Source organism: Salmo salar, chromosome 16 (assembly GCF_965601325.2).
Source record: "Salmo salar chromosome 16, fSalSal1, whole genome shotgun sequence".
Taxonomy (NCBI): Eukaryota; Metazoa; Chordata; class Actinopteri; order Salmoniformes; family Salmonidae; genus Salmo; species Salmo salar.
The window spans coordinates 4,612,194-4,898,775 of record NC_138306.1 but is presented as its reverse complement, the minus strand read 5'-3'; the positions used below and the strand labels follow the sequence as shown (position 1 = coordinate 4,898,775).

At 43.1% G+C, this 286,582-nt stretch overlaps 5 protein-coding genes and 1 pseudogene across 19 annotated transcripts; 4 read left to right on the top strand and 2 right to left on the bottom strand.

Annotated features, from left to right (window-relative positions):
• Positions 1-6,886: 6,886 nt before the first annotated feature.
• LOC106573056 (small nuclear ribonucleoprotein F) lies at positions 6,887-8,246 on the bottom strand. The gene is made up of 4 exons (XM_014147706.3): positions 8,135-8,246; positions 7,715-7,840; positions 7,457-7,521; positions 6,887-7,175 (listed from the first exon to the last, which is right to left on the bottom strand). Exons 1-4 carry the CDS (start codon positions 8,135-8,137, stop codon positions 7,106-7,108), a joined length of 264 nt encoding a protein of 87 aa, XP_014003181.1. The 5' UTR covers positions 8,138-8,246; the 3' UTR covers positions 6,887-7,105.
• A 3,849-nt stretch (positions 8,247-12,095) lies between these two features.
• Positions 12,096-26,157, top strand: LOC145861174 (netrin-4-like; annotated as a pseudogene).
• Positions 26,158-39,476: 13,319 nt separating this feature from the next.
• LOC106573055 (methionine aminopeptidase 2) lies at positions 39,477-50,737 on the bottom strand. Of its 4 annotated transcripts, none has more exons than XM_014147702.3 (11): positions 50,434-50,735; positions 49,565-49,681; positions 49,096-49,158; positions 47,062-47,164; positions 46,295-46,456; positions 45,634-45,815; positions 44,666-44,760; positions 44,216-44,312; positions 43,964-44,067; positions 42,152-42,267; positions 39,477-40,485 (listed from the first exon to the last, which is right to left on the bottom strand). In XM_014147702.3, the coding sequence occupies exons 1-11, from the start codon at positions 50,585-50,587 to the stop codon at positions 40,164-40,166; spliced, it is 1,515 nt and encodes a 504-aa protein (XP_014003177.1). In that variant the 5' UTR covers positions 50,588-50,735; the 3' UTR covers positions 39,477-40,163. The 4 variants fall into 4 exon arrangements, with proteins under 4 accessions (XP_014003177.1, XP_014003179.1, XP_014003178.1 ...); XM_014147704.3 differs by having other exon boundaries at positions 39,477-40,416; positions 50,434-50,733; XM_014147703.3 differs by lacking the exon at positions 49,096-49,158 and having other exon boundaries at positions 50,434-50,737.
• A 60,169-nt stretch (positions 50,738-110,906) lies between these two features.
• Positions 110,907-142,318, top strand: LOC106573053 (nuclear receptor subfamily 2 group C member 1). Of its 7 annotated transcripts, none has more exons than XM_014147699.3 (14): positions 110,907-111,191; positions 120,397-120,525; positions 120,879-120,995; positions 121,466-121,544; positions 121,652-121,831; positions 123,398-123,566; positions 124,749-124,845; positions 125,833-126,026; positions 129,133-129,286; positions 129,607-129,728; positions 132,125-132,276; positions 132,733-132,870; positions 137,103-137,208; positions 141,497-142,318. In XM_014147699.3, exons 2-14 carry the CDS (start codon positions 120,457-120,459, stop codon positions 141,666-141,668), a joined length of 1,749 nt encoding a protein of 582 aa, XP_014003174.1. In that variant the 5' UTR covers positions 110,907-111,191; positions 120,397-120,456; the 3' UTR covers positions 141,669-142,318. The 7 variants fall into 7 exon arrangements, with proteins under 7 accessions (XP_014003174.1, XP_014003172.1, XP_014003171.1 ...); XM_014147697.3 differs by having other exon boundaries at positions 120,879-121,115; positions 123,398-123,545; positions 132,125-132,267; XM_014147696.3 differs by having other exon boundaries at positions 120,879-121,115; positions 123,398-123,545.
• A 17,158-nt stretch (positions 142,319-159,476) lies between these two features.
• On the top strand, positions 159,477-207,978 carry LOC106573052 (transmembrane and coiled-coil domain protein 3). 2 transcript variants are annotated; one of them, XR_001321250.3, is made up of 8 exons: positions 159,477-159,683; positions 187,695-187,895; positions 197,305-197,394; positions 197,558-197,862; positions 198,107-198,550; positions 206,364-206,499; positions 206,978-207,389; positions 207,856-207,978. XR_001321250.3 is itself a non-coding variant. In XM_014147690.3 (7 exons), exons 1-7 carry the CDS (start codon positions 159,618-159,620, stop codon positions 207,278-207,280), a joined length of 1,545 nt encoding a protein of 514 aa, XP_014003165.2. In that variant the 5' UTR covers positions 159,477-159,617; the 3' UTR covers positions 207,281-207,598. The 2 variants fall into 2 exon arrangements, 1 of the variants encoding a protein (XP_014003165.2); XM_014147690.3 differs by lacking the exon at positions 207,856-207,978 and having other exon boundaries at positions 206,978-207,598.
• A 7,526-nt stretch (positions 207,979-215,504) lies between these two features.
• Positions 215,505-283,959, top strand: LOC106573051 (uncharacterized). 5 transcript variants are annotated; one of them, XR_014380825.1, is made up of 14 exons: positions 215,505-215,765; positions 215,989-216,047; positions 218,902-218,982; positions 246,946-247,082; positions 250,534-250,684; positions 255,309-255,383; positions 258,020-258,120; positions 258,274-258,475; positions 259,498-259,615; positions 264,915-265,203; positions 265,629-265,760; positions 268,331-268,443; positions 268,679-273,410; positions 274,332-283,959. XR_014380825.1 is itself a non-coding variant. In XM_082962460.1 (13 exons), the coding sequence occupies exons 2-13, from the start codon at positions 215,996-215,998 to the stop codon at positions 281,031-281,033; spliced, it is 1,464 nt and encodes a 487-aa protein (XP_082818586.1). In that variant the 5' UTR covers positions 215,507-215,765; positions 215,989-215,995; the 3' UTR covers positions 281,034-283,959. The 5 variants fall into 5 exon arrangements, 1 of the variants encoding a protein (XP_082818586.1); XR_014380828.1 differs by lacking the exon at positions 268,679-273,410 and having other exon boundaries at positions 215,507-215,765; positions 268,380-268,443; positions 281,021-283,959; XM_082962460.1 differs by lacking the exon at positions 268,679-273,410 and having other exon boundaries at positions 215,507-215,765; positions 281,021-283,959.
• The last annotated feature ends 2,623 nt before the right edge of the window (positions 283,960-286,582 follow it).

Below are 286,582 nucleotides of genomic sequence, written 5' to 3'. Positions count from 1 at the left end.
CGGACTCTACAAGGTGTCGAAAGCGTTCCACATGGATGCTGGCCCATGTTGACTCCAATGCTTCCCACAGTTGGGTCAAGTTGGCTGGATGTCCTTTGCGTGGTGGAACATTCTTGATACACACGGAAAACTGTTGAGGGTGAAAAGCCCAGCAGCATTGCAGTTCTTGATACACTCAAACCATTTCGCCTGGCATATGCCATGCCCTGTTTAAAGGCACTTAAATATTCTGTCTTACCCATTCACCCTCTGAATGGCACACATACACAGTCCATGTCTCGATCCTTATTAACATGTCTCCTCCCCTTCATCTATGCTGATTGAAGAGGATTTAACAAGTAACATCAATAAAGGATCATAGCTTTTACCTGGATTCACCTGGTCAGTCTATGTCATGGAAAGAGCAGGTGTTCCTAATGTTTGTAAACGCAGTGTATATTTAAGCAATAAGGCCCGAGGAGGTTTGGTATATGGCCAATATAGCATGGCTAAGAGCTGTTCTTATGCACGATGCAACGCAGGGTGCCTGGATAGAGCCCTTAGTCGTGGTACATTGACCATATACCACAAACCCCCCAAGGTGCCTTATTGCTATTATAAACTGGTTGCAAACGTAATTGGAGCAGTAAATAGATTTTTTTTGTAATTCCCATGCTATACGGTCTGATACACCATGGCTTTCAGCCAATCAGCATTCAGGGCTCGAACCACCGGTTTATAACACACATTGTAACTTGGACTCCACGCTGTCGGGGCTATCCGTCTCATCACTCATAGGCTTTACAGTGTTCACAGGAGGGGTTCGCTCTCATGAGCGCAACTCGGTCTCTGGCAGTCATTAACATGGTTTTCTGGGGGAGGAGGAGGTCCGGCACTCTCATTAGAGTAACTGTCACTATTCTCGAGGGGAATAGTGCGGAAGAAGAGGAGCAAGGCCACTGTCAATGGCCGGCCCGTGTAGTGAGGTCTCTGTCGGGACTAGGAGGCTGCTAGTGCTAGCTGCTGCATAAGTAGGCCTACTAACTTCCACCTGCAATGGTGTTTCGTCAGTCGATGACAAGTTAGTAGCTTTGCTGATGTGGTTCTTCGGTAATCAGATAAAGCTTTTTTGTGGTGTTATATGCACCACTTGGTCTTGCCTTAATCCATATTGAACAACACACCCACTCTCCACCTGATTCACCTAACTTTTTAGAACTTGATGGCCAATAGGTGAGGAGGCTTAGGCGGGCTGCCGCCGGCAGCTCTGAGACAGGCTAATTAGATGCAACTACACTACATGACCAGAAGCACCCCACTAGATGTTGGACATTGCTGAGGGGACTTGCTTCCATTCAGCCACAAGATCATTAGTGAGGTCGGGCACTGACGTTGGACGATTAGGCCTGGCTCGCAGTCGGCGTTCCAATTCATCCCAAAGGTGTTCGATGAAGTTGAGGTCAGGGCTCTGTGCAGGCCAATGCAGTTCTTCCACACTGATCTCAACAAACCATTTGTGTATGGACCTCGCTTTGTACATGGGGGCATTGTCATGTTGAAACAGGAAAGGGGCAAACTGTTGCCACAAAGTTCGAAGCACAGAATCGTCTAGAACGTCATTGTATGCTGTAGTGTTAAGATTTCCCTTCACTGGAACTAAGTGAACTGGAACATGAAAAACAGCCCCAGACCATTATTCCTCCTCCACCAAACTTTTTTGGGCCGATAGCGTTACCTGGCATCCGCCAAACCCAGATTTGTCCGCCAGACTGCCAGATGTTAAAGGGAACGTGTTTCCATTGCTCCAGAGTCCAATGGCGGCGAGCTTTACACCACTCCAGCCAACGCTTGGCATTACGCATGGTGATCTTAGGCTGATGTGTGGCTGCTTGGCCATGGAAACCCATTTCAAGAAGCTCCCGACAAACTGTTCTTGTGCTGATGTTGCTTCCAGAGGCAGTTTGGAACTCGGTGTGTTGCAACTGAGGATAGAGGATTTTTACGGACTACACGCATCAGCACTCAGCGGTCCCATTCTGTGAGCTTGTGAGCATCCACTTCGCGGATTAGCCGTTGTTGCTCCTAGATGTTTCCACTTCACAGTAACAGCACTTACAGTTGACCGGGGCAGCTTTAGCAGGGCAGAAATGTGATGAACTGACTTGTTGGAAAGGCCATTCTACTGCCAATGTTTGTCTATGGAGATTACATGGCTGTGTGCTCGATTTTATACACCTGTCAGCAAATTTGAAGGGGTGTCCACATACTTTTGTATATATAATGTAAACTCAGCAAAAAAAGAAATGTCCTCTCACTGTCAACTGCGTTTATTTTCATTACACTTAACATATGTAAATATATGTATGAACATAACAAGATTCAACAACTGAGACATAAACTGAACAAGTTCCACAGACATGTGACTAACAGAAATGGACTAATGTGTCCCTGAACAAAGGGGGGGGGGGTCAAAATCAAAATAGCAGTCAGTATCTGGTGTGGCCACCAGCTGCATTAATTACTGCAGTGCATCTCCTCCTCATGGACTGCACCAGATTTGCCAGTTCTTGCTGTGAGATGTTACCCCACTCTTCCACCAAGGCACCTGCAAGTTCCCGGACATTTTCTGGGGGAATGGACCTAGCTCTCACCCTTCGATTCCAACAGGTCCCAGACGTGCTCAATGGGATTGAGATCCAGGCTCTTCGCTGGCCATGGCAGAACACTGACATTCCTGTCTTGCAGGAAATCACGCACAGAACAAGCAGTATGGCTGGTGGAATTGTCATGCTGGAGGGTCATGTCAGGATGAGCCTGCAGGAAGGGTACCACAAGAGGGAGGAGGATGTCTTCCCTGTAACGCACAGCGTTGAGGTTGCCTGCAATAACAACAAGCTCAGTCCGATGATGCTGTGACACACCGCCCCAGACCATGACGGACCCTCCACCTCCAAATCGATCCCGCTCCAGAGTACAGGCCTCGGTTTAACGCTCATTCCTTTGACGATTAAAGCGAATCCAATCATCACCCCTGGTGAGACAAAACCGCTACAGTGAAGACAACTTTTTGCCAGTCCTGTCTGGTCTAGCGACGGTGGGTTTGTGCCCATAGGCGATGTTGTTGTCGGTGATGTCTGGTGAGGACCTGCCTTACAACAGGCCTACAAGCCCTCAGTCCAGCCTCTCTCAGCCTATTGCGGACAGTCTGAGCACTGATGGAGGGATTGTGCGTTCCTGGTGTAACTCGGGCAGTTGTTGTTGCCATCCTGTACCTGTCCCGCAGGTGTGATGTTCGGATGTACCGAACCTGTGCAGGTGTTGTTACACGTCGTCTGCCACTGTGAGGACAATCAGCTGTCCGTCCTGTCTCCCTGTAGTGTTGTCTTAAGCGTCTCACAGTACGGACATTGCAATTTATTGCCATGGCCACATCTGCAGTCCTCATGCCTCCTTGCAGCATGCCTAAGGCACGTTCACGCAGATGAGCAGGGACCCTGGGCATCTTTCTTTTGGTGTTTTTCAGAGTCAGTAGAAAGGCCTCTTTAGTGTCCTAAATGTTCATAACTGTGACCTTAATTGCCTACCGTCTGTAAGCTGTTAGTGTCTTAACGACCGTTCCACAGGTGCATGTTCATTGATCGTTTATGGTTCCTTGAACAAGCATGGGAAACCGTGTTTAAACCCTTTACAATGAAGATCTGTGAAGTTATTTAGATTTTTACAAATTCTCTTTGAAAGACAGGGTCCTGAAAAAGGGACGTTTCTTTTTTTGCTGAGTTTATATTGTCTGTCTGACTCACCTACTACCCATGTAGATTGGACAACACAAACACTTCGGTTGATACATGTGGAAATTAAAAAGGAGGGTTGCTTTCATAGGTATTTATAACAAAAAACAAACATTTTAACATAGGTATGAGATGACGGATCATGGTCCTCCAGAGCTCGTGGGCCCCCCGCCTTGTGGAGATGTCTACTACGCCATTGGGTGGACTCGAGACATTGCTGCTGTTATCGAGCAAGTGGATAACAAAAAAGGTCCATCCTATGCCTGACGCAATTCAAGAATCACAAAAAAAACGTCAGATTGGAAGGAAAGAGGATGGGGATCATGTATTTTTTTTTACCGGTCAATTTGATTATATTATCATAAGATCAATCAATATATTAGTCAATCAATTGATTAGTTGTAAAACTGCAAATAATTCAGTGCTAGCGTGTGTATTTAATTGGACACCTTCAGTGCAATAGCAAGCATCATCTTCCACCGGGAGACAAGAGTCCTTCATCCCTGAGCTGCCAGAGAAAGCAGAGGCCTCAGTGACGAGGTTTGGATGTAAGTTTCCTGTTTTTATTGATAAACCATTTTTAGTATGGTGTTTGTTGACATATGTAACCAGGGTAGTGGTTTAAAAAGGTGGGTAAACCTGGAGGTAAATTTGAGTAAACCCCTTAATGCAAAAAAAGTAATAATGAACATATCTACCGTAATAAACTCATAGCCCTATTCTCAAAATAAGACAGAAACTGGGTTTACCTTCCACTACATGACCATAGGAATTGACAAGACAGAACGAACAGATCTGGGACCAGACTAATATTTGTGTTATCATAAGCTCTTCCATTTTGTTTTCTCTGCGGTCTCCTCTCCTCCATGAAGCCAGAGTTGTGTTACTCAAAGTAAACCCCAGGGACAAGCTGAACGTGCTGACTGACCTGGATGAGCAGAACCTGCCCTACATCCCGAACTTCCAGGAGGCGGCCACGGACGAGATCCACAAAACCGTCCAGCTGACGCAGGAAAACATGTAAGGAAGGGCAGTTGGGCATACAATTTGTATTGGACAAATCCAAGCAGTCCCTCATTTCTTCCGTTTCATGCCTAATGAACACGACCAAGGCGTTGTCCTTTGCATATGTGACTGCTAACTAGCCTGATCCAATATGTACAGTGCATGGGAAAGTATTCAAACCCTTTGACTTTCTCCACAATTTGTTACATTAAAGCCTTATTCTGAAATGGATTACATTAAAAAAAAATATCATTCATTTACACATAATGAGAAAGCAAAACAGGTTTTTAGAAATGTCTGCAAATTTATAAAAAATAAAAAACAGAAATACCTTATTTACATAAGTATTCAGATGATTTGCTATGAGACTCGAAATTGAGATCAGGTGCATCCTGTTTACATTGATCATCCTTGAGATGTTTCTACAACGTGATTGGAGTCCACCAGTGGTAAATTAAATTGATTGAACATGATTTGGAAAGGCACACACCTGTCTATATAAGGTCCCACAGTTGACAGTGCATGTCAGAGCAAAAACCAAGCCATGAGGTCAAAGGAATTGGCCGTAGAGATCCGAGACAGGATTGTGTAGAGGTAAAGATCTGGGGAAGGGTACTAAAACATTTCTGCAGCATTGAAGGTGCCCAAGAATACAGTGGCCTCCATCATTCTTAAATGGAAGAAGTTAGGAACCACCAAGACTCTTCCTAGAGCTGGCACTCTGAAAGAGCTCCAGGGTTCCTCTATGGATATGGAAGAACCTTCTAGAAGGACAAACATCTCTGCAGTACTCCCCCAATCAGACCTTTATGGTAGAGTGGCCAGACGGAAGCCACTCCTTAGTAAAAGGCACGACAGCCCGTTTGCGAGTTTGCCAAAAGGCACCTAAAGACTCTGACCATGAGAAACAAGATTCTCTGGCCTGAATGCCAAGCTTCACATCTGGAGGAAACCTGGCACCATCCCTACGGTGAAGCATGGTGGTGGCAGCATGTTTTTTAGCAGCAGGGACTGGGAGATTAGTTAGGATCGAGGGAAAGATGAACAGAGCAAAGTAAAGAGAGATCCTCAAAAACCTGGTCCAGAGCACTCAGGACCTCAGACTGGGGCGAAGGTTCACCTTCCAACAAGACAATGACCCTAATCACACAGCCAAGACAACGCAGTCTCTGAATGTCCTTGAGTGGCCCAGCCAGAGCCCGGACTTGAAGCCGATCTAACATCTCTGGAAAGACCTGAAAATAGCCGTGCAGCGATGCTCCCCATCCAAAATGGGAGAAACTCACCAAATACAGGTGTGCAAAGCTTGTAGCGTCATACCCAAGAAGACTCGAGGCTGTAATCAATCCCAAGGATGCTTCAACAAAGTACTGAGTAAAGGGTCTGAATACTTATGTAAATGTGATAGTTTATTTTGAATACATAATACAACTACATTTGGAGTAGGCATATGAAAGCAGACTGGCACTCAGCCTAACTGCTAACACTGTGTCCATCTACTTGTGTAACATACAGGAAGAGTGAGACCCACATACTGGTGCAGCTGACAGACATCGTGAAAAACAACATTCAGAGGGAGGAGGAAAAGACCTCTGAGCTGGAGCATAAGTTCAGGATCTTCTCCTTTGGAGAGTACAGGGCTGACAAATAAGGATGGGCACGGTTATTTGAATATCCGAACGGACATTAGTATTTGAATACTTGGGAGAGTATTCAGTGGTATAGTGGTGCCTGAAGTATACTTTTAATTGTACCTAACATTTCCCAAACAGCCCGCCAGGCTAAGGAAAGCCACCCTGTGTTAAAAATGAGGAGAAACAGTGACATACACATACAATGATCATGCCAGAAAGCTCTTAATTTCAGTTCAGATCGAATTGCCATAAGGTTGGCATCTGAACACATTTACTGATTATAAATGAGCTTTTATGTTAGGTCTATATTTTAGCTAGCTTAAGCCAAGGAAGGATTTACAAAAATGCACTATTCATAAATGTGCCATTGTCTGTTATTTCAGTTAGATCAATAATTAAATGTCCTGTATACTTTGATTATAAAGTAACTCAATTGTTTAATATTCTTGCCTCACCACAAAATAATACCATAAAAAGATGTTCCTGAAAAGTGCAATATGCACAATTTTATTATCCTTGTGCCCTGAGGGGCACAACAGCTTGGTTCATCATCATATAAAAAATACATAACTGTTTTCACAAGATATTTTTCATTAAAAAAAATTAGGACTAATTCAGTGAACAAGATTAGCGACCAGATGGAAAAAAAATTATAAAAAAATAAAGAAAGTAGATGAAGCCTGCTGAAGCATTCAGCTTTCAAGCATCTTTCATTTCCCCATCCTCTTCCTCCTCTTCTACTCCTCTTATGAACAAGACATTGTTGCATCTGTGTGGAGGGGAAACACGTGGAAACTGTTAGCTCAGTGCAGGTTGGTTCGATGACAGAGAGAAGGGCTAATTCTACAATCAGAGGAGATATGCATGTAGCCTGGTCCCAGGTCTGTTTGTGTTGTCTTGAAACTCCTATGGTCATTGTCAAACCAAACTATGATGACCATAATAGGAGTTAACAAGGCAGCACAAACAGATCTGGGACCAGGCTAATGTGTGTGTAATCATAAGCTATGTGAAGTGCAAGTAAACCAATGAGTATTCCACTGAACTTACCTGACAAGCACCTCTCCTAGGTGTCCAGCCAACGCTCCATCTACATACTCTTCAGTGTTGGCCAACTATAATCAGAGACAATAGATTTTTATAGCTAGACTTTATAGATATTGACTATTATTATAGATATGTTACAGATGGCAATGCAAAACCAGACATGTACATATGTATGGCTCTGGATGTAATTGTGTGCACATTGGGTAATCATTCCAGAACATGCTGTACAATGGTGTATTTTAATGTTCACACATTACGTACCTGCATGTTCATGTAGCTGTCCACGGACACCAGGTATCCCTTGTATTCCATACCCCACTTCAGCTTCACCATCACGGGCTTACCAGTAAGACCATTCAGGAACGGTTTGGGATTCAGCGGTAAACTCTGAAATTATATCATTCACATGTGTTGTTGAGACTAGCTAGCATTAGTATACATTTGATCACATTAGCTCCATCTCATAGCTAGCTACTTAGATTCATAGCTAGTCAAACAGTGCAAAGCAAAAGCGGCTAACAAGTTAGCTAGCTAACTTAGCTGCTAACTAGCTAGCTATATGGATAATCCCAACAAAAGCGAATATATGATAGCTACTCAAATTCAATTTATGATAGCCTGGCCCCACAACTACATATTATCAATACTCATCCAACACCTCATAGTATAGTCTATATTTACCATTTTGATTTTGTATGAGCTCCAACGACAACTACACGCTGTTGTTGGTTGCAGGAAGTAGTGGTGAACTCTTATGTTTTTTTTTAATGGCGGTTGGCAACCAAAAGGTGCACTACTGCCACACACTGGACTGGAGTGTACATTCTTCTTCTTCTTCTTCTTCTTCTTCTTCTTCTTCTTCTTCTTCTTCTACCCTATCTGATCCAACCCCAGGCCAACGACCTGAGAGGACGAGACACTACCACTCAATACACCCTGTAACTTTTCTCGTACCCCAAGTACTTTTCTGCAGCTGCCACCACAACATCTATTTTTTGTGACTTACGTTCCATCTCTGCGGTACAGTTGATAACCATTTCTATGAACACTAAAAAGCCAAGTTAACTGAAACATATATCACTCATTGGCCTATCCCTCTTTTCTGGCAAAAATCTACTATTCAAATCAAATCAAATTGTATTGGTCACATACACATGTATAAATATTTGGACGAGCAATGTCGTAGCAGCATAGAATAAAATACAGTAGAATAGAATATAATACAGTATATATATGAGATGAGTAGTGCAAAATATGTAAACATTATTAAAGTGACTAGTGGCCAGTGATTTTAAGTCTATGTATTTAGGGCAGCAGCCTCTAATGTGCTAGTGATGGCTATTTAACAGTCTGATGGCCTTGAGATAGAAGCTGTTTTTCAGTCTTTCGGTCCCAGCTTTGACGCACCTGTACTGACCTCGCCTTCTGGATGATAGCGGGGTGAACAGGCAGTGGCTCGGGTGGTGGTTGTCCTCAATGATCCTTTTGGCCTTCCTGTGACATCGGGTGCTGTAGGTGTCCTGGAGAGCAGGTAGTTTGCCCCTGGTATTGCGTTGTGCATACCGCACCACCGTCTGGAGAGCCCTGCGATTGCGGGAAATGCAGTTGCCGTACCAGGCGGTGATACAGCCCGACAAGATGCTCTCAATTGTGCATCTCTAAAAGTTTGTGAGGGTTTTAAGTGTCTTCAGTCACTTTCTTCAGAAGTGAGTGCTACGGGGCGATAGTCATTTAGTTCGTTACCATTGCTTTCTTAGCTACAGGAACAATGGTGGACATGTGGGTACAGCAGACTGGGATAGGGAGAGATTGAATATGTCCATAAACACTACAGCCAGCTGGTCTGCGCATGCTCTGAAGACGCAGCTAGGGATGCCGTCTGTTCCGGCAGCCTTGCGAGGGTTAACACGCTTAAATGTCTTACTCACGTCGGCAACAGAGAAGGAGAGCCCACAGTCCTTGGTAGCTGGCCGTGTTGGGGGCACTGTGTTATCCTCAAAGCGGGCGAAGAAGGTGTTTAGCTTATCCAGAAGCAAGACGTCGGTGTCTGCGACGTGGCTGGTTTTCCCTTTGTAGTCGTTGATTGTCTGTAGACCCTGCCACATAGGTCTTGTGTCTGAGACATTGAATTGCGACTCCACTTTGTCTCTGTTCTGATGTTTTGCCTGTTTGATTGCATTATGGAGGGAATAACTACACTCTTTGTATTCGGCCATATTCCCAGTCACCTTTCCATGGTTAAATGCGGTGGCTCGTGCTTTCAGTTTTGCCATCTATCCTGGTTTGGGTAGGTTTTAATAGTCACAGTGGGTACAACATCTCCTATGCATTTCCTGATAAACTCAGTCACCGCATCCATGTATTCGCCGATAATATTGTCATAGGCTACCCGGAAAACATATCCCTGTCTGCGTGCTCAAAACAATCTTGAAGCATGGATTCCGATTGGTCAGACCAGCGTTAAATAGTCCATAGCACAGGTACTTCCTGTTTGAGTTTCCGCCTATGGGAAGGGAGGAGCAAAATGGAGTCGTGAACAGATTTGCCAAAGGGAGGGCGGGGGATGGTCTTGTAGGCATTTCGAAAAGCTGAGTAACAGTGGTCCAATGTTTTCTCAGAGCGAGTGCTACAGTCAATGTGTTGGTAGAACTTCGGAAACGTTTTCCTCAGATTAGCTTTGTTTCAATCCCTATCTTCAATAAATGCGGCCTCAGAATATGTGGTTTCCAGTTTGCATAGAGTTTCCAGTGTAGTTCTTTGAGGGCCGTCGTGGTATCGGCTTGAGGGGGAATATTCACGGGTCTGACTATAACCCGAAGGGAATTCTCTTGGTAAGTAATACGGATGACATTTGATTGTGAGGTATTCTAGTTCGGGTGAACCAAAGGACTTTCTGTATGTTATCACAATCACACCATGAGTAGTTCATCATGAAACATACACCCCCGCTCTTCTTCTTCCCGGAGAGATCTTTATTCCCGTCAGCGTGATGAACTGAGAACCCAACTGGCTGTACAGACTCAGACAGTATAACCCGAGAGACCCATGTTTCCGTGAAACAGAGTATGTTACAATCCCTGATGTCTCTGTGGAAGAAAATCCTCGCCCTGAGCTCGTCAACTTTATTATCCAGAGACTGAACACTAGCAAGTAATATGGTGGGTGGTGTGCGCGCCTCCTGAGTCGGACTAGGAGTCCACACCGAATACCTCTTCTCTGCCGGTGGTGTTTTGGATCAGCCTCTGGAATCAGTTCAATTGCCCTGGGATCAACGCATCCAATTCGGGAACGTCTTATTCCTGGTCGTAATGCTTGTAATGCTGGTGAGTTACCGGCGCTTTCCGGTTGTATGTAATAACAAATAAAAAAACGATATACTGCAAAGTTGCTAATGGGCTAGAATCTTTCGGCGCCATCTTCATTCACAGGGATCTTCTCACCCTTGATCCAGCCTCCTCTAGCCTCCTCTACTTTCTTCACTGCCTCAGCATACGACATCCAGCATACGAAATCCATTACACTTTGTTATACAAAACGGGAAAGGGAGAAAAAAATATATATATACAAGTTTGGACACTTGTCTGTACCCACCTCTCCTAAGGTTCCGTTCACGTGGTCCCCAGCTGCTGACTGGGCGTGGTCCCCAGCTGCTGACCGGGGATCTCAAACCCCGTTTCACCACAGCTCCCATCTTGGTTCATCCTGACCCATCCCGCCAGTTTATGGTGGAGGCCGATGTTTCGGATGTCGGAGTGGAGGCTGTTCTGTCCCAGCGTTCTGCCCTGGACCTCAAGTTACATCCCTGCACCTTCTTCTCCTATCGCCTCAACGCCATGGAGAGGAATTACGATGTGGGGAATTGTGAGCTTCTTGTGGTGAAGATGGTGTTGGAGGAGTAGAGGCACTGGCTGGAGGGGGCGGAACATCCGTTCATTGTGTGGAACGACCACAAGTACTTGGAATATCTCCGCACCGCCAAGCGTCTCAATTCCAGGCAAGCTAGGTTAGGCCCTGCTTTTCACCCGGTTCAACTTCTCCCTCTCATACCGACCAGGATCCAAGAATGTCAAGCCAGATATGCTGTCACACCGCTATAGCCCCCCGGTTACAACCCAGGAACCCGAGACCATCCTTCCCACCTTGTGCCTGGCGACGGCACTCAGCTGGGGAATAGGGAAGCAGGTTCGTGAGGTGCAACGTTCCCACCCGAACCCCGGGGGGGCAAGATAACTGGATGTTTATTCCTGACGTGGTCTGCTCCTCGGTCCTGGAGTGGGCCCACTCCTCCAGGCTTGCCTGCCACCCAGGCTCCCGTCGGACCCTGGCCTTTGTGCGACAACGCTTTTGGTGGCCTACCATGGTCCCGGATGTCTCCGCGTTCGTCGCCGTCTGCACGGTCTGTGTGCCGAACAAGACTCTTCGGCGAGCTCCGGCTAGTCCCCTTCAACCTCTGCCTGTCCCTCATTGTCCCTGGTCTCACATATCACGGATCTTCCCCCGTCTGAAGGCAACACCGCCATCCTGACAGTAATGGTTTTCAAAAGCCGCCCACTTCATTCCTCTCCCCAAGCTACCCTCTGCCAAAGAGATGGACCAGCTCATGGTGCAGCACGTCTTCCGGATCCATGGACTCCCGGTGGACATGGTCTCTGACCAGAGTCCTCAGTTCTCATCCTGGTTCTGGAAGGCGTCCTGCACGCTCATTGGGTCTTCGGCCAGCCTGTCCTCCAGGTTCCACCCTCAGTTCAACGACCAGTCGGAGTGAGCCAATCAAGACCTGGCGACAACTCTTCTGTGCCTTGTCTCTGCCAACCCCACCACATGGAGCCAGCAACTCGTGTGGGTTGAATACGCCCACAACACCCTGCCCTGCTCACCACTGGACTCTCGTTTTTTGAGTGTTCCCTGAGTTATCAGCCCCCACTCTTCCCGGGGCAAGAGGAAGAGGTCGGCATACCCTCGGCCCAGATGTTTGTCCGCCGCTGTCACCGTACCTGGAAGAGAGCCCAGTCGGTTCTTCTCAAGACAACCTTCAAGTATCGATGACAAGTCTCGGGCAGAGGGTATGGCTATCCACTTGAGACCTGCCCTTCCTAGAGTGGAGTCCCGCAAACTTTCCCCCCGCTTTATCGGCCCTTTCCCCATCTCCAAGATTATTAGCCCCTCTGCTGTTTGTCTTCTGTTGCCCCGTACCCTCCGTATACATCCCACTTTTCATGTGTCTAGGGTTAAACCTATGTCTCACAGCCCTTTGTCTCCTGTTTCTAGGCCCACCCCTCTTCCTCCGTCTCATTGACAGCCAACCTGCGTACACGGTGAGGCGCCACCTGAAGGTTTGACCGAGGGACAGGGGATTCCAGTACCTGGTTGACTGGGAGGGTTATGGCCCAGAGGAGAGGTGCTGGGTCCCCGTCAGGGACATCCTTCATCGCTGAGTTCCAACGCAGGCACCCTGGTCAACCAGGTATGGTGGGGGGAGGGTACTGTCACACCCTGATCTGTTTCACTTGTCTTTGTGCTTGTCTCCACCCCCCTCCAGGTGTCGCCCATCTTCCCCATTATCCCCAGTGTACTTATACCTGTGTTCTCTGTTTGTCTGTTGCCAGTTCGTTTTGTTTCGTCAAGCCTACCAACGTTTTTTTCCCGTGCTCCTGTCCGTCTCTAGTTCCTGTTTTCTAGCTTTCCCGGTTTTTGACCATTCTGTCTGTCTTAACCCTGAGCCTGCCTGTCATTTTTTACCTTGTTATACCACCCTGGATTATTGACCTCTGCCTGCCCTTGACCTGTCGTTTGCCTGCCCCCTGTTTTTGTAATAAACCTTTGTTACTTCAAAACTGTCTGCATCTGGGTCTTCTCCTGAGCCGTGACAGTGATAGAGCCTACTGATGATGACTTTAAAAAAACATTGACAATGTTGCAGAATTCCTTAGCAATAGATTCAGTTAGGGTGCCCAAAATCAGAGCTATAAAAAGTTGGCTGCAGTCCTGCGAGACTCATCAATTCCTACCAGACCTGGATTCAAATACTTAAAAAATCGTTCAATTATTAAAGTGTATGCTTTAGCCTGCCTGGAGTGACAGGTGGACAGGGTTTGTACTTTATGAACTGTTCTAATAGTTCCCGTTGCAACAGGCAAGATTAATAAATCACAGATAACGTATTTGAAGGTCTAATTCCCACCCAGACACAGGATATGCCTCAGGAGCATTGATCCCAATTGTTAGGATACGTTTCTACCACGGTCAGTGATCCTATTGTACATTCATCATCTACCAGGGGAAAGGACAATCTGAGAAACTATCTGTATCATTAAAGAGATATGGAATAAGGATACAACAACATAATGAAAACCATTCCTCATCTGCACCTGTTATTGATGGAGAGTGACCGATCTGTTAGGATAACACTACTCTACTGGCACAGTCTGGTAGCATCTGAATATGACACTGCCTGAGGCAGCCTGGTACACACAGAACATTGAGCAAGATTTACAAGCCTAGAACCCCTACACTTAGCAAGTACAGTGTTAAAAGTAGGTTGTCTAGTTCGTTCCATAACAGTACTGAAGGTGTTGACTAACCAGATATTGTGGTTGTGTCAATGATTAAGATATACAGCATTGACCTTATTTTGACTTGCTTGACAGAAGGACAGCATGTAATTAGCAGTCAAAACATGTAATAAAATGTTGTTTGTCTGAGTGCTACACATGCCGTTACTTGCCGTTACTTCACACACACACACACACACACACACACACACACACACACACACACACACACACACACACACACACACACACACACACACACACACACACACACACACACACACACACACACACACACACACACACACACGGGCATTACTGCCCCTTTCTCACACAGACATGGAGCCTAAAGCAGGGTCACTGCATTGGGGCGGTAGACATTCCGATCATAATGCACGCACTGATCCCAGCTCCCAGCTCCTAGCACCTTCCCTATCCTCAATCCAGATTATCATCCTGTTTGGTCCTCAGTGCTCCGTGCTCCTTGCAGGGTCAAGGAGAGACCCTGATTACCCCCTGGGGGGAGAAAGAGGGGAGGGAACAGCATCCATAAAACAGATGTCCTCACCTAGCTACAGCAGGCTACAGTTACTTCAGAACAGCTCGAGTTATCCATCTGTCACTTCAACAGACTTCAACAAAACACTTCAACACCACCCACCACCCCAAAGAAACAAACCCATAGGTTATTATTGTGTAATTATAATTTTACCATGTAATATCGAAGTAAACACCTGTTTTTTGGTTGCTGGTATTCTACTGTTTTCCCATTACCTGACAGCTGCAAATAATATTCAATCCCTACATAAATAATATCAGGTTATTTCAGTAACGTGAATTTGTGAGGCTTTTAACACCATGGTCATAAGGTTGGTGGTATCCATCACATCCTCATGCTGTGCATGGCCTTGACTTGTAAAAACGGGGACAACGTCCACCCAGTGTTGTGCTGGGCATATATCCGCTACTAAAAGCACAAGGAAAACAAAACCCATGCACCTTGCTTTTTCTACATCCTGGCTATGTCTGAAAATGTTAGCTGTTAAACTTTGGAGGAGGAGGTCTGAGGTTGGAATGGAATTATCAAGGATGGAGGAAGCAAGGATTTGATGGCTAGTAATGTTTTCAGACACAGCCCATCTGCAATCTTGTCTCTCATCATGTGACCCTTTCACCTTGTAATTGGTTCTTAATACAGTGACACTATGTCATCCACCCTGTCATCAAGTTCTCTTATTAACAATCAATACTGCTCTTTAACCTGCAGTACTCCTTCTATGATAGTAATGATTTCTCTCCTCATTGAGAAACACTACAGACACTGTCTAGGGAGGAAGAAGGTGGCTGAAAACTGGACTTGGACTGTGAGTCTTGAGGTGTGGAGGCAGGAATCTAACGAACTGTGCCATAATAGGCCGGGCCACATACGCCATGTTACATTAGAAACCTGCTTTAACCTTACGTATTCTAAGAGGAGAATATAGAAGGGGTCATTTCAAGTGCCCTATAGCATTCCACATATAGCATTATACAAGGCTTTACATTTCACCCTAGCTGTCTAGTATGTCTGGTTGATTGTCTGACTTTTACAGGGACGTAGACGGATTCCCTCCAAGGGTCTCTCCAGTTCAGTAAGCATGGGTCACTAGGTGGCAGGAAGTACTGGGGATAGGGAGGAGAGAGAGGCAGGGAGTATCCTTTTAAAGTCTGGAAATAAAGCACAGCAGTAGTAGAGGAACAGCCTGCCTGTGTCTGTCTGCCCGCCGTCCTTCAGTCTGTCTGTCTGTCTATTCACCAGCATTTCGTCAGTAAGCTGCCTTCACCTTTTTCCTCGGTTTTCCTTTGTTGTATTCACACATACACAAGTTCAGCATAGTAGAAGGACAACAGAATACAAACAATTGGAATGAACAAGAATAGAGGCCTTTCACTGTATTTCTTTCATCCTGCTGCCAATGAGGGAGTGCAAAAAAGACAGACGAAGATTAGACATCCTTCCTGAAACAGTTTTCCATGCTTTGGGATTTTTTTTGTGTGGATTGAAAACATGTTGCTGATGCATAGTCAAAGGCTAAAGGTGCATCAACCCAGCCCTGACCCATCTAATCATTAGAGGACTCTGAACATAACCCATGAAAATGCAAACATGCAGACATGAACCCCGTTCCCCAGAGACATAAAGCAAAATCCCGTCAGTCAGAGTGACGAGAGAGAGAGTCGCATCATTCGAAGAATGTCCTGAATCTGATCCGCTAGGATTGGGATGCCTGGGGGGAAAACAGAATGCTTCTCTCTTCTACCTCCGACACAAAACACACGCACGCACACACACTGAAACATGAACACAAACCTTACAACATAGGACACACAACATCGTTGAATGTTTTCGTAACAGAACAAATTGTGCATGAAGACGAGCCTTGTTTTGACGCAGTTTTACACACGCGCTCGAGTCAGGCCAAAGTAAGAAAAACAGAAAGAGAATGATTCAGTGAGCCAGTGACAGGTCGGGCTCGAAGAAATAATGATTCACTCACACACATACACACACACACTCCTCCCTCCAACATGATATGTACTCACACAGGGGTGTCAAACTCATTCCATTGAGGCCCTAGTGTCTGCAGGTTTTTTTCTCTCCTTTCAATTAAGCCCTAGACAACCAGACGTGGGGAGTTCCTTACTAATTAGTGACCTTAATTCATCAATCAAGTACAAGGGAGGAGTGAAAACACGCAGACACTCGGGCCTCCATGGAATGAGTTTGACCCCGGTGTACTAACTACACACGACAAAGAGTCAGGCCAAAGTGAGAAAACGTAGAGAGTGCGGATGATTCAGTGAGACAGTGGCGAGTCGTGTTCAGAGTGAGAAGCAATTACCCCTGACCTCATGTATTTACAGCCATGACCTGAACTCTGACACCCTCACCTATTTATCTTAGCCCATCAGTCCTTTCGCACTCTCTCTGACTCACTCTCATCATCAATCATCTACAGTGCCTTCAGAAACTATTCACACCGCTTGACTTTTTCCACATTTTGTTCTGTTACAGCCTGAATTTAAAATGGATTCAATTGAGATTTTGTCATGGGCATAAACACATTACCCCATAATGTCAAAGTGGAATTATGTTTTTTTGTCATTTTTACACATTTAATTAAATTAAAAGCTGAAATGTCATGAGTCAATAAGTATTCAACTCCTTTGTTATGGCAAGCCTAAATAAGTTCAGGAGTCAAAATGTGACTTGTTTCAGGAAACTAGGCGTATGTCGTGGGTCACTAGTTCACAGGAGCCATTTGAACGTAAACTTTTTTGATTTATCAAAATGTGTTTTTTGGCAGAAATGCCTTCTGGAACATGTGAACTTTCATGTGCTTTAATAACACACTTGTATGCCATCTGTAAATACGAACACAATTGTTAAATTAGAGCCTAGTAGGTTAAGCCACAGAAAAAGTCAGCAACCTTCCCACTAGCCATGATTGGCTGAGATAATGAGTGGGCTGTACATGCCGAGAGAAGAGTTCAGATTGGTCTGCCATATAGAAGACTTCTGTCTATTTGAACTGGTCAGTCTGTGTTGGTAATCCTGTCAAACTCTACATTTTTTTTAAAATGTATCGTGTAGTGGAGCTGCATAAGTGTTGATCTCCACTTTCTGGAGGATTGAGTTTTGAAATCAGTGGAATTAGAGTATGATAGCTAAAGAGATGGAGAAAACACCTGTCTCCGGATTTCATCTTCAAACTAAGGGCAACCATGGCATGGCATCCGTGATAGTCTAGCTAGCTACATTTTCAGATATTACATGTTTCTAATTTTGACAAAGTGATTTCATTTCAAGCTAAAGTGTACTGTTAGCTAGCTAGCTGGCTGGCTCCCTAGCTAACGTTACATGTATGATGTTATTATTCATATCCCAGAGCTGTTTGCTTAGCTAGTTAGAGCATAATGTTAGCTAGCTGGCTGGCTCGCTAGCTAACGTATGATCTTACACATTGTATGGTCTTACACGCTGTTTACTTAGCTAGGTTCATTGTTTATCTAGCTAGCTACATGTCTTAACAAAAGACTCCACTATTTCGGGTGCGTTCGTAAATTCAGTCTGAGTATGCCAGAGTGCAGAATAACTGATGAATTTACGAACGCACAACACCCGTTGAATATGGCCGGTGTCAGTAAACGTTGGCAAAAAAGCATCATGAAATTGTTGCTGGTTAGGCTGTTTTCATGTTATACAGAGGTAAACAAATCATCGGCCAGAGCATCAAGTGTGCGCTCTGAACGCTCCAAGAGCGAACCGAGATGGGTGGGGCTAAAGCTTAAGAAGGTGTGAATGGTGCTAAATGGGTGTAGACAAAGAAGAGCTCTTCACTAGGTACCAAAACATTTAAAGGCCATTTTCTCAAAAGGGAGTTTACAAGTTTATCAACTTTCAAAGCAGAATTCCTTTCCCATTGTTCCTCAAAAATGCAGTGTATTATATACCATTTTGTAGCTCTGGGTCTCTACTTTTATCCAATGTAAAAAACACAATTTCAAATTTTGCTACATAAGACGGATTTGAGCACAAATGTGCTTAACAAGTCACATAATACCTTGCATGGACTCACTCTGTGTGCAACAATAGGTTAATTTTTTTTTCTTCTGACTACCTCATCTCTGTACCCCACACATACAATTATCTGTAAGGTACCTCAGTCGAGCAGTGAATTTCAAACACAGATTCAACCACAAAGATCAGAGGTTTTCCAAACCGCACAGGGATTTCACAATGAGGCCAATGGTGACTTTAAAACAGTTACACAGTTAAATGGCTGTAATAGGAGAACTGAGGATTGGTCACCAACATTGTAGTTACTCCACAATACTCACCTAAATGACAGAGTGGCAAAGAAATGAACTTTCTGTCCTGAATACAAAGCGTTATGTTTGTGGCAAATTCAACACAACACATCACTGAGTACCACTCTTCATATTTTTAATCATGATGGCTGCATCATGTTATGGGTATGCTTGTCATCGGCAAGGAGGGAGTTTTTTGGGGGATAAAAAGAAACGGAATAGAGCTAAGCCCAGGAAAAACCCTAGAGACAAACCTGGTTCAGTCTGTTTTCCAACACACTGGGAGACAAATTCACCTTTCAACAGCACAATTACCTAAAACACAAGGCCAAATATACACTGGAGTTGCTTACCAAGACAGCATTGAATGTTCCTGAGTGGCCTAGTTACAGTTTTGACTTAAATCGGCTTGAAAATCTATGGCAGGACTTGAAAATGGTAGAAATGTATAGAAATGTATAAAAATGATCAACAATCAACTTAACAGAGCTTGAAGAATTTAAAAAACAATAATGTGCAAATATTGTACAATCCAGGTGTGCAAAGCTCTTAGAGACTTACCCAGAAAGACTCAAAGCTGTAATTGCTGCCAAAGGTGATTCTAACATGTATTGACTCAGGGGCTGTGAATACTTATGTAAATGTGATATTTCATTTTCAAAAAAATCTAAAAACATATATTCACTTTGTCATTATTGGGTATTGTGTGTAGATGAGTGAGAAAAACATATACTTAATCAATTTTGAATTCAGGCTGTAACACAACAAAATGTGGAATAAGTCAAGGGGTATGAATATGTTCTGAAGGCACTGTTGTGATATATCAAAGTAGTAACCTATTCATGACAACGCAGTTGAACTTAAGCAAACACACCCGCACGCATCCAAACACGCACATACAGTGTATCACCTCTTGCTGAAAGCTCTCTTTTTCTCTCTTTCTTCCCCTTTGACTCTGGTGATATTATCATGACTTAAACAACTGGCTCACAAATGGCTGATTATTGGGGTAAAGGGTCAGATAACCCCAGGTCCAGGGTAGTCTGGCTGACAACTGTCAGGTGATGTTTATGTGTCTCAGTGTGTGTGTGTGTGTGTGTGTGTGTGTGTGTAGTGTGTGTGTGTGTGTGTGTGGTGTGTGTGTGTGTGTGTGTGTGTGTGTATGTATACTGAACAATAATATAAATGCAACATGCAACAATTTCTACGATTTTACTGAGTTACAGTTCATATAAGGAAATCAGTAAATTGAAATAAATTCGTAAGGCGCTATTCTATGGATGTCACATGACTGGGAATACAGATATGCATCTGTTGGTTACAGATACCTTAAAAAGGTAGGGGCGTGGATTAGAAAACCAGTGTAGTATCTGGTGTGACCACCATTTGCCTCATGCAGCGCGACACATTTCCTTCGCATAGTTGATCAGGCTGTTGATTGTGGCCTGTGGAATGATGTCCCACTCCTCTTCAATGGCTGTGCGAAGTTGCTGGATATTGGCGGAAACTGGAACACGCTGTCGTACACGTCAATCCAGATCATCCCAAACATGCTCAATGGGTGACATTGGTCTGGTGAGTATGCAGGCCATGGAAGAACTGGGACATTTTCAGCTTGCAGGAATTGTGTACAGATCCTTGCGACATGGAGCTGTGCATTATCATGCTGAAACATGAGGTGATTGTGGCAGATGAATGGCACAACAAATTCTCTAAAACAGTGTTGGAAGCAGATTATGGTAGAGAAATGAACGTTCAATTAACTGGCAACAGGTGGATATTCCTGTAGTCAGCATGCCAAATGACAGACTTGAAACATCTGTGACACTGTGTTGTGTGACAAAACTGCACATTTTAGAGGGGCTTTTTATTGTCCCCAGCACAAGGTGCACCTATGTAATGATCATGCTGTTTAATCAGCTTCTTGATATGCCACATCTGTCAGGTGGATGGATAATCTTAGCAAAGGAGAAATGCTCAATAACAGGGATGTAAACAAAGTTGTGCACAAAACTTTAGATAAATAAGCTTTTTTGTGCGTATGGAACATTTCTCTGATCTTCTTTTCCAGCTCATGAAACATGGGCCCAACAATTAACATATTGCGTTCATATTTTTGTTCAGTGTAGGTGTCACATATGTCGATGAAAGGGGACCAAAGCGCAGCGGGTATAGTGCTCATCTTCTTATATTATCGTAATAAAGTGAACACTTAAACAAAAATAACAAACCGACAATCAACAGTTCCGTAAGGCACATAGGCTATACCGAAAACAACCACCCACAAACCCAAAGGAAAAACAGGCTGCCTAAGTATGGCTTCCAATCAGAGACAACGAAAGACACCTGCCTCTGATTGGAAACCATACTCGGCCACACATAGAAAATGAACATAGAAAAAGAAAACTAGAACATATCCCCTGGAAACAAACAAACCCCAAAACACACAGAAACAACACCCCCTGCCATGCCCTGACCATACTACTATGACAAATGACCCCTTTACTGGTCAGGACGTGACAGTAGGTGTGATTTCTAAATAAGTGACAGTTGGTAATAAGCAGGGGTATGCAGCAGGAATGCACCAGAATGACACACTGGCCTATAAACAAAAGTCCAGCTAACTTACTGGGTGGATGGTTTACGGAGGTTAGCATACAGAAAAACGTGTATTTTTTATTAAGTCTTGATGGAATATATCAAAGACTTGTAGGAGTATTTTGTCAAGGGAAATAATTATTGTATTGTCATACACTTATTAATATACACATTTAATAAAACAAACATCGTATCAATAATGTATTACTTTAATTTCAGTATTTTCATAATGAGAATATTCTGCTCTAATTTCTACTTCTGATACAATCAACTCAGTCATGTGTAGAGTGTTGGGAATGACCAAGATACATGCTAAGTCCCAAATGGCACCCTATTCCCTTCAATGCACTACTTTCGACCAGAGCCCTACGAACCCTGGTCAAAAGTAGTGCACCAGGGAATAGGGTGCCATTTGAGATTATATCATATTAAAAGGGCTGAGGGAGGGTATACGGTTGGGAAAGACCCATACAGTCATTGGAAAAGACTACTAAATGGCGGGGCTTTCCACCTTTCCATATTTAAAATGTCTTATCATCCCATAAAAAAAACATGGACTTCTTTCAAACAGTGAAAATGGATTGAAGGACTCAGGAATGGTCACCTTTTACAAATCATACATAAAGCCTACATTTTATGCAACGATATTGGATAGGTAGCGCATACCATTTATGATATAGATCGATAGTGAATGTTATATGAGAAAGCTGCGTGCCGCCGAGGAGACATCTCATTTGGCTAAAGTCAATCGTCTGAGAACGTGCCTTCACTTCACTATAAAAACAGAACTACATCGCTTTTCTCTCACTGTTCACACAAGAAGCAGCTAGGCTACCTGGCAGGCAGGCTGGCTAGCTCACTATTTTCTAGAACTGTCATCAAGGATGTTCAAGATGAGACGGTGGACTTTACTTGTGATTCCTCTTTGTGCGTTCCCTCTTTTGGCTGGTAAGTAAAACATTATAAAGTATCTCTCCCTCCCTCACCATTCCGGTTGGATTCAGACTGTGCTTGCAAACTTCAGCGTGTCTATAATAAGTGCGCATGAAAGCATTGAGGGTGATTTTAGTGATTGATTTTCGCCTAGAGTATGTTGCTTTGAAATGTTTGTTGCCTGTCTAATGCATTCTATCTAGAAAAGTCTTTGAAGTTTGTCCTGCTGATTTTATATTTTCAAAATTATATTTGGTAACCAGGTACCGGTAATCAAATCTGTGAAAATGCATTTTAGTTGGAGAATATGGATTTTATGTTTAATGCCAATCCATTCTAAACCGATAATTCTATTTCTCTCCATTAAATCCCCCCCCTGCCCCCCCATTTAATTCAATTCAAAGGGCTTTATTGGCATGGAAACATATGTTTACATTGCCAAAGCAAGTGAAATAGATCATTTCAAAAAGAACATACTCTCTCTCGCTCCAGCTCTTTCCAGAAGTGGAGATCCAGCAGTGGAGAGCCAGAGGCGCTGTGCTGGCAGGGCCTGTAACCCTCGCACGGGGAACCTAGCCTTGGGTCGAGGACTACTCACCCAGTCTGTGTGTGGATCAAACTCCACAGAGTCCTACTGCTCCTACCAACAGACTTCTAGTTCTCCCCACAAGGAGTCTTCCTGCCCAGCAGTACCCAAAAGCAGCAAGTGCAACGCAGCCCTCCCCCACCAGGCCCACCTAGCCACTGCCATGACCGACTCGTCCTTTGAATACCCAGATACATTTTTATTTATTTATTTTATTTCAACTTTATTTAACCAGGTAGGCAAGTTGAGAACAAGTTCTCATTTACAATTGCGACCTGGCCAAGATAAAACAAAGCAGTTCGACAACATACAACAACACAGAGTTACACATGGAGTAAAACAAACATACAGTCAATAATACAGTAGAAAAATAAGTCTATATACAATGTGAGCAAATGAGGTGAGATAAGGGAGGTAAAGGCAAAAAGGCCATGGTGGCAAAGTAAATACAATATAGCAAGTAAAACACTGGAATGGTAGATTTGTAGTAGAAGAAAGTGCAAAGTAGAAATAGAAATAATGGGGTGCAAAGGAGCAAAAATAAATAAATAAATACAGTAGGGGAAGAGGTAGTTGTTTGGGCTAAATTATAGATGGGCTATGTACAGGTGCAGTGATCTGTGAGCTGCTCTGACAGCTGGTGCTTAAAGCTAGTGAGGGAGATAAGTGTTTCCAGTTTCAGAGATTTTTGTAGTTCGTTCCAGTCATTGGCAGCAGAGAACTGGAAGGAGAGACGGCCAAAGGAGGAATTGGCTCTGGGCGTGACCAGAGAGATATACCTGCTGGAGCGCGTGCTACAGGTGGGTGCTGCTATGGTGACTAGTGAGCGGAGATAAGGGGGGACTTTACCTAGCAGGGTCTTGTAGATGACCTGGAGCCAGTGGGTTTGGCGACGAGTATGAAGCGAGGGCCAGCCAACGAGAGCGTACAGGTCGCAGTGGTGGGTAGTATATGGTGCTTTTGTGACAAAACGGATGGCACTGTGATAGACTGCATCCAGTTTGTTGAGTAGGGTATTGGAGGCTATTTTGTAAATGACATCGCCGAAGTCGAGGATCGGTAGGATGGTCAGTTTTACGAGGGTATGTTTGGCAGCATGAGTGAAGGATGCTTTGTTGCGAAATAGGAAGCCAATTCTAGATTTAACTTTGGATTGGAGATGTTTGATGTGAGTCTGGAAGGAGAGTTTACAGTCTAACCAGACACCTAGGTATTTGCAGTTGTCCACATATTCTATGTCAGAACCGTACAGAGTAGTGATGCTGGACAGGCGGGCAGGTGCAGGCAGCGATCGGTTGAAGAGCATGCATTTAGTTTTACTTGTATTTAAGAGCAGTTGGAGGCCACGGAAGGAGAGTTGTATGGCATTGAAGCTCGTCTGGAGGGTTGTTAACACAGTGTCCAAAGAAGGGTCAGAAGTATACAGAATGGTGTCGTCTGCGTAGAGGTGGATCAGAGACTCACCAGCAGCAAGAGCGACATCATTGATGTATACAGAGAAAAGAGTTGGCCCAAGAATTGAACCCTGTGGCACCCCCATAGAGACTACCAGAGGTCCGGACAACAGGCCCTCCAATTTGACACACTGAACTCTATCAGAGAAGTAGTTGGTGAACCAGGCGAGGCAATCATTTGAGAAACCAAGGCTATTGAGTCTGCCGATGAGGATGTGGTGATGGACAGAGTTGAAAGCTTTGGCCAGGTCAATGAATACGGCAGCACAGTATTGTTTCTTATCGATGGCGGTTACGATATCGTTTAGGACCTTGAGCGTGGCTGAGGTGCACCCATGACCAGCTCTGAAACCAGATTGCATAGCGGAGAAGGTGCGGTGGGATTCGAAATGGTCGGTAATCTGTTTGTTGACTTGGCTTTCAAAGACCTTAGAAAGGCAGGGTAGGATAGATATAGGTCTGTAGCAGTTTGGATCAAGAGTGTCCCCTCCTTTGAAGAGGGGGATGACAGCAGCTGCTTTCCAATCTTTGGGAATCTCAGACGACACGAAAGAGAGGTTGAAAAGGCTAGTAATAGGGGTTGCAACAATTTCGGCAGATAATTTTAGAAAGAAAGGGTCCAGATTGTCTAGCCCGGCTGATTTGTAGGGGTCCAGATTTTGCAGCTCTCATACATGGTGGCAGTCTGCAGAGAGGGTGGAGACCGAGACCCTCCAACTAGACCTGGAGACAGATTTCGACTTCACCCACCTGATCCTGGTGTTCCGTTCCCCCTGCCTCGCTGCCATGCTGCTGGAACGTTCCCAGGACCATGAACAGACCTGGAAGACCCTCAGGTACCATCAAGGACCACTTTGGAAATAAGTGTTTTAATTAATACTTTGATGTGTTATGCTCTGGGATCAAATACACCTAATTTTATTAACCCAGGTACTTTGCCAGGGACTGTGAGGGCACCTTCGGCCTGGCAGAGGATGGGGGAGAGTGTGGCAGCCTGTACCTTCAAGTACTCAGGAGCGTTCCCCTGTGCCCTAGGAGAGGTGAGTGTTTTGAGATCTCTGGTTGGTTTCAATGGGAGAAGTCTGTTGTAATGTACACCAGTGGTTGGCGTACATTACAGGACACATACTCAGTTACACAAAGCTCATGATAACATCATGCATGAATAGAATATACATTTTCCCTTTATTCTTTTGACGTTGCGCCCTGAGGCGTTTTTGGATGTGACATTGTTAGAGAGAGAGCGAGAGCGAGAGAGAGAGAGAGAGAGAGAGAGAGAATGAAAGGTGAACCAGATTAATGCCTGGTTCCTATTTTCCCTCTGGCACTACTAACCAACCCTTCCACTCTGCCCCTGAATAACTCCGACCAACCCCTCCACTCTGCCACCTGTCTGACCAACCCCCCTGTCTGTCTCTAGGTGATCTAACGTGCCAACCTCTGAGCAACTACAGTCTGTCCCTGTCTATAGGTGCCCATCACGAGCCAAACTAACCGACCCCTCCATCCTTCACCTGTGTCTGACCATCTCCAATCTGCCCCTATCCTCAGGTAATCTACCGTGCCTTGTCCCCCTGGCACTCCCTGGACCCCTACGGGCCGGTTGGCCAGAATCAGTTGATGCTCACCAACCTGCTTGTGCATCTGCTCCAGAATCAGCCTGCCCCTACCAAGCTAAAGACCCAGATTCCCAAGCCCTGCCCACGGCCCATTATGCCATCTATGACTTAATCATTAAGGGGAGCTGCCTCTGCAATGGGCACGCCGAGCACTGTGTACCAGCCGGCGGGTACCGCCCCATCAGGCAGAAGACCAATCATGTGGTGAGTAAGTGTGAGAAACACCACCAGTAACAAATCACAACCGAAAACTTCTCTCTTTGTCATATTAGCAATGCGCCAAAACACTGTGATAATTAAGCACAATTTGTTCTGTTATGAAAACAGTCAGGGATATTGTGTATGTGTGTTTGTACTAGAGGTCGACCGATTAATCGGAATGGCCGATTAATTAGGGCCGATTTCAAGTTTTCATAACAATAGGAAATCGGTATTTTTGGACACCGATTTGGCGTTTTTTTTCTTTTTACACCTTTATTTAGCCAGGTAGGCCAGTTGAGAACAAGTTCTCATTTGCAACTGCAACCTGGCCAAGATAAAGCAAATGTCACGGTTCTCGTAGGTTAAAGTGGACCAAGACGCAGCGGGGAAATGTGCACTCATCTTCTTTTTATTAAACGGACAAAGAAGGTAAACCAAAATAAATACGTACACAACAAAAACACAACGACTAATAACAGGCCGGTAAGGCAACAAAGCTATACCTAGCACAATCTCCCACAAATACTAAAACACACACATACCTATTTATAGAACCCTCAATCAGAGGCAACGAGAAAACACCTGCCTCCAATTGAGGGTTCAACCCCCAATTACCTAAACATAGAAATACAAATACCTAGACTGAACATAGAAATACTTAAACATAGAACAGTGCCCAAAACCCGGAATACTAAATCAAACACCCTACAACTAACACAACCAGCCCGAACCACATAAAACAAATACCCCCTGCCACGTCCTGACCAAACTACAATAACAAAGAACCCCTATTACTGGTCAGGACGTGACAGCAAAGCAGTGCGACACAAACAACACAGAGTTACACATGGGATAAACAAACGTACAGGCAATAACACAATAGAAAAACCTATATACAGTGTGTGCAAATGTAGTAAGGTAAAGCTGTGGGTAGAAATTCTGTCTTCAGTAAAGCGCACAGCCTCCACATCCAAACACCACAACACAGATTTAGAACAAGGAGTGGTGGGAACACAAAGAGCGACTGAGACACTAACACCTGAACACACACCCTGGCACAGATACACACAATAAAACAAACTTAAAGGATACACACATCAACATACACACAAAATGAGGCAAAAACATAAGCCGCCTCATAAACACAAACACTTGGTAGTACAAACTAGAGGTCGACGATTATGATTTTTCAACGCCGATACCGATTATTGGAGGACCAAAAAAAGCGGCCAATTTTATTTATTTATTTCTAATAATGACAATTACAACAATACTGAATTAACACTTATTTTAACTTAATATAATACATCAATAAAATCAATTTAGCCTCAAATAAATAATGAAACATGTTCAATTTGGTTTAAATCATGCAAAAACAAAGTGTTGGAGAAGAAAGTAAAAGTGCAATATGTGCCATGTAAGAAAGCTAACGTTTAAGTTCCTTGCTCAGAACATGAGAACATATGAAAGTTGGTGGTTCCTTTTAACATGAGTCTTCAATATTCCCAGGTAAGTAGTTTTAGGTTGTAGTTATTATAGGAATTATAGGACTATTTCTCTCTATACGATTTGTATTTCATATACCTTTGACTATTAGATGTTCTTATTGGCACTTTAGTATTGCCAGTGTAACAGTATAGCTTTCGTCCCTCTCCTCGCTCCTGCCTGGGCTCGAACCAGGAACACATCGACAACAGCCACCCTCGAAGCAGCGTTACCCATGCAGAGCAAGGGGATCAACTACTCCAAGTCTCAGAGCGAAACGCTATTAGCGCGCACCCGCTAACTAGCTAGCCATTTCACATCGGTTACACCAGCCTAATCTTGGGAGTTGATAGGCTTGAAGTCATAAACAGCGTAATGCTTGAAGCATTGCGAAGAGCTGCTGGCAAAAAGCACGAAAGTGTTGTTTGAATGAATGCTTACGAGCCTGCTGGTGCCTACCAGCGTTCAGTCAGACTTCTCTATCAAATATCAAATCATAGACTTAATTATAATTTAAAATAAACACACAGAAATACGAGCCTTAGGTCATTAATATGGTCGAATCCGGAAACTATCGTCTCGAAAACAAAACTTTTTTTTTTCAGTGAAATACGGAACCATTCCCTATTTTATCTAACGGGTGGCATCCCTAAGTCTAAATATTCCTGTTACATTGCACAACCTTCAATGTTATGTCATAATTATGTAAAATTCTGGCAAATTAGTTCACAACGAGCCAGGCGGCCCAATCTGTTGCATATACCCTGACTCTGCGTGCAATGAACGCAAGAGAAGTGACACAATTTCACCTGGTTAATATTGCCTAACCTGGTTAATATTGCTAACCTGGATTTATTTTAGCTAAATATGCAGGTTTAAAAATATATACTTCTGTGTATTGATTTTAAGAAAGGCATTGATGTTTATGGTTAGGTACACGTTGGAGCAATGCCAGTCCTTTTTCGCGAATGCTCACCGCATTGATTATATGCAACGCAGGCCAGGTTAGATAAACTAATAAAATCATCAACCAGTTTTTAGTTAACTAGTGATTATGATTGATTGATTGTTTTTTATAAGATAAGTTTAATGCTAGCTAGCAACTTACCTTGGCTTCTTACTGCATTCACGTAACAGGCAGGCTCCCCGTGGAGTGCAATGTAAAGCAGGTGGTTAGAGCGTTGGACTAGTTAACCGTAAGGTTGCAAGATTGAATCCCCGAGCTGACAAGGTAAAAATCTGTCGTTCTGCCCCTGAACAAGGCATTTAACCCCCGTTCCTAGGCCGTCATTGAAAATAAGAATGTGTTTTTAACTGACTTGCCTAGTTAAATAAAGGTGAAATAAATACATTTAAAAAAATCCCATTACAGGATTACAGTATGAGGAAACATTTTTAATTATAGTGTAGTAAAACCCTATTGCTTAAACAGCAGCCCACATGTTTTTCATTGTAAATGAAGGAACACCAGTGTAATAACTGTGAGGTAAAATGGCTCATAGTGTTAACATTGGCAGGTAACAGTGGTTTTGAAGTTAATCAAGGAGGGGTAGGAAGATGATTAGGGATTAAGTGTGTGTGTGTGAACACTGTTTTCTGTCTCCCTCTTTTACTCCTGTGGCAGATCCACAGGGTGTGTGTGTGTAGCTGTGTGTATCTGTCTGTAACAGTAATCCAGTAATACATATGTAATACACTGCTCCCTCCCTTGTGGCAGGTCCGCGGGAGGTGTGTGTGCAGTCACTAAACAGCCGGCGACCACTGTGAGCGCTGTGCTCCCCTCTACAACGAACAGCCTTGGCAAGCTGCCAACGGTATCATAGGAGCACCGCATGAACGCAAGAGTGAGTCTTACAGGGTCAGGAAGGTCAACAGGCGAAACCACATGCATTACACAATATACACAGCCACAGCCAGACATCTTCACTAGTAGTTGTATGATTCAATAGGTACAGTACATTTTATTTTTGTTATTCAGGATGCCATTGCCAGGATGCCATTGATTTATCGATGCAAATATTAGTGAAACCTATTATCTGTACCTTTTTGAGAAAACAGATTGAACCCGAATCGCACTGGATTAGAACGCTGTCAAACATCTTGTTATTTTTCCTGTGCGGACCAACATATTTTCACGTCGATCATTGTCGCAGTGTGAATAAGGTCTATAGGACAACAGAAATGTGTTTACTCTTTCTTTTTAGAGTGTAAGTGTAACAGCCATGCAGACAGCTGTCACTTTGACCGGGGTGTGTTGCCGGCATCAGGATGGCGTAGTGGGTGTGTGTGACTCCTGCCGCCACAATACAGAGGGCAGGCAGTGCCAGATCTGTAAGAGAGGGTCCTACAGACACCCCAACAGACCCACCTCTGCCCCCGACTGCTGCACATGTAAGAACACATACACTGCATTTGGAAGGTATTCAGACCCCTTGACTTTTTCAGCATTTTGTTACGTTACAGCCTTATTCTGAAATTGATTAAATCGTTTTTCCCCCTCATCAATCTATACACAATACCCGATAATGTGGGTTACTGTGTGTAGATAGATTTTTTTTTTATTGCAAATGTATTAAAAATAAAACACTGAAATATCACATTTACATAAGTATTCAGACCCTTTACCCAGTACTTTGTTGAAGCAACTTTGGCAGCGATTATAGCCTCATGTCTTCTTGGGTATGACCCTAGTTTGACACACCTGTATTTGGGGAGTTTTTACCATTCTTCTCTGCATATCCCCTCAACCTCTGTCAGGTTGGATGGGGAGTGACGCTGCACAGTGAGAAGGATTTACTGAATACTTATGTAAATAAGGTATTTCTGTTTTTTATTTTTAATAAATGTGCAAACATTTCTAAAAACCTGTTTTCGCCTTGTCATTATGGGGTATTGTGTGTAGATTGAGGAAAAACATGTATTTCATATATTTTTGAATAAGGCTATAACGTAACAAAATGTGGAAAAAAGGAAGGAGTCTGAATACTTTCCGAAAGCACTGTACTTCTGCCTGCCTCTCTCTGTCCCTGCTATGTTACTATGTTGTAACTCAGCTCCGTCCCTGACTCCTGCACATGTAAGAGTACACACTTATCCCTCTGTCTGTCCCTGTTATGATGTGTTACTTGTTTTTTAACCCTAACCCTCAGCCTCTGACTCTTGCACAAGTAAGAGAGAAAAGGAATGATTACCTGTTATCTGAATTATTTGTTCCTATGTTATTACTTTGGCCTGACATGGGCAACTATCTCCATGTTGATGATGGTGTCCATTGTGGTGGTATCCACATCTCCCTCCCTCTTATGTGTGACTTGTTACTATGTTGTTACTATTGCCTGGTATGGGTTGCCATGGTCAACATAACAGCAGTGATTGTCAATCATGGTCTTGAGTAGTTTTTTTTTGTGTGAACGTTTTTTTTCTCCAGCTCAGCAATGAAACACCTGATTTAGCTCATCAAGGTGTTGAATATTAGTTGAATCAGGTGTGATGAAGGCACTAAGCCGTAACAAAAACATTCAGTAGTAGAAGGTTAGTTATGCCCATTGTCAGCTCTGACATTATGTTAAGATATATAGCACCTTTTCGAACCCATGGGTCATTACACACACATGCAGGTGCGTGCACACGCAAGCAAGCAGACACACATACACACACAGACATGAACATCTTCTCTCTTTCTTCACAGAAAAATGTGAGTGTAAGGAGATGACTATTGGCAAACCCAAACTCATCTGTGCCAAGGAGTATGACTATGGTAGGTGGGATTAAGAAAGATACGCGTGGGAAAAGTTCCTGGGAAAAGCCTTCACAACTACATCATCTTAGCATTAGCCAGGAATGATGTCATACATTGTCTCCTGTGGCTCCACCTGGCATTGTACTCCTCTTTCTCTGAGAATTTACTGTAAAATGGAGATGAAAATAATCTCAGATAATGCATATGTAAAGAGAACCCTGTAGATTCAAATTGAAATCTAATATATTGTATGTTTGAGGTTAGCCAACTGCTATTTTAGCCAACTCCAATGGCTGGTGGTATGCATAACAACAACCATAGGAGTTGGCTATAGAGTACAAACAGATCTGGGACCAGTCTGTAGTGAATGATGCCAACAGAATTGGAAAGGAAATGCTAATACACTGCATGTTTGAGGCAGTAGTAGATGGTGCCAGCAGAATTTAATAGGGATTGATACCAACAGTATTGAACAGAGATCGATTGATCTCTTCTCCATAGTGCTGATGGTGAGGATCGTGGCGGCCCATGATCAGGGCTCACATGCTGAGGTGGAGGTCAAGGTAAAGAAGGTCATATACCACAGCAGCCAGGCGAGAATCCAGAGAGGTCACATCACCCTTTTCCCAGAGTCCTGGACCACCCATGGGTGCATCTGCCCCCTCCTCAACCCAGGTGAGCGCTTGCATTTTGCACAGGTAGTTGGTCAGGCAACTGGACCTTGACTGCTTCCTACCCAATAATAATTTTCTCTGGCATCTCTGGATGCATGCCTGCCTTGTTTGGCCCTCGCACGCTAGACTTATTTACATTAGATGACTCACTGCAACCTTAATCTGGTTCACCAGAGCATTCTATGATATATATAATATATATATATATATATATATTGTCACGTCCTGACCAGTATAAAGATGATTTGCTATTGTAGTTTGGTCAGGACGTGGCAGAGGGTATTTTGTTTATGTGTTTCGGGGTGATGGTTTATGTAGTAGGGTGTTTGATTTATTATTTCCGGGTTTTTTGGTCACTGCTCTATGTTAGTCTATTTCTATGTTCTTTCTAGTTAGTCTGTTTCTATGTTTAGTTAATTGGGGTGTGGACTCTCAATTGGAGGCAGGGGTTGTCTAGTTGCCTTTGATTGAGAGTCCTATATATTAGGGTGTGTTTGTGATTTGTGGGAGGTTGTGCTTGTTTCGCTGTCTATGCCTGACAAGACTGTATTTCGTCGGTCATGATTTTTGTATACGTGTTTGTTTGGTTTTCCTTCTTTCTCCTATTAAAAGAAGATGAGTATACAACCCGCTGCGTTTTGGTCCTTTCCAGACGACAATCGTGACATATATACATACATATATATATATATATATATATATATATATACATACATACATACATACATACATACATATATATATACTGCATGTATATATGTTTGTACACACCTACTCATCTAAAGGTTTTTATTTATTTTTACTATTTTCTACATTGTAGAATAATAGTGAAGACATTAAAACTATTAAATAACAGATATGGAATCATGTAGTAACCAAAAAAAGAGTAAAACTGTCAAGGTTGTTGTCGGTGAATGAGGACCAAAACGCAGCAGGTACGTGAATGCTCATCTTGATTTTTAATTATCTTCAAAACCGAACATACAAAACACAAAAAAACGAACACTCGACAAATAAACAGTCTGGTAAGGCACAAGGCTATACACAGAATAATCACCCACAATTCACACATACAAACACACCCTAATATATGGAACTCTCAATCAAAGGCAGATAGACAACACCTGCCTTCAACTGAGAGTCCCAACCCCAATCAACCAAACATAGAAACACACAACCTAGACTAACCATAGAATTACTAAACATAAACCAAAACCCGGAATTACTAAATCAAACACCCTTTACACAAAACACACCACCCCGAACCACAGAAAACAAATACCCCCTGCCACGCCCTGACCAAACTACAAAACAATTAACCTTATATACTGGCCAGGACGTGACAAAAACAAATCAAAATATATATATTTTTTGTGTTTCTTCAAAGTAGCCACCCTTTGCCTTGATGACAGCTTTGCACACTCTTGGTATTCTCTCAACCAGCTTCACCTGGAATGCTTTTCCAACAGTCTTGAAGTAGTTCCCATATATCCTGAGTACTTGTTGGCTGCTTTTCCTTCACTCTGCGGTCCAACTCATCCCAAACCATCTCAATTGGGTTGAGGTCGGGGGATTGTGGAGGCCAGGTCATCTGATGCATCACTCCATCACTCTCCTTCTTAGTCAAATATCCCTTACACAGCCTGGAGGAGTGTTGTCCTGTTGAAAAACAAATGATTGTCCCACTAAGCGCAAACCAGATGGATGGCGTATCGCTGCAGAATGCTGTGGTAGCCATGCTGGTTAAGTGTGCCTTGAATTCTAAATAAATGACCAACAGTGTCACAATCAAAGCACCCCCATACCATCACACCTCCTCCTCCATGATTCATGGTGGGAAACACACATGCGGGAGATAATCCGTTCACCTACTTTGTGTCTCACAAAGACACGGCGGTTGGAACCAAAAATCTCAAATTTAGACTCATCAGACCAAAGGACAGATTTCCACCGGTCTAATGTCCATTGCTCGTGTTTCTTGGCCCAAGCAAGTCTCTTCTTCTTATTGCTATTCTTTAGTAATGGTTTCTTTGCAGCAAGTCGACCATGAAGGCCTGATTCACGCAGTCTGCTCTGAACAGTTGATGTTGAGATGTGTCTTACTTGAACTCTGTGAAGCATTTATAAAGGCTACAATTTCTGAGGCTTGTAACTCTCATGAACTTATCCTCTGCAGCATAGGTAACTCTGTGTCTTCCTTTCCTGTGGCGGTCCTCATGAGAGCCAGTTTTATCATAACACTTGACGGTTTTTGCGACTGCAATTGAAGAAACTTTCAACATTCTTGGAAATTTCCGTATTGACTGACCTTCATGTCTTGGAAGAAATGATGGACTGTCATTTCTCTTTGCTTATTTGAGCTGTTCTTGCCATAATATGGACTTGGTCTTTTACCAAATAGGGCTATCTTCTGTATACCACCCCTACCTTGTCACAACACAACTGATTGGCTCAAATGCATTAAGGAAAGAAATTCCACAAATTAACTTTTAAAAAGGAACACCTGTTAATTGAAATGCATTCCAGGTGACTACCTCATGAAGCTGGTTGAGAGAATGCCAGGAGTGTGCAAAGCTGTCATAAAGGCCAAGGGTGGCTACTTTGAAGAATCTCAAATATAAAATACATTTTGATTAGGTTAACACTTTTTTGGTTACTACATTATTCAATATGTGTTATTTCATAGTTTTGATGTCTTCACTATCATTCTACAATGTAGAAAATAGTAAAAATAAAGAAAAATCCTTGAATGAGAAGGTGTGTCCAAACATTTGAGTGGTACTGTATATACGGTTGAAGTCGGAAGTTTACATACACTTAGGTTGGAGTCATTAAAACTCATTTTTCAACCACTCCATATATTTCTTCTTAACAAACAATTCCAGTGGGTCAGAAGTTTACATACACTAAGTTGACTGTGCCTTTAAACAGCTAGGAAAATTCTAGAAAATGATGTCATGGCTTTAGAAGCTTCTGATAGACTAATTTACATCATTTGAGTCAATTGGAGGTGCACCTGTGGAGGTATTTCAAGGCCGACCTTGAACTCAGTGCCTCTTTGCTTGACATCATGAGAAAATCAGAAGAAATAAGCTAAAAAAAAAGGTAGCCCTCCACAAGTCTGGTTCATCCTTGGGGGACGCTTGCAAGCCAAAGAACACCATCCCAACCGTTAAGCATGGGGGTGGCAGCATCATGTTGTGGGGGTGCTTTGCTGCAGGAGGAACTGGTGCACTTCACAAAATAGATGGCAACATGAGGACATCAGTCAGGAAGTTAAAGCTTGGTCGCAAATGGGTCTTCCAAATGGACAATGACCCCAAGCATACTTCCAAAGTTGTGTCAAAATGCCTTAAGGACAACAAAGTCAAGGTATTGGAGTGGCCATCACAAAGCCCTGACCTCAATCCTTATGAAATTTGTGGGCAGACCTGAAAAAGCATGCGCAAGGAGGCCTACAAACCTGACTCAGTTACACCAGCCAAAATTCACCCAACTTATTGTGGGAAGCTTGTGGAAGGCTACCCGAAACGTTTGACCCAAGTTAAACAATTTAAATGCAATGCTACCAAATACTAATTGAGTGTATGTAAACTTCTGACCCACTGGGAATGTGCTGAAAGAAATAAAGGCTGAAAGAAATAATTCTACTATTATTATTATTTATATATATATACTGCTCAAAAAAATAAAGGGAACACTTAAACAACACATCCTAGATCTGAATGAAAGAAATAATCTTATTAAATACTTTTTTTTTTACATAGTTGAATGTGCTGACAACAAAATCACACAAAAATAATCAATGGAAATCCAATTTATCAACCCATGGAGGTCTGGATTTGGAGTCACACTCAAAATTAAAGTGGAAAAACACACTACAGGCTGATCCAACTTTGATGTAATGTCCTTAAAACAAGTCAAAATGAGGCTCAGTAGTGTGTGTGGCCTCCACGTGCCTGTATGACCTCCCTACAACGCCTGGGCATGCTCTTGATGAGGTGGCGGATGGTCTCCTGAGGGATCTCCTCCCAGACCTGGACTAAAGCATCCGCCAACTCCTGGACAGTCTGTGGTGCAACGTGGCGTTGGTGGATGGAGCGAGACATGATGTCCCAGATGTGCTCAATTGGATTCAGGTCTGGGGAACGGGTGGGCCAGTCCATAGCATCAATGCCTTCCTCTTGCAGGAACTGCTGACACACTCCAGCCACATGAGGTCTAGCATTGTCTTGCATTAGGAGGAACCCAGGGCCAACCGCACCAGCATATGGTCTCACAAGGGGTCTGAGGATCTCATCTCGGTACCTAATGGCAGTCAGGCTACCTCTGGCGAGCACATGGAGGGCTGTGCGGCCCCCCAAAGAAATGCCACCCCACACCATGATTGACCCACCGCCAAACCGGTCATGCTGGAGGATGTTGCAGGCAGCAGAACGTTCTCCACGGCGTCTCCAGACTCTGACACGTCTGTCACGTGCTCAGTGTGAACTTGCTTTCATCTGTGAAGAGCACAGGGCGCCAGTGGCAAATTTGCCAATCTTGGTGTTCTCTGGCAAATGCCAAACGTCCTGCACGGTGTTGGGCTGTAAGCACAACCCCCACCTGTGGACGTCGGGCCCTCATACCATCCTCATGGAGCCTGTTTCTGACCGTTTGAGCAGACACATGCACATTTGTGGCCTGCTGGAGGTCATTTTGCAGGGCTCTGGCAGTGCTTCTCCTGCTCCTCCTTGCACAAAGGCGGAGGTAGCGGTCCTGCTGCTGGGTTGTTGGCCTCCTCCACGTCTCCTGATGTACTGGCCTGTCTCCTGGTAGCGCCTCCATGCTCTGGACACTACGCTGACAGACACAGCAAACCTTCTTGCCACAGCTCGCATTGATGTGCCATCCTGGATGAGCTGCACTACCTGAGCCACTTGTGTGGGTTGTAGACTCCGTCTCATGCTACCACTAGAGTGAAAGCACCGCCAGCATTCAAAAGTGACCAAAACATCAGCCAGGAAGCATAGGAACTGAGAAGTGGTCTGTGGTCCCCACCTGCAGAACCACTCCTTTATTAGGGGTGTCTTGCTAATTGCCTATAATTTCCACCTGTTGTCTATTCCATTTGCACAACAGCATGTGAAATGTATTGTCAATCAGTGTTGCTTCCTAAGTGGACAGTTTGATTTCACAGAAGTGTGATTGACTTGGAGTTACATTGTGTTGTTTAAGTGTTCCCTTTATTTTTTTGAGCAGTGTATATATATTGAACAGGATTATCTATTTTGGATGCAATTTTAAAGGAATTGATGTCACGCATGCTCTGATTTAAAGCAACAATTTTCAAGTGATAGGCTGTTTTACAATAAAAGAAGATGGTAACCCCTGAAAGCCAGAAGGAGATGTGTAAATTAGACGGGCATTCGGTCCTTACAGCATATTACTGTAGCATAGGCTATGCTGCAGCAAATGTAGGTCTACCTATCACAAGAACAAAAGTTACCATGATGAGATGATAGGTCTGCATGCATTGTTAACTGCACTCCATACTGAGATGGGCAGTCTGTCCCCAAAATGAGCATTGATGATTGATCATACAGAGAGCAGAGAGAAGGCTGTAGAGAAGGCATATTTAGACATTGCATAGAATTGAACATTTCCATTTCACGTCATGTTGTTGATATAAATAATTTATTATAATTTACTGTTTTTTCAGTTATTTATCCTGGGGAAAGTAAGTGGTTTTCGACGGTAGATCTCGGCAAATCTCGGTAACCGAGTTGCCGCTATTCAACCACAGACTGGAACTCAGTAGGCCCAAACAGGTAGAAGAGAGAGAACAGAAGAGAGAATTAAAAACAAAACATTAAAGGGATAAATTGGCTAATCTCTTCAGTTCCCTGAGCTCTCCCTCTCGCCTGTGTGTGTGTGCTCCCCCAGTCCCCTGTCTGCCTGACAGAGGGAACACACATCCAGCGCTGAATCTGCCCCATGGACTAGACTCTAGAACGCCAAACTTACAAACACGCTCTCAGTTTAGAAATGAACTGACTCCACTCATGTCCTCTATCAACCATTGTATCTGATGTAAATGGATCTTTGTCAGGTTCAATATCGAAATATGACATAACGAGGGTTACTTACTTTCGTGGTGGTCTGTCTCCATAAGGCCCACTTCTACTTCTTTCAGGGATGTAGTGGTAGATAACTGGTGGGTAAACACAGTGCCTAAAAATAGGTGTAAACCCTAATTCAATACATTTATTTTATTGGGTGCAATTGTGGTCAAATCATATGGTTCACTGCAGAAGCAGGACTCTGGAAAAGTTGGGAGATGACCATGTACTCAGCATTTGAAAGGTACACTGAGTTTACCTGAGTTTACTCTCCAGTTCAACACGGATTCCACTCCATATCAGGTTGTTTTGGGAGACTTAAGTTCGCCAACAGAAACTGACCTCCATGTGTTTCTCTCATTAGTAACCAACCCAACAACCCCTTATTAATCTCAGAATAAACAATGAGCTACTTAAAGTAAGGGCTGAATTGACGTCACTGTGCGTCTGATCTAGAGAGTATTAGATCTAGATAGATACAATACATAGCATTTGACCCAGACAACAGGCATAAGGAGTCCTGTGTTGCTGTCTCTAAGGACTAGCTAGGTCAGTAGCTGCTGGCCTGGTCTGGCTGGAGAGATATGATGCATCCCCTTTACTATGACATAATCAGTTAGACTATGTCCTTATACCAAAGACTATTAACAGGAGGGAGTTTTGACATAAATGGGCTAGAATTTGCATGTGGTGGATAAAGTTGTGACGGGATACATGAATGAATTCTGTGTCACAATCATATCATCTGTATGTCTTGTATATAAAATGTGATGCCTTATACTGTAACTGTATGTATTAAGTGTCATGCCCATGGCCTATGTCCTATATTTTTGTATTAAATGGACATAAATGGGTTGGAATTTGCATGCTGTGAATAGTGCACAGGTAGTCCAATGGGATCCAATGGTTATGAATGCCATTATCATAGCATTCGTTTTCTCGACATACTTTCTTACGTACTACTGTATATGCATTAAGTTTCATAGTGAGTAACAAGTCTGTATCTTTGAAGCGCAATTGTGTAATGTGAAATTCTGTTAGTTCTCTTGCCTGTGAACCCAAGTGGAGAGTACATGTAATAATATCGCCCTCCTTTGGTTAAAAATGAGAATACAAAGAATACAATTTCTATTACACAATTTGAACAATTATAAGCTCTTGTCTTTCACTGAATACAGTGGCTATCTGATGATGCAGTCAAATTTGAAGACCATAGAAACAAAGACAGATATAAGATTTGTAACAATACAATTTATTTATAAAAAAAAAATTGCCTCAAAATAAAATACAGCAGATAAACAAAATATAGAAATATAAATACTTTCATAGCAGGTATATATATTTTCCACAGGTTCTTTCCAAGGCATTGAAGCTTTGCAGTATTAAGTAATATATTGAGGTGTCCACCCAAAACATAGGGAGAAATTTTGCATATTTCATTTTATTCTAAATAAGCAATATAGCAATCAAGTAAGTATGATGAAGAAAATGTCAAGATTATATTTCTTGCTTTTTATATGCCCTTATTTATTGGCTTGATCCTTTGAAATAATACATGTAATAAGTAAGCTACTTCCTTGACACCAGTCTCATGCTCTTGCTAAAACTCTTGAAGCTACTAAAGGTTTGGATTTAGGCAACTTAAAATTACGTCACAACAACGTTGAATAAATGTCTAGTGGGGATTCTTGTCTGTGTTTTACTGGGTTGTGTTCATTAGGCACCAAACGGAAGAAGAAGAAGAAACAACACAGAGGGACTAACTGGACTTGTCCAATAAGAAACACTCAATATCATTTTCTGTTGCAAAACATTTAAAAAGTTTTGTTCCCTAATGAACAGGACCCTGATTTATCTTCTCTCATTCTTTCTCTTCCTGTTCTTCCTGGTTTGAGGTCAGCCGGCCTACGGAAAATGCTCAGTAGTCATCCCCACGGCTCACCACTTCCTTACAGGTGGGCCTGAGTAGGATGGTGTGTTCGTACTGAGCGGTGTAGGAGCCCTTTGTGTCGCAGAGCGGTGGGTACGGGTCTATGATGCCCAGGTCACACAGGTTCTTCAGGGCCATCAAGTACTTGCTCTCTCCCTGCCGGTCCAACCAGCGGCGGCAGAACGCCAATGTCCCGAAGTTCTCATTGATCACATTTAGCAGATGCTTGGCCCTGGGAAGTCTTGACGCAGAACAGGGAGAGAGGAGAGGGAACACACAGGAAAGGCCTGACAGTAACCCTTCAGCAGCGCTTGAAGTGGAATGAAAAAGGTGCCAGTACTCATTTTAATTTAGTACCGGTGTTCATACTTTAGAGTGAATATTCCGGTACTCAAGCAGTAGAAAATGTGAGGTGTGCACCAATGCCCTTCAATGATAAGTATGGTTTTTGAAATAACAGGTCAGTACAGTCCTAACACCCCTGACTACATCGGCCACGTTGTATGCGTGAGTGTTGCAAACATAAATGTACACATACATGTTAGTCAATCATTTCATCTACACTACTCGCACATGTTAATGAGCTTATGCTATGACAAACGCTAAAATAGAACTTGGTTCTATTTGAGGCCACCCTCAGCGGGGATGATACAAAACGGTAACATCTGGCTTTTAGGGATACAGTATCTTCAACCTAGCTTTCTTTTCCCCGTTCAGGCGTTCCTTTTATGCCTGCTACGTTAGGTTAATTTGAGACGCTAGACGCGCTGCAAGTCCTGCCTCTCCCATCTTCCTTATTGGTTTCCACGAAGATACAACCTCACTTGTTTGCTTGAAAGACGAACGAGGAGATATTAATCAAAGATTAATCAAAAACTAACTAGGTTTCCTTTTTTATTGATGGAATAATCTTTGGGAATAGAGAAACACACGATTTTTGTATGATCCGGGTCAAAATTCTACAAAGAACCAGATAAAAAGGGGAACATGTGCATGATCAGGTAAAATAACAACCCAATGTTCATCTGCCAGGACAAACTGCTAGCGACAGCTATCTACCTAAATGTCCATGAATGTTTCATGTGTGTTTCAACCTGTCCCCAAATGAATACAGTTGGTTCACAGTTGGTTTTGGTATTTTAACCTGAGTGTCAAGATCATGTCTGGTGGGATAAACAAAATCAACACACGCTCAGGGCCGGTGTAGTCATAGTGTAAGAATAATTCACAAATCTTTATCGCATAATGAGTAGTTATCTGGGAAGCGAGATAATTTGTAAAGCTGTCATTCTGCACAGTGTCAATGCCCTTGAGTGCCATGAGTGTCTCTGATGTCTTTAACAGAGTCAAGACCAAATTAAATCTACAGAGTATACAAAACATTAGGAATACCTTCCTAATATTGAGTTGCACCCCCTTTTTGCCCTCAAAACAGCCTCAATTCATCGGGGCATGGACTCTACAAGGTGTTGAAAGCGTTCCACAGTGATGCTGGCCCATGTTGACTCCAATGCTATCTACATTTGTGTCAAGTTGGCTGGATGTCCTTTGGGTGGTGGACCATTCTTGATACACATGGGAAACTGTTGAGCGTGAAAAACCCAGCAGCGTTGCAGTTCTTAACACTCAAACTGGTGCGCCTGGCACCTACTACCTTAACCCGTTCAAAGGCACATAAATGTTTTGTCTAGCCCATTCACCCTCTGAATGGCCAGGATACACAATCCATGTCTCAGGGATTGTGCATACCTGTTTCCTCCCCTTCATCTACACTGATTGAAGTGGATTTAACAGGTGACATCAATAAGGGATCATAGCTTTCACCTGGTCAGTCTATGCCATGGAAAGAGCAGGTGTTCCTAATGTTTTGTACACTCAGTGTAGCGTTCTTAGCATTGATGTCCCGTGTCATCAATCAGCATTAAAATCAGGTGAGGCTCTCACTCAGCGAGCACCGACCGAACCGTGCGACCAACCTTATTGGCACGTGTCCAACACTGAAGTTCTTCATGTAATGCGAGCACTCCATGTCATCGTGGACCGCTCCCCGCCCTGTGCTGCCAAATGTCTCGATTGCGTACACCTCACCTTCCTGTGGAGAATAAGGGTAGACGAGGACACAGTAAACTCAGCAGATCCCAGAAACAACTGATTGACCGTAATCCATCTGCAATTTACATGAGGCCAAAGTTCTTCAAACTGAAAGCCGCTACTGGCAATTGGGAACAGCCACAAGGAAACAGGGAGCGGTGTCATTGACAGCCTTCTGCTAACGAATGTAGATATTCAGAGATTAAATAGCGTTTTTTTTTTTACAAGAATCAACATCATAGATGAGCTAACATTTTTGTCAATGTCATTACAGTTACTCCATCGTCTCTTATAGTGTTCTCACACACACAATCTGGGTGTGATCTATTGAAGAGGTCTTTATCACACACACACCACTCCCTCCTTCCCCGCTCACACACACAGAGCTCATCAGCTCTCTATCAGGCCGTTGTGGTTGTTCAAGGCCCTGTGGTGTTAGCTGATAACATTGCGACACCCTCCCTCCCTCTCTGTCTGCTCAGATAATCACTCAAAATGAGAGCAGCCCCGTGGCACGCCCCGCTGACACCAATACACTCCACATAGAGAGAGACAAGCACACACCACCATGAAAGCAAGCACACCACACACACACACACACACACACACACCCTCACACAAAGAGGGTAATGGCCCTAACGCACCAACACTCACTCCGGCTAAAAATATAACCCTCAAACATGCCACATCAGCAACTCATTGCCTCTCTCCCTGGCTTCGTTGGAAACATCAGCAAAACGCACCACTCAGCAGCTTGCCAATTAAAATGGTTCAATTCTGTCCAAACTGAGTTGAGCATTGCAGCTGTCCGGGAGGGGGGGGGGGTCCACTAGCCTAGATTTGTGAACCTAGGCTAGTGAACCTCAACCACACCCAACATTTCCATCCTCAACCTACTCAGATCCAGTAGCCTCGTCACAGATCTGTTTGTGCTGTCCTGCCAACAAAGAGCACAGGAATACTAGACAGCACAAACAGATCTGGGACCACGGTACCTTTCCTGGGGCAGGTATCTATGCAGGTATCTAGGCAATATCTTCTCCTTTAGTGAGGTAAATGGTCATTAATTGACTTTGAGTGGTGGAAACGTAATGTGCTTCGAGATGCAATAAGGAGTTTCAACAAGTGGCGCTACTCACTATTTGATGCTTCTGGCTGGTAATGTGATTAAAGGTGTAATTAAAGCCCCGAAGAGGGTGCCTAAGGAGGTGTTGGAGTGTGTGCGTGTATGTGTGTGTGTGTGTGAGAGAGAGAGAGCAAGAGAGAGAGAGAGATGTGAATCCGAGCTCATCTCGACACTGTGTTGTAACTCTACATAGTCTAGAGATGTTCTTTCAATAACACTTAATCAAGGGTTTTAATTATATGCTACGTTTTTAAAAGATAGACATTCTGAACTGATCAAACTTGCAATAGAGGAGATGTGTACCTTGAGTTTGTTGTTGCAAACATGGCAGGGAAAAAAGAAAAAGAAGTTGTTTTACTAAATTGTACCCGAAGTAACATCTCAAAAAACCTTCTGTTCAAATGAATAAGAGGCGAGTTCAACTGCTTTCACATCCAGTCCCTATTACATTTGGTGGCAGCAGTGGAATTTGAACCCACGCCTCTGAAAAGACTGGAGCCTGTTTGATTAAATTGTACTGAAGTATCTGAAAAACCTTCAGTACAAATGAGCATAAGAGGATGAAGGTTACCTCCATCCTGGTAGCTTCTCCTCCCTTGACGATGGGAACAGTCTTGCCTGCGTGTATCCTGTACTGTCCGATGGAGTGGCCATTGAGGTTCCTGATTGGCTTTACTACATAGGGAGAAAATATATATATATATTGCAATATATCTGTCATTGTAATTTCCCAAAATCAAACCAGCAAACATAAAGAGGCAAACAGTTTCCTATATAAACAACCAACAAACAGAGAGACAGACAAACAGAAGGAGCCTGATACCTTGGTATGTTTTCCCATCTATCTCCACCTCATAAGACTCCATGACCTCCTGGATGGTTTCACCCACGTCACACAGACGCACATCTATCCCTGCACACTGGGGAAATGCTTTCAACTTAAACAAGCTCTCTCCACAGGGATCACAAATGGACAAGAGGTGACACGTACACAAGCATTCATCAACCATCTCTACAGAGCTCATTATCAGACGAGTGATGAGTGAGAGTTACATCACACATCCTTTTATGTTAGCTAGTATCCAAGATATGGACATTTAGAATAAGCTTTTATCCATGCGGCTTACAGACATGTCGACATTAACAGTGACAGATACAGTATATTCAGTATTTGTGGCCCATGTGGGAATCAAACCCACATAGTGTTGCCAGCGTCATGCTCTAACCCGCTGAGCCATTGGAACCAAAGTCATGGATGAATGGGTTGAGTTACCTTGATGCCTGTGTTGGTAGCATCTCTTACAGCCTCCAGTAGTTTGTCATACTTTGGGTTGAAGGTCACGGTAAAGGCACAGTCAATGATTCGACCTAAAACACCAACAACATGAACATAAGGACATGAGGAGGTAATGCTTTTTCTGACGGCTTGTTTCAGCTGGTATTGTGATATTCAAATAGTGTAATTACTAGCTAATTATCATGCAACTACAGTACCATTGGACCGTTTTATATTTAAACAAGTGTATCAGGTAAGGCAAGACAGTAAGAGGGATCCTCAATCCTGCTTTTGGAGAGACTGCAGTACTCCAGGTTTTTGTACCAGCTCAGCAGTGGAACGAACACCCGATTCAGCTAATCAAGGTGTTGAAGATCAGTTGATAAGTTGAATCAGATGTGATGGGATTCAATTGCTGGAACAAAACCTGCAGTATTGCGGATTGACTATTATTGCTTCAAAATGCAAGTGCAACCAGATACAGACATTAGGCCGGGTATCTGTAAAGCACTTTGTGACAACTGCTGACAACTGCATTTTTACCTCAACTAACCGGTACCTCCTGTATATAGCCTTGCTTGTTATTTTACTGCTGCAGTTTAATTATTTGTTACTTTAATTTTCTATTTTCATCTTTTTACTAATCCATTTTTTACTTAACACTTTTTTTTTCTTTTTTTCTCAGCATGCTTGGTTAAGGGCTCATAAGTAAGCATTTCACTGAAAGGTCTACACCTGTTGTATTTGGCGCATGTGACAAATAACATTTGATTTGAGACAAGCTTTCTAAAAACATTTTATTGAGAGATTGATAGAACTCAGTGCCAGTGCTGACCATGTAAGTGTGTGACAAAGTGTATTTATATAAATAAATGTGATTGATTGATTGATTGATTAATTGATTGAAGTAACACAAAACAAAACCACAGACTGAACAGAAACTGAGTGTCAGTGTGTTGACTGACCGTTGATGTGCGTGCCAAAGTCTATCTTGCAGACGTCGTCATACTGCAGTACTGTGGGGTCTCCAGCGTTGGGTGTATAGTGGGCAGCAACGTGGTTGATGGAGCAGCCAGTGGGGAATGCCAGGCCAGCCTTCAGACCATTCTCCTTGATTAGCCTCCTACTACAGCCCTCCAACCGCTCACTGTTGACACAAGAGGTCAGGTTTAATATTCAGGATATGTTCACTTCAGCAACATACAAGTAACTGCCACAACAAAGGAAACACCAACATAAAGTGTTGGGCCACCACGAGCCAGAACAACTTCAATGTACTTTGCCATATATTCCACAAGTGTCGACACCACTGTTCCACGAGCAATTCCATCATTTGGTGTTTTGTTGATGGTGGTGGAAAACTGTCTCAGGCACCGCTCCAGAATCTCTCATAAGTGTTCAATTGGGTTACGATCTGGTGACTGAGACGGCCATGGCATATGGTTTACATAGTATTCATGCTCATCAAACCATACAGTGACCACTAGTGTCCTGTGGATGGGGGAATTGTTATCCTATGCGGGCATACAACAATATGACTGTGAACAACAGCCAAGTACAGTACAGTAGTATAACATGACAGTTTGTAAAGTACCAAGGCCTATATGATTTGTGAATGAACCTCACCAGATGTCGATCATGGTCATCCCAGGTTTGATCCAGGTGTTGACGTAGTTTCGGACCTGTCTATGGGCCTCGGCAGCCTGACGGAAGTCATTCCACATCTCCTCGTTAGCCTTGTCTAGGACCCTCTTCTCCTCATGGGTGGTCCTCCACGCTGCACTGCGCCTGATGGTGAGGAACACACTCCATGTGCGTTTTCGTATGTGTGTGTGTGTGTGTGTGTGTGTGTGTGTGTGTGTGTGTGTGTGTGTGTGTGTGTGTGTGTGTGTGTGTGCGCACACGCCGGTGTCACATGGAGTCACATGGAGACATACACACACAGACATGTATGAACAGTCACAAATGCGCGCACACACACACACATACTGTACACACACCCCACAGACAGCACATTCTTTATCGTCTCATTATGCAAATGTTTTCTAATGGGATTATGATGTGAAACAACACGTTCAGGAAATGATGCAGCATACACTGCAGTTTATAATGCAGGTATAGATTAACATACCGGTAGAGTGTGTACATTTTAATGCAGTGTATGCAGCTATAGATGAGTTTGTGTCTAATTCATTATTATATTTAACCTTGATCTAACCAATAAAGTGAATAAAGACAGAAATGTTATGTTATGTTGGGTGACTGAGGCACATCATATATTTTTATTAGGTTTCAGAGTATGAAGTATGATGGACTGTAAACCACAGAGGCCTCGATAAGATCTATGGCCACCACACTGCATAAAGCCAATGCACTTGGTAGAGGTGACATACCCGTCTTTAGATGGGGGATATTCACACTCCTCTCCTTTTGGGAAGTCTCCACTGGGATACAGCTCACAAATAGGGATGGAGGGAGGGTCAGTCTGTCCCTTCACTGTGGCCCAGATAGGAGAGGGGAGGAGAGGAAGGAGGGAGGGGAGGACGAGAAGAGAGGAGGACAGGGGAAGAGAAGTAGAGAGAGGTTAGCCTCTGCAGATGTCCAACCCATTGTTGCTATTAGCAACACATGGTAACATATAGTCACAGCACATGCTACAGCAGAGTTCCCCAATAAGCGGCCCGCCGGTGATTTTATTTCCCCCCCAAGTTTTCTGAGCAAAAGAGAAAAAAAAATGGACATAAAAGACTGTAAAATCCCCAGAAAAGGAGCTCAAAGTGATTTTAATTTAGGGAATCTGTTCCCCAATATTTCAACGCATAAATAGAGAGGCATACAGTTAAGGTAGGAAGTTTACATACACCTTAGCCAAATACATTTAAACTTCGTTTTTCACAATTCCTGACATTTAATCCTAGTAACAATTCCCTGTCTTAGGTCAGTTAGGATCACCACTTTATTTTAAGAATGTGAAATGTCAGAATAATAGTAGAGAGAATGATTTATTTCACTTTTAAACACATTCCCAGTGGGTCAGAAGTTTACATACACTCAATTAGTATTTGCTTCACGGTTGGGATGGTATTCATCGGCTTGCAAGCCTCCCCCTTTTTCCTCCAAATATAACGATGGTAATTATGGCCAAACAGTTCTATTCTTGTTTCATCAGACCAGAGGACATTTCTCCAAAAAGTACGATCTTTGTCCCCATGTGCAGTTGCAAACCGTAGTCTGGCTTTTTTAAGGCGGTTTTGGAGCAGTGGCTTCTTCCTTGCTGAGAGGCCTTTCAGGTTATGTCGATATAGGACTCGTTTTACTGTGGATATAGATACTTTTGTACCTGTTTCATCCAGCATCTTCACAAGGTCCTTTGCTGTTGTTCTGAGATTGATTTGCACTTTTCGCACCAAAGTACGTTCATCTCTAGGAGACAGAACGTGTCTCCTTCCTGAGCGGTATGACGGCTGCCTGGTCCCATGGCGTTTTTACTTGCGTACTATTGTTTATACAGATGAACATGGTTCCTTCAGGCGTTTGGAAATTGCTCCCAAGGAACCAGACTTGTGGAGGTCTACAATTTTTTTTCTGAGGTCTTGGCTGATTTCTTTTGATTTTCCCATGATGTCAAGCAAAGAGGCACTGAGTTTGAAGGTAGGCCTTGAAATACATCCACAGGTAGACCTCCAATTGACTCAAATGATGTCAATTAGCCTATCAGAAGCTTCTAAAGCCATGACATCATTTTCTGGAATTTTCCAAGCTGTTTAAAGGCACAGTCAACTTAGTGTATGTAAACTTCTGACCCACTGGAATTGTGACACAGTGAATTATAAGTGAAATAATCTGTTTGTAAACAATTGTTGGAAAAATTACTTGTGTCATGCACAAAGTAGATGTCCTAACCGACTTGCCAAAACTATAGTTTGTTAACTAGAAATTTGTGGAGTGGTTGAAAAACGAGTTTTAATGACTCCAACCTAAGTGTATGTAAACTTCCGAATTCAACTGTATCTGATCGTATCCCAATGTAATGCAGAACTGAAATGATTCTGTTTATGTCAAATATTATGTCTGTTTGGGATTCTTGAGGTCAATTTGGAATGTACAAATTATTTATAACTATGTTCCGGCCCCCAGACCATCAGCTGAAGGAAAAATCCTCCTAAGGCTGAATGTAATTAGGGATCCCTGTGCTACAGGGAGTATGACAATGTATGCTTACAATGTATAATGTTACGTGTATAACATTACAGGTGTACAAACAGTGTTCTAGAGGCAATCTCTTCTCAAGAAACAAACCTCCTCGGGTCAAAAAATGCCAACATGTTTTTTTATGCCATCTGTGAGCCATCAAAGGTTGTCCTGTACCCACTGATGTAACAGAAGGAACTCAAACCATGCAGTGGAGGAAAAAATGCCAACATCACCTCCTTTCTTCTTCTTTTTCTTTTTTTTCTTTTTCCCTGCTGAGTTCTCAACATCTTCCCCATCTGTTGAAAACACATTGTTTATTCCCTTAACAAACATGACGTGGCGTGTTCAGTCACAATTCACAGTGCTTGCAGTTAACTGTTTACACTTAAGAAGTTACGTTCATGCACCACCACCGAAGATGCCAACTCATGTCACGTCAAATTCTGAGTTTGTTCGATTAAAGGAGCAAATCGGGACATCAAGATCCGTGTGAGAATGATAATGACAATGATGATAATGAAGTGAAAGAGGACTTGAGAAGTGGTTCAGTCACAATACCCAGTGCAGTTCTGGCAGTTAATGTAGTATGTTAATGCACCACACGAAATGACACCAAGCCCATGTCACATGTTGAGTTTGAGTATGAGAATGATGATAGTGAATGATGATGATGATGATGATGATGAAGTCAAAGAGTCGTACCATCCACTCCATCGTCCTCTTTCTCTTTGTCCTCCAGCAGAGCTTGCTGCTTCAACTGTTTCGTCACATCACCAACACCTCCGGTATCTCCATCCCCCTCAGCCTCATTTGTCCCTGCTGCAAAGTCATACACACATACACACATGTGCGCACACACACACCCACACACACACACACACACTCAGTGAGTAAATTGTTCATAGTTCTGAGTCATTTTGAGAAAGTGCATCTACTGTGATCAGAACTTGGCAGGAGCCATGCATAATTTCAATCTATACCTTAGGAATCAATATCCCAAGGGCATATGTAGGTACCTTGCAGGATTATGCCATGCCATTTAGCCCTTCTGAAACTGGACTACTCTAGTCTGTAGAGAAATAGTTAAACGTGCTCCAGGAAATAAGATCAAGTTCACATGTGTTTTTACAAGATAAGATAGCCTTTGCTTGTCACATAGTTTTGTCAGCAATTAATGTAATGCTAAAGCATGCTTTATTTTTATCCCTAGTGGAGCTCTTTTATAAGGCAAGGCAAGTGCTGAAAAGTACTGGAATATCACGGTCATGCACAGACAATTGATATGGTATCTGCCTATTCCCGTTGAAAGCAACATCCTTCAATATTCGAATTTGACAGCATTCCATCAAACCAATAGAAGAAGAGACATGTCAAGCCTCGAGAGAGGCATTGCCCAGTTTCCAGATGTGCATCCGCCAGTTAGCCCTCATAACGGGACAGGGACCCGGTTTTCACTTACAGGTACGGGACAAATGTGACTTTACTGTTTTTTTACGCTATGGCACAAATGTGAGCCCTCAATAATTGGCTATTTTCAAAACGGCATTTATCCACAATGTCATGCGTCTTACCTGGAGCAGCAGTCTTATTCTTTTTCTTTTTTCTTCTCTTTTTCTTCCCTGATTCCGAGGGCTCCTCGTCCTCTTTCTCTTCGTTCTCGCCGGCGTCCCCATTGAGAACTTCGGGCGCCTCCAGTTCAGACTGCATTGTCTCAAGCTCCGCCATGATCAGCGGCAGGAATGAAGTGACGCATGAACTGCTGGGAGCCTCCAGTGGACAGATTCTGAAACAGTCATCAGCTGCAGCCTGTAGCTGGCTGTGCTCGAGGGAGAGCCTGCCTGCCCCGGCAGAGGCAGCTGAGCCATTAATGAGCTATTAGGCACTTTGTGCAACTTCTTGACCTCAAGAGAAAACTAAACCCGTCCTATCTTAATGACGAGATAGGAGTGTAGGCTAGTGCATAAATGCTGTTTGGAGAGCCTGAGTTTGCGATTCTATACTAACTCTGCTGATGTTTGTGTTCCAAACATAGACCCATTTCAAGATATAGTATGAAATGAAATATGATGTGCTATCAAAGTCAAATAGATGATCAAATGCACATACACATTATCACTATGACACTTGTCGTTCAAATGTGTAATAAATACATCTTAAAGAGAGCCCTTGATCTAAACTGTATTAAAATGACATATAAAATGACAAAGTCTATAAAATGTTATCACTCACTAGCCTACAGCTGGCATGAGACACTTCTGATGTCCTCGATGAATGGCCCATAAGGGATGCAGGCCAGAATCAAATCACCACTTTCTTTCTTGAACAATTATCATCCAAATATGTGCTAGCGCGTCCATCTCAAGTTACTTGGCTCTCTCTGTGCACTGGGGGACGGGGACCACTTTGTTTCGCATAACTTGTGTTTGCAAGTTATCAAGCGCTCGAGCCACATTCTATTTTTTAGAAGAGGAGTGATCCGGTGGTTTGTATTGTCGATGTTATGCTTTCAGATTGTTTACAGGATTTGATCATTTCTGGTGCGTGAACACATTTATAGACCGCCCTGTGCAGTGTATCCAAGCAACACGTTTCCGCAAAAATCAAACTAAAAGGATGAAGGTTACATTTACACTAATAGCTAGATGAAAAGGGAGGTTTGTCCAATGTTATTCTGACTGACACCTGCACTCGCTTCTCTTCTTCTACTTGGGTTCAAATGTGTGTATTTGGCACCAGATCGAGACAATATGTTGAGTTTGTAATTAAGTGGAATTATTAATATTGACAGATTTAAGACCCCCGACCACTGTATTTCTTTGACCAGGTGAGGTAACCAACGGACATGATTAATGTTCTATAATTCTGCAATATAGAGGAAACATGGGATAATTAGGCTAATCATAACTTTACACCTCTCTTGCGAACAGGACACGGATGCAGGAGGCCTTGAGAATGCAGTTGAATCGATCATTCCTTTGATTTGGCAAATGAACAGTGCTGTAAAGTACTTCAGTAAAATGACTTTAAAGCACTACTTAATAACCATTTACTGCAGTGGGGTAAATCAGGGTCACACAGTGTTTCTTGGTAGTCTTAAACAAATCTACTTTGAAACAAATTATACCTCACACAGATGTTTATGGGTTTAAAGAAAATAAGTCACCTTTACCATGTCAGATAAAGAGTTGAAATGCATTCAATTTTGAGTTTGCATTTCAATATTACACATTATATACATCACAGAAGACTAAAATATAGCAAAACCGTTTGGCATTAGAAACACTGGATTTTTGGAAGGTTTTTGAAATAATGTTTATTAATTATGAAATAATAAAAATATGAATAACATTCCACCCATGAGGCCACTAGTGTCACGTCCTGACCAGTATAAGGGTTATTTGTTATTGTAGTTTGGTCAGGACGTGGCAGAGGGTATTTGTTTTATGTGGTTCGGGGTGGTGGTTTATTTAGTAGGGCGTTTGATTTATTATTTCCGGGTTTTTGGGTAATGTTCTATGTTTGTATTTCTATGTGGTCTCTGGTCTTTTGTATTTCGCACTGCTAGCCTTCATTTAGCCTGTGAAACTGTCCTTCGTCGTTCTTGTTGTTTTCTTGTTTTCTCGTGTTCAACGTCATTTAATAAATTAAGATGATGAGCACCAACTCTGCTGCGTATTGGTCCACGTTCTCAGACGACGATTTCTCTATATCGTCGGAAGATGAAGAAACTTATGACAACTAGGTCATTTGACTGCAGGAAAGGGCTACATTGTATTTTTTTTTGGGGGGGGGGTATCTGTACTTTACTTTATTGACTATTTATATTTGGGACAACTTTTACTTTTACTCCACTACATTCCTAATGAAAATAATGTACTTTCTACTCCATAACATTTTCCCTGACACCTAAAAGTACTTTTTGCATTTTGCCCCTTACAAAAAAAGATTGCAGTTTTGAAACTGCAGTAAAAGTGCAGTACCTGCAGTCGACTGTGATATTTTGGATGCAGTATTTACATTATTATTTTGAACACAGTATTTGCAGCATACTTCAGCTATATTGCACTCTAACTGACTGCAATCTTTTTTCGTAAGGGGAATGCAGAGCAGGACAGGGCCAATTCATGCACTTACCAAGAGAACATCCCTGGTCATCCCTACTGCATCTGATCTAGCGGACTCACTAAACGAAAATGCTTTGTTTGTAAATTATGTCTGAGATTTTGAGTGTGCCCCTGGCTATCTGTAAATAAAATAAAAACAGAAAATCATGCTGTCTGGTTTGCTTAAAATAAGGAATTTGAAATTATTTATACTTTTTCTTTTACTTTTGATACTTAAGAATATTTTAGCAATTACATTTACTGTTGATACTTAATTATATTTAAAACCAAATACTTTTAGAATTTTACTCAAGTAGTATTTTAATGGATTACTTTAAATTTTACTTGAGTAATTTTCTATTAACATATATTTACTTTTACTCAAGTATGAAAATTGGGTAAGCCTACTTTTTCCACCACTGCAAATGCTGTTGCACTTTTGGCAACAAACAAAGGTATGTCCTTTATCCAAAGTAGGTCTTTATTGGTAATGCAAATTTGGAGCATTAAGTATGTGTTTTTTGTTGTTGTTGCTTAGTGGTTAATAATATTATTGTTATTTTTTGGCATTTCTATATTTTGTATTCTTTTCATTTATTGATAGCCTTTGCACGCACAGTGAGTGTGTTGAGGATAAGGATGAGTTATCAATTTTTTTTTTTTTTAAACGACGATAATGCACACAAAGTTCAAAATAAAACCTTCATAAGTGATAAACCTCATACCTCCCCACTGTTAACGGAGTAATGAACATGGGTGGTGGGAAGAATCTGGAGGCCGCCAACGTGCCAGCTGTGCCAGCTGTGCCAGTGGACTGGCTGGATGACATGAACCCAATGGATGCATACAAGCATGTGGCCCCTCAGTTGTTGAGCGAGTTGGGGGAGTTTGCTTCTACAGTACCAGAGGAGCGAGGAGGTATGTATTCCAGACTGGCTCGTATTCTATTATATTCAATTCTACTCTATTTGATCTATTTCTATACCTTTGCCTGCAACACAAGACATCCATATTTCCCGTAGTTACTGTTTCAATTACTTGAGTGTGTCAATTTATCAATATGTGTGTGACCTCTCACTTCACTCTGAGTTAGGTGGGGCTCTTTCTCATAAAGTATGACTTCATTTAATACAGAAAATTGCAGACAACCAAGCAAGCAGAGAATGGCCTAAACAAACCACCCATCCTCCGCCCCTATGGAGACTTCAAGCCACAAGTTAGGAGGAGGAGAAGGAGGAGGAGAAGGGGGGGAGGAGCAGGAGGAGGAGGAGGGACGGCCTGGCGTTCATGGTGGAATGGAATGCCTCAAATACCAGAGATGAACCAGGAGGACCAAATCAAATCAAATGTTATTTGTCACATGCACCGAATACAACAGGTGCAGACCTTACAGTGAAATGCTTACTTACAAGCCCTTAACCAACAATGCAGTTTTAAGAAAAATACGTGTTAAGTAAAAAATAGATGAGTAAAAAATAAGAAACAAAAGTAACAAATAATTAAAGAGCAGCAGTAAAATAACAATGGTGAGGCTACATACAGGGGGTACCGGTACAGAGTCAATGTGTGGGGGCACCGGTTAGTCGAGGTAATTGAGGTAATATGTACATGTAGATAGAGTTAAAGTGACTATGAATAGATAATAAACAGAGAATAGCAGTAGCGTACAATAGGGGGTGGGGGGGGGGGGGCATTGCAAGTAGTCTGGGTAGTCATTTGATTAGCTGTTCAGGAGTCTTATGGCGTGGGGGTAGAAACTATTGAGAAGCCTCTTGGACCTAGGCTTGGCGCTCCAGTACCGCTTGCCGTGCGGTAGCAGAGAGAACAGTCTATGACTAGGGTGGTTGGAGTCTTTGACAATTTTTAGGTCCATCCTCTGACACCGCCTGGTATAGAGATCCTGGATGGCAGGAAGCTTGGCCCCAGTGATGTACTGGGCCGTACGCACTACCCTCTGTAGTGCCTTGCGGTCAGAGGCTGAACAGTTGCCATACCAGGCGGTGATGCAACCAGTCAGGATGCTCTCGATGGTGCAGCTGTAGAACCTTTCGAGGATCTGAGGACCCATGCCAAATCTTTTCAGTGTCCTGAGGGGGAATAGGTTTTGTCGTGCCCTCTTCATGACTGTCTTGGTGTACTTGGACCATGCTAATTTTGTGGGTGATGTGGACACCAAGGAACTTAAAGCTCTCAACCTGCTCAAATGCAGCCCCGTCGATGAGAATGGGGGCGTGCTCAGTCCTCTTTTTCCTGTAGTGCACAATCATCTTCTTTGTCTTGATCATGTTGAGGGAGAGGTTGTTGTCCTGGCACCACACGGCCAGGTCTCTGACCTCCTCCCTATAGGCTGCCTCGTTGTTGCCTGTGATCAGGCCTACCACTGTTCTGTCATTGGCAAATTTTAATGATGGTGTTGGAGTCGTGCCTGGCCGTGCAGTCATGAGTGAACAGGGAGTACAGGCCCACCCACTCCCAAATTGGAGTGGGTGGGCTGAGCCCACACCCCTGAGGGGCCCCTGTGTTGAGGATCAGCGTGGCGGATGTGTTGTTACCTACCCTTACCACCTGGGGTGGCCCGTCAGGAAGTCCAGGATCCAGTTGCAGAGGGAGGTGTTTAGTCCCAGGGTCCTTAGCTTAGTGATGAGCTTTGAGGGCACTATGGTGCTGAACAATGAGCTGTAATCAATGAAAAGCATACTCACATAGGTGTTCCATAGGTGTCCAGGTGGGAAAGGGCAGTGTGGAGTGTAATAGAGATTGCATCATCTGTGGATCTGTTGGGGTGGTATGCAAATTGGAGTGGGTGGGTCTAGGGTTTCTGGAATGATGGTGTTGATGTGAGCCATGACCAGCCATTCTCACAGACGTGAGTGCTACGGGTCGGTAGTCATTTAGGCAGGTTACCTTAGAGTTCTTGCGTACAGGCACTATGCTGGTCTGCTTAAAACATGTCGGTATTACAGACTCGGACAGGGAGATGTTGAAGATGTCAGTGAAGACACTTACCAGTTGGTCAGCGCATGCTCGCAGTACACGTCCTGGTAATCCGTCTGGTCCTGCGGCCTTCTGAATGTTGACCTGTCTAAAGGTCTTACTCACATTCGCTGCGGAGAGCATGATCACACAGTCTTCTGGTACAGCTGGTGCTCTCATGCATGTTTCAGTGTTATTTGCCTCGAAGTGAGCATAGAAGTAGTTTATCTCGTCTGGTATGCTCGTGTCACTGGGCAGCTCTCGGCTGTGCTTCCTTTTGTAGTCTGTAATGGTTTGCAAGCACTGCCACATCCGACGAGCATCAGAGCCGATGTAGTATGACTCGCTCTTAGTCCTGTATTGATGCTTTGCCTGTTTGATGGTTTGTCGGAGGGCATAGCGGGATTTCTTATAAGTTTCCGGGTTAGAGTTTCGCTCCTTGAAAGAGGCAGCTCCAGCCTTTAGCTCAGTGCGGATGCTGCTTGTAATCCATGGCTTCTGGTTGGGGTATGTACGTACGGTCACTGTGGGGACGACGTCATCGATGCATTTATTGATGAAGCCAATGACAGATGTGGTGTAGTCCTCAATGTTATTGGAGGACTCCTGGAACATATTCCAGTCTGTGCTAGCAAAACAGTCCTGTAGCTTAGCATCTGCTTCATCTGTCCATTTTTTATTGATCTAGACACTGGTGCTTCCTGCTTTAATTTTTGCTTGTAAGCTGGAATCAGGAGGATGGCATTATGGTCAGATTTGCCAAATGGAGTGCGAGGGAGAGCTTTGTATGTGTCTCTGTGTGTGGAGTATAGGTGGTCCAGAGTTCTTTTCCCTCTGGTTGCACATTTAACATGCTGATAGAAATTTGGTAAAACGGATTTCAGTTTCCCTGCATTAAAGTCCCCCGCTACTAGGAGCGCCGCCTCTGGGTGAGCGTTTTCTTGTTTGCTTATGGCTGAATTGTCACAACAGAAACATGAAAACATCCAATGAAGTGAAGTACAGCGCACACTTAGGTACTAATTAGCCCTCGGGGTTCTCTATGGTGCTTTTGGTCAGGGCGTGACTCGGGTGTTCTAGTCGTGATATTTCTGTTTGTTTGTGAGTATGGTTCCCAATTAGAGGCAGCTGTTTATTGTTGTCTCTAATTGGGGATCATACTTAAGTTGTCATTTGTTCCCACCTGCTTTGTGGAATATTGTTTCAGTTAGTGCCTAAGTGTGCGCTGTGCTTCACGTTCGTTGGATGTTTTGTTGTTTTTGTTGTTTCACTGTGAATTAAAATTATGTGGAACTCAACTCACGCAGCGCCTTGGTCCACTCTGTACGACGATCGTGACAGAATATCCCTCCAACGCAGGACCAAGCAGCGTGTTAAGGAGGTTAAGGAGTTTTGGACATGTGAGGAAATCCTGGGAGGATGTGAGACCTTTCCTTGGAAGGAGACACCAAGGAAGTTGGAAGGGCAGCGACGACGCCGGGGTCCGCGGCCACAGAAACCCCAAGATTTTTTTTGGGGGGGGCACAAAGGGCTGTCGGTCGAGCAGCGGAGAGAGCCAGAGACCATCGGTGAGCTGATGGAGCAGTTGGAGGAGAGAGAAAGGAGAGAAATGCTAGTTAGGTGTGTTCTGCACCACATTCGCCCTGAAGAGCGTGTCATTAGTCCGGTTCCATCTGTGCCGGATCCACGCACCAGGCCTCCAGTGCGCCTCCCCAGCCCGGTACATCCTGTGCCGGTTCCTCACACTCGCCCTGAAGAGCGTGTCATCAGTCCGGTGCAATCTGTGCCGGCTCCACACACCAGGTCTCCAGTGTGCCTCCCCAGTCCGGTACCACCTGTACCGGCTCCACACACCAGGTCTCCAGTGCGCCTCCACAATCCGGTGCCACCTGTGCCGGTTCCTTGCACTTGCCCTGAAGAGCGTGTCATCAGTCCGGTGCCACCTGTGCCGGCTCCACGCACCAGGCCTCCAGTGCGCCTCCCCAGCCCGGTACATCCTGTGCCGGCTCCCTGCACTCGTCCATCAGTGCGTGTGTACGGTCCGGAGACTCCAGCAATGGTCTACAGCACGGAACCTCCAGCGACGGTTCACAGTCCGGAGCCTCCAGCGACGGTCAACGGTCCGGAGCCTCCAGGGACGGTCAACGGTCCGGAGCCTCCAGGGACGGTCAACGGCCCAGAGCCTCCAGTGACGGTCAACGGCCCGGAGCTTCCAGTGACGGTCAACAGCCCGGAGCTTCCAGTGACGGTCAACGGCCCGGAGCTTCCAGGCATGGCGTCCAGTCCTGCTCCATGGCCGGATCCTTCCTCTGCGCTGGTGCCCAGTCCAGGCATGGCGTCGAGTCCTGCTCCATGGCCGGAGCCTTCTTTTGGGGTGGTGCTCAGTCCAGGCATGGCGTCCAGCCCTGCTCCATTGCCGGATCCTTCCTCTGCACTGGTGCCCAGCCCAGGCACGGCGTCCTGTCCTGCTCCATGGCCGGATCCTTCCTCTGCGCTGGTGCCCAGTCCAGGCATGGCGTCGAGTCCTGCTCCATGGCCGGAGCCTTCTTTTGGGGTGGTGCTCAGTCCAGGCATCGCGTCCAGCCCTGCTCCATTGCCGGATCCTTCCTCTGCACCAGTGCCCAGCCCAGGCACGGCGTCCAGTCCTGCTCCATGGCCGGAGCCTTCCTCTGCGCCGGTGCCCAGTCCAGGCACGATGTCCAGTCCCGCTCCTAGGCTGGAGCCTTCCTCTGCGCCGGTGCCCAGTCCAGGCATGGCGTCCAGTCCTGCTCCATGGCCGGAGTCTTCCTCTGCTCCGGTGCCCAGCCCGGGCACGGCGTTCAGCCCGGCTCCATGACCAGATCCATGGTCTGGGCGGGTGATAAGACCTGCACCAGAGCCACCACCAACGCTAGTCACTCCCCCAACCCTCCCCATCTGGTTTCAGGTTTTGCGGCCGGAGTCCGCACCTTTGGGGGGGGGGGGGGGGGGGGGGGGTACTGTCACGCCCTGACCAACAACAAAAACAAGAAAACATCCAATGAACGTGAAGTACAGCGCACACTTAGGTACTAATTAGCCCTCGGGGTTCTCTATGGTGCTGTTGGTCAGGGCGTGACTCAGGTGTTCTAGTCGTGATATTTCTACGTTTGTTTGTGAGTATGGTTCCCAATTAGAGGCAGCTGTTTATCATTGTCTCTAATTGGGGATCATAGTGCTTTGAGAGGCTAGTTAAGGATCATATCACATCTATCTTACCTGACACCTTAGATCCACTTCAATTTGCATACCGCCCCAATAGATCCAAGGTCGATGCAATCGCCATCGCACTGCACACTGACCTATCCCTTCTGGACAAGAGGAATTCCGTATGTAAGAATACTGTTCATTGACTACAGCCGAGCCTTCAACACCATAGTACACTCCAAGCTCATCAATAAGCTCGGGCCCTGGGTCTGAACCCTGCCCTGTGCAACTGGGTCCTGGACTTCCTGACGGGCCACCCCCAGGAAGGTAGGAAACAACACCTCCACTTCGCTTATCCTCCACACTGGGGCCCCACAAGGGTGTATGCTCAGCCCCCTCCTTTTCTCCCTGTTCACCCCTGACTGCATGGCCACGCACGCCTCCATCTCAATCATCAAGTTTGCAGACAACACAACAATAGTATGCTTGATTCCCAACAATGACAAGACAGCCTACAGGGAGGAGGTGAGGGCCCTGATGGAGTGGTGCCAGGAAAACAACCTCTCCCTCAACATCAACAAAATGAAGGGGCTGATCATGGACTTCAGGAAACAGCAGAGGGCGCACGCCTCTATCCACATCGATGGGACCGCACTGGAGAAGGTTGAAAGCTTCAAGTGCCTTGACGTACACATTACTGACAATCTGAAATGGTCCATACACACAGACAAGTGTGGTAAAGAAGGCGCAAACAGCAAACAGAGGCTGAAGAAATTCGGCTTGGCTCCTAAGACCCTCACAAACTTTTACAGATGCACAATTGAGAGCATCCTGTTGGGCTGTATCACCACCTGGTATGGCAACTGCACCGCCCACAACTGTAGGGCTTTCCAGAGGGTGGTGTGGTCTGCCCAACGCATCACCGGGGTCACACTGCCTGCCCTCCAGGACACCTACAGCACCCGATGTCACACGAAGGCCAAACCATTTAAGTGTTTCCCCTTAAACCACTTGAGTATTGCTTTAGCAGTATGATTAGGGTCATTTTCCTGCTGGAAGGTGAACCTCCATCCCAGTCTGAAATCTCTGGAAGACTAAAACAGGTTTCGCTCAAGAATTTCCCTGTATTTAGCGCCATCCATCATTCCTTCAATTCTGACCCGTTTCCCAGTCTCTGCCGATGAAAAACATCCCCACAGCATGATGCTGCCATCACCATTGTTGTAAATTGTGAGACACTACTGTACTGTTGGAGCTAGGAACATAAGCATTTCGTTACACCCGCAATAACATCTGCTAAAATATGTGTAAGAGACCAATAAAATGTGATTTGAAGATACTTTGCAATGACAAGAATGTCTCTTTTAAAAAAAATTATTTGCTTTGGGAGCAACCAGAACTTTTTAAAAGTGACGGGATTCACCCTAACCGCAGGGATTCTGTAACGGCTGTCTGAGGAAAAAGTGGACCAAAATGCAGCGGAGTTAGGGTTTGTCATATTTAATTAAACGAACACTATGCAATTTACAAAAACAACAAAACTGACAGCCAACACAGTCCTGTCAGGTGCAACCACAATGACAAGCACAATTACCCACGAAACACAAAGGAAACGTAGGCAACTTATGTGTGACTCCCAATCAACCACAACCCTCTACAGCTGTGCCTGATTGGAAGTCACACGGCCAAAATCAATGAAACAATAAAAAACACACTCCCTTCTGCCACATCCTGACCCAACTACACCCTCTACTGGTCAGGATGTGACAGTACCCCCCCCCCCCCCCCCAAAGGTGCATACCCCGAAATGCATCTACACAAAACACAGAAAAAAAAGAAAAAAAACGACAACAAACCCCAAAAAATCCCCTAAACAAAAAAAAGGGAGGGAAGGGAGGGTGGCTGCCGTCAACGACGGCACTGTGCTACACCCTCCCTCCCCAACCCACCTATCCTGGAGGTGGCTCAGGTGCAGGACGTGGACCTCGCTCCACCTTCGGCGTTGCCCACTTCGGTGGCGCCGATAGCTGCGCCGGGCAGACGGGCCACTGGGGCTGACCCTGGCAGACGGACCACTCTGGCTGGGCCGGAGGACAGGAGGGCCACTCTGGCTGGGCCGGAGGACAGGAGGGCCACTCGGGCTGGGCCGGAGGACAGGAGGGCCACTCGGGCTGGGCCGGAGGACAGGAGGGCCACTCTGGCAGCTCCGGGCAGTCTGCCCACTCTGGCAGCTCCGGGCACTCTGGCCACTCTGGCAGCTCCGGGCAGTCTGGCCACTCTGGCAGCTCCGGGCAGTCTGGCCACTCTGGCAGCTCCGGGCAGTCTGGCCACTCTGGCAGCTCCGGCTCAGGATTCACCAGGCTGGGGAGACATAACGGAGGCCTGGCTCTGAGCGCAGGCCCTGGACTCACCAGTCTGGGAAGACCCGCTGGAGGCCTGGTTTGAGGAGGTGGCACAGGAGGGACCAGGGTGGAGAGACCCACTGGAGGACTGGTCCGTGGAGGAGGCACGGGCTTGACCAGGATAGGGAGACCCACTGGAGGACTGGTCCGTGGAGGAGGCACGGGCTTGATCAGGATGGGAAGACATGCAGGAGGCCTGGTTCTGGGCGTAGGCACAGGACGTGCAGGGCTGGGAAGACATGCAGGAGGCCTGTTTCTGGGCGCAGGCACAGTCTTTACCAGACAACCAGCACGCACCTCAGGACGAGTATGGAGAGCTGCCTCAGGTGACATCATTCCCACGACACGCTCATTAGGGCGAATGCCGTACTTTATGCACCACACTAGCACCTCTCTCATCTCTCTCTCTCTTAATTTCCCCATTAACCCCGTCACAGTCTCTGCCTCGTACCCCTCGCTCACCTCCAATGTCATCCCGACTGGCTCTGGTTCCGACCTCAGCTCCACCGACTGTCCCGTGTGCCCCCCCCAAAAAAAATCTTGGGGCTGCCTCTCGCGCTCGTTGCGCTCTCTCTCCTCGTAATAGTGCCTCTCCGCTTCAATCTCCCACTGCGGGAGGCGATAATCCCCAGCCTGAGTCCATGGTCCCTCTCCGTCCAGGATCTGTTCCCAAGTCCATTGGTCCATCAAGCTGTACTCCTGCTGCTCCTTCCTCTTCCGCCGCTTGGTCCTGGTTTGGTGGGTAATTCTGTAACGGCTGTCTGAGGAAAAGTGGACCAAAATGCGGCGGAGTTAGGGTTTGTCATATTTAATTAAACGAACACTATGCAATTTACAAAAACAACAAAACTGACAGCCAACACAGTCCTGTCAGGTGCAACCACAATTACAAGCACAATTACCCACGAAACACAAAGGAAACATAGGCAACTTATGTGTGACTCCCAATCAACCACAACCCTCTACAGCTGTGCCTGATTGGAAGTCACACGGCCAAAATCAATGAAACAATAAAAAACACACACTCCCTTCTGCCACATCCTGACCCAACTACACCCTCTACTGGTCAGGACGTGACAGATTCCAAGATTATTTCCAGCAACATCGCAAACTGTTTTAGACTGACGGACAGGGTCTGGTAGTGCTCCAGTTCTCCCTGTAAGAATAAGCAACAGAGGACTTGGAAAGCATATCAACTCCTGTAGAAATGGCATTATGGTTATTGTGAGTAACCTAATTTACTGTATGTTCCTTTAACTCCGCCTTCTACTGAGTTTATACAAACTGTTATCTCCTACAATTCTGATAGATTGGAGACTGTCAGAAAACGTAGTTGTAACATTAATAATTTGGTTGTTATTCCATTGATTACCTCAAGGCAGATGCCCCAGGGGCAGAGTGGCCCACACACTGGTGCTTTTAGAACCATTAAAAAAAAAATCCATAAAGTAACTTATCCAATTATAACTGCCTGTAGCTCAGGACCTGATGCAAGGATATACATATTCTTGATACCATTTGAAAAGAAACACTTTGAAGTTTGTGAAAATGTGAAATTAATGTAGGAGAATATAACACATTAGATCTGGTAGAAGATAATACAAACAAAAAAACATGCGTTATAAAAAAAAAAAGCATAATCTTTGAAATGCAAGAGAAAGGCCATAATGTATTATTGCAGTTTAGGCGCAATTTAGATTTTGGCAACTAGATGGCAACAGTGTGTGTGCAAAGTTTCAGATTGATCCAGTGAAGCATTTAAATACTGGACAATATTTTGTATCAAGTCTGCCCAAATGTGGCAAATGGGTCAATTGATACATTATCAAGTGCATAACTATAGTGAACATACAAAAATTAAATGGTAATACAAAATGTAAGTTTACACGCTCCCAGGAATGTCATACATGATGGTTGATTATCTTATACACTAACTTTCACACATCTAGATGGCCGGAAAGGGTGGGTGTGGAGCCAGACATAGCAGGGGTTCAAACTATAGATCCCAGTTCCCACATTTGAATATAAAAATTGATTTTATCAAACAAAACTATGCTACATTTGATCTCTGGTACCCTCAGGATGACATATCAGAGCAAGATTACTGAATGTAAGTACAGTTGAAGTCGGAAGATTACATACACTTAGGTTGGAGTCATTAAAACTTGGTTTTCAAACACTCCACAAATGCTTGCTAACAAACTATAGGTTTGGCAAGTCGGTTAGGACATCTGCTTGTGCATGACACAAGTCATTTTTCCAACAACTGTTAACAGACAGATTATTTCACTTATAATTAATTCACTGTGTCACAATTCCAGTGGGTCAAAAGTTTACATACACTAAGTTGACTGTGCCTTTAAACAGCTTGGAAAATTCCAGAAAATGATGTCATGGCTTTAGAAGCTTCTGATAGGCTAATTGACATCATTTGAGTCAATTGGAGGTGTACCTGTGGATGTACTGTATTTCAAAGCCGACCTTCAAACTCAGTGCCATCATGGGAAAATCAAAAGAAATCAGCCAAGATCTCAAAAAAAAAATTGTAGACCTCCACAAGTCTGGTTCATCCTTGGGAGCAATTTCCAAACGCCTGAAGGTACCACGTTCATCTGTACAAACAATAGTATGCAAGTAAAAACACCATGGGACCACGCAGTCATCATACCCCTCAGGAAGGAGGCGCATTCTGTCTCCTAGAGATGAACGTACTTTGGTGTGAAAAGTGCACATCAATCCCAGAACAACAGCTGATGTCAGGGTCTTACTTGATAAGTTGAAGACATTTAGCTCCTATTGGACTGGGGGCCCGTCCTGTAACTCAATTGGTAGGTGTCGCAGGGTGGTAGTGGATTTCTTCTTCCCCTGCCGTATGCGCCGAACCCTCTTACATGCTGGGGGTGTTGTCCTTGACATTGTCCCCGGGGTCCCCACCCTCTGTTGTAGAAAAAACACTCAACGTTGGTAGAGGAGCCAGAGTTAGCGCTGTCTGTGGATAATTGGTCTGACAGATGAATTTTGCGTCTGACACACTTGTCTCTTCCTGTTTTGTGGTTTCTTGTGCTCAGGATCTCACCAGAGGTATATTAGTCCGTTGTTCTTGTCTTCCAAATCGCATTTGTACTTCTTGATTTTCCTCTCCTCCAGTTCGGTCGTAACCCTTGGTGACCTTAATTCAGAGAAAATACATATCACATGTCGCGTTCCACATGGTTCGATTTTGGGTCCGGTACTGTTCAGTTTATATACAGTATGTTACCCCTTAGCAGCATTATCAGAAAGCACAGCATTGATTTTCACTGCTACACAGACAATACACAACTTCAAATTTCAGTGTCACCAGAGGATTTTAGCTCCACTGATAAATTATTAGACTGTATTAGGGATTTAACTCCCCTAGCTCTAACTCCCCTAGCTCCACATTGAAATAGGGTGCAGGCCAGGCAGCAGGCTATTAGCCAGAATGCCAGCTTAGTGGAGTCTGCCACTAGCACAGTCAGTGTAGTCAGCTCATCTATCCCATTGAGACTGTGTCTGTGCCTCGACCTAGGTTGGGCAAAACTAAACATAGCGGTGTTCGCCTTAGCAATCTCACTGGAATAAAGACCTCCTCCATTCCTGCCATTATTGAAAGAGATTGTGATACCTCACATCTCAAAAAACGGCTACTCAATGTTAGATCCCTCACTTCCAAGGTAGTTATAGTCAATGAACTAATCACTGATCATAATCTTGATGTCATTGGCCTGACTGAAACATGGCTTAAGCCTGATGAATTTACTGTGTTAAATGAGGCCTCACCTCCTGGTTACACTAATGACCATATCCCCCGCGTATCCCGCAAAGGCGGAGGTGTTGCTAACATTTACGATAGCAAATTTCAATTTACAAAAAAATAACAACGTTTTTGTCTTTTGAGCTTCTAGTCATGAAATCTATGCAGCCTATTCAATCACTTTTTATAGCTACTGTTTAGAAACCTCCTGGTCCATACACAGCGTTCCTCACTGAGTTCCCTGAATTCCTATCGGACCTTGTAGTCATAGCAGATAATATTTACATTTTTGGTGACTTTAATATTCACATGGAAAAGTCCTCAGACCCACTCCAAAAGCCTTTCGGAGCCATCATCGACTCAGCGGGTTTTGTCCAACATGTCTCCGGACCTACTCACTGCCACAGTCATACTCTGGACTTAGTTTTGTCCCATGGAATAAATGTTGTGGATCTTAATGTTTTTCCTCATAATCCTGGACTATTGGACCACCTTTTTATTACATTTGCAATCGCAACAAATAATCTGCTCAGACCCCAACCAAGGATCATCAAAAGTCGTGCTATAAATTCTCAGACAACCCAAAGATTCCTTGGTGGCCTTCCAGACACCCTCTGCCTACCCAAGGACGTCAGAGGACAGAAATCAGTTAACCACCGAACTGAGGAACTCAATTTAACCCTAGATGCAGTCGCACCCCTAAAAACAAAAAACATTTGTCATAAGAAACGAGCTCCCTGGTATACAGAAAATACCCGAGCTCTGAAGCAAGCTTCCAGAAAATTGGAACGGAAATGGCACCACACCAAACTGGAAGTCTTCCAACTAGCTTGGAAAGACAGTTCCGTGCAGTATCGAAGAGCCCTCACTGCTGCTCGATCATCCTATTTTTCCAACTTTATTGAGGAAAATAAGAACAATCCTAAATGTATTTTTCATACTGTTGCAAAGCTAACTAAAAATCATCATTCCCCAAGAGAGGATGGCTTTCACTTCAGCAGTGATAAATTCATGAACTTCTTTGAGGAAAAGATCATGATCATTAGAAAGCAAATTACAGACTCCTCTTTAAATCTGCGTATTCCTCCAAAGCTCAGTTGCCCTGAGTCTGCACAACTCTGCCAGGACCTAGGATCAAAGGAGACACTCAAGTGTTTTAGTACCATATCTCTTGACACAATGATAAAAATAATCATGGCCTTTAAACCTTCAAGCTGCATACTGGACCCTATTCCAACTAAACTACTGAAAGAGCTGCTTCCTGTGCTTGGCCCTCCTATGTTGAACATAATAATCTTTCTTTTCTCTCCAAAACTCTTGAACGTGCCGTCCTTGGCCCCGCTCTCCTGCTATCTCTCTCAGAATGACCTTCTTGATCCTAATCAGTCAGGTTTCAAGACTGGGCATTCAACTGAGACTGCTCTTCTCTGTGTCACGGAGGCTCTCCGCACTGCTAAAGCTAACTCTCTCTCCTCTGCTCTCATCCTTCTAGACCTATCTGCTGCCTTTGATACTGTGAACCATCAGATCCTCCTCTCCACCCTTTCCGAGTTGGGCATCTCCGGCGCGGCCCACGCTTGGATTGCGTCCTACCTGACAGGTCGCTCCTACCAGGTGGCGTGGCGAGAATCTGTCTCCGCACCATGCGCTCTCACCACTGGTGTCCCCCAGGGCTCTGTTCTAGGCCCTCTCCTATTCTCGCTATACACCAAGTCACTTGGCTCTGTCATATCCTCACATGGTCTCTCCTATCATTGCTATGCAGACGACACACAATTAATCTTCTCCTTTCCCCCTTCTGATAACCAGGCGGCAAATCGCATCTCTGCATGTCTGTCAGACATATCAGTGTGGATGACGGATCACCAGCTCAAGCTGAACCTCGGCAAGACGGAGCTGCTCTTCCTCCCGTTCCATGATCTCGCCATCACGGTTGACAACTCCCTTGTGTCCTCCTCCCAGAGTGCTAAGAACCTTGGCGTGATCCTGGACAATGTTCTCCACTAACATCAAGGCGGTGACCCGATCCTGTAGGTTCATGCTCTACAACATTCGCAGAGTACGACCCTGCCTCACACAGGAAGCGGCGCAGGTCCTAATCCAGGCACTTGTCATCTCCCGTCTGGATTACTGCAACTCGCTGTTGGCTGGGCTCCCTGCCTGTGCCATTAAACCCCTACAACTCATCCAGAACGCCGCAGTCCGTCTGGTGTTCAACCTTCCCAAGTTCTCTCACGTCACCCCGCTCCTCCGCTCTCTCCACTGGCTTCCAGTTGAAGCTCGCATCCACTACAAGACCATGGTGATTGCCTACGGAGCTGTGAAGGGAACGGCACCTCCATACCTTCAGGCTCTGATCAGGCCCTACACCCAAACAAGGGCACTGCGTTCATCCACCTCTGGCCTGCTGGCCCCCCTACCTCTGAGTAAGCACAGTTCCCGCTCAGCCCAGTCAAAACTGTTCGCTGCTCTGGCACCCCAATGGTGGAACAAGCTTTCTCACGACGCCAGGACAGCGGAGTCAATCACCACCTTCTGGAGACACCTGAAACCCCACCTCTTTAAGGAATACCTAGGATAGTATAAAGTAATCCTTCTAACCCCCCCCCCCCCCCCCCCCCTTAAAAGATTCAGATGCACTATTGTAAAGTGGTTGTTCCACTGGATATCATAAGGTGAATGCACCAATTTGTAAGTCGCTCTGGATAAGAGCGTCTGCTAAATGACTTAAATGTAAATGTAAATCTAATAATAAACGGCTCTCTATCCACCGGATGTGTACCAAACTCACTAAAAGTGGCAGTAATAAAGCCTCTCTTCAAAAAGCCAAACCTTGACCCAGAAAATATAAAAAACTATTGGCCTATATCGAATCTCCATTCCTATCAAAAAAAAATGTAAAAGCTGTTGCGCAGCAACTCACTGCCTTCCTGAAGACAAACAATGTATACGAAGTGCTTCAGTTTGGTTTTAGACCCCATCATAGCATTGAGACTGCACTTGTGAAGGTGGTAAATTACCTTTTAATGGCGTCAGACCGAGGCTCTGCATCTGTCCTCGTGCTCCTTGACCTTAGTGCTGCTTTTGATTCCATCGATCACCATATTCTTTTGGAGAGATTGGAAACCCAAATTGGTCTACACGGACATGTTCTGCCCTGGTTTAGATCTTATCTGTCGGAAAGATATCAGTTTGTCTCTGTGGATGGTTTGTCCTCTGACAAATCAACTGTACATTTTGGTGTTCCTCAAGGTTCCATTTTAGGACCACTATTGTTTTCACTATATATTTTACCTCTTGGGGATGTCATTCTAAAAAATAATGTTAACTTTCACTGCTATGCGGATGACACACAGCTGTACATTTCAATGAAACATGGTGAAGCCCCAAAATTGCCCTCGCTGGAAGCCTGTGTTTCAGACATAAGGAAGTGGATGGCTGCAAATGTTCTACTTTTAAACTCGGACAAAACAGAGATGCTTGTTCTAGGTCCCAAGAAACAAAGAGATCTTCTGTTGAATCTAACAATTAATCTTGATGGTTGTACGGTCGTCTCAAATAAAACTGTGAAGGACCTCTGTGTTACTCTGGACCCTGATCTCTCTTTTGACGAACATATCAAGACTGTTTCAAGGACAGCTTTTTTCCATCTACGTAACATTGCAAAAATCTGAAATTTTCTATCAAAGATTATGCAGAAAAATTAATCCATGCTTTTGTCACTTCTAGGTTAGACTACTGCAATACTCTACTTTCCGGCTACCCGGAAAAAGCACTAAATAAACTTCAGTTAGTGATAAATACGGCTGCTAGAATCCTGACTAGAACCAAAAGATTTGATCATATTACTCCAGTGCTAGCCTCCCGACACTGGCTTCCTGTTAAGGCAATGGCTGATTTCAAGGTTTCACTGCTAACCTGCAAAGCATTACATGGGCTTGCTCCTACCTATCTTTCCGATTTGGTCCTGCCATACATACCTACACATACACTATGGTCACAAGACGCAGGCCTCCTAATTGTCCCTAGAATTTCTAAGCAAACAACTGGAGGCAGGCTTTATCCTATAGAGCTCAATTTTTATGGAATGGTCTGCCTACCCATGTGAGAGATGCAGACTCGGTCTCAACCTTTAACCTGTTAGGGCTAGGGGGCAGTATTGACACGGCCGGATAAAAAACGTACCCGATTTAATCTGGTTACTACTCCTGCCCAGTAACTAGAATATGCATATAATTATTGGCTTTGGATAGAAAACACCCTAAAGTTTCTAAAACTGTTTGAATGGTGTCTGTGAGTATAACAGAACTCAAATGGCAGGCCAAAACCTGAGAAGATTCCATGCAGGAAGTGGCCTGTCTGACAAGTTGTGTTTCATCTTGGCTCTTTTTATTGAAGACTGAGGATCTTTGCTCTAACGTGACACTTCCTACGGCTCCCATAGGCTCTCAGAGCCCGGGAAAAAGCTGAACGATATCGAAGGCAGCCTCTGGCTGAAACACATTATCGCTTTTGGCAAGTGGCCGATCAGAGTACTATGGGCTTAGGCGCGTGCCCGAGTCGACCCCATGCTTTATTTTCTTTCGTCTGTTTACCTAAACGCAGATTCCCGGTCGGAATGTTATCGCTTTTTTATGAGAAAAATGGCATAAAAATTGATTTTAAACAGCGGTTGACATGCTTCGAAGTACGGTAATGAAATATTTAGACATTTTTTCTCACGAATTGCGCCATGCTTGTCACCCTTATTTACCCTTTCGGATAGTGTCTTGAACGCACGAACAAAACGCCGCTGTTTGGATATAACTATGGATTATTTTGAACCAAACCAACATTTGTTATTGAAGTAGAAGTCCTGGGAGTGCATTCTGACGAAGACAGCAAAGGTAATAACATTTTTCTTATAGTAAATCTGACTTTGGTGAGTGCTAAACTTGCTGGGTGTCTAAATAGCTAGCCCTGTGATGCCGGGCTATCTACTGAGAATATTGCAAAATGTGCTTTCACCGAAAAGCTATTTTAAAATCGGACATATCGAGTGCATAGAGGAGTTCTGTATCTATAATTCTTAAAATAATTGTTATGCTTTTTGTGAACGTTTATCGTGAGTAATTTAGTAAATTCACCGGCAGTGTTCGGTGGGAATGCTAGTCACATGCTAGTCACATGCTAATGTAAAAAGCTGGTTTTTGATATAAACATGCATGTATTGTATAACATAATGTCCTAGGGTTGTCATCTGATGAAGATCATCAAAGGTTAGTGCTGCATTTAGCTGTGGTTTGGGTTTATGTGACATTATATGCTAGCTTGAAAAATGGGTGTCTGATTATTTCTGGCTGGGTACTCTGCTGACATAATCTAATGTTTTGCTTTCGTTGTAAAGCCTTTTTGAAATCGGACAGTGTGGTTAGATTAACAAGAGTCTTGTCTTTAAAATGGTGTAAAATAGTCATATGTTTGAAAAATTGAAGTTTTTGCATTTTTGAGGTTTTTGAATAACGCGCCACGGGATTACACTGGCTGTTACGTAGGTGGGACGATTTGGTGCCACCTACCCTAAAGAGGTTAAGTCCTTATTGAAGACTCATCTCTTCAGTAGGTCCTATAATTGAGTGTAGTCTGGCCCAGGAGTGTGAAGGTGAACGGAAAGGCACTGGAGCAACGAACCGCCCTTGCTGTCTATGCTTGGCCGGTTCCCCTCTCTCCACTGGGATTCTCTGCCTCTAACCCTATTACAGGGGCTGAGTCACTGGCTTATTGGTGTTCTTCCATGCCGTCCCTAGGAGGGGTGCGTCACTTGAGTGGGTTGAGTCTTCCTGTCTGGGTTGGCGCCCCCCCTTGGGTTGTGCCATGGCGGAAATCTTTTTGGGCTATACTCGGCCTTGTCTCAGGATGGTAAGTTGGTGTTTGAAGATATCCCTCTAGTGGTGTGGGGGCTGTGCTTTGGCAAAGTGGGTGGGGTTATATCCTGCCTGTTTGGCCCTGTCCGGGGGTATCATAGGATGGGGCCACAGTGTCTCCTGACCCCTCCTGTCTCAGCCTCCAGTATTTATGCTGCAGTAGTTTATGTGTCGGGGGGCTAGGGTCAGTCTGTTCTATCTGGAGTGTTTCTCCTGTCTTATCCGGTGTCCTGTGTGAATTTAAGTATGCTCTCTCTCTTTCTCTTTCTCTCTCTCTCGGAGGACCTGAGCCCTATGACCATGCCTCAGGACTTAGATGACATGATGACTCCTTGCTGTCCCCAGTCCACCTGGCCGTGCTGCTGCTCCAGTTTCAACTGTTCTGCCTGCGGCTATGGAACCCTGACCTGTTCACCGGACGTGCTACCTGTCCCAGACCTGCTGTTTTCAACTCTCTAAAGACAGCAGGAGTCGTAAAGATACTCTCAATGATCAGCTATGAAAAGTCAACTGACCTTTACTCCTGAGGTGCTGACCTGTTGCACCCTCGACAACTACTGTGATTATTATTATTTGACCATGCTGGTCATTTATGAACATTTGAACATCTTGGCCATGTTCTGTTATAATCTCCACCCGGCACAGCCCGAAGAGGACTGGCCACCCCTCATAGCCTGGTTACTCTCTAGGTTTCTTCCTAGGTTTTGGCCTTTCCAGGGAGTTTTTCCTAGCCACAGTGCTTCTACATCTTGTCATTGTCGTATGTGTAGGTGGCAGGGAAGTCAGGCACAGGAGAAACCAACTTGGTGTAACTGGAGTAGTTTAGTATTTATAAAACAAACTCCAAGAAACCAACGTACATAAAAACTAAACATGGGTAAACTAACCCGTCGCACACCTATACAAAATACAAAATACACGAACACATAACCACAAACAATCTCCGACAAGGACATGCGGGGAAACAGAGCGTAAAATACACAGCATGTAATTAATGGGATAGGAACCAGGTGTGTAGGAAGACAAGACAAAACCAATGGAAAATGAAAAATGGATCAATGATGGCTAGAAGACCGGTGACGTTGACCGCCGAGCACCACCCGAACAAGGAGGGGCATTGACTTCGGTAGAAGTCGTGACAGTACCCCCCCCCCCCCCCCCCGACGCGCGGCTCCAGCCGTGCGTCGACACCAGCCTTGGGGATGACCCGGAGGACGAGGTGCAGGGCGATCCGGATGGAGACAATGGAACTCTCGCAGCAGGGAAGGATCCAACACATCCTCCACCGGAACCCAGCATCTCTCCTCCGGACCGTCCCCCGCCCAGTCCCCCTCGCCCGACGTCTCGAATCCAGGATGGATCGAACGTAGTACGCCGGGGCCCCCTCAATGTCCAGAGGGGGCAGAGGAACCTCCTGCAACTCTGCCTCCTGAAGCGGACCAGCCACCACCAGCCTGAGGAGAGACACATGGAACGAGGGGTTAATGTGGTAATGGGGGGGAAGCTTTAACCTATAACATACCACGTTCACTCTCCTCAGGACTTTAAACGGCCCCACAAACCACGGACCCAGCTTCCGGCAGGGCAGGCAGAGGGGCAGGTTTCGGGTTGAGAGCCAGACCCTGTCCCCCGGTGCGAACACCGGGGCTTCACTGCGGTGACGGTCTGCGCCAACTTTCTGGCACCGTACGGCGCGCTGAAGTTGGACATGAACGATGTCCCAGGTTTCCTCCGTGCGCCGGAACCAGTCGTCCACCGCAGGAGCCTCGGTCTGATTCTGATGCCAAGGGGCCAGAACCGGCTGATACCCCAACACACACTGAAAAGGAGAAAGGTTACTGGAGGAGTGACGGAGCGAGTTCTGGGTCATCTCTGCCCAGGGCACGAACGCCGACCACTCCCACGGCCGGTCCTGGAAATAAGACTTCAGAAACCTACCCACATCCTGGTTAACTCTCTCCACCTGCCCGTTACTCTCAGGGTGAAAACCTGAGGTAAGGCTGACTGAGACCCCCAGACATTCCATGAATGCCTTCCAGACCCTTGACGTAAACCGGGGGCCCCGATCAGACACTATATCCTCAGGCACCCCATAGTGCCGGAAGACATGTGTAAACAGAGCCTCCGCAGTCTGTAGGGCTGTAGGGAGACCGGGCAAAGGGAGGAGATGACAGGACTTAGAAAAACGATCCACAACGACCAGGATCGTGGTGTTACCTTGTGAAGGTGGAAGATCGGTTAGGAAATCCACCGACAAGTGCGACCACGGCTGTTGTGGAATGGGTAAGGGTTGTAACTTACCTCTGGGTAGGTGTCTAGGAGCCTTGCACTGGGCGCACACTGAGCAGGAGGAAACATAAACCCTCACGTCCTTAGCTAAAGTGGGCCACCAGTATTGCTCACTAAGACAGCGCATTGTCCGACTAATCCCAGGATGACCAGAGGAGGGTGACGTGTGAGCCCAATAGATCAATCGGTTGCGGACAGCAGACGGAACGTACAGACGCCCAGCTGGACACTGAGGGGTAACGGGCTCTGCACGTGACGCCCGCTCAATGTCCACGTCCAGCTCCCACACTACCGGTGCCACCAAACAAGAGGCTGGGATTATGGGAGTAGGATCTATGGACCGCTCCTCTGTGTCATACAGCCGGGACAGTGCGTCTACCTTAACATTCTGGGAGCCTGGTCTGTAAGAGAGAGTAAACACAAAACGGGTGAAAAACATGGCCCACCTTGCCTGGCGAGGATTCAGTCTCCTCGCCTCCCGGATGTACTCCAGATTGTGGTGGTCAGTCCAGATAAGAAAAGGGTGTTTAGCCCCCTCAAGCCAATGTCTCCACACCTTCAAAGCCTTGACGACAGCCAACAGCTCCAGGTCCCCCACATCATAGTTTCGCTCCGCCGGCTGAGCTTCTTAGAGAAGAAGGCACAGGGGCGGAGCTTAGGTGGCGTACCCCAACGCTGAGAGAGCACAGCTCCTATCCCAGCCTCAGACGTGTCCACCTCCACTATGAATTGCAAAGAGGGATCCGGATGAGCCAAAACAGGAACCGAGGTAAACAGAGCCTTCAGTTGCCTAAAAGCCCTGTCCGCCTCAGCCGACCACTGCAAGCGCACCGGACACCCCTTCAGCAGTGAGGTAATGGGAGCAGTTACCTGACCAAAACCACAGTTAAACCTCCGGTAGTAATTGGCAAACCCTAAAAATCGCTGCACCTCCTTCACCGTGGTGGGAGTCGGCCAATTACGCACGGCTGCAATGCGGTCACTTTCCATCTCCACTCCTGACGTGGATAGGCGATACCCTAAGAAGGAGACGGACTGTTGAAAGAACAGGCATTTCTCAGCCTTGACATACAGGTCATGCTCCAACAGGCGACCAAGCACTCTGCGCACCAGGGACACATGCTCGGCGCGTGTTGCGGAGTATATCAGAATGTCATCGATTTACACCACTACACACTGCCCGTGCAGGTGCCTGAAAATCTCGTCTACAAAAGATTGGAAGACTGATGGGGCATTCTTCAACCCGTACGGCATGACGAGGTACTCATAATGCCCTGAGGTGGTACTAAATGCAGTCTTCCACTCGTCTCCCTCTCAGATGCGCACCAGGTTGTACGCACTCCTGAGATCCAGTTTGGTGAAAAGCGCACCCCGTGCATTAACTCAATCGCCGTGGCGATCAGAGGTAGTGGGTAAATGTACCCCACCGTGATTTTATTGAGACCTCGATAATCAATGCAAGGGCGCAGACCTCCATCCTTCTTCTTCACAAAAAAAACTCGAGGAGACGGGTGAAATGGAGGACCGAATGTACCCCTGACGCAGGGATTCGGAGACATATGTCTCCATGGCCAACGTCTCCACTTGCGACAGGGGATACACGTGACTCTTGGGAAGTGCAGCGTCTACCATGAGATTTATCGTACAATCCCCCTGTCGATGGGGTGGTAATTGAGTCGCCTTCTTTTTACAGAAGGCGAGAGCCAAATCGGCATATTCGGGGGGAATGTGCACAGTGGAGACCTGGTCTGGACTTTCCACCGTAGTAGCACCAACAGAAACCCCTACACACCTACCTGAGCACTCTCGCGACCACCCCATGAGAGCCCTCTGTGGCCAAGAAAAAGTGGGGTTATGACAAATTAACCAAGGTAGACCCAGCACCACGGGATACGCAGGAGTGTCAATAAGGAAAATACTCATTTTTTCCTTGTGACCCCCCGCGTCACCATACTCAAAGGAGCTGTGGCCTCCCTGATAAACCTTGACCCTAATGGTCGACTATCTAATGTGTGAACGGGGAAAGGCAGATCCACGGGTACAATGGGGATCCCTAAACTATGAGCAAACGCTTGATCAATAAAATTCCCAGGCGCGCCTGAATCTACTAGCGCCTTATACTGGGAACGCGGCGAAAAATCTGGAAAAGTGACAGACACAAATATATGGGCAACAGAGGGCTCTGGATGAGAATGGTGCCTACTCACCTGGGGTGGAGCCAGAGCGCCCTGCCTGCTACCTCGATTCCCAGAAGAACCTACCCGGCACCGACCAGCAGTGTGACCTCTGCGGTCACAGATGGTGCACGAGCGGGAACCCCCTCCGGTCTCCCTGTGCACCCTCTCTCCCAGCTCTATGGGTATAGGAGAGGGGATGCGGGAGGATGGAACCACCAGACCCCTATCTGGACGTCCGCGAGCAGCTAGCAAGTTGTCCAGCCGGATGGACAGATCCACCAGCTGGTCGAAGGTGAGGGTGGTGTCTCTGCAGGCCAGCTCCCGACGGACGTCCTCACGCAGACTGCAGCGGTAATTGTCGATCAGGGCCCCATGATTCCATCCCGCATCGGCTGCCAGGGTCCTGAACTCCAGGGCAAAATCCTGGACACTCCTCGTCTCCTGCCTCAGATGGTAGAGGCGCTCACCCGCCGCTCTGCCCTTGGGTGGGTGGTCGAAGACTGCCCGAAAACGGCGGGTGAACTCCTCATAACGGTCCAACGCCGCATCTCCTCTTCCACACACAGCGCTGGCCCATTCCAGGGCTCTCCTGTTGAGGCACGAGACGAGGGTGAAACTCTTCTCACGGTCTGATGGAACTGGGTGGACCGTGGCCAGATAAAGATCTAATTGGAGGAGGAAACCCTGGCAGCCGGCAGTATTTCCGTCGTACCCCTGAGGCATGGATATACGGATTCCACCAGGTTCAGTTTGAGAAGGGGCGCTCAGTATAGACCCCGGTTGGGCTGGTGGAGGTGCTGGAAGAACTCCCTGTCTCTTCCAGCGGTCCATATTCCGGACAACGCGATCCATGGCGGCGCACAGATGGTGAAGCTTTTTCGCATGCTCCTGGACGCGTTCCTCCACCTCCATCCTTTCCTGCTGACTTTATAATTTTGGTCGGAGATTCTGTCATTGTCGTGTGTGTAGGTGGCAGGGACGTCAGGCGCAGGAGAAACCAACTTGGTGTAACTGGAGTAGTTTAATATATATAAAACAAACGCCAAGAAACCAACATACATAAAAATTAAACATGGGTAAATTAACCCGTCGCACACCTATACAAAATACACGAACACATAACCACAAACAATCTCCGACAAGGACATGAGGGGAAACAGAGGGTTAAATACACAGCATGTAATTAATGGGATAGGAACCAGGTGTGTAGGAAGACAAGACAAAACCAATGGAAAATGAAAAATGGATCAATGATGGCTAGAAGACCAGTAACGTCGACCGCCGAGCACCACCCGAACAAGGAGGGGCATCGACTTCGGTAGAAGTCGTGACACACCTGCATTGCTTGCTGTTTGGGGTTTTAGGCTGGGTTTCTGTACAGCACTTTGAGATATCAGCTGATGTAAGAAGGGCTATATAAATAAATTAGATTAATTGATTTAACTACTTGGTTGGCTCACAACTTCCTCCAGCTAAATCAAGACAAGAACGAGGTACTTATTGTTGGAGCCAAAGAACAGAGTGAGAATCTAGCCACACATTTTAATTCACATGCAATAAAGATAAAACACCAGGTAAAAATCCTAGATGTCATTTGAAATTCTGAAGAATAAAAAAAAATGTTTATCACACATTAGGAATGTGATCAAAATAGCTTTTTACTACCTGAGGAACATTGCCAAGGTGCGGCCGTTTCTCTCTCAGGCTGATACAGAGAGACTCAGCGATACTTTTATTACAAGCAGGACACACTGGCTGGAGGGAGACAAGTTACACCTGGAGATGAGAGTTGGAGATGTGGTCGCCAGGCAACTCTTCAAGAAGGCAGACTGAAACCACTGGGAAGGATCTCGTTTATCAACTCGACGTTCATGATTCTCATTAGAAAACAGTCTAGGACTTGGTATATAAGCGCCATAGTTTTTTAAATATGATCATCATTGTTTTAAAACCATTACTTAATGGACAACATTTAAGATAATGCTCTCCTGTCTGGTCTACCCAAGAAAGCCATTGGTCAACTGCAAAACATACAGAATGCTGAAGCACGGATACTGACCAAGACCAGACAGAGAGCACACATTACACCAGTTTTAAGGTATCTGCACTGGCAACCTGTGAGTTTTAGAATTCATTTTATGATTCTTCTATTGGTTTTTAAATCAATCTATGATTTTGAACCGCTATACATGTCAGACATGCTTTTAAGTTATGTACCCAGTGGGTGCCCCAGGTCCTCTGGTACTGGCATTTTAACCCTTGTGTTGTCTTAAGGGTAAAAAATGACCTGCCACTATATTTAACAGCAGAGAAAACCCCTAAATTATATTTTTCAACTTGAAATTTGATGACTTTTCCTAGTGACCCCAACATTAGAAAAAGTGACACATCGCCTTTATTCATATTTCCATGAACGCTGTACACCACCAGGGTACAAAGATTGTCTTAGGGTCATTTTTGACCCGGCAGTTATAAAATCATTTACACACCACAAAAATCGCAAAGACACACACACACACACACACACACACACACACACACACACACACACACACACACACACACACACACACACACACACACACACACACACACACACACACACACACACACACACACACACACACACACACACAAACACACACACACACAATGAGAAATTCAGATTATGTGTGCTACTGATTGAACACAGCCAGCAGCTCCTGAAGAAGAAGATCACCATCGTTGGCACAATTAGAAAGAACAAGCCCGAGCTCCCCCCTGCACTCCTCGCAACAAGGGGGAGAGAGGCCTTCTCATCAGTTTGCCTTCACCCCCACCACCACTCTAGCTCCTTACCTCCCAAAGAGGAACAAGAATGTGTTCCTCCTGAGCACACTGCACAAAATGGCTGAGATCAGTGATCGTCAGGACAGGAAGCCAGCCATCATCCTGGACTACAACCACAAGAAGGAGGTGTGGACAACCTGGACAAGGTGATTGGAACTTACAGCTGCTGGAGGATGACTGCCTGCTGCCCCTGGTCATCTTCCATAGCCTCATTGATGTGTCCTCAAGATCAACCCTACCTGGATGCCTGATAAGCAGAACAAGAGGAGGGTGTTCCTGAAGCAGATGGGAATGACACTTGTAACCCCACACATTCAAAGAAGGGAGCACCTCCCCCGCACAGCAGCCTCTGCAGCACTTGTGAAAGCTGTTCAGGGGGCTGAATCTTGTCCTGATCCACCTGAAGCTGCAACTGGGGCAGGAAAGAGGAGGAGATGCCAATTCTGCCCCCCAAAGGACTGTAAAACAAATACTATGTGCTGCACATGTGAGAAATACATCTGCAAAGTCCATGCACACACACTTGCATACTGTCGTACATTTGCTAATTAGAGTTGATTGATATAGGTTCTTCACATTTTTGTTCTGTATCTATTAGCTTATTTTATTCTTATTTATTGTTGTTGTTTATACACATTGTGGGTGGGGGCAATGGTTAAACAAATGGGAGAAGACCTAGTATTTTGAGGTTGAATTCCTCATTGTACAGTATATAAGAATATATCACTATGTTGCCAATAAAGTTCAAGACTGTTATTGTTCCCCTTCAATAAAATGCATTCAAACTACTTTCTGCACATTTCTGCTACTTTCTTAGGCTATACAAGTGCTATCTCTTGCTAAAAAAATATGTTTACACCTATAAAGTACCTTTAGCAATAATAATAATAATAATAATAATAAACCTTTAGTGAAGAAAACAATTATGACAGGTGTGTTGTAATAAAAACGAGTGGTGTCCACTGATTAAATGCAGTCTTTCTGCATTGTGAAGGGGGAAAACCCAGATATTCACAAAGTTTGTGATGAATGACCGGTTGTTTCTTCATGCAAAATAGATGTTGGGGTTTAAAATTAAATTAAGCTGCTTTATTTTAGGGGTTTAGTGAAGGCAGGTCATTTTTTACCCTTAGAATAAGGGGAGTATACAGAATGTTAAGACTACACAAGGGTTAACTATCCCAAAGACTAGGACCAAGAGGCATGGAGAGGCAGCCTTTAGTTATTATGCCCCCAGCCTCTGGAATAGCCTGTCAGAGAACTTGAGGGGGGCCGAATCTGTGGACATATTTAAACTTACCTTTTTAGCTTTGCTTTTCCTTAGGGTGCTTTTTAGTTCTTCAGTTTGGGTCATTCTTTTGTTTTTTATCTTATGTTTGTTGTGCAGTATATATTTTCACTGTTATTTATTTGTTTTTCCTGTAAAGCACATTGTGTTGCATTCCCAAACCGCAGGTACTTCATCCTCACTCTCGTTAGGTTCCATCTCTGAACTACTGGAGCACATATCCCTCTTTTTGATCTTAACGCCAACCTTCCTCAGCAAACCGCTTCCCTCTACACTAAACTTCTTCTCAGCAGTCATCACTGCACCTGCCACCACAGTCAATTAATCCTCACTCTCGTCACGTTAAATTTCCTAGTCAAACTCTTCCTCCATTCCATATTCACACAAAAAATATTCCACTTTTCTTATTTTTCCTTGTCAACCATCTTCTCCTTCACCAGATCTTCCAGAAGGCTTGCGCAATCCCCCACTCCATATTTATTCATAATATATTCCCCTTTCTTCTGCAGTTATTCTACAATGTAGAAAATAGTTAAAATAAAGAAAAACCCTGGAATGAGTAAGTGTGTCCAAACTTTTGACTGGTACTGTATATATATATTTACTCCTAATATTGTGCAATCTGTGTGTCGCTTTATTGGCATGGGCTATTATTTGTTTGAATTCAAGACCAGATTGAGCTCAGTTTGTCAGTGCCACTCATTTAAGTAATTTGTGTGGTGTTAAAAAATATTAAATTAATGTATTTTGTCATGTAAATGACCTTTTTAAAAGGCAGATTTTTTTCTCCAGATGCTGCTAAAATCTCTAAAACCAGAGGAGACTACAGACAGGGCCAGAGCCTGCCCTCAGACTACAGGTTCAAGCAGTAGAAACTTTGAGGTGCTGCAATGTCAGGCCTGACTCCCTCTGTGTTCACAAGGCATCAAGGTAATGTGCCAGTGGAGACAGAGCTGGTTCATTGATGAAGTCGACCAAGCTGAAACCAAAAAGTAATCACACCACTGGCGAGTTTTTAAAAATCACAATGATGTATTCTTACTGAACTTTTGCACTTTATTCATGTACATAACTCAGTAGATGTTATTATTTTTCTATTTGCAAATAAAGATGGCGTCAATGTTCAAAAGGGAAAGAACCAAGAGGGATCATTTGTCTGTAATCTCCTTGTTATTTTACTGTATCCGTGTATTCCAAAGATTTACATTTACATTTACATTTAAGTCATTTAGCAGACGCTCTTATCCAGAGCGACTTACAAAATGGTGCATTCACCTTATGATATCCAGTGGAACAACCACTTTACAATAGTGCATCTACATCTTTTAAGGGGGGGGGGGGGGGGGGGTTAGAAGGATTACTTTATCCTATCCTAGGTATTCCTTAAAGAGGTGGGGTTTCAGGTGTCTCCGGAAGGTGGTGATTGACTCCGCTGTCCTGGCGTCGTGAGGGAGCTTGTTCCACCATTGGGGTGCCAGAGCAGCGAACAGTTTTGACTGGGCTGAGCGGGAACTGTGCTTCCTCAGAGGTAGGGGGGCCAGCAGGCCAGTGGTGGATGAACGCAGTGCCCTTGTTTGGGTGTAGGGCCTGATCAGAGCCTGAAGGTATGGAGGTGCCGTTCCCTTCACAGCTCCGTAGGCAATCACCATGGTCTTGTAGCGGATGCGAGCTTCAACTGGAAGCCAGTGGAGAGAGCGGAGGAGCGGGGTGACGTGAGAGAACTTGGGAAGGTTGAACACCAGACGGGCTGCGGCGTTCTGGATGAGTTGTAGGGGTTTAATGGCACAGGCAGGGAGCCCAGCCAACAGCGAGTTGCAGTAATCCAGACGGGAGATGACAAGTGCCTGGATTAGGACCTGCGCCGCTTCCTGTGTGAGGCAGGGTCGTACTCTGCGAATGTTGTAGAGCATGAACCTACAGGATCGGGTCACCGCCTTGATGTTAGTGGAGAACGACAGGGTGTTGTCCAGGATCACGCCAAGGTTCTTAGCACTCTGGGAGGAGGACACAAGGGAGTTGTCAACCGTGATGGCGAGATCATGGAACGGGCAGTCCTTCCCCGGGAGGAAGAGCAGCTCCGTCTTGCCGAGGTTCAGCTTGAGCTGGTGATCCGTCATCCACACTGATATGTCTGACAGACATGCAGCGATGCGATTCGCCCCCTGGTTATCAGAAGGGGGAAAGGAGAAGATTAATTGTGTGTCGTCTGCATAGCAATGATAGGAGAGACCATGTGAGGATATGACAGAGCCAAGTGACTTAGTGTATAGCGAGAATAGGAGAGGGCCTAGAACAGAGCCCTGGGGGACACCAGTGGTGAGAGCGCATGGTGCGGAGACAGATTCTCGCCACGCCACCTGGTAGGAGCGACCTGTCAGGTAGGACGCAATCCAAGCGTGGGCCGCGCCGGAGATGCCCAACTCGGAGAGGGTGGAGAGGAGGATCTGATGGTTCACAGTATCAAAGGCAGCAGATAGGTCTAGAAGGATGAGAGCAGAGGAGAGAGAGTTAGCTTTAGCAGTGCGGAGAGCCTCCGTGACACAGAGAAGAGCAGTCTCAGTTGAATGCCCAGTCTTGAAACCTGACTGATTAGGATCAAGAAGGTCATTCTGAGAGAGATAGCAGGAGAGCTGGCCAAGGACGGCACGTTCAAGAGTTTTGGAGAGAAAAGAAAGAAGGGATACTGGTCTGTAGTTGTTGACATCGGAGGGATCGAGTGTAGGTTTTTTCAGAAGGGGTGCAACTCTCGCTCTCTTGAAGACGGAAGGGACGTAGCCAGCGGTCAAGGATGAGTTGATGAGCGAGGTGAGGAAGGGGAGAAGGTCTCCGGAAATGGTCTGGAGAAGAGAGGAGGGGATAGGGTCAAGTGGGCAGGTTGTTGGGCGGCCGGCCGTCACAAGACGCGAGATTTCATCTGGAGAGAGAGGGGAGAAAGAGGTCAAAGCACAGGGTAGGGCAGTGTGAGCAGGACCAGCGGTGTCGTTTGACTTAGCAAACGAGGATCGGATATCGTCAACCTTCTTTTCAAAATGGTTGACGAAGTCATCCGCAGAGAGGGAGGAGGGGGTGGGGAGGGGGAGGAGGATTCAGGAGGGAGGAGAAGGTAGCAAAGAGCTTCCTAGGGTTAGAGGCAGATGCTTGGAATTTAGAGTGGTAGAAAGTGGCTTTAGCAGCAGAGACAGAAGAGGAGAATGTAGAGAGGAGTGAGTGAAAGGATGCCAGGTCCGCAGGGAGGCGAGTTTTCCTCCATTTCCGCTCGGCTGCCCGGAGCCTTGTTCTGTGAGCTCGTAGTGAGTCGTCGAGCCACGGAGCAGGAGGGGAGGACCGAGCCGGCCTGGAGGATAGGGGACAGAGAAAATCAAAGGATGCAGAAAGGGAGGAGAGGAGGGTTGAGGAGGCAGAATCAGGAGATAGGTTGGAGAAGGTTTGAGCAGAGGGAAGAGATGATAGGATGGAAGAGGAGAGAGTAGCGGGAGAGAGAGAGCGAAGGATGGGACGGCGCAATACCATCCGAGTAGGGGCAGAGTGAGAAGTGTTGGATGAGAGCAAGAGGGAAAAGGATACAAGGTAGTTGTCGGAGATTTGGAGGGGAGTTGCAATGAGATTAGTGGAAGAACAGCATCTAGTAAAGATGAGGTCAAGCGTATTGCCTGCCTTGTGAGTAGGGGGGGAAGGTGAGAGGGTGAGGTCAAAAGAGGAGAGGAGTGGAAAGAAGGAGGCAGAGAGGAATGAGTCAAAGGTAGACGTGGGGAGGTTAAAGTCACCCAGAACTGTGAGAGGTGAGCCATCCTCAGGAAAGGAACTTATCAAGGCGTCAAGCTCATTGATGAACTCTCCAAGGGAACCTGGAGGGCGATAAATGATAAGGATGTTAAGCTTGAAAGGGCTGGTAACTGTGACAGCATGGAATTCAAATGAGGAGATAGACAGATGGGTCAGGGGAGAAAGAGAGAATGTCCACTTGGGAGAGATGAGGATTCCAGTGCCACCACCCCACTGGCTCGATGCTCTAGGGGTATGCGAGAACACGTGGGCAGACGAAGAGAGAGCAGTAGGAGTAGCAGTGTTATCTGTGGTAATCCATGTTTCCGTCAGCGCCAGGAAGTCTAGGGACTGGAGGGTAGCATAGGCTGAGATGAACTCAGCCTTGTTGGCTGCAGACCGGCAGTTCCAGAGGCTGCCGGAGACCTGGAACTCCACGTGGGTCGTGCGCGCTGGGACCACCAGGTTAGAGTGGCAGCGGCCACGCGGTGTGAAGCGTTTGTATGGCCTGTGCAGAGAGGAGAGAACAGGGATAGACAGACACATAGTTGACAAGCTACAGAAGTGTTGTTTCTTGTATTATTGTCTCCTGTGTCTTTAGAGAACTGTTTCACTTTGATATCCTTTTTCTTCTGTCCTGATTTTCTCTTTCTTTTCTTCTGTTAACTAGATATTCTTTGTTGTTCTTCGTTAGCTAGCTAGCTTCTTCCAAAAGAGTCCCTAGCAACTGCTTAGCAACTGGTAAACAATTCAGCTTGCTAAGATAACTACAATTTTATGAAAAATAGTTATTTTTCAAAAGCCTATCTTCTTTGTTTGTTGCTTGTTTTTCTCCTATTCAGTCTTGCAGTTTTCTTTTGCTTTTTTCCGATGTACTTCACTCTAAAAACCATGTAAATTTCAATATTTGTAGGAGCTCATTTTTCAGCTGCTGCTGCTCAAATTGGAGTAGATAATAGTATCATAGATAGAACAATGAGACAGATATTTCACTAGAGGTATTAATGTGAAGCATCCGCTTGGCGTTTCCACTCACTACCAAATATGCTAGTGAGAGGAAGCCCGATGGCGGGCAATGGGAGTAGATGGAACGAGATGGATTTTAGCCGACATTCTGCAAATTTTATAATCAATTAAACATTTGATCTCCATACAGTTTTCTGTTCCCAAAACTAAAATCAATTACGAAAAGAGTGGACTAAGCTTTGTAGACTTTTCCCTTTGCAAAAGTTTGAAAAAATTGCGTTGTTTTGAAGGTGCTAGCTTCTGCTTGGCTCTGCCCACCTCCTTGCTTGTTTTGCCCACTATGATTCATTTGTTCTCATTGGAAATGGCAGGCGGTGGTCTATCTCGGTTTACTTGTAAAATATTTGATAGTATCAACCCTGCCCTTCTCCTCTCATCCTTTTGTGAAACATCAGCTGAGAGAGAAACTTCCTGATTCTGACTAAGTGAGCTATGGCCTGAACACACGCAGGTCCCACAACTGCACTGCTCCTCCATCATTGAGAGGGATAAATTCACAAAACTGGAAAGAGACATGGTGGAGCTCAGAGAGCTAGTCCACACAATCCAGACAGAACAAACCCACAAACAGACCAGCATAACAACATCCCCCCCCCCCCCCAACAAGGCCAGGAGGGCAGAAGGTGGAGATGGACGGCTGTCTGAGAGAGCTGGCTGCTCTACGGACTGAGGTGAGAGAACTTAAAGAGGCACACATGTCACTGAAGGACGAGGTCAGAAAGCTGAGGTGTGACAGAGAGCAGGACACTTCCCTCAGAGAAGCCAGCAGAACAGCCCACCTCAGACCCGGACCACAACGTGACAGACAACACAGGACCCACCAACCCAACAGACCCCACCCTCTCCTAACAGCCCCCGTGTCAGCTCCCCTGTTAGCTCTCTTGACAACTCCCCCACATCCACTGAGGACACACAAAATCCAGAGATTGTGCTCCTCATTGACTCAAATGGCAAATACATTCAAGAGGATAAACTTTTTCCCAAACACAAAGTGGCTAAACTCTGGTGCACAAACACTAGGCATGCCCTGGAGCTGTTGTCAGAGGACAGACTAAGGTCCCCCAGCCACATCATAATTCACATGGGCACAAATGACCTGAGGGCCCAGCAGGAAAGGGTGGCCACAGCACTCAAGGGAGTGATTGAAAAAGCTTCTTCCACTTTCTCCAATGCACAAGTGGTTATCTCTACCCTGCTACCACGAAAATACTTCCACCCTGCCACCATACAGCGGGTGAAAGCAAGCATTTCGCGAGACTGTGCCTCAAAACCTAATGTCTACCTGGTCCACCTCTACAAGGCAGCAATCCCAATTTTTGCCAGGACCCTGAAGGACATCACCCTCAACCGTAGCCCCAGCACCTTACATAGGAGCAACAGAGCAATGTACACCCTGCCCAGACCAGCGAGACACCCTCCCAGACCTGCAAAACCACCTCCTAAAGGACCTGCACCGAGAGAACCCACGTCAAAAGGACCTACACCCAGACCACAGCATCACCAGCCACACCCAAAGCAAACCCTGGCCACACCCTATATAGGTCCCCCCATATCAGACCTATGCTCCTTCTGCCCACCCCATGCCCCCGCCCCTACGGCAAGGACCTCAACATGACAGCAGGACATATGCCAGGCCGTGAGCAGAGCAACAGGCCCAACCCCCACTATTACACCTGCCCAAGCCCCATCCTGCGACATATCCAGGCCTAAACCACACAAAAAAAACTAGACACTATGGAACACAAAGCTTTTACTATCTCATCCTGGAATATACAAGGTCTGAGGTCATCTGACTTCAACCTAAAGAGCAGGAACCCAGACTTCATCAAATAATTTAGAAATACAGACATTGTCATCCTACAAGAAACATGGTATAGAGGAGACGGACCCACTGATTTCCCTTTAGGTTACAGAGAGCTGGTAGTCCCATCCACCAAACTACCAGGTGTGAAACAGAGAAGAGACTCAGGGGGTATGCTAATTTGAAATAGAGCAGACCTAACCCACTCTATTAATTAAATTAGTCAAAACATGAACATTTTACATCTGTCTAGAAATTAATAAGGAAAGGATCTAAACAAAGAAAAATGTCCTCATGTGTGCTACCTATACCCCCCCAATAGAATCCCCATACTTTAACGATGACGGCTTCTCTATACTATAGGGGAGATCAACAATTTCCAGGCCCAGGGACATGTACTAGTCTGTGGCAATCTAAATGTCAGAACTGGACAATAACCTGACACCCTCAGCACACAGGGGGACAAACACCTACCTGGAGGTGACAGAATTTCCTCCCCCATATGCCCCCCTAGACACAACTACGACAACATAACCAATAAAAATGGGTCACAACTCCTGCAGCTCTGTTGGACGCTGGGTATGTACATAGTCAATGGTAGGCTTCGAGGGGACTCCTACAGTAGCTTATCTCTTGGCAGTAGTACTTTAGACTACTTTATCACTGACCTCAACCCAGAGTCTCTTAGCGTGTTCACAGTCAGTCCACTGACACCCCCATCAGATCACAGAAAAATCACACTCTACTTGAACAGGGCTATGCTCAATCATGAGGCATCAAAGCAAAAGGAACTGAATAATATTAAGAAATGCTATAGATGGAAGGAAAGTAGCGTGGAAATTTACTAAAAAACAATTAGGCAACAACAAATTCAGTCCCTTCTAGACAATTTCCTGGACAAAATGTTTCACTGTAATAGTGAAGGTGTAAACTTAGCAGTAGAAAACCTAAACAGTATATTTGACCTCTCAGCTTCCCTATCAAATCTAAAAACTGTAAAGCAGACAACCTAAGAAAATTAACAACAATGACAAATGGTTTGATGAAGAATGAAAAAACCTAAGAAAGAAATTGAGAAACCTATCCAACCAAAAACATAGAGACCCAGAAAACCTGAGCCTGCGCCTTCACTATGGTGAATCACTAAAACAATACAGAAATACACTACAGAAAAAGACGGAACAGCTCGTCAGAAATCAGCTCAATGTAATTGAAGAATCCATAGAATCTAACCACTTCTGGGAAACTTGGAAAACTCTAAACAAACAACAACACGAAGAGTTATCTTTTTGGCTCTTTAATAAAGGATAAACAGCAAAAACATATACATGATCAAATACAAATCTTAGTATCAACTATTAAAGACTACCAGAACCCACTGGTTTCTCCAATTACATTGAATCCAACCCAAAAAGGCCTGTGGGGTTGATAGTATCCTAAATTAAATAAAAAAATATACAGACCACAATTTCAATTGGCTATACTTAAACTCTTTATCATAATCCTCAGCTCCAAGGAACCAAGGACTGATCACCCCAATCCACAAAAGTGGAGACAAATTTGACCCCAATAACTACCAGGGGATATGCGTCAACAGCAACCTTGGGAAAATCCTCTGCATTATCATTGACAGCAGACTCATACATTTCCTCTGTGAAAACAATGTACTGAGCAAATGTCAAATTGGCTTTTTACCAAATTACCGTTGACAGACCACATATTCACCATTCACCCTAATTGACAAACAAACCAAAACAAAGGCAGTCTTCTCATGCTTTGTTTATTTCAAAAAAGCTTTCAACCCAATTTGGCATGAGGGCCTGCTATACAAATTGATGGAAAGTGGTGTTTGGGGAAAACATACGCCATTATAACGCAAACAACCATTGTGCGGTTAAAATTGACAAAAACACAGACCTTTCTTTCCACAGGGCCGGGGGGTGAGACAGGGATGCAGATTAAGCCCCACCCTATTCAACATATATATCAACGAATTGGCGAGGGCACAAGAACAGTCTGCAGCACCTGGCCTCACCCTACTAGAATCTGAAGTCAAATGTCTACTGTTTGCTGATGATATGGTGCTTCTGTCCCCAACCAAGGAGGGTATACAGCAGCACCTAGATCTTCTGCACAGATTCTGTCAGACCTGGGCTCTGACAGTAAAACTCAGTAAGACAAAAATAATGGTGTTCCAAAAAAGGTCCAGTTGCCAGGACCACAAATACAAATTCCATATAGACACCGTTGCCCTAGAGCACACAAAAAACTATACATACCTCGGCCTAAACATCAGCTCCACAGGTAACTTCCACAAAGCTGTGAATGATCTGAGAGACTTGGAAAGAAGGGCCTTCTATGCCATCAAAAGGAGCATAAAATTCGACATACCAGTTAGGATCTGGCTAAAAATACTTGATCCAGTCATAGAACCCATTGCCCTTTATGGTTGTGAGGTCTGGGGTCCGCTCACCAACCAAGAATTCACAAAATGGGACAAACACCTAATTGAGACTCTGCAAAAATATCCTCTGTGTACAATGTAAAACACCAAATAATGCATGCAGAGTAGAATTAGGCCGATACCTGCTAATGATAAAAATCCAGAAAAGAGCTGTTAAATTCTACAACCACCTTAAAGGAAACAATTCCCAAACCTTCCATAACAAAGCCATCACCTACAGAGAAATGAACCTGGAGAAGAGTCCCCTAAGCAAGGTGGTCCTGGGGCTTTGTTCACGAACACAAACAGACCCCACAGAGCCCCAGGACATCAACAAAATTAGACCCAACCAAATCATGAGAAAACAAAAAGATAATTACTTGACACATTGGAAAGAATTTACAAAAAAACAGAGCAAACTAGAATGCTATTTGGCCGTAAACAGAGAGTATACAGTGGCAGAATTCCTGACCACTGTGACTGACCCAAAATTAAGGAAATCTTCGACTATGTACAGACTCAGTGAACTTAGCCTTGCTATTGAGAAAGGCCGCCTAAGGCAGACCTGGCTCTCAAGAGAAGCCAGGCTATGTGCACACTGCCCACAAAATGAGGTGGAAACTGAGCTGCACTTCCTAACCTCCTGCCAAATATATGGCCATATTAGACACACATATTTCCCTCAGATTACACAGATCCACAAAGAATTTGAAAAAACAAATCCAATTTTGATAAACTCCCATATCTATTGGGTGAAATACCAGTGTGCAATCATAGCAGCAAGTGACCCTTTGTGACCCTTTGCCACAAGAAAAGGTCAACCAGTGAAGAACAAACACTATTGTAAATACATCCTATATTTTATGTTTATTTTCCCTTTTGTACTTTAAATATTTGCACAGCATTACAACACTGTATATAGACATAATATGACACTTGAAATGTCTTTATTCTTTTGGAACTTTTGTGAGTGTAATGTTCACTGTTCATTTGGTATTGTTTAATTCACTTTTCTTTATTATCTATTTCACTTGCTTTGGCAATGTTAACATATGTTTCCCATGCCAATAAAGCCCTTAAATTGAAATTGAATTGAGAGAGAGGGATGGAGAGAGTTACTTCCTCACTGAGTGATTCACTGATTGATATAGTGACTATGTAGTGTCAGTGTGTAGAGCAATAATGGTTTTAGAATAGCCTATTCTGTGGAATGTTCACAGTGATAAAGATACCGAAGATATGAATGAAGACTTTAGTTCCTTACATACTTCCTGACACAAATCTCTTAACTTGCATACTGAACTCCAGCGTATTCATTTTTCCCACAAAACTCAGTTGCTTAGTTGCTGTTATTAGCGCTGGTGACGGAGAATTATATTCAACTTCAGCACACAATATGTGATGGTACATAAAATATTCAGCAAACAAATATGTAGGCCTATTATTACCATTAGTGATCACAGGCAATTTGTTTGTGAAGCATTTTTTATTAAACATATAAATAAATACTGGGATTGATAAATACAATAGGCTTTACAGACATCCTGTTGGAAATGTAAACACTGACAGCGATTGCATACAAATAAAACAAAAATAAATAAAAAAGACATGTAAAAAAATAAGCAAGGCATCCACAGCAACTCTCTGACCATATCAATAATAAATGTCCACGGCCTGAGGAGAGCACATCCTTAAAGTCCCTGTGAAGTTCCTGTATACATAGTTCTTCAATGAAATAGTAGCTTGTAACGTTTTGTAAAATGTTAATTCAATGTTTGTATGTGAGGTTCTTGAGCTTGCCCCAAATCATAGCACTCAATCTACCCTACAGATGTGTATTTGATTTGTGGAGTTGTGAGCCACCTAGTGGATATGTTGTGAATAAACTCATTTATACAGACTTCACAGGCAGAGTTGATAACATCAGAGCGGATCAGTGCAGCGCAACCGTTGCCTGTTCAGGATCAAAAGAAGAAACGTTACAAAATCTAACGGGTGGATAGCAAGATGACTTACAAAGTTTTGGAACCACACTCGAGTCTTGACAATGCATCTGAAAGAAGAAAGCGGGCGGTTTCCATTAGAAGAAAATATTTGAAAAGCCAGCCGGATGAATGTGTGTGTGCGACATTAATCATCATCATGAGCGCAGGTGAATTGACAGGTTGTAGTATGAGAAGTATTAATGGATTTCGATTGGGTTAGAGGATTTGAAAAGGAAGCTTAATGTACCTGTGTGGAGATTAGACATCACACAAACCTTATAATAGTCGCCTATTGATTTAAACAATGATACATTTGGGATTATATATATATATATATATATATATATATATATATATATATATATATTTTTTAATGGTAAAGGTATATATATATATATATATATATATATATATATATATATATATTTTTTTTTTTTTAAAGGTAAAAATATGAATCGCCACATTGTTGGAGCGATTTGGTGGTCCTAGTGCATAGGCCTACACTACAGTTTAGGCTAGTTTTGATTGTCCCAATAGTCCAGGCACAACGACAAAGTTGAGTTCAAACAACTACAGAGCAGGTAGTTTAGGGGTTAACTCCCAAATGCCTGTAATGAGTAAAAATGAATCAACCAAGAGATTCTTAATATAATGTCCATCAATCACAGCATACTCTTTGTTTTGGGGCGTTGCATTAAGAAAAGTAAACTGTTCTCTTTGCTTTCAGTTGACTGTATAACATTGCATTGTTTTGTTTAGAAAAGTGGCACACCGATCAGGCCAAACTGAGAGGGATTAAATATTACACAATAACAGTTTGGTTTTCAGACAGTACTGATTTGCTCAAGGACAAGCCAAACCACTGCCTCTCTCCCTTTGTATGCCTATCTCTATTCCTGTCAGCAGTTCAGTTCTATACTGAACAAAAATAGAAATGCAACAATGTAAACGTTTTTACTTAGTTACAGTTCATATAAGGAAATAAATTAGGCCCTAATCTATGGATTTCACATGACTGGGCCTTGGAGGACATAGGCCCACCCACTTGGGAGCCAGCTTCTCAGTACCCCCACAGAAACCCTCCATAGAAACCTATTGAAATATAGATAATAGAATACACATGACATTTTGAAGTTGACATTCGACGGTGGGTGGACCAGCGGTCATCTTCGTGGTAGTTATTATTAGTAAAAATGTTCAATTTAAATGTCAATGGTGTACCAGGTAAATTGCAGTGGTCTGAAGGGATGGGTTCATTCTATTAATTATATTTCTATGATTGAAATGACACCCACCCTGTAGTCAAGAGCATGTTGTGTCTCAACCAATGGCAGGGACAACACAAAAAACTCAGAAGATGTAAAACAGCATCTAAGCTACAACATATAAAAACATGGAGTATGTGTGCTTTTAGATAACTGATGTTAAAGGATGAAAAATGACAATTTACAAACACTGTAAGCAAAGTCAATTGTTTATATTTTCCAGTGTTGAAGACATGGATGTCTCATGGTATGGTGGGGTATGCAAAATGGGTTCACTTTGAGCACCTTTATCTCCAGAGTGTTTTGGCATTCAGGTCCAGAAAGTCACTTTTTGAACACTTCTTTCACAGCCAAATGTATGAAAAGTTTTGTTTTAAATCAATGGGATCCTCTCAAAAAGGGATTGAATTGAAATGGATTTACCCATATGTCAACCCTCTGAGTGGAGGCACGCACACACACCCCTTTCTCCTTGTTAGCCCAGCATCTGTTAGCTTTTACAGAGCATTTAACTGTAATTTGTATTCTAGAGTTCCAGGATTTTCTTACACTAGAATGATCAATAAAAATGTAATCTTTAGAACTCTAACTTTTACTTTCAGTTAGGACTGTTAGACATGTATGAGGGTGATGGTGTCACTTTTCCTATGTTTTTAATGCCTGTTCTCTCTCTCCAGGCATGTAGAAGCCACCGGTGGCCGCCAAATCAAAGATCACTCAGCCCCAGAAGCCAGGGCCCTCTCCATCCTCGGCTCCCTAACGAGATGGCCTCTCCCAGGCTCCCCTCGGTACACCAAAGAGGGTTAAACCAGCTGTAGCCCCCAAACCACCATGTTTCCCCAAACCATGCCTCACCACAGCGTTGGAGTCCAAACCACTCTCATCAAAGACTGTAAGTCACAATCAGACCACAGTGAACGATGGTCAGAGACCATCGGGAAATGTCCAGAAGTATAGGTCTTCTGAACTGCAGAAATGGAATACAGCATCTAGAGAACAAGAAACCAGATTGTGATTATATTATTCCAATTTGTAAGTGTAGCCAGAAGAACTGTCTGTGTGTGGGGAACGGTAACACACCGGATGTAGAGGTTGACAAAATTGAAAAAGACTTGAAAACGTTGCATAACAATAGCAAAATGGAGGAATCCAGAATAAAGCTTGTTCCCAAATCTCGATCTCGAAAGAACAAAGGAGACAACAACAAGAGTCAAGAAGTAAACAACACTTTACCAGATGTTTGTGTACAGGCTGTGTTGCTGTCCGCTAATAACCACCTCTTAAACACAAACGAACGTCAAATCAGACATTGTGACATCATCACACCCTGACATAGTGCCCTCTTCCTCAGGAGAGCACCCAGAGCAATGAAGCAATGGTGGTGGTGACACCATCCCCTCCTCTTGTTCTATTGGTAGAGACACTTGCAAGCCCAATCAAAACCCAGCTGTCCCTAGGAAGCCTCTCCCCCTCCCATGGAAACCCAGGAAGTCTGCCCTGTTTTTTTATTTAATTATTTTACTAGGCAAGTCAGTTAAGAACAAATTCTTATTTTCAATGACGGCCTAGGAACAGTGGGTTAACTGCCTTGTTCAGGGGCAGAACGACAGATTTGTACCTTGTCAGCACGGGGATTTGATCTTGCAACCTTGCGGTTACTAGTCCGACGCTCTAACCACTAGGCTACGCTGCCGTTAGACGGGAAGACCCAGAGGAGGGGAGGATAACAATGGTCAGAAAGGTGAAGGTGTCAGTGGAGAGGAAGAGCAGCCCGTCTCTGTCTGTCAACGCACCTGCTGCTCATGCACACAACATTCCTGCCAGTACCAGTGAAAGCTGTGAGGGTCTTCCATCATCCAGTACACCCTGCCTTCCACCTGCATCCCCTTCCAGAAAGAAAGCCTTTCTGTCTGAACCTGAGAAAGCAGCACAGACCTCTGCCACCTCCTCCCATACACACCACCCTCAGGATGTAGAGGAGAATAAGGGATGGGTGGATGACTGTGTCTATGAAAAGGAGTGTTCAGTAGACAAGGAGGTGATCCATGGTGAGATTACTTGTCATCCTTTCTCAACCAGTCTGCCCAACCAGCTGGAGCTCAACTCTAACTGCCACTCGCCTTTCACCGTGGCAACCAGCAAGAAGCCCGACGTCCCCAAGAAACCACAGGGGCACAGCTCCCCGGCAGCATTGGTACTGAAGAAGGAACTGTCAGAAGAGGGAAAAGGGGAGAAAGGAAAGACCTCAGATAGTGATGATGATGGACGTGTACTCGCTAAGGGCAGCCAAGATGGCAGGGCTGTAAATATGAAAGCTATGAGAGCGCTAGCTGCAACCCCAGGGGAGCGACCAGGAAGGAGCATCCTTCAGATGCTGGTATCACCTATCTCCAGTAAGAACAGCATTGGTGAAACACTGATGTTGTCCAAGCCGCCTCGCTCCACCCTGGGGAAACGGAGAACCAAGTCCTTCTCCTCTGCCGACTTCACCCGCTCCAACGGACAGAAACTTAATTCCTTCCGGAGGCTCCTGGAGCTGAAGCTCTCTGTCAAGACGCTGCCCAAGCTGCTAGCCAAGGGAGGCCAGTCTTTAGACTGCACTGCAGCTGACGCAGAGGCTGAGCAGTGTGTGAATGGTGGCGGCCAAGATATAAATTTTCAAGATCACCTGGGCATGTCGGGGGCACGCAAGTTCTCCTGCCCCCAGCTTGGGGTGATTGAGGTGGGGGTGGAGCAGAGCATGGATGAGTTCCGTTACCTCGGAGCGGCACAGGCTCCGGAGATGGAGTATGAGAATGTGTGGTATTGCGAGGAGATACCAGAGTATGTCATCCTGCCTCTGGGACTGGGGAGTGGGGGAACGGTGGGTACACCTCCGGATCAGTCGGACTGGCACAACCACCTGTATTATGATAATATATACGAGGAACAGGAGCTGTACCATCCCCTGGAGAAACACACTGAACATCAACAACAGAAGCATAGTGAGAGGTATTCTTGCTCTTTTTGTCATTTTTTGTCATTTTCTTTTTTCTTCTAGGTAAAGGGACCCATACACTTACAAAATATATATATTTAAAGGATTAAACATATTTGTGTGTTTCATTGGAGAGAGGAGAGACACTGTAGTGGGAAAGATAGATGGAGAGCGAAAGTGTCACAAAGGCAGTGGGTCTGATTCAAACTATTCTATTTGAGCTATTCCACGCAAGTGTGGACGGGAAATGTTTCCGGTATCTCAGATTATTTTGGCAAAAATATTATTATGATTCTCAAAACTACCCTTTTTGATTTTGTTCATTTTTAAACATATTGTACATCACATTTCCAGAGTGGGCTCTCCAGTACTTTTGAAAATATGACCCATTTCATACATAGAAATTGACATTATAGGTCATTAACCAATCACAGCCTTCCTTTAGGATTGCACATTCAGCAAATCACTATCAGAGGGAGTTCCCTTTAAATCCATATTCCACTTCACTGTTTTGGGAACAGTGGGTTACCTGCCTTGTTCAAGGGCAGAATGACAGACTTTTACCTTGTCAGCTCGGGGATTCAACCTTTCAGTTACTGTCCCAATGCTCTAACCACTAGGCTACCGTGGTTTGATAAGAAAAATGCCCCTCTCCCCACAGGTGTGATTACTACCTCTGAGGGTTTAGAGCTTGAGATAGTCACCTCATACAAGTACTTGGGAGTATGGCTAGACGGTACACTGTCCTTCTCTCAGCACATATCAAAGCTGCAGGTTAAAGTTACATCTAGACTTGGTTTCCTCTATCGTAATCGCACCTCTTTCACCCCAGCTGCCAAACTAACCCTGATTCAGATGACCATCCTACCCGTGCAAGATTACGGAGACATAATTTATAGATCGGCAGGTAAGGGTGCTCTCGAGCGGCTAGATGTTCTTTACCATTCGGCCATCAGATTTGCCACCAATGCTCCTTACAGGACACATCACTGCACTCTATACTCCTCTGTAAGCTGGTCATCTCTGTATACCCGTCTCAAGACCCACTGGTTGATGCTTATTTATAAAACCCTCTTAGGCCTCACTCCCCCCTGATCTGAGATATCTACTGCAGCCCTCATCCTCCACATACAACACCCGTTCTGCCAGTCACATTCTGTTAAAGGTCCCCAAAGCACACACATCCCTGTGGCTGCTTTGCGTGATGTATTGTCGTCTCTACCTTCTTGCCCTTTGTGCTGTTGTCTGTGCCCAATAATGTTTGTACCATGTTTTGTGCTGCTACCATGTTGTTGTCATGTTGTGTTGCTACTATGCTGTGTTGTCATGTGTTGCTGCCTTGCTATGTTGTTGTCTTAGGTCTCTCTTTATGTAGTTTTGTCTTTCTTGTTGTGATGTGTGTTTTGTCCTATATTTACCTTTTAATTAATTTTTTTAATCCCAGCCCATGTCCCCGCAGGAGGCCTTTTGGTAGACCATCATTGTAAATAAGAATTTGCTCTTAACTGACTTGCCTAGTTAAATAAAGGTTAAATAAAAAAAACTGTTCAGTGTTCTGTGCCTTGAACCAACAGCTTAGTGTGTTAGTCAGGCCTCTTTGTTTCAGAGTGAAACAATCAGATTCATCTAACACACATTGAGCCTCTCACAAATACAGCCATACCATAGAATCTATATTGTAAACAGGGCATGGCCTCAGAATGCACAGAGAAGGAGACTGCTTGAGGTAGCCACTCACCATGGTCCAGTTCTAAACCAATACTTAACAACAATAGTTCTGCTAAGCCTTCTGCTTGGCTAGGTGGTGTTTTTGTCATATTATAGCTGGTTGGAGTAAAGGGCCTAGGTTTAGGGTAGAGTTAGCGGGTTTGGAACCAGGCCTTTCTTATTGAATAAGTGTCACAGGGTTGGCCTGTGACACTTATTCAAACCTTTAATTTCCTCAAGATCAAGTCAACAAGCAGATAGAAGTAGAGAGGAGTGACCAGTTTGGAGCTGAGCCCTCCGTAATGTTTGGGTTGGCAATAGTGTGGATTTCCAGCCAAACAACTCTGACCCAAGGCAATATTTATTTTCTCTGTCTGTCAAACACCTATTTCCTTTGTGTTCTCTGTGGTCACTCCAGGAAATGTTGGAATACTGGTGGACTGATGATTTTTCTTCTGTAAGAAAGACACCTCCCTGATGTGATATGCTTACTCAGGCGTTTTATACCAACAAACCTCTCCTTCCTCTCTCCCTCTTTCACCATCCTACTTTTATATCACACTCTCCTCCACCCTTTCTCTCTCCTAGGTGAGTGGTTAGTGTGTGTTTTAGCGTACGTGCATTACTGACTAATCTACTGTCCTCCCAACAGGAGCTCTATAGATGAGGATGTTGGCCAGATGGATGATGGACAGTCTGAGGAAAAGGACATCATGGTTCACAGCTTGGACGAGGACGATGACACTTCCTCCTCCAACAAAGGGGAACCTGAGCAGCATGGGGAGAGGGAGGTGAGCTGCTAGAAAATAGAAAGAAAATATGCCACTTAGCAGATGATTTTATGTAAGGTTACTTACAGTACAGTGAGTGCATGCATTTCTAGTATCTGATCCCTGTGAGAATTGAACCCACGATCTTGGTGAAAATGTAGTGATTGACTTAATGTTTGTACCTGTGTCTGCGCTAGGCTGACAGTGGTGCCAAGGAGAGCAAGGTAGTCCACATTGCAAGGGAGATCATGAGCTCCGAGTATGTATTGTCAACGTCCTGAAGCTTCTCCATATTGTAAGCATTCTGGCATTTTGCCATCTTTGTTCTACATTTGATACAAAAAACATGTTGACAGACTTATACTCTACAGAACTGTGGCTTGTGTTTTACTGTTCATGAAATATGTAGTGAGAACTCCAGTATGTACTGTAAGTGAGACTTCTCCATTTATGTTTTGATTATGCTAACCACTGGGGCACAGTCCACCATGAGGGACATACATTGGGTTTCTGGACTGTACACTACTTTCCTCATTCCTGCTATGCCCTCATTCCTAACAGGCAGTTAGGAAAGCCAAGGCTAGCTTTTTCAAGCAGAAATTTGCTTCCTGCAACACAAACTCAAAAGATTTCTGGGACACTGTAAAGTCCATGGAGAATAAGAGCACCTCCTCCCTGCTGCCCATTGCACTGAGGATAGGAAACTCTGTCACCACCAATAAATCTACTATAATTGAGAATTTCAATAAGCATTTTTCTACGGCTGGCCATGCTTTCCACCTGGCTACCCCTACCCCGATCAACAGCTCTGCACCCCCCCACAGCTACTTGCCCAATCCTCCCCATTTCTCCTTCACCAAAATTCAGATAGCTGATGTTCTGAAAGAGCTGCAAAATCTGGACCCCTACAAATCAGCTGGGCTAGACAATCTAGACACTATCTTTCTAAAATTATCCGACGCAATTGTTGCAACCCCTATTACTAGCCTGTTCAACCTCTCGTATCGTCTGAGATCCCTAAAGATTGGAAAGTTGCCGCGGTCAGACACTCTAGACCCAAACTGTTACAGTTACAGACCTATATCTATGCTACCCTGCCTTTCTAAAGTCTTCGAAAGCCAAGTTAACAAACAGATCACTAACTCTTTCGAATCCCACCGTACCTTCTCCGCTATGCAATCTGGTCATGGGTGCACCTTAGCCCCGCTCAAGGTCCTAAACGATATCATAACTGCCATCGATAAAAGACAATACTGTGCAGCCGTCTTCATCGACCTGGCCAAGCCTTTCAACTCTGTGAATCACCGCATTCTTATCGGCAGACTCAACAGGCTTGGATTCTCAAATGACTGCCTCGCCTGGTTCACCAACTACTTCTCAGATAGAGTTCAGTGTGTGAAATCGGAGGGCCTGTTGTCCGGACCTCTGGCAGTCTCTATGGGGGTGCCACAGGGTTCAATTCTCGGGCCGACTCTTTTCTCTGTATATATCAATGATGTCGCTCTTGCTGCTGGTGATTCTCTGATCCACCTCTATGCAGACGACACCATTCTGTATACATCTGGCCCTTCTATGGACACTTCTTCAGGATAGGGTCTATTTTTCTCCATTTGAGCCTGACTGACGTGCCCAAAGTAAACTGCCTGTTGCTCAGGCCCTGAAGCCAGGATATGCATATAATTGGTACCATTGGAAAGAAAACACTCCTAAGTTTGTAGAAATGTTAAAATAATGTAGGATACTATAACACAATAGATATGGTAGGACACAATCCAAAGAAAAACCAACCGGAATTGTTTTCCAATGGAACGTATAGGTAAAGAATTTAATCTCGCTCCCAGTATGCAATTCTTTGGCTTCCACTGGATGTCAGTAGTCTTTGTTCAAGGTTTCAGGCTTGTTTCTTCCCAAACGAGAAAGAATAATGAGTTTTGATACAGGGACACAGAATTGGAAATCAGTGTATGCGCGCGCAATGAAGAGGACACGTACCTGCTAATATCGTTTTCCTATTGAACATACTTCATTCTGTATGAAATATTATAGTTTAATTACATTTTAGGGTATCTGAGGATTAAATAGAAACGTATTTTGACTTGTTTTAACAAAGTTTAGAGGTAGCTTTTTGGATTCCTTTCTCTGCATGTTGAACAAGTGGATTACTAAAATCTATGGCGCCAACTAAACAGACTTTTTGGGATATAAAGCAGGAATTTATCTAACGAAACGACACTACATCTAGTAGCTGGGACCCTTTGGATGACAAATCAGAGGAAGATTTTCAAAAAGTAAGTGAATATTTAATCGCTATTTGTGAATTTATGAAACCTGTGAGTGAAAATATTTTGATGTGGGGCGCCGTCCTCAAACAATCGAATGGCATGCTTTCGCTGTAAAGCCTACTGTAAATCGGACAGTGCAGTTAGATTAACAAGAATTTAAGCTTTTAACCTCTTACATCTAGACGTTCCGCTAGCGGAACACCTGCTCCAATATCCAATGATAGGCGTGGCGCGAATTACAAATTCCTCAAAAATACAAAAACTTAAATTTTTCAAACATATGACTATTTTACAGCATTTTAACTTCTCTAGGGCCGGCGGGACGAAATCGTCCCACCTACGTAACAGCCAGTGGAATCCTGTGGCGCGTTATTCAAATACCTTACAAATGCTATTACTTCAATTTCTCAAACATATGACTATTTTACACCATTTTAAAGACAAGACTCTCGTTAATCTAACCACACTGTCCGATTTCAAAAAGGCTTTACAACGAAAGCAAAACATTAGATTATGTCAGCAGAGTACCCAGTCAGAAATAATCAGACACCCATTTTTCAAGCTAGCATATAATGTCACAAAAACCCAGAAGACAGCTAAATGCAGCACTAACCTTTGATGATCTTCATCAGATGACACACCTAGGACATTATGTTATACAATACATGCATGTTTTGTTCAATCAAGTTCATATTTATATCAAAAACCAGCTTTTTACATTAGCATGTGACGTTCAGAACTATCATACCCCCCGCAAACTTCCGGTGAATTTACTAAATTACTCACGATAAACGTTCACAAAAAGCGTAACAATTATTTTAAGAATTATAGATACAGAACTCCTCTATGCACTCGATATGTCCGATTTTAAAATAGCTTTTCGGTGAAAGCACATTTTGCAATATTCTAAGTAGATAGCCCGGCATCACAGGGCTAGCTATTTAGACACCCAGCAAGTTTAGCCCTGACCAAACTCCGATTTACTATTAGAAAAGTTTGATTACCTTTGGTGTTCTTCGTCAGAATGCACTCCCAGGACTTCTACTTTAATAACAAATGTTGGTTTGGTTCAAAATAATCCATAGTTATATCCAAATAGCGGCGTTTTGTTCGTGCGTTCAAGACACTATCCAAGGGTGACGAAGGGTCATGCGCACGACGCATTTCGTGACAAAAAAATTCTAAATATTCCATTACCGTACTTCGAAGCATGTCAACCGCTGTTTAAAATCAATTTTTATGTCATTTTTCTCGTAAAAAAGCGATAATATTCCGACCGGGAGTGGTGGTTTTCATTCAAAGACGAAAGAATAAAAACATGGAGTCGACTCGTGCACGAGCCTGAGTCTCATAGTACTGTGACCGGCCACTATCCAAACGCGCTACTGTTTTTCAGCCAGAGCCTGCAAAGCCACGATTCAGCTTTTTGCCGCCTTCTGAGAGCCCATGGGAGCCGTAGGAAGTGTCACGTAACAGCAGAGATCCCCTGTATTGGATAGAGATAATCAAGAAGGCCAAGAAATGGTCAGACAGGGTACTTCCTGTACAGAATCTTCTCAGGTTTTGGCCTGCCAAATGAGTTCTGTTATACTCACAGACACCATTCAAACAGTTTTAGAAACTTTGGAGTGTTTTCTATCCAAAGCTAATAATTATATGCATATTCTAGTTTCTGGGCAGGAGTAATAATCAGATTAAATCGGGTACGTTTTTTATCCGGCCGTGAAAATACTGCCCCCTAGCCATAACAGGTTAACCGATATAAGACACTTGTATGTACATAAATGTTTAATATCCATAATTTTTATGATTATGTATTTGAATTGCGCGCCCTCCAGATTCACTGGAAGTTGTGCCGCTAGCGGGACGCCTAGCCTTAAGAAGTTTTTTAACATCACTACTCTGGATGGTTCTGACTTAGAATATCTGGACAACTACAAAGACCTAGGTGTCTGGTTAGACTGTAAACTCTACTTCCAGACTCACATTAAGCATCTCCAATCCTAAATTAAATCTAGAATCGGCTTCCTATTTCACAACAAAGCATCCTTCACTCATGCTGCCAAACATACCTTCGTAAAACTGACTATACTACTGATCCTTGACTTCGGCGATGTCATTTACAAAATAGCCTCCAACACTCGACTCAGCAAATTGGACGTAGTCTATCACAGTGGCATCCATTTTGTCACCAAAGCCCCATATACTACCCACCAATGCGACCTGTATGCTCTTGTTGGCTGGCCCTCAATTCAAATTCGTTGCCAAAGCCACTGGCTCCAGGTCATCTATAAGTCTTTACTAGGTACAGTTGAAGTCGGAAGATTACATACACTTACATTTGAAGTCTGAAGTTTACATACACCTTAGCCAAATACATTTAAATTCAGTTTTTCACAATTCCTGACATTTAATCCTGGTAAAAATTCCCTATTTTAGGTCAGTTAGGATCACCACTTTATTTTAAGAACGTGAAATGTCAGAATAATAGTAGAATGATTTATTTCAGCTTTTATTTCTTTCATCACATCCCCAGTGGGTCAGAAGTTTACATACACTCAATTAGTATTTGGTGTCATTGCATTTAAATTGTTTAACTTGGGTCAAACGTTTCGGGTAGCCTTCCACAAGCTTCCCACAATAAGTTGGGTGAATTTTGGCCCATTCCTCCTGACCGAGCTGGTGTAACTGAGTCAGGTTTGTAGGCCTCCTTGCTCGCACACGCTTTTTCAGTTCTGCCCACAAATTTTCTATAGGATTGAGGTCAGGGCTTTGTGATGGCCACTCCGATACCTTGACTTTGCTGTCCTTAAGCCATTTTGCCACAACTTTGGAAGTATGCTTGAGGTCATTGTCCATTTGGAAGATCCATAAGTGCACCAGTCCCTCCTGCAGCAAAGCACCCCCACAACATGATGCTGCCACCCCCGTGCTTCATGGTTGGGCTGGTGTTCTTCGGCTTGCAAGCCTCCCCCCTATTCCTCCAAACATAACAATGGTAATTATGGCCAAACAGTTCTATTTTTGTTATATCAGACCAGAGGATATTTCTCCAAAAAGTACAATCTTTGTCTCCATGTGCAGTTGCAAACCGTAGTCTGGCTTTTTTTATGGCGGTTTTGGAGCAGTGGCTTCTTCCTTGCTGAGCGGCCTTTCAGGTTATGTCGATATAGGACTCTTTTTACTGTGGATATAAAAACTTTTGTACCTGTTTCCTCCAGCATCTTCACAAGGTCCTTTGCTGTTGTTCTGGGATTGATTTGCACTTTTCGCACCAAAGTACGTTCATCTCTAGGAGACATAACGCATCTCCTTCCTGAGCAGTATGACGGCTGCGTGGTCCTATGGTGTTTATACTTGCGTACTATTATTTGTACAGATGAACGTGGTACCTTCAGGCATTTGGAAATTGCTCCCAAGGATGAACCAGACTTGTGGAGGTCTACAATTGTTTTTCTGAGGTCTTGGCTGATTTCTTTTGATTTTCCCATGATGTCAAGCAAAGAGGCACTGAGTTTGAAGGTAGGCCTTGAAATACATCCACAGGTACACCTCCAATTGACTCAAATTATGTCAATTAGCCTATCAGAAGCTTCTAAAGCCATGACAATTTTCTGGAAATTTCCACGTTTTTTAAAGGCACAGTCAACTTAGTGTATGTAAACTTCTGACCCACTAGAATTGTGATACAGTGAATTATAAGTGAAATAATCTATCTGTAAACAATTGTTATTAAAATTACTTGTGTCATGCACAAAGTAGATGTCCTAACCGACTTGCCAAAACTATAGTTTGTTAACAAGAAATTTGTGGAGTGGTTGAAAAACTAGTTTTAATGACTCCAACCTAGGTGTATGTAAACTTCCGACTTCAACTGTATATTTCACTGGTCATCCCCAAAGCCAACTCCTCCTTTGGCCGCCTTTCCTTACAGTTCTCTGCTGTCAATGACTGGAACGAATTGCAAAAATGACTGAAGCTGGAGTCTTATATCTCCCTCACTAAATTTAAACATCAGCTGTCAGTGCAGCTTACCGATCATTGCACCTGTACACAGCCCATCTGTAAATAGACCACCCAACTACCCCATCCCCATATTGTTATTTCTTTTTTTGCTCCTTTGCACCCCAGTATCTCTATTTGCACATTCATCTTCTGCACATCTATCACTCCAGTGTTTATTTGCTAAATTGTAATTATTTCACCACTATGGCCTATTTATTGCCTTACCTCCCTAATCTCACTACATTTGCAAACACTGTATATAGATTTTTCTATTGTGTTTTTTTTATATGTATTCTATTTTTCTATTGTGACTATGTTTGTTTACCCATGTGTAACTCTGTGTTGTTTGTGTCGCACTGCTTGCTTTACCTTGGCCAGGTAGCAGTTGTAAATGAGAACTTGTTCTCAACTGGCATACCTGGTTAAATAAAAAAATGTAATAAAAATAAAATTTGAGAATGCTATTCATTGACAACAGCTCAGTGTTCAACACCATAGTGCCCTCAAAGCTCATCAATAAGCTAAGGACCCTGGGACTAAACACCTCCCTCTGCAACTGGATCCTGGACTTCTTGACGGGCCGCCCCAGGTGGTAAGGGTAGGTAACAACACATCCGCCACTCTGACCCCCAACACAGGGGCCCCTCAGGGGTGCGTGCTCAGTCCCCTCCTGTACTCCCTGTTCCCTCATGACTCCAACACCATCATTAAGCTTGCTGATGACACCACAGTGGTGGGCCTGATCACCGACAATGACGAGACAGCATATAGGGAGGTCAGAGACATGGCCGTGTGGGGCCAGGACAACAACCTCTCCCTCAATGTAACCAAGACAAAGGAGATGATTATTAACTACAGGAAAAGGAGGACTGAGCACACCCCCATTCTCATCGATGGGGCAGTAGTGGAGCAGGTTGAGAGCTTCAAGTTCCTTGGTGTCCACATCACCAACAAACTAACATGGTCCAAGCACACCAAGACAGTCGTGAAGAGGGCACGACAAAACCTATTCCCCCTCAGGAGACTGAAAAGATTTGGCATGGGTCCTCAGATCCTCAAAACGTTCTACAGATGCACTGTCGAGAGCATCCTGACTGGATGCAACTGCTTGGCCTCCGACCGCAAGGCACTACAGAGGGTAGTGCGTACAGCCCAGTAAATCACTGGGGACAAGCTTCCTGCCATCCAGGACCTCTATACCAGGCGGTGTAAGAGGAAGGCCCTAAAAATTGTCAAAGACTCCAGCCACACTAGTCATAGACTGTTCTCTCTGCTACCGCACAGCAAGCGGTACCGGAGTCTAGGTCCAAGGGGCTTCTAAACCAAGCCATAAGACTCCTGAACCTCTAATCAAATGTAGACCCAGACTATTTTCATTGCCCCCGCCCCCCCAAACCCTCATTTACGGCGCTGCTACTCTCTGTTAATATCTATGCATAGTCACTTTAATAATAACTCTACCTACATGTACATATTACCTTAATTACTTTGACTAACCAGTGCCCAAACACATTGACTCTGTACCAGTACCCCCTGTATATAGTCTCGCTATTGTTATTTTACTGCTGCTCTTTAATTACTTGTTAATTTGATTTCTTATTCATATTTTTTAAACTGCATTGTTGGTTAGGGCCTTGTAAGGAAGCATTTCACTGTAAGGTCTACCTAGACCTGTTGTATTCGGTGCATGTGACGAATACAATTTGATACAGAAGATAGCCCTATTTGGTAAAATACCAAGTCCCTATTATGGCAAGAACAGCTCAACTAAGCAAAGAGAAATGACAGTCCATCATTACTTTAAGACATGAAGGTCAGTCAACACGGAACATTTCAAGAACTTTGAAAGTTGCTTCAAGTGCAGTCGCAAAAACCATCAAGCGCTGTAATGAAACTGGATCTCATGAGGACCGCCACAGGAAAGGAAGACCCAGAGTTACCTCTGCTGCAGAGGATAAGTTCATTAGAGTTACCAGCCTCAGAAATTGCAGCCCAAATAAATTCTTCATAGAGTTCAAGTAACAGACACATCTTAAGATCAACTGTTCAGAGGATACCTAGTGAATCAGGCCTTCATGGTCGAATTGCTGCAAATGAACCACTACTAAAGGACACCAATAAGAAGAAGAGACTTGCTTGGGCCAAGAAACACGAGCAATGGACATTAGACCGGTAGAAATCTGTCCTTTTGGTCTGATGAGTCCAGATTTGAGATGTTTGGTTCCAACCGCTATGTCTTTGTGAGACACAGAGTAGTTGAACGGATGATCTCCGCATATGTGGTTCCCACCGTGAAGCATGGAGGAGGTGTAATTGTGTGGGAGTGCTTTGCTGGTAACACTGTCAGTGATTTATTTAGAAGTCAAGGCACACTTAACCAGCATGGCTACCACAGCATTCTGCAGCGATACACCACCCCATCTGGTTTGCGCTTAGTGGGACTATCATTTGTTTTTTAACAGGACAATGACCCAACACACCTCTAGGCTGTGTAAGGGCTATTTGACCAAGAAGGAGAGTGATGGAGTGCTGCATCAGATAACCTGGCCTGCACAATCACCTGACCTCAACCCAATTGAGATGGTTTGGGATGAGTTGGACCGCAGAGTGAAGGAAAGCAGCCAACAAGTGCTCAGCATATCTGGGAACTTCTTCAAGACTGTTGGAAAAGCATTCCAGGTGAAGCTGGTTGAGAGAATGCCAAGAATATGCAAAGCTGTCGTCAAGGTGGCTACTTTGAAGAATCTAAAATCTATTTTGATTTGTTTAAAAAAAAATTGTTCCTACATGTTTACATATGTGTTATTTCATAGTTTATATATTTTCTATTATTCAACAATGTAGAAAATAGTAAAAATACAGAAAAACCCTTGAATGTTTAGGTGTGTCCAAACTTTTGACAGGTACTGTATGAAAATAAGGTATCTGTTTTTTATTTTTAATACATTTGCAAAAAAATCTAAAAACCTGTTTTCACTTTGTCATTATAGGGTATTGTGTGTAGATTGCTGAGGATTACAATGTTTACACATACTGAGACAGAAGGCCAGCATCCCGGAGTCGCCTCTTCACTGTTGACGTTGAGACTGGTGTTTTGCCGGTACTATTTAATGAAGCTACCAGTTGAGGACTTGTGAGGCATCTGTTTCTCAAACTAGACACTGTAATGTACTTGTCCTATTTCTCAGTTGTGCACCGGAGCCTCCCACTCCTCTTTCTATTCTGGTTAGGGCCAGTTTGTGCTGTTCTGTGAAGGGAGTAGTACACAGCGTTGTACGAGATCTTCAGTTTCTTGGCAATTTCTCACATGGAATAGCCTTCATTTCTCAGAACAAGAATAGCCTGACAAGTTTCAGAAGAAAGTCTTTGTTTCTGGCCATTTTGAGCCTGTAATTGAACCCACAAATGCTGATACTCCAGATACTCAACTAGTCTAAAGAAGGCCAGTTTTATTGCTTCTTTAATCAGAACAACAGTTTTTAGCTGTGCTAACATAATTGCAAAAGGGTTTTCTAATGATCAATTAGCCTTTTAAAATGATAAACTCTATTAGCTAACACAACATGCCATTGGAACACAGGAGTGATGGTTGCTGATAATGGGCCTCTGTACGCCTACGTAGATATTCCATTAAAAATCTGCCGTTTACAGCTACGATAGTCATTTACAACATTAACAATGTCTACACTGCATTTATGATCAATTTGATGTTATTTTAATGGACAAAAAAAAAAGTGCTTTTCTTTCAAAAACAAGGAAATTTCTAAGTGACCCCAAACTTTTGAACAGTAGTGTAAGTATTCAGACCTTTAGCTATGAGACTCGAAATTGAGCTCAGGTACATCCTATTTCCATTGATCATCCTTGAGACGTTTCTACAACTTGATTGGAGTCCACCTGTGATAAATTCAATTGATTGGACATGATTTGGAAAGGCACACACCTGTCTATAAAGGAATTGTCCGTAAGACCTCCGAGACGGGATTGTGTCGAGGTACGGATCTGGAGAAGGGTACCAAAACATTTCTGCAGCATTGAAAGTCTCTAAGAACACAGTGGCCTCCATCATTCTTAAATGGAAGAAGTTTGTAACCACCAAGACTCTTCCTAGAGTTGAGCAAAGAGGGGAGAAGGGCCTTGGTCAGGGAGATGACCAAGAACCCACTGGTTACTCTAACAGAGCTCCAGAGTTCCTCTGTGGAGATGGGAGAAACTTCCAAAAGGACAACTATCTCTGCAGCACTCCAGCAATCAGGCCTTTATTGTAGAGTGGCCAGACGGAAGTCACACCTCAGTAAAAGGCACAAGACAGCCCGCTTGGAGTTTGCCAAAAGGCACTTAAAGGTCTCTCAGACCATGAGAAACAAGATTCTCTGGTGTGATGGAACCAAGATTGAACTCTCTGGCCTGAATGCCAAGCATCACGTCTGGAGGAAACCTGGCACCATCCCTACGGTGAAGCATGGTGGCGGCAGCATCATGCTGTGGGGATGTTTTTGAGCGGCAGGGACTGCGAGACTCGTCAGGATTGAGGGAAAGATGGACGGAGCAAAGTGAGATCCATGATGAAAACCTGCTCCAGAGCGCTAGGTGCCTTAGACTGGGGCGAAGGTTCACCTTCCAACAGGACAATGACCCTAAGGACAAGTCTTTGAATGTCCTTGGGTGGCCCAGCCAGAGCTCGGACTTGAACCCGATCGAACATCTTTGGAGAGACCTGAAAATAGCTGTGCATAGACACTCCCCATCCAATCTGATGGAGTTTGAGAGGATCAGCAGAGAAGAATGGGAGACACTCCCCAAATACAGGTGTTGCCACAAGGTCATACCCAAGAAGACTTGAGGCTGTAACTGCTGCCAAGTGCTTCAACAAAGTACTGAGTTAAGGGTCTGAATACTTATGTAAATGTTATATTTGTCAGTTTTTATTTTAATACATTTTCAAAAATGTCTAAAAACATGTTTTTGCTTTGTGTGAATGTGATTTTTCCATTTTAATAAATGTGCAAAAATGTCTAAACCTGTATTGTGTGTAGACCTACATTGTTTTGTGTGTAGATTGGGGGGGGGGATATTGAATCCATTTTAGAATAAGGCTGTAATGTAACAAAATGTGGAACAAGTCAAGGGGTCTGAATACTTTCCGAATGCACTGTACATACAAAGTTAAGTCTCGAAGTCAAACGGGGTGACGGATATGATCATTGAAGGGTTGGCGCCCCCCCTTGGGTTGTGCCATGGCGGAGATCGTTGTGGGCTATACTCGGCCTTGTCTTAGGACGGTAAGTTGGTGGTTGGAGACATCCCTCTAGTGGTGTGGGGGCTGTGCTTTGGCAAAGTGGGTGGGGTTATATCCTGCCTGTTTGGCCCTGTCCGGGGGTATCATCGGATGGGGCCACAGTGTCTTCTGATCCCTCCTGTCTCAGCCTCCAGTATTTATGCTGCAGTAGTTTATGTGTCGGGGGGCTAGGGTCAGTCTGTTACATCTGGAGTATTTCTCTTGTCTTATCCGGTGTCCTGTGTGAATTTAAATATGCTCTCTCTAATTCTCTCTTTCTGTCTTTCTCTCGGAGGACCTGAGCCCTAGGACCATGCCTCAGGACTACCTGGTATGATGACTCCTTGCTGTCCCCAGTCCACCTGGCCGTGCTGCTGCTCCAGTTTCAACTGTTCTGCCTGCGGCTATGGAACCCTGACCTGTTCACCGGACGTGCTTGTTGCACCCTCGACAACTACTATGATTATTATTATTTGACCATGCTGGTCATTTATGAACATTTTAACATCTTGACCATGTTCTGTTATAATATCCACCCTGCACAGCCAGAAGAGGACTGGCCACCCCTCATAGCCTGGTTCCTCTCTAGGTTTCTTCCTAGGTTTTTGGCCTTTCTAGGGAGTTTTTCCTAGGGAGTTTTTCCTAGCCACCGTGCTTCTTTCACATGCTTTGCTTGCTGTTTGGGGTTTTAGGCTGGGTTTCTGTACAGCACTTTGAGATATCAGCTGATGTACAAAGGGCTATATAAAAATAAATTTGATTTGATTGAAGTGAGACCGCGTACAACAGCACCCCTTATAGGCCAATCTGTGCCATTATTTTGACCAAGTTACTCATGGTCTCTAGTCTGTGTGCCAAATCTGAAAAGTTGCCAATCCATGCTTGAATTATTTATTAAGTCAAGGAAAAATTATTCATAGAATAAAAATAGCTTTCACAGCTTTTCTGTGAACCCCTAATAAGTGATTAGTAGGTCTGCAGGTCTGAATAATGTATGTTATGATTGATTGCCCATTACTTTGAGCCAAGGGCAAAATTGTGGTATTGGCTGGGAAAAACAGTAGGCAGGGGGTCCTCTCCTGGAATTTAACATTTTAAACTCATTTCCTGCAATTCTACACAGTTTGACATTACTTACTTTGCCTCTTTTGAGGGGTATATAGAGTGGTATTTTGAAAACAGACCATGAGGGCTCCCACGTGGCACAGCGGTCTAAGGCACTGCATTTCTACAGACCCTGGTTCGATTCCAGGCTGTGTCACAACCAGCTGTGATTGGGGGTCCCATAAGACGGCGCACAATTGGCCCAGCGTTGTCCGGGTTAGGCCCTCATTGTAAATATGAATTTGTTCTTAACGGACTTGCCTAGTTAAAGGTTAAATAAAATATATAAAATAAAGTTTAAAAGTTCATATTCATATCCAAATAATGTTGTCTCATCCTATACTCGTATTTGTGGCCAAAGAACACATTTGAGAAACGTTTTTTTCTTCTCCAAAACCACCTCAAACAAACCGTTTCAAAAATGATTGCCATTTCCTCCTGAGGAGCTGGCCAATCAGCGGTCTACTTGCGTGAACGTTTTAAAGACTGGTATACTCCCACACCATTCGAACATAGAAAAGCTGTTTGTTTTTTTAAAATATACTTAATTCCAGGAAAACTAAATCAATCATATTGTAGTTAATTATTGGCCATAAACCTGGAAACACTTGACAGTTACTTTAAACACAGTTGACCAACAGCAGGGGATGAAGTAATATCACAAGTAATTGTGTAACAGCGGACACACTACGGCATTAGCTACATTGTCATTAATTGCAAAACTCGAATGACAGGGTTGAACCGAGGATACACCAGGACTCAAAACAGAAAGTCATGAGGATCACGGAAAAGCCACAACTTTGTTTTAAAAGCCTTCAGTTGTGATATTCAAGAGAACAGGCTACATTTTGCACGCCTTCCGACTCGCGATGCCCGGGTGTTTGAGCTAATGCGCAGAAGCACCACAACGTGTTTTCAGGAAAAAGGTCACGAACTCTGACCCTGCCTGGAGCAGGAGCAAAAGACAGAAAAATAACATTAAATTATTACCTATACAACAGCGTACAACAAGCAGAGCAGGTAAGACAACTGGATTGTGCGCGAAAGCTGCCATGAAAAAACACGTCATGCATCACATAATGAAGAATACATTTGCCAAGCCAGCAGCCCGAGGGGAAGCTGCCGTTAGCTAACGTTGCTAGTTCGTAGACTTTGCTAATGATTCCGGACCAAGAGTGCACCAAAACCGGCAAGTAATGAGATATCAAAACCATACGGATACTCGGTGTTATTTGGCACTAAACGACAGAGTGTAGTTAGCTAACTCAAACAAATCGATATTCGTGTGCCAGTTATTAGATGAAACGTGTATGCTAGCAAGCGGGCTAGATGTGAATCCTGTACGAGAATGCTAACTAAAATTACCTAGCGCGAAGAAAATTGGTTCGATTTCCGGAGCTGATGTTTAAATATGAACACCTAGCTAAATGTTCGTTTGTATTGGACCAACAACAATTTGAAACGGTTCTAAATTGATTTTCAATTGCTAGCTAACGTTACATTTGTGTGTTCTTATTCCTTGTTGTCAACCGCGAAGTCCCGCCACTCGCTGGCTGCGTTTTTGTATGGGCCTTGAACCCTAGCGTGCTTTAACCCTTCAATGTTGACCTTTCACCTACAGGAAAAGAAATACCTTTATCTTCCGTATCGATTTGAAATAGTTAGCTACTAGACCAGTGCGTGTTTATGTTGTACTTACAACCGTCGATATTAATGTAAGGCTAGTTAACTAACTACATTTTGTGTGATATTTCTCAGCTTGGTGAAGACGGCCACAATTGCAGATAACAAGCATGCTAGGCCGTGCAATTCTACCACGGTGTGCCCCATAGTTAGCTAGTCAGCTAGCATGCACATTCCGAGTTGATCAACCCCTAACGTCGTTACTCTCACGAAGTTAAGTCAAAACAAAATGAGTCTGTACTACATTGACTAACCCTCCTGTTTTCTCACGTTAGTAGCAATTAACGACCTGGCAGGGGCGGTTCAGGGGGGGGGGGGGGGGGGGCAGTTCCCCTGTGACAAACATTTTGGACTCCCTTGTGGCCCCCCTAAATGTGGAGTATGAAATAATTTTTACATAACACATTTTTGCTATCGTTCTTTTTTTCATCCGTTATTAGAGAGTGGCAACGCGGAACACTAATGATTATGAACATGGTCTTTTGCCTGCTAATACCTGCAATGCAGTGAAGAAAACGATGACAACAATAACGTCTAATGTAACTGGCCCCTCTAATAGTACAACTGGCCCCAGCTTGGCCCCCCCAGTTGAAATGGTCTAGAACCGCCAGTGGGACCTGGGCAGGCATTTCAAAAACATATTGCTTGCTAGCTGGTAAAACTGACCCATATTCACTAACAAATGTAACGTTCGTTATTGTTGTTGGCAGGGCAAACCCGATTTGGTGATTTATGTTATGATCAAAATAAATCGCAGCAGGTTTTTGGACTCGTTTTACCGGATTAAGTAGAATGCCATTGGAAATGAATGTTGAAAGTTCAATGTATAGATCTAAAATTTAAGTTGACAAGACATTTTGATAAATATCCTAATGTCAAAACGCAGTTTGTGTCCAAATCTATGACCAATATACAGAAACAGATTTCATGATTAGTTTTCAGAATATCAATCTACACATGTGACACAATAGTAACAATATTACTTGTATTTGTTTTATTTAAAACGAGCACCTTATTAACTGCACATACACCAAAAACCCAGTTTTGACAAGTGGCAATAAATCACTCAGATATGTGCTGTTGAAACTACCACAACTTTTAAAAAAACATACGGAAACTGGAGATTTTTTTTTTTACATCAACTGGTTAGAGGACAACCTTCAGAACACAGTCATCTACATTTTGTAATTTCGCTTTTTTTATTAAAGTGGGTCGCCAACGCGGTAGGCTAAGTGTAACGCAACACTTCTTTTGTTAATTCATCGATATTAATCCATTGATATGAGGTTGAAATCAATAGGACAGGGGGCAAATGTTTGGGGTGTAGCACAGTTTAAACTAACACTATTCAAAGGCCACACGGAAACTTGGAATAACATCTACATGGTTGTTTAGAGGAGACCTTTAGGAGGCTTATCTATACTGAACAAAATTTTTACTGCAACAATTAAGATTTTACTGAGTTACAGTTCATATAAGGAAATCAGTCAATTGAAATAAATTCATTAGGCCCTCATCTATGGATTTCACATGACTGATATGCATCTGTTGGTCAGAGATACCTTTAAAAAATAGGTAGGGGTGTGGATCAGAAAACCACTCAGTATCTATCTGACCACCATTTTCCTCATGCAGCGCGACCCATTTTCTTCCCTTAGAGTTCATCAGACTGTTGATTGTGGCCTGTAGAATGTTGTCCCACTCCTCTTCAATGGCTGTGCGAAGTTGCTGGATATTGGCGAGAACTGGAACACACTGGTGTACACGTCGATCCAGAGCACCAAACTGGCTCAATGGTATGCAGGCCATGGAAGAACTGGGACATTTTCAGCTTCCAGGAATTGTGTACAGATCCTTGCGACATTATCATACTGAAACATGAGGTGATGGAGGCGGATGAATTGCACAAAAATAGGCCTCAGGATCTCGTCACAGTATCTCTGTTCATATCAATTGTCATTGATAAAATGCAATTGTGTTTGTTGTCCGTAGCTTATGCCTGCCCATTCCATAACCCCACCATGGGGCACTCTGTTCAAAATGTTGGCATCAGTAAACTGCTCTCCCACACAATGCCATACACATGGTCTGCGGTTGTGAGGCCGGTTGGACATACTGCCAAATTCTCTAAAACGATGTTGGAGGCAGCTTATGGTAAAGGAATGAATATTAAATTCTCTGGCAACAGCTCTTGGTGGACATTCCTGCAGTCAGCATGCCACTTGCACAGTCCCTCAAAACTTGAGACATCTGTGGCATTGTGTTGTGACAAAACTACACATTTTAGAGTGGCTTTATTTTCCCCAGCACAAGGTGCACCTGTGTAATGATAATGCTGTTTAATCAGCTTCTCAAAATGCTACACCTCTCAGGTGGATTGATTATCTTGGCAAATGAGAAATGCTCACTAAACGTGACGGAAACAAATTTGTGCACAACATTTGAGAGAAATAAGCTTTTTGTGCATATGGAACATATCCATACAGAAAAATAACCCCAAACTCAACTCTGTTTTACTCCCGTCACGGTGGAAAACCTTCAGGTCTCTCTTGGTACGCACTCCAATAGCATCTTTCGCACTAGTTCACTGGGCATTATCCCACTGCACCAAAGTTGGCAACCAACTTTAAGGTGCATTACTGCCACCAACTGTAGTGTGTGGATCTTGTTCATCTTTCAATCACCATCTTTCAATTTGACATTAGGATGCTTGTAAAAACCAATGAGTCGATGGGAGAGGCAGGACTTGCAGCACATCAAGCGTCTAAAATAGAACCTGGCTATAGAGACTGGCTACTCAGGCGACTGTTCACACGTGTATAGGGCTGTTACAGTGACCCTATTACCGCCACACTAGCGGTCAAGAGTCATGACTGCAGTCGAATTCCACATGCTCAAGCTTTGATGCTCATTAGCAGCCTACAAAACTTGCTAACTGCCTGGTCCTCAGCACTCTATTGTCCCGCTAATCACTCTGAAAGCAATGCAAATGTTAACTAATTTCACACATATATTATTTAGTATATGTAAAGACAAGCTCTGATGCTTGTTGCATCTGGCAGGGCTTGAAAACTATTACGGACTACAAAGGGAAGCCCAGACGCAAGCTGCCCAGTGACGCGAGCCTACCAGACGAGCTAAATGCCTTTTATGCTCGCTTCGAGGCAAGCAACACTGAAGCATGAACGAGAGCACCAGCTGTTCTGGATGACTGTGTGATAACGCTCTCGGTAGACGATGTGAACGAAACCTTTAAACAGGTCAACATTCACAAAGCCGCTGGGCCAGACGGATTACCAGGACGTGTACTCAAAGCATGCGCGGACCAACTGGCAAGTGTCTTCACTGACATTTTCAACCTCTCCCTGACCGAGTCTGTAATACCTACATGTTTCATGCAGACCACCATAGTCCCTGTGCCCAAGGAAGCGAAGGTAACCTGTCTAAATGATTACTAGCCCCGTGGCACTCACGTTGGTAGCCATGAAGTGCTTTGAAAGGCTGGTCATGGCTCAGATCAACACCATTCTCCTGGACACCCTAGACCCACTCCAATTCGCATACCGCCCCAACAGATCCACAGATGACTCAATCTCAATCGCACTCCACACTGCCCTTTCTCACCTGGACAAAAGGAACACCTATGTGAGAATGCTGTTCATTGATTACAGCTCAGCGTTCAACACCATAGTGCCCATGAAGCTCATCACTAAGCTAAGAACTCTGGGACTAAACACCTCCCTCTGCAACTGGATCCTGGACTTCCTGACGGGCTGCCCCAGGTGGTAAGAGTAGGCAACAACACGTCTGCCACGCTGATCCTTAACCTCTCAAGGGTAGGTGGCACCAAATCGTCCCACCTACGTAACAGCCAGTGTAATCCCGTGGCGCGTTATTCAAAAACCTCAAATGCAAAAACTTCAATTTTTCAAACATATGACTATTTTACACCATTTTAAAGACAAGACTCTCGTTAATCTAACCACACTGTCCGATTTCAAAAAGGCTTTACAACGAAAACAAAACATTAGATTATGTCTGCAGAGTACCCAGCCAGAAATAATCAGACACCCATTTTTCAAGCTAGCATATAATGTCACATAAACCCAAACCACAGCTAAATGCAGCACTAACCTTTGATGATCTTCATCAGATGACAACCCTAGGACATTATGTTATACAATACATGCATGTTTTGTTCAATCAAGTTCATATTTATATCAAAAACCAGCTTTTTACATTAGCATGTGACTAGCATTCCTACCGAACACTGCCGGTGAATTTACTAAATTACTCACGATAAACGTTCACAAAAAGCATAACAATTATTTAAAGAATTATAGATACAGAACTCCTCTATGCACTCGATATGTCCGATTTTAAAATAGCTTTTCGGTGAAAGCACATTTTGCAATATTCTCAGTAGATAGCCCGGCATCACAGGGCTAGCTATTTAGACACCCAGCAAGTTTAGCACTCACCAAAGTCAGATTTACTATAAGAAAAATGTTATTACCTTTGCTGTCTTCATCAGAATGCACTCCCAGGACTTCTACTTCAATAACAAATGTTGGTTTGGTTCAAAATAATCCATAGTTATATCCAAACAGCGGCATTTTGTTCGTGCGTTCAAGACACTATCCGAAAGGGTACATAAGGGTGACGAGCATGGCGCAATTCGTGACAAAAAAAATCTAAATATTCCATTACCGTACTTCGAAGCATGTCAACCGCTGTTTAAAATACATTTTTATGCCATTTTTTCTCAAAAAAGCGATAATATTCCGACCGGGAATCTGCGTTTAGGTAAACAGACGAAAGAAAATAAAGCATGGGGTCGCCTCGGGCACGCGCCTAAGCCCATAGTACTCTGATCGTCCACTTGCCAAAAGCGATAATGTGTTTCAGCCAGAGGCTGCCTCGATATCGTTCAGCTTTTTCCCGGGCTCTGAGAGCCTATGGGAGCCGTAGGAAGTGTCACGTTAGAGCAAAGATCCTCAGTCTTCAATAAAAAGAACCAAGATGAAACACAACTTGTCAGACAGGCCACTTCCTGCATGGAATCTTCTCAGGTTTTGGCCTGCCATTTGAGTTCTGTTATACTCACAGACACCATTCAAACAGTTTTAGAAACTTTAGGGTGTTTTCTATCCAAAGCCAATAATTATATGCATATTCTAGTTACTGGGCAGGAGTAGTAACCAGATTAAATCGGGTACGTTTTTTTATCCGGCCGTGTCAATACTGCCCCCTAGCCCTAACAGGTTAACACAGGGGCCCCTCAGGGGTGTGTACTTAGTCCCCTCCTGTATTCCCTGTTCACCCACGACTGTGTGGCCAAACTCGACTCCAACACCATCATTAAGTTTGCTAATGACACAACAGTGTCAATGATCACCGACAACGATGAGATGGCCTGTAGGGAGGAGGTCAGAGAACTGGCAGTGTGGTACCAGGACAACAACCTCTTCCTCAGTGTGATCAAGACAAAGGAGCTGATCGTAGACTACAGGAAAAGGCGGGCCGAACAGGCCCCCAAAAATCCACTTATAAGGACGGGACTGTAGTGCAGCGGGTCGAGAGTTTAAAGTTCCTTGGTGTCCACCAACGAACTATCGTGGTCCAAACATCACAAAACAGTCATGAAGAGGGCATGACAAAAACTTTTCCCCCTCAAGAGACTGAAAAGATTTGGCATGGGTCCCCAGATCTTCAAAAGTTTCTACAGCTGCACCATCGAGAGCATCCTGACCGGTTGCATCATCGCCTAGTATGGCAACTGCTCGGCATCTGCCCATAAGGCGCTACAGTGAGTAGTGCGAACGGCCCAGCACATCACTGGGGCCCATAAAATTGTCAGAGATTCCAGTCACCGACGTTATAGACTGTTTTCTCTGCTACCGCACAGCAAGCGGTACCGGAGCTCCAAGTCTATGACCAAAAGGCTCCTCAACAGCTTCTACCCCCCAAGCCACAAGACTGCTGAACAATAAATGAAATCACCACCGGACAATTTACATTGAATACCCCTGCACATTGACTCGGTACTGGTGCCCCTGGTATACTGGTATATAGCCTCGTTATTGTTATTACTTTTTATTTTAGTCTGCTTGGAAAGTATTTTTCTTGAATATTAAATAAATACTCTTCTTGAACTGCACTGTTGGTTAAGGGCTTAAGGGCTTGTAAGTAAGCATTTTTCACGGTAAAGTCTACAGTTGTTGTATTCGGCGCATGTGACAAATAAAGTTTGATTTGAAGTTAAGAATAGTCTGATGGGTGACAATATTAGCCTATCAGTTGTGAATGATGCCCAGTGTGTGCAGAAAGGCAAGAAACAGCGCATGCCTTTTTTTTTACAACTTTTCCCAATCATAGTCGCACACCTCATGTAGCCTAGCCCATAGACCTATATGCTAATAAGGTTTGTGTCACAACTAAAGTGGCCAAATAACTTCTTTAAAATTAAGCACATTTTATTTGCTTTACAACTGGTGTAGAGCCTAACTGGCATGCAATTTGGGGAAGATCATTTTTACCGCAAATTCACCTTTATAATAAAGCATTCCATGCATAATCGCATTTGCGGTCACTTTTAAGAAAAGTGTGTACTGCCGTGTGCGCATTGCTGCTCTTATAATGTGAAGAAATGGCCTAATAGTTTATCAACATTAAGCTAAACGTTCTGATCTGTTTGTTAGCCTCATTGCTTTTAAAGTTGTTTTGATGCGAGTGGTTGTATTTTGGGATCGATCGCATCCCACAACTGTCCCAGAGTATGTTTGGAGTATTTATTTCTTGCATAGAAAGACAAGTTGACCAATAGAGTAGGTCAACTTTTGTACTATGGGGGACAGTAGATTTTTTTTTTAAATGTACCTTTATTTAACCGTGGCAAGTCAGTTTAGAACAAATTCTTATTTTCAATGACGGCCTAGGAACAGTGGGTTAACTGCCTTGTTCAGGGGCAGAAGAACAGATTTCGGGGATTCAATCTTGCAACCTTTCGGTTACAAGTCCAACGCTCTAACCACTAGGCTACTGCTTTTGCTGTTCGTTAGGCCTACTCGTCTTGTTGGCTGACAAAGTAAATGTGGACAGTTCTAACATCTTCAATATGCACCTCGGAATTCGATAAGAAGGACGCACGCAGTTGCGTCCCTGATGTGTCTGTCTTCACTTGTAGCCTACTTTGGAACTGAGATGCCTGTGAGAAGGACCCGATCACGTGACGGGCATTGGCTAATCAAAATTGAGATATCTAAGAGGTGCTTGGGAGCACGGTGATTGGCAGCCGGGCTAAGGGAATTATAATTATTATATTCAGCCCAAGGGCACAACGGCCACTTTCACTGCAAAAGGCATGGATTTTTTTTAGGGGGCATTACGGCCACACAAAGGGGATTTGTATCTACTGTAGCCCACAGCCATATGGCATAGCCAGGTCAGGGCCTAACATAAGCGCAACTCACAGTATGCTATTCTGTTCTTCTGAAATGGACTACATTTTCTTCATATCATGTTTCTTTAGACCTGTCTAAAATAAATAATGGATTTATTGTGATGGTATAGGCTATATTACATGGATTTATTAGACTTTTTAAAATGTAGATGTTCAAAAGGTCCGCATCAGTGGCTTGTAGCTTTTGTGTGGAAGCCAAGAGCTGCTTAACATGTTTGTTAATTAAAGGTAAGTCACCGTGAGACCAGCAGTTATTATTAGCTTGACAATTACAGGCTGACAATTTCATGACCGTCACAGTCCTACGCGCGTGAGCAGTTTGGATGAAATGATTGAATAACATTTATTTTGCAACATTCGTGTACGCTACGTGGCCGGTTTGGTCAGCATGTAAGTCCTGTGCACCCCAGCGTGTGACAAAATCAACGGTACAACACCAAAGATATTGATATTTTTTTAAGTATCGATCTTACGTTATCTTGATGACTAAACTTTTATTCTAACCAATCTGAAGTAAAATAGGATGTCATTCCACAAAATTTTATTGAGTGAAAATGCAAGTTTGTGTAAGGTAGTAACACAAACTGTCCACATTAGGGAAATTAGCGCAATCTAAAATACGTTTTTGGGCAAAATAATTCAACATGTCAATTAAGATGAAAGTATATGTTGCCCAATCACAAACCATTGCAACAATGACATGTTTTTCTCACTAATTTAACCATTTCGATAGTTTAAAAATGCTCTCAAACAATATTTTACCGGGCGCTCTAAACTAGAGCCTCCATAGTGTCTGTGCAGCAGCCTGAACATTTGACGTCCATAATTATGGTATGTAAGAATGTAGGCCTATGTTTGTCCTCTCATTGTATAGACCTGTTACTGGCCAATCCTCATGGCCTAGTACTAAATATATTGTGTCTATTTCAGAGAAAAAAAGTTTTTCTTTCATGTTTTGCTATGATATTAATAAGCCCATTTGCTACACATCTCTGAGAACTTGTTCAGCTGCAAATATGTTTATCATCGATTTTCAATGCATACCCAGTAACTGTGAAACATTCCTTCCTTCCTACACAGTTTGATGTGCCTCCTGGGGCTTTGATGTGAGCAGCAGCAGAAGGAAGCAGAATCAGCGTCATGGACGGACAGACTCAGAGGATTCAGCTGGTGTCAGCTGATGGTGGCATGATGGGACACCGTATCCAGGTAATGTAACGGACAGGCCATTTCCTGCCCTGAGACATGGCTGTGACCTCCACGTCTCAGGTTATCCCTTACCCCTAAACTATTGGTCAAGGCTATTATTAGTCAACATCCGCATGACCTAGTACCTTCATATGACTTCAAGGTTAGACAATAGCAGAACGTACAGCATCAGGGTTAGATTCCAGTGGAAAGGTATGGGACAGGACACTATTAACAGAATACTGTTCGTCAGCATTTGATTACACCAAATGGAGCATATTGGCTTCAGACAGTATACTAACCCAACATAATTTGGCTGAAGTATTTCTGTTATTCTCATTTAAGTTGACTTGATTATTCTCCTTTCCTTCCAGATTGTGACAGACCAGTCCACGGGCCAGAAGATCCAGATCGTCACTGCATTGGAGCAGGGTTCTGGTGGGAAGCAGCAGTTTATCCTGGCTAACGCAGACTACTCCACGGCAGGCAAGGTAATCCTAGCCAAACAAGAGGCCTCGTCCCCTGGCAAGGTGATCCTGGCGGCCCCTGACGGTTCAGGGGTCAACCAGCTGCTGTTTGCCTCCCCTGACCTGGCTGGCCAGCAGATCCAGGTAGAGGCCTCGGCCTGCACCACCAATATTCTAGTCTCTTACTACCTTCTATTCAGAATATTGCTATCCACAAAATTCTGGTTCCCCTAGCACAGATTAAAGCTACGATCTCTGAGTTTTTCAGCAAAACAGCCGCCGGCCATTTGTTTTGGTATACAGCTGAGGGATGGGGTTAGGGAAATGTAACCCCTCTCAAATTCATATTAGACAGCGCTCTATATGCAAGCATTGACAGTCCATTTAGTCCAGTACTATGCTTAATCTGTGAGGGAAACAGGCCCCTAGATCTTTGTATCTTTGACATCTGTTATGAATGCCTCTTTTGCTTTTTGTGTGCGTTGTATTTCCAGTTTGTGACGGAAGGGTCAGACCAGGCCCTTTCCAAGCCCGTGGTGGAGTACTGTGTGGTGTGTGGAGACAAGGCCTCAGGTAGGAATGAAATGCACTTGAACTGGTCTGACCCTTCTTGAACCCTCTCTTCTCATTGTGTGACTGACCCCGTCGTCGTCATCCCCCCCCCCCCTCTCCTTGCCCAGGTCGTCACTATGGGGCAGTGAGCTGTGAGGGCTGTAAGGGTTTCTTCAAGCGCAGCATCAGGAAGAACCTGGTTTATACATGCAGGGGGTCCGGAGAGTGTGTCATCAACAAGCACCACAGGAACCGCTGCCAGTACTGCAGACTTCAGCGCTGCATGATCCTGGGAATGAAACAGGACTGTGAGTATCTGCCCCAATCACTTACTGACGTTCACATAGGTATATAATGTTAAACAAACATGCTTCTCTAACATGTCATTTAAGAAATGGTGTCAGTTTGTCAGCATCTGCAATGTTCCACAATGCCCTGTGTTGCTTACTAGTCAGTATGTTTGAGGGGATCCGTTTGAGCAAAGTGGAGGTATTGATCACATAAAGGCTGTTTACACAGCCACTCTAAGTACCCGAATCATTTAATTTATATATTCCAATATTTCTTTTTGACTGTCAACATAGTAGCACACAGATGCAATGATAAATTCCTGTCACTTTTAGATTTTGGGATGGTTGTCATGATAAAGGCATGTCGTGCAAAAAAGACACTTCCGAGCAATTATATTTCGATCTGAGCGTTCAGGCAGAGGTCGCATATGGAGGAACGCTTTTGTATCAGGATTCAGATCTACTAAAGCCTTGTTCACATTGGCAGTTTGAAGTGACTCAAAACATTTATTTTCTATATCTGATTAAAATCTGTTATTTTTCCTGCGGTCTGAACAGCCAAAAAGCACATAGAATTAGATATTTCAAGCCACATTTCAAACCACATTTGTAGGTGGTTTGAAATCGGATACAAATCAGATTCCTGGCCACGCAACTTGTCTGAACAGTGAAATCTGATTTATTTGGCATATCTCATTGCTTCCTAGCTACGCTGTTGACAGTTTTGACAAAAACATGTGGTAGTTAACTAGGGTGTTAATTGTTTACAAACAAATTAGTGAATGTGCTAGAAAGCTAAACAGCTGGGCCTACCTAGCTAGCTAGTTGACTGCTGTGGCTAGCCAAAAAGGACTTGTTTTGAAAGTTGGATCATCTTATCCTTTGAAACTTTAAAAGCGTTCTTACACTATGATTTTTAACATTCAAAGCAACTGGGAAATGTCCATGACTGGCATTGTTGTCACCTTAGCTTGATCCATAACTTCTGAGTGATAGGAAGCACGAGCACCACCACCAATCAGCCTACACCACTGCGCACACATCCGTTGTTGCTATGACAACCAGCGTAGACATGTCAGCAAATGACTGCTGTCTGAACACACCCACATCCTATTTGGTCACTTGTAACTTGCTGTTTGGACAGTCAGTATTCCAAAATTGATTTGAAAAACAAAACTTATTTGAGCATTATGGCCTGCAGTGTGAACAAAGCTTTAGACTATTTTTACACAGGCAGCCCAATTTTGACCAATCAGATGTTTTGCCAATAATTGGGCAAAAGATCAGAATTGAGCTGCCTGTGTAAACGCAGCCATATGGAGGTGGTATGAATTGTAAATCAAAAGATCAGATTCCATGTGTTTTTTGCTGTTTACACATTAGGAAAATATCAAATATGCAAATGAATTGACGAAAGATCTGAATTTAGCTGCCTGTGTAAACACAGCCATAATGAGTAGTTATTTGGGATGGAAGGTGATTTGTAAATCACTGGTTCTGTGTAGTCCGACTGCAATGTAGTCGATCACAAAATGCACATAAGCATGGCGGATTAAAGTTAACTGTTCTCTTCTTCTCTCTCAGCCGTTCAGTGTGAGAGGAAGCCGGTGGAGGTATCCAGAGAGAAGTCTATCAATTGTGCTGCGTCTACGGAGAAGATCTACATCAGGAAGAACCTGTGTAGTCCTCTGGCTGCCACGCCCACCTTCGTCACCGACAAGGAAACCGCCAGGTACTACAAGGAGACAGCCAGGTACTGCAGCTGGCTTAAGGGCCCCATCACATTGAGCAACGCAACATAAAATTATAAAACCAACTCTATGTATTTCATTGGGGAAGTTGGTTTGGAGTGGTGGAATATAGGCGCATGAGGTCACACCAAACGCCTGCAAACACAGCCTCAAAAGGCACAGGGTACATACTCCACCGTAAGCTCTGTGTAGGATGCGTTACCAGTGTGTGTGAGCCCTAATTCATTAATTGATGTTACTGATTGGCTGGAGTGGACACACCTGTGTTCCCATGTAGAAATCAGTCCATAGAGTCCACTCAGAGAGAAAGAGGCGAAGCGAGAGGGATAACTGGTCCCAAAATCTGTCTTCGCCAGCAGATGGCTTTTAAATTTTTTCCCACTCACCGAGCAGGGAGTTTTGTATGAAGGTTAGTAAGAGGATTGAATTTGGTTAACAAAAAATATAATTACTTATTTGCTACGTGTGGCTTATTTGATCAAATAGAAGTTCTGTAATGCTTAGGTTGCACTGATATAAGTAGGACACGTGACAACCTGGCAACTTCGGGGGAAAAAGCCACTTTATATCGGAGTTGTTCCTGTTCACGCGTATCTGCCCTCCCGACTACCCTCCATTTTTTTTAAAGACATTTATTTTTGTTGTTAGAGTGGCCACTTGAGTATCTGAGAAGACTAACCACTGTTTCAGCAGTCTCAATCGTTTATAATTGGACCGCCAATTCATCTGCACTGATTGGAAAATACTTCACAGGTGAAAACAATATGGTGGAAGCTCAACATTGGCTGAGTTTACAGGCAGCCCAGTTCTGATATTTTTTTTCATTAATTGGTCTTTTGACTAATCAGATCAGCTCTGAAAAAGATCTGATGTGAACAGATCTGATGTGATTGGTCAAAAGACTTGGTGCCTGTCTAAACGCATCCAATATAGGCTAGCTTTCAACCTTTTTTCCAGATAAGTGTAATTGAAGAAGATGGTTAGGGTAAACGGAATGACTGTATAGCCATTTGGCTGCGTTTATACAGGCAGCCCAATTCTGATCTTATTCCACTAACTGGTCTTTTGACCGATCAGCTCTTTTGCCATTAATTGGGCAAAATATCAGAATAAGGCTGCCTGTGTAAACGCAACCTTCGAGATCTCTCTGTGATTAGAAGGTAGAATTGAAGTGTTGTTTGCAGATCAACTAGTTTGCTGGAGTCGAGCATGCTCCTCAACATCCAGCAGCCGTTCCCCAAGCTGGAGAACACCATCCTGCTCCCGACATCCCCTGAATCGGTTAGTAACTGCAGCACACATGGGGGGGCACAATATACAAATTAATTTAATTTCATAGTTGGCTCACCTGCTAAAATCATCTTTTTGAGTGTTTAAAAAAAAGCAAAACATGTAAATCATTTTTTTAAGTACACATGCAAAGCATACATACTACATTTAACTTTTTGGCTCTGTGGTATGTAACCCCCCCCCCCCCCCCCCCCCATTGCCTTCAGAAATGATTCATACCCCTTGACTTATTCCACATTTTGTTGGGTTACAGCTTCAATTCTAAATGGGTAAAATAGATTTGAGATATTTCTGTATTTCATTTTCAATAAATTTGCTAAACTGTTTAAAAACATATTTTCACTTTGTTATTATGGGGTATTGTGTGTAGATAAAATATCTATGTAATCCATTTTGAATTCAGGCTGTAACACAACAAAATGTGGAATAAGTCAAGGGGTATGAATACTTTCTGGAGGCACACTATAAGTGAAGACCATCTCTTCCAGGGCAATAGCAGACACCGTATTTATACTCAGCCGAGGGCTGGAAGAATCATGTCCAAACCAATTTAGGATTGGACAAAATGCTGGTGCATAGAAATACTATTTTAAAGTTCGGTATGGGTAGTCTTCCTACATCTTTCCCTCTTTAATTGTTAATTTTATCCGGGAAACTGCAGTTTTATTGAAACCGCACTGGATTTGTTCCCGATAGCCAGAAAGGAAACAAAGCATTGAACTACAGAAATTCAGCCTTCACAATATATTCATTTTTACAATAGATATTCTGCCGCTTAAAGAAACTGGGATGTTAGTCTGTGATGAGGTCTGATTGAATCGATTTGAGCATCCTGTTAAAGTTTCAGGCAATGCTTTAATCTAAGGAAGGAAATATATCTATTCACAAATATTTAAAATGGGGAAACGATTGGGACTCCAAAAGTAGAGGTTTCCATTATTAATAGTGGTGCTGATTCTCCCTTGTGCCTCTCCATAGAATGACCCATGTCAGGGTGACCTGAGCACGCTGGCCAACGTGGTGACATCACTGGCTCACCTGAACAAGGCCCGGGAGATGAACGACATTACAGACGGCAATGACCTAATGGGTGTGGATGACACCCTTAGCAACGGAGACGGCTCAATGACGGATCTCCAAGGAGACGAACAGACCGCCAGTGACATTACGCGGTGAGGAGATTTCTTATACAGGATTTTAAAGCTACTTTCTGGAATTTGTTTTATGCAGAATGCCATCCCTGCCACTTGTTTTGGTATACATTTGAGGGATAGGGCTAGGGACGTACAGCCCCTCTGAAATCCATAGACAGTTCTCTACATACTTAGACTGACAGTCCATAATACCCACATGATAGTTTAAGACTTTTTGTAGCTAGACAAAATGTATTTCACCATTGAACGAATTCTCAGATCCCAGATTGTATCTATTTTTAACCCCCTGGAGTCGATTAAATCGAAGTTACATAACAACAAAAAAGTCAGTTTACGTTAAAGATGTTTTTTTGAATTGGCTGCATCTCAAATCTATCGTATCCACCAGTGTCGCACTTCCACATCTGCAGTGAAAGTTGGCAGAGCTAGAGTGGTGTTTGTCAGACCATGATACATCCCTAAAATCGGTCTTCTCACGTAAATGTCTGCAGTGTCTGTATGGTTTGCCCTACGGGGGAGACTCACGAACACGATGGTGTTCTCCGTTTTGCTCTACGAGGAGACTCGTCCGAAGTCGGTACCGTTGATGTGCCAACTTCTGTTTGGTACTGTCTGAACCGTTTGGGTTATAAACTAATGGGACCCCACTGTGGAAAGGGGAGATTCTCACAAACACAATGGTGCTCTGTTTTGCTCTAGAACCACCACAAGTGTTACTGGACTCGTCTGAAGGTACTGGTTTTTAAAAAAACGAATGGAAGTATGAAGGTAGTTTTGTGCCTACTCAAGAAAGGGGTTCAATATGTATAATAAAATAAATTATACAAAATGTTTTTTGTTTATTTTGTTTTTTCATCTCCTAGATTTAAGACGGACACTTCAAAACCTTGTTTCTTATTTATTTTCTGACTGTCCTTTTTGCCATTTATGAATGTGGTATTCAATGTGTTTCTATGGGCTTCAGTTGTAAAGGCCAAAATCTACCTAAAATTCAAAATCAAATAGCTAAATTATCCATATTATGACCATCCTAAAACAATTCCATGTCAGCTTAGCATCCCCCCTCCCCCAACATCTTTAAAGAATTTTAATAGGTAAAATGTAATGTGCTTGGATTGACTAACAGCAGTACTGATTTTAGAGCTGATAAATGTTCTGAGTGTATCAGAAGGAACTTAGGGGTTGTGTTTTCTGTATATCATGGGGCTCAAATTGAATTTTTTTTCCAGTCAAGGGCCATGTGGTTCCTGTGTTCCTGCCTCGGGTTAATTAGGTTACGTGCTGGTTAGATATATCCTATCCCAAGGTCTGTCAAGCTTGAAGCTTGTTTTCCTTTCTGCAGTCTATTTCTCTATCATTTCCTGAACCTCAACACTAATAGACATTTTTAGCTCGAAGAAAGTAAAGACAGTATAAGTACTTTTAGAGATGAATACAGTGCCTTCAGAAAGTATTCACACCCCTTGACTTTTTCCACGTTTTGTTGTGTTACAGACTGAATTTAAAATTGATTACATTGAGATTTATTGGTCACTGGCCTACACACAATACCCCATAATGTCAAAGTGTAATTATGTTTAAAAACATTTTTTTTTTTTTTACAATTGAATGAAAAGCTGAAATGTCTTGAGACATAAGTATTCAGCCCCTTTCTTATGGCAGGCTTAAATAACTTCAGGAGTAAAACTGTGCTTAACAAGTCGCATAGTAAGTTGCATGGACTCACTTTGTGTGCAATAATAGTGTTTAACATGATTTTTGAAGGACTACCTCATCTCTATACCCCACTCATACAATATCTGTAGGGTGCCTCAGTCAAACAGTGAATTTCAAACAGATTCAACCACAAAGACAAAGGAGGTTTTCCAATGCCTCGCGAAGAAGGGCATCTATTGGTAGATGGGTAAATTGCACTTTGGATGGTGTCTCAATAAATCCAGTCACCACAAAGATACAGGTGTCCTTCCTAACTCAGTTGCCGGAGAGGCAGGAAACTGCTCAGGGATTCCACCATGAGGCCAATGGTAAAACAATTAGGATTTAATGGCTGTGGTAGGAAAAAACTGAGGATGAATCAACATAGTAACTACAAACTTAATTGACAGAGTGAAAATAAGGAAGCCTGTACAGAATAATTTTGTTTCCAAAACATGCATTCTGTTTGCAATAAGGCACTAAAGTAATACTGCAAAAAATGTGGCAAAGCAATTAACTTTTTGTCCTGAATACAGTGTTATGTTTGGGGCAAATCCAAGACAAGACATTACTGAGTACCACTCTCCATATTTTCAAGCATAGTGTTGTCTGCATCATGTTATGGCTATGCTTGTAATCACTTAGGACTGGGGAGTTTTTCAGGACTAAAAATAAACAAAATGGAGCTAAGCACATGCATTATCCTAGCGGAAAATCTGGTTGTCTGCTTACCCAGACACTGGAAGATTAATTCACCTTTCAGCAGGACAATAACCTAAAACACAAGGCCAAATCTACACTGGAGTTGCTTACCAAGAAGACAGTGAATGTTCCTGATTAGCCGAGGTAGGTTTAAGTCAAATCTACGGCAAGACCTGAAAATGCTTGTCTAACAATGATCAACAACCAATTCGACAGAGCTTGAATCATTTTTTTTGAAGAATAATGGGGAAATGTTGCATAATCCAGGTGTCGAAAGCTCTCAGACTTACGTAGAAATACTTTATGTAAATTAGATGTTTGTATTTAATTTTTAATAAATGTCTAAACATGTTTACACTTTGTCGTTGAGATATTGTGTGTAGAGAGTGATATAGAACATCTACTTAATCCATTTTGAATTCAGGCTCTAACACAACAAAATGTGGAATAAGTCATGCGGTTTGAGTACTTTCTGAAGGCACTAAGTGTACTAGTTTGAGCTCTCGTGTGTGTGTGTGTAAAGGGCTTCTACACTACAGAGCCAAAACAAAGATGTACTGAGCTGGTCTGATTTACGCATCCACCATAATTGATGGAACTGTGCTGGAAAGGACAATGAGAAAATATCAGAGCCAGAAGAGTTTGGTTTGAGTCGGCACTACAGTGTGAATCGAGCACTAATTTGTTGATTGACTTGTTTTGTTGTCTCGCTCTCCCACCTCCCCAGAGCATTTGACACCCTGGCTAAGGCCTTGAATCCTGGTGATGGCTCAGCGGGAGACTCTCTGGAGGCCACGTTGCAGTTGATGTCAGGGGACCAGTCGGGCCCTGTAGTGGAGCTGGAGGGGCCCCTTCTCTCAGACAGCCATGTCCCTTTCAAGGTGAGGCCCAGGGGCCATGCTCAAAAGTAGTCCACTATAAAGGGGAAAAGGGGTGCCACTTGGGACGCTACCCCACACAAAGGCCCAGGGGCTGACCATAACTTTAATCCATTTTTAATTCAGGTGTTATCTTAAAATGGACATTTATTCTCAGTACGTCATAGTGCTTAAAGAGTCAAGAGGCCCTGAACTCACTTGCTATGACAACTTCATTTCCCTGCTGGGATTAATAAAGTATAATTAATCAATCAACAAAAAGAAAATCTAATGCCTAGGCCCATTCTTTCTCAATCATGATGTCTCTCTTGCTCACTCTTTAGTTGATGATGCCTTTGCCCATGCCTGAGTACCTAAACGTGAACTACATCTGTGAGTCGGCCTCAAGGCTCCTCTTCCTGTCCATGCACTGGGCGCGCTCCATACCTGCCTTCCAAGCCTTGGGGTGAGTCGCTACCTACCTACCTACTGCTCTCATTCTGTGTCTCTAATTCTCTTCAGACTCCTTTACTTTTTTCACATTTTGTTACATTACAGCCTTATTCTAAAATGGATCTGCACACAATACCCCATAATGACAAAGCGAAAACAGGATTTTAGATATCTTTGCAAATCAAAACAAAATACCTTATTTACATAAGTATTCAGACCATTTGCTATGAAATTGAGCTCAGGGTGCATCCTGTTTTCATTGATCATCCTTAATGTTTCTACAACTTGATTGGAGTCCACCTGTGGTAAATTCAATTGATTGGACATGATTTGGAAAGGCACACACCTGTCTATATAAGGTCCCACAGTTGACAGTGCATGCCAGAGCAAAAAGCAAGCCGTGAGGTCGAAGGAGTTATCCGTAGAGCTCCGAGACAGGATTGTGTCGAGACACAGATCTGAATAAGGGTACCAAAACATTTCTGTAGCATTGAAGGTCCCCAATAACACAGTGGCCTCGATCATTCATTCTTAAATGGAAGATGTTTGGAGCAACCAAGCCTCTTCCTAGAGCTATCCGCCTGGCCGAACTGAGCAATTGGGGGAGAAGTGCCTTGGTCAGGGAGTTGACCAAGAACCTGATGGTCAGGTGTTCATGATGGTCAAGCTCTGGAGTTCGTCAGTGGAGATGGGAGAACCTTCCCTAAAGACTACCAGCACTCCACCAATCAGGCCTTTATGGTAGAGTGGCCAGATGGAAGCCACTCCTCAGTAAAAGGCACATGACAGCCCATTTGGAGTTTGCCAAAAGGCATCTAAAGGACTCTCAGACCATGATAAACAAGATTCTCTGGTCTGATGAAACCAAGATTGAACTCTTTGGCCTGAATGCCAAGTGTCACGCCTGGAGGAAACCTGGCACCATCCCTACGGTGAAGCATGGTGGTGGCAGCGTCATGCTGTGAGGATGTTTTTCGGCAGGAAAGACTGGGAGACTAGTCAGGATCAAGGCAAATATGAACAGAGCAAAGTACAGAGAAATCATTGAAAACCTGCTCCAGAGCGCTCGGGACCTCGACAGGACAACGACACTAACCACACGGCCAAGTCAACGCAGAAGTGGCTTCGGTACAAGTCTCTGAATGGCCCAGCTAGAGCCCAGACTTCACCTCAATCAAACATCTCTGGAGAAACCTGAAAATAGCTGTGCAGCAACGCTCCCCATCCAACCTGACAGAGCTTGAGAGGATTTGCAGAGAAGAATGGGAGAAACTCCCCAAATACAGGTGTGCCAAGCTTGTAGAATCATGCCCAAGAAGACTCGAGGCTGTAATCACTGCCAAAGATGCTTTAACAAAGTACTGATTTAAAGGGTCTGAATAGTTATGTAAATGTGATTGTGGCAAACCTCTTCAAAGTTAGGAGCGTTTGTCACAAATTAAGTGGGAAACTGTCACCAAAGTCAGCCCAGAATGAAAGTTCTTTCGAACATGACAGTACCTGTGTGTTTGTTTCGCTGTCCTGGTCCACCCAGGCCACAGGTAAGGTCAAGGATAGCAGGGTTCGGTACACAAATCTGGTTCTCGGTAGGTCCAGGTCTAAACGCCAACAGGAAAGTCCAAAACAGTCCAGCTCGTACACGGTAAATCCAGCCAATGTAGATTGTCTCTTTCTCTATGGTTCATAGATCCTTCCCGCCCTCTCTCTTTCTGGTTTTTCTTGACCTTTTATCTGTGGGTCGGCTCCACCTTCTGAGGGCTCCCCTTGCTTCTGGGAATTGTAGTTTTGGCAGTCGGCCATTTTGTGATCTGTAGTTCTGATCGGGGTGGCCATTTTAGTGATCGGGCAGAGCCCGTTTATTAGTTCTGCCCTCACATATCTGCCATTTATCACTCGACCCCCTTCTTTGCCACAGTGATATTTAAGTTTTCAAATTAGCAACAATTTCTAAAAACTTGTTTTTGCTTTGTCATTATGGGGTGTGTGTGTGTGTGTGTGTGTGTGTGTGTGTGTGTGTGTGTGTGTGTGTGTGTGTGTGGATTGAGGGGGGGGGGACAAGTTAATCCATTTTAGAATAAGGCTGTGACGTAACAAAATGTGGAAAAAGTAAAGGGGTCTGAATACTTTCCGACGGCACTGTATATGCAAACTGTCGTGTGTATCAGTCAGCCTTTTTCTGCCTGCTGGCCAGAGCACCAAAATGGAAGTATTTGTGTGTTATCCTCTATGATTTAAATGCAGTGTATATTAATATATTCTCCATGCATGCATTTTAATAAATTAAATGAAATGCATCCTATATTTCCCAGTGATAATGACATTAACCCGGTGAAGTCCTGTTGGAACAAACCGTTTGCCCTGTGCCTGGCTCGATGCTCCAACGTTTTGAATGTTGTCTTTTCACCATAGTGGTCTCGATAATGACATTAACCTGATGAAGGCTTGTTGGAACGAGCTGTTTGCTCTGGGCCTGGCTCAGTGCGCCAACGTTATGAATGTCGCCACCATCCTGGCTGCCATCATCAACCACCTGCAAACCAGCCTACAAGAAGGTACAGGAGGTGATTGTACAAATGAATACATATTTATCACAATATTTACAATAATTGCCAGCAGATTTTTATCCAAAGCGCCTTCCAGTATGGGGAGTGTGATTTATGCAGCAAACATATTTCCAGGATCTATCTCAATTGATAAAAATCTGTCCTCCTCGTTGTCTCCTCTTTTTCATAATCTGGACTGATTCGAAAAGACATGACTGGGAAAAACAATATGGTGGAAGGGAAGCTCATCATTAGGCTAGCTTTCACCTGGTCATTGTTTTTGAAAACTCAGTGCATATGAAGGAGATGAAGGATTTTAGACAAAGAGCCCCAGTGTCCTTGTCCAGTCTTCCTCTTGTGTTCGTTCCCCCCTGCAGAGAAGCATCTGCTGAGTCAGAGCCACAGTAGGGTTTTTGTTGTGGGAATACATGGGGGCGTTTATAGTATTATAAATTATTTACGTTCCCCCTATAGAGAAGCTGTCCCCAGAGCGAGTGAAGCTGGTGATGGAACACATCTGGAGGATGCAGGAGTTCTGTAACAGCATGGCCAAACTGTCCCCTGACTCGTATGAATACGCCTACCTCAAAGCCATCGTCCTCTTTAGCCCTGGTGAGTGGTGGCTGGAGAGAGGGATAAAGAGGGAGGGGAAGGAGAATACGGAATTTCATTATACACTGCTCAAAAAAATAAAGGGAACACTTAAACAACACAATGTAACTCCAAGTCAATCACACTTCTGTGAAATCAAACTGTCCACTTAGGAAGCAACACTGATTGACAATAAATTTCACATGCTGTTGTGCAAATGGAATAGACAACAGGTGGAAATTATAGGCAATTAGCAAGACACCCCCAATAAAGGAGGATTTCTGCAGGTGGACCACAGACCACTTCTCAGTTCCTATGCTTCCTGGCTGATGTTTTGGTCACTTTTGAATGCTGGCGGTGCTTTCACTCTAGTGGTAGCATGAGACGGAGTCTACAACCCAAACAAGTGGCTCAGGTAGTGCAGCTCATCCAGGATGGCACATCAATGCGAGCTGTGGCAAGAAGGTTTGCTGTGTCTGTCAGCGTAGTGTCCAGAGCATGGAGGTGGTACCAGGAGACAGGCCAGTACATCAGGAGACGTGGAGGAGGCCGTAGGAGGGCAACAACCCAGCAGCAGGACCGCTACCTCCGCCTTTGTGCAAGGAGGAGCACTGCCAGAGCCCTGCAAAATGACCTCCAGCAGGCCACAAATGTGCATGTGTCTGCTCAAACGGTCAGAAACAGACTCCATGAGGGTGGTGGGGGTTGTGCTTACAGCCCAACACCGTGCAGGACGTTTGGCATTTGCCAGAGAACACCAAGATTGGCAAATTCGCCACTGGCGCCCTGTGCTCTTCACAGATGAAAGCAGGTTCACACTGAGCACATGTGACAGACGTGACAGAGTCTGGAGACGCCGTGGAGAATGTTCTGCTGCCTGCAACATCCTCCAGCATGACCGGTTTGGCGGTGGGTCAGTCATGGTGTGGGGTGGCATTTCTTTGGGGGGCCGCACAGCCCTCCATGTGCTCGCCAGAGGTAGCCTGACTGCCATTAGGTACCGAGATGAGATCCTCAGACCCCTTGTGAGACCATATACTGGTGCGGTTGGCCCTGGGTTCCTCCTAATGCAAGACAATGCTAGACCTCATGTGGCTGGAGTGTGTCAGCAGTTCCTGCAAGATGAAGGCATTGATGCTATGGACTGGCCCGCCCCCCAGACCTGAATCCATTTGAGCACATCTGGGACATCATGTCTCGCTCCATCCACCAACGCCACGTTGCACCACAGACTGTCCAGGAGTTGGCGGATGCTTTAGTCCAGGTCTGGGAGGAGATCCCTCAGGAGACCATCCGTCACCTCATCAGGAGCATGCCCAGGCGTTGTAGGGAGGTCATACAGGCATGTGGAGGCCACACACACTACTGAGCCTCATTTTGACTTGTTTTAAGGACATTACATCAAAGTTGGATCAGCCTTTAGTGTGGTTTTCCACTTTAATTTTGAGTGTGACTCCAAATCCAGACCTCCATGGGTTGATAAATTGGATTTCCATTGATTATTTTTGTGTGATTTTGTTGTCAGCACATTCAACTATGTAAAGAAAAAAGTATTTAATAAGATTATTTCATTCATTCAGATCTAGGATGTGTTATTTTAGTGTTCCCTTTATTTTTTTTAGCAGTATATATCATGGAATGATGCATAATGTAACTCAGTGTTGCAAAGAGTAATTGGTCACATTCCAGACAGTGCAAAGCATCCATGGAGAGAGGGGGAAAAGATAAAACTCTAAAGTCCATATGTGTTAGTTTTGAAATTAGATTGTGAAGTGCTGATACACTATATGGCCAAAAGTATATGGATACCCCTTTCAAATTAGTGGATTTGGCCATTTCAGCCACACGCGTTGCTGACAGGTGTATAAAATCGAGCACACAGCCATGCAATTTCCGTAGACAAACATTGGCAGTAGAATGGCCCGTACTGAAGAGCTCAGTGTCTTTCAACATGGCACCGTCATAGGATGCAACCTTTCCAACAAGTCAGTTCGTTACATTTCTGGCCTGCTAGAGCTGCCCCGGTCAACTGTAAGTGCTGTTATTGTGAAGTGGAAATGTCTAGGAGCAACAACGGCACAGCCGAGAAGAATGGGAACACTGAGTGCTGAAGGGCATAGTGCATAAAAATCACTCACTGCCGAGTTCCAAACTGCCTCTGGATGCAACGTCAGCACAAGAACTGTTAGTCAGGAGCTTCATGAAATGGGCTTGTGCGGCTGCTTGGCCATGTAAACCCAAGATCACCATGCGCAATACCAAGCGCCTGCTGGAGTGGCGTAAAGCTTGCTGCCATTGGACTCTAGAGCAGTGGAGACGCATTCTCAGGAGTGATGAATCTTGCTTCACCATTTGGCAGTCCGACGAACAAATCTGGGTCTGGCAGATGCCAGGAGAACGCTACCTGTCCTACTGCATAGTGCCAACTGTAAGGTTTAGTGGAGGAGGAATAATGGCCTGGGGCTGTTTTTAATAGTTAGATCTAGGCCCCTTTGTTCCAGTGAAGAGGTATCTTAACGCTACAGCATACAATGACATTCTAGACGATTCTGTGCTTCCTGTATCGACATGACAATGCCCCTGTGCGCAAAGCGAGGTCCATTCAGAAATGGTTTGTTGAGATCGGTGTGGAAAAACTTGACCTGCCTGCACAGAGCCCTGACCTCAACCTCATCTAACACCTTTGGGATGAATTGGAATGCAAGCCAGGCCTAATCGCCCAACCTAAGTGCCCAACCTCACTGATGCTCTTGTGGCTGAATGGAAGGAAGTCTCTCAGCAATGTTCCAACATCTATTGTATAGTATTCCCAGAAGAGTGGAGGCTATTATAGCAGCAAAGGGGGGACCAACCCCAAATTAATGCCCAGGATTTTGGAATGAGATGTTCGACGAGCAGGAGTCTACATACTTTTAGCAATGTAGCGTACATGAGAAACTGTTGCATGACGCAACTCACTTCCGTGAAAAATGTTGTCACATGATTACACTCATTGGGCCAACCTCCTGGACACAGATTATGCCTAATATATATAATTATTTATTTTGAATTTTAAAAATGTATTTTTTTACTATAAAGCTTGTTCATTGGAGAATCTGTCCCATGCAGTAAGATGGCGAATTGTTGCTCGGCCCTTCTTAGTGTAGTTAGGTGCTGCCCTTCAGACAGCAGTTCCCAGATCCTCAGCAAACTATTTAAACAAAAGGAAGTACACTGGAACATGACTCCCATGGATTTGCTGTGTACATAAAAGGGAGAGTTATTATAAATGCGGAGTTGCACCCTTTCCTTTTGCATAATCTACTTGTTCTGTGTCTTTGCCAAGAACTATACTGAACAAAAATATGAACGCAACAATTTCAATGATTTTATGGAGTTCATATGCTCAATTTAAATCAGTCAATTTAAATAATTAGGCCGTTATCTATGGATTTCACATGACTGGGAATAAACATTTGCATCCCGTTACCTATACCTTGAAAGAAATGTGCCTTACATTTGGCTTCAGGATCTCATCACGGTATTTCTGTGCATTCAAATTGCCATCGATTTAAAATGCAATTGTGTTCATTGTCTGTAGTTTATGCCTGTTTATACCATAACCCCAATGCCACTATGTTGTCATCAGCAAACCGCTCTCCCACATGACACCATACACGTGGTCTGCAGTTGTGAGGCTGGTTGGCCGTACTGCCAAATTCTCTAAAACAACGTTGGAGGCGGCTTATGGTAGAGAAATGAACATTCAATTCTATGGCAACAGCTCTGGTGGACGTTCTTGCAGTCAGCATGCCAATTGCATGCTCCCTCAACGCTTGAGACATCTGTGGAATTGTGTTGTGACACAGCTGCACATTTTAGATTGGCCTTTTATTTTCCCAGCACAAGGTGCACCTGTGTAATGATCATACTGTTTAATCAGCTTCCCGATATGCCACAGCTGTCAGGTGGATGGATTATCTTGGCAAAAAAGGGATGTAAACAAATTTGTGCACACCATTTGAGAGAAATGTTTTTTTGTGAGTATAAAGAATTTCTGGGAGCATTTATTTCAGTTCAGGAAACATAGGACCAACACTTTACATGCGTTTTTATATTTTTGTTCAGTGTATAAAAGACAGCAGGGAAATAGAAACATGTAGACAGTCAGTGACGGTTGTTTGGTACCATGGTGATTTACCCGATTGTCTCTGATGCGGTACCTTTCCTTTAGTTTAATGAGCTTGTTCTCTGTGTGTGTGTGCATGCTACAGACCACCCAGGCATTGACAACACCTTACAGATCGAGCGGTTCCAGGAGAAGGCTTACATGGAGCTACAGGACTATGTTACCAGGACCTACCCAGAAGACTCCTATCGGTCAGTAACTCGCTACATTCTACCACTAAATCCAACTATAACATATTTTCCTCTCTCATTCATCTTCCAATTCTGTTTCTCTCCCACTGTCTTTGCCTCCCTCAATTAAATTGTCACATTCTAATGCTTTCCTGTCTTCAATTATAAATGATTTATTGACATTCACATTAATCAAATCAAATCAAATTTATTTTTATATAGCCCTTCGTACATCAGCTGATATTCTCAAAGTGCTGTACAGAAACCCAGCCTAAAACCCCAAACAGCAAGCAAAGCATGTGAAAGAAGCACGGTGGCTAGGAAAAACTCCCTAGGAAAAACTCCCTAGAAAGGCCAAAAACCTAGGAAGAAACCTAGAGAGGAACCAGGCTATGAGGGGTGGCCAGTCCTCTTCTGGCTGTGCAGGGTGGATATTATAACAGAACATGGTCAAGATGTTAAAATGTTCATAAATGACCAGCATGGTCAAATAATAATAATCATAGTAGTTGTCGAGGGTGCAACAAGCACGTCCGGTGAACAGGTCAGGGTTCCATAGCCGCAGGCAGAACAGTTGAAACTGGAGCAGCAGCACGGCCAGGTGGACTGGGGACAGCAAGGAGTCATCATACCAGGTAGTCCTGAGGCATGGTCCTAGGGCTCAGGTCCTCCGAGAGAAAGACAGAAAGAGAGAAAGAGAGAATTAGAGAGAGCATATTTAAATTCACACAGGACACCGGATAAGACAAGAGAAATACTCCAGATGTAACAGACTGACCCTAGCCCCCCGACAGATAAACTACTGCAGCATAAATACTGGAGGCTGAGACAGGAGGGATCAGAAGACACTGTGGCCCCATCCGATGATACCCCCGGACAGGGCCAAACAGGCAGGATATAACCCCACCCACTTTGCCAAAGCACAGCCCCCACACCACTAGAGGGATGTCTCCAACCACCAACTTACCGTCCTAAGACAAGGCCGAGTATAGCCCACAACGATCTCCGCCATGGCACAACCCAAGGGGGGGGCGCCAACCCAGACAGGAAGACCACGTCAGTGACTCATCCCACTCAAGTGACGCACCCCTCCCATGGACGGCATGGAAGAACACCAGTAGGCCAGTGACTCAGCCCCTGTAAAAGGGTTAGAGGCAGAGAATCCCAGTGGAAAGAGGGGAACCGGCAAGGCAGAGACAGCAAGGGCGGTTCGTTGCTCCAGCCTTTCCGTTCACCTTCACACTCCTGGGCCAGACTATACTTAATCATAGGACCTACTGAAGAGATAAGTCTTCAGTAAAGACTTAAAGGTTGAGACTGAGTCTGCGTCTCTCACATTGGTAGGCAGACCATTCCATAAAAATGGAGCTCTATATTAGAAAGCCCTACCTCCAGCCGTTTGCTTAGAAATTCTAGGGACAATTAGGAGGCCTGCGTCTTGTGACCGTAGCGTACGTGTAGGTATGTACGGCAGGACCAAATCGGAAAGATAGGTAGGAGCAAGCCCATGTAATGCTTTGTAGGTTAGCAGTAAAACCTTGAAATCAGCCCTTGCCTTAACAGGAAGCCAGTGTAGGGAGGCTAGCACTGGAGTAATATGATCAAGTCAGGATTCTAGCAGCCGTATTTAGCACTAACTGAAGTTTATTTAGTGCTTTATCCGGGTAGCCGGAAAGTAGAGCATTGCAGTAGTCCAGCCTAGAAGTAACAAAAGCATGGATTAATTTTTCTGCGTCATTTTTGGACAGAAATTTCTGATTTTTGCAATGTTACGTAGATGGAAAAAAGCTGTCCTTGAAACAGTCTTGATATGTTCTTCAAAAGAGAGATCAGGGTCCAGAGTAACGCCGAGGTCCTTCACAGTTTTATTTGAGACGACTGTACAACCATCCAGATTAATTGTCAGATTCAACAGAAGATCACTTTGTTTCTTGGGACCTAGAACAAGCATCTCTGTTTTGTCCGAGTTTAAAAGTAGAAAGTTTGCAGCCATCCACTTCTTTATGTCTGAAACACAGGCTTCTAGCGAGGGCAATTTTGGGGCTTCACCATGTTTCATTGAAATGTACAGCTGTGTGTCGTCCGCATAGCAGTGAAATTTAACATTATGTTTTCGAATGACATCCCCAAGAGGTAAAATATATAGTGAAAACAATAGTGGTCCTAAAACGGAACCTTGAGGAACACCGAAATTTACAATTGATTTGTCAGAGGACAAACCATTCACAGAGACAAACTGATATCTTTCCGACAGATAAGATCTAAACCAGGCCAGAACTTGTCCATGTAGACCAATTTGGGTTTCCAATCTCTCCAAAAGAATGTGGTGATCGATGGTATCAAAAGCGGCACTAAGATCTAGGAGCACGAGGACAGATGCAGAGCCTCGGTCTGACGTCATTAAAAGGTCATTTACCACCTTCACAAGTGCAGTCTCAGTGCTATGATGGGGTCTAAAACCAGACTGAAGCGTTTCGTATACATTGTTTGTCTTCAGGAAGGCAGTGAGTTGCTGTGCAACAGCTTTTTCAATTTTTTTTGAGAGGAATGGAAGATTCGATATAGGCCGATAGTTTTTTATAATTTCTGGATCAAGATTCGGCTTTTTCAAGAGAGGCTTTATTACTGCCACTTTTAGTGAGCTTGGTACACATCCGGTGGATAGAGAGCCGTTTATTACGTTCAACATAGGAGGGCCAAGCACAGGAAGCAGCTCTTTCAGTAGTTTAGTTGGAATAGGGTCCAGTATGCAGCTTGAGGGTTTGGAGGCCATGATTATTTTCATCATTGCGTCAAGAGATATAGTACTAAAACACTTTAGTATCTCCCTTGATCCTAGGTCCTGGCAGAGTTGTGTAGACTCAGGACAATGGAGCTTTGGAGGAATACCCAGATTTAAAGAGGAGTCTGTCATTTGCTTTCTAATGATCATGATCTTTTCCTCAAAGAAGTTCATAAATTTATTACTGCTGAAGTGAAAGCCATCCTCCATTTGCGAAGGCTGCTTTTTAGTTAGCTTTGCGACAGTATCAAAAATAAATTTCGGATTGTTCTTATTTTCCTCAATTAAGTTGGAAAAATAGGATGATCGAGCAGCAGTGAGGGCTCTTCGATACTGCATGGTACTGTCTTTCCAAGCTAGTCGGAAGACTTCCAGTTTGGTGTGGCGCCATTTCCGTTCCAATTTTCTGGAAGCTTGCTTCAGAGCTCGTGTATTTTCTGTATACCAGGGAGCTAGTTTCTTATGACAGATGTTTTTAGTTTTTAGGGGTGCAACTGCATCTAGGGTATTGCGCAAGGTTAAATTGAGTTCCTCGGTTAGGTGGTTAACTGATTTTTGTCCTCTGACGTCCTTGGGTAGGCAGAGGCAGACTGGAAGGGCATCAAGGAATCTTTGGGTTGTCTGAGAATTTATCGCACGACTTTTAATGCTCCTTGGTTGGGGTCTGAGCAGATTATTTGTTGCAATTGCAAACGTAATAAAATGGTGGTCCGATAGTCCAGGATTATGAGGAAAAACATTTAGATCCACAACATTAATTCCATGGGACAAAACTAGGTCCAGAGTATGACTGTGGCAGTGAGTAGGTCCAGAGACATGTTGGACAAAACCCACTGAGTCGATGATGTCTCCGAAAGCCTTTTGGAGTGGGTCTGTGGACTTTTCCATGTGAATGTTAAAGTCACCAAAAATTAGAATATTATCTGCTATGACTACAAGATCCGATAGGAATTCAGGGAACTCGGTGAGGAACACTGCATATGGCCCAGGAGGCCTGTAAACAGTAGCTATAAAAAGTGAGTGAGTAGGCTGCATAGATTTCATGACTAGAAGCTCAAAAGACGAAAACGTCATTGTTTTTTTTTTTGTAAATTGAAATTTGCTATCGTAAATGTTAGCAACACCTCCGCCTTTGCCGGATGCACGGGGGGTATGGTCACTAGTGTAACCAGGGGGTGAGGCCTCATTTAACACAGTAAATTCATCAGGCTTAAGCCATGTTTCAGTCAGGCCAATCACATCAAGATTATTATCAGTGATTAGTTCATTGACTATAACTGCCTTGGAAGTGAGGGATCTAACATTAAGTAACCCAATTTTGAGATGTGAGGTATCACAATCTCTTTCAATAATGGCAGGAATGGAGGAGGTCTTTATACTAGTGAGATCGCTAAAGCGAACACCGCCATTTTTAATTTTGCCCAACCTAGATCGAGGCACAGACACGGTCTCAATGGGGAAAGCTGAGCATTAATATTATTGCCAAAGCAAAGATCCATAACATTCTAAAATGTCTCTCCCCGTCAGGATATCCAAGCTGCTGCTGCGTCTCCCAGCCCTGCGGCTGATGAGTGCAGCGGTGACAGAGGAGCTGTTCTTCGCTGGCCTCATCGGCAATGTGCAGATAGACAGCATCATCCCTTACATCCTCAAGATGGAGTCCACCGACTACAACAGCCAGGTGGCCACTGGAGTCTGACCTTTTGACCTGACCCACTCCGACCTGGTTGCCACAGCAGCCAGACGCATCGCCTGGTCACCATGGCAACATCACCTGTAGGGCTGTAGGGGAACTTCCAAGGTAAAAATGCAGGGTCGTGTTCATTAGGGCACACCATTAGCAAGAAATAAAAAAACATCTGTGGGAAGTTCAGATAGTGCCTCCATGTATTTTTTATTTATTTTTTTCACTCCATTTTGGACGATTTTTCTTTCCGTTTCGTACCTACTGAACACGACCCAGGTTGGCTGCATTGCTGTGTGTCCACCTCCCTCAACAGAAACTGAAGGTTTTCTCAATGGAATCAGATGACCTTCAATGCTGAAACAATCCTCTTCTTTGACAACCTGATTATAGCTCAAGAAGGAAGACTGTGTAGTCCACACACACATACAGCCACCACGCCTACTGTTATCCTCAGCTTCAACAAATGAACTTTGAGTCAATCAAGCTTTGTAAATTGTGCTCTTTAGTAATGTACAGTACATTACATATGTAGGATGTTAATTTGATACATTCTGTTGCTGAGAATTTTCCTGCACAACAGGAAATGCAAACTTGTGTATTCAGGGTTTAAAAAGGCTTCTGAAGTTTGTACTTTCCACTTTAAAATGTCAGACTTGATTTGCCTTAACAGCATTTTCTATCAACCCCTACACAAAAATTTGAGTCTACATTATTCACATTTCCTGTTTCTGTTGGATTATTTTCCTGCTGTTGCAAACTGGCTCAAATTAAGATCCTACATCTGTTCTTTATATCCCTTAATTTTGTGCTTCTGATCTTATTTGTATTTTGATGAACGGACAGAGGAGCTTTTTTTCGAGAGCCCGCCTCATCTGGTTTCAACATGCACTTGTATTATTTTCAAATGTTTTTTTGGAGAAACTTTTTGTCAATGTGAGTTGGTTTGCCATGATGTGATCAGTTAAGGTTATAACCTTTATGCTATTTGTTTGCTAATCCGAAGGAAAAGGCTTGTATCATGAGTCAACTCTTGTCTAACTTGGAACTCAAAGTATCATGTATGTATGTATGTATGTATGTATGTATGTATGTATGTATGTGTAAATATGTATATAGAAATATGTGAAGAAAAAGCTATCATGGACAAAAGCTGCTTATTACAAGAATTTCAGCTTTTTGACATGTAAATGTAGTTGCTAAAACAATTGTCAAGTCATTTCAAAATAAAATGACATTTCAATGGTCAATGAAATGTATTATATAATCAATCACATTTTTCAATGATGGGGTGACCTTTTTTGATGACTACTTCAGTTGTAGCCTAGTTCCAGATCCGTTTAGGCCATTGTTATGAAACCAATAACTAGCCTGCTAATATTGTTGCACTTGCTAAGTCTAGCGATCTTAGGCCTAGTCTGTAACCTGAATGTGTGCATTTCTGAGAAATCGGCCTATGTGCCTTGGTGTTGAATGTAGCCTACATGTGCCCAGGGCAGTGCTTCATTTGTAAATCGGGAGGTGCCAGAACAAAAAGTGCGCATGATTGGTACCAGAATGCTTGAAAAAATATACAAATGTATTCGGCGCAGATGTTATTGCGAGTGTAGCATAATGCTTGTGTTCCTAGCTCCAACAGTGCAGTAATATTTAACAATACACATCTAAAAAGTAAATTAATGGAATCAAGAAATATTAGGTAGAGAAATGTCTGGAGTATAAATAAATACAATTAAAAAAATATATATATATATATTAGTACCAGTCAAAAGTTTGGGGACACCTTCTCATTCAAGGGTTTTTATTTTTACTATTTTCCACATGTAGAATTATAGTGAAGATATCAAAACTATGAAATAACACCTATGGAATCATGTAGAAACCAAAGTGTTAAACAAATAGAAATATATTTTGAATTTAGGATTCTTCAAAGTAGCCACTCTTTGCCTTTGACAGCTTCGCACACTTTAGGCATTTGCTCAACCAGCTTCAGGAAGTAGTCACCTGGAATGCATTTCAATTAACAGGTGTGCCTTGTTAAAAGTTCATTTGTGGAATTTTTTTCTTAATGTGTTTGAGCCAATCAGTTGTGTTGTGAGAAGGTAGGGCTGGTATACAGAAGATGGCCCTATTTGGTAAAAGACCAAGTCCCTATTATGGCAAGAACAGCTCAACTAAGCAAAGGGAAATGACATTCCATCATTACTTAAAGGTCAGTCAATGCAGAAAATTTCAAGAACTTTGAAAGTTTCTTCAAGTGCAGTCGCAAAAACCATCAAGCGCACTAATGAAACTGGATCTCATGAGGACCGCCACAGGAAAGGAAGACCCAGAGTTACCTCTGCTGCAGAGGATACGTTCATTAGAGTTACCAGCCTCAGAAATTGTAGCCAAAATAAATGCTTCACAGAGTTCAAGTAAGACACATCTCAACATCAACTGTTTAGAGGAGACAGCGTGAATCAGGCCTTCATGTTCGAATTGCTGCAAATAAACCACTACTAAAGGACACCAATAAGAAGAAGAGACTTGCTTGGGCCAAGAAACATGAGCGATGGACATTAGATCGGTAGAAATCTGTCCTTTTGGTCAAATGAGTCCAAAATTTAGATTTTTGGTTCCAACCGCTGTGTCTTTGTAAGACGCAGAGCAGTTGAACAGATGATCTCCGCATATGTGGTTCCCACCGTGAAGCATGGAGGAGTAGGTGTAATTGTGTGGGAGTGCTTTGCTGGTGACACTGTCAGTGATTTATTTAGAATTCAAGGCACACTTGACCAGCATGGCTACCACAGCATTCTGCAGCGATACACCACCCAATCTGGTTTCAAGACAAAGTGTGGCTACTTGGAAGAATCTCAAATATAAAATACTTTTTTGGTTCCTACATGAATTCCATATGTGTTATTTCATAGTGTTAATGTCTTCACTATTATTCTACAATGTAGAACATAGTAAAAATAAAGAAAACCCTTGAATGAATAGGTGTGTCCAAACCTTTGACTGGTACTGTGTGTGTGTGTGTGTGTGTGTGTGTGTGTGTGTGTGTGTGTGTGTGTGTGTGTGTGTGTGTGTGTGTGTGTGTGTGTGTGTGTGTGTGTGTGTGTACACACACACAGTGTTTTCAGACCCCTTGACTTTTTCCACATTTTGTTACGATACAGCCTTATTCTAAAATATATATATTTTTTTATCCTTCATCAATCTACACAATACCCCATAATGACAAAGCAAAAACAGGTCAAAAAAATTGTTACTGTATGAACAATAAAAAACTAATATCACATTTACATAAGTATTCAGACCCTTTACTCAGTACTTGAAGCACCTTTGGCAGTGATTACAGCCTCCTAGTCTTTTTGAGTATGACGCTACAAGCTTGGCACACCTGTATTTGGGGAGTATCTCCCATTCTTCTCTGCAGATCCTCTCAAGCTCTGTAAGGTTGGATGTGTAACGTTGCTGCACAGCTATTTTCAGGTCTCTCCAGAGATGTTTGATTGGGTTCAAGTCTGGGCTTTGGCTGGGCAACTCAAGGACATTCAGAGACTTGTCCTGAAGCCACTCCTGCATTGTCTTGGCTGTGTGCTTAGGGTGGTCTTCCTGTTGGAAGGTGAACCTTCGCCCCAGTCTGAGGTCCAGTGTGCTCTGGAGCAGGATTTCATTAAGGATCTCTCTGTACTTTGCGCCATTCATCTTTGCCTCGATTCTGACTAGTCTCCCTGAAAAACATCCCCACAGCATGATGCTGCCACCACCATGCTTCACCGTAGGGATGGTGCTAGGTTTTTTCCAGATGTGACGCTTGGCCAAAGAGTTCAATCTTGGTTTCATCAGACCAGAGAATCTTATTTCTCATGATCTGAGAGTCCTTTAGGTGCCTTTTGGCAAACTCCAAGTGGGCTGTCATGTGTCTTCCGTCTTGCCACTCTACCATAAAGGCCTGATGGGGAGCATCACACATCGGTGGAGAAGGTGAAAAGCTTATAGTTCCTTTGTGTACACAATTTGACAATCAGAAATGGTCCACCCATATAGACAGTGTGGTGAAGAAGGCGCAACAGCGCCTTCAGGAGATTAAACTTGGCCCATAAGACTCTCACAAACTTTTACAGATGCACCATTGAGAGAGTCCTGTTCGGTTGTATCACCGCTTGGTACGGCAACTGCACCGTCTGCAACCGCAGGGCTCTGCAGACGGTGGTGCGGCCTGCCCAACGCATCACCTGGGGCACACTGCCTGCCCTCCAGGACATCTATAGCACCCGGTGTCACAGCAAGGCCAAGAAGATCATCAAGGACCTCGTGAGCCACGGCCTGTTCACCCCGCTACCATCCAGAAGGCAAGGTCAGAACAGGTGCAATCAAAGCTGGGGCCGATAGAAGCTGTTTTTCAGTATCTCAAGGACATCAGACTGTTAAATAAACTCAGCAAAAAAAGAAACAGCCCTTTTTCAGGACCTTGTCTTTCAAAGGTAATTTGTAAAAATCCAAATAACTTCACAGATCTTCATTGTAAAGGGTTTAAACACTGTTTCCCATGCTTGTTCAATGAACTGTAAACAATTAATGAACATGCACCTGTGGAACAGTCGTTAAGACACTAACAGCTTACAGACGGTAGGCAATGAAGGTCAGTTATGAACATTTAGGACACTAAAGAGGCCTTTCTACTGACTCCGAAAAACACCATAAGAAAGATGTTCAGGGTCCCTGCTTATCTGCATGAATGTGCCTTAGGCATGCTGCAAGGAGGCATGAGGACTGCCGATGTGGCCAGGGCAATAAATTGCAATGTCCGTACTGTGAGACGCCTAAGACAGGGAAACAGGACGGACAGCTGATCGTCCTCGCAGTGGTAGACCACGTGTAACAACACCTGCACAGGATCAGTACAGCCGAACATCACACCTGAGGGACAGGTACAGGATGGCAACAACAACTGCCCGAGTTACACCAGGAACGCACAATCCCTCCATCAGTGCTCAGACTGTCCGCAATAGGCTGAGAGAGGCTGGACTGAGGGCTTGTAGGCCTGTTGTAAGGCAGGTCCTCACCAGACATCACTGGCAACAACGTCGCCTATGGGCACAAACCCACCGTCGCTGGACCAGACAGGACTGGCAAAAAGTGCTCTCCATCCACTGACGAGTCACGGTTTCTTCTCACCAGGGGTGATGGTCGGATTCACGTTTATCATCGAAGGAATGAGTGTTACACCGAGGCCTGTACTCTGGAGCGGGATCGATTTGGAGGTGGAGGGTCCGTCATGGTCTGGGGCGGTGCGTCACAGCATCATCGGACTGAGCTTGTTGTCATTGCAGGCAAACAACGCTGTGCGTTACAGGGAAGACATCCTCCTCCCTCATGTGGTACCCTTCCTGCAGGCTCATCCTGACATGACCCTCCAGCATGACAATGCCACCAGCCATACTGCTCGTTCTGTGCATGATTTCCTGCAAGACTGGAATGTCAGTGTTCTGCCTTGGCCAGCTAAGAGCCTGGATCTCAATCCCATTTGAGCACATCTGGGATCTGTTGGAATCGGAGGGTGAGGGCTAGGGCCATTCCCCCCAGAAATGTCCGGGAACTTGCAGGTGCCTTGGTGGAAGAGTGGGGTAACATCTCACAGCAAGAACTGGCAAATCTGGTGCAGTCCATGAGGAGGAGATGCACTGCAGTACTTAATGCAGCTGGTGGCCATACCAGATACTGACTGTTACTTTTTATTTTGACCCCCCCATTTGTTCAGGGACTCATTATTCCATTTCTGTTAGTCACATGTCTGTGGAATGTGTTCAGTTTATGTCTCAGTTGTTGAATCTTGTTATGTTTATAGAAATATTTACACATGTTAAGTTTACTGAAAATAAACGCAGTTGACAGTGAGAGGATGTTTCTTTTTTAGTTACCACATTACTCTGCCCCAAACTTTACTCACTGTCACTAGACGGCTACCACCCAATTAGTCTACCATGAATCTTAGAGGCTGCTGCCCTATGTACATAGTCATGGAACACCGGTCACATTAACAATGGAGTACTGGTTACTTTAAATAATATTTACATATGGTTTAACTCACTTCATATGTATATACTGTATTCTAGTCCAGGCCTATCCTATTTAACTATAGCTGTACAAATACTATTCTTCAGATGTACAGTCATGGCCAAAAGTTTTGAGAATGACACAAATATTAATTTAACAAAGTTTGCTGCTTCAGTGTCTTTAGATATTTTTGTCAGATGTTACTATTGAATACTGAAGTATAATTACAAGGATTTCATAAGTGTCAAAGGCTTTTATTGACAATTACAAAGTTGTCAAAAGTTGATGCAAAGAGTCAATATTTGCAGTGTTGACCCTTCTTTTTCAAGACCTCTGCAATCCGGCCTGGAATGCTGTCAATTAACTTCTGGGCCATATCCTGACTGATGGCAGCCCATTCTTGCATAATCAATGCTTGGAGTTTGTCAGAATTTGTGGGGTTTTGTTTGTCCACATGCCTCTTGAGGATTGACTACAAGTTCTCAATGGGATTAAGCTCTGGGGAGTTTCCCGGCCGTGGACTCAAAATATCGATGTTTTGTTCCCCGAGCCACTTAGTTATCACTTTTGCCTTATGGCAAGGTGATCCATCATGCTGGAAAAGGCATTGTTCGTTACCAAACTGTTCCTGGATGGTTGGGAGAAGTTGCTCTCGGAGGATGTGTTGTTACCATTCTTTATTCATGGCTGTGTTCTTAGGCAAAATTGTGATACTGTTGGCATGATACAGGACTGATGGTAGCGCTCACCTTGTCTTCTCTGGACAAGCTTTTTTCCAGATGTCCCAAACAATCGGAAAGGGGATTCATCAGAGAAAATTACTTTACCCCAGTCCTCAGCAGTCCAATCCCTGTACCTTTTGCAGAATATCTGTCCCTGATGTTTTTCCTGGAGAGATGTGGCTTCTTTGCTGCCCTTATTGACACCAGGCCAACCTCCAAAAGTCTTTGCCTCACTGTGCGTGCAGATGCACTCACACCTGCCTGCTGCCATTCCTGAGCAAGCTCTGTACTGGTGGTGCCCCGATCCCGCAGCTGAATCAACTTTAGGAGACGGTCCTGGCGCTTGCTGGACTTTCTTGGGCGCCCTGAAGCCTTCTTCACAACAATTGAACCGCTCTCCTTGAAGTTCTTGATGATCTGATAAATGGTTGATTTAGGTGCAATCTTACTGGCAGCAATATCCTTGCCTGTGAAGACCTTTTTGTGCAAAGCAATGATGACGGCACATGTTTCCTTGCAGGTAACCATCGTTGACAGAGGAAGAACAATGATTGCAAGCACCACCCTCCTTTTGAAGCTTCCAGTCTGTAATTCGAACTCAATCAGCATGACAGAGTGATCTCCAGCCTTGTCCTCGTCAACAATCACACCTGTGTTAACGAGAGAATCACTGTCATGATGTCTGCTGGTCCTTTTGTGGCAGGGCTGAAATGCATTGGGAATTGTTTTGGGGATTCAGTTCATTTGCATGGCAAAGAAGGACTTTGCAATTAATTGCAATTCATCTGATCACTCTTCATAACATTCTGGAGTATATGCAATTTGCCATCATACAAACTGAGGCAGCAGACTTTGTGAAAATTAATATTTGTCATTCTCAAAACATTGCGGCACGACTGTACAGAGCATTCGGAATGTATTCAGACCACTTTATTTTGTTCACATTTTGTTACGTTACAGCTTATTTTAAAACGGATTCAATTGTTTTCCTCATCTACACACAATACCCCATATTGACTAAGTGAAAACTATTTATTTGTAATTTTTGCAAATGTATAAAAAATAAATAACGGAAATATCGTATTTACATAAGTATTCAGAGCTCAGGTGCATCCTGTTTCCATTGATTATTCTTGATGTTTCTACAACTTGATTGGAGTCCACCTGTGGTCAATTCAATTGATTGGAAATTATTTGGAAAGGCACACACCTGTCTATATAAAAGGTCCCACAGTTGACAGTGCATGTCAGAGCAAAAACCAAGCCACGAGGTCGAAGGAATTGTCCGTAGATCTCCGAGACAGGATTATGTTGAGGGACAGATCTGGGGAAGGGTACCAAAAAATGTATTCAGCATTGAAGGTCCCCAAGAACACAGTGGCCTCCATAATTCTTAAATGGAAGAAGTTCGGAACAACCAAGACTTTTCCTAGAGTTGGACATCCAGCCAAACTGAGCAATCTGGGGTGAAGGGCCTTGGTCATGGAGGTGACCAAGAACCTGATGGTCACTCTGACAGAGCTCCAGAGTTCCTCTGTGGAGATGGGAGAACCTTCCAGAAGGACAACCATCTCTGTTGCACTCCACCAGACGCCTCACAAGTCCTCCAATGGCAGCTTCATAAAATAGTACTCGCAAAACACCAGTCTCAATGTCAACAGTGACTCCGGGATGCTGGCCTTCTAGGTAGAGTTGCAAAGAAAAAGCCATATCTCAGACTGGCCTTTAAAAATAAAAGATTAAGATGGGCAAAAGAACACAGACACTGGACAGAGGAACTCTGCCTAGAATGCCAGCATCCCGGAGTTGCCTCTTCACTGTTGAGGTTGAGACTGGTGTTTTGTGGGTACTATTTAATGAATGCGCCAGTTGAGGACTTGTGAGGCGTCTGTTTCTCAAACTAGACACTAATGTACTTGTCTTCTTGCTCAGTTGTGCACCGGGGCCTCCCACTCCTCTTTCTATTCTGGTTAGGGCCAGTTTGCGCTATTCTGTGAAGGGAGTAGTACACAGCATTGTATGAGATCTTCAGTTTCTTGGCAATTTCTCGCATGGAATAGCCTTCATTTCTCAGAACTAGAATGGACTGACGAGTTTCACAAGAAAGTTCTTTGTTTCTGGCCATTTTGAGCCTGTAATCGAACCCAAAAATGCTGATGCTCCAGATACTTTAATCAGAACAACAGTTTTCAGCTGTGCTAACATAATTGCAAAAGGGTTTACTAATGATCAATTAGCCTTTTAAAATGATAAACTTGGATTAGCTAACACAACGTGCCATCAGAACACAGGAGTGATGGTTGCTGATAATGGGCCTCTGTACGCCTATGTAGATATTCCATTAAAAAAATCTGCTGTTTCCAGCTACAATAGTCATTTACAACATTAACAATGTCTATACTGTATTTCTGATCAATTTGATGTTATTTTGATGGGTAAAAAATTTGCTTTTCTTTCAAAAACAAGGACATTTCTAAGTGACCCCAAACTTTTGAACAGTAGTGTAGGTATTCTCTTGTCCAGATGGCATTGGGCAGTGTGCAGTGCAATGGTGAATTGCGTCATCCGTGGATCTATTTGGGCGGTATGTAAATTGCAGTGGGTCTAGGGTGTTGGGTAAGGTGGAGGTGACATGAACCTTGACTCGTCTCTCAAAGCACTTCATGATGACAGAAGTGAGTGCTATGGGCGATAGTCATTTAGTTCAGTTACCTTTTGCTTTCTTGGTTACAGGAACAATGGTGGACATCTTGAAGCAAGTGGGGACAACAGACTGGGATAGGGAGAGATTGAATATGTCCGTAAACACTCCAGCCAGCTGGTCTACGAATGCTCTTAGGACGCGGCTAGGGATGCCATCTGGGCCGGCAGCCTTGCGAGGGTTAACGCGCTTAAATGTCTTGCGGTGGTGGCACTGTGTTTCCCTTGAAGCAGGCGAAGAAGGTGTTTAGCTTGTCCGGGAACAAGATGTCGGTGTCCACGGCGTGACTTGTTTTTGCTTTATAATCCATGATTGTCTGGAGTCCCTGCTACATACATCTCGTGTCTGAGCCATTGAATTGCGACTCCACTTTGTCTCTGTACTGAATAATAAAGCATTGCATGCATTATCACTTTTGCATAGTGGCACAGAGCAGTAGAGTATAGGCGCTTGCAGAAGTTGCACACACATCACAGGAGGACAGTGGCACCTTAATTGGGGAGAACGGGCTCATAGTAATGTCTGGAACAGAATAAATGGAATGGTATCATACTCATCAAACACATGGCTGGTATACATGGTTGGTATATACACTGCTCCAAAAAATAAAGGGAACACTTAAACAACACAATGTAACTCCAAGTCAATCACACTTCTGTGAAATCAAACTGTCCACTTAGGAAGCAACACTGATTGACAATACATTTCACATGCTGTTGTGCAAATGGAATAGACAACAGGTGGAAATTATAGGCAATTAGCAAGACACCCCCAATAAAGGAGTGGTTCTGCAGGTGGTGACCACAGACCACTTCTCAGTTCCTATGCTTCCTGGCTGATGTTTTGGTCACTTTTGAATGCTGGCGGTGCTTTCACTCTAGTGGTAGCATGAGACGGAGTCTACAACCCACACAATGGCTCAGGTAGTGCACATCAATGCGAGCTGTGGCAAGAAGGTTTGCTGTGTCTGTCAGCGTAGTGTCCAGAGCATGGAGGCGCTACCAGGAGACAGGCCAGTACATCAGGAGACGTGGAGGAGGCCGTAGGAGGGCAACAACCCAGCAGCAGGACCGCTACCTCCGCCTTTGTGCAAGGAGGAGCAGGAGGAGCACTGCCAGAGCCCTGCAAAATGACCTCCAGCAGGCCACAAATGTGCATGTGTCTGCTCAAACGGTCAGAAACAGACTCCATGTGGGTGGTATGAGGGCCCGACGTCCACAGGTGGGGGTTGTGCTTACAGCCCAACACCGTGCAGGACGTTTGGCATTTGCCAGAGAACACCAAGATTGGCAAATTCGCCACTGGTGCCCTGTGCTCTTCACAGATGAAAGCAGGTTCACACTGAGCACGTGACAGACGTGACAGAGTCTGGAGACGCCGTGGAGAACGTTCTGCTGCCTGCAACATCCTCCAGCATGACCGGTTTGGCGGTGGGTCAGTCATGGTGTGGGGTGGCATTTCTTTGGGGGGCCGCACAGCCCTCCATGTGCTCGCCAGAGGTAGCCTGACTGCCATTAGGTACCGAGATGAGATCCTCAGACCCCTTGTGAGACCATATGCTGGTGCGGTTGGCCCTGGGTTCCTCCTAATGCAAGACAATGCTAGACCTCATGTGGCTAGAGTGTGTCAGCAGTTCCTGCAAGAGGAAGGCATTGATGCTATGGACTGGCCCGCCCGTTCCCCAGACCTGAATCCAATTGAGCACATCTGGGACATCATGTCTCGCTCCATCCACCAACGCCACGTTGCACCACAGACTGTCCAGGAGTTGGCGGATGCTTTAGTCCAGGTCTGGGAGGAGATCCCTCAGGAGACCATCCGCCACCTCATCAGGAGCATGCCCAGGCGCTGTAGGGAGGTCATACAGGCACGTGGAGGCCACACACACTACTGAGCCTCATTTTGACTTGTTTTAAGGACATTACATCAAAGTTGGATCAGCCTGTAGTGTGGTTTTCCACTTTAATTGAGTGTGACTCCAAATCCAGACCTCCATGGGTTGATAAATTGGATTTCCATTGATTATTTTTGTGTGATTTTGTTGTCAGCACATTCAACTATGTAAAGAAAAAAGTATTTAATAAGATTATTTATTTCATTCAGATCTAGGATGTGTTATTTTAGTGTTCCCTTTCTTTTTTTGAAGCAGTGTATAACACGTGGTTTCCATAAAACACATGGTTTCCATTCCATTTTAGCCATTATTATGAGCCATCCTACCCTCAGCACCCTCCTATGACAGACAAAGCTGTGGGAAGTAAGGGTGCTGAGGATGCTGCAGCACCCCTTGAAACCATGTGTTTGATGCATTTGATACCATTTCACTGATTCTGCTCCAGCCATTACCAGGAGCCCATCCTCCACAATTAAGGTGCCACCAACATTCTGTGGATCATTCTGACAACATCCTACAATCTGGATTTTCAGTGCTTTGAAAAGTCACCACCTCACTGGACAACTCAAATAATTCTAAACACAAATACATGTTATCATCTGAAAACGCAACTTGAGCATCTTTCAAGCGTGCTTGGAGTAAGCGAATGCACAGTTTTGTCTCTTTGTTAGAGCATGACAACTTGATCTTCAGCAGACAAGTCTGCTTTTCTGCCCTTACAAGATATCCATAGGCATTATCACTGGTGTCTTTCTCAAGATGCATTTTATCCTAATCACTACCATAGAGCTTTGAAAAATGTCAAAACATCAGATTGGATGACCCAATCCTTATCCCTATCCAGATGATCAGAATCACATTTTTCAGTTTTGAAAACCCAATTCTAACATTTAATCCTATCCGATTGGCGAAATCCTAGCAGATCATTTTTGGAAAAACTGGCCCCTGGTCTGTACAGGCTAATTTAAATTAATTAATTACAGTAATTCCAGGTCAATTCGATGTAATTCCATAGAAAATGAGGAGGCAGAGGAATGGGGAGATTCCTGAGTTAAATTGCTTTACATATGGAGCCGCTTTCCCAAACACAGATGAAATCTAATCCAGATTAAGCCTGGACTAAAAAACCAGGACTATGCTTAATCTGTGTCGAGAGAACCTGCCCTTAGGATTTATTGATGGTAATCCCAAACTTTTATTCATATTCAAAAAGGTACAGTATGTAATATCTTAATGGACTCCCTGGAGTCAAGTGTACTTTCATTGTTGCTGATATTGATCTCTACATGAGGTGAATTGGAGTTAACCACATGCTCTCAGCTAAATGGTAATACCAATAACCCATACAGCCACTTGTATTATGAGAGGCTTTAGCTAAGAATGTATATAAGCATCCTATATAGGCTATAAGAGTATAGCTAAAAAGATATGCATGTGACTTGCTGCAGAATTTGAGAGAATTGATATTGCTGAATATCACAAAATAATTAGTAATTCAATACGGTTTGAGTAGGTGAGACACAGAATGAGAAATTGCCATTTCTATAGATCATGCTGCTGGACTGATGTTGCGTACCCACTGTTTCAATAAATTGAGAAAGTCAACAATCATAAAAGTTTCTCTATGACTATCAGAAAAGGGGCAATTATCTACCCACAATGCAGTCTCCTTCTGATAAAAGAATTTATAAGTTTAAAGATAATGATTAAATAATGCTACCCTTAAATTTAACCATTAGGGATTATAGGTTATGTAGCATGTATAAGGAATAATAAAAAATATTAAACATAAATCCAACTAGTGTAACGGCTGTCTTCTGTAGAAATGGACCAAGGCGCAGCAGGTATGTGAATACTCATCTTTAATTAACATAAAGGAGTAGAGCATCCACTTAACAATTCAAATAATATATACGACAGGAACAGTTTTGCAGGCACACAACACGCAGTGCAAAAACAACTACCCACAAAACCAAGTGACAAACATACTCCTACATATATGACTCCCAATCAGGAACAACGATCCCCAGCTGTTCCTGATCAGGAGTCACAAGACCAACACAGAACAATCACACACACAAGACTGCCACGTCCTGACCCCAAAACTACAACAACAGCTCCATCTGCTGGTCAGGACGTGACAACTAGGTTGGACTGGGAAAGAGAGGAATGTGTGTGTGTGCTTAAGAAAACACAGAACAATTAAACTGTGTTTGATCCGACCTGGCTAGAACTCTGAGAATGTATGATAGGACAGGGAGTACCTCTCAAGGTTTCCCTAATCTCGGGGGAATGGAACTGTCGGCTGGGTAGTGATATACAGTGTTGAGAACTCTGGAGAAGAAGATAACTCTCCTAAAGGTTCGCGTGCATGTGGGTGCGTAAGTAAGCAGCATGGTATAAAATGGATGCCTTTGTATATGAACTGGAGAGTGCTCATGTGAATAAACATTGATTTGACTATTGTAAACTGGGAATTCTGTCTGTTTCATTTAAACGAGAACTTTACAAACTCTGGGTTGCAGACTGAGTAGATTAATTGAAGTTTATGAACACTGGTAACAAAATTCTATATCACCTAACCAGGGTCAAAGAGGCTATTTCTAACCTGGATTACCATATTTCCCAATTATATTGACTGACTTTTCAGTTTTCTTTTCTTCTGTAGTTTGTTCAGATTACATTGCTTACCATTCAAAACAATAAGAATCTATAGTATAATTGCCTATTATACTGTGTGTAGATAATCTTGACCTTATGACTATCTGCCTTATCCTGTTGTGACTTTGTTCTTGCAGCAGACTATGCCAGAGGTAGGAATATCTATTATTGTTATTGCAAAGAGGTGATCAATTATGACCAATTCGATAAAAATAGGCAAGTCTCCCCAGATCCAGATTACGTTACAGCTCTTGGTCTGTGTTTACACAGGCAGCCCGTCATTTATTTCACTAATGAAATCTGTTGACCAATCAGATCAGCTCTGAAAAGGATCTGATGTGAAAGATCTATTATTGGAAAAAATATAAGAATTGGTCTGCCTGTCTAAACTCAGCATTATTAAGTTGGTACCGTAACGAGCAACAGTAAATGTTATTCACATAGGCCTAGATGATTTACATGTCTTTCCCTTGAGTCTTTTCAATTATGCAAAATCTGTATATTGAGGTCCTAACAGCTTTGTGTTATCATAGTCAAATGTCTTAAAGTGGAAGTTAGTCTTATTGGTTGATCAATATTTTATCAGGCTGGTGCAAATAGGGTAGTGACGGGGGTAGTAGTGACACACACACACACACAGACAGACAAGCATATATGTAAGCCCTGTTTTGCTGTTGTCACCTGGTGAATGTCTCCTAAAAATGAAACTCATTGGTAAGCACATTAAAACTTGATGAGCTAGTGAATACATTGCTGGCTTCTGTTTTTAGATTCCATTGTCAGGTAACCAGGGATCTAATATCCTCATATCTGATTCTACCGCTTCTGTACGGCCCCTATCATATTATCAATCAACTTCCTCAGCCCCTTTTGGCATTGGGACTATTATTTTACTGCACTGGGCACGAAGCATCTCCGAGTAAGATCAGGTCCTCTCTGTCCATATAATCAATCATATTCATTATGATTGTAGTGGAATTTTACTGTGTCTCTTTCTGCTTACAGTGTCTCACACTTGTCATACATGTTTGACCTGTTGCATACATAACTGATCTTGTGTCAGCACTCCGACTCTTTGTGAGTACGGGCCCTGTTCTCTGTTTGTGTCCATTCTGGTGACCATTCACTCATAAGTTTTGCATTTCAGACACAACCTGAGCCTCACCAACAGAACAGGAGACGTCGTAACAACAGCATGCCTGTCTGAGCAAAGAGTAAACACTCAAGCCAATGTCCTGATAAATCCTTAATTGCTTTGAGGGCTCTGTTTGGTGTTCGGTTGAAACTGGCTTCAGGGGGAATAGGTTATGGGTGTGGAGGTTTAGATAATGAGTGGATAAGTGAGTGTGAAATGTGTGTGTGTATGTATGTGTGTTTTTGTGTATGCGAGCAAGAGATGGAGAGAGATTAAGTGGCAGCCTGCTTTTGTCCTTTCAGATTTTCATGAATTTACCATGGTGTCATCCGTTTCTGTTGTTGCACATTTACGGTTGGAGTAGTGATAGGATAGGCTGAGACATTTACGGTTGGAGTAGTGATAGGATAGGCTGAGACATTTACGGTTGGAGTAGTGATAGGATAGGCTGAGACATTTGTCAGACATTTGTTCATGTTAAACTGCTCAAGAGTCTCACAGATGCACAATATTCAGAACTGTTCTTGCTCTCTCACTTTTTCTCTCTAGGCTTCACAACAATGCTGCTAGTAATCCATGAGATGAAAGGATTGAACGACCACAACAGGTTCCAAACACGTCGAGAGTAGAGCGATAACACAGGCAAACTAACTTTTATAATATTAATACACAAATACATTGTAGCTGTACAGTATCACATCAAATTCAATGCAAGCCAACAATAATAGTTCCCAATCAAGTGGCATGTAACTGGTGGAGTTAAAACACATCTGGAAATATATTATTCAGGTTCTCCACGGCTGAGGCAAGCTGACTGTGTTGCATGATCCATCCCAGCATATTTTATGTCCTTCATGTTGGATTTGATTTATTAAGATCCCCATTAGCCGACACCAATGGCGATAGCTATTCTTACTGGGGTCTGACACGTAACAGAAAATACATTACAGACAAAAGACTTTACAATTGACATAGATTTAAAAACATTAACATGTAGTGTGCGTGTGTGTGCATCTATCCGTTACACATACATCTCAGTACATACACACAAGTAGATCACATGGGGGAGAGGCGTTGTGCTGAAAGGTGGTGCTTTGTTTTTCTTAAACCAGCTTTGCTGATCACTTGCACTATATGAGATGGAATGGAGTTCCATGCACTCATGGTTCTGTATAATACTGTACGTTTCCTTGAATTTGTTCCGGACCTGGGGACTGTGAAAACACCCCTGGGGACATGTCTGATTGGGTAAGTGTGTGTGTCTGTGCTGAGTGTAAGTTGACTTTGCAAACAACACGTTTCTTACAAAAACAAGAAGTGACGCAGTCAGTCTGTCCTCAACTCTTAGCCAAGAGAGACCGGGATGCATAGCATTAGTATTAGCCCTCTGATTACAATGAAGAGCAAGATGTGCCGCTCAGTTCCAGGCCAACTGCAGCTAATCCAGGTCTTTCTTTGCAACGCTTGACCATATGACAATAATCAAGATAATTTCAAACTAGAGCCTGTAGGACTTGCTTCGTGCAGTGTGGGGTCAAAAAAAATGAAGCATATCTTTATTACGAACAGACTTCTCCCCATCTTTACAACCATTGAATCTACTAAATAATATGACATCCTACAGGATCGGTGTCCCTAAACCAGGACGGTTGTTGCTAATGTGCGCTAATGTAACTAGAATGTCGTAAGTAACAGCCAACTTTCCAGGACATAGACATGTCTTATATGGGCAGAAAGCTTAAATTCTTGTTAATCTAACTGCACTGTCCAATTTACAGTAGTTACTACTGTGAAAAAATACCATGCTATTGTTTGAGGAGAGTGCACAACAACAAAACACTTATCACGGCAACTGGTTTGATACATTCACCTCTGAAGGTAAATAATGTACTTACATTCAGTAATCTTGCTCTGATTTGTCATCCTGAGGGTCCCAGAGATAAAAGGTAGCATAGTTTTGTTTGATAAAATCAATTTTTAGATTCAAATGTAGTAACTGGGTTCTACAGTTTGAACCCCTGCTGTCTCTGGCCCCACACCCACCCCTCCCGGCCATCTAGATGTGTAAAGGTTAGTGTATTTTCTGTAGGGAAGTTAATTATCCATCATGTATGACATTCCTGGGAGTGAATTTACGTTTTTTATTACTATAGCATTTTCGTATGTTCTCTATAGCTATGTAGATACGCTTCACTGGATCAGTCTGAAACTTTGCACACACACTGCTGCCATCTGGTGGCCAAAAGCTAAATGACACCTAAACTATCTCACTGTGGCCTTTTCTCCTCCATTTCAAAGATGCTGAATTTTTGAAAACGCATTGTTTTTGTGTTTTGTATTATCTTTTACCAGATCTAATGTGTTATATTCTCCTACATTCATTTCTAGTTTCCACAAACGTCGAAGTGTTTCCTTTCAAGTGGTACAAAGAATATGCATATCCTTGCTTCAGGTACTGAGCTACAGGCAGTTAGATTTGGGTATGTCATTTTAGGCAGAAATGGAGAAAAAAAGGGTGGTAACTAGTTACGACCACTCTGCAGAGGCTAGGACTAGGTGGAGGGTGGAACGAGAAGAGTTAACTCCTCATCCTCGCGTTCGGCAGACCTTAAAGTGGGCGGTGTCGGAGTGCACATTGTTTTCTTGTATTTTAGCTCTTGGAAAGGAGAAACGAGAGTGGTCAGATCAGTGTGTGAAGGGTTGCTCGACATGGTGGGAGAGTACAGATGATGAAACATTGAGAACGGAACACTAGACCGACCATAGTTCCTAAAAACGGACCGCGAGACGAAACACGGTGATTATGCCCAGCGCAGCAGTGAGAAGTTTATCAGAAGTCGAAAAATACCTCAACAGCCGGAACGATATGGTAACTGACGACTTTTTGTTGTTGTTTTCCCTTTCTTCTACTCTACATAGCTTATATAGGCTAGGCTGCTCAAACATCGGAGGCATTGTACCGAATCGTCATCGTAATGGATCGAATGCCTCCATATGGGAACATCTGTTCTACTTCTCGCTCATATCCGATCATTCACTGGGTTATGGGCTATGCGTCTATTGCCCTGAACGTGGTTTAGTTGCGTTTTAAGGAACGTTCCGCGATTGCGCTCATGAAATGGTCAGATATCTGTTTATTGAGGCTCTACTCCGTTATGTATGCTACACTGTGTTCACTATTGTTTCTATTCTGTATAACCTTGTTAATGTTTTCAACAGATGTTAATAACATAATCATGCCATTCAGTATTGCCTAACATACGTTTGGCTTATTATTTGAGCATTTCAAATAACAAAATTGTATTTCATTGGTATTTCATTCTTTAAAAAAAAATGTTGTTGCCGTTTTTGAAAGGTAAAAGTTAAAAGAACACAATAGAATAGAAAGAGTTAGCAGCTCACCACGACAACCACTCACTTGGTTTTGGTCCAATATGACTTCCTACTGTCCAAAGCAATGTTCTGTTCTGTTCTCTGTTCTGTTCTCTTACGGTTGTGGCTGTTCCGATTGACAGCTGGATATACCTGTTATCACTCAGATAAAATGTTAAATATGGCTCACAGCGGGATACAGTTAGCTGTTCCATGATATTACAATGTTACAGCTGTACAAGCATTATCGAAACCCCGGTGTACTATTGAATAACATGGACTAGTGCACATCATGTAAATGACTGGAGTACTTGATCATTTATTGATAGTTTACCCCTTATTTCCAATTAGAGTATAAAACAACCTTATGTGTTGGCCTATGATGGGGTTAGACAGTTTACAAGGATGGCAATATCACAGAGTGGCCCTTTAATAAGGAAGTAGTTGAGCCACTGTTGAAAAATGTCCCTAATACTAGTCCACCATACAAATGAAAAACAGATTGGTCTTCACGTAGGCCTAATGACACACACACACACACCGAGTGTACTAGTACAGTGACACACACACACATTGGAATGCCCGTTCCCTCGAGCCTGGAGCGCGGTGTGTCCCATGGTTGTGTGTGAACACTCAGCGAAAACCCCAAAACATCACGCAACTGTCAAAGAGAGAGCATGCTGTTTCTATTGATCCTGGAGATATCATGCCTGCTGGCCAAATAACCACAAACCTTTGAGGATTAGCCAGTTTGTCTGTTGACTGACTGTTTGGCTGACTGGTTATTTCCAAGCTGTTTATCATGTTTGAACATGAGGAGGATGTCATCTTGAGCCGGTTGTTAAAGTGTTAAGTACACGTTCCTTGATTACTACACTCAACGCCTCACCTCTCCTTCGCAATATACACTACCGGTCAAAAGTTTTACAACACCTACTCATTGAAGGGTTTTTCATTATTTTTACTATTTTCTACATTGTAGAATAATAATGAAGACATCAAAACTATGAAATAACACATATTGAATCATGTAGGAACCAAACAAGTGTTAAACAAATCAAAATATATTTTATATTTGAGATTCTTCAAAGTAGCCACCCTTTGCCTTGATGATCAATGGAAACAGGATGCACCTGAGCTCAATTTCCAGTATCATAGTACAGGGTCTGAATACTTATGTAAATAAGGTATTTCTGTTTTTCACTTTGTCATTATGGTATTGTGTAAGAAAAATGTATATTTAATCAATTTTTAATTCAGTTTGTAACACAACAAAATGTGGAATCAGTCAAGGATTATGAATACATTGTAACACCAATGCCCTTAATGCATTGCACTGGGATGCAATCAGATATGTAGAAGTTTTAATATGTAGTTATGTTCTTGCCAATCTGACAACTTTTAATCAGGGTGCAATACGACTGAACATTGCGAAAGCTTATGGCTGTAACTCACACTGCGGTTATGCCACTTGATAATCCCCCACTGATTTAAAGGTTTCACATTCACAAGCTGTTGAACCTTTTCATACTTCTTCCTTACAGGGCATTGTGCCATACAGCTCAACATTTTCAAAAGTTATAGCTCTACTAGCAGTTATACCACTTGATAATGCCACTAATTTAAGAGGTTCACATTTGTAAACTGTCTGACTGGTTCATACTTCTTCATCTTACATTCTTAGTTGCTTCTTTACCCTCCATTCATGCTTTCTTTCCTTCTTTCTGCAGCTAATGAATTGACTGCACTTAATCTCCAATAGTCAGGGTTACGCAACACTTTAAAATGCACTGGGCCTAGGCTATACCTACCTAGTCAAGGTTTGTCTGTCTGATTGGTTCTCAGACAGGTACTGCTTCTTCCTTACCTTGCTTTCCTTCTTTCCATTTTTCCTCCTTTCCTTCTTTCTGCAGATAATGACTGTGCACTTTTCCCTGAAACAAACTAGATGCATAAGGGGATCAGGGGCCCTCTGTTATGCAACACTGCTCTAGCTGTAGGCTAACTGCAGTGCTGCTTATTTTACTTGCCAGCAGCATATCACTACTTTCAGTCTCTTTACAGATTTTTACAGCTTTACAGCGCTTTACAGCTTTTTCAATTTTTACAAACGACATGCCACTAACTTTGAGTAAAGCCAGTGTCTATGTATGCGGATGACTCAACACTATACAGCGACTGAAATGACTGCAACACTCAACAAAGAGCTGCAGTTAGTTTCAGAGTGGGTGGCAAGGAATAAGTTAGCCCTAAATATTTCTAAAAGTATTGTATTTGTAACAAAACACTCGCTAACCCTAAACCTCAACTAAATCTTTAAATAAATAATGTGGATATTGAGCAAGTTGAGATGACTAAACTGCTTGGAGTAACCCTAGATTGTAAACTGTCATGGTCAAAACATATTGATGCAGTAGTAGCTAAGATGGGGAGAATTCTGTCCATAATAAAGCGATGCTCTGCCGCCTTAACAACACTATCAACAAGGCAGGTCCTACAGGCCCTAGTTTTGTCGTACCTTGACTACTGTTCAGTCGTGTGGTCAGGTGCCACAAAAAAGGACTTAGGAAAATTGTAATTGGCTCACAACAGGGCAGCACGGCTGGCCCTTGGATGTACACAGAGAGCTAATATTAATAATATGCATGTCAATCTCCCCTGGCTGAAAGTGGAGGAGAGATCTTCATTTCGCCTGTCACATTATTTTACATTATGAAGCTTACCGTAGTTCCCCAGAACAGTTGAGCCAGTAACGTGTTTGTTTGTAAATGGCACAATGGGAGAAAGCGGGAGCAGGTGAGTCCCGCTATGTAGTGACAGGGGTTGCATTTTATATTGAAAGTGTTTTTTTTGCTTCAATAGAATAATGAGGGACATGCAACTGTAGTTTCCCTTCACAGAAAATACATCAGTGAAACATTCTACTGGAGAAGTGAACCTGAAGCACAAAATTTGTTTGATGCTGAGCAAAAATTACAGTAAGAAGCATTTTAGGTCTGTTTTGTACTTGTCTTGGTATAGCCAGCCTACTTTTCTAAAATGCAAGGTTAACTTTTTCACATATGAGTTCCAAAAATCTCTAATGGTCGCCCCAGTGTGAGTTGCTTTCTGCATGTGATGTCAGAATGCACTCACTGTTCCAAAATGTGATTGGACAGTTAACACGCGCTGCCTGCTAATCAAATCCAATTTCATTTGTTTAGCAGATGTTATTGCGGGTGTAGCGAAATGCTTGTGCTTCTAGTTCCGACAATGCACCAATATCTAACAAGTAATATCTAACAATTTCACAATAAATACCTAATATACACAAATCTAAGTAAAGGAATGGAATTAAGAAAATATAAATATATGGACGAGCAAAGTCAGAACGGCATAGACTGTGAGACAGTAGATAGTATAGTTTCAGTATATACTTATGAGATGAGTAATGCAAGATATGTAAACATTATTAAAGTGACATTTTTAAAGTGACTAGTGTTCCATTTATTAGTGGCCAATGTTTTCCAGTCTGTATGTAGGCAGCAGCCTCTATGTTAGTGATGGCTATTTAACAGTCTGATGGCCTTGAGATAGAAGCTGTTTTTCAGTCTCTCCGTCCCAGCTTTGATGCACCTGTACTGACCTCGCCTTCTGGATGATAGCGGGGTGAACAGGCAGTGGCTCGGGTGGTTGTTGTCCTTGATGATCTTTTTGGCCTTCCTTTGACATTGGGTGCTGTAGGTGTCCTGGAGGGCAGGTAGTTTGCCCCTGTGATGCATTGTGCAGACCGCACCACCCACTGGAGGGCCCTGTGGTTGTGGGCAGAGCAGTTGCCGTACCAGGCGGTGATACACCCCGACAGGATGCTCTCTATTGTGCATCTATAAAAGTTTGTGAGGCTTTTTGGTGACAAGCCAAATATCTTCAGCCTCCTGAGCATCAAAGCTCAATTTAATTGTCAGATTACTTTCGATTTATAGAAAGTGTTTTAGTCAATTATTTCAATCAATGTTGAGCTTACCCGTGATGTGATGAATTATAAATAATAATTGCTGTTAGCTAATTCATATTGTCGTTTCTGTCGGCCGAGAGTTATCTAAATATGACCGCTTGTGTTACGTCAATATTTCCTTAGTTGGCGCTAGGACTAATCTAACCTACATTTTCCGGTTTGGATGATTGTGTTATGCTGTCATTACTTCTGTGAATGTCTGAATATTGCATCCAAAAATAAACTTATATAAACTTAGAAACTTATATGATGGCCATGGGTGGCTACTTTGAAGAATCTAAAATCTAAAATATATTATGATTTGTTGAACACTTTTTTGGTTACTACATTTACATTTAAGTCATTTAGCAGACGCTCTTATACATGATTCCATATGTGTTATTTCATAGTGTTGATGTCTTCACTATTATTCTACAATGCATAAAATAGTAAAAATAAAGAAAAACCCTTGAATGAGTAGGTGTGTCCAAAATTTTGACCGATACTGTATGTGTATAACTATATGAGCTAGATAGCCTGTCTTTGCAATTAGTTTATTTTTGTTTGCGCTCGTTAGCATATTTAGCTAGCAGCTTCCATGGAAATTCGCTATTACCTGTGCTAATTTTGTTATCATTTGCCAATGTTTTTTTGGCACCCCCTTGTGTACTAACTAAGCCAGTAATACCTTAAATCCCGGGATGAGAGAAGGACGGTATGACAATATAATACATCTGGATACCTCCCAACCCTAGTACATACCTTTCTCAGAGGATTTATGTAGGTTACTTTGTACTGTAACTATCCTTACTTGAATTCAGTTTTTTATGACGTTTAGACTTAGCCGTTTTATAGCATTCACTCACCATATTTTGGCCATTTGACAGTGTAAACATTTGCATAACTTGTTAATAAGATATGTAATAAGCTGTAGTCCCTGTTTCCATAATTAGTCTTCTGCTCAGAAGCTGTACTTTCTTGTGAACAAGCCGACAACGAACATCTTTGTGTCATGACTGTATTCATCTGAGTGTTAACCTCTCTAGGCTAGGTGGGATGCTACCGTCCCACCTGACCAACAAACTTTCATGAAATCACACATGCAATACACCAAATTAAAGCTACACTTGTTGTTAATCTGAGTGTTATTCTGATGAAGGCCATTGTAGGCCAAAACATTGATCTTTTAAACTTGCTTGAATAAAACAACGATTTTTCAATGGTGAGCGAACGTTGCGCCTTTTTCTTTGCAACGATGATTATATTTTTGGGTTACACCTCGACTCACGTAGGTTGATACTCCCTCCTCTTCTTTCCTTAATCTGAGCGCCGCACATCCTTTACATGCATGTGAGCCTACATGTATGTACATTTTGTGGAAGCTCTTCGTCCCATGACAAGCCCTATTGCCACATTTCTTGGAATAGACACTTGATCCCAATACAAATCTGATAGGATCAAATATTCGTTCAGCAGAAGTACTCCTCGTTTTGCTTTTTTCTTGTCTTTCAGGAATTCAATCAAATCTTTCATTTCAAATGCTAATTTGTCTGTCTGTTCTCCATGTTAATCCTGGTACTTTCAAAGGAGTTCGAATTTTCGCTTACATTTTTTCCGTTACTTTCTCATTTGTCCATTCAGTTTGCAGCTTGTGTGAATTTGTTTTGCATTTGCATAGTTTCATGCTTGTGCTGTCCATGCTCTCTTTAGCCTTCATGGTTATATCAGAGGCTGTTTCTTTGTCCTCTGTTCCGCAGATAAGGTTGTCAACATGCAAGCATTCCATCAGTAAAGTTACCATGTCTGTATAGACCCCCTCATACTTGTTCAGATTGTGGCTGCTAAAAGCAATGGGCTTGCAGGTGCTCTAAATGGAACTCTCGTCATTCTAAGAGTGTACATCTTGATTTCTTCATTTAACATGGGGATTTCACTTGTCCATAAGAATCTCAGTACGTATCTGTCCATTTCGTTTTGTGAGGTTTGCAGAAATGCTTTCGTGATGTCTGCCATTAGCACTACGCTGTGCTGCCTGAAGTTAATTAGGATACTCAACAGGTCAGGGTTTAGATTTGGACCTGTTAGTAAGCAGTCATTTAACGAACGATGCTCATCAAACATCTTATTCCAAAATCATGGGCATTAATATGGAGTTGGTCCCCCCTTTGCTGCTATAACAGCCTCCACTCTTCTGGGAAGGCTTTCCGCTTGATGTTGTAACATTGCTGTGGGGACTTGCATACATTCAGCCACGAGCATTAGCGAGGTCGGGCACTGATGTTGGGCGATTAGGGCTGGCTCGCAGTCTGCATTCCAATTCATCCCAAAAGTGTTGATGGGGTTGAGGTCAAGGCTTTGTGCTAACAGAGTCCAATGGCAGCGAGCTTTACACCACTCCAGCAGACGCTTGGTATAGCGCATGGTGATCTTAGGCTTCTGTGCGGCTGCTCGGACATGGAAACCCATTTCATGAAGCTCCCGACGAACAGTTCTTATGCTGACGTTGCTTCCAGAAGCAGTTTGTAACTCGATAGTTAGTGTTGCAACCGAGGACAGACAATTTTTATGCTCTACGCGCTTCAGCACTCGGTTGTCCCGATCTGTGAGCTTGTGTGGCCTACTACTTCGCGGCTGAGCCGTTGTTTCTCCTAGACGTTTCCACTTCACAATAACAGCACTTACAGTTGACCAGGGCAGGTCTAGCAGGGCAGAAATTTGACGAACTGACTTGTTGGAAAGGTGGGATCCTATGACGGCGCCACGTTGAAAGTCACTGAGCTCTTCAGTAAGGCCATTCTACTGCCAATGTTTGTCTATGGGAATTGCATGGCTGTGTGCTCGATTTTTATACACCTGTCAGCAACGGTTGTGGCTGAAATAGGCGAATCCACAAATTTGAAGGAGTGTCCACAGACACTTTATATACAAAAGTATCTCTCTCATGCGAGGATGCATCAAACACTACTCTGAGGGATATCTGAATGATCACTAAGCACCTGCTGTACGATACCTTGGCTTATAAAGTCTTAAATCACATCTGTAATGCAGAGTAACATCTTTCTCATCAGATGGTGTAATCTGTTTTCTGCCGTTACATAATTGGATTGAAGCCTCATTTGATATCTCCTATGGATGTACTTCACGTTCTCTTCAAACTTCTATAGTGCGTCTTGATTCAACTGTGTTGCACTCTGCTCTTTTTCCATGTGAATACCGATAGATTCCGTTTCCCAAAATGTGCGCTATTGCTCAGAAGCGCTTGCTCTTCTCCACCACTCATGTGCATTAGGGAAAGGAAATGGAAAGGGGGATCCCTAGTTTTAGTTTAGTTCAGTTTATTAATTCAACCATTTTTAAAAACAAGCACACATAAAACTTGAAAAAGCCAAACATGCACATGAGTAAAATCATAGAGGATAACACACAAAGTCTGGGACTTTTTTTCCATTGTGGTCCTCTTGAGACAAGATGACTTGGCAAGATCGAACACAGTTAAACACAGTATTCCATTGAGATAATTAAACATAGTTAGTTGCACAACTGAATGCATTCAACTGAAATGTGTCTTCCGCATTTAACTTACTCCAATGTCTTGAGGTTCATATGTGACTGATAACACTGATGATTCTGTGCCTTGCACTAGCCATCCAATTGTGCTCTCCAGAGCCACTAGTCCTTCGTTCAGTCTCTCAATTCTTCCCGTCACAATTTTTCAATAATGATCACCTCCTATTAGAATATACAACTCTTCTGTGTTCATGCCTCTGATTGGGATGTTGGCCCCATGCAGTCCTCTCTCTTCGAAGATTTCTTCTCATCTGTTCACTTGCTAATTTCATATTTGACTTGCACACTTGGGGTGTCTCCAATAGCTTTATATCTACCCATTGGCTATTTTTCAGATTTCTCCAAAGCACCCTTACTTTTCTGCAGATTATCTTCTTGGGTGTAACTGAGCCGAACATATGCACATTCAAGACTTCCTGTCCTACTACAGGTAAGTTAAGTGTTCGTGAAATGTCTTTAATGCAACTGTGTTGGCTGCCCCCGTCTAGAAAACACCTGGCTACTTGACTCTGTTTAGGCACTTGTATAAACACTGTAGCTGTTTGCAGTAATACTGTGCTACCTTCACTGTTACCTGGTGAAATAAAAACTACAGCATCTGATGTGTCCATGTGCTCTCCATGGCATGTCTCTGTGCGCACTTGGCCTGTGCGTTCTTGGCGAGTCTCTGTGCGCATTGGGTACTCTGGGCGCTGATTGGCTGATTGAGTGCAGATTGTTCGGTGATGTATGTCTTGTACCTAGACACACAACACTTGCCTTGTCTCCTCAGCTTTTCTCATTTCCACCATTAACTCATTACAGTATTTGGATTTGTGATCCATTATGTCACAGAATATGCATTGTGACTCCTCCTTCGCACTTGTGTGAAAAGTTGCTGTCAAGGATGTGTTGGGATTTCTTCTCTCGAATGTTCTCCTCTCCCATGTCCTGTCTCCCGTTCCTTCTCTCTCTTGTGGAACGTTCTCCTGCTTTTTGTGTCGGTGTCAGATTAGCCGTCCCCTCTCGGCTTTCGACCTCCTTCATGAGATCTTTAACACTGAGAACTAGAGGTCGACCGACTATGATTTTTCAACGCCGATACCGATTATTGGAGGACCAAAAACAGCTGATACCGATTAATCTGCTGATTTTCATATAAATATACAGTAATGAGTGGAGAACAGGAGGGCTGCTTAAAGAAAAACGAACAGGTCTGTGAGAGCCGGAATTCTTACTGGTTGGTAGGTGATCAAATACTTATGTCATGCAATAAAATGCAAATTATTTACTTAAAAATCATACAATGTGATTTTCTGGATTTTTGTTTTAGATTCCGTCTCTCACAGTTGAAGTGTACCTATGATAAAAATTACAGACCTCTACATGCTTTGTAAGTAGGAAAATCTGCAAAATCGGCAGTGTATCAAATACTTGTTCTCCCCACTGTATATATTTGTAATAATGACAATTACAACAATACTGAATGAACAACGAACACTTTTATTTTAACTTAATATAATACATAAATAAAATCTATTTGGTCTCAAATAAATACTGAAACATACTCAATTTGGTTTAAATAATGCAAAAACAGTGTTGTCTCCAAAAAAGTAAAAGTGCAATATGTGCCATGTAAAAAAGCTAACGTTTCAGTTCCTTGCTCAGAACATGAGAACATATGAAAGCTGGTGGTTCAATATTCCCAGTTCTTCAATATTCCCAGTTAAGAAGTTTAGGTTGTAGTTATAGGAATTATGACTCGTTGACTATTTCTCTCTATACCATTTGTATTTCATATACCTTTGACTATTGGATGTTCTAATAGGCACTTTAGTATTGCCAGCCTAATCTCAGGAGTTGATAGGCTTGAAGTCATAAACAGCACTGTGAGTCAACCATTTGCTAAGAGCTGCTGGCAAACGCAGTAAAGTTTGAATGGATGCTTATGAGCCTGCTGCTGCCTACCACCGCTCAGTCAGACTGCTCTATCAAATCATAGACTTAATTATAATATAATAAACACAGAAATACGAGCCTTTGGTCATTAATATGGTAAAATCCGGAAAATATAATTTCGAAAACAAAACGTTTATTCTTTCAGTGAAATACGGAACCGTTCCGTATTTTATCGAATGGGTGGCAACCCTGAGTCTAAATATTGCTGTTACATTGCACAACCTTCAATGTTATGTCATAATTATGTAAGATTCTGGCAAATTAGTTCGCATCGAGCCAGGCGGCCCAAACTGTTGCATATACTCTGACTCTGCATGCAATGAACGCAAGAGAAGTGACACAATTTCACCGAGTTAATATTGCCTGCTAACTAAATATGCAGGTTTAAAAAATATATACTTCTGTGTATTGATTTTAAGAAAGGCATTGATGTTTATGGTTAGGTACAGTCGTGCAACGATAGCTTTTTTCATGAATGCGCTTCTGTTAAATCATCCCCCGTTTGGCGAAGTGGGCTGTGATTCGATGATAATTTAACAGGCACCGCATTGATTATATGCAACGCAGGATAAGCTAGTTAACCTAGTAATATCATCAACTATGTGTAGTTAAGTAGTGAATATGTGAAGATTGATTGTTTTTTATAAGATAAGTTTAATGCTAGCTAGCAACTTATTTTGGCTCCTTGCTGCACTCGCGTAACAGGTGGTCAGCCTGCCACGTAGTTTCCTCGTGGAATGCAATGCAATCGGCTATAATCGGCGTCCAAAAATGCCGATTACCGATTGTTATGAAAACTTGAAATCAGCCATAATTAATCGGCCATGCCGAAAGTTGGTCGACCTCTACTGAGAACATTGTCATCATCTTGTGAACAAGTGATCTCTTCAGGGAGAATTTGTATTAGTATTGGAAATAGTAAGTTACCTCAACAACCCCCATTACATGTTTGGATTTCAATGTCTGTTGCTTTCTTAGCTGAAGTCAAGTTCAAGAGCTTGTTCATTAATGACTAGATTTTTACGTCCAAATCGATTCATTAGCATTAAAAATGTATTATTATTTTTCCCAAATTTTCGATCTTGTCTCATCTCTGCAACTCCCCAATGGGCTTGGGAGAGGCAAATGTGGAGTCATGCGTCCTCTGAAATATGACCCACCTTACCACGCTCCTTAACACCCGCCAGCTTAACCCGGAAGCCAGCTGCACCAATGTGTCGGAGGAAAACTGTTCAACTGGCGACCGGGGTCAGCCTTCAGGCACCCGGCCCGCCACAAGGAGTCGCTAGGGCGCGATGAGCCAAGTAAAGCCCTCCCCCCCAGCCAAATCCTCCACTAACCTGGACAACGCTGGGTCAATTGTGCGCCATCCTATGGGACTCCCGGCCACGGCCGGTTGCGGCACAGCCCGGGAAGGAACCCGGATCTGTAGAAACGGCTCTAGCACTGTGATGCAGTGAGATGGGTAAACTTGTCTGACTTACTGAGATTTGGGTTCTTTTCAATTTCCGTGTCATATTGACTCCAAAGCCTTTTCCATTGGGTAATGTCTTCCAATAACGTTTCAATGACCAGTTTGGGTAGTTTCACTGTGTGATTTCGCACATTGTCCAAACGATGGGAAGTAGCACTTGCATTGTCCTCATTTGCATTCCTCAAACTGTTTGATACATGTTTTCCTTACGATTATTTTGTCCATGTAACCCATTGCACTGTTCACCCCTTAATTCAATCTGTCCATGGGTGTAACATTTTCAATGTCCCGGTCATAGTCATTCAATGTCTTCTCCCAGTACCTGATTTAATTCTGATTAACAGACTTGTCGTAGCCGTCCTTGTCATTCCTCAAATCCATTTCAATTGTGCAAGTTGCTCGGCTATGGTTTCTCCTGGTTAACTCCACATTTCCAATATAATCCTCATTATTCCTTTTGTCGTTTTCTTTGAGGAATCCTTTCATTCCCTTCCTCTTTGGTTGTGGCACAAATTTGTGGTGTATAATCAGGAGGTATTGATTCAGTGGTTGCAGTTCAACTAAATCCAGGATTCTAAAACTTTGGGGAAAGGGCAATGGGAATAAAATCAAATCAAAATGGCATTGACTCGCCCTGCCGATCATCAAACATTTCGGTAGCCCCACAGTCCTCCTTCCCAGGTGTGCGTAATCACTCGTTATGAGCACTGCAGTGGTGCAACACAGCTAAAGAGGGGTCGGAACTAGAGGTCTTCGCGGTTTCAACAGAGCAGGTCCTGGGGTACACACAATACCCCATAATGACAACACCAAAAACAGGTTTCTAGAAATATTTGCAAAAAAAAATGAAATAAAACATTTCCATAAGTATTGAGACCCTTTACTCAGTACTTTGTTGAAGCACCTTTGTCAGAGATTACAACCTCAAGTCTTCTTGGGTATGACGCTACAACCGTGGCACACCTGTATTTGGGGAATTTCTCTCATTCTTCTTTGCAGATCCTCTCAAGCTCTGTCAGGTCTGATGGGGAGCGTTGCTGCACCGCTATTATCAGGTCTCTCCAGAGATGTTCGATTGGGTTCAACTCAAAGACATTGAGAGACTTGCCCCGAAGCCACTCCTGCGCTGTCTTAGCTGTGTGCTTAGGGTCATTGTCCTGATGGAAGGTGAACCTTCGCCCCAGTCTGAGGTCCTCAGCACTCTGGAGCAGGTTTTCATCAAGGATCTCACTGTACTTTGCTCCGTTCATCTTTCCCTCTATCCTGACTAGTCTCCCAGTCCCTGCCGCTGAAAAACATCTCAACAGCATGATGCTTCACCGTAGGGATGGTGCCAGGTTTCCTTCGGATGTGACGTTTGGAAATCAGGCCAAAGAGTTCAGTCTTGGTTTCATCAAACTAGAGAATCTTCTTTCTCATGGTCAGAGTCCTTTAGGTGCCTTTTGGCAAACTCCAAGTGGGCTGTCATATGCCTTTTACTGAGGCGTGGCTTCCTTCTGGCCACTCTACCATAAAGGCCTGATTGGTGGAGTGCTGCAGAGATGGTTGTCCTTCTCCCATGTCCACAGAGAAACTCTGGAGCTCTGTCAGAGTGACCATCGGGTTCTTGGTCACCTTCCTGACCAATGAACTTCTCCCCCGATTGCTCAGTTTGGCCGGGTGGCCAGCTCTAGGAAGAGTGTTGGTGGTTCCAAACTTCTTCCATTTAAGAATGATGGAGGCCACTGTGTTATTGGAGACCTTCAATGCTGCAGACATTTTTGGTACCCTTCCCCAGATCTGTGCCTCGACACAATCCTGTCTCAGAGCTCTATGGACAATTCCTTCGACCTCACGGCTTGCTTTTTGCTCTGAAAGGCACTGTCAACTGTGGGACCTTCAGGTGTGTGCCTTTCCAAATCATGTCCAATCAATCATGTCCACCTCAGGTGTACTCCAATCAAGTTGTAGAAACATCTCAAGGATGATCAATGGAAACAGGATGCACCTGAGCTCAATTTCGAGTCTTATAGCAAAGGGCCTTAATACTTGAATGTATTTCTGTTTTAGATTTTTTAATACATTTGCAAAAATGTATTAACCTGTTTTCGCTTTGTCATTATTGGGTATTGTGTGTAGATTGATGAGGATTTTTTTTTATTGAATTCATTTTACAATAAGGCTATAACGTAACAAAATGTGGAAAAAGGGAAGGTGTCTGAATACATTCGGAATGCACAGTATATCCATTTCATTTTCTTCATAAAAGAGACACCAGCCTCATCTCTGAAGTGTTTACTAGATAGTTGATTAACCTTCCTGTTGAAAAAAATTGACTTACCCGTCAACTTTTCATTGCATAGACCAGTGTGTCCTCCTGTGGACTCTTAAAAATGGTTCTTCACCAAAATCTTTTTCGGTGTTGTAACCAAATAATGTCTCATAATTTGTTTTACAAATTAAACTTATGTTTTGAGAAAGTAGATAATTTACATCAAATATAACTATAATTTCAGTGAAGTGCAGTGACATAAACAATGAAAAAACTGTGTTGGAGTTTGTTGCAGAGATGCACTTGGAAGGAAGAAATACACAAGATGGGTTGAATAAATATATTTTAGATGTAATATAGTGGCTACATCTTCTATAGAAACAGGTCAGGCCTCTTTCTTAAAACCTGTTGAGGACGGAACGCCTCACAAATATCCAATGGTAGAGCATGGCGCGAAATACAAAAACCTTAAAAATGCTATAACTTCAATTTCTCAAACATATGACTATTTTACACCATTTGAAAGATAAGACTCTCGTTAATCCAACCACATTGTCCGATTTCAAAAAGGCTTTACAGCGAAAGCAAAACATTAGATCATGTCAGGAGAGTACCCAGCCAAAAATAATCACACAGCCATTTTCAAAGCAAGCATATATGTCACAAAAACCCAAACCACAGCTAAATGCAGCACTAACCTTTGATGATCTTCATCAGATGACACTCCTAGGACATTATGTTATACAATACATGCATGTTTTGTTCAATCAAGTTCATATTTATATCAAAAAGCAGCTTTTTACATTAGCATGTGATGTTCAGAACTAGCATTCCCACCCATAACTTCCGGTGAATTTACTAAATTTCTCATCATAAACGTTGACAAAATACATAACAATTATTTTAAGAATTATAGATACAGAACTCCTTTATGCAATCGCGGTTTCAGATTTTAAAATAGCTTTTCGGCGAAAGCACATTTTGCAATATTCTGAGTACATAGCTCAGCCATCACAGGCTAGCTATTCAGACACCCGCCAACTTCGGGGCTCACTAAACTCAGAATTACTATTAGAAAAATTGTATTACCTTTGCTGTTCTTCGTCAGAATGCACTCCCAGGACTTCTACAAATGTTGTTTTTGGTTCCAAATAATCCATAGTTATGTCCAAATATCCCCGTTTTGTTCGTGCGTTTTTTTTCTCTCAAAATGTTCCATTACCGTACTTAGAAGCATGTCAAACGCTGTTTAAAATCAATTTTTATGCTATTTTTCTCGTAAAATAGCGATAATATTCCAACCGGACAATGTTGTATTCATTCAAAGAGGAAAATAAAAAATGGCGAGGTCTCGTGAACGCGCATCTCCAGTCTCTCTGTCACCAGGCAGTCCACTGACAAACTGTGCTGCTGCCCAGAGAAAGGAGACGCGTCAATCCGGTATCTGAAGGCTTTAGAAAGCCAATGGAAGCCTTAGAAAGTGTCACGTAACAGCTCAGATACTGTAATTTCGATAGAGATGCAACAGAACGACTACAAATTGTCAGACAGGCCACTCCCTGCTTGGAATCTTCTCAGGTTTTTGCCTGCCATATGAGTTCTGTTATACTCACAGACACCATTCAAACAGTTTTAGAAACTCGAGAGTGTTTTCTATCCAAATCTACTAATTATATGCATATTCTAGTTTCTGGGCAAGAGTAGTAACCAGATTAAATCGGGTACGTTTTTTATCCGGACGTGAAAATACTGCCCCCTATCCACAACAGGTTAATTAAATGGCCTATACAAAATGTGTTTTGTTTAGGCCTATATGCATGCCCTGATGCATTTATTGCTCAAATCCATGACAAATATTGTTTTAAGTAAAAACCAATAAAACAATAGACAAAAATTTTGAACATGCTACACAACAAATCATTTTTGTTGTAATTAGTTATAGGCAGTTTTTAAGGACACGTAACTGTGGATCATTTGGCCAATATCGCTTGTTTATTGATGGCGCTGGCAGCGCCCAGTTAGAGGTTTCTTTCATTTAGATCTGAACGGTTTCTCGGATCCGAACCAACAAGGGTTTGTTTTCCACAGTCCTTTTCGGAACAGGTCTGACTGTCCTCGGGTCAATTCGGAACGGGTCTCCGTTTAAGTTTGAATTTATTTATGCATAGCGGGTCAGGTGGGGAAGCCACAGATCCATTTCTGAACGGATTCAACTTTTTGGACCCATGAAGACCTCTAGTCGGAGCCCGGTGTAAGTCGGTGACGCCTCTCCACACGTCAAACCAATCAAATGCCTTGCTTGGGCAGAGCTCCAACGGTGCTCACCTGTTTAGTGCCGTAGGAACAACAGTGCTTGACTAAAAATATCAACAAAACAAGCACGGGTGACAACACATTTTACAATGTTTGCAGCATACTGGTTTTCACAGCATTTCTCTGTTATTTCGAGATGAGCTAGATGGTTCTTGAAATGTAACACACAATCCATTTTTGTACTACAAAATTCTCCAGACTTCCAAGGGAGGTGTGACAACGAAATTATTGTGGACGTATGGCAACGCAAGACTAGTCCAGGCCTAGCCTATATTCTGACTCTTCATTTTCTGCTGTCTCAATGCAGCATTCATCCCCCTTTTTCCAACTTTTGTTTAAAGACGTGGAATTAGTATTTCACTCATATTCGAATTTGACATAGACAGTTTGGAAACAGAGCATGATAAACATTTAGATTAGAGCATTTAAACTTTGAAGTGGCACTCACCCCTTTTAAAAAGTGTTTTACTTTAATTGAGTCTATTAGAGATAGCAGCGGCGTATTTAACTAGCCCAAATAAAATTCCACTCTGGGAAAAGGGCTTAAGTTATTCAGAATTAGTCTGTCATTAGGTGTTAGGAAACTTCTACATTTTCAACTGATGTCTCCCTCTTTTTTTGCATCCCTTAGTTAGTCTAAGTCAAATGTGTGTTGCACAATGTTAAATAACTACAAAAGTGCAGTTTTGCGCTTTTTTTATTTTGTGGTGTTAGTCATTCACGTTTGACCTCTACACTATACAAGGTGTTTTATAATGAGTATGACACTGGAAAGGACAGCTGTGGGATGCAGATGAGGAAGAGTGGGAAAGAGAGGTGACGGGGTATGAAGGGTCTACATTTAGAAATGTTTTTGTGAACGAGTTTTTGAAAATCTTGTTCACATAAAAAAAACTGTGGGAGATTTTAATTTCATTCTATTACAAAATGTAACTGTTCTTCAAGTATATGTTTTTGTAAAAATTTCTGTGGACATTTTTGAAAGTAGTCCTTGTGCATAGAGTTGGTTGTTTAAGTATGGTTTGTTTAACTTTGCAATCAATGTTTTTTTGTCTGTCATATATTTTAAAGTGAAAAAATCTCTCGGCATCATTCCGTTGAAACCATGAAATTGCCCCTCTCTCGTTCCGCCGCTTGCTTGCTGCACCCTGTGCTGAGGAGGCTGGCACATCTTTCTGTCTCCTCTCTCTTGTTCTGTCTTTCTCTCGCTCTCCCTAGCGGGATGGCTCTGTCTCTGGTGGGGGGAGTGTGTGTGTCTGTTTCTCGCTTCTCTCCTTCTCTCGTCTTCCACTGAGACTAGCAGGATGGCTCTGTCTCTGGTGGGGGGAGTGTGTGTGTCTGTTTCTCGCTTCTCTCCTTCTCTCGTCTTCCACTGAGACTAGCAGGATGGCTCTAGCGGCAGGGGGAGTATGGTGTGTCTGTCTCCATGAGGATCAGCACTGGCCAGATGCCTGGAAGGAATACCAATAAAGCACCACCGGATCCTTCCTCTCTCTCCCCCGTGTGTGTGTGTGTGTGTGTGTGTGTGTGTGTGTGTGTAGCAATGGATTCACTGTGCAGCTTCCCTAATTCTTCCCCGTCTAGACTACTCACCACAGTCAGCATCGAACCGCACACTACTCAATATTTATCACACAGCTCAATATGTTACCACACCCCTAGTATATGGCTTATTCACACCATTTTTTTGCATTACTCAATATTTGTTCCATAACTCAATATTTATTACGCCCTCTGCCAAATTGACTGTTTTTTTTGCTTCAATTGATAGAATCAATCATTTTTATGCTGCTCAACTCAATAGCTTAGCCCTTAAACACGTTTTGGAAGGTGTAGGGTTCGGAAAGCATATGAATTGTGAACTGCACGTTTTTCTTAATAGCATCAAAACGAAGTCAATAGCCAATTATGACAGCAGTATAACTGGCCCCTCTCAATGCTCCATTGTTGTGTGCATATGAGCGAAAGGTTTGTTATTGCATGAAATTGGATTGTAACTCAGATCATTGATCCAAGAAGGGATTCATTGTAGCACAAAATATTACAGCAATATCTTCTAGTGCTATACTGGCCCTGACCATAGACGAAGAAGTTGTCTGTCAATGGACTTGTTTTTCCCAGACCTCAAAAGTGGTCCCTGATGTGGTTCAAGCATTGTTGTGGACTTAAAACATCCAGTTTGGTTGTTTTTCTATTCGAGTTAAAATGACACAAAAACACACACAGACACACTCGCTACAATCTTCAGTTCAGTGTGTCAGTCAAGACTAGTGCTAGGAAGGTTGTGTTGTGCTGGGTTTGGTCTGATTGACGCAGCCTTGATTACAATCACCGGATTACAATCATCACTCATGCTCACATTCTCCTGACCTCAGTGCACCCTGTCTGGCCTCAGTGCACCCTGTCTGCACATAGGCTTGTCTATCAGGTTTCAGGTAAGACCCAAATGCAGACTGTGTTGAAGTAACAATGTTTATTACAGCAACAGGGGCAGGCGGACGACAGGTCAAAGCAGGCAGGGGTCGATAATTCAGAGTAGTGGGCAACGGTACAGGACGGCAGGCAGGCACAGGGTCAGGGGCAGGCAGGCTCAGAGTCAGGACAGGCAAGGGTCAAAAACCAGGAGGGCAAGAAACAGAAAGACTGGGGAAAAGCAGGAGCTGAGAAAACGTTGGTTGACTTGACAAACAAGACAAACTGGCAACAGACAAACAGAGAACACAGGTATAAGTACCCAGGGGTTAATGGGGAAGATGGGTGACACCTGGAGGGGGGTGGGGAGACAAGCACAAGGACAGGTGAAACAGATCAGGATGTGACATCATTCAGTGTGTCAGTCAGTAGTAGTACTGACTGACACACTGAACTGAAGATTGTAGTGAGTGTGTATCTGTGTGTGTTTGTGCGTGTGTGTGTTCTGTTCAGGCAGGTTGATGTAACCTTGCCTGAAACTAAGAAACCTCACCTCCGTTGAACTGTGTGTGATTCAATGTGAATCACTATAATTGACTGGTAAACACTGTGTGGAGCAGGGCCTCTTGTGCTAGAGAAGAGACTGCTAGCTAGTGGACAGAAGAGCAGGCAGATACTCCTTTACAGCTGAGGCAGGCTCCCTCCCCTGAAAGTCCTCCATCTTGGTAACGATACCAGTATCACGATACCATGATACTCACTTTTCCATGGCAAAGAAGAAAACACGAAGCAGAGTTACCTCTATGCTCCTTTAAAAACCTGCTGTATGTAAACTATTGTGTGATATAGCTTGGAAAAAAACAAATGTGACACGTGACAGGAGGCTGTGTGTTTGCAACATTATAATGATTTTTCTCAGGTAAATAAGTCTGCTTCATGTTTTGTTTCCTTGCCACAATATATCCAAGTATCGCGATACTGGTATTGTGATAACCCTATTGGTTAGAGCAGGGCCATACATGGCCGGCCCCAGGCAATTTCCCCCCCCTGTTTCAGCCATGATGGAAACACAAACGTCTGAGTATTTTTAGACAAAGCACAGGTTTAAATCCCTCGAGTGGAAATGGCCCACAAGACTCTGGACCCAGTGAGGCCCCAATATCGCTCGCCTATTGCTGTCTCCTACATTAGTAGAATCCTCTCTCTTCTCTGTTTCCTTTCTATAAGTCCTCACCCAGGGACCTCCACTCGCCTCCCCAACTTCCCTCTTCTCCAATAGTATACCTCTGTGCAGCTTTAGGAAAAAGCTTAAGTGAAAATGAGAGTAGCTCCAAGGCAGATTGGGAGTACAGTCAGTACACTTTCTTATTAGCTTTAATTCATTTCTAAGAGTCTCTCATCTGAAGAGAAGTACAGATTGAGAAGCAGTTTGAGAGTCAGTTGTGTAGAAACGCGAGACAAACGGCAGTGTAAGTTATAGCACGACAAGGAGCAAGCAGGTGTGCAGTAAATGTGAATGTAGCCTACTAGTTTTGTTTTTCTGATGAGTACTATTCTTTCCAAGATCACCAACTCATGTCAGGTTTTGCCCCAGCTGCAAGCCAAGAGTCATCAATATAGAAGTCATCTGAGCAGCAAAACTCTCCCTTAATTTATTTATATTTCTACGTTCCACATCATGGCACCGTTCAGTACTATAACCACAATGGCAGCTTCACGCTTCAATCTAAACCAGAAATAGCCTAAACAGGTTGTCCTCAAACCGAAGTCATAGAATCAAAGAGCTGTTGCCTCAAGCGTTTTCCAATGGTTCCAGAGCCAGACTAACATGCCGTGCATTCTGGGTAACTCTGGGGCAGAAACAGACAGGTCTTTGTGTCTGTCTCTGAACTCAAAAACACCACTGGTAATCGGACCAGACTCACATGCACACACTTCTCTGCACTTCCTCATCAAAGAGGACATGTAACCAGCTTCTCTCTCGGAGTCTGACAGAGTGTACCATTTTGAGTTTCCGAAGGATTAAAATACAGCGTTGTATTGGGGCACCATCTTAGATATTAAAATAAGATTAAACTTGTCCCACCCAGGGCCCATATGTCAGAAAACACTGATTGAGTCAGGACAGAGGATCCATATGCATTAGCTGGGCCATTGGACCACAGTCCTGGGCAGAGGCTGGAGGCTGGACAATGAGTTGTTCTCTGCAAAGAATGAGGCCTCTGTTTAGGGAAGCTTGACACGCAGCGAGAGGGAGAGAGGCTGGAGAAAGAGAGGGAGGCAGAGATGTGGTTGTGAAGAGAGTGTTCTGTTCGGACTCTTGTTCTACAGTATTTATACATATACAGGAGCCACATGCTATGATAGAATGGCAGATAAAGCCTGAGTAGATACATACGTAAGAACTAAAGGCTGCAGGTAGTAGTTCTCACAGTGTATCTGTAAAACCATAATGGTTCAACCCACATCCTACCAAGATCTGTGCAGACCTACGTTATAGTCTTCATGATGTTCATAACATCACATGCTTTCTCGCTGTATCACACCGAAACCTAGTGTGTGGCGTCAGGAAGAAGAGCCATCAGGTGACGCGATCTGAGAAAGATGGCATCCTAGCAGTTCCTCGTAGGGTACTATACCCCTTTGTCTCCCAAATTCATGATAGTTTGAACTACCACCAAGCTATTTGCACTATTTCATTAACTTTCAGTTATAGCCAACAAAAACGCAACCTTCCCCATTACGCACGTGCCACAGAAACGCTCGATAAGGTCCGCAGCATGGAATCGTGCGAGAAAGAGACTTTATCCTATTCTTTCTAAGCTGTATTGGAGAAACACTTCGCACGAGCCTCGATGCCCGCCTGGACTAGCTGAAATCTGGCCAAAATGAATACAAGAAAGACATCAAAGAGCTGTGCGATGACTGTGTTTCTTTGTCCAAGCTCGTGGGAAAATCTGAGGCCACTATTACCAAACACAGAGAATCACTTGAACCCAAGCTCGAACTTCTAGAATCCAATCTTTTCGAGATGGAAGATTGAGCAAGGAGAGAACCTTCTTTTAATCAATCTAGAAGAAGGAATTGAAAAGAACAATGCTATTTCCTACTTAACAGAGTATATCCCCAAATTGTTCCCACTGCTCTCTGGTTCTCCCATAGAACTTACAGTATGTGCTGTCACCACATAGGCATACCTCGGCCTAACAAGAAGAGGATAATGATAATGAAGCTTCTCCGGTATACTGATGCCGACCGCATGGTCAAGGCTTCCAGGGATTCTTCACTGGAGATTGCGGCCAAGCCGTGCGCTTTGCCCCTGGCTTCAGTGTGCACACCAGGAGCAGACACCAGCCCTGCTACCCGCTGATGAATAAGGCACGGGAGGCCGGCTACCAAGCCTTCCTCCTCTACCCAGCAACCATCATGTTGACTCGGGCAACAGAGCAGCTAACCTTCCAGGACATTACCAAGGCTGAATGCTTCATTGCATCCTGGGACTCTACTTTAATCACCTGCAACCAAGCATGGAAAGCCATATCCCAAAATGGACAACTACAACAGGGATAAGACCTGAAAGGGGCTAATAAAACTGTACTATTAATTCTGACTATTGCAGTAGAAAGTGTTTTCCTCCAATCAGCTTACTTATTCTAATATTGTTCGCAAGCTATACCGAATAGCATGTCATTGTTTTCATGGCTCCGATGTTTGCTTATTAAATAGGCCTGTGATTACACACCAGGCCCTCCTATTGGTTAAATCCGTAACCAATAGCATTGTTTTTTTTTTTTTAAATGGTGTTGTTTTACTCTCTAATTTAGGACTAATTTGCGTTAGTTTCTATTTTGAAAAATCTCATTAGTGTTGTTTAGTGTAGGCCTCGCCTACACCAGCGTTTCCCAAACTCGGTCCTCGGGACCCTAAGAGGTGCACGTTTTGGTTTTTTCCCCTAACACTACACAGCTGATTCAAATGATCAAAGATTATTTGAATCAGCTGTGTAGTGCTAGGGCAAAAACCAAAATGTGTTTGGGAAACCCTGGCCTACACTAACACAGACTAAGCCACCATCATTTTCCTTAGAGTAGGCCTACTTAACTTATTTTGGCTCAAATCCCGTTAACGGGATCGATTTCACAACAGCCAGTGAAATTGCAGGGCGCCAAATTCAAACAACAGAAATCTCATAATTAAAATTCCTCAAACATACAAGTATTATACACCATTTTAAAGATAAACTTCTTGTTAATCCAACCACAGTGTCCGATTTCAAAAAGGCTTTACGGCGAAAGCATACCTTGCGATTATGTTAGGTCAGCGCCTAGTCACAAAAAAACACAGCCATTTTCCAGCCAAAGAGAGGAGTCACAAAAAGCAGAAATAGAGATAAAATTAATCACTAACCTTTGATGATCTTCATCAGATGGCACTCATAGGACTTCATGTTACACATGTTTTGTTCGATAAAGTTCATATTTATATAAAAAAATCTCAGTTTACATTGGTGCGTTATGTTCAGTAATGTTTTGCCTCCAAAACAACTGGGGAATTTGCAGAGAGCCACATCAATTTACAGAAATACTCATCATAAACTTTGATATAAGATACCAGTGTTATACATAGGATTAGAGTAGAACTTCTCCTTAATGCAACCGCTGTGTCAGATTTCAAAAAAGCTTTATGCCGAAAGCACACCATGCGATAATCTGAGTTCAGACGCTCAGCCACCAAAACAAGCCATACAGATACCCGCCATGTTGTGGAGTCAACAAAAGTCAGAAATAGCGTTATAAATATTCACTTACCTTTGATCTTCATCGGAATGCACTCCCAGGAATCCCAGTTCCACAATAAATGTTTGTTTTGTTCGATAAAGTCCATAATTTATGTCCAAAATACCTCCTTTTTGTTTGCGCTTTTAGTTCACAAATCCAAATGCACAAACCGCGGGCATTAAGTCCAGACAAAAAGTCTAAAAAGTTCCATTACAGTTCGTAGAAACATGTCAAACGATGTATATAATCAATCTTTAGGATGTTTTTATCATAAATCTTCAATAATATTCCAACCGGACAATTCCTTTGTCATTAGAAAGGAAAGGGAACGGAGCTCGTGCTCACGGCCGTACGCGAGACTAAACTAAAGGCTTTCAGCCTGTAAAATTGTTGAAACAGCTCTTATTTGCTCCCCTTTCACAATAGAAGCCTGAAACAACTTTCTAAAGACTGTTGACATCTAGTGGAAGCCTTAGGAAGTGCAATCTGACCCTGTTTACACTGGATATTGGATAGGCAATCACTTGAAAAACTACAAACCTCAGATTTCCCACTTCCTGGTTGGATTTTTCTCAGGTTTTTGCCTGCCATATGAGTTCTGTTATACTCACAGACATTAATTTAACAGTTTTGGAAACTTTAGAGTGTTTTCTATCCAAATCTACTAATTATATGCATGTTCTAGCTTCTGGGTTTGAGTAACAGGCAGTTTACTTTGGGCATGCTTTTCATCCGGACGTGAAAATACTGCCCCCTTGCATTAGAGGTTAAACAGGTATAGTTTGCCTTAATTTACCAATTAAAGTCTTGAATAACTTGATCTATTTGTTTTGGTTATTAATTTACAGTACAAGCTAAGTTCTTTCTTTTCCTTTTTTTGTTTCTCTTTTCTACGTATTTTTCTATTATCAGGCCTATTATTACTGTTATTATTATACTTTTGGGGTGGGACTATTATCAATATTCAAATTGATTCACTTTTATTTTAAGCTTGGTTGTCTTTTTTTCAGGATCGGTGGGGGATGAGCTTGCGTCCGCACTCCTAGTGGGCCGGGTTGTAGATTCATTTTGTCTCTGGCTCGATCACTTGGGATTTTCTTGGGTAGGGTTATTGGGAATATGTGTCTGTCTTTGTATGTCTTAGGGAATGGGTCAGGACCTTACTATAGTCTAAATACAGTCAGTAAAATAATTTGGAGGTTATTTCTTATAGATGTCCATTCACCTGCAATAAAAACATTTAACCTGAAAAATGACTAATCTCAATATGCTCGCTTTTAACGCACACAGGCTCAATACTTCACACGAAAGGACGAGCTGTCTATATTTATTCTGTCTGAAAAATGGTTGATATAGCTCTCATACTACTGAAAGATGTTCACAGGGTCAACAACAAACACTTTAAAGTATTTTCATTTTCTTCATTCAGAAAAAAGCGAGGGGCACAATGATAATTGGGAAGCGGATTGGTGATTGTGATTGTAGAGGCCAGGTCAGCTGATGCAGCACTCCATCACTCTCCTTCTTGGTCAAATAGCCCTTACACAGCCTGGAGGTGTGTTGGGTCATTGTCCTGTTGAAAAACAAATGATAGTCCCACTAAGTGCAAACCAGATGGGATGGTGTGTCGCTGCAAAATGCTGTGGTAGCCTTGCTGGTTAAGTGTGCCTTGAATTCTAAATAAATCACTGACAGTTTCACCAGCAAAGCACTACTGTACATAGATGGTCTCTGACATTGTGGACAGTTGTAGCTTACGTGCGTTCCAAGACTTGAAAAATAAATACGATCGGCCTGGTTCCTCATTTTTCTTTTCACTTTGTTCGGCTCTACGTGCTTATGGAGTAGCCTGGGGTTCAGATCTCATACTATACACAAAGTAATGGCAGCAAGGGTAAGTAAGGGCATAGTCTCCAAATTATTTATATATATATGTATATATATATATATATATATATATATATTCCTACTCAAACCAACATTACCAATTACCAATCTGTTCAAAATGCAACGAAGATACACCAGCAGTAGATATTAACTGGAGTACCTTCTGGTCCAGTATCACATTTTCATCAAGAAACCCAAATTACCCACTATAATTTTGCCCATGAGTTATGCGACTCTCAAAAACTTTCCAGATGAACATATACTCAACCCCTGTCAGTATGCTCTGACCCCAGGGTACTCTTGGCACATTTATTCATATGGTCTGGAAGTGCCCAGAAGTTTTCTCCTTTAGGCATTCTGTGGCTTCATCACTATCAGGCATTTTGTCTAAACCCATCCCATGTCTGCCTAATGTGCTTCTGCTTAATGATGACTCTTCACTGATCTTAACATACAGGCAGAGAAAGATTTGGCTTGCCGGCCCAACAGTAGCCAAGAGAATGGTTGCCTTATGATTGCAAGCTCCACACACTCTGCCACATCAGAAATGTATTTAGTTATGGACGTAGCTCGACTTGAACTCTCAATCTCTCTATTGCATGTTGCAAAATCAGAGAATATTAACATATGGACTACAACACTTGGCAGTATGAAATCATTACTTTAAGATATGTGCTTAAGTAAGCAGGTACTGTGGGTGGGGGGATAAATGTGTATTTGTGTCATGTCCGTTGGTTTGTGTTTTTCGTTGTTGTCTTGTCAACAAAAAATGTTATAAAAACTTCGTCACAAAAAAAAAAATCCTAGTGTGACAAGTTGAGTGTAACCAAGGGTAAGATAGTAAGTTAGTGCCAGTGAGAGACAAAGTGACTAAAATGTTGCTGTTTCAAAACCAAAGCAGGAGTAGGCTTCTGTTGTGTTCTTGCGAAACACATCTAACCCTTGTGGGAGTATAAATGTTGCATGAAGACAAAGATAAGGTTGTCAGCAACTTTGGTGCTATACCAAGAGCTTGATACACAGTTTTACAAAATACCAAAATACGGGTACTGACAGTGATGGGAATGAAAAGAGGAAGCGCTGAGCTGGAAGTGTGTATCTGAATGTTTGTGTGGTGTGTGTTTCTCTCTTTGTGTGTGTGTGTGTGTGTGTGTGTGTGTGTGTGTGTGTGTGTGTGTGTGTGTGTGTGTGTGTGTGTGTGTGTCAGAACAGCTTAACCAGGCTGTTTCTGAACCCTCTCAATGTTTCAGCTGACAGTCATGGGGCAGAGGGATAGCTTTAACTCTAGATGTCAAGTTGTGTTTTAGTCCATTGATCAAGGGTTAGGGTTAGGCTACAACATTCTCCTACAGTAGTTTGGGTTATGTGATTTTCGCCCTCGCATTTCCTTGGTGGTATTCAGTGTTATAAAATTGTTAAAAGTAAGTGCTGTTGGGAACCTATATTGATCAAGGATTAGGCTACAGCATTCTGAAGTATTTTTATGTTTTTTTTTTGTTGTCTTGTATGCTTCAGTAATTATATAAATCGATAGTTTAAGGCTTTTTATCTCACATGGCTTTGATATTCAGTCAGTAAATAAATGGTTAACACTATGACTTCGGAAGTGTGAGTTATTCTCTTTTCTCGTAATGATGAACTTCTCACGTACTTAATATTCTCACGCACGGTTTTGCCAAGATGGTTCACTTCAACTCTGTAAGGAACATGATACTTTAGTTTAGTGAAAGCCATATGAACAAGAGACTGAAACTGGCAACAACAAAAGCCCTAACCCCAATGTTTGTTTCTAGTGGTGTAGATTCTAGTCCCCAACATAGCCCAACAGCCTGGTAGGTAAATATCTGATTAGTACCACCATTTTACTTAACTAAAAACACTATTACTAGTCTTACAGGATGAGCATGATAACAATGTGCTGATTTCATAGGAAAAGAATAACACTGTGTCAATACCAAAGGATGGAAGATTGGTTCTTCCATCTTTGCGGGGACCTATAATCCCCAAAAGTCCCCACAAGGATAGTAAAACAAGGGAAATTATCCCATGTGGGGACATTCCCCACGTACCCATGATGCCAACGGCTATTTTAAGCTTAGGTGTTTGGGTTACAATTAGGGTTAGGGTAAGGGGTTAGTGGTTAGATTTAGGAGTTAGGTTTAGGGTTATAGGTTAGGGTTCAAGTAAAGTATAGGGTTATGACAAATAGGATTTTGAATAGAAATCAATTGTAGGTCCCCATAGGGATAAAAGAACAAGGTGTGTGGTGTGTGTGTGTGTGTGTGTGTGTGTGTGTGTGTGTGTGTGTGTGTGAGTGTGTGTGTGTGTGTGTGTGTGTGTGTGTGTGTGTGTGTGTAAAAAACCCTTATTTGGCACCTGTTATATTTTGGGACCCAGATTCTTATTTGTTTACGCTGTAGCGTCCAACAAATATGACGGCCATATTGTGTGTTATGATTATGAGAAATGCAGCGTGTACATCTAGGTCAAAGATAATGACCGAGCAACACACACACATACACACAATACAGCACCAGAAAAATAGGTATTTGGAACACATATTTGAAATAGCCTTTGTGTCAATATAGATAAGGTTGAGCTTTCCAGTGGCATTTGGAATATGTCTCATGTCAGTTAGGGGATTGAATGTTACATTGTAATATTGTCTGAGATTGTAGCCAGCCCTCTGCAGCTCTCTGTGGATTAGTTTATAAACCCTTATGTAAAGTATACTTATGTACCTTATTTAAGGTGTTAACAAACACTTCCATTGTGTGGCGGGGCTTGTGTGGTGGGGCTGGATACTGTGACAGGAAGAATAACAACTTCAATTGTCTCTGTATAATGGGTAAATAAAGATGAATTGTATAGCATTGTGTCTGTCTGACTGAAGGTTCTGTGGTTGTCTCTGGCAGGCAGAACGGAGCAGTGGCGAAGGGAACTCCCGGAACATTCCGGAGTCGATGCATCGCGGCAGCTCGGAGAACAACCTGGATCTGGACCTGAGCGACATCCCAGACTCCCAACGCTACCTCGACTCCTCCCACCGCAGCCTAGACTCCTCCTACCGCTCCCTGCCCCCCGGACTCAACAGTCTGCAGCAGAAGATCCTCAGGGTTTGTTGTTTAATGGTTATAAAGATCTCCTAGAGTTTAGAGTGGTTGGCCAGCAACAGAAGGGAGGGATGCTGGTTCAAATCCAAAAGGCCGATTGGAAAATCTTGTGGGGAGTGGGCCGCAAAAGGGTTCCTGGCATAAGTATCCTAGATGCAATCTCTTGCCATTATAACCTGCCATTATACAACGTGTTTGTGTGCCTAGCAGGTTTGGGTTCAAATAAAATAAAACAAATTTCTGTGGACTGTAAGGAACATGGTAAAGAACATGAAGGCCCGTTTATGCTCCCAATTAATGCTTTATTGACAACGTTTCGATCCAAAACACATTTTCATCAGGTTTAACAGACTGAGTGCTCACTTTGCAAAATATACACATTATACACAAATATACACGTACACAAAATATACACATTACACCTCGCATGCTTCCCAGCCGAAACAGTTCGGAAGAGTTTGTGTATATATTATGACAACATTTTGTGACGTTTTTCTTCGTTTTGGACTTCTTCAGTAAGTGTTTTTTGGCTGTTCGGGCACACACATTTTTTTCTCAAAGCAAGCCTAAGTCGGTAGCTGAAGTCTAGGACCCTTCGTCGATGATTGGTCAACAGTAGGGATTCTTCAGTAAAGTCTTTGTTGTCATTCAACGAGAGACAACTCGTTTTCGTGCAAATTTTTTCATTGAGAAATACTGCACCAAACATCTTAGTTAGATGTCAAATTGCGTAAGTAAGATCACTTCGGCAAATAAAATAAAAAAATCTTTAGTTGTCTTAGAATGACTATTTTGAAGAAGTGTATACTGGCTACAGCGTCTCAAAATATACAATAGGTATTATCAAAGATTTCTATAACTAACCCAAATAGACCACAGCCTGGCACTGCTCCGGTGCTCCATGTCCTTACCTACCGCTCCGTTAAAAATCACTCCACGCTCACAGGGAAAAAAACTCCCGCTCCAAATTTGCTCCATTAATTGAAATCACAATTTAATTAACACCCATCTATTTTTGTGACTACCTGGACCTACAATTTTTTTTTAGGTATTGAAACCAAACCATATGGGTTTGAACGAAAAGTATTTGAATAAACATGAAAAGGTGAATGTAAGAAGCGAACATCATTTCAAATGGGCTACATTTCATATTAAACAGTATATAAACACTCTAAATAGGTCAGGAGCCAGGCAGGGAGCTTAAGAAGGAACAAAAAATGTATTATTTAGGCTATATTATCTCAATTATTTCAAGGCTATAGCCTGCAAAGTACATTGTGAAAGATTTGTGAGTGCGACAAAATAGGCTGGTAGGGACATAAAGAGCTCAACATTTAAAAAAACATTTTGTTGCATTAAATCGTTGTAGTCTATAAATTGCACATACTCAGAATTCAGATGTGACTTACTTATAATTAAATACAAATTAAAATGAAAAATGACTTACAGTTGAATTCGGAAGTTTACATACACCTTAGCCAAATACATTTGAACTCAGTTTTTCACAATTCCTGACATTTCATCCTGGTAAAAATCCCCTGTCTTGGGTCAGTTAGGATCACCACTTTATTGTAAGAATGTGAAATGTCAGAATAATAGAAAAAGAGTGATTTATTTCAGCTTTTATTTCTTTCATCACATTCCCAGTGGGTCAGAAGTTTACATACACACAATTAGTATTTGGTAGTATTGCCTTTAAATTGTTTAACTTGGGTCAAACGTTTCGGGTAGCCTTCCACAAGCTTCCCACAATAAGTTGGGTGAATTTTGGCCCATACCTCCTGACAGAGCTGGTGTAACTGAGTCAGGTTTGTAGGCCTCCTTGCTTGCACATGCATTTTCAGTTCTACCCACACATTTTCTATAGGATTGAGGTCAGGGCTTTGTGATGGCCACTCCAATACCTTGACGTTGTTGTCCATAAGCCATTTTGCCACAACCTCGGAAGTATGCTTGAGGTCATTGTCCATTTGGAAGACCCATTTGCGACCAAGGTTTAACTTCCTGACTGATGTCTTGAGATGTTGCTTCAATATATCCACATAATTTTCCTACCTCATGATGTCACCTATTTTGTTAAGTGCACCAGTCCCTCCTGCAGCAAAGCACCCACACAACATGATGCTACCACCACCGTCCTTCACGGTTGGGATGGTGTTCTTCGGCTTGAAAGCCTGCCCCTTTTTCCACCAAACATAACGATTGTCATTATGGCCAAACAGTTCTAGTTTTGTTTCATCAGACCAGAGGATATTTTCCAAAAGGAACAATCTTTGTCCCCATGTGCAGTTGGAAACCATATTCCCGCTTTTTTTATGGGGGTTTTGGAGCAGTGGCTTCTTCCTTGCTGAGCAGCCTTTCAGGTTATGTCGATATAGGACTTGTTTTACTGTGGATATAGATACTTTTGTACCTGTTTCCTCCAGCATCTTCACAAGGTCCTTTGCCGTTGTTCTGGGATTGATTTGCACTTTTCGCACCAAAGTATGTCCATCTCTAGGAGACAGAACGCGTCTCCTTCCTGAGCGGTAAGACGGCTGCGTGGTCCCATGGTGTTTATACTTGCGTACTATTGTTTGTACAGATGAACGTGGTACCTTCAGGCGTTTGGAAATTTCTCTCAAGCATGAACCAGACTTGTGGAGGTTTACCATTTTTTTCTGAGGTCTTGGCTGATTTCTTTTGATTTTCCCATGATGACAAGCAAAGAGGCACTGAGTTTGAAGGTAGGCCTTGAAATACATCCACAGGGACACCGCCAATTGACTCAAATGATGTCAATTAGCCTATCAGAAGCTTCTAAAGCCATGACATAATTTTCTGGAATTTTCCAAGCTGTTTAAAGGCACAGTCAACTTAGTGTTAACATGTTAAGGCTCCTAGGAGGGGGGAGATATTGATAATCTGTCACTGAGAAAATAATTGTATTGGACTCACAATTGATCCAACATGTCTCCTAAAGGTCTGAACCAAGAGTTTGATGTCAGACCATTTCTTACATGAATATGTTACGTTGATTTGTAAAAAATGTAAAAAACGGAAATGTACATTTACATAATTATTCAGACCCTTTACTCAGAACATTGTTGAAGAACCTTTCGTAGCGATTACAGCCTCGAGTCTTCTCTGTAGATCCTCTCAAGCTCTGTCAGGTTGGATGGGGAGTGTCGCTGCACAGCTATTTTCAGGTCTCTCCAGAGATCGGTTTCAAGTCCAGGCTCTGGCTGGGCCACTCAAGGACAATCAGAGACTTGTCCCAAAGCCACTTCTGTGTTGTCTTGACTATGTGCTTAGGGTCATTGTCCTGTTGGAAGGTGAACCTTTGCCCCAGTCTGAGGTCCTGAGCCCTCTGGAGCAGGTTTTCATCAAGGATCTCTCTGTCCTTTGCTTCGTCCATCTTTCCCTCGATCCTGACTAGTCTCCCAGTCATGCCGCTGAAAAAATCCCCACAGCATGATGCTGCCACCACCAGATTTCCTTCAGACGTGACACTTGCCATTCAGGCCAAATAGTTAAATCTTGATTTCATCAGACCAGAGAATCTTCTTTCTCATGGTCTGAGAGTCCTTTCAGTGCCTTTTGGCAAACTCCAAGTGGGCTGTCATGTGCCTTTTACTGAGGAGTAGCTTGTGTCTGGCCACTCTACCATATTGGTGGAGTGCTGCAGAGATGGGTGCCCTTCTGGAAGGTTCTCCCATGTCCACAGAGGAACTCTGGAGCTCTGTCAGAGTGACCATCGGGTTCTTGGTCACCTCCCTTTTTTTCTTTATTTATTTCAACTTTATTTAAACAGTTGAGAACAAGTTCTCATTTACAACTGCGACCTGGCCAAGATAAAGCAAAGCAGTGCGACAAAAACAACAACACAGAGCTACACATAAACAAACGTAAAGTCAATAACGCAATAGAAAAATCTATGTACAGTTTGTGCAAATGTTGACGATTAGGGAGGTAAGGCAATAAATAGGCCATTGAGGTGAAATAATTACAATTTAGCATTAACACTGGAGTGATAGATGTGGAGATGATGATGATGTGCAAGTAGAGATACTGGGGTGCAAAAGACCAAAAAGATAAATAACAATATGGGGAAGAGGTAGTTAGGTGGGCTATTTACAGATGGGCTGTGTACAGGTACAGTGATCGGTAAGCTGCTCTGACAGCTGATGCTAAAAGTTAGAGGGAGATATAAGTCTCCAGCTTCAGTGATTTTTGCAATTCGTTCCAGTCATTGGCAGCAGAGAACTGAAAGGAAAGGCAGCCAAAGGAAGTGTTGGCTTTGGGGATGACCACTGAAATATACTTGCTGGAGCGCGTGCTACGGTGGGTGTTGCTATTGTGACCAGTGAGCTGAGATAAGGCGGGGTTTTACTTAGCAAAGACTTATAGATGACCTGGAGCCAGTGGGTTTGGCGACTAATATGTAGCGAGAGCCAGCCAACGAGAGCGTACAGGTCGCAGTGGTGGGTAGTATATGAAGCTTTGGTGACAAAATGGATGGCACTGTGATAGACTACATCCAGTTTGCTGAGTAGAGTGTTGGAGGCTATTTTGTTAATGACATCGCCGAAGTCAAGGATCGGTAGGATAGTCAGGTTTACAAGGGTATGTTTGTCAGCATGAGTGAAGGAGGCTTTGTTGCGAACTAGGAAGCCGATTCCAGATTTCATTTTGGATTGGAGATGCTTAATGTGAGTCTGGAAGGAGAGTTTACAGTCTAACCAGACACCTAGGTATTTGTAGTTATTATTTTTTTAACTCCATTGTGTCCTCCTCCCAGAGTGCTAAGAGCCTTGGACAACACCCTGTCGTTTTCCGCTAACATCAAGGCGGTGACCCGATCCTGTAGGTTCATGCTCTACAACATTCGCAGAGTACGACCCTGCCTTACACAGGTCCTAATCCAGGCACTTGTCATCTCCCGTCTGGATTACTGCAACTCGCTGCTGGCGGGGCTCCCTGCCTGTGCCATTAAACCCCTACAACTCATCCAGAACGCCGCAGCCCGTCTGGTGTTCAACCTTCCCAAGTTCTCTCACGTCACCCCGCTCCTCCGCACACTCCACTGGCTTCCAGTTGAAGCTCGCATCTGCTACAAGACCATGGTGCTTGCCTACGGAGCTGTGAGGGGAACGGCACCTCCGTACCTTCAGGCTCTGATCAGTCCCTACACCCAAAGAAGGGCACTGCGTTCATCCACCTCTGGCCTGCTCGCCTCCCTACCTCTGCGGAAGCACAGTTCCCGCTCAGCCCAGTCAAAACTGTTCGCTGCTCTGGCACCCCAATGGTGGAACAAGCTCCCTCACGACGCCAGGACAGCGGAGTCAATCACCACCTTCCGGAGACACCTGAAACCCCACCTCTTTAACCTCTATGGGCTAGGTGGGACGCTAGCGTCCCCCCCGTGGTGCACTCCATCAACAGCAGGTGCATTTCAAGAGCGGCAAATTTGAATCCAAATAAATGTCAGAATTCAGATTTTTCAAACATACAACTATTTTACACCCTTTGAAAGATAAACATCTCCTTAATCTAACCACGTTTTACGATTTCAAAAAGGTTTTACGGCGAAAGCATAAATTTAGAGTATGTTAGGACAGTACATTTACAAGAGTTGTGTGTAATGTTTTGTCAATTCAAAGACAGGGTCACCAAAACCATAAAACCAGCTAAAATGATGCACTAACCTTTTACAATCTCCATCAGATGACACTCCTAGGACATTATGTTAGACAATGCATGCATTTTTAGTTCTATCAAGTTCATATTTATATCCAAAAACAGCGTTTTACTATGGCATTGATGTTGAGGAAATCGTTTCCCTCCAATAACCGGCAGTCAAGTCAACACCACAAATTAAATAATTAAAATTAGAAAACATTGGTAAAATATTATATTGTCATTTAAAGAATTATAGATTTACATCTCTTGAACGCAATCAACTTGCCAGATTTAAAAATAACCTTACTGGGAAATCACACTTTGCAATAATCTGAGCACTGCGCCCAGAAAAATACGCGTTGCGATACAGACTAGACGTCATGTTGGGGAGATCTAAAATCGAAAATACTATGTAAATAATCCATTACCTTTGATTCTCTTCATCAGATGTCACTTCCAGGTATCACAGGTCCATAACGAATGTAGTTTTGTTCAAAAAAGCTCATCATTTATGTCCAAAAATCTCCGTCTTGTTAGCACATGATCTAAGCCAGCCGGACTTCTCGTCATGAACGAGGGGAAAAAATATATTTACGTTCGTTCAAACATGTCAAACGTTGTATAGCATAAATCATTAGGGCCTTTTTTAACCAGAACATGAATAATATTCAAGGTGGACGAATGCATACTCTTTTATAACGTATTGGAACGAGGGTACCCAACATGAACTCGCGCGCCAGGTGTCTAATGGGCCATCATCGTTCCATGGCTCTTGTTCGGTCAGATCTCCCTCCAGAAGACTCAAAACACTTTGTAAAGGCTGGTGACATCTAGTGGAAGCAATAGGAAGTGCCAAAATATTCCTCAGCCCCTGTGTTTTTCAATGGGATAGGTTTAAAGGTAATACAACACATCAGGTATCCACTTCCTGTCAGAAAATGTCTCAGGGTTTTGCCTGCCAAATGAGTTCTGTTATACTCACAGACACCATTCAAACAGTTTTAGAAACTTTAGAGTGTTTTCTATCCATATATAATAAGTATATGCATATGCTAGTTACTGGGTAGGATTAGTAACCAGATTAAATCGGGTACATTTTTTTTATCCAGCCGTGCAAATACTGCCCCCTAGCCCTAACAGGTTAAGGAATACCTGGGATAGGATATAGTAATCATTCTAACCCCCCCCCCCCCCCCCCAAAAAAAGATATAGATGTACTATTGTAAAGTGGTTATTCCACTGGATATCATAAGGTGAATGCACCAATTTGTAAGTCGCTCTGGATAAGAGCGTCTACTAAATGTAAATGCAGTTGTCCACATATTCTAAGTCAGAACCGCCCAGACTGGTGATTTTATTTATATTTTTTACCTTTATTTAACTAGGCAAGTCAGTTAAGAACAAATTCTTATTTTCAATGACGGCCTAGGAACAGTGGGTTAACTGCTTTGTTCAGGGGCAGAATGACAGATTTGTACCTTGTCAGCTCGGGGATTTGATCTTGCAACCTTTCGGTTACTAGTCCAACGCTCTAACCACTAGACTACACTGCCGCCCCAATGCTGGTCGGGCGGGCGGGTGCGGGCAGCAATCAGTTGAAGAGCATGTATTTAGTTTTACTTGCATTTAAAAGCTGTTGGAGGCCACGGAAGGAGTGTTGTATGGCATTGAAGCTTGTTTGGAGGTTTGTTAACATAGTGTCCAAAGAAGGGCCATATGTATACAGAATGGTGTCCTCTGCGTAGAGGAGGATCAGAGATTCACCAGCAGCAAGAGCGACATCATTGATGTATACAGAGAAGAGAGTCGGCCCGAGAATTGAACCCTGTGGCACCCCCATAGAGACTGCCAGAGGTCCGGACAACAGGCCCTCCGATTTCACACACTGAACTCTATCTGAGAAGTAGTTGGTGAACCAGACAAGGCAGTCATTTGAGAAACCAGGGCTATTGAGTCTGCCGATATGAATGTGGTGATTGACAGAGTCGAAAGCCTTGACCAGGTCGATGAAGACAGCTGCACAGTACTGTCTTTTATCGATGGCAGTTATGATATTGTTTAGGACCTTGACCAGGGCTGAGGTGGATAATTTTAGAACGAGATTGTCTAGCCCAGCCGATTTGAAGGGATCCAGATTTTGCAGCTCTTTCAGAACATCAGCTGTCTGGATTTGGGTGAAGGAGAAGCAGGGGGGGCTTGGGAAAGTTGCTGCAGGGGGTGCTGAGCTGTTGGCCGGGGTAGGGGTAGCCAGATGGAAAGCATAGCCAGCCATAGAAAAATGCTTATTGAAATGATCGATTGTCATAGATTTATCGGTGGTGACAGTGTTTCCTAGCCTCAGTGCAGTGGGCAGCTGGGAGGAGGTGCTCTTATTCTCCATGGACTTTATAGTGTCCCACAACTTTTTGGAATTAGTGCTACAGGATGCAAGCTTCTGTTTGAAAAGGCTAGCCTTAGCTTTCCTAACTGACTGTGTATATTGGTTCCTGACTTCCTTGAAAAGTTGCATATCTCGGGGGCTATTCGATGCTAATGCAGAACGCCACAGGATGTTTTTGTGCTGGTAAAGAGAAGTCAAGTCTAGGGTGAACCAAGGGCTATATCTGTCCCATTATGGATGCAGGCAATGAGGCAGTGTTCGCTGAGATCCTGGTTGAAGACAACAGAGGTGTATTTAGAGGGCAAGTTGGTCAGGATGATATCTAAGAGGGTGCCCATGGTTACAGATTTAGGGTTGTACCTGGTATGTTCCTAGATAATTTTTGTGAGATTGAGGGCATCTAGCTTAGATTGTAGGACGGTCGGGGTGTTAAGCATATCCCAGTTTAGGTCACCTAACAGTACGAACTCTGAAGATAGATGGGGGGCAATCAGTTCACATATGGTGACCAGGGCATAGCTCCCTGACCAAGGCCCTTCTCCCCCAATTGCTCAGTTTCAGAAGAAAGGTCATTTTTTTCTGGCCATTTTGAGCCTGTAATCGAACCCACAAATGCTGATGCTCCAGATGCTCAACTAGTCTAAAGAAGGCCAGTTTTATTCTTTAATCAGTACAACCGTTTTCAGCTGTGCTAACATAATTGCAAAAGGGTTTTCTAATGATCAATTAGCCTTTTAAAATGAACTGGGATTAGCTAAAACAACGGGCCATTGGAACACAGGAGTGATGGTTGCTGATAATGGGCCTCTGTATGCCTATGTAGATATTCCATAAAAAATCTGCCTTTCCAACTACAATAGTAATTTACAACATTAAGAATGTTGTCACTGTATTTCTGATCAATTTGATGTTATTTTAATGGACAAAAAATGTGCTTTTCTTTAAAAAACAAGGACATTTATAAGTGGCCACAAACTATTGAACGGTAGTCTATGTAAATAATTTCATTTTTTTCATTTATTTTTCATTAGTAACATTTTCAAAAAACCTTTTTTCACTTTGTCATTATGAAGTATTGTGTGTAGATTGTTGAGGGAAAAATAAATTGAAATCATTTTAGAATAAGGCTGCAACGTAACAAAATGATCAATGGGTCTGAATACTTTCCGAATGCACTGTATGTACCTCTGTGATTAATTATGATTGACTGTGCGCAAAAGTGAATTGAATTGTTTCCACACCCACCATGTATGAAATGTGTACATGTATTCTTCATTAGCCCAGCACCTACGTTTTTAAAGATGTGCATATGACCACAAACTTTTCTGTAAGGAACATGGACCATAAAGTATCCTTCTTCTCCTTCCCAAGGTGACAGAGCAACTGAAGATTGAGAAGGAGTCACGAGACGACAATGTAGTAGAGTACCTGAAACTGGTGAACAGTGTCGACAAGCAGCAGGTGTTTACCTTTTAAGTTTTTAACGGTTGTACTTTCTTTTCTTTCTTGCACACACACTCACACTTGTATTTTATTACTAGCATTTATTTAGCTGCAGCTAGGGGCTATTTCAAAGAATAGAATCTGATTGCTAAATGTCCCCCTTATGTAAATGTTGATGCAGGTGGGGCGCATCAAGCATGTGTTTGAGAAGAAGAACCAGAAGTCAGCCCAAAGCATTGCCCACATGCAGAAAAAGCTGGAGCAGTATCATAAGAAGATGAAGGACAGCAGTGAGAAGGACGCCAGCTCCAAACACCAGAGCATCTCTAAAGAGAGCTCAAAGGACATGCTGAGCCACACCATGAGCAACGTGAGCAGTGGTAGTGGACGACACCCACTGGACAAGATCAAGACAGTAGGGCCTGGCGTCTCGCTCTCGCCACCCTTCTTTTTCAGCAAGCCCCGGGACTTTGCCAACCTCATCAGGTACTGATGCAGTGTTCCATGCTGACCATGTGTTCCAACCTCTGTCAGTGTGTGTGTGTGTATACACAATGGATAACACAGAAGGATTGATTTTGGGTCTCAGACAGGAGAAGCAGCTGGTCTTATCGCACACCCTCAGTGACTGCAGTGGATATGGATTAATCAGGCCACCATAGATTAACAAATCTGTGTCCTATGACGATAGATAATACAAGTTAATCTTCTTTTTTCTCTTTTTCTTCAGGAACAAGTTTGGCAGTGCCGACAACATCGCTCACCTGAAGACCTACCTCGACACGCCCTCTCCCTTCCAGTCTGATGGAACTGGGCGGGCCTTGAGTGGGAGCGCCACCTTAGTGGGTGGGAAGACCCCTGCCGCCACACCCACGCCCAAGTACACCAGCGATGACGAGTGTTCCTCGGGCACGTCCCTGTCGGCGGACAGCAACGGGAACGCAATGGCTCTGGGCGTTGGCCTGGGTCTAGAAGTGGGTGTCGGGGCGGTGATGACCCCAGGACAGATCCTGGAGTCTGGGGACAGCCAGGAGAGGCTGGGTCTGACCACGGAGGAGGTTAGGGAGATCAGGGAGGCCCAGGGGCAGCTGGAGGAGGACATGGAGGGTTTCAGGACCCAGTTCAAGAAAGACTACAGCTTCATCACCCAAACGCTACAAGAGGAGAGATACAGGTCAGGTCACAGTTATATACACTATACAGTGCATTCGGAAAGTATTCAGACCCCATGACTTTTTTCACATTTTGTTACAGCCTTATTTTAAAATGGATTAAATCGTTTTTTTCCCTCATCAATCTACACACAATAACTTATAACGACAAAACAAAAAACGTTTTTTAGACATTTTTGCCAATGTATTAAAAATAGCGGGCATTGATGCAGTAACGGCCCCTCTATCTACTTTTGTTGACTTTTTTATTAGACCACTCACAGAACATCTCCCCTCCTTTGTAAAGGACACAAGCAGTATGGTCTCTATCATTGAATCTCTTGATCCTCTCCCTGAGAACACCTTGTTAGTTACTTTTGATGTTGAGTCGTTATACACAAATATTCCACACGAGGGCCGTATTGAAGCCATGGAACATTTTCTTCTGCAACGTGACCCTAATGAACTACCTTCCAGTGCCTGCATTGTAACATTGGCTGAAATAGTACTCACACATAACTATTTCATGTTTCTAAATGATTTCTTTATTCAGACGAAGGGTACTGCTATGGGATCCCACATGGCTCCTAACTATGCTAATTTGTATGTGGGTTACATGGAGAAACAATCAATTTTCAACCCTCTCAAAAATTAATTCTTGCCTAACATCATTATTTGGAAACGGTATATTGACGATATTTTTGTTCTATGTGATGCAGAACAGCTCCAGGCATTCCATGCTTTTCTTAACTCCTGTTCTGAACATTTGAGATTTACTATGCAATCTGATACACGTCAAATCAGTTTTCTTGATCTTCTGATCTTGTGTGAAGATAATGTTCTATACACTGATCTTTACAGGAAACCTACTGATCGTAACAGTTTGTTGAGGGCTGACCGTTGTCACCCACTTCCCTTGAAAAATAGTTTGCCCTACAGCCAATTCTGTCCAATCAAAAGAATTTGTATAAAACAATCAGATTTCGACAGAAATATGGCTGAGACGCAAGGAAAGTTCAAGGAGAGGGGGTACAACAATGATCAGATTAATATTGCCATTGAGAAAATTCAAAACAAAACGAGACATGACCTTTTTCAAGGTCAGTCTCGCAAAAAGACGCATTCTTACTACCCGCTATTCAAAGTGCTCTGAACAAATTAAAGGAATCGTTCACAAACATTGGCACATTCTGAAATATGATGATAGTCTCGGTAATGTGTTTTCTGACCTTCCCCTGGTCGTATTCTCGCGGGGCAGAAATCTCAGAGACCAATTGGTACACTCTGATTTACCACCCCAAGATATTCCTGAACAACGTCTATTTGCGCCCCTACTGGATGGAAACTACAAGTGTAATGGCTGTGCTCAATGCAATGGCACTTATAAATGTAGATCCTTCAAACACCCCCAAACAGGGAAATCTATCCCAATTAAAGGTGTTATTACGTGTTCCACTAAGGCAGTTATTTATCTTATAACTTGTCCTTGTGGTAAAAATTATGTGGGTAAAACAAAGCGTGAATTAAAAGTACGTATCTCAGAGCATCGTAGCACCATTAGGTGCAAAAACTTGACTTACCCAGTTGCGGCCCACTTTTTGGAAGAAAACCATTCGATTTCGTCTCTGCGTTATATTGGCATCGAACCTGTCACCCTCCCGAGGAGAGGGGGTGACCTTGATAATTTATTGTTAAAACGAGAAGCTGCCTGGATCTTTAATTTAAAGACCCTTGCTCCCTTCGGTCTCAACATAGACTTTGATCTGAAGCCATTCTTGTGATTATTGTGATTTTGCCATTGTAATTGTTTGTTAGATACATTTTAGACTACAAATGCTATGATCGTATGCTATCCATTTGTTTGTCTTTTTGTATGTTCTTTGTATGCCATTTTTTTTAAATATTTGAGTTAACCAATGATATTAGGCCACACTTGGCCATGATTACAAACACCTGTGTGTCTTCTGACACTATATAAATGACTCATCTCGCAGTGTTTGTGATGATACCCAGATGAAGACAGCTTTGCTGTCGAAACGTTGGTTATTAGGTTATGACATTTTTGCATCTGAGCTCTTAGATTGTGCGGCTTTCCCTTATTTTGTAATGTATTAAAAATAAACAGAAATACCTTATTTACGTAAGTATTCAGACCCTTTGCTATGAGACTCTAAATTAACCTCTTTTAAGCTCAGGTGCATCCTGTTTCCATTGATCATCCTTGAGATATTGCTGCAACTTGATTGTCCACCTGTGGTAAATTCAATTGATTGGACATGATTTGGAAAGGCACACACCTGTCTATATAAGGTCCCACAGTTGACAGTGCATCTAAGAGCAAAAACCAAGCCATGAGGTCGAAGGAATTGTCCGTAGAGCTCCGAGACAGGATTGTGTCGAGGCACAGGTCTGGGGAAGGGTACCAAAACATTTCTGCAGTATTGAAGGTCCCCAAGAACACAGTGGCCTCCATCATTCTTAAATGGAAGAAGTTTGGAACCGCCAAGACTCTTCCTAGAGCTGGCCACCCTGCCAAACGGCGCAATCGGGGGAGAAGGGCCTTGGTCAGGGAGGTGGCCAAGAACCCCATGGTCACTCTGACAGAGCTCTAGAGTGCCTCTGTGGAGATTAGAGGACCTTCCAGAAGGACCACCATCTCTACAGCACTCCACCAATCAGGCCTTTATGGTAGAGTGGCCACTCCTGAGTACAATGCACATGACAGCCCACATGGAGTTTGCCAAAAGGCACCTAAAGGACTCTCAGACCATGAGAAACAAGATTCTCTGGTCTGATGAAACCAAGATTGAACTATTTGGCATGAATGCCAAGCGTCACGTCTGAAGGAATCTTGGCACCATCCCTATGGTGAAGCCTGTTGGTGGTAGCATTATGCTGTGGGGATGTTTTTCAGCGGCATGGACTGAGAGACTATTCAGGATCGAGGGAAAGATTAACGGAGCAAAGTACAGTTATCCTTGATTGAAAACTTGCTCCAGAGCGCTCAGGACCTCAGACTGGGGCGAAGGTTCAGAGGATCTTGAGAGGATCTACAGAGAAGATTGGGAGAAACTCCCCAAATACAGGTGTGCCAAGCTTGTAGCGTTATACCCTAGAAGACTTGAGGCTGTAATTGCTGACAACGGTGCTTCAACAAAGTACTGAGTCTGAATACATATGTACAGTTGAAGTCGGAAGTTTACATACACTTATGTTGTAGTCATTAAAACTCGTTTTTCAACCACTCCACAAATGTCTTGTTAACAAACTATAGTTTTGTGCATGACACAAGTAATTTTTCCCAACAATTGTTTACAGACCGATTATTTCACTTATAATGTATCACACTGTATCACAATTCCAGGAGGTCAGAAGTTTACATACACTAAGTTGACTGTGCCTTTAAACAGCTTGGAAAATTCCAGAAAATGATGTCATGGCGTTAGAAGCTTCTGATAGGCTAATTGACATCATTTGAGTCAATTGAAGGTGTACCTGTGGATTTATTTCAAGGCTTACCTTCAAACTCAGTGCCTCTTTGCTTGACATCATGGGAAAATCAAAAGAAATTGCCAAGACCTCAGAAAAAAAGTGTAGACCTCCACAAGTCTGGTTCATCCTTGGGAGCAATTTCCAAACGCCTGAAGGTACCAAGTTCATCTGTACAAACAATAGTACGCAAGTGTAAACACCATGGGACCACGCAGCCATCATACCGCTCAGGAAGGAGACGCGTTCTGTCTCCTAGAGATGAACGTACTTTGGTGTGAAAAGTGCAAATCAATCCCAAAACAACGGCAAAGGACCTTGTGAAAATGCTGGAGGAAACAGGTACAAAAGTGTCTATATCCACAGTAAAATGAGTCCTATATCGACATAACCTGAAAAGCCGCTCAGCAAGGAAGAAGCCACTGCTCCAAAACTGCCATAAAAAAGCTAGACTATGGTTTGCCACTGCACATGGGGACAAAGATCGTACTTTTTGGAGAAATGTCCTCTTGTCTGATGAAACAAAAATAGAACTGTTTGGCCATAATGACCATTGTTATGTTTGGTGGAAAAGGGGGAGGCTTGCAAGCCGAAGAACACCATCCCAACCATGAAGCACGGGGTGGCAGCATCATGTTGTGTGGGTGCTTTGCTGCAGGAGGGACTGGTGCACTTCACAAAATAGATGGCATCATGAGGTAGGAAAATTATGTGGATATATTGAAGCAACATCTCAAGACATCAGTCAGGAAGTTTAAGCTTGGTTGCAAATGTGTCTTCCAAATGGACAATGACCCCAAGCATACTTCCAAAGTTGTGGCAAAATGACCCACTGGGAATTTGATGAAAGAAATAAAAGCTGAAATAAATCGTTCTCTCTGCTATTATTCTGACATTGCACATTCTTAAAATAAAGTGGTGGTCCTAACTGACCAAAGCCAGACAATTTTTACTAGGATTAAATGTCAGGTATTGTGAAAAACAGAGTTTAAATGTATTTGGCTAAGGTGTATGTAAACTGTAAATGTGATATTTCTGGGTAAAAAAAGAAGAAAAATGTCTAAAAAGTTGTTTTCGCTTTGTCATTGTGGGGTATTGTGTGTAGATTGCTGAGGGAAAAAAACGATTTCATCCATTTTAGAATAAGGCTGTAACGTAACATATGGAAAAAGTCAAGGTGCCTGAATACTTTCCGAAGGCACTATATATTGGAAAGTATGTGGACACTCCTTCAAATTAGTGGATTTGGTTATTTCAGCCACACCAATTGCTGACAGACAAACACTGGCAGTAGACTGGCCTTATTGAAGAGCTCAGTGACTTTTAACGTGGCACCGTCATAGAATGCCACCTTTCCAACAAGTCAGTTTGTCACATTTATGCCCTGTTAGAGCTTCCCCGGTCAACTGTTAGAGCTGCCCCGGTCAACTGTTAGAGCTGTTATTGTGAAGTGGAAACGTCTAGGAGCAACAACGGCTCAGCCGCAAAGTGATAGGCGACAAACTCACAGAACAGGGCCGCCGAGTGCTTAACATAAAAATTGAGTGTCCTCGGTTGCAACACTCACTACTGTGTTCCAAACTTCCTCTAGAAGCAACGTCAGCGAAAAACTGTTCGTTGGGAGCTACATTAAATGGGTTTCCATGGTCGAGCAGCCGCACACAAGCCTAAGAATAACCATGCATAATGCCAAGCGTTGGCTAGAGTGGTGTAAATCTCTCTGACATTGGACTCTGGAGCAGTGGAAACACTTTCTCTAGAGTGATGAATCATGCTTCACCATCTGGAAATCTGACGGAATAATCTGGGTTTGGCAGTTGCCAGGCGAACGCTACCTGACAACTGTGGAGAAGGAATGATTGTCTGGGGCTGTTTTCATGGTTCGGGCTAGGCCCCTTAGTTCCAGTGAAGGGAAATCTTAATGCTAGAGCATACAATGACATTCTAGACTATTCTGTTTGGCGAAGGCCCTTTTCTCTTTTAGTATGACAATGCCCCCGTGCACAAAGCGAGATCCATACAGAAATGGTTTGTCGAGATCGGTGTGGAAGAACTTGACTGCCCTGCATAGAGCCCTGACCTCAACCCCATCGAACAACTTTGGGATGAATTGGAATGCCGACTGCGTGCCAGGCCTAATCGCCCAACATCAGTGCCTGACCTCACCAATGCTCTTGTGGCTGAATGGAAGCAAGCCCCCACAGCAATCTTCCAACATCTTGTGGAAAGCCTTCCCAGAAGAGTGGAGGCTGTTCTAGCAGCATAATGGGGACCAACTCCATATTTATGCCTATGATTTTGGAATGAGATGTACGATGAGCAGGTGTCCGCATACTTTGGTCATGTAGTGTACAAGCTCCATTTCAATAAGTTACTATTACAACTATTACAAGCTCCATTTCAGTAGTAACTACTTTAGTAACTTTTGGTGTAAAAGAGAATACGTTCTTCATGAGGGGAGATACAGGTCAGATTACTTTATCAGCATTATTAAACCTCCATTACAATACAGACGTAACTACAAAAGCAAGAACATAACTAAAATGTTAGCTAATCCCCCACACTGTACTTGCCAGTATTACTTTTTTATTAAGATTATGTATCGACATCATAAGCGAATCTATCATATTACACAGGTGTTGTTAGTCACATCATCTATTGGAAATCTGCTTATTTTGCTGTTATATTTATTATATTCTCCAGCTGGTCTTGTTGCTATGTATGCTGCCAGCGAATGACCAATCCACAGAATTAAATATATCACTAGTATTGTCGTGTCTTTAGTATCCTTAATGTGATGACATGCTATTTTATCAAATCAATTACCTAACGTTTAATTGATTATGTGATTTAATTAAATCATGTAACAATTAACTCATGAATAACCTGTGGCACCACGGAGAAGTTTATTTAACGAGTTCCGTCTTCCGAATGAACTCTCTTACATTTCAGTCATCAGTCATTCATTATTCTTTACCTCAGTCTCATCTGAACATCGTAAAATTCTTGGTTATCTGCACGAACCCTGGTTTCCATAATAAATCAGCAATATACAAATTGGCTTAATTATTTATTTACTAACTAACTAAATAATCACAGAAATACATAACAAACAAACAGTAGATATTCGTTACTAACAATGATAGAACAGTCCCTAGTGGGCTTAGCTGATATGACAGCTTGGTAGACAAAAGGAAAGGGGTGGGACTGAGAAAGAGCGGGAAAGACAAAATGGATTCATTACACACAGTCTATAATAATATTAATTGAAATGCTATAATAATATTAATTGAAATCCTTTGCACATGAACGGCAGCTCATTCAAGAATAATTGCAATGTATATATATTTACGTCCGTATGTTGTTATTGTCTTCTCTGTTGGAATACTCGATTGTCCTGTAGGGTTCATCAGAGTCTCTGGGTAACTTTCATTGAAGTCACAAAGTCTTTCGTGGTTGTAGGTGGTTAGAATGGTTACTTCAGAGTACCATTCAGACATGTTCTCATAGAATAGATGCTTCGGCGGTTGTCAGTATTCTCGTTCTATGTTTATGTAATTTCTAGCTACATACTAGTAATTTCTCTTATTCTGTAGTGATCGATAGTCTCAGAGTTTAACCATTTGCAACCTTAGCTTACACCGTGGTTTGCGTGGTCTTAATCATTTGTGACGTCCGGTTTACCGTGGGTCTCTTTGGAATGAAATGTCAATTTCGTTACCGGTGTTTTTATACATTTCAGAGAAAAGGGCGGTTCCATGACACCTGATGTAATGGCTAGCCTCACGGGGGCGTGGCCACTGACTAGTTAAACTTTACATGGAAGACAGTTCTCTCATTTTAAAGGTTAACGTCACATTACATCATTTCACAAATAGTCTCATCTTTACTCATTCATTTAATACAAGAATTAGATGCAAACCCCATAATTGAGAAATGTACACATTCAGACGTACAGTTATGTGTGTTTCCTGTCCTTCATGAGATCACCAAATGAAACACACTCAACATGACTGTCCCATAAGTGGCCATAGACCATTCCCACATTCTCAAAAGTAGACATATTGTTAAATTCTCCCATTTTGGGGATCTATGAGTTTGGCCAAGTCTTTTTTTGTTCTCTCTAGTCTCTCTACCTCCATAATGCATGGCAGTTTACACCCAGAAAGGGCCACGTCATGGCAGTATACTACACAATAGTATTGTATTGCATCTCTATGGATCAATCATTGTCTATAATTCTATTTCATGGTAGCTATGAGAATTACCGATTTTAGTGTTCATGTAATTCTATTTCCTGGTAGGTATGACCAATCACAGTGTATATATAATTGTATTTCCTTGTAGGTGTGAGCGGTTGGAGGACCAGCTGAATGATCTGACTGAGCTCCACCAGGCCGAGACAGCCGACCTGAAACAGGAGCTGGCCAGCATTGAGGAGAGAGTGGCCTACCAAGCCTACGAGAGGGCTAGAGACATACAGGTACTGTACACACACACTGGTGCATTGCTACTGGCGTCAGCGCAATGACAGCAGCTAGCTGTTCCCATAGACTTCCAGTCATAGAGCCATTGACTATCAATTTAAAGAAATATATATTTAAAAAATGACATTTTTTGCAGTGTTTCCCCTATATATTAATATAGGGGAACCACTGCACACAATCTAGATTACTCTCTAAACTGATTTTATTTGAAACAAATCCCATTGCTTCTATTTTGAAATTGAATTCTGAACCCAAAGGCGATGTTTTCTAGACAGGGTTTATAGACCACGTTCTTCCCTCCCTCTCTCTCTCTCTCTCTCTCTCTCTCTCTCTCTCTCTCTCTCTCTCTCTCTCTCTCTCTCTCTCTCTCTCTCTCTCTCTCTCTCTCTCTCTCTCTCTCTCTCTCTCTCTCTCTCTCTCTCTCTCTCCCCTCTCCCTCTCTCTCTCTCTCCCCCTCTCCCTCCCCCTCTACAGGAGGCCCTAGAGTCATGCCAGACGCGGGTCTCTAAACTAGAGCTTCAGCAGCAGCAGCAACAAACCGTACAGCTTGAGTCCCGTGATGCCAGGGTGCTTCTGGGTAAAAGCATCAACATTATGCTCGCCATCGTCACCGTGATCCTTGTATGCGTCTCCACGGCCGCCAAGTTCGCCGCGCCCCTACTGCGGAGCCGTCGCCACGTGATGGGCACCTTCCTGGGCATGTGTCTGTTGGCGCTGTTCTGGAGGAACTGGGAGAATCTACAGTGTGCTGTGGAGAGGGTCCTGGTGCCAGCCTGAGGGAGGACAATAGTCTAATGGTGTCCATGTCACTCACTGCAACAAAGGATCTACGGACTGATCTCAGAACTCCAACAAAACAGCCTATTGATGTAGTAAAATGCAGAAGGTGCATAATGCAGAAGAAGTCCGATGGGGGGAAATGGAGCTAGCAAAGCATGGTCACTGACTAGTTAATCACATCACCCAGAATAACACTGAATATCAAGACAATGTGGGGTGAATGAACACACAATGACTGACATAACAACAGAAACTACAACCACACTGCTTGAGAATGTTGTAATCCTTAATCAATGCAATTGTAAGGTGTAATCTATGCTCCCAGAAACAAGTCTCACAGTGTTAAGTCCATCATGAGAGACTACTGACGTCAATATATAGGTTCTCCATTGGTCAAAAGAGGGGATGCTGTCCAGAACACACTACAACAAATAATTTCCAGACAGTCAGATCACGTGCATAGTGCAGAAGAATTGTGATAGAGCAAGGATGATTGGGGAAAGATGGGAGCTGGGTAAAGTATGGTTACTAACTGACTGACTGTTCATCACAATCTCCAATGTCTCTGACAGGGTTGGTAGGTTGGTCACGGCACACAATCAGAGGGAACGGTTGCATCACGGTTGTCTTACGGTCGCAGAGGTTCATGGTTCTTCACCCTATCCACGCCATCAATACACACACACACACGCACACACACAACTCAGCCTTGATGGGCGGCTCTCCCAACATTCTACTACAGAGACTACAGTCCACAATACAGGAGTCAGGGAGGTGGACATCTTGTTTTGATCTTTTATGTCTTAAGGCTTATGTCTTACAGCCAATCCTCATTCCTTCTTTATTACCTTGCCTGCAGTCAGAAGTTTGTCAGCCTTCTTTTAAAACTGTTGTTGACTTGGTTAGTTTACTTCTTTTATTGGATACATTTTAAAAGTGAAATATGTTTGATAGATTTTTTTTTTAACAACCACTTGTTTGTTTGTTGTTTTTAGGAAATAATGTTCTCTGTTTCCCTCTAGATGGAGAAGTGACGGGATGCTGTCTGAAGGTTGGGGGTTTGGGGGATGTAAAAAAAAAAAAAAAACATGTATTTTTTTTACTCCATCTACAAACTTATACATACGAACAACAAATTACAGACACAGCCAAACAATGACTACATCTCATCTGCCCAGAACAGCATGCTCACACACCCATCCCTAGTGCCTGCACTATTGTTTGCCACTTGTCCCTAAATTGTATCAATTTGTTTTTCTCAGTCGCCCGTACTATTTCAATATTTAAATTATACCGAATGCCAATAGTTCTAATGAATAGATAGAGAAAGTATTTCTCGGAGAGGAGGAGGGACTGATAAAGTTGATTGGCCAATTGATTGATGTTTGATGACCTTCAAGAGGAAATAGTGGACTCTCTATAACACTGTCATATGAGCCACTGGGCTATTTTACTGTCCCTCTAAAACACTTTTTCTGTTCCAATGGGTGATAGGCTAGCTAGCTACTCTAGTACAATGAGAAGCAACTGAGCATTGAGCAGCCTTACATACTCCGCAGTGGACAGAGGACACTACAGGTTTGCTTCAAGATAAGCTATAAAAGGAGTATATTTTATGGACGTCTGGGGGGTGGACTAGCATGGGGACTAGTATCTGACTAGTATCTGTATGTGGACTTAACATGACAGATATGGACCATATCTAATGTTTGTTTGTTGTAATAACATTTCCTCTAATTTGTTTGTTTGTGTTGACCTAGTTACTCACAGACAGGGTTGTTGTTATTTACCTGCTGCTGACTGTATGTACAGTATGAGATTTGGGTAATACTTTATTTTACAGCCCAGTTTTAGATGGTTCTAGTGTTGCAATACTCAGGTAACTTTCCGAAAATGTCCCATGTTTTCCAGAAATCCTGTTTGGAGGATTCCCAATTCCCTGCTTATTCCCATTTTGATTCCAGGAATCTTCCAACTGGGAATTTGGGGAAAGTTACCGGAATTTTGCAATTATTACGTAATTACTGTTTTAACATTTTAATTTCTAACTACAGTACCTGCTAAACAGGGGGTACAGAGATGATTTATGTTCCTCTGTTTTGATACACCTGAAGAATTTACCTGACCATGGATTAGATTCATTACAGTCTCTTATTCATCTTCAGTGAACATGGATTAGATTCATTACAGTCTCTTATTCATCTTCAGTGAACATGGATTAGATTCATTACAGTCTCTTATTCATCTTCAGTGAACATGGATTAGATTCATTACAGACTCTTATTCATCTTCAGTGAACATGGATTAGATTCATTACAGACTCTTATTCATCTTCAGTGCATAATAATATGATTTACCTGTTCTCATACATTATGTGCCTTCTTGTATGCGACAATTCTGTTTAAATTAAACCACAAAATGTAGTCAACAAACCACTCCATGATATTTGAGTGAGTGGGATATGTTGTGCTTGCCTGTCGGATGTTTGCCTATGGAAAAAAAAAGTCAGGAATACCACCTTAGTGGTATGGATGACAGTAATGGTCAAAATAATGAATGAACTAATGAAATAAAGTAGTTATTAGTTCATTCATGTCTGAGGTTTCTCCATTGATAAAGTCGAGCTGTCAACTGTCCAGGTCTGTACTATAACCACAAGGGGGTGGAAGTGCTTCAACATAAATCCTGATGAACAGTTACCTAAACAGTGCAACAGCAGCCTCGACTGGCCGTGATATATCACGACATGACTCCTCCACTAAGCTCTCTTCCGTCTAGTTTCCGTCTAACACTGCAGTGAATCAAGGTCTGTCTGTCCATCCGTGGATCGATTCCAGTGTAACTATGGCAAAAATTACCCCTCTTTCTCTCTGTGTGTGTTGTCTCCGACAGGGTTGCCATCCATGGGTTTCTAGGGTAGTGTTATAGTTCATAGAAAGAGATGCTGCTTAGCCTGGCGGGGGGGGGGGGGGGGAAGAAAACAGATTTCCTCTGCCTCTGCGATGTGGGTCACCTATCTGGCTGTGCCGTGTGTGTGTGTATGTTTGACCGACTTTGTGACTGCCTGCATGTCAGGAATAAGTGCAGAGAGAGAGAGAAGGAATGAGGATGGCACATGGATGCATAGAGCTAAAAATATGTATGTGTACAGCGTTCTAACTCTAGATAGATAGCAGTATCAAAAAAGTAAAATCTGAAAATAAGATACTGTAGCTAGCTGTATCTGACCGTGTGGATCACTGGTACCCATGTAATAGCTCCATCTTGCTGTATGAGGTATGGGAACCATAGACTGGGAGGTTGGAGCTTAAAACAGAGCCAGCCACACAATTTGTGTGTGTTGTGTGGGTGGACTAGCTCTGGTTGGCTTTGTGGAACAGCGAAGGCCTCTAGGGGAAAACACAAGCATCTCAGATGTGTGTGACACAGAGAGCATGGCTATGACTGAGCTACACACGCACGTTGGGACACAGGGATTAAGAGATGTAGTAGTGGGTATAAATGGGGGGCAATCATTTCTCAATTCACTCCAATCTGTTTTCTGTAAAGCTGTGTTTATTATGCACATAAAGAGAGAGCGCAAGAGAGAGAGAGAGCTGTCTGGATGTAACCTCATCGTTGAGTGTTTTCCATTCATTACTTCCCAGCTGTGTGTGTGTGTGTGTGTGTGTGTGTGTGTGTGTGTGTGTGTGTGTGTGTGTGTGTGTGTGTGTGTGTGTGTGTGTGTGTGGCTGCAGCCTATTAGCTTGGCTCTGCTTCATAATGAGCTAGTAATTATCCTGGGACTTCATCAATTCTCTACAGACACACACAGAGGATGCATCCCAAAAGGCACCCTATTCCCTATATAGTGCACTACTTTTGACCAGAGCTTATGGACTTTAGTGCTCTATATAGGGAATGTGGTGTAATTTAGGACAAAACCGCCGAGCAGAGGGGCTGGAGAGCCTCCTCAGGTTGGCATGGTGACCACAGCAGGCCAGGGGATGGGTCGGGGAAGTGAGCACTGTAAAGCGCTACTGGAGGAGAATGGGGTGAGGGTGAGATTATTTTTGCGTAGAGAAAGTTTAGACAATGTGTGCAAAATCATTGTCAAATCAAAATCATTATTTGATGTTACATCAATGCCATCCCTTAATTTGTGTGTGTGTGTGTGTGTGTTTATTTCTCAGATGGGAAAGTTATGACCTCGCCAACCAACTTTCAGGCGATGATTTAAACTGCTCTGGCAGTATAAGACCCTTCCTATTTCCTGTTGATGCTGTCATAGCAACAGCACATGTTTATCTTCACCTTGCCCTCTATTATAACAAAGTTTATCCCGGTTTTATTCATTATAATACAATGTGTCAATGCACTTTGAAACACATGAACAAATTGTTATACACACTACAAGACATGTAACCCAACAATATACACTACATGACCAAAGTATGTGGACACTCGTTGAACATCTCATTCCAAAATCATGGGCATTAATTTGGAGTTGTTCCCTTTGCTGTTCCCTTTGAGTGTGTTGCCCTTTGCTGTTATAACAGTCTCTACTCTTCTGGGAAGGCTTTCCACAAGATGTTGGAACATTTTACAAATTGACTTGTTGGAAAGGTGGCATCCTATTACAGTGCCATGATGAAAGTGCCAATGTTTGTCTATGGAGATTGCATGGCTGTGTGCTCGATTTTATAGACCTGTCAGCGACGGATGTGGCTGAAACAGCCGAATCCATTCAGTTGAAGGGGTGTCCACATACGTTTGTACACATAGTGTATGTATGCTTGAGTGTCCATGCAAGATTTACATTTCACAAGTTCACAAGGATCATAGTAATCTTCCTCAACTAACACACATGATATCAAATTCTGTTTTCTGTGGAAGTATTTGATCGGTAAGAACCCTGAATTGTTACATAACCCAGCAAAGCAATTCTTTCAAATGCCATAATTCAAAGGCACCTCAGATTTGCTGCTTTAGTTGCTTAGCAACCATCCAGCTCCACGGCTATGCTTGAAGGTAAAACACAGCAGCTGCAGCAGCACAGTTTTCCTAAGCAGTAGATTGTATGTCGGGTGAATGTGCGTCACTGTAGTTTTGAACCCAAAGGTTGCATTACATGTATTAGCTAATGTAACATTGTGAAAAGTTTATTTTACTCATTCCATGTGAAATAAGTTGATTGTGCAGGTGTAAATAAATAGCCCACTGGACTAACGTCATGTATCCAGGGGAACTCGGAGGCAACAGCACGTCACACCCGTGTTCATGGTCAATATTTCTTAGATTTGTGTCGGGACTATATGTTGTGGAATGATTAAATAGTATGAATAAATAAATCAAAATAACATTGTTTTATGAATATATGTCAATCATTATTTGAATATGTCGGTAACCCGTTGTATAAAAGTGATAATGCCCTAAAGGCCGGTGTTTGGAGGATAAATTGGCACGGTTTGCCAGCCCGAGACAAAGTCTCGAACCTAACAACACCCATGCCAATATATCCTCCAAACACCGGCTTATCGGGCATTATCACTCAAATAAACCATACAAACTATACATTCCATCATCATCTCTGCATGTTAAAACACATAGACAAAACAAAGACCACAGTATGTTTGACTGAGAGGATCCAAGGAGAACTCTTTCCCCTCCTTATGACCTCACAATGGGAACATTCTCTCTGGGAATATTCTCTTGGCCTTCCAGGACAAACAAGTTCTCTTCTCTCTGAGAAACACTGACTACCACTGCATGAAGTCAACATTCCTAACCTCCCGTCAGTCCCCTGGCTCTGCTGTGGCTGTTCAGACGTAGAAATAGAGCAGGAAAAGTCCCTCAGACCATGACAATCTAACAGTACATTCATGGATGCACCCAATATGGCTGACATGGTATTTGTGATGCATATTATTGCCTAACTTCTCCTGCCAATGCTGTGGCTGCGGCTGTTCAACCCATGAAAGCCCCTCAGACCATGACAATCTAACAGTACATTCAATATGGCTGTCATGGTCTTGTGATGCATAGAATTGCTATGGTAATTATATTTTTATAGTTCAGTTTACACAGAGATACATCTTAAGCGTATTCACATGGGACTAGTATTACCATAGAACGTCGGTATTGTAATAATTACCCCAGCATGTCCGTGCACGATTCGGAAGGGATTAGCTTTACCAAACTGCCCCTGTGTGTGTCTGTGGCAACCACTTCCTTATCTGACGGTACATCTGTTTGAGGAAACAGACACGTGGAATTGATGAAACTATTTCTAAAGAGACATCAATCTTTCTGTCTGTTGTTGAATTTCCTTGTCTCATTGACTCTTGGATCTTGTTTTCTGTCCTTATCACTCACTCATTCACTCACTCACTCACTCACTCACTCACTCACTCACTCACTCACTCACTCACTCACTCACTCACTCACTCACTCACCCACACACACACTTACCAAAATATTTTTATGCACTCCATTTACAGACAGTTCTGTCACATCACATGCAAGTGTTTGTTTCTCAGTGCTGTACAGATATAGGAAAACATGTTGTTTTGAACACTTTTCTCATTCAGATAAAACATGCTGCTTGATTCATGTGTGAGCACTTCCTGCTTTGTGTTGTGATATGAACATCCTCTGGTGAGGGAGGGAGGCCAACGAGGAGTTAAGCCCTCTCTCATCTCTTCTCTTCTACTCTCTTCTCATCTAGTCCTCTAGAGTCATATTTTCAGACTCTGTCTCACGGCACGATTCTGGCTTGTTGCGTAGATAAGCTGCCATATGTGAGAAAGACAGTCGTAGATAAGCAGCCAGATGTGAGTGAGAGAAAGAAAGGAAGGAGGAAGAAAGAGAAAAGTGGAGAGGGGGGTGAGGGGAGGACGTATACTTGAGAAGCGTTTTTTAGAATAAGAGCTGTTCATTAGCAGTAAACATGAGAAAGAGAGAAAAACTCAAACCGGGGGAGGGGAAACAAACAATGGAGGGGTAATGATCAGCAATCTGCAGAGCTAGCTGTCAGCCTCCACAGCCACACACATGCAAATTATATTTAGCCTAATCCCTAATCCTAAACCTAACCTTAAATCTAAAATATCATCTTTCCTTTTGGGGACCGGCGAAATGTCCTCACATTTTCTTTGTTTTACTATCCTTGTGAGGACTTTTGGTACCCAAAAGGATAGTAAAGTTAGACACACACACACACACACAAACACACATTGCTGAGAGATTAGTGTTTTTCTAGGTCGGTTCAGTTTCAGTTTGATTATTAAAAAATAATCACATAAATGCATTCTAAAATAACATATGGAAGTGTTTTAAAATGGTCATACCATGTATCATTTAGATATTTGGACTTTTAGGCCTCTTTTAGGTATATAAAAAAAAATATATAAAAAATATAGAATTTGGCTTTACTTCTATAGCCCATAGAAACACATTGAGTAAGACATTCTTAAAATGGCAAGAAAGACAGTCAAAAGAAAAATAATAAGGAATAAGGTTTTGAAGTGTCTGTCCTATATCTAGGAGATATAAGAAAGTTCTGGAAACGTTTTTTTTTTACACATATTTAACCCCTTATTTTCTTTTCACAAAACTACCTCCCTTACTTCTATTTTTTGTATGGGTTACCTTCAGACGAGCGTTCATGAGAGTCTCCCCTTTTCACATATTAGTTTGTAGCTCAAATGGTTCAGACGCTACAGACATAAATTGGCACATCAGCTTTGCCAACTTCAGATGAGTCCTGTGACTCTTGTTGGGCTCGTGGAGCAAAAAGGATAATATTGTAGTTTGTAGTAATAGCCAAACCGTTCAGACGCTACAGATGTTTTCATGAGAAGACCAATTTTCGGGATGTCTTATGGTCTGACAAACATCACTATAGTTCGGCCACCTTCCACCGCAGATGCGGAAGGCTGACATAGGCGGATGCGGTGGATTGGCTGATATCTCTAGCTTAAAGTGACAGATTTTGATGGGGATTTTTGTATTATGTTACTTAGATTGGCGCACTGGTGCAAATTTTAATAACTGAACCCCCACCGAAATGTTGGTTAATCGCTCAGCAAAAACACACACACACACACACACACACACACACACACACACACACACACACACACACACACACACACACACACACACACACACACACACACACACACACACACACACACACACACACACACAGAGTCTGGATCTCATTATAAGTAAATACATTTGGCACTGGGTCCGTGTGTGTGTGAGCGGGAGAGAGCAAGAGGGAGTGCTGAAAAGCTTTCAGAACTTTGGCGCACACACACCACTGTGCAGAATCAGTTGTAGAAAAAAAGGGAAGGAGACGGAGGTTGTTGTTTGGAAAAACTGCATATTTTTGCTTTCATTCTGCTCCTCCCCTCTTCTCTCTCGGCATCTCTCTCTCCCACGCTACCAAGAAGAGAGCAGAGGCTTCAGCTCCCTGGAACTCTCCACTACTCCTAAGGTATTGACTGTGTGTGTAGTGTCTGTTTGTTTGTGTGTGTGTGTGTTTGCCAGCTGCTGTGCTGCCTTTCAGCTCTTTCCGTGTGTTTTGTCTCTGCCTGCAGCTGAGGTGGGCGTGTGGAGGAGTTCACTGACCATCTCGCCTACTCTCTATCTTCCCCCATCATTCTTTCTCTCTCTCTTTTGTTCTCTCTCTCTCGTTCTCTCTCTCTCTGCAATTGCAGGGAGGTCATGGATGGACTGCGATTACCTCCACTCATAGAGGATGCGCTCGAATCTACAGGTCTGTGCCCTCGTTGCCAGCGTGTGTGTGTGTGTGCAAATTGTTTGTTGAGTATCTGTTTACGAGTGTATGTATTTATGCAGGGGTGTCATGCCCCTCCAAAAATCTGAGGGGGCCCAAAGTTCATGAGGATGGCTGGGGGGTGGTCCTATGAGGATGGCTAGCTCATCCGTGTGTGAAAGTTGGAGAATTCAGCATTTTTCAAACAACTGAAACTGTTTTTTACTGCAACCGAGAGCCATAATCATTATGCTTAATTATATGTAAAAAAATATGTTTATTTTTCTGAATATCTAACCATACCTCTTGAGCTGACTGTCCTGACTGGTGGTTATTGTTTAAACGAAACAACATGTGACCGACCGGCTCGATTTGGTCTTATGTAGCAAAATTTGAAATTGTGTTTTGTGCAAGTAGAGACTCAGAGCTAGAAAATGGTATATCATACACTACAGATGAGGAACAATGGGAAAGTAATTCCGCTTTGAAAGTTGATAATCTTGTAACCCCATTTTTGAGAAAATGGCCCTTAAATATTTTGGTACACCTACTGGAGAGCTCTTCTTTGTCTACACCCATTCACCATTGTTCATATCCTCTTAAGCTTTAGCCCCACCCATCTCTTTAAGGATTCACATGTGGGCCATGTGCTGAACAGAGTGTGTACAGTAGTATACTAAACAACCAAAGATTTCAAGACTAAAGACCGGGTTATACTATGTCAATCGACATGTCTGTAGACAGTTGTCCCAGTGACATCCTGAACATTCTATTGTCGTCCGACATCAAACTTGTTGTTATGAAAAAGTATAAACACAAAAACGACAGGCTGCCTGGTGGTCCAAAATAGCAGAACTGGTGTATTTTAACACCAGTAAACCCATCAGTTTAAAAATGAATTTAATATACAGTATGTCAATCTAGCAAACCAGGCAACTAAAAGCAACTTTCTAAATGTTTTGGTTGTTTCTAGCTTGTTAGTTAATGTTAAGTTAGCTAGCGAGCCAGTTCAAATAATGACCATATCATATAGCTGACAACGTCTTAAATTGAGATAATTTGTATTAATTATTACAGGAAAATAAACTCACAGAAGATCATTATTTACAAGTTAATAGCGAGTTAATTACAGAAAATAGTTTACGGTTGTGAGTGTGAAGAAATAAAAGAATGGCATTCTAACGAAACCTTTTGAACTTGGACACTGTCCAATCCTAATTTGACTTTGGTGCAGGTCATGTTGTTCTTCACATTAATGTCTCTGGTAAATGCATGCTATATGAAATACAATCAAAGTTTATTTGTCACATGGACAGGATACAGAAGGTGTAAAAAACGGTACTTTGAAATGGTTACTTGCATAGTGGAGTCTTTTGATTAGACATGTAGCTAGCTAAACAATGAACCATAATCCCAACTCATAACGTTACTACCCTGTATGAATCTGCAGGTAGGTAACCAACTAGGTTTAATGTTAGCTAGATAGCTAACATTAGGCTATAACTAGCAATGCAAATGACTCTGAGATACGAATAATATTACTACACAGATCATACACGTCATGTTAGCTAGCAAGTAATGAAACAACTTTTTGACAAAATTAGACATATATAATATCTGAAAATGTAGCTAGCTAGACGCTCTTACCCATATACATGGATGAACGCTTCTCCCTCTCTGTCATGGATGCCATGGTTAGCCTTAGTTTGAAGATGCAATCCGGAGACAGGTGTTTTATACAACAGCCTTCTGTGTTCTCCTTTTGACTCTCTTCGCATATTTGCAATCAAATGCCAGAATTTTCTCCATCTCCTTAGCTATCATGCTCTGCTTCCACCGGGCATTCCACATATTTCACAACTCAGTCCTCCAGAAAGTGGAGAGCAATACTTTTGCAGTTCTTCGTGATATCTTTCAAAAGAAAGAATTGCCTACACATACTGAGCCGCTCATGTTATAGAAAGAAGCATGCTACATGACAGACCAATCCGAACTCATCTCTCGGCATGTCCAGCCCATCTATTATTACATTTACATTTAAGTCATTTAGCAGACGCTCTTATCCAGAGCGACTTACAAATTGGTGCATTCACCTTATGATATCCAGTGGAACAACCACTTTACAATAGTGCATCTAAATTTTTTAAGGGGGGGGGGGGGGTTAGAAGGTTTACTTTATTCTATCCTAGGTATTCCTTAAAGAGGTGGGGTTTCAGGTGTCTCCGGAATCTGAATATTATCTCAGCCAATGATGGCTAGCAGGAAGGTACCTGTCTTTTTCTGTGGTTAAACCAACTAGGCTTGTTATCTAACAAATGTATTCGCATTTACAGATGGCTTACAAGTTTGTTATTAAGGCACATGAAGGTTCACATGGTCCAGAAGGCATTTCTCTCAAAAAGCATATTTTGTTAAAAAAAACAAATGTTTACGTTCAAATGTAATCAATTGTGCTATTTTGTTCATTTTTTTGCATTGATTGTAACTTATTTTTTTACTTATTTTGTACATAATGTTGCTGCTACCGTCTCTTATGACCGAAAATAACTTTTGGACATCAGAACTGGGATTACTCACCACGGACTGGAAGAAGCTTTTTCCTTAAACGAGTCTGACGAGAAAGACTGCTCTCCTGAGAACAGGCCCAGATCGACTTAATTTGCGTGAAGATAAGACAAAGGAAAAGAGGACGCAGATCAGGCTGCCTTTTGAGAATCCGTAGGCGAGCGAGAACTCCCATTGCCATCAATTCTACTTGCTAACATGCAATCATCGGAAAATAAAATGGATGACCTACAATTATGATTATCTTACCAACGGGACATTAAGAACTGTAATATCCTATGTTTCACAGAGTCGTGGCTGAACGACGACACGGACAATATAGAGCTGGAGGGGTTTTCAATGCACCAGCAGAACAGAGAAGCCACATCTGGTAAGAAGAGGAGTGGAGGTGTGTGTCTTTTTGTCAATAACAGCTGGTGTGTGATGTCCAATATAAAAGAAGTCAAATCTGACCATAATTCTATCCTCCTGATTCCTGCTTACAAGCAAAAACTAAAGCAGGAAGTACCAGTGACTCGCTCAATGCGGAAGTGGTCAGATGGTGCGGATGCTACGCTACAGGACTGTTTTGCTAGCATAGACTGGATGTTCCGGGATTCATCTAATGGCATTGAGGAGTGTACCACCTCAGTCATCGGCTTCATCAATAAGTGCAACGACGACGTCGTCCCCACAGTGACCGTACGTACATATCCCAACCAGAAGCCATGGATTACAGGCAACATGCGCATCGAGCTAAAGGCTAGAGCTGCCGCTTTCAAAGAGCGGGACACTAATCTGGACGCCTATAAGGAATCCCCTTATGCCCTCAGACGAACCATCAAACAAGCAAAGCGTCAATACAGGATTAAGATCGAATCGTTCTACACAGGATCTGACACTATTACGGACTACAAAGGGGAACCCTAACGCGAGCTGCCCAGTGATGCGAGCCTACCAGATGAGCTAAATGCCTTTTATGCTCACTTCGAGGCAAGCAACACTGAAGAATGCACGTGAGCACCAGCTGATAACGCTCTCGGAGCCGATGTGAGCAAGACCTTAAAACAGGTCAACATTCACAAAGCTACGAGGCCAGATGGGTTACCAGGATGTGTACTCAAAGCATGCGCAGACCAACTGGAAAGTGTCTTCACTGACATTTTCTGTAATACCTACATGTTTCAAGCAGACCACCATAGTCCCTGTACCCAAGGAAGCGAAGGTAACCTGCCTAAATGAATACCGCCCCATAGCACTCACGTCAGTAGCCATGAAGTGCTTTGAAAGGCTGGTCATGGCTCACATCAACAGCATCCTCCCGGATACCCAGACCCACTCCAATTCGCATACCGCCCCAACAGATCCACAGATGACGCAATCTTAATCGCACTCCACATTGTCCTTTCCCACCTGGACAAAAGGAACACCTATGTGAGAATGCTGTTCATTGACTACAGCTCAGCATTCAACACCATAGTGCCCACGAAGCTCATCACTAAGCTAAGGACCTTGGGACTAAACACCTCCCTCTGCAACTGGATCCTGGACTTCCTGACGGGCTGCCCCCAGGTGGTAAGGGTAGGCAACAACATGTCTGCCACGCTGATCCTCAACACTGGGGCCCATCAGGGGTGTGTACTTAGTCCCCTCCTGTACTCCCTGTTTACCCATGACTGCATGGTTAAACACGACTCCAACACCATCATTACGTTTGCTGACGACACAACAGTGCTAGGCCTGATCACCGACAACGATGAGACAGCCTATAGGGAGGAGGACAGAGAACTGGCAGTGTGGTGCCAGGACAACAACCTCTCCCTCAATGTGAGCAAAGCAAAGGAGCTGATCATGGACTACAGGAAAACAGGCCCGCCTTTTAACATCAACGGGGCTGTAGTGGAGTGCGTCAAGAGTTTCAAGTTCCTTGGTGTCCACATCATCAATGTTCTATCATGGTCCAAACACACCAAGACAGTCGTGAAGAGGGCACGACAATAACCTTTCCCTTCAGGAGACTGAAAAGATTTGGCATGGGTCCCCAGATCGTCAAAAAGTTCTACTGCCGCACCGTCGAGAACATCCTGACCGGTTGCTGTGAAGAGGCGACTCCGGGATGCTGGCCTTCTAGGCAGAGTTCCTCTGTCCAGTGTCTGTGTTCTTTTGCCCATCTAAATCTTTTATTTTTATTGGCCTGTCTGAGATATGGCTTTTTCTTTGTAACTCTATAACGCCAGCATCCCGAAGTCGCCTTTTCACTGTTGACGTTGAGACTGGTGTTTTGTGGGTACTATTTAAGGAAGCTGCCAGTTTAGGACTTGTGAGGCGTATGTTTCTCAAACTCTAATGTACTTCTCTAATGTACTTCTCCTCTTGCTCAGTTGTGGACTGGGACCTCCCACTCCTTCTTCTATTCTGGTTAGCGCCAGTTTGCGCTGTTCTGTGAAGGGAGTAGTACACAGCGTTGTATGAGATCTTCAGTTTCTTGGCAATTTCTCGCATGGAATAGCCTTCATTTCTCAAAACAAGAATAAACTGACAAGTTTCAGAATAAAGTTATTTGTTTCTGGCCATTTTGAGTCTGTAATCAAACCCACAAATGCTGCTGCTCCAGATAGTCAACTAGTCTAAAGAAGGCCAGCTTTATTGCTTATTTTACTAGGCAAGTCAGTTAAGAACAAATTCTTATTTTTAATGTCGGCCTAGGAACAGTGGGTTAACTGCCTTGTTCAGGGGCAGAACGACAGATTTTTACCTTGTCAGCTCAGGGATTCGATCTTGCAACATTTCGGTTACTAGTCCAGCACTCTAACCACTAGGCTACCTGCCACCCCTTTAATCAGGACAATAGTTTTCAGCTGTGCTAACGTAATTGCAATAGGCTTTTCTTATGATCAATTAGCCTTTTAAAATGATAAACTTGGATTAGCTAACACGACGTGCCATTGGAACACAGGAGTAATGGTTGTTGATAATGGGCCTCTGTATGCCTATGTAGATATTCCATTAAAAATCAGCTGTTTCCAGCTACAATAGTCATTTACAACATTAACAATGTCTACACAGACAACACATTTGCTTTTCTTTCAAAAACAAGGACATTTCTAAGCGACCCCAAACTTTTGAACGGTAGTGTATATACTAGGCGGTGTCAGAGGAAAGCCCATAACATTCTCAGAGACTCCAGTCACCCAAGTCATAGACTGTTTTCTCTGCTACTGCACGGCAAGCGGTCCCGGAGCGCCAAGTCTAGGACCAAAAGGCTCCTTAACAACTTCTACCCCCAAGCCATAAGACTGCTGAACAATTAATCAAATGGCCACCAGCCTATTATATTGACCCCCTCTCCATTTGTTTTGCTGCTACTCACTGTTTATTATCTATGCATAGTCACTTCACCCCTACCTACATGTACCATTTACCTCTAACCTTTACCCCCGCATACTGACTCGGTACCGGTACCCCCTGTATATAGCCTCGTTATTGTTATGTTATTGTATTACTTTTTATAGTTTTTTTTTATTTGGTAAATATTTTCTTAACTCTTCTTGAACTTCACTGTTTGATAAGGGCTTGTAAGTAAGCATTTCATGGTAAGGTCTACACTCGTTGTACTCGGCAAATGTGACAAAGAAAGTTTGATTTGATTTTTGATTTGAAATGCCTCTCCTGTGAAGTAGTGATGTGGCGACATACGCCTAGTTTCCTGAAACGAGTCACAAATATGCTTCTCTGCCTCTGCTAAAATCTGGGTAAAATATTGAAAGGGATGTGTCTCTTACTCAGTACATTTAGTTATTGCTTGCTTTTCTCAAGTCTAGCATGCCAGCTAAAATAGTTAGACAAGCTAGCTACTCTAACTTGATTGATAGCCTGAAATGGCTTCTTGGTAGCTAGTTATGAGGTTGGGAGATTGGATTAGCTAAACCCAACTATAGGCATGAGGCCTCTGTCTTTATATGTACATATTTGCATGTGTTTTTGCATATCTCTGTGTGTGTATGTGTGTATTTCTGTGATGGTTCTATAACATCTTTCAACAGCACCAGGTCAAAAGAGCAGATACACTCAACTGATATGATAATATCTTTGTATGTATAGGTCTGTGTGGTCAGTGAGGAAGATCAGAGAATGTTCCTGAACAGGAGAGAGGGATGAGCTGTTAAACTGAGGAGGTGGAGAGGGGCACGTGGTCAGGTGGTTGGAGAAGAGAGGAGAGGAACGAGAGGGGGGGAGAGAGACCGATGTGCTAGCTAGTTTGTTCTCTTCATATCAGATAAGAGGAGAGCTACATTCCGTCTCTGTTGTCAGGCTTCAGGACTTCAGATAGGAGAGACTGCAGAAAGGAGACAGAGCGGATGTTACTGTGTGCTATCTATGGGACTACAGTAGATTTAATGGTGCAACCACAACCACAGCATCAGGTATGAATGGACTGTTTTAATGATGGGGTGGAAGTGGAAATAATATTGCCAGGGGTGTATAGAGGCAGTCAGTCGAAGTGAATGGTCAATTATTAAGGATGACTGTGATCTCATGTTATGTGATGTTACAGAGTCAGGTTTGATGGATGGAGAATTGTACAGTGGGAATAGCATTTTACAAAATGCTGTATTGTCAGTCTTTAGAAGTGAATAGTCAATAGAAATTATTGTATGTGATTTGATACGATCTGATGTTTCTTTAAATAATAATGTTTAGTGATGTAACATTTACCAGTTCCTTCTTGATCAGCTCTTGCTTGAATGATCTGTAACCAGTTCTATTTTTTAGTACATTTTTATGAAGGTGCCATGTCTGACTGCTGATATTCTGTTTAAACTCAGTTCAGTTCAAATCAAATCAAATGTATTTGTCACATACACATGTTTAGCAGATGTTAATGCGAGTGTAGCGTAGTGCTTGTGCTTCTAGTTCCGACCATGCAGTAATATCTAACAAGTAATCTAACCTAACAATTTCACAACAACTACCTTATACACACAAGTGTAAAGGAATGAATACGAATATGTACAAAAATATATGAATGAGTGATGGTATAGAACGGCATAGGCAAGATGCAGTAGATGGTATAGAGTACAGTATATACATATAAGATGAGTAATGTAGGGTATGTAAACATTATATAAAGTGGCGTTGTTTAAAGTGGCTAGTGATACATTTAGTTACATCAAGATGGCAAGATGCAGTCGATGGTATAGCGTACAGTATATACATATGAGATGAGTAATGTAGGGTATGTAAACATTATATAAAGAGTCATTTTTTTAAGTGGCTAGTGATACATTTAATTTCCTCAAGATGGCAAGATGCAGTAGATGGTATAGAGTACAGTATATACATATGAGATCAGTATTGTAGGGTATGTAAACATTATATAAAGTGTCATTTTTTAAAGTGGCTAGTGATAAGTTGATAAATTTTTCCATCTATTAAAGTGGCTAGAGTTGAGCCTGTATGTTGGCATCAGCCACCCATTGTTAGTGATGGCTGTTTAACAGTCTCTCGGTCTCCGCTTTGATGCACCTGTACTGACCTCGCCTTCTGGATGATAGCGGGGTGAACAGGCAGTGGTTCGGGTGGTTGTTGTCTTTGATAATCTTGTTGGCCTTCCTGTGACATCGGGTGGTGTAGGTGTCCTGGAGGGCAGGTAGTTTGCACCCGGTGATGCGCTGTGCAGACCTCACTACCCTCTGGAGAGCCTTGCGGTTATGGGCGGAGCAGCTGCCGTACCGGGCGGTGATACAGCCCGACAGGATGCTCTCGATTGTGCATCTGCAAAAGTTTGTGAGTGTGTTTGGTGACAAGCCGAATTTCTTCAGCCTCCAGAGGCTGCTGCACCTTCTTCACCATGCTGTCTGTGTGGGTGGACCATTTCAGTTTGTCTGTGATGTGTACGCCGAGGAACTTAAAACTTTCCACCCTCTCCACTACTGTCCCGTCGATGTGGATAGGGGGCTGCTCCCTCTGCTGTTTCCTGAAGTCCACGATCATCTCCTTTGTTTTGTTGATTTTGAGTGTGAGGTTATTTTCCTGACACCACACTCCGAGTGCCCTCACCTCCTCCCTGTAGGCCGTCTCGTCGTTGTTGGTAATCAAGCCTACCACTGTAGTGTCGTCTGCAAACTTGATGATTGAGTTGGAGGCGTGCATGGCCACGCAGTCATGGGTGAACAGGGAGTATAGGAGAGGGCTGAGAACGCACCCTTGTGGGGACCCAGTGTTGAGGATCAGCGGGGTGGAGATGTTGTTACCTACCCTCACCACCTGGGGGCGGCCCGTCAGGAAGTCCAGGACCCAGTTGCACAGGGCGGGGTCGAGACCCAGGGTCTTGAGCTTAATGAATAGGGTACTATGGTGTTAAATGCTGAGCTGTAATCGATGAACACCATTCTTACATAGGTATTCCTCTTGTCCAGATGGGTTAGGGCAGTGTGCAGTGTGATGGCGATTGCGTTGTCTGTGGACCTATTTGGGCGGTAAGCAAATTGGAGTGGGTCTAGGGTGTCAGGTAGGGTGGAGGTGATATGGTCCTTGACTAGTCTCTCAAAGCACTTCATGATGACGGAAGTGAGTGCTATGGGGTGGTAATTTAGCTCAGTTACCTTAGCTTTCTTGGGAACAGGAACAATGGTGGCCCTCTTGAAGCATGTGGGAACAGCAGACTGGGATAAGGATTGATTGAATATGTCCGTAAACACACCAGACAGCTGGTCTGCGCATGCTCTGAGGACGCGGCCGGGGACACCGGTTGGGCCTGCAGCCTTGCGAGGGTTAACACGTTTAAATGTTTTACTCACGTTGGCTACAGTGAAGGAGAGCCCGCAGGTTTTGGTAGCGGGCCGTGTCAGTGGCACTGTATTGTCTTCAAAGCGGGCAAAGAATTTGTTTAGTCTGTCTGGGAGCAAGGCATCGTGGTCCGCGACGGGGCTGGTTTTTCTTTTGTAGTCCGTGATTGACTGTAGACCCTGCCACATACCTCTCGTGTCTGAGCTGTTGAATTGCGACTCCACTTTGTCTCTATACTGACGCTTAGCTTGTTTGATTGCCTTGCGGAGGGAATAGCTACACTGTTTGTATTCAGTTATGTTTCTGGTCACCTTTCCCTGATTAAAAGCAGTGGTTCGCGCTTTCAGTTTTGCGCGAATTCTGCCATCAATCCACGATTTCTGGTTGGGGAATGTTTTAATAGACGCTGTGGGTACAACATTGCCGATGCACTTGCTAATAAACTCGCACACCGAATCAGCGTATTCGTCAATGTTGTTGTTCGACGTTATGCGGAACATATCCCAGTCCACGTGATCGAAGCAATCTTGACGCGTGGAATCTGATTGGTCGGACCAGCGTTGAACAGACCTGAGTGCGGGAGCTTCCTGTTTTAGTTTCTGTCTATAGGCTGGAAGCAACAAAATGGAGTCGTGGTCAGCTTTTCCGAAAGGAGGGCGGGGGAGGGCCTTATATGCGTCGCGGAAGTTAGAATAACAATGATCCAGGGTTTTACCAGCCCTGGTTGCACAATCGATATGCTGATAGAATTTGGGGAGCCTTGTTTTCAGATTAGCGTTGTTAAAATCCCCGGCTACAATAAATGCAGCTTCAGGATATGTGGTTTCCAGTTTACATAGAGTCCAATGAAGTTCTTTCAGAGCCGTCGATGTGTCTGCTTGGGGGGGAATATACATGACTGTGATTATGATCGAAGAGAATTCTGTTGGTAGATAATGTGGTCTGCATTTGATTGTGAGGAATTCTAAGTCAGGTGAACAAAAGGACTTGAGTTCCTGTATGTTGTTATGATCACACCACGTCTCGTTAATCATAAGGCATACACCCCCGCCTTTCTTCTTACCAGAGAGATGCTTGTTTCTTTCGGCGCGGTGCATGAAGAAACCAGGTGGCTGTACCAACTCAGATAGCGTGTCTCAAGTGAGCCATGTTTCCGTGAAACAAAGAACGTTATAATACCTGATGTCTCTCTGGAAAGCTACCCATGCTCGGATTTCGTCTATCTTGTTGTCAAGAGACTGGACATTGGCAAGTAGTATGCTCGGGAGCGATGCGCGATGTGCCCGTCTACGAAGCATGACCAGGAGACCGCTCCGTCTGCCCCTTCTACGGCGTCGTTGTTTTGGGTCGCCGGCTGGGATCCGATCCATTGTCCTGGGTGGTGGGCAAAACAGAGGATCCGCTTCGGGAAAGTCGTATTCCTGGTCGTAATGCTGGTGAGTTGACGTTGCTCTTATATCCAATAGTTCCTCTCGACTGTATTTAATAAAACCTAAGATTACTTGGAGTTACATTGTAAAAAATAACACATAAAAAAACAAAATACTGCATATTTTCCTAGGAACACGAAGCGAGGCGGCCGTCTCTGTCGGCTTCATGCGTACTACTTTTAAGGTGCACAAAGCACTAATTGTAATTTACTCTGGATAAGAGTGTCTGCTAAATGGCAGAATATAAAGGTGTTAGATAATGTACAATGGCCTTCTGTCACTGTCACATAAACATAAGTATAACAACACAATAATATTGTTATAGTACCCATTTTGAGAGGAATGCAAGGAATGCTTTTGGTCTTATCCATGTAGGAAAGAGCTGCAAGGATTCAACGCGTGTGTAGGGCAGTGAATGGGCTGTCTCAGTGGAGGTCTGTGTGTCGACATTACAGGGAGGACACACACACACTCGTTACACAGTGGATCAGAGGAGACACAGGTCAAGCTCATTTTGACCACTGCTGTGGTTGGAGCTTTCTGTTCAAATCTTGTTGTTGTTGTCTGCTGGATACTGAACGGCTCCTTTTGCTCCTTTTGACCAACGTTGGGTTTACCAGATTGGAGATTCCTGTTCTTCCATGTCTTGTAGTTATCTCTTGACTGAACTGGGAGCCTGCAGAGTAGAATGTGTGTTAAGTTGTACTTGTATCCTCCTCCTCACACCACCCTTGGGTGCAGACTCAGAATCCAGAACAGTGTTTGCTGGAGATGCACTGTTGTTAAGGCCCACTAGCCACTTTGCTCCACTAGCTACATGGAATAAGTCAAGTTTACTTGACTAGAGTGTTAATGCATCTTCACCTTTTATTAGTAATGCTAAGGGGAACTCGGTAGTCTTTTGTTACCCCAAACAGAGGACTCAAAATGTCTCTGTGTCAGCCAGAAGAGGAAGATGGATCCTGACTCAGGTCAGGTCCGGAGTGGCTCTTCCTGTTATCTCAGGACTCCCAGGGACTTCTCTCCTGTCATCAGCTTTAGGCCTGACACATCTCAGGCATGCATTTAACTAGCTTGGTCAAACCAGACTGATCACTGCACCATGGTTTCACTTGAGGCCTGCTTTTAGAACCTTGCTGTTAAAAGCTCCCTTACAGTGTCATTTTAGGTTTACTGTTGAAGTGCATCTTACACTTGATCGACAACTGATGCTGAAAGAGAACTGAGAACTGAAGTGGAGGCTGATAACACTATCATGTCAATGTATGGATATATTTTAGGACTGGGGATTCACCCTGAGTTGTGTTGCTTCTTCTTTTTGTTTATCTTTTTTGGGCTGTGGGCTTACTCTACATACAGCACAGAGAGTACCATCTCATAACAAAACTAGACACACATCCCTCAAGAGTGCACAGCCTGCACACGCACACACATGCTGCATGCATACACACACACACAACGCACATACAGCAGTCGTGAGCGAATCGTGTACCCCACCATCCTCACCCACCACCTCTTACTCCCACACGGATTTGCCCACCCAGACAGTTTTTCCCATGATTACAAGTCAGTATTCGACATCCATCCATGTCTGACGAGTCGGGAGATGACATGGAAACCGGCCACTAGGGGAAACAGTGAGCTCTGTTAACTTCTGATTCCAAGGGTTGCAAGTTCAAATCCAGTGATAGCAAGTTCTTTTTAAGATTTGTGTTTTAAGCCTATCCCTAACCTTAACCTTAATTCGGGGTTAATGCCTAACCTTAAGGATTTGGCTTTAATGCCTAAACTTAACCTTAAACACTTTGATATTTGACATTTGGAACAACTTTGAAATTTGACGTTTGAGAAACATAGATGAAGGTCTTATTCTGACATGAGACTGTGAGAGCGGGTAGTGCCCACCATCACTCTCTCGCTCTTTCTGTCTCTCTCCCACTCTTCCCTTTCTCTGCCCCCTCTCTCTTTCAGCAGCAGTCCTACGCTCTCTCTTGGTCTCCCATACACAGTGGTACCTGACTCCAGTGTTCATACTGCCCACACAATGCTCCTAACCACGCTTCTCCTCCTCCTCTCTTCTGCTCCTTCACTGTCTTCCAACTGGTGGCGTAATACCTACACGAGTCACGATGCTAGTCTTTTCCAGTGCTCCTTTCCTCCTCCTCTCCTCTCCTCTCCTCTCCTCTCCTCTCCTCTCCTCTCCTCTCCTCTCCTCTCCTCTCCTCTCCTCTCCTCTCCTCTCCTCTCCTCTCCTCTCCTCTCCTCTCCTCTCCTCTCCTCTCCTCCACATCCAGTGCTAGTGCTGTATGCCCACTCAGATGAGAACTCCCCCAGGCAGCCCTCTCCCTCTCACAGGCCTGCACCCCTGGGTTTTGATTTCCCTCTCTCTCCTTCTCTGCTTTCAGGGTAGTGTGCTGCAGGTCCTTGAAATATTGAGTATGTGATGTGTTTTTTCTCTTTTGGTTACATAATGGAAAAATCTCTGCTCTAAAGTTCCACTAGTTGGACAGGGAGGGATGTTAGTGAACTCATGGGACTTTTCCTTTTTTTCTAGTTTGTACTGAATCCTTAGCTACTCTTCTCCTTTCTGCAAGACTTTGTTGTTGTCAACTTGCCCTCATCATTGCTCATTGCTTGTGTGTGTGTGTGTGTGTGTGTGTGTGTAGGCTTCTATGCATGCATGCCTGTCTGTCTGTATACTGTACATGTGTGTGACTGTCACTATGTTTATATGTGTATCTACTATGTGTTTATAATACATGTGTTTTTCTGTTTGCATGTGTTTCTGTGAGTCTGTGTACTATATATATGTGTTTTCTATGTATGTCCAGTATGTATGCCATGGATACATCTTTGTGGCTGCTTGCGTAGGTGGCTTTGCATTATTCACATACCACCCACTCCTGCCCTTGCTCTGAAGCCTCTCTCTCTCTCTCTCTCTCTCTCTCTCTCTTTTATTTAGCAGTACTCCCTCTCTTCCTCACAATTTAAATGAGATTTCTAAAGAATACTGAATGCATTCAGGTGGGAACTGCAGATTTCTGATCAAAGCATGTATTCCCACATCACTTGTCTCTCTGCTTTGTTCTCTCTGCTGTTTACATCCCTGTAGAACAGATCAATAGAAATAACACGCACGCATGCGCACACACACACACACACACACACACACACACACACACATGTTTGTTTTACTATCCTTGTGGGGACACAACAAAATGATATTTTCCCTTAACCTAACGCTAACCTTAACCCCTAATCCTAAATCTAACCTTAACCCTAATTGTAACCCTAACACCTATGCCTAGAAAAGCCTTTTCCTTCTGGGGACCGGCAAAATGTCCCCACTTGTCCAAATTATCCTTGCTTTACTATGCTCATCTAATGAGGCCCATTCTGTAATATGTCTATTCATCTGACCCACTTACAATGTTTCCCTTTGAAAGAGCAAATATGGATAACCATTTAAATAACACCGTGGCTCATTAAATCAGCCGAACTCTCTCTTCGGTGCCTCTGTAATGCTACTGCACTCTTTAGTTCTGTAGTTCCTAACTTCCACTTCGCTTTTGTTTTCCTCTTTTTTCCCCCTTGTTTTCCACCATACATTACCCCATGTATGGTGTTAGTTAACTCACTCTATATCTCTCTTCCTCTCTCTCTCTCTCTCTCTCTCTCTCATTCTCTCTTTCTGTCCCTCATTCTCTCTCTCTCATTCTCTTGCTCTCTCTCTCTCTCTCTCTCTCTCTCTCCACTCTCACTCTGTCCCCCTCTTTCTTACTCTTTCTCTCTCTCTCGCTCTCTCTCCATCGCTCTCTCATTCTCTTCCTTTCATCTGAGAGCATCTCTGTTTTATGTTTGAAGTGATCGTCCTCTCCTGTGATGTTGACCTAACTAACCATATGGGTCTGATGAGACGGGTTGCCGTTGACGCTGACGCTCTTTGGTCACCAGGGGCAACGAATCGAGCACACCTGGGCACCTCTCAAGGTAGATGAGATGAGGATGGAACCTTTTTATACAGGAAATAAAAACATAGTAAACAAAAACAGTGGGTTCATTAGCATATTCATATTCCATACACCTCTTAGCCTGGTGGAGGGGGGGGGGTTGTCACCATTGTGATGATGCGAGAGTATCACTTCATGCTCATCTAATGAGGTCCATTCTGTACTATTTCTATTCCTCTGATCCACTTTCCCTTCTTCCCATTGAAAGAGCAAATACAGATTATCCATTTAATTAACACAGTGGCTCATTAAATCAGCCAAATTCTCTCTTCAGTGCCTCTGTAATGTTACTGCACTCTTCAGTTCTGTAGTTCCTTCCACTTTGCTTTTGTTTTCTTCTTTTTCTCTACTGCTTTTCTCCCCTCTGGGGTTTGAGTGACTTGAGTCATAAACACAAAGTGGCAATGGGATAACATTACCCCATGACACACTATGGTGTTAGTTAACTCACTCTGTATCTCTCTTCTTCTCTCTCTCGCTCTCTCTCTCTCTCTCTCTCTCATTCCCTCTCTCCCTCTTTATCCATTTCTCTCTGTTTCTCTCCCTCATGCTCTCTCTTTACATCTCTCTCGCTATCTTTCTCTCTCTCTTGCTCTCTCTCTACTCTCACTCTCTCCCTCTCTCTCTTACTCTTTCCCTCTCTCTCGCTCTCTCCATCGCTCTCTCATTCTCTTCATTTCATCTGAGAGCATCTCTGTTTTATGTTTGAAGTGATCGTCCTCTCCTCTGATCCACTTTCCCTTCTTCCATTTGAAAGAGCAAACACAGATTATCCATTTAAATAACACAGTGGCTCGTTAAATCAGCCAAACTTTCTCCTCAAGCTCTCTCTTCAGTGCCTCTGTAATGTAGCCAACTACAAAAATTGCATCAACTGGTTACAAGTAAATTAGTTAGGTTTTCTCAATTGAAAAAAAGTACATTTGTTGAAAACAAATGCCAACTGTTGTATTTGATTATTAACAAACTTATATTTCTAGTTGAAACCTATTTCTTTCAACACTTAACTTACTTTCCCCCTTTGGTTAAACCTAATAAATAACATAACATTTATTAAGTTGGTTCCAAACATGAAAAAATGACTCCAAGCACTTTATTTTTTATAAGACTTTCACATTAACTGATTACAATATTGACTCTCACGGATGGCCAAAAATAACATAGGGAAAGCCACGCCCCCAATAAGCCACTCCAACTCTTCTAATAGATTGAATGAACCAAAGCATAATTTTGGATCATACCAATCCATAGAGAATGATAAAGGCCTCTAGTGGCCAAAAGGCCATTTTAGCATGGGCAGAGCCATTGAGGGCTTCCACCATGCTTACGCCATTTTAAAGTAGTCAAAGTAGTCAACTGGTTGGGGATTGCTATGGGTTGTAGCCATAGAGAATGATAGAGACCTCTAGTGGCCAAAAGGCTGTTTTCCACCATTTTCATTTGGTCAACTGCATGGGACATCCAACTTCATTGGCTGATCCCTCTGGTGACCCTGTTGGAGTCATGTCCAACTGGGTCATTAGAGGGATCAGCCAATTGTGAAGACGAAAATGTACTACTTCAAAATGGAGATGGCCTCAATGGTGCTGCCCATGAGAGAGTGAGAGAGCGAGAAAGAGAGAGCTTCAGAACAGGGACATAATGGGGGGTGAATAATGCAAAGCCTCCTACGCAGGCAGCCACAAAGATGTATACTGTACATACATAGAAACACATATACAGTACAAGTCCAAAGTTTGGACACACATACTCATTCAAGGGTTTTTCTTTATTTGTACTATGTTCTACATTGTAGAATAATAGTGAATACATCAAAACTAGCAAATAACACATATGGAATCATGTAGTAACAAAAAAAGTGTTAAGCACATATATATTTTTGATTCTTCAAAGTAGCCAGCCTTTGCCTTGATGACAGCTTTGTACACTCTTCGCATTCTCTCAACCAGCTTCATGAGGACTGCTTGTCCAACAGTCTTGAAAGTTCCCACATATGCTGAGCACTTGTTGGCTGATTTTCCTTCACTCTGCCGTCCAACTCATCCCAAACCATCTCAATTGGATTGAGGTCGGGTGATTGTGGAGGCCAGGTCATCTGATGCAGCACTCCATCACTCTCTTTCTTGGTCAAATAGCCTTACACAGGCTGGATGTGTGTTTTGGGTCATTGTCCTGTTGAAAAACAAATGATAGCCCCACTAAGTGCAAACCAGATGGGATGGCGTATCGCTGCAGAATATTGTGGTAGCCATGCTGGTTAAGTGTGCCTTGAATTCTAAATAAATCACAGACAGTGTCAGCAGCAAAGCACCATCACACCTCCTCCTCCATGCTTCACGGTGGGAACCACACATGCGGAGATCATCCGTTCACCTACTCTGCGTCTCACAAAGACACAGCGGTTGTAATCAAAAATCTCAAATTTTGACTCATCAGAAAAAAGGACAGATTTCCACCGGTCTAATGTCCATTGCTCGTGTTTCTTGGCCCAAGCAAGTCTCTTCTTCATATTGGTGTCCTTTAGTAGTGGTTTCTTTGCAGCAATTCGACCATGAAGGCCTGATCCACGCAGTCTCCTCTGAACAGTTGATGTTGACATGTGTCTGTTACTTGAACTCTGTGAAGCATTCATTTGGGCTGCAATCTGAGGTGCAGTTAACTCTAATGAACTTATCCTTTGCAGCAGAGGTAACTCTGGGTCTTCCAGAGGTGGTCCTCATGAGAGCCAGTTTCATCATTGCGCTTGATGGTTTTTGCGACTGCACTTGAAGAAACTTTCAAAGTTGTTCCGGATTGACTGACCTTCATGTCTTAAAGTAATGATAGACTGTCGTTTCTCTTTGCTTATTTGACCTGTTCTTGCCATAATATGGACTTGGTCTTTTACCAAATAGGGCTATCTTCTGTATACCACCCCTACCTTGTTACAACACAAGTGATTGGCTTAAATGCATTTAGATGGAATGAAATCCCACAAATGAACTTTTAACAAGGCACACCTGTTAATTGAAATGCATTCCAAGTGACTACCTCATGAAGCTGGTTGACAGAATGCCAAGAGTGTGCAAAGCTGTCATCAAGGCAACGGGTGGCTACTTTGAAGAATATCTAATGTAAAATATATTTTGATTTGTTTAACACTTTTTTGGTTACTACATTATTCCATATGTGTTATTTTATAGTTTTGATGTCTTCACTATTATTCTACATTGTAGAAAATTGTAAAAATAAAGAAAAACATTTGAAACTGTAGGTGGGTTCAAACTTTTGACTGGTAGTGTATGTGTTTTCATTTAGAGCTAGAAGATAGGATAGATAAAATAGCAGTTTTCCTAAAATGGCCTTAGAAATAAGTATGTACCAGTGTTTGAGCCTGTGTGTTGCTAGTGATGTCCACTCGACAGCACTGTAGAGATCACAATGGTGAGTTAGACCTCTCTGATTGGTGACAAAATGAAGGTCTGCATGATACACAGTCAAGAGCCTTCAGTGTTGAGCATGACGGTTGCACATAAATACAGTGAACAAAAATATGAACACAACATGTAAAGTGTTGTACAAAAATCTTATTACTATAAACTTTAGTGCACAAATTTGTTTACATCCCTGTTAGTGAGCATTTCTTCTTTGCAAAGATAATTCATCCAGCTGACCGGTGTGGTATATCAAGAAGCTGATTAATTAAACAGCATGATCATTACACAGGTGAACCTTGTGCTGGGGACAATCAAAGGCCACTCTAATTTGTGCAGTTTTGTCACACAACACATTGCCACAGTTTTGAGAGAGCGTGCAATTGGCATGCTGATTGCAGGAATGTCCACCAGAACTGTTGCTAGAGAACTTAATGTTCATTTCTCTACCATAAAGCAACTTTGGAGGCCAACGTTGCTTTAGAGATTTGGCAGTAGGTCCAAGTGGCCTCACAACCGCAGACCATGTGTATGGCGTTGTGTGGGTGAGAGGTTTGCTGATGTCAATGTTGTGAACAGAGTGCCCCGTGGTGGTGGTGGGGTTATAGTATGGGCATGCATCAGCTACGGACAACGAACACAATTGCATTTTATCAATGGCAATTTGAATGCACAGAGATACCGTGACGAGATTCTGAGGCCCATTGTCGTGCCATTCATCCGCCGCCAAGATCTCATATTTCAGCATGATAATGCACGGCCCCATGTCGCAAGGATCTGTACACAATTCCTGGAAGCTGAAAATATCCCAGTTCATCCATGGCCTGCATACTCACCAGACATGTCACCCATTGAGCAGGTTTGTCTCCTCTCTCAATATGTCTCCCAATGTTGTTGATATAGATAATAAACAGCAGGGGACCTAAAATGTATCCTTGAAGCACACCCAAAGACAACTCTGTGGTGTCCGACTTACAATCATCTATCTTAACACACTGGGTTCGATTTGACAGATACTTCACGAACCACTCCAAAGCATGACCAGTAATCCCAATACACTTCAATCTCTGCACCAAGACAGTATGGTCCACATTGTCAAATTCCTTTGCCAAGTCTGTGAATACAGATACACCATGCAGTTTTCTATCCCGGGCACAGTGAATATCATTCAAACCTTCAAAGTTGCTGTGACAGTGCTGTGGCCACACCTGGAACCTGATTGCATAACACTCAAAATACTGTTTTCCTGGAGGTAGGCCTTAAGCCGCTTATTGACTAGAGACTCCAATACCTTTGCCAGAACAGACAATTTAGATGATGGGCTGTTATTCAGTAGAGTGGGATCACCTTGTGTGACTCCAGATGTTTCTAATGATAAGTAGCTAGATGATGTGATGTCTGATCTGCACTAGCTGTGACCGCTAACTGGATTTGTTAGCGCATGAACGGATGTCAAAACAGCATCAGCATTATGTTTCTCTCCTACTCTTCTGCTGTCTCTACTGATTTCTCACTATTTCTCATTGTCAGCACATTGGCAGCCTTTCTTTTTGCTCTCCACTACGGAGTTTTGACCAAGACACAAAACAAAAGACAGATATAATGCCAAAATGGTCTCATAAATTCGTCTGATATATCCTGCACATGCAAAATATCAGAAATAACTGTACTTGTAAGGTGTTTTTAACTAAAAGAGTAGGCCATAGCTGCGTCAGCGAATTTCACTGTGCAAGACACACATATCAGATGTTGGGATGACAGGTGCTGTATGCAATGTGAACTTCAGTTCTGCCTAGGCCTTTTTTTTATTAATCTGTTTGTCAGTGTCAGCAGAGTAGGCTAGCCTACTCTAAAGTCTAGTAGAATTGCATGAAATGTGTTTAGAAAAGGTCAACAAGAAATGTATCTGATATGCATATAGCCTCGGCCTAGTACTCTACACCACTATGCTCTGTCTTTCTTTGCGGCCAGTGATTGAGTTATATTATTAGCCTAAATTATGATTATCCAATCTTATCATCACATTAGGAATAGTAGGCTATGTCACATAAGTCTGCAAATGCGAGTATGCATGGAATGCTTTATTATAAAGGTGCATGTTTATGTTGAAAATGAGCTTCCCGACACGCCACCGATTTTAAAAGGTAGGTCTATTGTATGTTGAAAGTGATGTGACAAATCTTTAAGCTACTAGGGCCACAGAGATCACATCTGAAATGAATAGGGATTCTATATGTAATTATATGAATACACCTAGGCTTTATAAAAAAAAGATCTGCACACATTGGGTGTCCCATACCGGTAAGAAATGACATCTACTTTCCCCCCTTTACGTTATTATTACATCAGCTGGTGCGTTATTTCAGAGGACGATTTACACAGGATAAATTTTTCAGAAATCCTGTAATTCTTATTTTATTATAGTTTTTATTTTCTATTGACTCTTATGAAGGAAGGCTGGAGGTTTTTATTACAGGTGTGAAGATATGTCTATTCAATAATAGGCTTTACTGATAACTCGTGCATGGCTGTCAAATGTATAGGTGTCCCCATAATATTTAAAATGAGAATTTAATTTAATTTTTTATTTAACCTTTATTTAACAGTGATTATAATTATTATTTTAGCAACCACAGTAAACATCCCTCCTAATGAAAATGCCCCCTATCCTGCTGATGTGAATTGCTGAACAGCACACTTGCACTTGACGTGCGTTTATGGATGAGAACGTTAATTTGCCATTTTCAAAGAGTTTAGCTCAATGGGAAACAGCGGATGTCCTGCTTTGCAATTTATTGCCTACATTTACAGCCAGGGCAGAGCCGGTGTTATGGGCGGGCCTTAGGGGTCCTGGCCCGCCCTAACGTACCTCCTTGCCTGTCCAAATAAAATATTTAAATATTGATCATTTATTTGACTGAGACAGGCGCTGTCAGAAAGACCCATCATTGTCAGATAAAGCATCTGAGCAAGCGAAACAGCATCTCTCTATCTCAGTATGTGTAGCCCATGTATCTGATGATGTCTGGACTAAAAGAGTATGGCATGACATCATTTTTTGACCAAACCACATCAGATACATTGGGCTACAAGACAGAAGGGCGCTGTTTCAGTCGATCTGATGCTATTTTGGACTAACGTGTGAAGGTAACCTATTACTACTAAGTTATTTGTTTTACAATCAGATGAAAACACCATGACTGGTTGTGTTCATGCCACATTAACAGTCAGGCTAACACATTGGTATAGTTACATGTTGTTACTATAAAACCCACAATAGAACTGCTAAAGCAGTCATTTGGACTGCTCATGAATGTGAGGAATTTATTACAGTGCAATTTTTAAAGTCATGCCCCACTCTGTCCTTGCCATTGTTAGAATCTTAATATCACAAACAGAACTGGTGTTATAGACAGTTTTAGGATGGCATGTCATATATGGTTTTCCCTGTTGCCCCGCCTTCTCTCAACATTAGGGCCTGATCCCCTCCTTCTCCTGATAGTCGATGATGCCAAACTCACTCTGATTGTCTGCCCAGTCATGTGAAATCCATAGATTAGGACCTAATGAATGTTCTTCCATTGACTGATTTCCTTATGTGAACTGAACATTCTTTTTGCTCTCCACTACGGAGTTTTGACCAAGACACAAAACACAAGACAGATATAATGCCAAAATGGTCTCATAAATTCGTCTGAAAATATTTTGATTTCAGCAAGTTACTTTGGGATTGCTATTGCAGATGGAAATGATCTACGTTGCTAAATCTGTGCATGGTCCCTGGCAAATAAACTGCATTTTATGTCTGTTCTCAGAAAGAGGAGCAGTGGAACTGTTATTCCGTATTCCATTCATACCTGTTCTCAGAAAGGGGAGCAGTGGAACTGTAATTCCGTATTCCATTCATATCTGTTCTCAGAAAGGGGAGCAGTGGAACTGTAATTCCGTATTCCATTCATACCTGTTCTCAGAAAGGGGAGCAGTGGAACTGTAATTGCGTATTCCATTCATACCTGTTCTCAGAAAGGGGAGCAGTGGAACTGTAATTGCGTATTCCATTCATACCTGTTCTCAGAAAGGGGAGCAGTGGAACTGTAATTCCGTATTCCATCCATATCTGTTCTCAGAAAGGGGAGCAGTGGAACTGTAATTCCGACTTATTGCGATGTGTTTCACTCTAAATGTGTTCCCAGAAGATAAACCAAGCGTTTTTCCCCTTTGAAGGCACGCCCCTTTATTTGAAAAATCAACTAAAAAGGAGCCCTGCCATGGACATTGTTTACAAACTATGGAGTATAACATATTTATTTGGGGTTCTGATGGGGTTTGACTGTTGAACTAAGCTCATGAAGCATTTATAGGTGATATTCTTCAAGTATCAACAGCTGTATCATCAATGGCTATATTTAAAAGTCCCAAAATGAATGTTCCAATTGCAGATCGTAGCTTTAAGCCTGTTTCTCTGAAGCTGTCAAACAAGCAGCTCCTGTGGTTACATTCCTGCTCCAATCAGGCACCCAGATTGGTGTGTGTGTGTGTGTGTGAGAGAGAGAGAGTGTGCGCATGTGTGCGTGCATGCGCACTACTGTAGTTACTGTGTGTGCCTACTGTGTGTGCCTACTACTGTGTACTTTTGAAGAGTGATGTAATAAGTTATGTGTTAGGATATTAGGGGAATGGCCTGTATGACTTCTGATAGAATTTAGCAAGAGTTGAATGGGGTACAAGATGGACACTATAGGGCAGGATATGAGAGTTAGTGAACAGAAGGCTAAAGTTGTGTGGTGTACTGTACGATTAATGTCAATGGAGTGAGTGAGGTACTGTAGCAATTAGCTGTCAACTGAGGAAATAAGTGCTGCGTGCTTCTAAAGAGAGATGTGATATAATCAGTTATGTGTAAGGATGACTGTTGAGGGGAGTGACTTCTACACTTACACGTCTCACATGCATAATTGCAGTTTCTGTTTCTGTTTCATTCCTACTTCCTTGACTCTAAATTAGGTATTGCAGGATATAAGCGTTGATGAACAGAAAGTTAAATATATTGTGTGATACAATCAGAGTAAATGGAAGTTTTCGTAAAGTTTCATATCTACTGAACAAAAATATAAACGCAACCCCCCCCCCCCGACTCCGGAAGCCAGATGTGGAGGTCCTGGGCTGGCATGGTTACACATGTTCTGCAGTTGTGAGGCCGGTTGGACGTACTCTCAAATTCTCTAAAACAATATTGGAGGTGGCTTATGGGAAAGAAATGATCATTCAGTTCTCTGGCAACAGCTCTGGTGGACATTCCTGCAGTCAGCATGCCAATTGCACGATCCCTCAAAACTTGAGACATCTGTGGCATTGTGTTATGTGACAAAACTGCACATTTTATTGTGGCCTTTTAATTGTCCCCAGCACAAGGTGCACCTGTGTAATGATCTTACTGTGTAATCAGCTTCCTGATATTTTCAGAGAAATAAGCTTTTTGTGCGTCTGGAAAATGTATGGGATCTTTTATCTCAGCTCGTGAAACATGGCACCAACACTTTACATGTTATGTTTATATTTTTGTTCAGTATATATACTTGACTACTGTATGAATGATGCTTCTTAGTGGTTAGAGCGTTGGGCCAGTAACCGAAAGGTTGCTGGATTGAATCCCCGAGCTGACAAGGTAAAAATCTGTCATTCTGCCCTGAGCAAGGCAGTTAACCCACTGTTCCCCGGACGCCGAAGACCTCTGATTCAGAGGGATTGGGTTAAATGCGGAAGACACATTTCAGTTGAAGGCATTCAGTTGTACAACTGACTAGGTATCCCCCTTTCCCCCTTCTTCTATCTGTGTCCTGATGCCCTAGCAGGCAGCCTCTTGGAGCTATGCCCCCCCCCCTCTCTCTATCTCTCAATGCTCTTCATTACTAACTCATTACAACAGCATCAAACTTTAATGAGACACTCTCATTCAACGACGCACACCCAAACCCTTCCAGGCCTTAATATGTTTTCAATCAAAGGTGATTGTACAGGGTATACGTGCATGCGTATGTGTACATGCGGCAGAAATAATTACCTCTGTCATTGCTGTACATGTTTCCCCTGAGATGTGAGATTTTGCAATTGGACCCTCTAGGCTACTGTAGCACATTAACTAGACAGTCTGGTTAATATCAGGAAATAGGAAAATGTATCAGTTGGTACACGCACACACCGTTAGTTAATGTTTTACTCTCTGTCCCTCGCTACTTTTTTCTCTCTTCTCTCGATTGTTCTTTCTCTCTCTTTTCCTCTCTTTTGTCTGTCTCTCTTCTCTTTCTCTTTGATTTTGTCTCTCTGTCTCTGTCTTTCTCTGTCTCTGTCTCTCTTCTATTTCTCTTTCTCAGCATATCTGGATTGTCACCAGTCATCAGACAGTCTGGGATATATCGGGAAATAGGAAAACATATCACATGGTACACACGCACACACGCATGCACGAACACACGGACGCGCACACAAACACACACACACACACACACACACACACACACACACACACACACACACACACACACACACACACACACACACACACACACACACACACACACACACACACACACACACACACACACACACACACACACACACACAGGACCAGGATTAATTCAGCACAACAACTTGACCTCCAGGTCAGACCTATTTTGAAATCTAAATGGATAGACGTTTGTTTTAGAGCAGTGTGGAAGTACTCCAAAGTTGTTGGAGAAGATAGACGTTGGAAACATTGTTTACAAGGTGAGAGAGTGAGAAACAGAAGCAAAGAGAAGAGAGAAAGAGACAAAGAGAACGAGAACAGCGACATCACTCCCTCCCTCCGTCCCTTCATCTCGCCGTCCGCTGTCCAGCCAATGACTGTAGCTTACTTTATTTTTCACTTAACAGAATACACTACAAAACAAACAGGCCTATATGGACATAGGAATAGGCACAAAACAGTAGTACAAAAAGCGACAACACAACCATGAAATGTGAATGAGGGGGGAGAAAGAAGGAAAGAAAGTAGCAGAGGACAGTAGCTTACTCTCACCCCACAACGTTTGGTTTGTAGTAAAAGGAGAAGAAGAATGTAAAAAAATCTGAGTTATGTTTGCTAGCCAAGCTACAATGAATCTTTTACCAACACTGCCATGGATGGATGTCTTTGTGAATTAATTCCATGTGAATTAATTCAGAAACCCAGAACACTGTGTCTTTGTATGCTGTAGGCTTTGTGCGCACACAGAGTTTAAAAGATTGACCTGTTGTCTTGTTTAGTAAATGTCAGCGCATTACATTCAAGCTTGATCTTCAATAATGCCATTTTTGTTCCTGACCAACATCAAATATGGGCTCTGTGCTCATACACCATGTAGGTGTGTTTAATTCTACAACTGTGTCAATATGCCCAAACTTTAATACATGCTATATGACCACAGACTGTGGGCCATGTCTGATGCACTCTAGGAGCTGCATCACTAGATGACGCTGTTGGATATAATGTTGAAAAGGCCCAGAGGAAAGAGACATCTCTGGAGCAGCTTTGATGAAAGTAAACATAAGATAATAGCCTTGGGGCTGGTTTCTCGGAACAAGGTTAGATTAAGCCTGTAGGTCAGGGATGCTCCAATTTTTGGGCTTGGTGGGCCAAAATATATTCTGAGTGGTGGGCCGCAGATCGAACAAATAGACATTAGGTATTTAAGCAGTAAGGCCCGAGGGGGTGTGGTATATGGACAATACCACGGCTAAGGGCTGTTCTTATGCAAGTTTTTTTTGAGGCTGTAACAAAATGTGGAAAAAGAAGTACATTAAATATGCTTCAACTGGTGTGTGTATTTCTACACACCCCCACTTTGCCATACCCTAGGCTTAGCTGAACTTACGCCACGTCCCGTGGATGCAAGGACTGACCATAGATATCAATATTTCAGTTGTAGCCCTTTCCTGCAGTCAATTACCAAATCGTCATCTTTGGCCTCATGGGTGGAATGTTAATGTTTGTCATAATTTCATAATTAATAAAGATTATTAAAAATATATATATAATTGTTTTTCACAATTCCTGACATTTCATCCTGGTAAAAATCCCCTGTCTTAGGTCAGTTAGAATCACCACTTTATTTTAAGAATGTGAAATGTCAGAATAATAGTAGAGAGAATGATTTATTTCAGCTTTTATTTCTTTCATCACATTCCCAGTGAGTCAGAAGTTTGCATACACTCAATTAGTATTTGGTAGCATTGCCTTTAAATTGTTTAACTTAGGTCAAACATTTTGGGTAGCCTTACACAAGCTTCCCACAATAAGTTGGGTGAATTTTGGCCCATTCCTCCTGACAGAGCTGGTGTAACTGAGTCAGGTTTGTAGGCCTCCTTGCTCGCATTCGCTTTTTCAGTTCTGCCCACATATTTTCTATAGGATAGAGGTCAGGGCTTTGTGATGGCCACTCCATACCTTGACTTTGTTGTCCTTAAGCCATTTTGCCACAACTTTGGAAGTATGCTTGGCGTCATTGTCCATTTGAAAGACCAAGCTTTAACCTCCTGACTGATGTCTTGAGATTTTGTTTCAATATATCCACATCATTTTCCTCCTTCATGATGCCATCTATTTTGTGAATTGCACCAGCCCCTCCTGCAGCAAAGCACTCCACAACATGATGCTGCCACCCCCATGCTTCACGGTTGGGATGGTGTTCTTTGGCTTACAAGCATCCCCCTTTTTCCTCCAAACACAACGATGGTCATTATGGCCAAACAGTTCTATTTTTGTTTCATCAGACCAGAGGACATTTCTCCAAAAAGTACGATCTTTGTCCCCATGTGCAGTTGTAAACCGTAGTCTGGCATTTTTATGGTGGTTTTGGAGCAGTGGCTTCTTCCTTGCTGAGCGGCTTTTCAGGTTATGTCGATATAGGACTTGTTCTACTGTGGATATAGATGTTTTTGTACCTGTTTCCTCCAGCATCTTCACGAGTTCCTTTGCTGTTGTTCTGGGTATTATTTGCACTTTTCGCACCAAAGTACGTTCATCTCTAGGAGACCGAACTTATCTCCTTCCTGAGCGGTATGACGGCTGCGTGGTCGCATGGTGTTTATACTTGTGTACTATTGTTTGTACAGATGAACGTGGTACCTTCAGGCGTTTGGAAATTCCTCCCAAGGATGAACCAGACTTGTGGAGGTCTGCAGATTTTCTTCTGAGGTGTTGGCTGATTTAGTTTGATTTTCCCATGATGTCAAGCAAAGAGGCACTGAGTTTGAAGGTAGGCCTTGAAAGACATCCACAGGTGCCCCTCCAATTGACTCAAATGAAGTCAATTAGCCTATCAGAAGCTTCTAAAGCCATGACATCCTTTTCTGGAATTGTCCAAGCTGTTTAAAGGCACAGTCAACTTAGTGTATGTGAACTTCTGACCTACTGGAATTTTGATACAGTGAGTTGTAAGTGAAACAATCTGTCTGTAAACAATTGTTGGGGAAATTACTTTTAATGACTCCAACCTAAGTGTATGTAAACTTCCGAATTCAACTGTATATATATATATATATATACAGTGGGGGGAAAAAGTATTTGATCCCCTGCTGATTTTGTACGTTTGCCCACTTACAAAGAAATGATCAGTCTATAATTTTAATGGTAGGTTTATTTGAACAGTGAGAGACAGAATAACAACAAAAAAATCCAGAAAAAACGCATGTCAAAAATGTTATAAAATGATTTGCATTTTAATGAGGGAAATAAGTATTTGACCCCTCTGCAAAACATGACTTAGTACTTGGTGGCAAAACCCTTGTTGGCAATCACAGAGGTCAGACGTTTCTTGTAGTTGGACACCAGGTTTGCACACATCTCAGGAGGGATTTTGTCCCACTCCTCTTTGCAGGTCTTCTCCAAGTCATTAAGGTTTCGAGGCTGACGTTTGGCAACTCGAACCTTCAGCTCCCTCCACAGATTTTCTATGGGATTAAGGTCTGGAGACTGGCTAGACCACTCCAGGACCTTAATGTGCTTCTTATTGAGCCACTCCTTTGTTGCATTGGCCGTGTGTTTTGGGTCATTGTCATGCTGGAATACCCATCCACGACCCATTTTCAATGCCCTGGCTGAGGGAAGGAGGTTCTCACCCAAGATTTGACGGTACATGGCCCCGTCCATCGTCCCTTTGATGCGGTGAAGTTGTCCTGTCCCCTTAGCAGAAAAACGCCCCCAAAGCATAATGTTTCCACCTCCATGTTTGACGGTGGAGATGGTGTTCTTGGGATCATAGGCAGCATTCCTCCTCCTCCAAACACGGCGAGTTGAGTTGATGCCAAAGAGCTCCATTTTGGTCTCATCTGACCACAACACTTTCACCAGTTGTCCTCTGAATCATTCAGATGTTCATTGGCAAACTTCAGACGGGCATGTATATGTATTCTTGAGCAGGGGGACCTTGCGGGCGCTGCAGGATTTCAGTCCTTCACGGCGTAGTGTATTACCAATTGTTTTCTTGGTGACTATGGTCCCAGCTGCCTTGAGATCATTGACAAGATCCTCCCGTGTAGTTCTGGGCTGATTCCTCACCGTTCTCATGATCATTGCAACCCCACGAGGTGAGATCTTGCATGGAGCCCCAGGCCAAGGGATATTGACAGTTCTTTTGTGTTTCTTCCATTTGCGAGTAATCGCACCAAATGTTGTCACCTTCTCACCAAGGTGCTTGGCGATGGTCTTGTAGCCCATTCCAGCCTTGTGTAGGTCTACAATCTTGTCCCTGACATCCTTGGAGAGCTCTTTGGTCTTGGCCATGGTGGAGAGTATAGAATCTGATTGATTGATTGCTTCTGTGGACAGGTGTCTTTTTTACAGGTAACAAGCTGTGGTTAGGAGCACTCCCTTTAAGAGTGTGCTCCTAATCTCAGCTCGTTACCTGTATAAAAGACACCTGGTAGCCAGAAATCTTTCTGATTGAGAGGGGGTCAAATACTTATTTCCCTCATTAAAATGCAAATCAATTTATAACATTTTTGACATGCGTTTTTCTGGATATTTTTGTTGTTATTCTATCTCTCACTGTTCAAATAAACCTCCCATTAAAATTATAGACTGATCATTTCTTTGTCAGTGGGCAAACGTACAAAATCAGCAGGAGATCAAATACTTTTTTCCCCCACTGTGTATATATATATATATATATATATATTAGTGTTTCTATGTCAAACTGTTTTGTTATATTTCAGTCTTCTGTGATGTATATAAAGTGTAATATTGAGATGCAAACTCAAAATGTAATACATTTCAACTCTATATCTTACATGGTACAGGTGTCTTCTGTTTATTAAGTCCATAACCATGTGTGTGAAGTGTATACTTTTGTTTCAAAGTAAATATGTTTAAGACTACCAAGAATCACTCTCTGTGACCCTGATTCAGCCCACTGCAGTAAAAAGTTAACCATGTTTTTAGCCTATACAGTGGTTGTTACCATTTAGTTTGTTTAAAAAACAGTGGAGTAAAGCACGCTTATATTTTGGCTTCTGATGGGGTACGACAGTTGAACTAAGCTGATGATGTGTTTATACTTTATATTCTTCAAGAATCAATGTAAACATGTCATTAATATGTTCTAAAATGGATGTAGCAACTAAGGATTGCCCCTTTAACTGTCAGTAACCTTCATACAGCAAAACTACATTGAGTATGCCAAACATTAGGAACACCTTCATGATATTGAGTTGCATCCCCCCCCTTTTGCCCTCAGAAAAGCCTAAATTCGTTTTGGGGCAGGGACTCTACAAGGTGTCGAAAGCTTTCTACAGGGATGCTGGCCCATGTTGACTCCAATGCTTTGCACAGTTGTGTCAAGTTGGCTGGATGTCCTTTGGGTGTTGGACCACATGGGAAAAACCAAGCGTTGCAGTCATTGACACAAACCGGTGCGCCTGGCACCTGCTACCATACCCCGTTCAAAGGCACTTACAGTTTTTGTCTTGCCCATTCACCCTCTGAATGGCACACATACACAATTCATGTCTCATCTGTCTCAAGGCTTAAAACTCTTTATTTTTCTCCCCTTCATCTACTACACTGATTGAAGTGGATTTAACAAGTAACATCAGTAAGGGATCATAGCTTTCACCTGGATTCACCTGGTCAGTCTATGTCATGCAAAGAGCAGGTGTTCTTAATGTTTTGTGTACTCAGTGTATGTCGCCATTTGAACGGGATCCATTACCTGCCCCCAACAAAATGTATTCTGTCCATTGTTCTGCGAATGTCCCGTAAAATCATTCCCTTGTCCCGCATTTGGGCTTTTTAGGTGTCTTCACCTTAATTCCACTGGTGGAAACATGCTACTGCAACATGTTAAAACCTATCTTTTCACATGTGAAGAGAATAATATTATTTCAACCCTGCATATGACTCTGCAATTCCACATGTGAAAGTGAGATTTTCACAGTTGGAGTTTTAAAATGTATGCTCCCCATGAAAACAGTTACAGTATTTCACATGTGAACGTGCAAATTTGACATGTGTTTTTTTGCAAGGGTTTCTTAATTTAAAGGGCTTTTTAGTCCAATCTGTGTCTGGGAAAGTGGCTCTGGAAGTAAAAGGTCTTCAAGAATATATAGCTGAGCGATCTGAGTAGGTGTTGTGTTTCTACCATAAACTATAGGGTTTCAAACATCTATAATTCTGTATTTTTTCAATCACTCTCAGATGAGCCCTGTGGAGATCTGAAAGCGGAGAGCATCCCCAGCCTGAGCCCCAGCATGGACAATGAGATCACAGCCAAGGAGAGAGGAATACTGGAGAACAACGAAAAGGAGACAATGGACAGAGATCAGGAGGAGGAGGTAGAGAAGCTCTTATATTTGTTGGTGGTATCTGTTGTAGTCTTTATTCGTCTGGCATGTTTATGGGTCCTGATTTTGTATTCAGTTTGTTTGTTTTATGTGTGTCTTTTTTATCTGCTGCTGTTTGACATTACATTTAGTTTCCATGTGATTGATACCATTTCATTCACTCAATTCCAGCCATTATTATGAGCCGTCCTTCCCTCACCAGCCTCCTGTGAGATGGCTGCCGTTTTACGGGCTCTTAACCAATTGTGCTATTGTGTGTGTGTTTTTTTTTGCGTTATTTGTAACTTATTTTGCACATAATGTTTCTGCCACCGTCTCTTATGACCGAAAAGAGCTTCTGGATATCAGGACAGCGGTTACTCACCTCGTACTGGATGAAGATTTTTTATTTAACGAGTCGGACGCGAAGGATTTACTTCAGACACCCGACAAGGCCAACATCCCCTTCATTTGCAAGAGAAAGAGATGGAGATATCGGGACATAGGTCGGAGTCCCTTGTAAGGATCCAATGGCGAGTTGGTAATCTGCCTCTACCATCAGTCCTATTAGCCAACGTACAATCATTGGATAACAAAATAGACAAGCTACGATCACAAATACCCTACCAACGGGACATTAAAAACTAATATCTTATGTTTCCCCCGAGTCGTGGCTGAATGACGACATGGATAAAATACAGCTGGCAGGGTTTACGCTGCATTGACATGATAGAACAGCTGCCTTCGGTAAGACAAGGGGTGGCGGTCTGTGTATATTTATGTAAACAACAGCTGGTGCACGAAATCTAATATTAAGAAAATCTCAAGGTTTTGCTCGCCTGAGGTAGAATATCTCATGATAAGCTGTAGATCACACTATTTAACAAGAAAGTTTTCATCTATATTTTTCATAGCTGTCTATTTACCACCAAAAGGAACGCACTCAATGAGCTGTATAAGGCCATAAGCAAACAGAAAAACGTTCATCCAGAGGCGGTGCTGCTAGTGGCCAGGGACTAATGAAGGGAAAACTTAAATCCATTTTACATTTCTACCATGTTAAATGTGCAACCAGAGGAAAAAAAACTTTAGACCACCTTAACTGCACACACAGAGACACGTACAAAGCTATCCCTTGCCCTCCATTTGCCAAATCTGACCATAATTCTATCCTCCTGATTCCTGCTTACAAGCAAAAACTTAAGCAGGAAGCACTTCAATAAAGAAGTGGTCAGATGACGCAGATGCTAAGCTACAGGACTGTTTTGCTAGCACAGACTGGAATATGTTCTGGGATTCTTCCGATGGCATTGAGGAGTACACCACATCAGTCACTTGCTTCATCAATAAGTGCATCAAAAATGTCCCCACAGAAGCCATAGATTACAGGCAACATCCACACTGAGCTAAAGGATAGAGCTTCCACTTTCAAGCAGCGGGACTCTAACCCGGAATTAAGAAATTCCGCTATGCCCTCAGACGAACCATCAAACAGGCAAAGTGTCAATACAGGACTAAGATTGAATCATACTACACCGGCTCCGACGCTCGTCGGATGTGGCAGGGCTTGCAAACTATTACAGACCACAAAGGGAAGCACAGTCGCGAGCTGCCCAGTGACACGAGCCTACCAGACGAGCTAAATTACTTCTATGCTCGCTTCGAGGCAAACAACACTGAACAATGCATGAGAGTATCAGCTCTTCCGGACGACTGTGTGATCATGCTCTCCGTAGCCGATGTAAGACTTTTAAACAGGTCAACATTCACATGGCCGCATGGCCAGATGTATTAGCAGGATGTGTACTCTGAGCATGCACTGACCAACTCGCAGGTGTCCACTGACATTTTCAACCTCTCCCTGTCTGAGTCTGTAATACCAACATGTTTCAAGCAGACCACCATAGTCCCTGTGCCCAAGAACACCATGATAACCTGCCTAAATGACTACCGACCCATAGCGCTCACGTCTGTAGCCATGAAGTGCTTTGAAAGTTTGGTCATGGCTCATAATCAATACCATTATCCCAGAAACCCTAGACCCACTCCAATTTGCATACCGCCCCAACAGATCCACAGATGAAGCAATCTCTATTGCACTCCACACTGCCCTTTTCCACCTGGACAAAAGGAACACCTACGTGAGAATGCTATTCATTGACTACAGCTCAGCGTTCAACACCATAGAGTCTTCAAAGTTCATCACTAAGCTAAGGACCTTGGGAATAAACACCTCGTTCTGAAACTGGATCCTGTACTGGTGATAAGGGTTGGTAACAACATGTCTGCCACGCTGATCCTCAACACGGGGGCCCCTCAGGGGTGCGTGTGCTCAGTCCCCTCCTGTACTCCTTGTTCACCCATGACTGCATGGTCAGGCATGACTCCAACACCCTCATTAAGTTTGCCGACGACACAACAGTGGTAGGCCTGATCACCGACAACGATGAGACAGCCTATAGGGAGGAGGTCAGAGACCTGGCCGTGTGGTGCCAGGATAACAACCTCTCCCTCAGCGTGATAAAGACAAAAAATATGATTGTGGACTACAGGAAAAGGAGGACTGAGGACGCCCCCATTCTCATTGACTGAGCTGTAGTGGAGCAGGTTGAGAGTTTCAAGTTCCTTGGTGTCCACATCACCAACAAACTATCATGGTCCAAACACACCAAGACAGTCGTGAAGAGGGCATGACAAAGCCTATTCCCCCTCAGGAGACAAAAATATATTTGGCATGGGTCCTCAGATCCTCAAAAAGTTCTACAGCTGCACAATCGAGAGCATCCGGACAGGTTGCATCACTGTCTGGTATGGCAACTGCTCGGCCTCCGACCGTAAGGCACTACAGAGGGTAGTGCGTATGACCCAGTACATCACTGGGGCCAAGCTTCCTGCCATCCAGGACCTCTATACCAGGCGGTGTCCGAGGAAGGCACTAAAAATTGTCAAAGACCCCAGCCACCCTGGTCATAGACTGTTCTCTCTGCTACCGCACGGCAAGCGGAACTGGAGCACAAAGTTTAGGTCCAAAAGGCTTCTTAACAGCTTCTACCCCCAAGCCATAAGACTCCTGAACAGCTAATCAAATAGTTACCCAGACTATATGCATTGTCCCCCCTCACTCTTTTATGCTCCTGCTACTCTGGTTATTATCTATGCTTAGTCACTTTAACTCTATCACCTCAATTTCCTCGACTAACTTGTGCCCCCACACATTGACTCTGTACCGGTACCCCCTTGTATATAGCCTCGCTACTGTTATTTTACTGCTGCTCTAATAACTATTTGTTATTTGTTATTTTTACTTATCTATTTTTTACTTAACACTTGTTTTTCTTAAAACTGCATTGTTGGCTAAGAGCTTGTAATTAAGCATTTCACTGTAAGCTTTACACCTGTTGTATTCGATGCAGGTGACGAATAAAAATGTATTTGATTTGATCTATCAATCTCTATCTCGGAGGAGGAGAAGGGGAGGAGGGAGCAGCAGGAGCCCCTGTCTGAGGAGCAGGAGCTGGAGGAGTTGAGGAGCCAAGTGCTGCAGCTCCTTCTGGAGTTAGAGGAGGCCAGAGAAATGTCCAACAAACACCAGGAGGCCTTCCACGAGCTACAGGGTAAGAGAGTAGTTGATGCGAAATGGATAGCTAGTTAGCTGTTAGCTGTGGTCCATTAGCAGTGCCATATTATAGGTCAGGGTTCTCCAACCCTGTTCCTGGAGAGCTACCCTCCTGTAGGTTTTCGGAATGAAAACCTACAGGACGATAGCTCTCCAGGAACAAGGTTGGAGAGCCCTGCTATAGGGTGTCCAATCAAAAACACATATTTTGACCAGTGGGTAAATTGTTAATTGGGTAGGTAATCCTCTCAGAAAACCAATGGTCCAAACCTCATGTCTCTATCATAATCCGTTCAAAAGCTATACATTTTTACCCTTGTAGGATGGGCACAATTAAATTAATAGAGACCAGATACTCTGCGAGTTTTAAATCTAACAGGTTCACTCTCCAGTTGAACTCTTCATCTTTCTTCTCCCAGGACATAAACATTATAGAGGTCAGATGTAGTATTTTCCTATTTTAGTGTACGCTTTTCATATTAATGCAAAATTCATGTTCGAGTAGAAGATTTCTCACAAAAACAAGTGTATCTCTGTAAAATGTAAATGGTGCACTGAGCGTACCTGAAGATTTTTAAAGCCTTTTACATTTCATTCAGTTCGTGTCATGCAAAATTCTATTTTAGCAACCCGCGGAAACAACATTGAAGATGACCACCACAACATGTAAAATCATCAAAAGTTGCTGTGAGAAAGCTGCACCGCTCTGTCGACAGAGCTGATTATCGGATGTATTAGGTTACGAAATCGGACTTTTTGGATATACTGTTAATTAAATGTTAGAAAAAGACCCCACTGATCGATTCAGAACATAAATAATCATATCTGTCTTGGTAAAATATATTTTATAACACAAGGAAGTGAAATGTCATCACCAAAGTGGGTTTTCACCCACTCTGGGCAAAGTAGGTGGACACCCTACATACTGCAGTCATATTCCCTTCCCTGAGATTGCTAGATGTTTTGTCTCATACACGCTGAGTAAGGCCTTAGTGCTATGAACATAGTGAACACACTGAGTAAGGCCTTAGTGCTGTGAACATAGTGAGCCAACTCAGCTCAGTGAGAACAGCTCATGCCGGGGTACTTTTAGAGTGGTGAGCTCAGTGTCAGTTGTTTGTCTGGTAGGGAGCAGGCATTTCACAGACAGACAAAAAGCTGCATGCTCACAGCACGCTCAGACACATGTACATGCGCACACGCGCGCACACACGCACATTCAGCACGCTCAGGCTCCAGGGAAGCTTCCAGGTTGGGTTGGACCGCACTATGATGTCATCACTCCCCATACGCTGGGGACAGAACGGGATGTCTGGGACACTAAATATATATTTATGGTGCATTACCACCACTAGTTGGACAGGGTATAGAACAAGAAATAAAAAATCCATTGCGGGAAAGGGGGAAAAACGCCATCATACAAAATTCAAAAATAGACACGTCAACAAACAAAATACCCCCAAATTATATTATATTTATTCATGATATTATGAATAGAAACAGAAGAGTTATGTTACATATGCAGTTATCAAAAATATATGGGAATATCTGCTCAATCCAAACTTACAACCAGCTGATTGCAGCACTACCACAAAAATGAAGGCAAGTGGAAAAGGGAGAAGGTAGGGAACGTGTTTGCCTGCCATATATTAAAGATACAAATTGGTTGAAAGGAAATATACCAGTTTCATTTGAGGACAAAAATGTTGACATCACTGTGCCATACAGGTTGTAAAATAAATGGGAAGAGCTTTTCGATGTACCAATTCCATGGCATATGGTTTATGAACTGGTTAAAAAAGCTACACTTGATTCAAAAATTAGAGTTTTTCAATTTAAATTATTATATACAATTCCGGCCACCAACAGAATGCTATATATACCGCTGAAGTCAGATGTTTACATTCACTTAGGTTTGAGTCATTAAAACTAGTTTTTCAACCACTCCACAAATTTCTTGTTAACAAACAATTTTTATTTAACCTTTATTTAACCAGGCAAGTCAGTTAAGAACAAATTCTTACTTTCAATGACGGCCTAGGAAAAGTGGGTTAACTGCCTTGTTCAGGGGAAGAACGACAGATTTTTATCTTGTCGGCTCAGGGATTCAATCTTGCAACCTTCCGGTTATTAGTCCAACGCTCTAACTACTAGGCTACCTGCCGTTAACAAACTATAGTTTCGGCAAGTCGGTTAGGACATCTAGTTTGTGCATGACACAAGTAATTTTCCCAACAATTGTTTACAGACAGATTATTTCACTTATAATTCACTGTATCACAATTCCAGTGGGTCAGAAGTTTACATACGCTAAGTTGACTGTGCCTTTAAACAGCTTGGAAAATTCCATAAAAGGATGTCATGGCTTTAACCTGAAAGGCCGCTCAGCAAGGAAGAAGCCACTGCTCCAAAACCGCCATAAAATAGCCAGACTATGGTTTGCAACTGCACATGGGGACAAAGAGCGTACTTTTTGGAGAAATGTCCTCTGGTCTGATGAAACAAAAATAGAACTGTTTGGCCATAATGACCATTGTTATACTAGTCTTCCCTGTAGCTCGGTTGGTAGAGCATGGTGTTTGCAATGCATGGTGTTTGCAATGCCAGGGTTGTGGGTTTGATTCCCACGGGGGCCAGCATAGAAAAAAAAATGTATGAAATGTATGCATTCACTACTTTAAGTCACTCTGGATAAGAGTGTCTGCTAAATGACTAAAATGTAAATGTTATCTTTAGAGGAAAAAGGGTGAGGCTTGCTATCTGAAGAACACCATCCCAACCATGAAGCACGGGGATGGCAGCATCATGTTGTGGGGGTGCTTTGCTGCAGGAGGGACTGGTGCACTTTACAAAAATGATGGCATCATGAGGGAGGATAATTATGTGGATATATTGAAGCAACATCTCAAGACATCAGTCAGGAGTTTTAAGCTTGGTCGCAAATGGGTCTTCCAAATGGACAATGACCCCAAGCATACTTCCAAAGTCGTGGCAAAATGGCTTAAGGACAACAAAGTCAAGGTATTGGAGTGGCCATCATAAAGCCCTGACCTCAATCCCATAAAAAATGTGTGGGCATAACTGAAAAAGTGTGTGCGGGCAAGGAGGCCTACAAACCTGACTCAGTTACACCAGCTCTGTCAGGAGGAATGGGCCAAAATTCCCCCAACTTATTGTGGGAAGCTTGTGGAAGGCTACCCGAAACGTTTGACCCAAGTTAAACAATTTATAGGCAATGCTACCAAATACTAATTGTAATGTGAAATGTCAGAATAATAGTAGAGAGAATGATTTGTTTCAGCTTTTATTCCTTTCATCACATTTGTAAACTTCTGACCCACTGGGAATGTGATGAAAAAAAAAAAGAGCTGAAGTAAATCATTCTCTCTGCTATTATTCTGATATTTTCACATTCTTAAAATAAATTGGTGATCCTAACTGACCTAAGACAGGGAATTTTTACTAGTATTAAATGTCAGGAATTGTGAAAAACTGAGTTTAAATGTATTTGGCTAAGGTGTATGTAAACTTCTGACTTCAACTGTATATGGCATATAACAATCTCAGCTCTGTAGATTTTGCTGTGAAGAGACAGAATCAATAGATCATTTATTCTTGTATTGCCCCTATGTAGCTTGTTTCTGGTCATAGCTTCAGGAATGGTTAAAAAATCACAACATGCATTTAAAATTAACCCTACAAATAGCAGTGTTGGGCGATTTGGAAAGCCATAGTCAGTCAATAAATAATATAATAATAATCATAGGAAAGGTTTTCATCTTTAGCTCACAATCTGTGGATACTATACGATTAGAAATGTTCAAAAAGTATGTAAAACATCATAGTACAATTGAAAATTATATGGCACATGGAAACCAAATGAGGGTGATCTATGGTGATAGATGGGATGGGCTGAGAGTGGCTGAGGGTTGGGATTAAAGAGCTTATGTTTGGTAAAGTATTGTTATGTGACTGCTTTATAAAAGTACCATGTATGTAAAATGTGTATTGAAAATGTATATGTAAAATGTATGTATATGTAGCAAAAAAGCTGTAAAAAAACTAAAATATATTTGTCTTCCGAAGATGGGGGGTGATGGAGGGGTTAATGGTAAAAATAAATAAAAATGATAATAATTTAAAAAATGATGTAGCTTAAAAAATATATTTTCTGCTGATTCCCTCACTCGGATCAGACCGGGTCTGGATCTGACTAGGTCTATTTACGGAATGGGTCTAGTTGTCCTCAAGTCTGTTCAGAACGTGTCTTTATATTAATTAATTTATGCATATTGCGTCCGGGTGAAAATGTCCCAGTTCCATTTCAGAATGGGTCCAACTTTTTGGACCAGTGAAGACCTTTAGAGTAATTTACTACTGTATTGTCACATCACATGCCAGTTATGTATATGGGTGTAAAACCTAAAGGCTTGCTAACAAGACCATTGATGTGGATGTCAAATTTTAAGGCTTTGAAAATAAATACAATATATGGACAAGGCCAATGTCGATGCTTCAGAAAAATGTGCGAAGTGAGAATAAACCACTACACCATAAACTGCTGACTCATTCTTTCTCTCATACCTCTCTCCTGTTCTCTCCCTCCCTATGTGCCCATACAGGTCTGCTGGAGGATGAGCGTCTGGCCAGTGCCCATCAGGCAGAAGCCTTCGCACGACAGGTCCACAACCTGCAAGGTACTGTCTGCAGCAGATGTATGTTTTTCTGCTCCCGAGTGCTTTAATCCTGGCACCAAATAAGTGAAACCATTGTGAATTTGGTGACAATAATAAAGCACCAGGAAGCATCAGTATATATCATGAGGCACTCCAGCACCTGTACTTAGAACGTTTGGGATGTGCATATCACCGACTCACGCTTCACAGCAGCCACAGAGCCGAGACAATTACACGTAAGGCTGTTTGACACAAAGATTGCTAATGGGGAAAAATTATGATTGGTAATGAATAGATAATTCATCAACGTCCAATCACCATATGGAATTTCATTGTCCCACCTAACCTCTAATGAAAAGTTTACATTTGAGGGGCCACAGAGACAGTGTGTGCCCCCACAGAAAGGCAACATAGACAAAACGGCTGTGTTGCATAAGTGTGAGGTGATGCAATTGGCTGTAAAGTGTTACATGTGTGTGTCGTCATTTGTCTTACGGGGATCTGAGTCAATTGTCTGTTGTCAATGTCTGGGGCTCACTTACAGCACATTTACCACCAGTTACACCAGCTACTCTTGAAATCCCAACTTACTTTTCTCCCAGGAACACCCATATGCTCATGCACACTGTTATCAGATCTCCTCACTTATCACTACCTAACTCATTGTAGCCTACAACTAGCAAATCAAATCAAATCAAATGTATTTATATAGCCCTTCGTACATCAGCTGGTATCTCAAAGTGCTGTACAGAAACCCAGCCTAAAACCCCAAACAGCAAGCAATGCATGTGAAAGAAGCACGGTGGCTAGGAAAAACTCCCTAGGAAAAACTCCCTAGAAAGGCCAAAAACCTAGGAAGAAACCTAGAGGAACCAGGCTATGAGGGGTGGCCAGTCCTCTTCTGGCTGTGCCGGGTGGATATTAAAACAGAACATGGTCAAGATGTTAAAATGTTCATAAATGACCAGCATGGTCAAATAATAATAATCATAGTAGTTGTCGAGGGTGCAGCAAGCACGTCCGGTGAACAGGTCAGGGTTCCATAGCCGCAGGCAGAACAGTTGAAACTGGAGCAGCAGCATGGCCAGGTGGACTGGGGACTGCAAGGAGTCATCATGCCAGGTAGTCCTGAGGCATGGTCCTAGGGCTCAGGTCCTCCGAGAGAAAGAAAGAAAGAGAGAAAGAGAAAATTAGAGAGAGCATATTTAAATTCACACAGGACACCGGATAAGACAAGAGAAATACTCCAGATGTAACAGACTGACCCTAGCCCCCCGACACATAAACTACTGCAGCATAAATCCTGAAGGCTGAGACAGGAGGGATCAGAAGACACTGTGGCCCCATCCGATGATACCCCAGGACAGGGCCAAACAGGCAGGATATAACCCCACCCACTTTGCCAAAGCACAGCCCCCACACCACTAGAGGGATGTCTCCAACCACCAACTTACCGTCCTAAGACAAGGCCGAGTATAGCCCACAAAGATCTCCGCCACGGCACAACCCAAGGGGGGGGGGGGCGCCAACCCAGACAGGAAGACCACGTCAGTGACTCAACCCACTCAAGTGACGCACCCCTCCCAAGGACGGCATGGAAGAACACCAGTAAGCCAGTGACTCAGCCCCTGTAATAGGGTTAGAGGCAGAGAATCCCAGTGGAGAGAGGGGAACCGGCAAGGCAGAGACAGCAAGGGCGGTTCGTTGCTCCAGCCTTTCCGTTCACCTTCACACTCCTGGGCCAGACTATACTTAATCATAGGACCTACTGAAGAGATAAGTCTTCAGTAAAGACTTAAAGGTTGAGACTGAGTCTGCGTCTCTCACATGGGTAGGCAGACCATTCCATAAAAATGGAGCTCTATAGGAGAAAGCCCTACCTCCAGCCGTTTGCTTAGGCATTCTAGGGACAATTAGGAGGCCTGCGTCTTGTGACCATAGCGTACGTGTAGGTATGTATGGCAGGACCAAATCGGAAAGATAGGTAGGAGCAAGCCCATGTAATGCTTTGTAGGTTAGCAGTAAAACCTTGAAATCAGTCCTTGCCTTAACAGGAAGCCAGTGTAGGGAGGCTAGCACTGGAGTAATATGATCAAATTTTTTGGTTCTAGTCAGGATTCTAGCAGCCGTATTTAGCACTAACTGAAGTTTGTTTAGTGCTTTATCCGGGTAGCCGGGAAGTAGAGCATTGCAGTAGTCCAGCCTAGAAGTAACAAAAGCATGGATTAATTTTTCTGCATCATTTTTGGACAGAAAGTTTTAGATTTTTGCAATGTTACGTAGATGGAAAAAAGCTGTCCTTGAAACAGTCTTGATATGTTCTTCAAAAGAGAGATCAGGGTCCAGAGTAACGCCGAGGTCCTTCACAGTTTTATTTGAGACGACTGTACAACCATCCAGATTAATTGTCAGATTCAACAGAAGATCTCTTTGTTTCTTGGGACCTAGAACAAGCATCTCTGTTTTGTCCGAGTTTAAAAGTAGCACACCTGATTCAACTAGTCAATGGCTTGATGATTATTTGCCAATTTAAATCAGGTGAGCTAGCTCTGAAATAGATCATATGGAACTGCTAAGGGTCCCAGAGGAGAGGTTTGAAGAACACTGCTGTACGTATAACCATTTAAACTCTTGTCCCTGTATGTCTCCCTCCCCAGCCCAGCTGCGTTCAGTACAGGAGGAGATGGACTCTCTAGAGGAGGAGAAGGAGAGTGAGCTGACTGAGGCTCACGAGGAGCTACGCCTCGCCCAGGAGGAGGTGGTGCTTTACCTTATGCTATTTTACTTTACTTTACTAGTTCTAGAAGTATGTGTTCTCTGCATGCGATGATGAGTTCGACTGTTCTGTTCCTTGTGTTAAAGGTGGTGCTGCTGAGTTTGATTGATTGATTGATTGGTTGATTATTTGCAGGTTCTGCTTCTGCAGCAGGCGGCTGAGGAGGCAGCGGCCGAGAGGGAGAACGACATTGCGTCCCTGCAGGAGGAGCTGTGTCGCCTCCGGGCCCAGCTGGGGAGGCTCAACGATGAGGCGCAGGAGTACGAGCTGGAGATCACCACACTGAGAGCAGAGATCAGCATGAAGAGTCAAAGGAGGGAGGAAGAGAGGAAAGGAGGTGAGAGAGAGGGGAGGAGATAAGAGGAGCAGCAATAGGAGCTAGAGATCACCACGCTGCGAATCGAGATCTGGGAAGGTCTTCACAGTAAATTTGCTGATCTTATTATCTCTGACCCCTGACCTTGTCCACTGGCCAGGTCAAAGAAACATCAGCAAAGGGCTTCTCTAGACCCTTCGTCCCTTCCCTGAGTCACACCCTAACCCTCACCACCAGAGCAGAGCAGTGATGTCCCCTCTACTCCCCCCTGCCTTGCCTCATTCCATGACTCAGAGGGTGACATCACTGACATCACCGTCACCCTTGGTATCCCAAACACACACCCCTATCACCCCACCACCACCCCTGCAGCTCCCTGTGTGAGACATGTTTGCAATGTTTAAGCCTTTCCTCTACCTCTTTTATTAAACCCCAACTATCTTTGACTGTGAGATTCTAACCATGATGCAGCTAGCAATAACACAGCCAGGACCTCATGCACAGGTTTCATCATGTTATCAGTGTAGATGCCTAGACAGAGCAGTACAGGAGTGGCAGTCAGTGGGGTTTGGGTCACAGTTTTATGAGTGTCAAATTCCAGTCTGACGTTAGGTTTACAGACAGTAGGTCTTTCTCTTTCTGTGTCTGTCATTGATGTCTATTTGCAGTGGGCAGAGTACAGACATGTACAATAGGCAGAATGGTTTTGATGGGTAGGGCACATAAGTATAGACTCAGAGTTGATACTTTAGTTAAACTTCCCATGTACATAGTGATGAGCGGTACATCTATCATACCCCATGTTTGCCTGTGGTCACACAAACAGAACTTGTGGAGGATGTGTTACTGTGTAGCTATTGGGTTGTGTCCATTAGGGGACACATTAGCAAAATGTTTCAAAATGTGCAACGGAAAACAAGTGTTTCTTATTGGACAAGTTCAGAGAGTACCTCCCATGATCACTCCGTTTCAGACCGTTTTCTTACGTTTTGTGCCGACTGAACTCAACCCTGATGTGTGATGATCCTGTTGTGTTCTGTCAGGTGATATAGGTACACTGAGGCAGGAGTGTGTCACTTTGAGGGAGGAGTGTGAGACTCTGAAGGATGACAACAGACGCTTGACTGAGAAACTACAGCTCCTTCAACTACAGAGGACAGGGTGAGAGGACGCATCCAATTATTTGGCTACTTAGTCTGCTTACAGTATCTGCTAACCATTTAAACTGAACAAAAATATAAATGCAACATGCAACAATTTTTTACTGAGCTTCAGTTCATATAAGGAAATCGGTCAATTGAAATAAATTAATTAGTCGCTAATCTATGAATTTCACTAGACTGGGAATACAGATATGCATCTGTTGGTCTGGTGAGTATGCAGGCGAAGAACTGGGACATTTTCAGCTTCCAGGAATTGTGTACAGATCCTTGCGACATGGGGCCGTGCATTATGATGCTGAAACATGAGGTGATGGCGGCGGATGAATGGCACGGCAATGGGCCTCAGGATCTCATCACCGTATCTTTGTGCATTCAAATTGCCATCGATAAAATGCAATTGTGTCCTTTGTCCGCATCTTAAGCCTGCTCATACAGTACCATAACCCCACTGCCACTATGGGGCACTTTGTTCACAACGTTGACAACAGCAAACTTCCCACCCACATGATGCCATACACGCTGTCTGCCATCTGCCCGTTACAGTTGAAACTGGGATTCATCCATGAAGAGCACACTTTTTCAGCGTTCCAGTGGCCATCGAATGTGAGCATTTACCCACTGAAGTCGGTTACAACGCCGAACAGCAGTCAGGTCAAGACCCTGGTGAAGACAATGATCACGCAGATGAGCTTCCCTGAGACAGTTTCTGACAGTTTGTGCAGAAGTTCTTTGGTTGTGCAAACCCACAGTGAAGAAGCCGATGTGGAACTCCCAGGCTGGCGTGGTTACACGTGGTCTGCGGTTGTAACAGAGATGGCGTCAACAGAGATGGTCGCCTCGCTTTGAGTCATTAGGAAACTATGCAGTATTTCGTTTTTATATTTTATTATTTCTTACATTGTTACCCCAGGAAATCTTAATTCTTATTTCATACAGCCAGGAAGAACTATTGGATATAAGAGCGACGTCAACTTACCAACATTACGAACAGGAATACGACTTTCCCGAAGTGGATCCTCTGTTTGGACCACCACCCAGGACAATGGATCTAATCCCAGAAGTCGACCCAAAACAACGGCCCCGCAGAAGGGGCAGATGGAGCGGCCTCCTAGTCAGGCTCCGTAGACGGGAACGGTGGGAGATGTGCACGATTATACTACTTGCCAATGTCCAGTCTCTTGACAACAAGGTAGACAAAATTCGAGCAAGGGTTGCCTTCCAGAGAGACATCAGAGATTGTAACATTCTCTGTTTCACGGAAATATGGCTCTCTCGGGATATATTGTCGGAATCAGTTCAGCCACAGGGCTTCTCCATGCATCGCGCCGACAGAGATAAACAACTCTCTGGGAAGAGGAAGGGCAGAGGTGTATGCTTCATGATTAACAACTCATGGTGTTATCATAACAACATACAGGAACTCAAGTCCTGCTCACCCGACCTAGAATTCCTTACAATCAAATGCCAGCCATATTACCTCCCAAGAGAATTCTCATCAGTTATCGTCACAGCTGTGTACATTCCCCCTCAAGCAGACACCAAGACAGCCCTCAAGGAACTTCACTGGACTCTATGTAAACTGGAAACCATATATCCTGAGGCTGCATTTATTGTAGCTGGCAATTTTAACAAAGCAAATTTGAGAACAAGGCTACCTAAATTCTATCAGCATATTGAGTGCACTACGCACAGGGGGTAATACACTCTATCACTGCTACTCTAACTTCCGCGATGCATACAAAGCGCTCCCCCGCCTTCCCTTTAGCAAATCCGACCACGACGCCATATTGCTCCTATGTCTTATAGGCAGAAACTCAAACAGGATGTATCAGTGACTAGAACCATTCGAAGCTGGTCAGACCAATGGGAATCCACGTTTCAAGATTGTTTTGATCCAGCGGACAGGGATTTGTTCCAATCAGCCTCAGAGGACAACATCGATCTATACGCTGACTCTGTGAGTGTCTTTGTAAGGAAGTGCATGGGAGATGTTGTACCCACTGTGACTATTAAAACCTTCCCTAACCAGAAACCGTAGATTGATGGCGGCATTCGCGCAAAACTGAAAGCGCAAACCACCACATTTAACCATGAAAAGAGGTCTGGGAATATGGCTGAATATAAACAGTGTAGTTATTCCCTCCGCAAGACAATCAAACAAACGAAATGCTGGTACAGGGACAAAGTGGACTCGCAATTCAATGGCTCAGACACATATGTGGCAGGGTCTACAGGAAATCATGGACTACAAACAGAAAACCAGCCACGTCACGGACACCAACGTCACTCTTAAAGACAAACTAAACACCTTCATTGCCCGCTTTGAGGATAATGCAGTGCCACCGCCGAGGCCCGCTAAAAAGAACTGCGCCTCTCCTTCTCCGTGGCCGACATGAATAAAACATTTAAACGTGTTAACCCTCGCAAGGCTGCTGGCCCAGACGGCATCCCTAGCCGTGTCCTCAGAGCATGCGCAGACCAGCTGGCTGGTGTGTTTACGGACATATTCAATCGCTCCCTATCCCAGTCTGTTGTCTCCACATGCTTCAAGATGGCCACCATTGTTCCTGTACCCAAGAAAGCAAAGATAACTGAACTAAATGACTACCGCCCCATAGCACTCACTTCTGTCATCATGAAGTACTTTGAGAGACTAGTCAAGGATCATATCACCTCCATCTTACCGGCCACCCTAGACCCACTTCAGTTTGCATACCGCCCCAACAGGTCCACAGACGACGCAATCGCCATCACACTGCACACTGCCCTATCCCATCTATACAAGAGGAATACCTATGTAAGAATGTTGTTCATTGACTACAGCTCAGCATTCAACACCATAGTACCCTCCAAGCTCATCATCAAGCTGGAGGCCCTGGGTCTCAACCCCGCCCTGTGCAATTGAGTCCTGGACTTTCTGACGGGCCGCCCCCAGGTGGTGAAGGTATTTTGTATTTATTATGGATCCCCATTAGCTGCTGCTTTCCTATTAGCTGCTGCCAAAGCAGCAGCTACTCTTCCTGGGGTCCAGCAAAATTAAGGCAGTTTATACAATTTTAAAAACATTACAATATATTCACAGATTTCACAACACACTGCGTGCCCTCAGGCCCCTACTCCAACACTACCACATATCTACAGTACTAAATCCATGTGTATGTATAGTGTGTATGTTATCGTGTGTGTGTGTGTGTGTGCCAATGTTTGTGTTGCTTCACAGTCCCCGCTGTTCCATAAGGTGTTTTTTTAATCTTTTTTTAAAATCTAATTTTACTGCTTGCGTTAGTTACTTGATGTGGAATAGTTCCATGTAGTCATGGCTCTATGTAGTACTGTGTGCCTCCCATAGTCTGTTCTGGACTTGGGGACTGTGAGGAGACCTCTTGTGGCATGTCTTGTGGGGTATGCATGGGTGTACAAGCTGTGTGCCAGTAGTTTAGACAGATATTTCTCATAAATAAAAGTACTGATGAAGTCAATCTCTCCTGCACTTTCAGCCAGGAGAGATTGACATGCATATTATGAATATTAGCTCTCTGTGTACATCCAAGGGCCAGCCGTGCTAGTAGGAAGGTAGGAAACATTTCCACTTCGCTGACCCTCAACACTGGGGCCCCACAAGGGTGCTCAGCCCCCTCCTGTACTTCCTGTTCACCCACGGCTGTGTGGCCATGCACGCCTCCAACTCAATCATCAAGTTTGCAGACGACACAACAGTAGTGGGCTTGATTACCAACAACGACGAGACAGCCTATAGGGAGGAGGTGAGGGCACTTCGGTGTGTGGTGTCAGGAAAACAACCTCTCACTCAACGTCAACAAAACAAAGGAGATGATCGTGGACTTCAGGAAACAGCAGAGCGAGCACTCTTCCTATCCACAGCGAAGGGACAGCAGAGGAGAAGGTGGAAAGTTTTATGTTCCTTGGTGTACACAGCACAGACAAACTGAAATGGTCCAACCATACAGACAGTGTGGTGAAGAAGGCGCAACAGCGCATCTTCAACCTCAGGAGGCTGAAGAAATTTGGCTTGTCACCCAAAACCCTGACAAACCTTTACAGGTGCACAATCAAGAGCATCCTGTCGGGTGGTATCACAGCCTGGTACGGCAACTGTGCCGCCCTCAACAGCAAGGCTCTCCAGAGGGTGGTGCGGTCTGCACAACGCATCACCGGGGGCAAACTACCTGCCCTCCAGGACACCTACAGCACCCGATGTCACAAAAAGATCCTCAAGGACAACAACCACCCGAGCCACTACATGTTCACACTGCTACCATCCAGAAAGCGAGGTCAGTACAGGTGCATCAAAGCTGGGACCGAGAGACTGAAAAACAGCTTCTATCTCAAGGCCATCAGACTGCTAAACAGCGAACACGAACTCAGAGGCTGCTGCCTACATTGAGACCCAATCACTGGCCACTTTAATAAATGGATCACTAGTCACTTTAAACAATGTCACTTTAAATAATGCCACTTTAAGAAAGTTTACATATCTTACATTACTCATATCATATGTATATACTGTATTTTATACCATCTAGTGCACCTTCCCTATGCCGCTCGGCCATCGCTCATCCATATGTACATATTCTCATTCACCACTTTAGATTTGTGTGTATTAGGTAGTTGTTGGTGATTTGTTAGAATAGTTGTTAGATATTACTGCACTATCAGAACTAGAAGCACAAGCATTTTGCTACACTCGCATAAACATCTGCTAACCATGTGTATGTGACCAATAAAATTTGATTTGAGGCCGGTTGGAAGTACTGCCAAATTCTCTAAAACGACTTTGGATAGGTGGGTTATGGTAGAGAAATAAACCTTACATTCTCTGGCAACAGCTCTGGTGGACATTCCTGCAGTCAGCATGCCAATTGCACACTCCCTAAAACTTGAGACATATGTGGCTTTGTGTTGTTTGACAAAACTGCACATTTTACAGTGGCCTTTTGTTGTCCCCAGCACAAGGTGCACCTGTTTAATTATCATGCTGTTTAATCAGCTTCTTGATATGCCACACCTGTCAGGTGGATGGATTATCTTGGCAAATGAGAAATTCTCACTAACAGGGATGTAAACAAATAAGCTTTGTGTACATATGGAAAATGTCTGGGATCTTTTATTTCAGCTCATGAAACATGGGACCAACACTTTACATGTTGCGTTTATATTTTTGTTCAGTTTAGTAAAAAGCCTAAGATATAATTGTTCACCACATCAATTCATCTTCTTCTCCTTCTTTTCACCTAATCCCCTTTGTGATTTTACTCTCTCCTCTCTCTCCACACCAGCTCCAACAGCGTATATCTGTCCCTGAAGGATGGTGAGATAGCTGGTACAGGAGTGGGGGTGGGCACAGAGGAGGGGGGCATGGCGGAGAGCTATATGACCATGGTCGAGTGCCAGTCTACGAGCCCTGGCACCAACAGCCGCCTTGTGGATGCCTCCATCCAGAAGAACATTTCGTTCGATGGGAAGCCCATGACCCCCACCGGCTGGAATGGAGGATTTGGGGAGATCTTCTCACTGAGGGACCAGCTGAAACAGGCTGAGGAGAAGGCCTCGCTGGTACAGAGACAGGTATATTAGGCACCAGACTGTACCATAGTAACTATAGTAGTGGATGCTCACTGACTATTGGAGCAGTTTTAATCAGCCAGATTTAGAATTGTGCTGAAGAAAATGATAAAGCCACACAAATCAGTGGCAAAGAAAAACAACAGAGCAGCAGCTGCACAATCACTAACAAATTATTAGGCACTGCAGCAATGGACTACGGCACAATTTACAGACCTGGCCTGTAATGTGTCGGGATGAATCTCTGTTCTGAAGTGTTCAACAACTGTTCTTTCTAGGGAGTGTTTTCTTGCCACTGTGCTTCTGCTTGCTCTTTGAGGTCTAAGCCGGATTTCTGTAAAGATCTTTGTGACAGCTGTGGATGTAAAAAGGGCTTTGTTAATACATGTGATTGATTGATCCTTTATGTTCTACTCTGGCTCCCTCAGTGTGATGGGTTGAAGACGGAGCTGCGGGAACTGCAGGAACTCTATGACTGCAGCCAGAGGGAGAGGGCTGAATTGGAGGAGGAGCTACTGCACTGCAAGGCAGAGCTCGAGAGGTTGGCTGGAGGGTGGCAGGTGAGAGGTCACACTGGGGTTAGAGGTCAGGTGTCACCATAGTGATAGGAGTTAATAACGGTATATTGCATAGCTATCAGGAGGCTTTTTGGGTTTGTTCTGATTGTTTCTGACTGTTTTTTGACTTCAACATTTCCCCGCTTGAGATTTTTGACTGTTGTGTTTTATAAAAACGTTCAAGTTTACGCAAATGAAAACAAGAAATACAGCACACACATCACACCTATTCTGTGTCTGTTTATTCCACATGTTATGTGTATAGATACTGTTGAAATATTTTTATTTTAACCTTTATTTAAGCAGGGAAATCCCATTGAGACCAAGGCCACTTATACATGGGAGCCTTGCATGTACACAATCAATACAAATGTATCAAGGCACAAGGTGAGACCCAGATGCAGACACAGGAGGCAGATGGTTGGAGTCTTAGAATGTTTATTAATCCAAAGGGGTAGGCAAGAGAATGGTCATGGACAGGCAAAAAGGTCAAAACCAGATCAGAGTCCAGGAGGTACAGAGTGGCAGACAGGCTCATGGTCAAGGCAGGCAGAATGGTCAGGCACGCGGGTACAGAAACAGTCATTTGTTATATTTTTGACTCTAAGGTGTTTGAAGATGGCCTGTTTACCTGCCATAGAGATAAAAACAGATGATTGGGGAAATCTCTGAGTAAGACATTTATTTTATTTCTTTAACTAGGCAAGTCAGTTAAGAACAAATTCTTATTTACAATAACGGCCTACCCCGGACGATGCCGGGCCAATTGTGCGCCGCCCTATGGGACTCCCAATCGCAGCCAGATGTGATATAGCCTGGATTTGAATCAGGGACTGTAATGACACCTCCTGCACTGAGATGCAGTGCTTTAGACCACTGCGCCACTCGGGAGCCCCAAGATACATATCATGAAGAAACCCTTGGGGAGAAAAAAAATGTAAAAACTATAATTATACGAGGATCAGGTCTGTTTGCTATTTCTAATGCATGCTACAGGACAGTGATCACTGAGCTAATTTGCAACGGCACCACCGGACAAGTACTTATGGGGGCAAGTTTCCAGAATTAGGTCAATCAGAGAGAAGCAAACTCCTTTCTTTTTTTTACATTAATCCATGTGTGTTCTGAAATAAGTTGAGTCAAGTAAAATATTCTTAAAATGATCTGAGGCCAGGGTAAGCCAATCTATGTTAAATTCCCGTAAAACAACCAACTCAGATGACAGAAAAGACCTTACCAATAATTGTATGTGTGGGGTACAGAGATGAGGTAGTAATCCAAAATCATGTTATTATTGCACACAGAGTGAGTCCATGCAACTTATTATGTGGCTCGTCAAGCCAATTCTTACTTATTTCGGCTTACCATAACAAAGGGGTTGAATACTTATTGACGCAAAACATTTCAGCTTTTCATTTTTAATCAATTTGTAAAAATGTCTAAAACATAATTCAACATTACGGGGTATTGTGTGTAGGCCATTGACAAAAAAGTCTCAATTTAATACAATTTAAATTCAGGCTGTAGCACAACAAAATGTGGAAAAGGTCAAAGGGTGTGAATACTTTCTGAAGGCACTGTATATCAATATACATACATATGTGTTTATATACATAATTGACTGTATATTATAATATGCTTTGATATAAGCTGACAATGACTGTCAGATCATATCAGAGAACATGCTTGAGGGCTATGAACTCTGTCTGTATGTGGCACTGCAAATTGCCCTCCACTTGTCTGTCATGCCCTCCCTATGGCAGCACTGTCCCTTGTGTCAAACTGTCTGCCTGTCCCAGTCTACAAATACTGTCCCTGTGCTTTGTACTATATGTCCACACACTTTGTGTTTACCGTGGACATGGGAAATTATATAAAAAAAAAATGTTTTTACCTTTATTGAACTAGGCAAGTCAGCGAAGATTTTTTTTTGATTTACAATGATGGCCTAGCCCAGCTCAGACAACGCTGTGTGCCGCCCTATGGGTCTCCCAATCACAGCCAAATGTGATTCAGCCTGGATTTGAACCAGGGACTGTAGTGACACCTCTTGCACTGAGATGAAGTACTTTAGACTGCTGCACCACTCGAGAGCCCCAATGAATGAGGAAAGAGTTAGGAGATTTTCACCATGTGTTTCAACATCTTGTTTTGTGTCACTATTTTTCATTTTTGATTGTTGTTTGTTTTGTCACCACAGACAATTTCAGTCACATATGCACATAAACAATCACATGCATTGTACTAATATATTTCATTATTTTTTTCTTAAAATCTTTGTCAAAATATGGTGGCTTACCTTGGCATAATAAATTCGTATGTACTGTCGATCAGTCGAATTGACGGAATCTATCTATCTAGCTTTCCATCCCTACCCTATTTGTATCAGTCCATACCATAACTCCCCTACCCCTTCATAGCAAGGTCATATCATGTTTCATTTTGGATTCATTTGAGTGATTTGTGGTGTCCATATGTAAACGTTTTTGCCCTCCACTCATTTATTATTTTGTTTTCTCCATTGCCCCTCCATCTTCATCCACCCCCTCCCTCCTTTTCTTCCCCTAATCCAGAGCAACATCCATTCGTCTGAGTCCCCTGTTCTCTCCATCCCCTTCATAGGAATGATTGTAATATTGGGAGTGGTTTGGTGCTGGTTCTCCGAGCTGGCGTTCCAGAAAGCAAGGTAGGAGGAAGGATACTTCTCTGTCTGTCGGTCCTCTGCACTTTGTTATGTCCATATAGATAGTTACTGTACATAAAGTTAAGGCCCTATCTTAAAGTAAAGTAACTTGCAGGGGAATGGAAGCATTTTACAAGGTAGGCCATATAAAACAATCTAAACAAACCCTAAATACATGTTCTAAGTGTTTGTCATACAGAAACTGCTACTTTGAATAACTTTGAATATCTTTTTCCAGAGCCAATGCTAATTTGGGACTAGGCCCTGCCATTAAAATTGCCATGGTAATGACGCAAGCTGCAACTTCATTGACTGGGTCCAAACATTTGGAACGTTGATTTATTATTGTACAGTAAGGGGAGTGAGAGCTCTCACATCCAAATATTAAAGGGTTTCCACCCTAGAAATGAAAAGTGTTACATCATCATGATAATTGTGTGTAACTACATTTGTTAGCTAGCTGTATAGCTAGCAAGCTTGACCAGAGAGAGAGCACTGGGGGTTTTGAAGTCAATTTATCTGCAACAGATTTCCATAACGATTTTCATTTTTTTTTATTTAACCTTTGTTTAACTAGGCAAGCCAGTTAAGAACAAATTCTTATTTACAATGACGGATTGATCAGAAATACAGTGTAGAAATTGTTCATGTTGTAAATGACTATTGTAGCTGGAAATGGCTGATTGTACGGCTATGTAGATATTACATAAAACAGAGGCCCATTATCAGCAACCATCACTCCTGTGTTCTGATGGCACGTTGTGTTAGCTAATCCAAGTTTTTCATTTTAAAAGGCTAATTGATCATTAGAAAACCCTTTTGCAATTATGTTAGCACAGCTGAAAATAAATACTACCCGCAAAACACCAGTCTCAACGTCAACAGTGAACAGGAAACTCCGGGATGCTGGCCTTCTAGGTAGAGTATCCTATGTCCAGTGTCTGTGTTCTTTTGCCCATTTTAATCTTTTCTTTTTGTTGGCCAGTCTGAGATATGGCTTTTTCTTTGCAACTCTGCCTAGAAGGCCAGAATCCCGGAGTCGCCTCTTCACTGTTGACGTTGAGAATGGTGTTTTGCGGGTACTATTTAATGAAGCTGCCAGTTGAGGACTTGCCTTTGTTATAACTATGAAACAGAAAGCATTGGTGTTGGATCCCGGTATAAGCTTCTTCTTATAACTACAAAATACAAATAAATACCCCAACCACCAAAAAGTACAGTCAGTAAGATGCATAGTCAAGTGACAAAAACATCAGTAGCCTAAACATCATTACAAGCACCAAGTGTGCTTGATAATGGAGAATATCATCACAAACGCAATAATGGCATTATGAATATAAGTGTTGATATGACAGCAGTCAAAAAGTCAGTTATCAGTTGGAACATGTCCATGTCACATAGCCTAATCAACGAAAGCTATTGGTGCACTGTTGATTTTATGTCTTGCTTGAGATGTAGGGCCGGCTCCCTCAGTGATGACATTTGTGGTGATAATAGCCCGTAAAATTTTCACCGGCTTGTTCTATTCCAAACCCTGCCATCCTCTCTCCTGTCTCAACTTTTCATTTGGTGGTGGCGTGGGCACCTGCACAGTGCAGACAGTTCTAGCTTTTTTTTTAGCTTAGGTTTCGGAGGTGTAGATTCAGGTTGAGGCTCAGAATCAGAAGAATACTAAACAGAGAAGTCATCATGATTAATTTCTTCCCCTCCATTAGAAGTCGTTTTCATTCAGATTTTGTAGAAATGCTAACGAGTGCATCCATTCGTCTTGGTCTTCGTGACATTGTAAATGATGCACGCTCTCACTGTGTACTCCAAGTAGGCCAGAGTAGACTGATATAGTGCGTAACATTTTGAGATTAGAATTAGAATTGTTCAATACAATATAATGGCCCGCCCTGTTCTTCATTCACAATTGGCGATTACATAATTATGCATACTTCACTTCCATTTTCCCATATCATACTTTAGCCTACTTCGTGTATTTAATCTCTTACTATACTGAACAAAAATATAAAACGCAACCTGCAACAATTTAAAAGCTTTTGCTGAGTTACAGTTTATGTAAGGAAATCAGTCAATGGAAAAACATTCATTAGGCCCTAATCTATGGATTTCACATGACTGGGCAGACAATCAGAGTGAGTTTGGCATCATCGACTATCAGCAGAAGGAGGGGATCAGGCCCTAATGTCGAGAGAAGGTGGGGCAACGGGGAAAACCATATATGACATGCCATCCTAAAACTGTCTATAACACCAGTTCTGTTAGTGATATTAAGATTCTAACAATGGCAAGGACAGAGTGGGGCATGACTTTAAAAATTGCACAGTAATAAATTCCTTACATTCATGAGCAGTCCAAATGACTGCTTTAGAAGTTCTATTGTGGGTTTTATAGTAACGACAGGTAACTATACAAATGTGTTAGCCTGACTGTTAATGTGGCATGAACACAACCAGGCATGGTGTTTTCATCTGATTGTAAAACAAATAACTTAGTAGTAATAGGTTACCTTCACACGTTAGTCCAAAATAGCATCAGATCGACTGAAACAGCGCCCTTCTGTCTTGTAGCCCAATGTATCTGATGTGGTTTGGTCAAAAAATGATGTCATGCCATACTCTTTTAGTCCAGATATCATCAGATACATGGGCTACACATACTGAGATAGAGAGATGCTGTTTCGCTTGCTCAGATGCTTTATCTGACAATGATGGGTCTTTCTGACAGCGCCTGTCTCAGTCAAATAAATGATCAATATTTAAATATTTTATTTGGACAGGCAAGGAGGTACGTTAGGGTGGGCCAGGACCCCTAAGGCCCGCCCATAACACCGGCTCTGCCCTGGCTGTAAATGTAGGCAATAAATTGCAAAGCAGGACATCCGCTGTTTCCCATTGAGCTAAACTCTTTGAAAATGGCAAATTAACGTTCTCATCCATAAACGCACGTCAAGTGCAAGTGTGCTGTTCAGCAATTCACATCAGCAGGATAGGGGGCATTTTCATTAGGAGGGATGTTTACTGTGGTCGCTAAAATAATAATTATAATCACTGTTAAATAAAGGTTAAATAAAAAATAAAATAAAATTCTCATTTTAAATATTATGGGGACACCTATACATTTGACAGCCATGCACGAGTTATCAGTAAAGCCTATTATTGAATAGACATATCTTCACACCTATAATAAAAACCTCCAGACTTCCTTCATAAGAGTCAATAGAAAATAAAAACTATAATAAAATAAGAATTACAGGGGGCATTTTGGAAAAATTTATCCTGTGTAAATCGTCCTCTGAAACAACGCACCAGCTGATGTAATAATAACGTAAAGGGGGGAAAGTAGATGTCATTTCTTACCGGTATGGGACACCCAATGTGTGCAGATCTTTTTTTTTTATAAAGCCGGTTTGGAGCGAGCAGTCGCACTACGCTTCGCTCCACAGGTAATATTACACTTCACTACATTACAACGGCTTGATTTGTTTGATCTGAGCAATTCTTCTTAGCTAGCTACATAGCCGTCTTTGTATCAAAGATAATTGTGTAGTTTAGAGTAATTATCGAGGCTAGCTATCTTCGTCCTCCTAATGTAGTCAACACTGCTAGCTGCTAGCTAGCTAGTCATCACTGCTAGCTAGCCAACTTCTACCGACTAGCAGCACTGTAGAAACTATTACATTACAACGTAACGACTTGATTAGTGTGGTGTTAGTGTTAGTTAGCCAGCTACTAACATAGTTGTCTTTGCTGTCTCTGTATCTAAGATAATTGTGTAGTTTGAGTAATTATCGAGGTGAGCTAGTCAGCCGCGACGCGGCGCCAGACTTAGTCAACACACCTAGTCATCATTAACCCACTGCTAGCTAGCCAACCGTTACCGACTAGCAGCGCTGTAGATACTAATACTTTACAACGGAACGATTTGACTAGTGCAGTGTTAGCTAGCTAGCTACTTAGTTGTCTTTGTCATAGCTTGATAATTGTGTAGTTTAGTAATTATCGAGGTTAGCTAGCCAGCCATCGAGGTTAGCTAGCCAGCTATTTCCGTCCCCCGCGACGCCATTTTTCCTAACCCAGCCAACTATTACCGACGAGCAGCATTGTAGAAACTAAATACATTACAAGGAACGTCTTGATTAGTGTTATGTTAGCTAGCTAGCTACAAAGTTGCTTTGTATCATGACAAGGTGTAGTACTGAAACTATCGAGGTTACCTAGCCAGCTACACGTTCAAAGTCAACAACGCAGCCACTGCTAGCTAGCCTACTCCACCAGCCAGCAGTACTGTTTCATTTGTCATTTTAGTCAATAAGATTTTTGCAACGTAAGCTTAACTTTCTGAACATTCGAGACGTGTAGTCCACTTGTCATTCCAATCTCCTTTGCATTAGCGTAGCCTCTTCTGTAGCTTGTCTACTATGTGTCTGTCTATCCCTGTTCTCTCCCCTCTGCACAGGCCATACAAACGCTCCACACCACGTGGCCGCTGCCACTCTAACCTGGTGGTCCCAGCGCGCACGACCCACGTGGAGTTCCAGGTCTCCGGCAGCCTCTGGAACTGCCGGTCTGCGGCCAACAAGGCTGAGTTCATCTCAGCCTATGCTACCCTCCAGTCCCTAGACTTCCTGGCGCTGACGGAAACATGGATTACCACAGATAACACTGCTACTCCTACTGCTCTCTCCTCGTCTGCCCACGTGTTCTCGCATACCCCTAGAGCATCGAGCCAGCGGGGTGGTGGCACTGGAATCCTCATCTCTCCCAAGTGGACATTCTCTCTTTCTCCCCTGACCCATCTGTCTATCTCCTCATTTGAATTCCATGCTGTCACAGTTACCAGCCCTTTCAAGCTTAACATCCTTATCATTTATCGCCCTCCAGGTTCCCTTGGAGAGTTCATCAATGAGCTTGACGCCTTGATAAGTTCCTTTCCTGAGGATGGCTCACCTCTCACAGTTTTGGGTGACTTTAACCTCCCCACATCTACCTTTGACTCCTTCCTCTCTGCCTCCTTCTTTCCACTCCTCTCCTCTTTTGACCTCACCCTCTCACCTTCCCCCCCTACTCACAAGGCAGGCAATACGCTTGACCTCATCTTTACTAGATGCTGTTCTTCCACTAATCTCATTGCAACTCCCCTCCAAGTCTCCGACCACTACCTTGTATCCTTTTCCCTCTCGCTCTCATCCAACACTTCTCACTCTGCCCCTACTCGGATGGTATTGCGCCGTCCCAACCTTCGCTCTCTCTCTCCCGCTACTCTCTCCTCTTCCATCCTATAATCTCTTCCCTCTGCTCAAACCTTCTCCAACCTATCTCCTGATTCTGCCTCCTCAACCCTCCTCTCCTCCCTCTCTGCATCCTTTGATTTCCTCTGTCCCCTATCCTCCAGGCCGGCTCGGTCCTCCCCTCCTGCTCCGTGGCTCGACGACTCACTGCGAGCTCACAGAACAGGGCTCCGGGCAGCCGAGCGGAAATGGAGGAAAACTCGCCTCCCTGCGGACCTGGCATCCTTTCACTCCCTCCTCTCTACATTTTCCTCTTCTGTCTCTGCTGCTAAAGCCACTTTCTACCACTCTAAACTCCAAGCATCTGCCTCTAACCCTAGGAAGCTCTTTGCTACCTTCTCCTCCCTCCTGAATCCTCCTCCCCCCCCCCCCCTCCCTCTCTGCGGATGACTTCGTCAACCATTTTGAAAAGAAGGTTGACGACATCCGATCCTCGTTTGCTAAGTCAAACGACACCGCTGGTCCTGCTCACACTGCCCTACCCTGTGCTTTGACCTCTTTCTCCCCTCTCTCTCCAGATGAAATCTCGCGTCTTGTGACGGCCGGCCGCCCAACAACCTGCCCACTTGACCCTATCCCCTCCTCTCTTCTCCAGACCATTTCCGGAGACCTTCTCCCCTACCTCACCTCGCTCATCAACTCATCCTTGACCGCCGGCTACGTCCCTTCCGTCTTCAAGAGAGCGAGAGTTGCACCCCTTCTGAAAAAACCTACACTCGATCCCTCCGATGTCAACAACTACAGACCAGTATCCCTTCTTTCCTTTCTCTCTAAAACTCTTGAACTTGCCGTCCTTGGCCAGCTCTCTTGCTATCTCTCTCAGAATGACCTTCTTGATCCTAATCAGTCAGGTTTCAAGACTAGGCATTCAACTGAGACTGCTCTTCTCTGTGTCACGGAGGCTCTCCACACTGCTAAAGCTAACTCTCTCTCCTCTGCTCTCATCCTTCTAGACCTATCTGCTGCCTTTGATACTGTGAACCATCAGATCCTCCTCTCCACCCTCTCCGAGCTGGGCATCTCCGGCGCGGCCCACGCTTGGATTGCGTCCTACCTGACAGGTCGCTCCTACCAGGTGGCGTGGCGAGAATCTGTCTCCGCACCATGTGCTCTCACCACTGGTGTCCCCCAGGGCTCTGTTCTAGGCCCTCTCCTATTCTCGCTATACACCAAGTCACTTGGCTCTGTCATATCCTCACATGGTCTCTCATATCATTGCTATGCAGATGACACACAATTAATCTTCTCCTTTCCCCCTTCTGACAACCAGGTGGCGAATCGCATCTCTGCATGTCTGGCAGACATATCAGTGTGGATGACGGATCACCACCTCAAGCTGAACCTCGGCAAGACGGAGCTGCTCTTCCTCCTGTGGAAGGACTGCCCGTTCCATGATCTCGCCATCACGGTTGACAACTCCCTTGTGTCCTCCTCCCAGAGTGCTAAGAGCCTCGGCGTGACCCTGGACAACACCCTGTCGTTCTCCACTAACATCAAGGCGGTGACCCGATCCTGTAGGTTCATGCTCAACAACATTCGCAGAGTACGACCCTGCCTCACACAGGAAGCGGCGCAGGTCCTAATCCAGGCACTTGTCATCTCCGTGCTGGATTACTGCAACTCGTTGTTGGCTGGGCTCCCTGCCGGTGCCATTAAACCCCTACAACTCATCCAGAACGCCGCAGCCCATCTGGTGTTCAACCTTCCCAAGTTCTCTCACGTCACCCCGCTCCTCCGCTCTCTCCACTGGCTTCCAGTCGAAGCTCGCATCCGCTACAAGACCATGGTGCTTGCCTACGGAGCTGTGAGGGGAACGGCACCTCCGTACCTTCAGGCTCTGATCAGGCCCTACACCCAAACAAGGGCACTTCGTTCATCCACCTCTGGCCTGCTCGCCTCCCTACCTCTGAGGAAGCACAGTTCCCGCTCAGCCCAGTCAAAACTGTTCGCTGCTCTGGCACCCCAATGGTGGAACAAGCTCCCTCACGACGCCAGGACAGCGGAGTCAATCACCACCTTCCGGAGACACCTGAAACCCCACCTCTTTAAGGAATACCTGGGATAGGATAAAGTAATCCTTCTAACCCCCCCTTAAAAGATTTAGATGCACTATTGTAAAGTGGTTGTTCCACGGGATATTATAAGGTGAATGCACCAATTTGTAAGTCGCTCTGGATAAGAGCGTCTGCTAAATGACTTAAATTTTAAAAAAAATGTTAAATGTAATCATATAATTACATATAGAATCCCTATTCATTTCAGATGTGATCTCTGTGGGCCTAGTAGCTTAAAGATTTGTCACATCACTTTTAACATACAATAGACCTTCCTTTTAAAATCGGTGGCGTTTCGGGAAGCTCATTTTCACCATAAACATGCACCTTTATAATAAAGCATTCCATGCATACTCGCATTTGCAGACTTATGTGACATAGCCTACTATTCCTAATGTGATGATTAGATTGGATAATCATAATTTAGGCTAATAATATAAGTCAATCACTGGCCGCAAAGAAAGACAGAGCATAGTGGTGTAGAGTACTAGGCCGAGGCTATATGCATATCAGATACATTTCTTGTTGACCTTTTCTAAACACATTTCATGCAATTCTACTAGACTTTAGAGTAGGCTAGCCTACTCTGCTGACACTGATAAACAGATTAATAAAAATGATATTGTCTGAACCATATTGTAATGGCAGGCCTCGAACCCTCAACCTTCTGGCCCGCTATCGACTGCGCCAAGGATATAGCTAAGCAACTCTTGGTTACGTCTTGGTTGGACTGGCGTCTCGGATTGGTGGGCGATTGCTATTCTTGGTTACTTCTTGGTTGCAGACGGCGATATGATTGGTTGTCGCAACCAGAAATGTCCTCGACTCACGGTTGTCAGGGGGTGCCCAGGGTATAGCTCATCAGTTGAGGTTGCGACACCAGGAATTAAAGAGTGTAGCGAATTCGTGGGGCATTTTCTACCAAGAATGAACATACTCGCCGATGCCGACCCTGTATCGAACCCCTACACGGCTGCTGTATTTAGCCTCAAATCATTTTTAATGCTTTCTTTTCCTTACCGTGACAATCTGAGAGTAGAAAGGAATCGGGCTTCATCCGATAATCCTCGTTCCTCTCAAATACAGGCTGGAAGGGCTGAAAAGTAGAACTATTAATTTAATTAGATCAATAGATTTAAACACCATCAAAATACGCTCCTTTGTTTTACTTATCTATTATCTCCATAAACTAAACATCATCATTAATGAAAATAATAGCTCCAGATTAGTATGAAAATAGTGGGGTTGACAGACTATTTTGATGGTCAAAGTCATCGGATGTTAAACTAGCTAACGTTACGTTACTTCTGTGTCGATAAGATTGGTTGTCGCAACCAGAAATTTCCTCGACTCGCCGTTGTCAGGGGGTGCCCCAAAAGCATGAGTCGATATCCGCGCTTATAAACCCAGGATAGTTACAATACTTTATTTATTTCACCTTTATTTAACCAGGTAGGCAAGTTGAGAACAAGTTCTCATTTGCAACTGCGACCTGGCCAAGATAAAGCAAAGCAGTTCGACACAAACAACAACACAGAGTTACACATGGAGTAAACAAACATACAGTCAATAATACAGTAGAAAAATAAGTCTATATACAGTGTGACTGTATACTCCCTCCTTTCAAAGAGCGCGCTCACCGGCCAAGCACATGCACGTTCGTGGATGCAAGGTCCGATCACTTCTGACACCGATGTAATGAAACGGGCAGGGAAGTAGGTCTTGAACCCTCAACCTCTGTCCCGAAGTCCAGCGCGCTATCGACTGTCGATATCCGTGCTTATAAACCCAGGGTCGTATAAAATAATAGGACTATGAAAAGGGGAGACCCAAATACGATATGACATCAATCTAACCTGGAGGAGGAAATTCATGTCCAAAAACAAACAAAAGTGGCACTGATCCAATGATAAAGACAGTGAATATGCACACTGGGGGATATCTATGGCCAATGTTCTCCGCTGGTGCCAATATGAGACGCCACTTACTGTTTGCACAATTAAGTTGAGAATGTTAATAATTAAAGATAGATTGGAGTCTTCTCATTGTCATCTCTTTACAGCAATAGCCATTTGCTTTCCAGTTTTTCAGTGATTGTATTTTTTTTAATAATCAATATATCCTTACAGTTACTAAACAATAACTAAACAATAATCTATTTGGTAATTGCGGGCCCTTCCGACTGTAGGCTATGCGATTTAAAACAATCCACAGCTTTAAAAAAAAAAAGAAGCTCTCTAATGATCCTCTGTGGGCCAAATCATGCTTTCTGGTGTAGTAGCCTATTTTGAATAATTTAATGTATTTATGTATAGACAGGAGTAGGCTAATTAGGCTATGTACTTTTGGCAATTCAATTTACTTTAGGGAAAGCTTAGCTTCTCCTAGTTTTATGGGCGTGCTGCCTATGCCTTTTAATGCAGCATAAACACAACCAGTCATGATGTTTTCAACCGGCGATTGTCAAATAATCACTTAAAAAAGACACTCCTGTAGGCTACCCGTGCAAAATATTTCCAGCATCCAAACCCTGACAGTGCACTGTGCACCCGCAATTTGATAAATGGAAAGATACATCTGTTACAAAACACCTACGTGTATTATGACATTCTGCGATTATTATTAGGCCTACACTTGTAGCTTGAATTGATACGTCCACTGTTGTCCGCAAGAGCCTTGGTCTCGGCCACTCATCTCTGCCTTGGCAAAAATTTTCATGAAGTGTTCTCGTCGAACCACAACGCAATTTGAAGCGTATACCATCCGGCTTCAAGTCAATTCGCCAATTTTTCATGCGGCTGACATGCAGTAATGTTAATGGTGGAATAGCCTGTAGTGTTTTGGCATTTTGTTTTAGATGTGATAGGCTCACGTTTTACCGGTACGGCATATCCCCACTATTTATTTTGCTGGGACACTGGCCTATACCGGCTTACTCTTACCCTTGATTGCGTAACTTATGGCCTAATATAGTCCTGTCAGAATAGGCTTTAGTCTTATCAATTAGCCTACACTAATATCCATTAAAAATAATCTGCAATTCTGTTGTAAAATATACCAACAATAGCCTAACTGTCAATCCCATATTCACGAAATTCGCCGGTTTAGGTTGCACATCAGAATATCTTATATTGATTATGTATTCTTGTTTGTACGTTCAAAACGCAGGGCTTTTTAGCAGTTTTTCAAATACAGCCTGGAGTTAGGTAGGCAACTCTCTTAAAAACAGTAGGCTAATAACATCCTTCATTGGATTTTGTTGTAGGCCTTGTGCAAGATAATTGTCAAATTGATCAAATGTAAAGGAAGCTTTATGTGAGTTGAGGGCTTGCGAAGTTCACATTGCATACAGCACCCGTCATCCCAACATCTGATGTGTGTCTTGCACAGTGAAATTCGCTGACGCAGCTATGGCCTACTCTTTTAGTTAAAAACACCTTACAAGTACAGTTATTTCTGATGTTTTGCATGTGCAGGATAATGGAAAGACACAATGTATAAAATATATTGATAGGGAGAGTTTAAAGGTGAAAGAGCAGACCTATGGCTAGTAGACTACAGTGTGATGCTGATCAAATTCACAACCATTGGGAAAATAGAAATTCCAGCAACCTGTCACCTACATAATGATGAATAATTTATCAATTTGAGTTAAGCATGTGGTGGTCAATGCTGACAATACATTTTAATTTGAGTGTGTAAACTCTAGAAACCGACAGATTTGTTCTCTCTTGCAAAGCACAGGTGGTAAATCCACTACCGTAGTCCTACTAGGCCTTATATTTAGCCTACGAATTATGGTTAAGAATGAGCTTTTCAATAGGTAGCCTTCAGCTTTAGCCTATTCATCTTCACTTGTCTCCTGCGCAATAACGCACTTCCGCTTGCCTCTCCGCTGACCTTTTAGCAATTCCTCTAAGCTTTGTTGAGTCATAGGGAAAAGTAGGCTACAACTTTTTGGGCAGTTATTTTAAATACGTTTTGTTACTATTAGCCTATTTGAGGAGAGAACCAACCTTGCTTTTGGTTGCTGAATGTAAATACAGCATAGGCTAAATCAACTGGTGGGGAAAAGTTTGACAGGAGATTAATTGATACATTGTTGCACTGACAGTATGCACTGGACAGGCAGATATCTGTAGTCTAATGAGAAAAATAAGATCCAAAAGAGTTCACAACCATTAGAAAAATAGAAATGACCTGCAAACCACTTGAGCAACAAGCATTACAGGCCATCATAAATCAGCATTCTGAAATGTTTCTACCCAGTCACTGATGTAATAATATGAACCCAAAAGCATGGCGATTTACAGTTACAGTTAGAACCTAGTGTTTCCATCCAAGTAAAGTAAGACAGATGCTGGTTCAAATCCATCTTGAAGGACCACTAAGACTGTCAGAGATTTTATTTTGGTTACTACTGCTCTTGTGTAGTTTTGGTTTGATCAGGTGTTCAGAGTTGACATAGGAGTTGAGATATATCGTTGATACTCTATGTTTAAGAAATAACAAGAATATACCACGGTTAAGGGCTCTCCTTACGCACGACACAACGCGGAGTGCCTGGATACAGCCCTTAGTCGTGGTATATTGGCCATATATCACAAACCCCTGAGGTACGTTATTGCTATTATAAACTGGTTATCAACGTAATTAGAGCAGTCAAAATAAACGTTTTGTCATACCCGTGGTATACAGTCTGATATACCACGGGTGTCAGCAAATCAGCATTCAGGGCTCAAACCACCCAGTTTATAAATGTGGATAATTACTAGTCTCGTGCCAGTCAGTTTGTGCTTTAGCCAAGTCTCTTCATTCATTGTCATGTAAGGCAGAGAGAAGTTGGCTACGGCACATACAGTATGGTACCAAACAAAGTTATTGCTAGCTAGAGGGTGGCAATTAGAAAGTCACATTTATCGTAAGATGCACATGCATAAAACATACCAAGTATCTTTGAGTGACAGACATGGGACGGGAGGTAGTTTCACACAGTGCTTTCATGTATGACATCACTGTTATATTTGAGATCATTTTTGTTGTAACTTCAGCAAATTATTTTATGCCGAATATGTACATATTTGTGATTTAAATATTTGGTGACAGTTTTCAGTGTACGTTTGGCGTAAATGTGTTTGTGTGTGCATGTTTATTTCTATTTATTGTATGCCTTACTAAGTGTGAATAGGTCTCTAAAAGCTACCCCTAACCTTTGTCTCTGCATCCTCAGGGGAGTGATATAGAATGGAACCCTATTCTGACAGTCACCGCAGCAACAGCTGTGCTTCTGATCATGGTTAGCTTGTTGAGAGCCTTGACCTGATGTTAAGCAGAATGACAACAACTGTATACGGACAAAGACAGTGATGTCTGCTTATCGACCGCTACCTTCCATTCTACCCTCCTATCACATCTATTTGGGACCCTACCAGGGCACCAACAACAGATCAGACACCATTCCTCTAATTCATAGCTTGGAAGCAGCAAAATATATTTAGATGGCAACTATTCAGAAAACCACAGGATTGTGAAAGGAATGTTCTGAAATTGGTAGATAAAGTGATGTGCTGCCACAGCTTTTCAGATGAAAACAGATGGATTCATTTTCTCTCCTGTTCTGGGGAACACATGTCAAGACTTAAGAGAGTGTCTTCATGAAGCTAAGAAGAGAGTGTGAATACATAGTTTCAATGGGAGAGTACCTGTTGAGCCTAAATCTGTCTACTCCTGTGGTATCCTATTCCTTTCCTTTCTCTCTGTTGATTTGCTTTTATCTCAACTCCAGGTCTTGACAATGGGACTGGATTAGTCCTCCTGAGTTCGAATGTCTAGTATTATTCAACACTCACCTTGTATCTTTCTACATGTATTTATTATGCTAATATCAATGTTGAGTTCTCTATTGATTTGTCTTTGTGATTAGTTCTCTTTAACAATAGCAACCTCTGCATCTTGCACAATTGCTGAATAAAGCTCTTAACTCATGATATTGTAACTAAGTACTAACAAAAATGTTCTTAAAATATAATTATATCTATGTGTAATGAATTATTTAAAGCACCTGTCAAACTCATTCCACAGAGGACCAAGTGTCTGCAGGTTTTCGCCCTTGTACTAATTCGTAAGAAACTCTCCTTGGTTGTCTAGGCCTTAATTGAAAGGAAAACCCCCCCAAAAAACAAAGACAATCTGCACTCCGTGGAATGAGTTTGACACCTCTGATTTAAAGGAATATGTCAAATACATAAAATAATTATGTATTTTGAACAGCTTGTGTCTTGTGAATAGCTAAAACCATAGGGATTTCTCTAAATTAAAGTGAAATTAGTCATGAAGATCAAGTCTAGAGTGACAGATACTTTCCCCTAAAGGCAATAACTAATTTATAACACATACACTATCAAATATGTTCTCATCAATATACACTGTTGTGAAAAAGTTTTTGCCCCCTTTCTGATTCTCTACTTTAGCATATTTTTGATACTGAATGTTATCAGATCTTCAACCAAAACCTAACATTAGATAAAGATAACCTGAGTGAACAAATAACGCAACAATTACATACTTATTTCATAAACAAAGTTATGCAACACCCAATATCCCTGGGTGAAAAACAAATAGGTATTTACAACTTGGACACAAAGATTGAACATCCTCATCCTCACTAAAGATAGGACGAGTGGAATGATCTTTGTATTTTGAAGTAAATGTACATGTACAGTGCCGTGAAAAAGTATTTGAAAAAATAACTGACCCCTTACGCTCAATAACTGGTTGTGCCACCTTTAGCTGCAATGACTCCACCCAAACGTTTCCTGTAGTTGTTAGGCCATTCCACAAAAGTCACTGAGTTAAAGCAGTTCTGCATGGAAGTGTGGGACAAGATTCTTTCACAGTGAACTGAGAGACTGATCAACAACTACAGGTAGTGTTTGGTTGTAGTCATTGCAGCTAAACCCCCCCCAAAAAATGTATATGCTAGATTAAACAAGTCCGCTCACATGCCAAGTAGGGTCACATTTGGAGGTGTCTCTGACACGTCTTTGATGTCTTCACCAGTTCCCCTTGAAATCTGAAATGTTTTGTGCAGTAACACAGTGTTAAATTACCTATTTGTAATGTATTGATAATGTTATCTACTTATTTGAACATACAGTAGCAGCTATTCAGTCAAAGGACAGTGGGTATTTAACTTTGAACTTGAGAATATTTACAAAACACCTGTACGCACTAATCATAATTGAGTTTTCCCTGTATCCTCTCTATTTTATTACTCAAAATACTATTATTATTCAGTATTACTACTCTCGTTAAAATGTATATAAAAAGGAACCTACAGGTGTTTTTATGAGAAGGACAACAGACTTTAGTGTCTCAGCTCGGTGTTTGCACATGTAGCTGAGACTGAGATGTCACTAAAATGAATTGTTCAGTTTGTTCTAGTTCCAGGTACACAGCATGAGAATGTTGACAGTCAGCATACCATAGTTTAATGCTCTTGTGGTCATACCAGAGATAGTACATTTACTTTCTACCATATCTGGTCATAACATGACAATAAGCATGAGTGGTGGTGGTGGCAGAAGGTTGGTAGACCAAGTGGCAGCTAAACCAGTTTGATTGCAGAAACCATTCTTGAAATTGGATTGTTATGTCAATTACGTTCATTTTCTTTGCTAATTCAAAATATGTCTAGATTGAACTGTCCTATTTGTCACATTCAAATCCAAGGCAGCATTTTAAATGTTTCAAATTCTCTGATAACACCTGGGAAATTTTGTGACACAGTAAAAGTATAGCTACTTTCGAATTAAAAAAACGCATGCTACATACAGTCTAAGAGAAACGTTATAGTTCATTTATGTTTAATATGATGTTTCTGTTCTACTTTGTATTTGATGTAAATAGTCAGAAGTGGTATAGAGTAATGGGAGAGATATATTTCTCTATTTGTAATAGCTTTGTAGAAAGTCGATCTATTTTGAAAGAGCAGTGTATATTTGATAGCCAAATGAACCTATATGTAAATGTCTATTCATGGTGAGTTTATATTGATAATTGTTTTCAATACCTATGTTTGGTTGTGTAGTCACTGGATGCATATAGAGGTTGTTTTTTGTCTTAGTTGCCAGTATGCTATCGCTAAAATAAACAACCCACCAAAAGCAATACTGATCCTGCATTTCATTGAGTTGTATATTTGCCTATGTTACAGATACAAATGTATCTTAATTTTTGTTGTGGGACATCTAATAGTAGACAACAGTTAGTTCTCATTCAAGGTCCTACATCTTGACAGGCAAGGTAGAACTTATAATGCATCTTTATGGTAGAACTATATAATGCATCTTTATGCTGCTAAACTTACTAAACTTCAGTCCCTAATTCCTATATGACTGCAATAGTGCATATGAATGTTGCTTTATCCTGAACACGATTGTTTAAGCTTATTTTACCTATGTTTCATAGCAAATGCTATTGTGTATATATATGAGTTATGAGCCTCTATTTCATAGTTCTCAGTTTGCTGCTTTGCATTTGTTTCCCTTTGACTTTGTTGTTTTGAATATACAGTAGGCGTGGTCATTTTGATACCTGGAGGTATATTTTGTACAGTAAATGATTAGAAAAATAAATTATAATCCATATAATGTGTCAGTGCCAATGATACGTATTAACACATACAGTGCATTCGGAAAGTATTCAGACCCCTTGACTTTTTCCACAATGTGTTATTCAATCTGGATAATAAAAAAAAACACAAAAAAACTCAATCTATACACAATACCCCATAATGACAAAGCAAAAACAGGTTTTATATAAATGTTTGCAAATGTATAAATAAAAAAACTGATATCATATTTACATACGTTTTCAGACCCTTTACTCAGTACTTTGTTGAAGTACCTTTGGCAGAGATTACAGCCTTGAGTCTTCTTGGGTATGACGCTACAAATTTGGCACACCTGTATTTGGGGAGTTTATCCCATTCTTTTCTGCAGATCCTCTCAATGTCAGGTTGGATGGGGAACGTCGCTGCACAGCTATTTTCAGGTGTCTCCAGAGATGTTCGATTGGGTTCAAGTCCGGGATCTGGATGGGCCACTCAAGGACATTCAGACTTGTCCCGAAGTCACTACTGCGTTCTCTTGGCTGTGTGTTAGGGTCGTTGTCCTGTTGGATGGTGAACCTTCGCCCCAGTCTGAGGTCCTCGTGCACTCTGGAGCAGGTTTTAATCAAGGATCTCTCTGTACTTTGCTCCATTCATCTTTCCCTTGATCCTGACTAGTCTTCCAGGCCCTGCCGCTGAAAAACATCTCCACAGCATGAAGCTGCCACCAACATGCTTCACCGTAGGGATGGTACCAGGTTTCTTCCAGACGTGACACTTGACATTAAGGCCAAAGAGTTCAATCTTGGTTTCATCAGACCAGAGAATCTTGTTTCTCATGGTCTGAGAGTATTTTAGATGGCTTTTGGCAAACCACAAGCGGGCTGTCATGTGCCTTTTACTGAGGACTGGCTTCCGTCTGGCCATTCTACCATAAAGTACTAATTGGTGGAGTGCTGCAGAGATGGTTGTCCTTCTGGAAGGTTCTCCCACCTCCACAGAGGAATTCTAAAGCTCTGTCAGAGTGACCATCAGGTTCTTGGTCACTTCCCTGACCAAGGCCCTTCTCCCCCGATTGCTCAGTTTCGCCCGGATCTAGGAAAAGTCTTGGTGGTTTCAAACTTCTCCAATTTAAGAATGATGGAGGCCACTGTGTTTTTGGGGACCGTCAATGCTGCAGAAATGTTTTGGTACCCTTCCCCAGATCTGTGCCTTAACACAATCCTGTCTCTGAGCTATACGGACAATTGCTTTGACCTCATGGCTTGGTTTTTGCTCTGACATCCACTGTCAACTGACCTTATATAGACAGGTGTGTGCCTTTCCAAATCATGTCCAATCAATTTAATTTACCACAGGTGGACTCCATTCAAGTTCTAGAAACATCTCAATGATGATCAATCGAAACAGGATGCTCCTGAGTCTCATAGCAAAGGGTCTGAATACTTATGTAAATAAGGTATCAGTTTTTATTTGTAATAAATGTGCAAACATTTCTAAAAACCTGTTTTCACTTTGTCATTATGGGGTATTGTGTGTAGATTAGGAAAATGTTTTATTTAATCCATTTTAGAATAAGGCTGTAACATAACAAAATGTGGGAAAAGTCAAAGGGTCTGAATTGTTTCCAAATGCACTGTATGTATGAATAATATATGTGCCTTCAGAAAGTATTCACACCCATGAGTATTCACACCAATGACATTTTTCACATTTTGTTGTGTGAATTTTTTTGGGACAATCTACACAAAATACTCCGCAATGTCATTTTTTTTACACTAATATACACTTGCTCTTTTTATGACAGACTGACCAGGTGAATCCAGGTGAATGCTGTGATCCATTATTGATGTCACTTGAATCCACTTCAATCAGTGTAAATGAAGGGGAGGAGATGTTTAAGCCTTGAGACAACTGAGACATGGATTGTGTATGTTTGCTATTCATAGGGGAATGGGGAAGACAAAAGATTTAAGTGCCTTTAAATGGGGTATGATAGTAGGTACCAGGCGCACTGGTTTGTGTCAAGAACTGCAACGCTGCTGGGGTTTTCAAGCTCAACAGTTTCCAGTGTGTATCAAGAATGGTCCACCACCCAAAGGACATCCAGCCAACTTGACAACTGTGGGGAGCATTGGAGTCAACATGGGCCAGCATCCCTGTGGAACATTTTTGACACCT

Coding starts and splice junctions, on each gene's coding strand:
- LOC106573056 (XM_014147706.3), bottom strand. Junction 7,522..7,714: donor ACAGCTACATGAACATGCAG/GTACGTAATGTG, acceptor CTCTGATTATAG/TTGGCCAACACTGAAGAGTA. Junction 7,176..7,456: donor CTAGGAGAGGTGCTTGTCAG/GTAAGTTCAGTG, acceptor CCCTCCACACAG/ATGCAACAATGTCTTGTTCA.
- LOC106573055 (XM_014147702.3), bottom strand. CDS start 50,587: ATGGCGGAGCTTGAGACAATGCAGTCTGAACTGGAGGCGCCCGAAGTT. Junction 49,682..50,433: donor GAATAAGACTGCTGCTCCAG/GTAAGACGCATG, acceptor ATGACTTTGCAG/CAGGGACAAATGAGGCTGAG. Junction 40,486..42,151: donor GTTGGACACGTGCCAATAAG/GTTGGTCGCACG, acceptor TTCCACTTCAAG/CGCTGCTGAAGGGTTACTGT.
- LOC106573053 (XM_014147693.3), top strand. CDS start 120,457: ATGGACGGACAGACTCAGAGGATTCAGCTGGTGTCAGCTGATGGTGGC. Junction 121,545..121,651: donor GTGTGGAGACAAGGCCTCAG/GTAGGAATGAAA, acceptor CTCCTTGCCCAG/GTCGTCACTATGGGGCAGTG. Junction 124,846..125,832: donor TCCCGACATCCCCTGAATCG/GTTAGTAACTGC, acceptor GCCTCTCCATAG/AATGACCCATGTCAGGGTGA.
- LOC106573052 (XM_014147690.3), top strand. CDS start 159,618: ATGCCCAGCGCAGCAGTGAGAAGTTTATCAGAAGTCGAAAAATACCTC. Junction 187,896..197,304: donor TGCAGCAGAAGATCCTCAGG/GTTTGTTGTTTA, acceptor CTCCTTCCCAAG/GTGACAGAGCAACTGAAGAT. Junction 197,395..197,557: donor ACAGTGTCGACAAGCAGCAG/GTGTTTACCTTT, acceptor ATGTTGATGCAG/GTGGGGCGCATCAAGCATGT.
- LOC106573051 (XM_082962460.1), top strand. CDS start 215,996: ATGGATGGACTGCGATTACCTCCACTCATAGAGGATGCGCTCGAATCT. Junction 247,083..250,533: donor ACAGAGATCAGGAGGAGGAG/GTAGAGAAGCTC, acceptor TCTATCTCGGAG/GAGGAGAAGGGGAGGAGGGA. Junction 255,384..258,019: donor ACAGGTCCACAACCTGCAAG/GTACTGTCTGCA, acceptor CTCCCTCCCCAG/CCCAGCTGCGTTCAGTACAG.